This window comes from Tursiops truncatus, chromosome X (genome assembly GCF_011762595.2).
Source record: "Tursiops truncatus isolate mTurTru1 chromosome X, mTurTru1.mat.Y, whole genome shotgun sequence".
NCBI lineage: Eukaryota > Metazoa > Chordata > Mammalia > Artiodactyla > Delphinidae > Tursiops > Tursiops truncatus.
The window spans coordinates 83,247,221-83,509,776 of record NC_047055.1 but is presented as its reverse complement, the minus strand read 5'-3'; the positions used below and the strand labels follow the sequence as shown (position 1 = coordinate 83,509,776).

The window sequence follows — 262,556 nt, the reverse complement described above, 5'->3', positions numbered from 1 at the left end:
CTGTTTCTCCAAGCAGAGTTCAGAGACTGCCGCTATAGCTGCTATAGTCTTGGACCTGATGCTAGACCCAACCTGGAGCTTCAAAATTGGGACTCCTTGCTGAGAAAGATATTTTGTGTGAACCCCTGGGAGTCAGGGTCCCTAAGCCAATGCTCTCCACCTCTATCCTTCTTCCCTTCTCCCCACTTCATCTCTCTCTCTCCATGCCTCACCCCCATCTCATTCCCTCCTCTCCATCCCCCTCTGCCGTCCCTTGCTTCCTCCCTTCCTCTTCTCTCTCTGCCCTCCACCCCTATCAACCGCCCTGTTGCCCTCCTTCCTCTCTTCTGCCTCTGCCCCTGACTCTGCCCTTTCTGTCCCTTCCCCTCTGTTTCCCATGTTTCTGTCCCTCTCCTCCATCCCCTCATCCCCCATCACTTTATACCTGCTTTTTACTAAGCCATGGCCTTAGCAGTCCAAGAGGCTGTCTGTGGAATCTTCCCCTTCAGTGTGACCTTATATTGTGGTGACAGATGGAATGAGTAGGCTGGCATTGGTGCTTAGACTTAGACATGAAAAGGGTATGGTGGCTGCCACAGCCATTCCTGTAACTATTTTTTAAATGATGTCTGGAGGCTGGGAAGAGTCTTAAAGTCTTAGGACAAGTCCAGGAAAGTGAGAAAGCTTGGTTGATGCAATCTAGTAAATGAAGTTTAGTTGGGAGAAACAGTCATGATCAGGCTGAGGGGATAAAATGACCAAAGGACAGCAATCTCATATAATTGACAGGAACTACTGTTCCATTTAAGATGAAATGGAGCTTGGGGGGAAAAAAATCAAATTGGATCCCTACTTCTCACACCATATACAAAATGCAATTCCCAAATAGATTAAAAACTTAAATGAGAAAAGCAAAACTTTAGAAATTTTAGAAGAATATATAGGAGAATATCTTTATGACCTCAGGGGATTTCTTAAATAATAAAAACTTTTGAGCTTAAAGGAAAAGATTGGTAAATTTGACTACATTCAAATTCCTCCAAATTACAACATAAAGTGAAAAGATGGTAAGTGCACACAGAAAGCTTCTAAAGTATTGATACTGTTCTATTTTCTGGGTTCTGTGGAGGGTTCACAGGTGTTCATTTTGTTGTTATACTTCATAACTTACATGTGTTAACCATATTCTTTTGTGTGTATCAACTGTTACCATAAAATTATTATAAAATAATAATAAAGTGAAAAGACAAGCCACAAATTGGAGATATTTGCCACAGGTAAACTAAGAAATGATTAGTGTGTAGAATACAAAAGGAACTCCTAAAATTAATAGGAGAAGGACAAACTGATTTTTTTTAATGAGCAAAAGATACGAATGGGCACTTCACAGAAGAGAAAGAAAAATGGACAAAACACACATGAAAAGATGTTGCAACCTCATTAGCAATAAGGAAAATTCCAATTAAAACTGATAATTATAATTTTATACCCACAAGTTGGCAAAAATTAAAAAGTCTGTAATATCCAGTGTTGCTGAGGATGTGGAGTGGCTAGAGTTTTTATACACTATAGTGAAAGTATAAATTGGTACAATCTCCTTGGAAAACAACATTATCTCGTAAAGTTTAAATAGGCTTATGCCCTATGATCCAGCACTTCCGCTCCTAGGTATATGCTAGGGAAACTTTTCCACCTGTATATATGTCTCTTTTAATCTACAAGTTCTTTCTCTTTTCCTCTTGCAATTAAAAAATAAATAAACTGGGTTGTTTGTGCTGCTGGGTTGTTTGACTAGAGTCCTAGTCTCTCTTGAACCCAGTTCAGTCAGGCCCCACCAAAAATGTTCTAATCAAGGTCATCAGCAACGCTCCCCTTCAAATTAGTCAGTTCTCAGTCTTCATCTTACTTAACCCATCATCGGTTGCCCACTCTCTCCTCCCAAAAGCACTTTCTTCACTTGGCTTCTCAGGCATTCCCATTTTTTCTCCCACCTCACTGGCCACTCCTTAGCCTCCAGTGCTGGCTCCTCCTCTCCCTGTCTCCCCTGAGGCATTCTTAACTATCTACAGTCCCTTAGAGATCTCTCACTGCCTCATAGCTTTAAATTCCTTATATCAGTCAGGATGGGCTAAATTATGCTGAGGTGACAAACAACCTCAAAATCTCAGCAGCTATATGTGGAAGCTAATAAATACAACAAACTAGTAAATATGACATAAAAGAAGCAGACTTACAGACATTGAGAACAAACTAGTGGTTACCAGTGAGGGGTAGGGGCAATATAGGGGTGAGAGAGTGGGAGGTACAAACTACTGGGTGTAAGATAGGCACAAGGATGTATTGTACAACATGGGGAATATAGCCAATATTTTGTGATAACTGTAAATGGAAAGTAACCTTTAAAAAACTGTTTAAACGTGTGTGTGTGTGAGTTGTGAAAAAAAATAATATCTACTTCATAGAAATATTAAGAAGAATACTAGTAGGTCAAAAATAGTCAAATATCAGCATTTTTATATGGTGCAACCTAATAAATGAGTTACTAATACAACATGCTTATAATTGCATGTTTACAGTAAATACTCAGTAAATGTTAACTGTGATGACAATTAAAAAAAGACAATCATAGGCTATATAAAGCTTAGTAAAAATATGTGCTACATAAGAACAAATTGTTTCTGACACAGGCCCTGAGAAAGCCTTAAGTGATCTATTTTTGTTTATTTTTAGTTTCAAGCTATGTTATGGGTGGGTGAGGTTGCTGGTTAACTAAATTCCAGTTAGGTAAGGTCTTGCTATACAGAAGCAGAATAATAAAATTATTTTTTAAAAACTGTTTAAAAAAAAAAAACCTAAGGACAACCAATCCAAACAGCCACCTAGGCTTTCTCAAATAAAGCAAGCGCTTCAGCTATAGCCAATCAAATAATTTCCTTGCTTTCCATCTCTTCTCTTTAAAGATCTTTCCCTGAACTCTTCTTAACCACTTCTGGTTTGGCACTGCCCGGTTTGTTTTTTGCTCAGATAAACTCTTAAAAAATGTTTTTTTAAGTCTCAGCAGTTCATAAAAACAAAGATTTCTCACTCCTGCTTCTTGTCCACTGTGGGTTGGCTACATCTCTGCTCTGTCATCACTCCAGGACTGAGGCTGAAGGGGCAGCGCTCACCTGGGACATTGCCGGTCCCACAGCAGAGAGTGAAGAGAGAAAGTGGCTATAATGTAATGGCTCTTAGTTCTGCTTGGGAATGGCACATGTCAATTCTCACATTGCAGAGGGCAAAGCAGATCATGTGGCTAACCTTGAGGACAATAAGATAAGGATATAGAATCCTTCTGTAAGGAGGAACAGCAATTTTTTTTTTTTTTTTTGGCCACATGGGGCTTCTGGGATCTTAATTCCCAACGAGGGAACAAGGGATCTAACCTGTGTCCCGTGCAGTGGAAGCACAGAGTCCTAACCACTGGACCACCAGGGAATTCCCAACAGCAAATCTTTTTGAACAATAACAAAATTTACCATACTATATGTATGCTATCAGTGGGTATCTAATCGACCTCTCAAACTCAACACTTCGAAACTGATCTCCAGATCCTCATCCCATTCTGTTCTCCCCACACAGACTATTCAGTTGATAGCAACTCCTCTGACTGCCCCAGCCAAAATCCTTCAAGTCATTCTTAACACTGCTCTCTCACAGCACATCCAACCCATCAGGAAGTTCTGTTGGCTCTGCCTTCAAAATATATCCAGAATCTGACCACTTCTTGCTACATCCACTGCTAACAACCTGGTGTGAGTCATCATCATCTCTTGCCTGAACGACTGTAATAGCCTCCTGTCTGGTCTCCCTGCCTCTAGTCTTGCCTCCCCTCCCCTCCAGTCTCTTCTTAACAGAGCAGCCAGAAAGATCCTTTAAAAATCAAAGACAGGACACATCACTCCCACTGCTCAAAATCCTCCAATGGCTGCCCATTTCTCTCAGAGTAGAAGCCGCAGCCTTTACAATGGTCTATAAAGTCCTACATGCTCTGCACCCCCCCACCCAATCTCTCTAATGTCATTTCCCACTCCTCCTTGCCTCCCTGCTGTCCCCTTGAACGTGTGCCTCTTCTGTCCACCTTAAGGCCTTTGCACTTGTTCCCTCGGCCTGCAGTGCTCTCCTAGTTATCTGCATAGGAGACTCTCTCACCTTCTTCAAGTATTTGCTCAAATATTACCTTCTCAGTTATGCCTCCCCTGATGTCCATATTTAAAATTGCAACACGCCCCCCACTTCCTTGGCACTTCCAATTCCCTTTATCCTGCTCTATATTTTTTCCTGAAGCACTTATTATCTTCTTACAAACTATTTAATGTACTCCCCACTAGAAAGTAACTTTCACAAGGACTCAGATTTTTGTCACTTTTGCTCCTTGATGTCTCCCAAATGCTTAAAGGATCATCTGACAGTAGGTACTCCATAAATATTTGTTAAATGATAGAATGAACATGGGTGAAAAAAGCAAGATGCAGAAGAATGCATACTGTGTGATATTCCATAAAATTCTGAGACAAGAAAATGTTTTAAAATATTGTTCAGGGAGTTACGCACACACAGTACATTGATGCATATTAGTAAGGGAATGGTAACATTTTGGATAGTGGTTATCTCTTAGGGTAAGGATGAGGGAGGAGAGACATAAGACCCTTCAATAGTATTGATCATTCACTATTTCTTAAGTTGGGGAGTTGGTTCATGGGTCTCTTTTATCATGCTTCCTAACTTACATATGGCTTATATATATATTCTCCTGTATACATCAAATATTTTAGTTACAAAATGGTTAAAAGAGAGAGAGAGAGAGAGACTGGAACTAGTTATACAAGGAGTTGAAGAATGGTGTTCCAAACAAAGGAACATGGTGTACAAAGGCCCTGAGGTGGGAACAGTTGTAGTGTTGGAGGACTTGATAGGAAGCCAGTGTGCCTGGAGCACCGTAAGCAAGGGATAGGGAGGCATGAGATGAACTGGAGAGGTGTGCAGGAACCAGATCTTGAAAGCCCACAGTAAGGAGTTTGGATCTGATTGTAAGTGCAGTAGGAAGCCAGTGGAGGATTTTAAGCAGGTGCAAGACATGATCAGATTTAAGTTAGCAGAAGTGGTTTGGGCTGTGGCTTTGGCTGGCTCACGTGCCAGAACTGGGCCTCCCAAAACATGAAGGAACACAGGCAAATTTAAGCCCTCTAGCCTTTCATTTGACTGGAGAATAAGTAATAAAAATAAAGGGGGAGTGGTGGTGGCATTTACTGAAACGGGGAAAACTAAGTAGAACATAATGTAAAAGGGATGTTGTAAATGAGTTTGACACTTGGAAAGGTGCGCAGGGGTCAGATCATGAAGACTCATAAATCTGGCAAAGGGGGTTGGACTTTATCTTGTAAACACTGGGGAACCATTTGCTTTAAAGCTGCCTTTAAGGGTTTTAAGCTGAGGCGTGCCATGGTCAGATTTGCTTTCAGAAAAATCACTTTGGTAGCCAAGGCAGAGAAAGAGGTAGAGAGCATAACACTAGAGCAAGGGAGGCCAGTAAGGCTCCTGGGAATACTGTCTGGCACCAGTTTGTGAGGCCTGAATTAGGGTGGTGACAGCAGAGATGGAGAACACAGATATGAAATATGTCAGGAAGTAAAATCAGTAGGAATCAATAACTGGTAAGATACTGTGGGGAGAATGGAATGGGGGTGGGGGTGTAGTCAAGGAGGATGGTTAGCACTGATTGGCCATTCACCTCACTCTTGCTCCAGATGTATAAGGTAGACCCACCACCACATCCCAAGGAGGTGGCAGCCATAGAGGCTAGAAGAAATCAAGAAAAGGAGCAACAGAGCCAATTCTTCAATGTGTGGACCAGAGAAATGCGGGTGAGTGGGCAGCAAGGACTTTCTCTGGACCAGGGGCCACCTCACTCTTACACCTGGAGAGGAACATAGCAGTGCCCATCACAGCCCCTCCCTGATTCAAGCAGACTGTAGGGCTAGAAAGGAAGGAGGAGGGTGAAAACGCACTCACCCCCCACGTGTGGGAAGAGCCTGGGAAAGGGGACTGGGGGTGCAGGGGAAGAGACTGGGGTTAGAGGAGCCAGTGACAGCTGACTTCTCCAGTCAGCTCGGGGCCAAGTGGCCTGGTTCTCAAGAGACAGGCAAATGGAGCCGAAAGAAGTCTATAAAGAATATTTGGGGGCTTCCCTGGTGGCGCAGTGGTTAAGAATCTGCCTGCCAATGGAGGGGACATGGGTTTGAGCCCTGATCCGGGAAGATCCCACATGCCGCGGAGCAACTAAGCCCATGTGCCACAGCTACTGAGCCTGTGCTCTAGAGCCCATGCTCCACAACAAGATGCAATGAAGAGTAGCCCCCACTCGCCATAACTAGAGAAAGCTCACGCCCAGCAACGAAGACCCAATAGCCAATATTTTGTCAGCCATAAATAAATAAATAAATATATTAAAAAAGAAAAAAGAATATTTGGTATTGCATGCATATGCCTAAACTCCTTCTGGAAGGCTACATAAGAAACTGTTAACTGTTCCCTGGTGGTCCAGTGGCTAAGACTCTGTGCTCCCAATGCAGGGGGCCGGGGTTCGATCCCTGGTCAAGGAAATAGATCCCGCATGCCACAACTAAAAGATCCCATATACTGCAACGAAGATCCTGCGTGCTGCAACTAAGACCCAGTGCAGCCAAATAAATAATAAAATAAATAAATATATTTAAAAGAAAGAAACTGTTAACCAGCCTGAGGGACAGAGATGGGAGGGACACTTACTCTTCACTAAACTGTATTCCCTTTTGCACTATTTTGAAATGTTTTAAATGAATTATAATCAAAATAAAGAGAAAATATTGACAGTTTAAGAAAAAATAGATTGCTGGCTGGGTGGATGAGTGGTGTGACCGAGATCTAGTTGGTAAGCGTTTCCTCAGGGCCTGCTCTGTGCCAAGCACTGGGTTGGGCAGTAGGGATACAAAGCTGACTAAGGCCCAGTCTCTGGCATTAGCAGGCTCACAGTCTGGTGTAGGAGATAATCAATAGAGGCAAACTTCATTATAGTGTGGGCAGTGGGCCCTAGATTCTATAGGAGTAGCACCTGCTGGAGGGGTCAGGAAAGTGAAGTCTGAGCTGGTCTTAAGGGATGAATAAGAGTTTGGGTAAAGAGGGGAGGAAAGAGTGTTCCAAGTGGAGGGAGATGCTGGAGCAAAGGCTATCAGTATGAAACAGCCTAAGATGTGCAGGGAACTGTAAGCAGAGCTTCTGAGGGTGGGAGAGGGGAAGAGGGTGAGATGAGGCTGGAGACAGAGGAAGAGGCTAGACCACTGAGGGACTTACAAATCATGCTGAGATGGTAGAACATTATCCAGTAGGTACTGGAGATCCTACAGGAGGATTTTGAAGCACGTAAATTCTGAGCAGTCTATGTTAGAGCATTCGAGGCCCACTGCTGGGCCCGTACCTTGATTTAACTCATTTCTTTGGGATCAGGTGGATGCTGAAGCCCTGAACAGCCAGGTGGAAGAGAAAAAGCTTAGGAAGGCAAAAAAGCAGAGCAAGGTGGCAGCTTATGGTAAAAGCCCAAGGCCAGGGACCAGCCAAAGAAGAAAAGCAAGGGCCGAGTGGGATAAGGCAGGGCAGTTCTGCTTCGGAGTGGGGCCTGAGGCCTGGGGTGTGGTAAGACAAACCAGATTGACCTTTGGGAACAGTGGCTGTGCTGAGTGGGCTCTGTCCCTCCCGTGGGGCCTTCTCCATGCCCCTACCCACCACCCCCAGGTACCAACCAGGTGCAATATGATGTGGTGGCTCAGATACTACAGAAGGAACAGGCAGAACGGACAGGTCGGCTGGCCAAGAAAATGCAAGTTTCGGAAGCAGAAGCAGCAGCTCAAGAAAAGGCATGAACTTGACTTTTGGGATTCAGACCGACTCTGGAGGGAGTTTCCAGCTCATCTTGGTGACAACGATCCCCACTGGGGCCGAACCAGCCTGCAGTGCTTCTCTGGGGAAGATTTGGACAGGGCCATATGCCTGAGAATGCAGCAGGAAGAGTTCATGCACAGCCTGGAGAAGCCGCTGCAAGAGCAACAGCAAGCCAGAGTTGAGGAGAACTGTGCAGGTAAGCAGCGGGGCCCTCCAGGCTGTGACCTGAGGCCTAGTGGGGAGTCATCCTGAGCTGGATACAGCGCCCAGAAGACCAGAACTGTGTGGGGAGGTCCAGTTACCCATAGGGGCTGATGCTGAAAGGTTAGACTGAGCAGGCCCCAACCTCCCTGACTTCCTTCATCAACTGACAGTATAGCCACTGATCCCCAATCAGCCTGGCACTCCATTACCTGGAGGCAGCACAGTGAAGACAAACCTAATGGCTCTGCTGCTTACTAGCTGGTTTGGGCAAATGAATTTTCCTCTCTGTGCTTCAGTTTCCTTATCTTTAAAATGAGGAAATGAATCCATACCACAAAGAGCTCGTATGAGAATGAAATGAGATACTGTAAGTAAAGCACAAGCGTCAGTGCTCAATAACCAGTAGCTATTATCAATATTACTATGACATCTGTGGCTATGTCCCCCTTTTCCATTAGAGTAAGCCTTTCACAGGCAAGGACCATCTCTTATCTACTCACACTGCTCACCTTTAAAACCACCCCTGTTATAGCACCCTGTTCTGTTATACCGCTTATCACAGAGGTAACTAAGTATCTGAAAGTATTTGTGGAATGTCTGTCTTCTCTCCAAAATGTCAGCTCACTAAAGATGAACCACATATCTCATTTCCACCCCTATATCCCAGTTGCCTAGTACATTGTCTGCCACAGTGTCAGGAGCTCAATAAATCATTGTTGAATGAACAATTGACCAAAGTAAACAAGAAAGGCACCCTACCCTCCAGGAACCCACAGAACCATGCCTTCCAGAAAATCAGTGTAGAGTAAGAGGAAAAGATACATGCACAAGTCATTTACCAGCACATATCTATACTTTAACGCTGCGTTAGGTACTATGAGCGATACTGTGATAGAAGTATATATAGGACACGGAGGAAACATCAATATGGGAGTGGTCAGTTCTCACAAAGGAAAGGAGGCAGGGTAGGGGGTTTGCACAGGCCCGCTGTCAGGAAGCAGTTTGGGAAAGTTGGGTACAATTTCGGCAAGGTAGAGAGTGGGAATGAGAAAAGGTCATTCTAGGCAGAGCAGGTAGCAAAAGGAAGAACTAACCTTTGCTGAGCACTTACTGTGTACCAGACACTGTGTCAAGCTTTCTACCATGTATTAACTCAATTTATCCTCACGACAACCCTATGAGGCAAGTACTAGTAGTATCCCTATCTTCGGTGGAGGAAACTGAAGAACAGAGATGTTAAATAACTTGCCCAAAATCATACAGCTAGTGGGTGATGGAGGCGGGAAGTGCGGGAAGTGAACTCAGGCAGGCTGGCTCCAGAGCCTGCACTCTTGACTGCTATGCCACACTTGCTGTCAGTCACCATGAGAAACTGGGAACTCAGAGGCCAAGGGAGAAGTTTCAGAGAGGGAGTCATCAATAACGTCAAATGCCCCAGAGAAGTTCAGATAGGAGAAGAATGAGACTTGAAAATGAGATTTGGTAAATGAGATTTGGAAATTAGGAGTATTTGGTGATTTTTGTCAGAACAGTTGCAGTGGAACCAGGGGCCAGCTGCCCAATGGCAGCAGGCAGGTTTACGAGAAGGTAGAGCAAGGCAACAGGGACAGCAGAATGCTGGGAGAGAGTCTGTGTAATGTCATGGAAGGAACATGGGCTGATTCCTCGAGAGATCCGGATTCAAATCCCAACTTACTACTTGCTGGCTGTGTAACCTTGGGCATTTTACTTCACCTCTGGACCTCATCTGAAAAATGGGGCTTATCTTTCCTCTCTGGGTTGCTACGAAGAGTGAAATGAAACAAGGCACCCCTATCCTCCCTTCCCCCGCCCTCCAGTCTCTGAAATCTGTGTCCCTGTGCCTCTCCAGAGCCAACCCCTCAACCTATGCTCTGGACCCCATTCCCCCTGCCTCCCACACAGGCTGTGCTCCCTTAGGTACTCCCCGCTGGGTTCTCAACACTTGCCCTTCCACTGGCCCCTTCTGTGAAGGCTGTAAGCATGCTTGTGTCTAACCCTTCTTAGGAAAAAAACAAAAGTCTCCCTCCACTCTGTGATTCCTCTAGATGCTGTGAGCTAGCTGTTTTCCTTTACAACCATACTTTCTGAAAAATCTGCTTCCACTTGCTCTTTCCTTCTGAACTTTCCAGTCACACCTCAACCCCTGAGATTTCATTTCTCCCCACACAACTTCACTGACACTGCTCTTACTAAAATCAATGCCCTTTGTGTTATCAGGTACAAGAGGCTCTGTTCAGTCTTTTCTCCTTGACTGGGACTTTCTTGCTACACTTGACTATGATCACATCTTCCTTCTTGAACCTCTCTCTTCCTTGGCTTCTGTGACAGCACATTCTGCTTGTAGCTCTCCGATCATTCCTCCTCTGTCTGCCCTTTATGGATTCCTCTTCCTTCTACTTCTTCCTTCTTGAGACTCTGTCCCTGGCGCACTCCTTACCCTGCATACTTGCCTCAGGCACCCTCGGTCCTCATTCTGGTTTCAGCTAAAATGTCGCCACCTCTGTGCTGAGGACTCTTTACCTGCAGAATCAGATATCCAGGTGCCTGCGGACCACCTCCAACTCAGCTTCCTAAACAGTTCATCAGTGCTCCCTAACCTGCTCTAAATTCTGTATCCTCTAGTTCCAGTGGTGGCCACACGATGCATGGAGTCATCCCAGCCAGGACCCTGGAAAGCATCCAAGTCTTTCTTCTCCCTTACTCCCTCATCCAATCCATCAAGTACTGCTGATGTAACCTCCATATATTTCCCCTCCATCCTTTCCATCACTGGCCTGGTTTGAGCCCTCCCAACTGGCCTACTGCCTTAGCCTCCAAGATGGCTTCCCTACATCAACTGTCTCCCACCAGCCTGACTGTCCTCTATACTGGCCACCAAAAGGAGCTTTCTAAAATGCAGATCTGTGTCACCCCCCTTACTTAAAATCCTTCCATGTTCCCCACCACCTTCAGGGTCAAGTTTTTAGTCCTTAGTCTGGCCCCTGTAGAGCTCCCTAGTCACTTGCATTTTATGCTCTAGGAAGAGCAGACTATTTGTAATTTAAGATACAGACCATGCTGTTTCTTGACTCCCTTCATTCATTTGATAAATATTTACTGAGCACCCACTATGTGCCAGGCTCTGATGCAGGTGCTAGGGCATGGTAGTGGATAAAACAGACAAAAATCCCTGCTTTCACAAGGGTTACCTTCTAGTGAGGAGAGAGACAGGCAATAGACAAAAATAATTAAGTAAAATGTAGGGTATACTGGATGGTGACAAATGCTAGGGAGAAAAATAAATCAGAGAAGGAGGATAAATGTTGGGGGCAGGCAGGTGGCAATTTTAGGTAGGAGAGACAGAAGGCCTCACTGAGGCGGTAACATTTGAGCAAAGACCTGAGGGAGGCAAAAGAGCATGAGACAAGAGCAACGTTTATTGCAAATCCCTGAGGCAGGAACGTCTGGCATGTTCTAGAAACAGCAAGGAGACTGGTGTGGCTGGATTGAAGCAAAGTTTCAATACATTTGCTCATGCTGTGCTTGCAGCCTGGAATGCCCTTTGCCCTTTCTGACTATATGCAACATGTATTTCAAGGATCACCTCCTCCTGGAAGCCTTCCTCTCACCCAAAGCTCTCTTAATGCCCTACATACATCTCTGTCATTGCCCTTACCACATTGTGGTACGATGATCTACATTTGATCCATCTCCTCCATTAGACAAGGAACTCTCTGAGGACAGGATCTAATTCATTGGTATCCTCAGAACCCAACACATGGCCCTTAGACTGAGGCTCAGAGATGAAATGATTTCCCCAAGGTCACACAGCCCAGAAGCAACAGAGCTGCACTGAGACTCCGGTCCATTGGAGGCATCTTTCAGTGAGGGACCTGAGAAATTCTTGTTGCTGTCACTTTGGTTATCCCTGGCCCCAAAGAGTACCTCCTTCCACACATCCCTCCAACGAGGACATTACCCCCTTCCGAAACATACATACACATACATCCACAAAGCTTGCTGAACAAATGGCTGAATGAGTGAACCAGAAATGCAGCAAGCCAGTACAGTGCCCTGACCATATTTCTCTGTGTAGATATGCTCAGTGAACAGCTGCGCCTAGCCATGGACTTGCAGGCCACCCAGCTGGCCAAGCTGGAGGACTGCTGCCACAAGGCCATAATGTCTGCCATGGCCAACGCCAACAAGGCCCAGGTACGTATGGCCAGAGCCATCCAGTGCACCCGGCTCTCCCCAGTCCCCTGAACAAAGTCCTGGGGAACCTCAGCCACATCTTTCCCCTCACAACCCTTCTTGAATCAACACCAGCCCTCTCATCTACCTGAGGATTTCCTCCTTCACCCAAGGGCCCTCTTAGGGCAGACGGTCCCCTTCCCCACCTCCAGACTCAGGATGACCTGAGAACAGAACACTGCCCTCCCTTCCCCAGCCTCTTAGTCTAAGGGCTTCCAGAGGGCAGGGGAGTTCCCTGCCCATTTCACCCCTTCCCCCACCTTAAGTCACTCAAAGGCCATGCAGTATCTGTTCCTTCTCTCCCTGAGATGGAGGAGAGTAGGGCCATGTCTCCCCCTCCCCTGTGACTGAGAGTTCCCTGAGGTTGGGCATCCAAATGCTCACATTCGGGGGCCCCACCAGGTAGCTAAGATGGCTAAGCAGCAGCGCCGTGAGCATCAGCACCAACAGGAGGACAACCTCATGGAGAACCAAAACCAGATCACAAGTGAAGTACTGACTGAGAACCCCCAGGTCGCCCAAAACCCTATGGCTCCCCACAGGGTCCTGCCCTATTGCTGGAAGGGCGTGATTCTAGAGCAGAGAGCTGCCATCAGGAAAGTACAGGAGGTGCAACACCATGAAAAGGAGGCACAGCGCCAGACCGAACAAGCACTGGATACCAAATGGGAAAGCCAGCCCATGTGCTTGGCCCAGGCAGCAATGGAGCTAGAAGAGCAGGAGAGGGAGCTGTGTGCTGAATTTCGGAGGGTACTAGGCTCCTTCAACCAGCAGCTGGCTAAGGAGCAAAAAGACCAGTGAGTTCTAGGGGGTGGCAGCAGGGATGAATGCCAAGGGAGGGTGGAGACGGATGGCAAGGGCCAGGGAGAGAGGGAAGGCTCATCACCTGAGGCCTCTGGATTTCTATCTGAATTCAATAATCTACACCAATCAACCTACAGCCCAATATCACTTGCAATTCAACACCAGCAGCCGCTGAGCTCTGGATGGTCATCTCTCCCTCCTCCATCAATCAAGCTCACAGAGGCTGAGTCAAGAGAGGAAGATGATCCATTTCCCAGTGGGAGAGCTGAGCCAGCACCCCCACCTTTGACCCTAGGTAATAAAGTTATTCACTAAAATCAAGGCCACGTGTTGTAATAGGACACAAAAGGTGTGAGGTACTGCCTTTCCCGCCCCACCCCTGGGCTCTGAGCATGCAACCCTGTCAGAGTCTTCACCCATTCACCTTTCTTCCCCATGCCAGTTCCCCCAGCACACAGTGCTGCTCGCTCCCCTGTGAGAAAGAGACTTTATTAGGCACGAAGGGTGACTGGTGGGCAGAGGTTACAAAATGGCTACTGGGCTTCCTCCCAAGCTGGAGTAGAGTACTCCAGGAAGAGGAGGGACAGAGGAGCCTGTGTTTTCTCTGCCTTCCCCCTTCAAGGCTGCATGCGGATGGCCCCATCCAGCCGGATGACCTCTCCATTGAGGAATGGGTTCTCGATGATGGCCTGTACCAGATGAGCATACTCAGCAGAGTCACCCAGTCGGCTGGGGAAGGGCACCTGGCTGGCCAGGAAGTTGCGCACTTTATCTGGGAGGGTGGTCAACAGCGGAGTGCCAAATAGGCCTAGACAAGACAACCAGAGTCAGAGACCCACCCTCGCTTTCATATTTACCTGGTCCCTCCTCACCTTAACCCTACTTGTGGTGCTTCCCTATGCCCAGAGATAGAAGGCTGCTGCTGTTTAGATGGTAAATACCTTCCCCTCTCAATTGCCCACAGATCCCATCCAATCCCAGGTGTGGCAGGGAGGGGATATGTCTACCTGGAGCAATGGTCATCACCCGGATGCCCATGGGAGCCAGATCCCGAGCAATGGGCAGTGTCATGCCCACTATGCCCCCCTTGGAAGCAGAGTATGCAGCTTGTCCAACCTGGAGAAGGAGTGGAGGTCACAGGGGGAAGGGGCCCCAACAAGTCACCAAGGCACAAGCCTTGCCCCTACTCACACACCTGGCCCTCAAAGGCAGCTACACTGGCTGTGTTGATGATGACCCCACGTTGGCCTCCCTGGTCTGGTTCATTCTGGCCCATCTCACCAGCTACCAGGCGGATCACATTGAAGGTGCCTATGAGATTCACCTGGAGGACCAGTAGAAACATGGTGTAGAACCTAAAGCAGAAGCAGTCTTTTGTCCCCTAAAAGCTTTGGGGACACCCACAGCCAAATACTTCTTACTACTACCCCTGGAGAACCTCTAAGGCCTTACATTGAGAACTCGCTGAAAGTCCTCCAAGGTATGGGCCTGGCTCTTCTTTAAGTTGTATGTCTTGCTGGCCACTGCAATGCCTGCACAGTTGACTGCCACATCCACACGGCCAAACTTTTCTTTTGCTAGAGCCAGGGCTGCTTGCACGTCCTTCTCTGAGGTCACCTTCAAAGGGAGAAGTGGAGAAGGTATTCATCTCCCATCACACACATACCACTAAATCTTGAGGAGGGGAGGGCAAGGCAGGTTCACTCTTTGAGTGACAAGAGAATTGTGTAAGCAAGGGAGAGGCCAGGAGAAAGAAAACTCAAGAGTGGGACAAAGGTGAAAATATTAGGTAATACAGAGCAGTGTTTCAAAACATTTTTGAAATCCATACCCTCTTCTGATAAATTCACATACCCCTGGAGATTCTCAACTGCTGTGGATCAGAGAAGTTTTGAGAATTATTGATATGAAGATAAACTAGCTTTTTTGTACCCGTACCTGCTAAGATAATTTCGTCAAGCTTTACTTCCTGTAGTTTGTTTCACGAAAAGTTTTTTGACTTTGTAAATATAAAATTACAGGGCACAATATGCATTTTCAAACTATACATACTTCCTTGAAGAGATTCTGATATGGCCAATTCCCAACCCCTCCGTTGTGAAACCCAGCTTTAGAAATTCCTTACCGCAGGCGTTTTGAAAATGGCTCAGGCCAAAAGGGAAAAGGAGATGGGTCCACTGCCCACATAGACGGTACCCTTATGAAAAGGGACCCCATGGGAGAGGTGAGGTAATCCCACTTACGTCCGCTGGGGCAAAGGCGCAGTTCTTCCCTAACTTCTTGGCCTGGGTCTCCCCATCCGAGTTGGGCAGGTCGAGAAGTACAGCAGTGGCCCCCAGCCCCACCAGTCGCTCCGCCGTGGCCAAGCCGAGGCCCGAGGCTCCACCGGTTATTACGGCGACCAGACCCTGTGAAGAGGGGCACGGTCAACAACTATACTGTACAGACCACCCCCACCCTTGCATCTGCCCATTTTCCAGGCTTCTGCGAGGGAGGCTCCTGGTCACCCCTGCGGTTTGACCCAGATGTGCCTCCTCACTTTAACGATGGGACCTCTGGGTGTCTCATACCCCAGAAGCCCATCCAGACACCCCGCATGCACGTGCCCCAGAGAGTTGACCTTCACCTCCCGAGGCCAACCGCCGCAACAGCAGGCCTCGATAAGAGTAACCCTTTCTGCCAGCACCGACCTCTGCCCCCTAGTTCTACGGCCGCGCCGTCCCAGCAGGTGCAGCGGGGCAAGAAGCAGGGACGAAGACCCGGTTACCTTCACGCTCCGACACGCAGCAGCCATCTTGCGCCGGCCTCTCTACAAGCAGGACTGCCGGGCGCTCGCTGGTTGGCCGAGGCAGAGCCGCGGGGCGGGGCCGCCGAGACTGGCTGTCCGCGTCTAAGGACAAACGGCGAGTGCCGGCGGCTAGCGTCCAAGACCCGAGAGCAGGCCCAGGCAAGGTCCCGGCCGAGAGTTATTTCACCCGGGGGAGAAAACAACGAGTAGCAGCATCGCACCACCACAACCTCCGGCCTTTGGGCAGACGGCCAGCTCCGCTGCGGGGAGGGGGACAGGAGATTGAGCATGTGTACCTTACTCCTCGGAAAAAGCCTCCATTCAACATTCATATGTTTATATCTGAGAGACTCCTATATGCCGGGCTCTTTGCGGGGCACTGGGGATAACCAGAGGAATAATAAAAGGTTCATGCCTTACAAGAGGGAAGTTGGAAAAAGTTCAATTGGAAAAAGAGATAATTACAGTACAGACACACGAAGGAAGGGACAAAGAACCAGATTCTAGAACCCACACATGGATATCCAAAGATGGAGATTCTGAGAGCCATGTACAGAGAAACATGTCGAGGAAGAGATTGAGAGGAACAGAGATGACCGACAGATTCTCAGAGATATGGATGTGGGGAGCCATTAAGAGAGAAGCTAGGAGACAGACATTCTGAGACAGCTGCTGAGAAGCACAAACCCAAAGAGGCATAAACAGAGAAGCCAAAAACATCTTTCATCAGGTCAGCCTTTGCTACTGTCTTTTTTGTCTAACCTATTTTAAACCCCAAAGCCCAGATGAGATTGGAAACATTTCAGATTGGACCTCAATGAGAGACTGTCATTTAAGACCCAGAACATCCTAGAACATCTTTTAACCAGTATCCCAATTAGAATCCTGAGCCCACCTAATCTATCTAATCTGATTTCTTTCTATGGAAGTATACTTCTCCCCAAACCAAGGTCTTCAGACCATAACCTTAGTCTACATTTTCAGCCTCATTCGGTTGTATGTTTAATCTATCTGAAATATCTCCCTTTGTGTTTTCCCATCCAGGAAGACTTCCCTCTGGGCCTCCTAAATGTTGACCACCGCCACACTCATGGTCACTACACCATATTCATCAAAGGATTTAATACCAGATTCACAATCTTTCTAACAACATGAAGCCCCCCAGCAGTCTATAGCACTCTTCACTGAGCCCAGTATGCTCCAACCACAGTGCCCTCTTTGTGTTCTTCTTTGTTTGTTTTTTAATTTTTATTGGAGTATAGTTGATTTACAATGTTGCGTTAGTTTCAGGTGTACAGCAAAGTGAATCAGTTACACATATACATATATCCACTGTTTTTTTAGATTCTTTTCTCATATTGGCCATTACAGAGTATTGAGTAGAGTTCCCTGTGCTGTACAGTAGGTTCTTATTATTTATCTATTTTATATATAGTAAGTAGTGTGTGTATGTTAATCCCAATCTCCCAATTTATCCCTCCCCCCTGTGTTATCTTTGAATTAGCTATTCCCTCTGTTTGGAATGCTCTCCCCCGATCTTTGCATGACTGTATTTGTTGCTGTTGTTGTTGTTGTTGTTTGGTCATTCAGAGCTAAGCTTAAATGTCACCTCCCCTCCCGGAACTCTCAAGCTGTAAACCACCTAGTTACTATCCCATTGGCTTGGAAGATGTCATCAAGAGGACGTGACCTGGGCTTCCCTGGTGGCGCAGTGGTTGAGAGTCCGCCTGCCGATGCAGTGGATGCGGGTTCGTGCCCTGGTCTGGGAGGATCCCACATGCCGCGGAGCGGCTGGGCCCGTGAGCCATGGCCGCTGAGCCTGTGCGTCCGGAGCCTGTGCTCCTCAACGGGAGGGGCCGCAACGGTGAGAGGCCCGCGTACCGCAAAAAAAAAAAAAAAAAAAAAAAAAAAAAAAAAAAAAAGACTTATTTAATAAAGAGATCTGCATTCCTTAGGACTTATGCTTAGACATATTAAAAAGAGGACGTGACCTCTGGTTGACCACAGAGCTGGACCCAGGCATTGGGAGACTCCTTACCCCCTCCTCTGTCCTTGGAATAGATCCACCATTCCCACAGGTGGAACTGTTTTAAGGACGCAGTCTTGAAAGAGTAAGGTGTTGAGACCATCTGGACTGAATACATTACTGAACCCCCTTAACGCCTCTATATAAACTTTTAAGATTCTGGCAGGTGGGTGTGGAGATCTACTCGCCTTTCGGCCACCCAAAACAAACCTTGGAAGTTCCCTTGCTCATTAAATCTGCCACCTACCAATGCGGAGTGGTCTGCCTCTTTCTTCAGTTTCTCCTTGCCCTCCCTGTTCAGGGGCCAGTTTTTGAATCAACACATTGCATGTTTGAATTCTCTGCATAGCACTTACAGGCCCATCATCTTTTTTCCAAACTTGGGGCCAGATATGCTTTGTAATTCAGAATTTTTTCAATTTTAGAAAGGAAGACATGTACCCTATATTACATAACTCTATATACCGCATATAGTCTATATTACATAACTACTTAGAAAGGTCTGGAGCATCACTTATAATTGAACATTAATTTCTAGAGTCAAAAGTATGAAAATTCACACTGAGTGACTCAAGACTACAAATAACGTCATGCTACTTCAGATCAGGTTTTGTCACCTAACGAGTTTGGGCTCCAAAGTATGAAAAAACAACCTATACTTTTCAGAACTTTTGGCATTGTGGAATTGTGCCTCAGAGGCTTTTGAGTCTTGTCTAACCTGGCCTCGTCTGTGTGTGTATTTGTGTTGTTCTCCCTGTGCTGGAAGGTAAACCCCATGGCAGCAGGGTCTTGTCCTGCTGGTTTACCTCTTGGCTACCTAATGCCAAGAACACTGCCTAGCGTGTACTAGACACTCAATACAAATGAAGGAATGAATCAATCAATCGATCAGCCAATCTTGGAAGAATTTGCTGGCCCAACTTCATGATTCTTTCATCTGCTCAGCTCCAGGGACTTTCACCTCCTCTCTACTTTAACCACCTCTGTCTAAACCGCATTATTAACCTTGTCGTGCCCTGGAATGACTCCCCCACATCTACACACCACTGTCTCTCACTCGGACCGTGTTCTCCCTGTCACCTCAGGTCTCCTCCTCTCCACCACTTCTTTTATCTCCTTGAACCCTGTTGATCTGTGGACCTTTCTATTTTCTCCAGCCCAGCAGCCTCTTCCTACTTTTCTTCTGGACAGTGTAGACCCTCTCTCATTCCTCCTCTCTCTTTACCATTCTCACCAGTGCCCTCAACCCATTTACCCCTTGGCATTCTACCAATTCACCTCCTTGACTTTTCAACAAAGGCTCTGAAGCCAGAGGTCTGGGTTTGAATCTCAGCTTCATCATTTACTAGCTGGATGACCTTGGGCAAGCTACTTTACTGTTGTGCCTCATTATCCTCTTCCATAAAATGAGTGTAATCAAAGCACCTCCCTCGTAGGGTTGTTAGGAATAAATGAGTTAACAACTACATAAGGAAAAGAAAAAGGTACTTAAAACAGTACAGGGCCTTTAGGAAGAGCTATGTAAATGTTAGCTACTGTTACTCTTCAGAGCAGTGTCTCTTAGCCTTTTTTATGCTAAGAACACTTCTGGCAATCTGGTGAAGTCTAAGGAACCCCTTCCCAGAATAATGCATGCATGAGATAAATAAAGATTACAAAAGAAATACTATTACCAAAATAAGAAAGACATCTGTAATGTAGTTATATAAGTGCTTCTTTATTAATACATTAAATACCAAACTCTATCAACAGGTCTAGTGACTACCATGATTTCAAATAGTGATGTAATTTTGAGAGATCTGCAACAGCCATGATATGCTATGAAAATCTGATTTCTATTGGTTACAAAGCCACGGGTACTGCTAATACTACTGTAGTTCGTTACCCACATGCCCTAGAAGGACATGCTATATATCTGTTGGTGATAGTGAAAATAAAGATGCAATTCCCACTCCCACCTCCAAGTCCATGGGCTCCTTGAATTCTCTCTACAGACACTGAAAGGGCTGTGGACCCTGGGTTAAGAACTACTGCATTTAAAGCAAACAGAGGCTATTGGGTGAACACTTCCTCTCTTTTCACCTCCAACCTTGTCTCTACCCACACTCTTCTTTCCTTGGGTCTCAGAGAAGAGAGGTCCTGTCTGAGGCTTGCCCTTCCCACTGGGCTCTGGATCCCAACCCCTCCCACTTCCTTGGGGATTTGTGCCATTGAGCATCCCCTCTCTTATTGTTCGCGCCTCTGTCTGAAGATAATTAGAAAATAGGGAACAGGACTTCCCTGGTGGTCCAGTGGTTAAGACTCCACGCTTCCACTGCAGGGGCATGGGTTCGATCCCTGGTCGGGGAGCTAAGATCCTACGTGCTGCACCACATGGCGCCGCCAAAAAAAAAAAAAAAAAAAGGAAACAGCGCAAACTCAACTTTTGCACACACTCATCAGTTAGGGTGCATGAGGGCCAGAGGTGAGCAAAGAGTCATGTCAGGGACACCAGAACCAGCAACATCCAGCATTACCCAGGGGGTATTAGCTCTACCAGGAGGTGAGCGAAGAACAACAGTGGTCTTCACTCCTGGGAGATAAAAACCACAGGATAACCCATTTAACCCTCGTGGGTGCCTGCAGTTATCCCTGCAAAGGCAGAGCTGCACTAGCTCCGACTCTGAGGTGACATTGGCAAATATAAAGGCCCCCAGCTGATGAGTATGGAGAGCATCTGAAGGTGTGCCTGTAATTTCCGAGTGAGTTGGGGCACAATTCAAATGAATGGCTTAAATTCTGAAGGAGTGTGTGGGATGTGAGAATGACTGTGATGTTTATCTGAGAGCATGCTGAGGACGCATGCTAGCTGAGTGTTTATCATTTGAAGAAATGGGTCTGATGTCTAAATGAGCCTGTTTGATGCCAGCCTAAGGTCATGATGACTTTACCTGTGCCCAAATCAATGGTCATTGTTCAGCCTTTGTGTAATCAGGACTTTCTGGCTGCATCTGACATGGTCGATCACTTCCCTCTCCTAGAAACCACCCCTTGGCTTCCATGACACCTCACTTTCCTGGTTCCTCCTGCTTCTTCTTGGCCTTCTGCCTGAGTTCCTTTTCTGGGGAGCTCATCCATCTCCTGGTTTCAATATCGCCTCTCTGCTGAAGACTTCCTAATCTCCAGGCTTACCTTTTCCACCGAATTTCAGAATGAGATAGCCAATTATTTGCTGGCCCCCTACACCAGATGTCCCTTAGGCACCTCCAACACATGTCCTAAACTAAACTCAGTCCTTGCCTCCAACATTTGTTCTATCTCAGTTGGTAGCAATACCATCTTTCCAGACTCCAAAGCTGGACGCTGGGAATGATGCCCTCTTCACTCCATCTAATCAATTGCCAAATCCTGTTGATCTAACTCCTACATACATCTTAAATCTGGCACTTCCTCTCTCCCATCTTCCTACTATCACTGTCCAAAATCTCTTGCCTGTACTATTATAACTAGTGAGATCCCACTGTTGTCACTCTTAAAAGGATCCTCCAAGAAGCCAGAAGAAACCTCTTCCTAAAACTAAAATTTTATTATGTTACCCCCTCCTTGCTTTAAACCCTTTGAGTGGTTCTCCCCCACTTTTAGGGCTCTCCATAAGTTGCTGCATTCTGACTGTCTGACTTCAGCCTGTATAACACTGTACTTTCCAGCAATGACGAGTGACTTGATACCCCCCACAGTAGTGCTGCCAGATGAGATACAAGATGCTCAGTAATGAAATTTGAATTTCACATAAACAAAAAATAATTTTTAGCATAAGTATCTCCCATGCAATATTTGAGACATACGTATACTAATATTATTTGTTAATAATTAAAATTATTTGTTATTTATCTGAAATTCATATCTGAGTGGGAATCCTCTATTTTTAGTTGCTAAATATGGCACCCCTACCCCACAGATAACCTCCAGGATGGTGAGATATTCCTCTTCAGGCTCCCACGGCTCTCTATGCCCACCTCTGAACCAATACAATACTTACACTCCTGAGAGATCAGGGATGTATTCTTATCTCTTTATCCTTCATTTGCCATACAGGGCCTGGCGCAGAACAGACGGCAGTTTGCTGAGTGAATGAATGCATATGTGTGACATCCCAATAAACCTGCATCATTTGGTGGAATCGATGTGTTGTGATCAGTACACAGCATCAGTTCCACTTGTAGCTACCTTCCCTTCACAGACTTGGAAGAATTACCTCATGGTTTACATATCCACCCAGCAGGCGAGCTAAAAAGCTGGGAGTCATCTGCAGGCTTAGTGAAGCCATCACATGACCAGTTGGGTTTGTTTTTTGTTTGTTTGGAGGGGAGGAGTGGGAGGGAGACAACAGTATTCTGGCAATATGGAGGTCGAGGAAGGCAAAGAGGACGGGAGCAAGGGAGAAAGTGGGGAAGGAAGGGAAAGGGATGTGGACAGCCGGTGGGAAGGCAGGAAAGCGAGCAAGTACGCATGAAGAACCAGGAGAACCAGGAGCCAGCTGGCGCCGGAGCGAGCAGTGACAGCCGCCGCCCGCAGGGGGCGGGAGCCGGGAGGAGGGAGGCTCCGGCAATGCGGGTGGAAGCGTTCTTCTCCCTCCGGGCTCCTCATCATCCCTCCTCCAGGCGGCGCGGAACACCCCCGCCCCACTCCTGGTCAGAGGCGAACACAGGGGCTGGCCCTCACAGGGGCTGGCCCTCTCAGGGCCTCCCAGCTCTCCAGCTAAGGACTTAGACTAGTTTCTCCAACAACTCTGCCGGCCCCCAAATCCCCTCCGCGCCCGCCCGGGTCGAGTTAGGAAAGACTCGGAACAGAATAAAGGGTGTGAGGGAGATGAGTCAGCCCGGGCGGGGCGGCAGTGCCAGTGAAACCCCCGCCAGTGTGACTGGGCGACACCCAGAAGTGGGGGGCCCGCGGGGGCAGGGGTGCCCATTCCGGGTGCGAGACTTTAGAGGCCCTATCTGTGATAAGTCTTGACCATGCACCCACTGAAGGGGCGGCTGGAGGCTGTGGGATCTGGGTCGAGTCTTCTTCGTCTTCCGGCCTCAGTTTCCTCCGCAATCAAGTGGGAATACGAATACTCGCTTTATCCTAGTGTATCATGTCTGGTATAAAAGGTGTCAGTCAGTAGTAACTGTCGTGCTTAGTGCTTGTGCCCTCCACCCTAGGCCACCTGCGCCATGTGAGACTGTCCCATTGGCGGGGATATGGGACACAATGGGGGAGACCCTGATCCGTTGGCACAGGTAGCCCAAAGGTGGCTCAGGCCCCCAAAGAGACTGGCGAAGGGGCTCGTTAGGAGGGAACCCAAAGAGTCCAGCGAAGGGGATTGGCAGGGGACAAGTTCCCCTTTTATTTCTGCCACTCCCAGGTGGGGAAGAAGAGTCGCCTGCTCTGGAACCAAGTACTGGATGGCGATGTACAGGCTGCACCCACTCTAAGCAAGTGAACAGATTCAATATGCTTGTTACTCATTCTTTTTCTTTATTAGAGGGGCTGCTAGCTAAACGGAAGGATTCACACTAAGATTCCAATACGGGGCTGTCCTATAGTCCTGACTGAGTGTGGGAAGACCGGACCCAGGGAGAGGAAGGAGGGCGGCAGGGGGCTCGGAGATGGACAAGTATAGTTTCGCCACCACCCACTCAGCCCATCTCCCCTTCTGGAGCGGTGCACAGCATCTGCGCATGCGCCATCCCCCCCCCGCCCTCCAGCGGGGTCGAGCTGGCCTCCGTGGAGGTGCTGTCCGCGCATGCGCGGCCCCCTCATGAGCTCCCAGTGGGGTCGGAGAGTCCCTTGAGGAGCTGGAGGTGCGATTGAGGGGAGGATTGCGGCCCAACTCATAGGGGGTGGCTGTTAGGAGATGTGGACAAAGCGGCGTGTGACAGCGACAGGTCACAGAGAGAGGAGGAGGAGAAGTGCGGCCGCTCGGGGCGGTTTAGGCAGGCGCAGAGCCCTCAGAGGTAGACAGGCACTAGTGGTTGCTCCTTTCTCCCGGATTGCAATTTGCGGGCCCCTGGGGAGGCAGAAAACCAGAAGACGGAAGGGGGTGGGTGTATTAGACCCGGAGGAAAGCCCTCTCGATCCCGTCCTCACATCTCCATGCCCTAGAAGGGACTCAATCTTAGGTCCAGTGGACCCCAGATCATCCCCCCGAAGAAAAGCTAAATTTGGACAGTAACCGCGCCGGACCCCACCCCCAGTCTTTCGGTCAGTTCCAGGCGCTCACACCACCCTCTGGGGGACTTTGAGTCGAAAAGGGGGTCCCTGGGGCAGGGCAGGGTTGAAAATTGCTGTGGAGTCGTCTCTGTGGCCTAGGAAAACCGCTGCTTCCTCACTGGCCACTGAGGTCGAGGAAGATCCCAGACACGACCAGCCAGCGCCTAGAAGAGTGACTTCAGACCACCGATCAGGCAGTGAAGACTGAAGGAGATTCAAATGGCCCAGTGGGAGACTGGGTTAATGACTCTGACCTCTGACCCCCAGACCCCTGTAAGGAAAGGGAAGGAAGCCTTCGGCTGCTCCGGCTGCAGGTGTGAAGTCACCGAGGCTCCAGGGACCTTGAAGCCTGATGCTTCTTATGAATGAGGATCCCTAGGCCCGGTCACACTATTTAACACTTATATATGATGTTATATATGGTGTTGTGTGTGTTGTCGTGAGGACTAACAAAGTAAATACACTCAAAGTGAGTGTATTTACTTTGTTAGTCCTCACAACAACGCTATGAGGTAGGGATTACAATCATCCCCAGTTTACAGATGAAGAGAGTGCTGAGAAGTTAAGCCACTTTCCAAAGTCACATAACTAGTAAGGAGCAAAGCAGGACTTGAAACTCAAGGCAGTCTGGCTCCAGAGTCTGCACTCCTAAGAGCACAAGCTATAAGCTCTGGGTAAGAGGCCAGATAATAGAGACCCAGTAAAAGGTCAAGCTTGGAACTCGTTTCCTGAGCATCTTCTCTCACACTATTGTGTTTCTCTCACCCCATTTCAGTCTTTGCAACAATCCTGTGAAGAAGGAATTGCTTGGTAACGGAGAAAAAGAGAGGTTCCATATCCTGCCCCAGATTACACAGATAGTAGTTGGACCAAGTTGATGAAGCAACTTTTTTTTTTAATGAAACACCTTTTCATTTATTTATTTACATATTTTTGGTTGCGTTGGGTCTTTGTTGCTGTGTGTGGGCTTTCTCTAGTTGCGTCAAGAGGGGGCTACTCTTTGTTGTGGTGCGCGGGCTTCTCATTGTCGTGGCTTCTCTTGTGGAGCGCGGGCTCTAGGCACGCAGGCTTCAGTAGCTGTGGCATGTGGGCTCAGTAGTTGTGGTGCACAGGCTTAGTTGCTCCGTGGCATGTGGGATCTTCCTGGACCAGGGATCAAACCCATGTCCCCTGCAATGGCAGGCAGATTCTTTCTTTCTTTCTTTAATTAATTAATTTATTTATGGCTGCATTGGGTCTTCGTTGCTGCGCGCGGGCTTTCTTCTAGTTGCAGCGAGCGGAGGCTACTCTATGTTGCAGTGCATGGGCTTCTCGTGGTGGCTTCTCTTGTTGCGGAGCACGGGCTGCGCGGGCTTCAGTAGTTGTGGCATGTGGGCTCAGTAGTTGTGGCTCGCGGGCTCTAGAGCGCAGGCTCAGTAGTTGTGGCTTGCGGGCGTAGTTGCTCCATGGCACGTGGGATCTTCCCGGACCAGGGCTCAAACGTGTGTCCCCTGCATTGGCAGGCGGATTCTTAACCACTGCGCCACCAGGGAAGTCCTGATGAAGAAACTTGATTCAGGTAACAAGTTAACCAAGACAAATGATGAGACTAAAATCTAGGTCTCCTGTCTCACAATCTTGGGGTCTGTATGGTCAGACCACTGAAGATGGCTGTTCTCTTGCTCTCTGTACATCCCCTGCTCTGCCAGTGCCTGCTTCACCTATCCCCTACTCACATGACTGATCTTCCTACATACTTGCCCCAGGCCCCAGCTACTGACGAATGTTCTTATCAGTGGGGCAATGAGGGGCATGCTCCTCTGCTAGTTTCCCTGGTAACCGATGAGCCAACCTGACGTCAATTCCCCCTATAACTGGCAATCTCCTCTTCCACCGGAGCAAAGATTGCAGCTATGTCCTGCCCGCCATCCGCAGCACACGGTGGGATGTCGCTCCAGGACCTTGCTTCAGACATGTAAGATCCCCCCATCCATTAAACCACTGATGTCCCTGTCTCAGACTCTGGGCTCTTTCTTCAGTCTTGAAGCTGGGCAAGCACAGGGCTTATAGGTCTGCGGGGTGCAGCCCAACAGGGTCTTTTTACTATATGCATTTTAACAAACATTTATTTGTTCATTCAGCAAATGTTTGTTGTGCCTGTCATTCTTGGAGACACTTAGGATTCAGCAGTGAACAAAACAGACGTGGTCTCTGTCCCTGAGTCTCTGAGGGAGGGTGACGGTGGAGAGTGTCAAAGATCAACAAAGTTGGACTTTAGTTAAAGCAGTGAAAACAGATTTTGTTCAGTAACTACTGACAGTAGGGGAAAGAGCTGAGCTCCGTTCCAATTTGTGCAGCGTGTTTTAAAGGGAGAATGAGAGAGGAGGGAGGAGAAGGAAGCAGGGGCTCAAGTAGAGTGAGGGAAGTGAAAAATTACAAAAAGCAGGTAAGAGGGTTGGTCAGTGTAAGAGCAATTATGTTGCTCAAAAACTAGGTTCGCCTCTTGGTGGGTGTCAAGCCAAAAGATACAACCAAGTCAAAGAGCAGGAGAAGGAAGGATTTATTACTTGCAGCAAATAAGGAGAACACTGGGGATTTTTTCCAAAGCGGTATCTCCCCGAACAGCAAAATTGGGGAAGTTTTAAGCTAAGGGTGCATGCATATTCATGAAGGGGATTGGGTGGTGTATGCATACACATGGAGGGGCTTGAGCAGAGGAGATTTCAGCATAGAATTGGGGCAAAGGTCATCAGAGTCCAAGCTATAGTTGAAGTCATGACATCAGCAAAGGTCAGCATCATCATCCTTTAGGTTCCACTTGATCTGGTGGTTGAGCACCCGAGGGGGTTTGAATTCTGCAAAACAGCTCAAGAAAGTGCTTCTGGCTAATCTTTACCCTTGAAACAGAACTGGGAGTCTTTACAACTGATTTATTATCTTTGCTATTATTACTTCTCTTGCCTTACAACAGTTTGTTCTTTTGTTCCCTTAAGATCATTATTACTGAGACCTGTTCAAGGGCAAGCATTGTGGCCAGGCTTAGATCACAAAATGGTTTAGGCCTAAAATGGCTTCTCTCTCTCTTTTTTTTATTGAAGTATAGTTGATTTACAATGTTGTGTTAGTTTCCGGTGTACAGCAAAGTGATTCAGTTATACATACATATATATTTTTTCATATTCTTTTCCATTATGGTTTATTACAGAATATTGACTATAGCTCCCTGTGCTATACAGTAGGACCTGTTGTTTATCCATCCTAGATATAATAGTTTGCATCTGCTAATCCCAAACTCCTAGTTCTTCCTTCCCCCACCTCTCCTCCCCCTTGGCAACCACAAGTCTGTTCTTTACATCTGTGAGTCTGTTTCTGTTTCATAGATAAGTTCATTTGTGTCATATTTTAGATTCCACATATAAGTGATATCATATGGTATTTGTCTTTCTCTCTCTCTCTCTCTTTTTTTGGCATGCCGCATGGCTCGAGGGATCTTAATTCCCCGACCAGGGATTGAACCTGGGCCCTCGGCAGTGAAAGTGCCGAGTCCTAACCACTGGACTGCCAGGGAATTCCCTGTCTTTCTCTTTCTTGATTTACTTCACTTAGTATGATAATCTCTAGGTCCAACCATGTTGCTGCAAATGGCATTATTTCATTCTTTTTTATGGCCGAGTAGTATTCCATTGTATACATATACCACATCTTTTTTGTCCATTCATCTGTAGATTGACATTTACGTTGCTTCCATGTCTTGGCAATAGTAAATAGTGCTGCTATTTCTCTGAATATATGCCCAGGAGTGGGATTACTGGATCATATGGCATCTCTTTTTAGTTTTTTGTTTTTTGAGTGAAAGCAGATTTATTCAGGGAAATACATACTCCATAGACAGAGTAGGCCATCTCAGAAGGTGAGAGCTCTTTTTAGTTTTTTAAGGAACCTCCATATTTTCCATAGTGGCTGCACAAATTTACATTCCCACCAACAGTGTAAGAGGGTTCCCTTTTCTCCACCCTCTTCAGCATTTGTTATTTGTAGACCTTTTAACGATGGCCATTCTGACTGGTGTGATAAAATGGCTTCTTTTTTTTAATAGTTTTTTATTTTTATTAATTATTTGTTTATTTATTTATTTTGGCTGCATTCAGTCTTCATTGCTGTGCACGGGCTTTCTCTAGTTGAGAAAATGTATTTTATTTTGCTTTAAAAATGTTTATATCTTTCTGTTGTATAGTTATTTTATTATCTTCTTTTCAAATGTGCAGAAAAGTAAAGAATAGTATAAAACACCCCCAGTTTTTTTTTTAACATCTTTATTGCGGTATAATTGCTTTACAATGGTGTGTTAATTTCTGCTGTATAACAAAGTGAATCAGCTATACGTATACATATATCCCCATATCCCCTCCCTCTTGCATCTCCCTCCCACCCTCCCTATCCCACCCCTCTAGGTGGTCACAAAGCACTGAGCTGATCTCCCTGTGCTATGTGGCTGCTTCCCACTAGCTATTTTACATTTGGTAGAAAACACCCCCAGTTTTATCAAACCTTCACATTTTGTCATAGTTACTTCAGATTTGGCTTTTAATTTTTTATCTATTTAATTTTATTATTTTTCCTTTTGGCCACGCCCCTCGGCTTGCGTGATCTCAGTTCCCTGACTAGGGATTGAACGGCACTGAAAGCACCGAATCCTAACCACTGGACCACCAGGGAACTCCCCAGATTTGGTTTTTTAAAGAGAGCATTAACAGTACAGTTGAATCCCCCTCAGCAATTCCCCAGGCGCATCCCGTTCTTCCCCCAGTGACCACTGTCCTGAATTAGGAATTTTTCATGTCCATGCATGTCTCATTATTTTGCAAACATGATATAGTCTTTTTTTTTTTTTTTTTTTTGGCTGTACTGCGCAGCTTGCAGGATTTTAGTTCCCTGAACAGGGATCGAACCTGTGCCCCCTGTAGTGGAAGCTCAGAGTCCTAACCACTAGATCACCAGGGAATTCCTGATATAGTCTTGTTTCGCATGAGTGGTATTAACACTGTGTGGCCCCTATGCTGGTCGTGCAGCTCTAGATATTCCCTACATCTCCACAGAGCTCTCTAGCACCCAAAGAACTTTAGGGTCCAATATTTCCTGTGCTCCTCACACAAGCCTCTTAAGAAGGCAGAACAAGTGTTATGATCCCCCATTCGACTCAAGAGGAAACAAAGATCCAGAGTGAAGGGCCAAGACCACAAAGGGGCAGGCTTTCCCAGCTCAGTGCGGTTTCCACTACTCAGTTGCCATGCGGGTCGTATCAACGCAATAAGTATGAACGACTGGAGAACAAGCCAGTGAGAGGGAGAGGAGAGGAGCGTGGAGACAAGGGTAGGAAGGAGGAAAAAATAAAAGGGCAGAGCCGGTGGTGAGAGCTGTATGGCTTTAAATCTACCAGTGGCTCTCAACCTTGACCACTCTTTGGGATCGCCTGGGGAGCTTCAAGAAACACTGATGCTTGGAACCCTCCCCCATATGTAACCGGCCTGCCAGGCGTCCTGAGCAGCAGGATGTTGAAAAGCTCTCCAGCTGATTTTTTAATGTATAGCCTAGGTGAGGACAATTGACTAAGCAAAACAATTTGTCAGGCAGTGAATTGGTTGAGGGGGTGGTACTGAAAGGCTGGCTTGTTAATCTTAATGAGATCTTAGACCTCAAAGCCTGGCTTGATAATACAATGTAAATAAGGTATTGAGATCTTAGCCCTAGAGTCTATGGACAGAAATGGGCTAAAATGAAATAGGTGATATAAACCGGTTTCCTCAGTGATGTTCATACTAGTCTTAGATTATTTTGTTCAGTTATCAGGGCTTTAACTTGAAGGAAGGGAAGACCAGCAATTTTCAGAATGAATACCCCCACAGAGTAATAGAATTCGTCAAACATTCTCTAAGTACTTCCTTTGTTCAGGGTCTGTGCTATAGGGAAGTAAGAGAGATGGAAAAATCACAATCCTTGCCCTCCAGAAGCTCAGACTAACTGGCAACCCAGACAAATATACGACAATTAACACAATGTGCTGAGTGTTAGAAATAAGTCCAAAGTGTGAGGGAACAGAGGGCAGAGAATACCTAACTCTACCTCAGGGAGACTAGCAGAGGGGCTCAGAGTAGGCTTCACAGGAGTGCTGCATGAGCTGGGTCTTGAAGGATGAGTAGGAGTTGGTTAAGTGTGTGGTTGAGGCTGGGGGTTTGGAAGAGCATTGCAAAGGCTGAGGCATAAGTGCGGCTGCAGGAGGGCAAATAGTTTGGTATGGTACAAGCACAGGGAATAAATATGTGGTGGGGGAGAACTTTATCCTGTAGGCAGCAGGAAATCATCAAATGGAGGAGTGTGCGGAGAAAAGCAAGGTCCTTATGGAGGCGAGGGCATCTAAATTAGGTCTTGGAATATGAGCAGAAATTCAACAGGCAGGGATGTGGGATGGAGAAGAAGTTTTCCCAAGTCGGGGTGGGAGTGGGACGGGAAATAGTGTGAGCAAAGGCGTGGAGGCAGGAATGAGCCTGACGTGTGTCAGGTGCATTGAGGGAATCCATAATCTGGTAGGCATGATCACAATCATCTGGGGTGTCGTTTAAAAATGTCAATGCCTGGGCTCCACTAACCCACTTCCCTAGAGATTCTGATTTGTATGGTCTGGGGTGGGGGTGGGGCCCAGGCCTCAGTATTTTTTTAAAAATCCCTGTGATCCTAATACACAGTTGGGCTTGAAAGCCACAGCTGTAGGGAAGTTGTTGAGGACATGGGTGGGAAGGTAGGCTAGAGCCAGATACTTGTGATGATAAATGAGCTAACGTTTATTGAATGTTAACTATGCGCCAGACACTCCATTAGTCCATTTTATCCTCATAACCCTATGAGGATAGGTACTATTATCCTGTGTTGCAGGTGAAGAAAGAATAATTTGACCAAAGTAAGTGGCAGGCAATCTGGCTTCAAAGCATATCCTTGAAGGATTTGTATTCCAGGCCAAAGAGCTTGGGTTTTCTTCTGTAATCATCTTTATTAGTTTAGTGAGTATCTGTCCAGAATACCTTTATGCATGTACAAACAAGTATGAATACATATTCCCCCTTTCTTACACAAAAGGTAGCATACTAGATACACTGTTTTGCATCTTGCTTTATTAACCATATATCCTGGAAATCTTTACAAATCAATACATAGAGAACTTTCTCATTCTCTTTTTACAGTTCCTGAGCATTTCTTTGTGTGTATGTACCATAATTTACTTATTCTTGAGTTGTCCTCTGTTTCTAACTATCAAAATGCTGTCATGAATAATCACATATGCATTGTTTTGTACATTTCCAGAAATGAATTTGCTGGGTCAAGGGGTATATGTGCATTTGTAATTTCAATGAATACTGCCAAATTTTTCTCCATAGGTCCTGTATTATTTTGCATTCCTACCTGCAGTGTATGACAGTATGTAGGCACATTTTTTTTCATGAAATAAGTTTTACTAATCATTTCAAAGGTCAAAAAAATTGAAAATTTTCTAGCAGGACTGATCAAGAGAAAGAAGTGAGAATTCAAATTACTAACACCAGCTATAAAAAGTAGGATATCACTACATATCCTACAGATATATGAAGGATAATAAGTAAATACAATAAACAACTTGAACAATTTGATATCTTACATAAAATGGGCAAGTTCCCCGAAAATAAAATGACTAAGATTGACATTAGAAGAAATAGAAACTCTTAATTGTTCTATAACTGTTAAAGAAGTTGGATTCAACAACATTCCCCCACAAAAAACTCTAGGCCCAGATGGCTTCACCAGTGAATGCTATCTAACATTTAAGGAGGAAATATCAAGCCTCCATGGTTATTTACAGAAAATGGAGAATAAGGGGATATATCTTACCTCATTTTATTTCAGCTTACTGTGACCAAAACTTGATTGTCTATACCTTCTCATGTTCATTTGGAGAGCTGTGTTTTTCAAGGAATTTACCTATTTTAATCTAAATTGTGAAATTTATTTGCATAAAATTGTTCATAACCATGTTTTAATACTTGCAATGTCTATAAGATCTGTAGTGAGGTCCTTTTTTAAAAAAAAAATTTATTTATCTATTATTATTTTTTTGGCCACACTGCACGGCATGCAGGATCTTAGCTCTCTGACCAGGGATTGAACCTGTGCCCCCTGCACTGGAAGCATGGAGTTTTAACCACTGGACTGCCAGGGCGGTCCCCTGTAGGGATGTCCTTTTTATTCCCGATATTTGTTATTAATATCTTCTCTCTTTATTCTTGATTAGTTTTTCTAGGTCTTTATTAATTTTTTTTATTTTTTAATTTATTTTATTTTTGGCTGTGTTGGGTCTTTGTTGCTTTGCGTGGGCTTTCTCTAGTTGTGGCGAGCAGGGGCTACTCTTCGTTGAGGTGCGTGGGCTTCTCATTGCAGTGGCTTCTCTTGTTGCGGAGCATGGGCTCTAGGCACCTGGGCTTCAGTAGTTGTGGCACGTGGGCTCAGTAGTTGTGGCTTGCGGGCTCTAGAGCACAGGCTCAGTAGTTGTGGCACACGGGCTTAGTTGCTCTGTGGCATGTGGAATCTTCCCAGATCAGGGCTTGAACCTGTGTCGCCTGCACTGGTAGGCGGATTCTTAACCACTGCACCACCAGGGAAGCCCTTATCAATTTTTAAAATAAGTTTTATAACAACCAACTCTTGGTTATTAATATATATTTTTTGTACATTTGTTTTCTATACTTTGTTTGTGTTTGTTTTCTGTACTTCCTTTTTTTTTTTTTGAATGTTAACTATGAGCCAGACACTCCATTAGTCCATTTTGTTTTCTGTACTTCCTGTTTTTTTTTTTTTTGCTACTGCCTTGGAATTTCAGGCTTTTCTTTTCCCAACATATGCACTCAAGATTATAAAAATTTCTTTAAGGACCGCTTTGGCTGTACCCCCTAGTTTTCTAATTTCTAATTTGATTTCTACATTGACCCTTCTGTTATTTAGTGATGTACTACTTAATTTCCCAGCAGTTCTGGATTTTCTAGTTATCATATTGTTATTTATGATATCACATATTTCTACTATGATCAGAGAATGTGCTCTGAATTATTTCAATACTTTGAAATTTATTAAGCTTACTCTATAGCTCTGGATATGGCTAATTTTGGTAAATGTTCTATATGCATTTCAAAAAGTTTATTCTGTTTTCATTGGCTCTGGTGTCCTGTATATGTCAAATGTTTCTTTTAAAGGTGGGTGTTTTTCTTCTTTTAATTTTATTTATTTTTTGGCTGTGTTGGGTCTTCATTGCTGTGTGTGGGCTTTCTCTAGTTGAGGCGAGCGGTGGCTTCTCTTGCTGTGGAGCACGGGCCCTAGGCTCACGGGCTTCAGTAGTTGTGGTTTGTGGGCTCAGTAGTTGTGGCATGAGGGCTCTAGGGCACACGGGCTTCAGTAGTTGTGGCATGTGGGCTCAGTAGTTGTGGCTCGCGGGCTCTAGAGCGCAGGCTCAGTAGTTGTGGCACACGGGCTTAGCTGCTCCGTGGCATGTGGGATCTTCCTGGACCAGGGCTTGAACCCATGTCCCCTGCATTGGCAGGCAGATTCTTAACCACTGCGCCATCAGGGAAGTCCCTATGTCAATTATTAATAGTTGTTCAGGTATTTTATATCCTTCCAGATTCATGGAGTGGAACTGGAGATGTTTGGGTCTAAGTTCTTATTTTTTATATTGAAGTATAGTTGATGTACAATGTAAGTTTCAGGTGTACAACATAGTGATTCAAAAATTTTAAAGGTTATACCCCATTTATAGTTACTGTAAAATATTGGCTATATTCCCTGTGCTGTACAATATATCCTTGTAGCTTATTTATTTTATACATAGTAGTTTCTACCTCTTAATCCCCTACGCCTCTCTTGCCGCCCCTTCCCTCTATCCACTGGTAACCACTAGTTTGTTCTCTGTATCTGTGAGTCTGTTTCTTTTTTGTTATATTCACTAGTTGTTTTATTTTTTAGATTCCACATGTAAGTGATATCATACAGTATTTGTCTTTCTTTGTCTGACATTTCACTTCATAATACCCTCCAAGTCTCTCCATGTTGTTGCAAATGGCAGAATTTCATTCTTTTTTATGGCTGAGTAGTATTCCATCGTGTATATGTACCACATCTTCTTTATCCATTCATCTGTTGATGGACACTTAGATTGCTTCCATATCTTGGCTATTGCAAATAATGCTGCTATGAACATTGGGGTGCATGTATCTTTTCTAATTAGTGTTTTTGCTTTTTTTTCAGTTAAATACCCAGGAGTAGAATTGCTGAGTCATGTGATAGTTCTATTTTTGTTTTTTTGAGAAAGCTCCATGCTGTTTTCCATAATGGCTGCACCAATTTATATTCCCAACAACAGTGTACAAGGTTTCCCTTTTCTCTACATCCTAACCAACATTTGTTATTTGTGGTCTGTTTTTGATGATAGCCATTCTGACAGGTGTGAGGTGAAATCTCACTGTGGTTTTGATTTGCATGTCTCTAATGATTAACAATGTCGAGCACTTTTTCGTGTTTTTGATGCACTCCTACTTCCAGAGGTACCTGATACTGTTAATTTTGGAGTCTTTTGGTGATTCCACTTTCAATATTATGCTGATTTTTATCCTCCCAACTGCTAGTATATAATTTTGCTTTCTCTGGTCTGCTATATCTATTACCACTCATCCATATGCCTCCCACATACCAAATTACATTCCAGAATTTTCTTCTATAATTCTTTTTGTCCTTATGGGTTGAGGTCTTTTTTTTTTTTTGTAGGCACAATTTAAAGAATTACTTAAATTTGGAATAGGTGATATGCATTTACTTCAAAAATGAAGATTAAAAGGTGTGCAGTAGACGGACTTCCCTGGTGGTCCAGTGGTTAAGACTCTGTGCTCCCAATGCAGGGGCACAGGTTTGATCCCTGGTCAGGGAACTAAGATCCTGTATGCCACACGGTGTGGCAAAAAAAAAAAAAAAATGGTGTGCAGTGGAAAACTTCCTGCCATCACTGTCCATCTACCTGATGTCCACCTTCCCCAACATTAACATTATTCTTTTTTTTTTGCCACAAGGCTTGTGGGATCTTAATTCCCTGACCAGGGATTGAACCTGGGCCCTTGGCACTGAGAGTGCAGAGTCCTAACCACTGGACCACCAGGGTATTCCCTAACATTATTCTTTATTAATAATATTCTAGTGTTTTCATTCTCTCACCACACACACCCCGCCCCAACTCTCTCTCTCTCATAGGGATTTAAAAAAATTTATTAATAGAACTTTCATACATACACAAAGATAAAGAATAATTCTGAAAAGGAGGAACAGTCTGAGTCCTATGAACTGTCAAAACAACCACACTGGAAACACTGGGAATAGAATCCAATGTGAGTAGGAGGAACATAGTGTTAAAGGAAAAAGAAGGTCCAGATAAAAGTGAGGGAGGAGAACAGAAACCCCAATATCTCAGAGAGCAAGTACCCATAGTTTTGAGCTCTTCACAAAAAATAGAAGAGGGAGCTATAGAGCCATGAAGTTAAAAAAGCCATCCTGAACCATGCTTCCCTTCTAAACATTCAAGAAAATTGATTTCATATAAAAGAGAGGAAGTCAAATCCCATATAACGTTATTATAAGAAAAAAGAGGATAAGGAGCAGAATAACATCCCTATGGATAATGAGAGAATGCCAGAAAGACATGCCTACGAAACCAATGAAAATTCCATACTGGTATTTCCAAATGAGCTAAGAGATTAACAAGTGATACAAGATATGAAAAAACAGCATAAATCAGAACGTGAAAAATCCAGCAATCGGACTTCCCTGGTGGTGCAGTGGTTAAGAATCTGCCTGCCAATGCAGGGGACATGGGCTTGAGCCCTGGTCCGGGAAGATCCCACATGCCGCGGAGCAACTAAGCCCGTGCGCCACAACTACTGAGCCTCCGTGCCACAGCTACTGAAGCCTGCGCACCTAGAGCCCATGCTCCGCAACAAGAGAAGCCACCGCAATGAAGAGTAGCCCCCGCTCGCCGCAACTAGAGAGAGCCCGTGTGCAGCAATGAAGACCCAACGCAGCCAAAAGTAAATAAATAAATAAATATTAAAAAAAAGAGAAAAATTCAGAAATGAAGTGATAGAATTAAAGAATTAGAAACAAAACAAAAACTCGTTTCAGAAACAAAGACTAAACTAGAAGGAATGTAAGAACAAATAAACACAACAGATAATGGCTTAAGAGAAATAGATGAAAAAGAGGAAAGCTGTTAAGATAAAAAATAAATGAAAAAGGGACTTCCCTGGTGGCACAGTGGGTAAGAATCTGCCTGCCAATGCAGGGGACATGGGTTCGAGCCCTGGTCCGGGAAGATCCCACATGCCACAGAGCAACTAAGCCCGTGTGCCACAACTACTGAAGCCCGTGTGCCTGGAGCCCGTGCTCCACCAACAGGAGAGGCCACCGCAATGAGAAGCCCGCCCACTGCAACGAAGAGTAGCCCCCCTTTGCCACAACTAGAGAAAGCCTGCGTGTAGCAACGAAGACCTAACGCAGCCAAAAGTAAAATAAATAAATAAATAAATGAAAAGACTTCTGGTTTCAACTTGGACATGTAAGGAACTGAAGAAAAGAAGCTCCCATCCTTACAACAAGAAATAAGTTGGACAGAGAGCAAATTAACAACAGTGTGAACTCATCAGAGAACTGAGATCACAGGACAGATGGTCATCCTGAAATCTGGAGAGAAACTAGTGCCTGCAGGGAGACACAGGACCAGAGCATTTGCTCACCTGGGGCAGAAGCCACTGGAAGCTATATGAGATGAAAGGAACATTAAACCAGAAATTTTGACAGTTTGCCGGAGGCTGAGTGCAGGCTAGGGAGAGAGTGTGAAGCTTCTGGGGGCTGAAGTGCAGGTTTTTACCTCAGGAACCCCACCAAACTCTCATCGGAAGGATAAGGGAGAATCTGGAGAAAGTTCCCTCCCTGGCCCCATGGTGGGAGGAGGGAGACAGCAGCCACAACACCAGACCACCTACACTGTCCCCTTACCTGCAGGGGACAGAGTAAGGCTTCTAGACTGGCTAAGGGGCAGTGTCCCAGGTGTGAGATCTCTTAGTTCTTTGGGGATCTGTGTCCTAGGGCGCAGGGTCCATGAACTGTTTGGGGCTCTGCTTCTCAGTATGTGAAGACTTTGAGTACTTTGGTCTATATGTCCAGGGTATGAGCCCTCTGAAGTATTTGGAGGTTGCTGACCCACAGTCTGAGGTTCTGAGATGTTTGGGAGTCATTGCCACAGGATGTGAGGTCACTGAGATATTTGTGTTTCTTTGTCTCAGGCTGTGAATTCCTTGGGATGCCTGGGGGTCTGTGTCTGAGAGTGTGAGGTCTCTAGGCTGTATCTCAGGCTGTGAGGCCTCTGAACCCTTTGCGGTTCTACTTCTCAACGTGTGACATCTCACACTTCCTAGCTTGTGCAATCTCTGAGCTGATTTGTTTTTGACCATGGCATGAGTTCTCTGAAGTCTTTGTGGGTCCATTTCCATGGTGGTGAGGTGTTTGATATTTTGAGGCGTTCCTGACTATAAACATCTCTGTATTTTTGAGGTTCTCTCCTTGAATTTGAGGCCACGTTGCTGTTCCAAGGTGGTGTTTAGCCATGTGTCAGGTTTCTGAGCCGATTTAGCAATTATGTCCAAAATGTGAGGTCAATAAGCTTTTTAGTCTCTTTGCAGGATGTTAAGTGTACAAGTAATTTTGGGAGTCTGTCTTCCAAGTTGTGAAATCTCAAATGCTGATGGGGGCATTTTATCATACGGTGATACTAGGTGTTTAGGGGCTCTGTGTCCCAGGGTGTGAGCTGCTTGAGGGCCTTCGTCTACGTCATGATATCTTTAATCTGTAGTTTATTTTATTTTTTTCATACTTATTTATTTATTTGGCTGTGCTGGGTCTTAGTTTTGGCACGCAGGATCTTCGTTGCCGTGTGTGGGATCTTCAGTCTTGGCATGCGGGATCTTTAGTTGCAGCATGTGAACTCTTAGTGTGGCATGCGAACTCTTAGTTGTGGCATGTGGGATCTAGTTCCCTGACCAGGGATCGAACCCGGACTCCCTGCATTGGGAGCGCGAAGTCTTAGCCACTGGACCACCAGGGAAATCCCTAATCTATAGTTTGATATGTAGAGTCTCAATACCATGGTGTGTGGTATCTGAGTTACTTGCGTCTTTGTTCCACAGAGTGAAATCTCTGAGCTCTTCTGTGTCAGGTGTGAGGTCTCTGGGCTTTTTGGGGATCTGTGTCCTAAGGTACGAGGTCTCTAAGTTGTTTGGTGTCCTGTTTTCTTTTTTTTTTTTTTCTCTTTTCTTGGCCACGCTGAGCAGCGTGTGAGATCTTAGTTCCCCGACCAGGGTTAGAACCCTTGCCCCCTGCACTGGAAGCGCGGAGTCTTAACCACTGGACCGCCAGGGAATCCCTGGTGTCCTGTTTTCTAGGTTGTGAATTCTTCAAGCTGATTGTCCATTTTCTACCTGGGTTTGAGGCCTCTGAGCCCTTTGTGCTTTTGCTATCCAGGGTGTGGGGACTCTAAACTTTTGTGAGACTCTCCCTGATGGTGAGGTTTCGATATTCTGTGGGTCTGTGTCCCTGAGTATGGAGGCTCTGATTTTAAGGTTTTCATTCCTGGTTCCTGTTCAGAGGTATGTTTCAGGCCTCTGAGCTGTGCTGATTTAGTACTTATGTCCAGAATGTGAGGTCACTCAGCTGTCTGGGTTTCTGTTCAAGATGATAGTGCCCAAGCAGTTTGTGGGTCTGTATCCTTGGATGTGTGGCATCTACAGGTGTTTGGGGGATTTTGTCATAGAATGAGATGTCTCTCCTCTGTTTGGGATCTGTTTCCAGGATGTGCTGTCTCTGTACTCTTTCTAGGGCTGTGTCTCTGGGTGTTAAGTTCTCTATGATGCTTTTGTGGAGATGGGCCACGTAATGAGGATCTTTGAACTGATTTAAGTTTTCTGTCTTAGGATCTGATGTTTGTGTTCTTTCAGGGTTTCTGTGTCCCAAGGCGTAAGGTCTCAAATCTGTTTGGGATTCTGTGTCCATGGTATGAGATGTGTAGGCTTGGGGTCTGTGGCCACCATATGTGGCCTATGAGCTTTTGGTGGATCTGTGTTTCAGGGTGTGTAGTTTCTAAGTTGTTTGGGATAGATCACCAACTGAGAAGATCACTGGTGTGAGATACCTCTGAGCTCTCTGAGGATTTGTGTCTTATGTGTGAGGTGTCAGAGGTGATTGGGGCCTCTGAGGTTTAAACAGGCAGGCTTGTGTCAGAGTTGGAGGTCTCAGAACTCTTGGGGACTATGTGTCTAATGTATGAGGTATCTAAGTTGTTTGCTGATGTGTTTTGGAGGATGAGGTCTGTGCTATTGGTGGTCTGTACCCCAGGTGGTCTGAAATTCCTGTACTTTTGGGTGGGTCTTTGTCCCAGGGTGTGAGGCACCTGGGGGATTAGGGGGTTATGAATTTTGGGGGTTCAGTCCATGTGGGAGGTTTCTGAGATTTTCACGGATCTTTGTCAGGATTTGAAGTCATAAAGATTTGGGGGAATGTTTTCATGGTGACTTGTCTCTGATATGCCTAGGTGTCTGTATCCATGGGTGCAAAGTCTTTAAGATGTTTTGGCGTCTGTTTTTTAGCGTGATTGGTTGGGGTACTAGAGGGAATGAACTGAAACAATGGGAAGAAGTTGTCTGAGAGTGGGATGCATGAACTTAATATTGTACATTTTCCAGTTTGGGTGATGATGTCAAGGTTATTTCTGTGGGAGTGAGTGACTGAGAAGATCACTGGAGGAGAGAAAGTCAAGGAAGAGAGGCCAAGTCTCTGTGTGGAAATGGAAGGGTCATTTAAATGGAAATGAAATCAGTAAGGTTCAAGGGAGGGGTGATATTGGAGAGAGGCATAGCAATCTAGGAGCTAAAATTCCACAGAAATGAGAGTTGGTAGATGACTTTGACCAAACTGGGACTCTTGTAACATGAGCATTGAAACTGAGGAGCTTTGGGGGGAGGGATAATATAGGGGTAGGGGAAAAAAGGGGTATTATGGGATTATATGAAATTATGGCTGTGAAACTTCTTTTTATACAAATTTATTTATTTATTTTTATTTTTGGCTGCATTGGGTCTTTGTTGCTGCATGCAGGCTTTCTCTAGTTGCGGCGAGCGGGGGCTACTCTTTGTTGCAGTGCGTGGGCTCTAGGTGCGTGGGCTTCAGTAGTTGTGGCTTGCAGGCTCTAGAGTGCAGGCTTAGTAACTGTGGTGCACGGACTTTGTTGCTCTGTGGCATGTGGGATCTTCCCGGACCAGGGATCGAACCCGTGTCCCCTGTATTGGCAGGTGGATTCTTAACCACTGTGCCACCAGGGAAGTCCCTGTGTGAAACTTTTGAAAATTATAAAGCACTATAGAATTTAAAGAGTCTTTCATTCAATAAAAAAAATTTTTTTTTGAACTGAGGGGCTTTAGGACAAAGGGAGGCAGAATTGTTTGAAAGTAATCTCTGTGTAACAAGGATTTTAAAAATAACTCTTATACTGAAGAAGGAATGATGGACTCTCATCACTTTGCACACCACTAATGAAGCAGTGGATCCAGGCAATGACTATCTAGGGCCACAGCATCACAAGAGAGAACCGGACGTACATGCTTCCTGATGGAAGACCTCACAGCACCACCTATGAAGGATTCTTGCCCCAAAACTGAACGTGTAGAAGGTCAATTTCTAGATCCAACTACCAGTTTATAGATCTCCAGGCGTCAGAAGAACATGTTAAACTAGACCATAGGAAGCAGTCAGCCTAATAATCCAGACTTCCTTCAGGTCTCCGCTTGAATGTCACCTCCTCAGTGAGATCTGCCCTGACCATGTCATATAAAATAACAAGGCCTCCCTATCTCAACGACCCGGCACTCCCTCTCCCTTTGCTCTGATTTGCACTCAGTATCATCATCTGAGTTTCTTATTTTTATTGCTCATTTATTATTTGTCTCTGTCTTGTGAGAAAGTGACATTCATGAAGGCAGGGGCTTTGTCTGGTTACTGTGTTGTGTGTCCCCAGCAGCCAGAACATGGCCGGGTACAGAGTTAAGCAATGCATAAGCATTTGTGATGTACATGCATGCATGATGAATGGATCTGGCAGAGCATCAGAGCAGTAGTTCTAGCCCAGCTCAGCGCTCATGATAATTCTCCCACCTGCTTTCTGTTCATCAAAAGGCCCTTCTCCCCACCCCAAGGATGTTAAGGCAGATGTGGGCTCCCAGCTCATCTTCAAAGGCTATTGTACCTTTTGTCATAAGACATACTTCCTCAATCCTAACACAATAAATATAACTTCTGCTTCTCTTTTCCTGGAGTGGGGGTAGGTGTGGAATAAAATTCTATCACCAACTTTAAAAGTAGTTAAAGCAGGTGACCCCTGTGATCTTAGAATATCGAGACAAATGTAGCCATTCCTGTTGATATTTGGATGATAAATTCTTATGGTAAATGCAACCTGGTTTGAAGGGGTAGTCTGTAGGAAGATGAATTGTCAAGAAGAATACACCACATTGATATGGGTTGTCATTAGGTCCCATAATTGTGACTTGTCAATGAAGCATCATCCCCAACTGGACCTACAGAACATTGTGCTGGAGGGTCGTGGGCCAAATCACTAAGTTCCTTATTAATTCGTTTCAGCGCCATAGTCTGTGCTTTTCGTCTGACTCCTCACTACCTTGGTGTGTGCTCAAAGGTCCGGCCCAAACTCTTGATTATCCGGGCTGCTGGGAAGGGTTGCCTCTTCATCTCACACCAGCTCTGCCAGACATAGGCACAGAGGGGCTGCGGGGTCCCTCAAGCTGAGGCCTCGTCCTCCTCCCCACCCACCTGACAGCTGCTGCATCCCTGACCCTATGGTGCTCATGCACACAACACGAGGTGATGGTATTTTTCAATACTATCAAAAGGTTTGATTTTTTTTTGTTTTTTTTTTTGGTTGCACCCAGTGGCCTGTGGGATCTTAGTTCCCCAGCCAGGGATTGAACCCGGTCCTAACCACTGGACCGCCAGGGACTTCCCAAGGTTTGATTTTTTTTTAAATATAGAATTAGGCTTTTTATCTTGTGTCATGTAACCATCTATTTCCTTACCACCAATTTATTTTAATTTTGGATTAAATAAATGATTTGGATTAAATAAAAAAAATTCTATCAACATTCTTTAGGTGAATTCCTAGTACATAGAGTTACTTGAGCCATAACAAGTCCATTGGGGAATTTCCTTTTTCTCTACTCTAGAACAGTTTATATCGAGTTTGAGACAAAGTGATGGAAGAATATTATCTAGAGCTGCACTGTCTAATATGGTAGCCACTAACTACATGTGTCTATTTGCAAATAAATTAATTAAAATTAATTAAAAGTATTTGACACATGCTACAACATGGATGAATCTTGAGGAAATTATGCTAAGTGCAATAAGTCAGTCACAAAAGGACAAATACTGTATGATTCCACTTATATGAAGTACCTACAGTGGTCAAATTCATAGAGACAGAAAGTAGAATGATGGTTGCCAGGTGCTGGGGGAGAGGGTAATGGGGAGTGATTGTTTAATAGGTACAAAGTTTCAGTTTTGCAAGAGGAAAAGAGTTCAGGAGACGGATGGTAGTGACGGTTGCACAGCAATGCGAATGTACTTAATACTACTCAAATGTACACTTAAAAATGGTTAAGATGGTAAATTTTATGTTATTTTGTATATTTTACCACAGTAAAAAAATTAAAGTAAGAATTCAGTTCCTCAGTCACACTTGCCACATTTAAGTCCTCAATAGCCATATATGGCTAGTGGCTACTATATTGGACAGTGTAAAAATAGAACACTTCCATCATTCAGAATGTTTTATTGGACAGTGCTGCTCTAGAGTTATGGGAGAAAGCACTGGAAGAACTAAAACCAGAAAGAGGTTGAAGAGGTATAAATGGTTGTCTCTGGGCCTGAAATATGGGGTGAGCAGGGTCACGCAGAAACCTTGTTTTCACCAAAAGTCCCTCAGGACTGTGGGACTTATTCCCATGTTCATGAATTACTGTGATGAAAATGTCTGAAGGTCGAAGGGTACAAAAGTTCACTTATGAGTAAATTCTGGGGATATAATGTACAGCGAAATGACTATAGTTAACAATACTGTACTGTATACTCGAAAGTTGCTATGAGAGTAGTTTTTATGTTCTCACCATAACAACAACAAAATGGTCATCATGTGAGGTAAAGGATGCATTAACTAACCTTATTGTGATAAGCATTTCACAATATATAAGTGTATCAAACCATCACATTGTACTTCTTAAACTTACACAATATTGTATGTCAGTTACATCTCAGTAAAGCTGGAAAAAATGTCTGAAGGAAAACCCACTCCCCCAGGCCCCACCAGAGAGTTAGATTCCTTCCTCCTTCCCCTTCTTTCCTCCTCCTCCTCTTTCCCTCTTTTTTTGCTTTCTTTTTTAAATTGAGGTGAAGTTCACATAACATAAAATTAACTATTATAAAGTAAGCAATTCAGTGACAACTAGTATATTCACAATATTATGCAGCCACCACCTCTATCTAGTTCCAAAACATTTTCATCACCCTCATAAGTAAACTTTGTACCCATTAAGCAGTTGCTCCCCATTCCATCCCTGCTACCCTCCCAACCCCTGACAACCACCAATCTGTGTTCTATCTCTGTGTATTTACCCATTGTAGAATCATACAATATGTGACATTTTATGTCTGGCTTCTTTCACATAGCATACTGTTTTCAAGATTCATCCACGTTGTAACATATATAGTATGTACTTCATAACTTTTTATGACTGAATAATATTCCTTTGTATGTATATACCACATTTTGTTTATCCATTCATCTGTTGGTGAATATATGGGCTGTTTCCATATTTTGGGTACTGTGAATAATTATGCTATTAACATGTATGCATATCTATTTGTTGAGTACGAGTTTTCAGTTCTTTTGTGTGTCTACCTAGAAGTGGAATTGCTGGATCAGGTGGTAATTCTATATTTAGCTTTTTTGTTTGTTTGTTTAGCTTTTTGAGGAACCGCCAAACTGTTTCCACCGTGGCTGAACCATTTTACATTTCCACTAGCAGTGTACAGGGGTTCCAATTTCTCCACATCCTCACCAACATTTATTTTGTTTTGTTTTTTTTTGTTTTTTTAAAATTATAGCAGTCATATTGGGAATGGTACCTCATTGTGGGTTTGATTTGCATTTTCCTAATGATGAAAGATGTTGAGCATCTTTTCGTGTGCTTTCTAGCCATTTGAATATCTTCTTTGGAGAAATGTCTATTCAAGTCCTTTGCCCATTTTAAAAATCAGATTTTGTTGTTGTTGTTGTTGACTTGTAAGACTTTTAAAAAATATATTCTGGATACTAGACCCTTATCAGACATATGATTTGCAAACACGTTCTCCTATTCCGTAGGTTGTCTTTTCACTTTCTTGATAATGGTCTTTGATCCACAAAAGTTTTTAATGTTTATGAAACCCAATTCATCTATTTTTTCTTTTGTTGTCTGTAATTTTGGTGTTATACCTAAGAATCCATTTTCTTTTTTTTAAAAGAATTTTTATTGAAGTATAGTTGATTTACATGTTAATTTCTGCTGTACAGCAAAATGATTCAGATATATATATATATACTTTCTGTTTTTTGGGTTTTTTTGGCTGCACCACACAGCTTGCAGGATCTTCCCCGACCAGGGATTGAACCCGGGCCATGGCAGTGAAAGCCCAGAATCCTAACCACTAGGCAACCAGGGAACTCCCTATACATTCTTTTTCATATTCTTTTCCATTATGGTTTATCACAGGTGGCAGGTGCTTCCCACCCAGTGGATCACCTGACTCTTGCAGTGCATGTCTTGGCCTATAGGAGTGGAGGGGAGAAGATTCTAGATCACAATCTTCTTGCTATCTCTCTCTTTCAGTCAGAGGTACAGACACAGCCCCCTGAGTGACCCAGACACACCCACGTACAGTGACCATGCGTTGCTCACACACCCATGGCACACAAACCCAGACATAGGCACACACACTCTGGCACATGGCAACAGCAAACACAGACACCTGCAGATACAGTCACCCAGAGACACTCAGTATAGTGACCATTAGTCACTCACAAAGAGACACAAATCCCATAGAGACCCACATGCCATGTGGACACACAGCCCGTGAGCACAGGTATGAGCAGAGCCCATGCAGGCTAACACACAGCAATGCCAAACCAAACCTATACAGACACAGTCACACAGGTACATACACAAGCGAAGGTGCTGAGAAACAAAGGGGCATGCAGACTGGGGTCACACACACCCAGAAGTAGCCATAGAAATTTTCCTAAAACACACTGTCAGACACAGGTACACAGAATGGAATACAGTTTTCACATCTGGTGATATCCAGTATGTCTCTTTTTGGGATGTGGCAATCATTAGTGATCACTGCCTGGATCTATATTTTCATTAGGAGATAGGCTGTAGTGAATCCAATGAAGTAAGAGAGGTACAATCAAACATAATTATGGACCATAGAATTTAAGCTGGGTAAGGAGGAAAGTGAGGACATGAGAGAGGTCTGGAACAGGAAAAAGGTAGTGGCATCAATAAATTCTGGGTCCTAATGGGGTTGAAGGGTGTGATGGTTAATTTTATGTGTCAACTTGACTGGACCATGGGGTGCTTCCTGTTCCCACACCGTGTGCTCTGCTGGCCCAGAGGCCTTAGCTCAAAAGGGAGGAATGCTTCCACAAGGAGATGCAACAGTAATTCCATTGAAATGAAAGTTAAGACTGCTGCCCACCTCTTTGGTCCTTTTGTGTCTCTGAATCAACAGTCAAAGAAGTGAATTACTGTGCTGGCTGGCGTGAATCCTCATTACCAAGGGGACATTGGACAACTACTTCACAATGGAGGTAAGAAAGAGTATGTCTGGAATACAGGTGATCCCTTAGTATTACCATGCCCTGCGATTGAGGACAATGGAAAACTATAACAACCCAATTCAGGCAGGGCCACTAATGGCCCAGATCCTTCAAGAATGAAGGTAAAGAACCACAACAAGCTGAGGTTCTTGCTAAAAGCAAAAGGAATATGGGATGGGTTGTGGAAGAAGGTGGTTATGAATACCAGCTACAAGCGCATGACCAGTTACAGAAATGACGACTGTAATTGTGAGTACTTCCTCCTTATTTTGTGCTATACTGAATTTTTGTGCCCCTCAAAATTCATATGTTGCAACCATAATCCCCAATGTGTTGGACTTTTTTTTGAAATTTTATTTATTTTTAAAATAATTTTTAAATTTTATATTGGAATATAGCTGATTAACAATGTTGTGTTAGTTTCAGGTGTACAGCAAAGTGATTCACTTATACATATACATGTATCTATTCTTTTTCAAATTCTTTTCCCATTTAGGTTATTACAGAGTACTGAGTAGAGTTTCCTGTGCTATATAGTAGGTCCTTGTTGGTTATCTATTTTAAATACAGCAGGGTATACATGTCAGTCCCAAACCCCCAATCTATCCCTCCCCCCCACCCTTCCCCACTGGTAACCATAAGTTCGTTCTCCCCAGTGTGTTGGACTTTGGATGTGGGGCCTTTGGGAGGTAATTAGGTCATGAGGGTGGAGCCCTTATGAAAGGGATGGGATCAGTGGCCTTATAAATGAAACTCCAGAGAGCTCCCTTGCCCCTTCCACCATGTGAGGACACAGTGAGAAGGTGAACATCTATAAACCAGGAAGCAGGTCCTCACTGGACACTAAATCTACCAGCACCTTCATCTTGGACCTTCCAGCCTCCAGAACTGTAAGAAGTAAATATTGTTTGTAAACCACCCAGGCTATGGTATTTTTGTTATAGCAGCCCAAATGGAATAAGACATTTTGTTATGAACGTGTGTGTGTGTGTGTGTGTGTGTGTGTGTGTGTGTGTGTGTGTGTGTGAAATATCCTTTTCTTCCCGCTTGTATTCTCTTATCATGGAACATAAGATGTATTCACTTTATATCATAGTATTTAAGTATCGTTAACTTTACATCATAGTATTTAAGTTATGGGATATCAAGGAGAAGATTAAACATCACCCAAGGACTTTACCTCCTCTTTTGGGGAAGGAGTTAGTGCATTTTTGGTGTACGCAGGATAGCTGAATCATGTTAGGTAGAAGGATGACCTTGTTATTACCTTCATTTGGAGATTAAGTATGACTTAAGGAGATGTGTATGTGTGTCAAGTTGACAAGGGGTGGACTTGTGATGGTTAATTTTATATGTCAAATTGGCTGGGCCATGGGGTACCCAGATATTTAGTGACACATTATTCTAGGTGTTTCTTTGAGGGTGTTTTTGGATGAGATTAACATTTAAATCAGTAGACTGAGTAAAGCAGATTGCCCTCTCTGATGTGAGTGGGCCTCATCTAATCCATTGAAGGCCTGAATAGAACAAAAAGGCTGACTCTCCCCACAGGTAAAAAAGAAATCCTCCTGCCTGACTGCCTTTGAAGTGGGACATCACCTTTCCCTGCCTTTGGCTGTGAACTGAAATATCTACTCTTCCTGGGTCTTGAGCTTGCTGGCCTTTGAACTGAAACTACACCAACAGTTCTCCTGGTTCTCAGGACTTCAGGTTTGTACTGGAACTACACTATTGGCTCCCCTGGCTCTCCAGATGGCTGAGTCACCACCGTGAAGATCTTGGGACTTGTCAGCCTCCATAATTGCATAGGCCAATTCCTTATCATAAATCCCTCTATATAAATCCTATTGGTTCTGTTTCTCTGGAGAACCCTGACTAATACAAAAGGAAAGTGAGTTGGAAGAAGAGGTGGTGGTCAAAGAGTGAGAGCCTTTTTTTTTTTAAAGATTTATTGTTTGTTTGTTTATTTATTTATTTACTTATGGCTGCGTCAGGTCTTAGTTGCGGCATGCAGGATCTTCGTTGAGGCATGTGGGATCTTTCGTTGCGGCGCACTGGCTCTTCATTGTGGTGCGCAGGCTTCTCTCTAGTTGTGCCGTGCAGGTTTTCTCTTCTCTAGTTGAGGCGTGCAAGCTCAGTAGTTGTGGCGTGCGGGCTTAATTGCCCCATGGCATGTGGAATCTTAGTTCCCCGGCCAGGGATCGAACCCACGTCTCCTGCGCTGTAAGGCGGATTCTTTACCACTGGACCGCCAGGGAAGTCCCAAAGAGTGAGAACCTTGAAATTGATATTGTAGAGAGGCTGCACTTAATGTTATCCATACAGGTTAGGGTATAATGATGGGAGTGGGTGGCTGAAGGAGGGTGGGCACAATATTAATGGAGAAGAAGAGCTCATGGAACAGAGAAGCCAGAGGTTTGGAATGTGTATTTTGAATCCACCATCATGTAGATTTTGAAATCACCAAGGTTCTGAACAAGAGAGGAACTGGAGAGAGTGACAGTGAGCCAGGGGAAAAAACCCTCAAAACCTGAAGAGGAGTGATGAGGGGTGTGGTAGATGACTGTAACAAAGATGCAGAGAAGGCCTTGTAGACTGAAGCTTGTGCCTCAGTCTGGAGGAGGAGCTAGAGGACTTCCTGAGTAGGAAGGGAACATGATCTGGGGGCTGTGTGTGAAGTGCAAGGACATTTATGCCTCCTAGATCTGTGGTCTGAGAGCTGTGGGAGCGAATTCACTGCTCAAGAGGACTGCACTATTGTCCAGGAAGATTCATGTTCCCACTAGAGTGAGAAGGCAAACTCAACCTTCAGAGAAGAGGTTGAGGATGGAGGGATTCTGCTGATGACTAAGTGTGAGTTCCAGAAGGCAACATCTCAGGAGGTGGGTCAGAAAAGAGAGTTTGGGGACTTGTGTTTCCAGCCATGATGCAGGAACAGGGACTAGAGTTAGTTTCTTGCCTTAAACAACTAAAAAACCAGATAAAATAATATGGAACGGTGGTTTATAGATATGAGACAACAGGAAACATGGGACCATGTTTCCTCAGAGAAGGGAAACATGAATAAACCATATAATTACCTGGAGAGAATTTCCATGTGCAGTGCAAGGATGTGGCAGGGAGGACTCAAAAGGAGCCTGGTGGTCTCCCTGAGTTTAGAAGACACAGTTAAGAGTTTGTGGAGGTCACAGCAGCTAGAATTTGCAGGACAGGTCAGAGTGCTATGGAAGAGAGAGCTGCGCACAGAGAGAAAGCTGTGGAGACCTACAGACGGTTCCCTTCAAGTCTTCAACCAAGTACCGATCAGCACGCCTATGTGATAAAACTGCCTGAGGCCAAGGAAAGGCCACTGAAAAGGATCTGGAGGAACAGTCCTCAGAGGCAGGAATAGTTCATTTCCAAATCAGCCTGAGTGGAAAAACCTCCTCAGAAACGTATTGCCTCAGTACTAAAGTAGCTCTAGACTAACAGTCAAATTAGCCCTGGACCAAAGGCTCTTCAGGTCCTGCCTAAAAAAACTTAAAAGCAAGCCTCAAAAGTATTAAATTGATTAACTGTGTCCTAGAACAAAGCCCACCCCCGTCTCCCAATTTTTTAAGTACCAAAAATTTAAAAAAAGCATTCAGCAAGGTAAAATTTACAATGTCTGACATCCAATAAAACAAAGAAGCAGGGCTTCCCTGGTGGCGCAGTGGTTGAGAGTGCGCCTGCCGATGCAGGGGACACGGGTTCGTGCCCTGCTCCGGGAAGATCCCACATGCTGCGGAGCGACTGGGCCTGTGAGCCATGGCCGCTGAGCCTGCGCGTCCGGAGCCTGTGCTCCACAACGGGAGAGGCCGCAGCAGTGAGAGACCCGCGTACCGAAAGAAAAACAAAGAAGCAGGAAAATACACCCATAATGAGGAGAAAAAGAATTCATAGAAAATGACCCAGATGAGAGAACCAATAGACAAAAGGACACTAAAACAGCTATTACAAATATAATCCATACGTTCAAGAAGGTAGAGGAGAGCATGAGCAGGGCTGAAATACAGCACCCAAGGAAGACCTTACTCTGCCCTTGCTCCTCCCAAACTGAGATCCAGTCCTTGTTGGATATAATATGGTCGTGGTTCTCTGAATGGTGGAACTTGCTGGAAATCTGCTTTCTGGAACTTGGCAGAAATCCACCCTCTAGGGTGCCAAAGAAGGTTGTTCATGGGGAGGTGTGTCATCAGAGGCACTCTGATACAAAACTACCTGAGGGAGGGTGCGGGGGTGGGGGGGGGTGGAGGGAGTGGCCGGCCACTAGGCACTTCTGGTTGTTATGCATGTGCGTTGCAAGAACTGGAGAATGAAGATGCTGCGTGAGTGCTTCAGAAGCCGGGGGCAAACTGCTAGTGAGCTGGCTGATGGGGGATTCCAGGGAGGAGCTGCTGGCCACTGGGTGCTGGCGGTCACCACGCACTGCAGGAGCCAGGCACTGGAAAATGTGTGGGTGCTTCAGGCCCCCGGTGCTGGAGAAAGCTGTGTGTGCTGCAGGACCCTGCTGAATGGGCACCCCAGAACCAGTAAGCAAAACCATTTTCCACCTTGCAATGCCTCTCTAGCGCCCTCTACTGGCAAAGCTTCAGTGCGGGTTGGCAAAGGAAAAGATATTTAAATGGACCAGATCCATTTGCGCAGAGCAGGCATAAGGAGTGGATTTGAAGCCAAGAGGCAAAAATCAGTAAGTGGCACAGTCTACCGCTTTGACTACTCAGCTTCTGTGTGCACCCTTTTTGAATTCTTGCACAACAAAACAATTTTATTTCTTCCTAACAAGATATAACTATTCTTCTCGTAAGAGAGGAAGTTATCACTCTCTCCCCCAAATGAGGAGACACCACACAGTTCCAAAAGTCATTGTATCCATTACTGGCTGTTAGTTATTCCTCAAATTTAGTCACAGTTCCACTGATATTCTATTATCTAAGGACTAAATTGTAAAATTAACTTCCAACAACTATTTGTACATAAAATAAAAATGATATAAAATAAAAATGGGAAGGAGAGAGAAAAAGAAAATGGCTAGCATATAAAAATAAATACATAAATATAACAAGCAGAAAGAAAATTGGCAAAGCTACAATAGTACTCATTTCTGTATTTGATCATGAGGCTGTAATCACCATCGATGTCTTCTTTCTTCTTTCTTCCACTATCCATTCTGTATTTCCCCCTGCTTTCTTCCAGAACCTCAGATGCTTTTTCACCTGATGGAGTGACTCAAACTTTTATTCCTGAGTTCTCAATCATCCTGCCAGTTTTTAGTTGCTGTAGTTCTCTATTACTTTTTACTATTGGGCATGGAAGTACTAAGAGGCACACTACAGGAAGTACTATGAGGCACACTAATAATCCTCTGGGTTGCAGACATAGTCCTCCTTGCCTGTGTTGTATAGCAGCAAATCAATTTCCCCTTGGTAATGAAGATCAATCATTCCAGCCAGTAAATTAACTCCGCTTCCCCCCATTTTTTTTGCCTGTAGTTTCATTGGCATAGAGCCTAAAATGTCTCACCTTCCCATTCATTGATGTGCCTCCTGGTAGAGGCCTCTCCCACTGGCAGAGAAGACTCATCAGAATTTAGGGCACAATGCCCCCAGCTTCATTAGGGTCTTCCCACATGTACCCATTCTATCTTACAGGATCCTATTCCTTCCCCATCAGTGCCCTCAGTTTAATAGTAGACACCCTGAGAGGCTAGGAATTCAATTTGCATTGTAATTCAGCCAGTCACAGGATGAGATTCTGCATTTGATTTTTCAGCAGAAGACTGATCCCAGCTCAAAGATAGTCAGGCAGTGAGGGAGTGAATTCTCCATCACTCAGCCTTCTTGTTCTATTCAAGATTTCAGTTGACTGGATGAGGCCAACTCACATTGGGGAGGGCAATCTGCTTTACTCAGTCTACCAAGTCAAATGTTAATCTCATCCAGAAACAGTCTCAAAGGCATACTCAGAATAATATTTAACCAACTATCTGGGCACTCCATGGGCCTGTCAATTTGACACATAAAAATCAGAGGGACTTGAAAGTGAAATTAAGAAAACACTCCCATTTACCATTGCAACAAAAAGAATAAAATACCTAGGAATAAACCTACCTAAGGAGACAAAAGACCTGTATGCAGAAAATTATAAGACACTGATGAAAGAAATTAAAGATGATACAAATAGATCGAGAGATATACCATGTTCTTGGATTGGAGGAATCAACATTGTGAAAATGACTCTACTACCCAAAGCAATCTACAGATTCAATGCAATCCCTATCAAACTACCACTGGCATTTTTCACAGAACTAGAACAAAAAATTTCACAATTTGTATGGAAACACAAGAGACCCAGAACAGCCAAAGCAATCTTGAGAAAGAAAAATGGAGCTGGAGGAATCAGGCTTCCTGACTTCAGACTATACTACAAAGCTACAGAAATCAAGACAGTATGGTACTGGCACAAAAACAGAAATATAGATCAATGGAACAGGATAGAAAGCCCAGAGATAAACCCACACACATATGGTCACCTTATCTTTGATAAAGGAGACAAGAATATACAATGGAGAAAAGACAGCCTCTTCAATAAGTGGTGCTGGGAAAACTGGACAGCTACATGGAAAAGAATGAAATTAGAACACTCCCTAACACCATACACAAAAATAAACTCAAAATGGATTAAAGACCTAAATGTAAGACCAGACACTATAAAACTCTTAGAGGAAAACATAGGCAGAACACTCTATGACATAAATCACAGCAAGATCCTTTTTGACCCACCTCCTACAGAAATGGAAATAAAAACAAAAATAAACAAATGGGACCTAATGAAACTTAAAAGCTTTTGCACAGCAAAGGAAACCATAAACAAGATGAAAAGACAACCCTCAGAATAGGAGAAAATATTTACAAATGAAGCAACTGACAAAGGATTAATCTCAAAAATTTACAAGCAGCTCATGCAGCTCCATATCAAAAAACAAACAACTCGGGCTTCCCTGGTGGTGCAGTGGTTGAGAGTCCACCTGCTGATGCAGGGGACACGGGTTCGTGCCCCGGTCCGGGAAGATCCCACATGCCGCAGAGCGGCTAGGCCCGTGAGCCATGGCCGCTGGGTCTGCGCATCCGGAGCCTGTGCTCCGCAACGGGAGAGGCCACAACAGTGAGAGGCCCACATACCGCAAAAAAAAAAAAAAAAAACCAATCCAAAAATGGGCAGAAGACCTAATAGACATTTCTCCAAAGAAGATATACAGGTTGCCAACAAACACATGAAAGAATGCGCAACATCATTAGAGAAATGCAGATCAAAACTACAATGTGATATCATCTCACACCAGTCAGAATGGCCATCATCCAAAAATCTACAAACAATAAATGCTGGAGAGGGTGTGGAGAAAAGGGAACCCTCCTGCACTGTTGGTGGGAATGTAAATTGATACAGCCACTGTGGAGAACAGTATGGAGGTTCCTTAAAAAACTAAAAATAGAACTACCATACGACCCAGTAATCCCACTACTGGGCATATATCCAGAGAAAACCATAATTCAAAAAGAGTCATGTACCACAATGTTCATTGCAGCTCTATTTACAATAGCCAGGACTTGGAAGCAACCTAAGTGTCCATCGACAGATGAATGGATAAAGAAAATGTGGCACATATATATACAATGGAATATTACTCCGCCATATAAAGAAACGAAATTGAGTTATTTGTAGTGAGGTGGATGGACCTAGAGCCTGTCATACAGAGTGAAGTAAGTCAGAAACAGAAAAACAAATACCGTATGCTAACACATATATATGGAATCCAATATATATATATATACATATATATATATATATATATATATATATAGTCATGAAGGACCTAAGGGGAAGACGGGAATAAAGACGCAGACCTACTAGAGAATGGACTTGAGGACACGGGGAGGGGGAAGGGTAAGCTGGGACAAAGTGAGAGAGTGGTAGTGTATATATGGACATATATACACTACCAAATGTAAAATAGATAGCTAGTGGGAAGCAGTCGCATAGCACAGGGAGATCAGCTCGGTGCTTTGTGACCAGCTAGAAGGGTGGGATAGGGAGGGTGGGAGGGAGGGAGACGCAAGAGGGAAGAGATATGGGGATATATGTATATGTATAACTAATTTACTTTGTCATAAAGCAGAAACTAACACACCATTGTAAAGCAATTATACGCCAATAAAAATGTTTTAAAAAAAATCAGAGGGACTTCGATATACAAACTAGCAGAGATCAAAGTTGCCAAGATGGGAAACAAAAATTCTGTGAGTGAGTTATAAGATGTACTACTTAGAGGGACCACTCCTAATTCTACCCCTTGATTTCAGGACCCATTTATACTGGCTATGGGGGGAGACAGCACCATATAATGGTCTCTGATTCAAAGTATATACTGCATCCTATAAAACAGAATCCCATCCTTTTAGGGTGTTGTTTCCCAACTAGCATCATAACTGAGTCTTCAAAGCTAATCCAGAAACTCAGTTCACAGCAAAGGACGTGTAGCAAAGTGTTCATGCCTATGGAATTAACTGGTCTTACCACATACAACATCATCTAGAAGCAGCTAGCCTAACTGAGAGGTGGAATGGCTTTGAAGACTTTGAGATTAGTGTCTTTATAAGAAGAGACATGAGAGAGCCCTTTCTGTCCACTATGTGAAGACACAGCAAGGAGATGGTTACCTGTAAGTCAGGAAGAGGGATCTCACCACAAACCAAGTTGGCCTGCACCCAGATGGTGGAACTTCCCAGCCTCCAGAAGTGTGAGAAATATGTTTCTGGTGTTTAAGCCACCCCATCTATGGTACTTCTGTTATGGTCGCCTGAGCAGACTAATACACATGGGCCCATTGTTTCTTTTACCAAACACTGGAGAGGATGGTGAAAATGGCTAATTGATAGGCAGAGAGCACATCATTTTATCCACCCAATTATTAAGAGTCTCCTCTGCATGTATGCCTTTTGGTGGGCATTCGCATGGGACACAAATATCTCCACTGTCTGTGTCCATTCAGAGGTCTGTTCACCTCTCTCCTCACTAGACTTCCTTGTCACTAATATTCCAGTCCTGTTCCTTCCAAATCCCTGACCACACATCAGCACAGATCTATACTTTTGGCCATCTCTCACTCTAGACACAGTGGACAATGAATATACTGCTCTGTGTTCTGCTCACTGGAGAGGATTTTCCTTCACTATGGTCATTCAGGGTCACCCCTGAGTAGAGCTGTGATGTGCATCTGTCCATTTTCAGATGGTACCAACATATCATGCAGATGCGTATGTAAGTCAGGCTTGAGTCTCTTCATCCTCAGTTAACTGGTCATAAGGAATGCCCCATAACATCATAGACATCAACTGAAGGAGAGGAGGCAATACAATAGGAGTTGGTGTCAAGAGTCTGAGCCACTTGCTCAGGCAACTTACTTGGACCTTCTGGACCTGCCCAACTTAGTCTCTTCTATACCATTTTCATTTGATATTAGATTGCTGCTACACATGGCTTATTTATGGCCCTATGGCTGTGTGGATCACACAAGACACCTACGTGGGGATCTTAGGCTGTATGGTTACCTGCTATCTCATGGTTAGGTGTTCAGTCTCTGCCAAGGTCCAGTACTAAGCCAGCAGCTGTTTCTTAAAAGGAGAATAGTTATCTGCAAAAGAGGGCTCAAATTGCTCTAAAATCCTGGAGGCCAACACTGTGATTCTTTCATTAGTGCTTACCAGAAATGTCATACGGCATTCTACTTTGTCATAGACACTTCGAGTATCATTGGATCTGCTGGATCATAAGGTCCAACGTGAAGAGCAGCTTGTCCTGCAGCCTGAACTGCAGAGCTTTAGCTTGTTCTGGCCCCATTCAAAACTGGAAAGCTTGTGGGCAACTCTGTAGATAGGTTCAAAGTAACACACTCAAATGTTCTTTCCAAAATCCAAAGAAGCCTGCAAAAGTATCTTAGTCCGTTCAGGCTGCTATAACAAAATACCACAGATTGGGTGGCTTATAAAGAACAAACACTTAGGGGCTTCCCTGGTGGCACAGTGGTTAAGAATCCACCTGCCAATGCAGGGGACACGGGTTCAAGCCCTGGTCCAGGAAGATCCCACATGCCGTGGAGCAACTAAGCCCGTGTGCCACAACTACTGAGCCTGCGCTCTAGAGCCCACGAGCCACAACTACTGAGCCCACATGCCACAGCTACTGAAGCCTGCATGCCTAGAGCCTGTGCTCTGCAACAAGAGAAGCCACCACAAAGAGGAGCCCACGCACAGCAACGAAGAGTAGCCCCCGCTCTCTGCAACTAAGAAAGCCCGTGCACAGCAACGAAGACCCAATGCAGCCAAAAGTAAAATAAATAAAATAAATAAATTTATATAAAAAAAGAACAAACACTTATTTCTCACAGTTCTGGAGGCCAGAAGTCCAAGATCACGGCGCTGGCAGATTCAGTGTCTGGTAACAGCCCGCTTCGTCATTGACAGCCATCTTCTCACTGTAACCTCACATGGTAGAAGGAGTGAGGGAGCTCTGTGGGGTTTTTTTCGTAAGAGCACTTACGTAAGAGCACGTAAGTCCCATTCATGAGGGCTCCATCCTCATGACCTAAGTACATTCCAAAGCACCTCCTAATACTGTCACACTGGGAATTAGGATTTCAACATACGAATTTTGGGGGGGACACAAACATTCAGACTATAGCACAAGAATTATACCTCTTTGTGGTAGAAGGTGTGAAGTGTGGCAGCTTGTCTTTCCCCTTGGAGGGAATTTTCAACATGCTCTAGACCATTTATTCCTAGAGACTTCATTGAGGCAGCAGGCCCCTGAATTTTTGCAGGGTTTATATACAACTGTATTCATCAGGCTTCTCCAGGAAAACAGAACAAAAAGGATGTGTATATATTAGAGAGAGCTTTATCTTGAGGAATTGACTCATATGATTATGGAGGCTACCAAGTCTAAAATCTGCAGGGTGGGCTGTCAGGCTGGAGACCCAGGGAAAAGCCAATGTTGAAGTTCAAGTATGAGGGCCATCTGCTGGCAGAATTCCTTCTAGCTCAGGAAGGTTAGTTCTTCAGCTGATTGGATGAGGCCCACCCACATTGTGGAGGATGATATGCTCTATTAAGAGTCAACCAATTTTTTTTTTTTTTGGCCACGCCACGCAGCATGCGGGATCTTAGCTCCCCCACCAGGGATAGAACCCGTGCCCCCTGTAGTGGAAGCATGGAGTCCTAACCACTGGACAACCAGGGAACTCCCCACCAATTTAAATGTTAATCTCATCCAAAAAAATCACCTTCACAGAAACATCCACAATAACGTTGGACCAAATATCTGGGCACTGGCCCAGCCATATTGACCCTTAAAGTTAACCAACACTTTCATTCTTACTAAGGCATCTAAAGTATTTGTTACTTCCTGCTCACCAGATCCAATCAACATGTCATCAATGTAGTAGCCCAGTGTGATGTTTTGTTGAGTGTCAATGTTATGGAGATCTCTGCAGACTGTATTATGGCAGAGATCGAGAGATTTGACATAGCCCTGAGGCAACACCTTGAAGTTATACTGTTGTTCTTATCAGGTAAAAGCAAATGGTTTCTGGAAGTCCTTGAAAATTGGTATGGAGGAAGAGTCATTAGCCAGGCCAATACCTGCATACCGAGTTCCAGGGGTTATGTTGATTTGTTTCAGTAAATATACTATAGCTGGAACAGCAGCTACAATTGGAGTCACCATCTGATTAAATTTATCATAGTCTATGGTCATTATGCAAGATTCATCTGACTTCTACACAGGCCAAACTGGTGAGTTAAATGGAGATGTGGGAGGTGTCAGCACATCTACTTCTTTAACTTCTTCTACAGGGCCATTAATCTCTGCATTCCCCTAGGGATGCGTTACCACTTCTGGTTTACTAACTTTGAAGGGAGTGGAAATTCACTTCCATTTAGCTCTTCTTACCATAATGGCTCTCATTATTATCAGCAAGCTGATGTGGGGATTATGCCAGTTTCTAAGTATGTTTATTCCAGGGATAAATTCAGAAATTGGAGAAACAACTACAAGGTGGGTTAATGGACCAACTGGGCTCAATGGGAATCAGATCTGAGCTAAGACTCAATCACCTGACCATCGTAAAGCCCCCCACTTTCACTGTTGGGCCACAGTAGCATTTAAGGTCCCCAGAAATTAGTGTCAAATCAGAGCCACTATTTAGTAATCCTCATAAGGTCTGGGTATTTCCTTTTCCCCAATGCTCACTCACTCTATTAAATGGCCACAGGTCCCTCTGGGGAAGGCTTGGAGGAAGATTTACAGTATGTTCTTACAGCAATGGTACAGGCTCCTTCCTCGAGTGGACCTGGCATCTCCTTCAATCAAGGGGCTCTGGGTCAGTGAACTGACTTCTGAAAACAGTGAGAAGCTGACTCTCCACTGTGGTGACTTGAGTCAGATTTTTAGCCACTAGATCTAGAACTTTTCCTATCATATATATTGAGTGATAATCTAGTAGGCTATTTATTTTATCTATTTTATTTTATTATTTTATCTATCTATTTTATTCCTAGGGACATCATGATCAATTTGCCTGTACATCCATGCTGCCCTTTACAGATGTGCCCACTTTGTCTTTGGCAGTTAAGTGCTGCTACTTGGCCTCAGCTTCTCTGGGTTTCCATCATCACCATTGAAGCCAGGAAACCTATCTTAGCCTGTTCTGGCTGCTATAACAGAATATCATAGACTGGTGGCTTATTAACAACAGAAATTTACTTCTCACAGTTTTGGAGGCTGGGAAGTCCAAGATCAAAGCACTGGCAGATTCAGTGAGGGCCTGCTTCCTCATTCATAGATGGCTGTCTTCTTCCTGTGTCCTCACATGGTGAAAAGGGCTAGAGATCTCTCTGGAGCCTCTTTTATAAGGGCACTAATCCCATTCATGAGGGCTCCACTTTCATGACCTAATCACCTTTCAAAGGCCCCCATCTCCAAATACTATCACATTGGGGATTAGGTTTCAGCATATGAACACGGCGGGGGGGGGGGAACATATTCAGTATATAGCATTCTGCCCCTGACCCCCCAAAATTAATGTCCTTCTCACATGCAAAATACATTCATTCCATCCCAACAACCTGAAAAGTCTTAATTCATTCCAGCATCAACTCTAAAGTCTAAATTCCAAAGTCTCATCTAAATATCATCTAAATCAGATATGGGTGAGACTCAAAGTACAATTCATCCTGAGGAAAATTGCCCTCCAGCTGTGAACCCAACAAGTTATGTGCTTCCAAAATACAGTGTTAGGACAGGCATAAGGTAGACATTCCTATTCCAAAATGGAGAAATAGGAGAGAAGAAAGGAGTGACAAGGGCCTGAGCAAGTCTTCTTTGGCCAGGTGCTCTGCTCTCCAGGCCCACTGGGGTGGTGGCCCACCTTCCAGATACACTGGGGTGAAGCACAATGGTGTGGCTTTGCTGGGCAAGGGCTGGGCCCGCAAGGCTTCAGACAGCCAGCTCCCAGGTTGTTCTGTGCCACGGCCCCATGGCTCTTGCATCTGGAGTCCTGAGCCTGCAGCTCTGCCAGGAGGCCCAGTCCTTTGAAATCAAGGTGGAGGCACCATGTCCCCTTGGTTCTTCTGGATGTAGCCCATACCACCCCAGGCCGCCGGAGCTGCACCTGGGGCAGTTGGGGAGCCCAGTGCCGAGTGCAGTAGCAGAACCCACCACCACATGAGGCGGTGCCGGGCAGTGTGCCAGCGGCTCCTACTTTGAAATTACTCTGCCCCCAGGGCCCTTGCACTCTGGGCCTGTGATCAGAAGGGCAGCCCTGATGATCTCTGGATTGTCTTCAGGGTCATTCTTCCCCTACGTCATTCCTGACCTACAGAAGAGAGCAACCACAGAGCTTTCCAAGTTTGCATGTGTGCTTCTCACTAATGCTTTCTCAATGTCTCGGTGAAAGTAATGTCTTCTGAGCCTTGTCATGGAACATAGTTGGGGATTGCATTCAAGTCATACATGATAAGTTCTGTCCAACACTCCCATTACCCAAAGCCTTTGGATTCCCTCCTCCATATCATGCCAGGACACCTCTGGCATCTCAACCTCATTAACTGTAGGCCACAATTGAGTCTCAGTTTCAGTTAGCCAACCAAGTAAACCCTTAGAGCATGTGCTGACACATTAAATCCAGAATCTCTAGTAAGTGTACCTATATCAATGAATTCTGCCTAATCTAGAGTTATATTCTGCCCTCCTTCATCTAACACCCTTAGAGTCCTCTTCTGCATATATTCCCCAGATTTCTGCCAATATATATTAGCAAAGTCTTGTGATTATTTTGGTGTATAAGCACTTTCCAACTTGGTCATAGTGTGCACTTGTTCCCCTGGACCATGCTGAGATTTGACCTCAGTCATGTGTCTATCAGCAGTAGGGGTGGTTGTGGTGGGTCTTGAGGAGAATGAGTATCCCTTTTCAAGGCACCTGGACCAGGTGAGTTTATCACAGCATTTTCAAGGAGAGAAAGGTTAGTTTCGGACACTGAAGGGCAAGCTACTTCCATTAGTAAGGAAGGCTCAGAGTGACTTGGTAGTTCAAGACTGTGAGTTTCATTTGGGACCAAACAGATGTCCCCATTCCAAGTTTCAGGATCCCATTCTTTAACAGTCAATACCATAACTTTCACATGGAAAATTGTCAAGACTGTGAATTCAACTGTCGTTGTAATTCAACAACTTATACAATTAAATGTTGTGTCTGATGTTCAGCAATATTAGCCCTGCTGCTAGGCATCATGAAAGTTCTCTGGTTCTTAGGCTGTGACTTGAGCTGAGAAATTAACAGACCCAAGCTTGTTATTTTTCTCTTTGTAAGCGCTCAAGTGCATTCAAAATAATCTATCCCCCATCACGGTCTTCATAGTCATGATCATGGCCATAATAGTCAAGTGCAGCAGCCATTTCAGCTTCCAGGGAATGTGCTTCAGTTGGCACTTCATCACAATCAACCATAGGTTGATTAATTGTGATGCAACGGCATGCCATGGATTACTAGCATCCATCTCTCATTGGCAAGGAGTTCAGCACCGTGCATAAGCCAGAGGTGTGAACAAACCAATCTCAAAGTCCCATCTTTGCAGATCTCTTTCCTGGCACCACTCCTGGTAACAATTCTGTATCAGTCTGAGTCCTATCTGGAGAGAGGAGTAACACAGTAATTTGAACAGGGAAAGTTAATATAAGGAATTACCTATAACAGGGGATTGGAATAATGAGGGATTGGTTAGTGAGATGTGAAGAGAATTCGAAAGAATATAGAAATAGCAGATATAAGAAGTAGTCACAAGGGAATTCCCTGGTGGTCCAGTGGTTAGGACTCGGCACTTTCACTGCCGAGGGCCGGGTTCGATCCCTGGTCGGGGAACTAAGATCCAATAAGCCATGCAGTGTGGCAAAGGAATTAGTCACTATCCCTAGGCTGGCATAGAATGCCCCTGGGGCTGAGATCCAGATCTTGTTGGAGAGGCATGACTGTAGTTCACTGCAGGGCAGAGAAGTCATTGTGGTGCTGCATTGGTGGAACTTTCCAGAAATCTGCCTGCTGGGAGGCAGGAGAAAGCTGTTCACTGAGTGCTGCTGGCCTCTGTGCACCGCAAGAGCCAGGCCCTGAGGAAGCTGTGAGTGCATCAAGATCCAGAAGCATTCTTCTTGCTACCAAACTGCCTGAGGGTGAGTTCTGGAGGGAGAGGAAAGCTGCTGATCACTGGGTACTACTGACCACCATGCATGGTAGAAATCAGGCACTGGAAGAGTTGTGAGCACTGCAGGAGACTGATTCTAGAAAAAGCCATGCAGAAGGAGCCTGTCAAGCGAACATGCAGGAGTCAGGAAGAAAACCCCTTTTCCTCTTGCAATATCTCTCTAGCACCCTCTACTGAGAAAGTTTCAGTGCCAGCTGTCAAAGGAAAAACAGTTAAAATTGCTTCATTATCACAGAAGAGGCAGAAAGGGTGAATTTGAAGTTGAGAGGCAATAAATTGATAACCAGCACACCATGGGTTAAACAAGAAATCCTAAGAAAAATTAGAAAGTATTTTGAATGAAATTAAAGTGAAAATATAATGTATCAAAATATATGGAATGCAGCAAAAGCAGTGCTTAGAAAGAAAATTATATGCTTATTATTAGAAGAGTAGTCTCAAACCAATGACCTCAGCTTCTACCTTAAGAAATTATGATAAAAAGAGGAAATCAGGGCTTCCCTGGTGGCACACTGGTTGAGAGTCCGCCTGCCGATGCAGGGGACACGGGTTCGTGCCCCGGTCCGGGAATATCCCGCATGCCGCGGAGTGGCTGGGCCCGTGAGCCATGGCCGCTGGGCCTGCGCGTCCGGAGCCTGTGCTCCGCAACGGGAGAGGCCACAGCAGTGAGAGGCCCACGTACCGCAAAAAAAAAAAAAAAAAAAAAAAAAAAAAAAAAAGAGGAAATCAAACCTAAAGTAAGCAGAAGAAAGAAAATAAGAGCAGAAATCACTGAAGTAGAAAACAAAAAAAAATAGAGAAAAGCAAAGAAACCAATAGTTGGCTTTTTGGGAAGATCAATAAAACTGATAAACCTCTAGCCAGATTGATGAGGAAAAAAAGAGAGAAGACCCAAATGCCTAATATTAGGAGTGAGATTTTGGACAACACTACAGATCCTACAGAAATGAAGATAATAATAAAAGGATATTATTTATTTTTTAAATTTTATTAAAGTATAGTTGATTTACAATGTTGTGTTAATTTGTTGTGTACAGCAAAGTGACTCAGTTATATATATATATATATATGTATATATATATGTATTCTTTTCCATTATGGTTTGTCACAGAATATTGAATATAGTTCCCCTGTGCTATACAGAATGACCTTGTTGTTTATCCATCCTATATATAATAGTTTGCCTCTGCTAATCCCAAACTCCCATTCTTTCCCTCCCCTACCACCCCCCTGCCCTGGCAACCACAAGTGTGTTCTCTATATCTGTGAGTCTGTTTTTGTTTTAAAGATATGTTGATTTGTGTCATATTTTAAATTCCACATATAAGTGATATCCTATGGTATTTGTCTTTCTTTTTCTGACTCACTTCGCTTAGTATGATAATCTCTAGGTCCATCCATGTTGATACAAATGGCATTATTTCATTCTTTTTGATGGCTGAGTAATAGTCCATTGTATATATGTACCACATCTTCTTTATCCATTCATCTGTCAGTGGACATTTAAGTTGTTTTCATGTCTTGGCTATTGTAAATAGTGCTGCTGTGAACATAGCGGTGCATGTATCCATTTGAATTATAGTTTTGTCTGGGTATATGCCCAAGAGTGGGATTGCTGGATCATATGGCAACTCTATTTTTAGTTTTAGTTTTTGTTTTTGTTTTTTTTTGCAGTACACGGGCCTCTCACTGCTGTGCCCTCTTCCGTTGTGGAGCACAGGCTCCGGATGCGCAGGCTCAGCGGCCATGGCTCACGGGCCCAGCCACTCCGCGGCATGTGGGATCTTCCTGGACCGGGGCACGAACCCGTGTCCCCTGCATCGGCAGGCGGACTCTCAACCACTGCGCCACAAGGGAAGCCCCTATTTTTAGTTTTTTGAGGAACCTCCATACAATTTTCCGTAGTGGCTGCACCAATTTACATTCCTACCAACAGTGTAAGAGGGCTCTCTTTCCTCCACACCCTCTCCAGCATTTGTTCTTTGTAGACTTTTTAATGATGGCCATTCTGACTGGTGTGAGGTGATACCTCATTGTAGTTTTGATTTACATTTCTCTAATAATTAGCGATGTTGAGCATCTTTTCATGTGCCTATTGGCAATCTGTATGTCTTCTTTGGAGAAATGCCTATTTAGGTCTTCTGCCCATTTTTCGATCGGGTTGTTTGTTTTTTTGTTGTAGAGTTGTATGAACTGTTTGTATAGTTTGCAAATTAAGCCCTTGTTGGTCTCATCATTTGCAAATGTTTTCTCCCATTCTGAAGGTTGTCTTTTTGGTTTGTTTATGGTTTCTTTTGCTGTGCAAAATCTTGTAAGTTTGATTAGGTCCCATTTGTTTATTTTTGTTTTTATTTCTATTGCCTTGGGAGACTGACCTAAGAAAACATTGGTACGATTTATGTTGAAGGAATGTCATGAAGAGCTTTATGCTCATAAATTTGACAATTTAGATAAAATAGAGACATTCCTTAAAAGACACAAGCTATTGAGCTCACTCCAGAAAAAGACAATCTGAATAGCTACGTCTTTTTTTTTTTTAATTTATTTTTGGCTGCATTGGGTCTTCGTTGTGGTGCGTGGGCTTTCTCTAGTTGTGGCGAGTGGGGGCTTCTCTTCATTGCGGTGCGCAGACTTCTCATTGTGGTGCCTTCTCTTGTGGCGGAGCACAGGCTCTGGGCACATGAGCTTCAGTAGTTGTGGCACATGGGCTCAGTAGTTGTGGCTCGCGGGTTCTAGAGCGCAGGCTCAGTAGTTGTGGCACATGGGCTTAATTGCTCCGCGGCATGTGGGATCTTTCTGAACCAGGGCTCGAACCCGTGTTCCCTGCATTGGTAGGTGGATCCTTAACCACTGTGCCACCAGGGAAGTCCCTAGCCATATGTCTTCAAAGAAATTTATTTCATAGTTTAAAACTTTCCTACAAAGAAAACCCCATGCCCTGATGGCTTCACTGGTGAATTTGACCAAACAGTTAAAGAAGAAATAATAGCAGTTGTACACAAACTCTTCCAGGGGATAGAAGAGTCATGTATTAATTTTCTATTGCTGCATAATAAATGACTACAAACTTAGTGGCTTAAATCAATATCCATTTATTATCTCAGTTTCTGTAGGTCAGAAGTCCAGTATAACACAACACTGTCCAATATAAAATAAAAATTCTTTAAAAGTCCAGTATAACATGACTCTGCTCAGTATAACAAGGCTGAAATCAAAGTGTTGGCCAAGCCAAGATCTTGTCTGGAGGCTCTGGTGAAAAATATGCTCCCAAGCTCATTCGTGTTGTTGGCAAAATCCAGTTCCTTGCACTTGTAGGACTAAGGATCTCACTTCCTTGCTGACCATCATCTGGGGCTGCTTTTATCTCCTAGAGGCCGCCCACATTCTTTGCCATGTGGCCCCCCTCTGTCTTTGGGACATCAACAGTGTGTCAAATACTTTTTGTCCTTCTGATTTTGGACCTTTATTACATCTGCAAAATCCCTTCACAGCAGTAACTAGATTCATGTTTAATTAAATAACCGGGAGAAAGTATGTGTACACCAGGGGCTGGAAATCTTAGGGGCTGTCTTAGAATTCTGCCTACCACAAGGAAGGCATACTTCCCAACATATTCTATGAGTTCAGTATCACCCTGATCTTATATCAAAACCAGACAAAAGAAATCCCAGCAAGTTATTTTATGGATATCAACAAACTGATTCTAAAATGTATAATGGAGAGGCAAAAGATCTAGAATAGCCAAGTCAATACTGAAGGTAAAGAACAGAATTGGAGGACTGATGCTACCCGATTTCAAGGCTTACTATAAAGCTACAGTAATTAAGACAGTGTGGTATTGGCAAAAGAATAGACAAACAGATCAATAGAACAGAGGAGAGAGACCAGAAATAGACCCACATAAATGTAGTCAACTGATCTTTGACAAAGGAGCAAAGATAGTCTTTTCAACAGGCTGTTGACACCTGTCAGGATGGTAATTATCAAAAACAACAGCAACAACAATGACAAAAGACAACAAGTGTTGGTGAGAATAGGGAGGAATTAGAACCCTTGCACACTGTTGGTGGAAATGCAAAATGGTACAACTACTATGGAAAAATGGTATGGCAGGTTCTCAAAAATTAAAAATAGAACTATCATAGGATCCAAGAATCCCACTTCTGGTTATTTATCTGAAAGAATTGAAATCAGTATCTCAAAGAGATATAAGCACTCCTATGTTCATTGTAGCACTATTCATAATAGCCAAGATGTGTGAAAAGCCTAAATGTCCACTGACAGGTGAATGGATAAAGAAAACATGGTATATACATACAATAGAGGGACTTCCCTTGTGGTCCAGTGGGTAAGACTCCAAGCTCCCAATGCAGGGGGCCTGGGATTGATCCCTGGTCAGGGAACTAGATCCTGCATGCATGCCGCAACTAAGAGTTCGCATGCCTCAACCAAGATCCCACATGCCGCAGTGAAGATCCTGGCGTGCCGCAACTAAGACCTGGTGCAGCCTAAATAAATAGAAATATTTTACATACAATGGAATACTATTGAGGCTTTAAAAAGAAGAAAACTGCAATATGCAACAACATGGATGAACTCTGAGGACATTATGCTAAATGAAATAAGCCAGTCACAGTAAGACAAATACTGCATGAATCTACTCATATGAGGTATCTTAAGTAGTCAAATTCATAGAATCAAGGAATGGAATGGTGGTTGTCAAGGGCTGGGGTGAGGGGGCAATGGAGAGTTACTAATCAATGGGCGTAAAGTTGCAGTCAAACAAGATGAATAATCTTTAGAGAGCTACTGTGCAACATTGTACCTATATAGTCAGCAATAATAATTTTTACACTTAAAAAATTGTTAATGGGGTAGATCTCATGTTAAAGAGTTCTTATCACAATAAAATAAATTGTGCTGAAACAACTGGACATTCACATGCCAAAAAAGTAATCTAGACACAGAACTTACACCGTTCACAAAAATTAACTCAGACCCAAATGTAAAATGCAAAACTATAGAACTCCTAGAAGATACCATAGGAGAAAAATCTAGATGACTTTGGGTTTGGCAATGACTTTTTAGATAAAACAACAAATGCATGATCCATGTAAGAAAGAATTGACAAGCTGGACTTCATTAAAATTAAAAATTTCTGCTCTGTGAAAGACACTGTCAGGAGAATGAAAAAACCAGTTGCAAACTGGGAGAAAATATTTGAAAAAGAGATATCTGGTAAAGGACTATTATCCTAAATACACAAAGAATTCTTAAAACTCAACAGTAAGAAAATGAACAACCCAATTAAAAAATGAGCCAAAACCTTAACAGACACCTCACCATAGAAGACATACAAATGGCAAATAAGTATATGAAAAGATGATCCACATCCTATGTCATTAGGGAAATGCAAATGAAAACAGTAATGGGATGCCACTACCATCTATCAGAATGGCCTAAATCCAGAATGCTGACAACACCAAATGCTGGCTAAGATGCGGAGCAACAGGAACTCTCATTCATTGCTGGTGGGAATGGAAAATGGTACAACAACTTTGGAAGACAGTTTGGTAGTTTCTTACAAAGCTAAAGATACTCTTACCACATCATCTGGCAATCACACTCCTTGGTATTTACCCAAAGGGATTGAAAACTTATGTCCATACAAAAAACTGCACGTGGAAATTACCAAAACTTGGAAGCAACCAAGATGTCCTTCAGTGGGTGAATAGATTTATAAACTGTGGTACATCCAGACAACGAAATACTGTTCAGTGCTAAATAGAAATGAGCTATCAAGCCATGAAAAGATATGGAGGAGCTTTAAATGTGTATTACTAAGTTAAAGAAGCTGATCTGAAAAGCTATGATTCCAACTATATGACATTCTGGAAAAGGCAAAACTATGGAGACAGTAAAAAGATCAGTGGTTGCCAGGGGCTAGGGGGAAGGAGTGAGGGATAAAGAGGCAGAGCACAGAGGATTTTTAGAGAAGTGAAAATACTTTGTATGATACTGTAATGGATACATGTCATTACATATTTGACCAAACCCACAGAGTGTACACAGCACGAAGAGTGAACTCTAATGTAAGCTATGGACTTTGAGTGATTATGATGTGCTAATGTAGGTTCATCAATGGTAACAAATGTACCCCTCTGGTGCAGGATGTTGTTAATGGGGGAGGCTATGCATGTGTGGGGGCAGGGGGTATATGGGAAATCTCTGTACCTTCCTCTCAATTTTGCTATGAATCTAAAATTGCTCTAAAAATAAAAAAATCAAAGAAAACTACAGATCAATATCCCTCATAAACATAGATACACAAATGAATGGATAAAAAAAGATGTGGTATATATATTTACAATGGAATACTACTCAGCCTTAAAAAAGAATGAAATCTTGCCATTTGTGACAACATGGATGAGGGTATTATGCTAAGTGAAATAAGTCAGACAGAGAAAGACATATACTATATGATTTCACGCATATGTGGAATATTTTAGAAAAACAAAATAAATGAACAAGCAAAACAAGAACAAACTCATAGATACAGAGAACAGATTGGTGGTTAGCAGAGGGGAACAGGTGTGGGGAGAGGGAGAAATGGGTAATGGGGGTCAATTGTATGGTGATGGATAGAACCTAGACTTTTGGTGGTGAGCATGCTCTAGGGTATACAGAAGTCAAATTGTAATGTTGTACACATGAAAATTACATAATGTTATAAACCAATGTTACTTCAAAAAAAAAGAGAGGAGTAGACAGTTGTGGGGATCCTTTCACAATGTATATAGATATAAAATCATCATATTGTACACTTTAAATACATTACAATTTTATTTGTCAATTATACCTCAATAAAGCTGAGAAAACCCCCACAGATACATGAGTTTTTAAGAAAATTCGAGCAAATCAAATCCAACACAATATATGAAAAAGATAATACATAATGACGAAGTGGGTTTTAATCCCAGGAATACAAGGTTAGCTTAGCACTTGAAAACCAATCAATGTAATTCACCATATTAATGAACTAATAAAGTAAAACCATATGATCATCTTGATTGATGCCAGTAAAGCATTTGACAAAATCCAACATCCATTTCTGATAAAATAAAATAAAAAAGAAGCAATAAACAATCTCTTAGAAATTTGGGGGCTACTTTAATCTGATAAAGGGTACCTACATAAAAACTACAGCTAATTTCATTCTTTTTTTTGGCCATGCCGCGTGGCTTGCAGGATCTTAGTTCCCTGACCAGGGATTAAACTTGGGGCCACGGCAGTGTAAGTGCTGAGTCCTAACCACTGGACCATCAGGGAACTCCCTCATTCTTTTTTTTTAATTGAAATATAGTTGATTTACAATGTGTTAATTTCTGCTGTACAGCAAAGTGATTCAGTTTTATATATATATTCTTTTTTTAATATTCTTTTCCATCATGGTTTATCACAGAATATTGAATATAGTTCTCTAGGCTGTACAGTAGGACCTTGTTTATCCATTCTATATATAATAGTTTACATCTGCTAATCCCAAACTCCCAATCCATCCCCCCACCTTGGCAACCACAAGTCTGTTCTCTATGTCTGTAAGCCTGTTTCTGTTTCATAGATAAGTTCATTTGTGTCATATTTTAGATTCCACATATAAGTAATATCATATGGATGGGATGCTTTAATCCTTCCTTCCTTCCTCTCCTCCTCCCTCCCTCCCTTCTTTCCTTCCTTCCCTCCTTCCCTCCTTCCCTTCCTGATGCCCGCTTACCTGGGGCTGCGGCTCTGGCCGAGTCCACGGGGCCAGGCCCTCAGGCTGCTCTCCCACTAGGTGGTATGCTGTTTAATTTTAATTTTATACTGTATTGGAGTATAGTTGATTAATAGTGTTGTGTTAGTTTCAGGTGTACAGCAAAGTGATTCAGTTATACATATTCATGCATATATATATTTTTCAAATTTTTCCCATTTAGGTTATTACAGAATATTGAGCAGAGTTCCTTGTGTTATACAGTAGGTCCTTGTAGGTTAGGCTGCGGGATCTTAGTTCCTTGACCAGGGATCGAACCTGGGCCCCTGCAGTGAGAGCATCAAGTCTTAACCACTGGACCGCCAGGGAATTCCCTAGGCTGTTTATTTTTTTTTTAAGTTTTATTTATTATTTACTTTAATTTATTTATTTTTGGCTGCATCGGGTCTTAGTTGCAGCATGTGGGATTTTCTTTGAGGCATGTGGGATCTTTCATTGGGGCACAGGGCTCTTCATTGTGGAGTGCAGGCTTCTCTCTAGTGACATGCAGGTTGTCTCTCTCTAGCTGTGTTGTGCAGGCTCCAGGGTGCGTGGGCTCTGTAGTTTGCGGCACGCAGCCTCTAGTTGAGGTGTGTGAGCTCAGTAGTTGTGGCCTGCGGGCTTAGTTGCCCCGTGGCATGTGGGATCTTAGTTCCCCGACCAGGGATCGAACCCGCATCCCTTGCATTGCAAGGCGGATTCTTTACCACTGGACCACCAGGGAAGTCCCAAAGCTGTTTGTTTATTTATTTATATTTATTTATATATTTTTAACATCTTTATTGTAGTATAATTGCTTTACAATGGTGTGTTCGTTTCTGCTTTATAACAAAGTGAATCAGCTATACATATACATATATTCTCATATCTCTTCCCTCTTGCGTCTCCGTCCCACCTTCCCTATCCCACCCCTCTAGGTGGTCAGAAAGTACCGAGCTGATCTCCCTGTGCTATGTGGCTGCTTCCCACTAGCTATCTATTTTACATTTGGTAGTGTATATAAGTCCATGCCACTCTCTCCCTTCGTCCCACCTTACCCTTCCCTCTCCCCGTATCCTCAAGTCCATTCTCAACGTCTGCATCTTTATTCCTGTCCTGCCCCTAGGTTAGTCAGAACCATTTTTTTTTTATTTTAGATTCCATATATATGTGTGAGCGTACGGTATTTGTTTTTCTCTTTCTGACTTACTTCACTCTGTATGACAGTCTCTAAGTCCATCCACCTCACTATAGATAACTCAATTTCGTTTCTTTTTACGGCTAATATTTCATTGTATATATGTGCCACATCTTCTTTATCCATTCATCTGTCAATGGACACTTAGGTTGTTTCCATGACCTGGCTATTGTACATAGTGCTGCAGTGAGCATTGGGGTGCATGTGTCTTTTTGAATTATGGTTTTTTTCTGAGTATATGCCCAATAGTGGGATTGCTGGGTCATATGGTAGTTCTATTTTTAGTTTTTTAAGGAACCTCCATGCTGTTCTCCATAGTGGCTGTACCAATTTACATTCCCACCAACAGTGCAAGAGGGTTCCCTTTTCTCCACACCCTCTCCAGCATTTATTGTTTGTAGATTTTTTGATGATGGCCGTTCTGACCGGTGTGAGGTGATACCTCATTGTAATTTTTATTTGTATTTCTCTAATGATTAATGATGTTGAGCATTCTTTCATGTGTTTGTTGGCAATGTGTATATCTTCTTTGGAGAAATGTCTATTTAGGTCTTCTGCCCATTTTTGGATTGGGTTTTTTGGGTTTTTTTTGATATTGAGCTGCATGAGCTGCTTGTTAATTTTGGGGATTAATCCTTTGTCAGTTGCTTCGTTTGCAAATATTTTCTCCCATTCTGAAGGTTGTCTTTTCGTCTTGTTTATGTTTTCCTTTGCTGTGCAAAAGCTTTTAAATTTCATTAGGTCCCATTTGTTTATTTTTGTTTTTATTTCCATTTCTCTAGGCGGTGGGTCAAAAAGGATCTTGCTGTGATTGATGTCATAGAGCTTTCTGCCTATGTTTTCCTCTAAGAGTTTTATAGTGTCTGGCCTTACATTTAGGCCTTTAATCCATTTGGAGTTTATTTTTGTGTATGGTGTTAGGGAGTGTTCTGATTTCATTCTTTTACATGTAGCTGTCCAGTTTTCCCAGCACCACTTTTTTTTTTTTTTTTTTTGCGGTATGCGGGCCTCTCACTGTTGTGGCCTCTTCCGCTGCAGAGCACAGGCTCCAGACGCACAGGCTCAGCGGCCATGGCTCACGGGTCCAGCCGCTCCGCGGCATGTGGGATCTTCCCGGTCCGGGGCACGAACCCGTGTCCCCTGCATTGGCAGGAGGACTCTCAACCACTGCGCCACCAGGGAAGACCCCAGCACCACTTATTGAAGAGGCTGTCTTTTCTCCATTGTATATTCTTGACGAGGCTGTTTATTTTTAATTGTGGAAATACATGCTCACCATGAAAAAGACAGCAAAAATGCTGCTACTGCCTCCACCAGCGCCGCCACCATCACCACAATAATAATAATACAGATAGGGAATTCCCTGGTGGTCCAGTGGTTAGGACCCTGAGTTCTCACTGCTGAGGGCCCAGGTTCAATCCCTGGTCAGGAACTAAAATACATTACAAAATGACCATCATGTTAAGTCTAGTTACCATCTGTCACTATACAAAGTTATTACAGTATTACTGACTATATTCCCTATGCTGTATGTTAGTTTCCTGTGACTTATTTTTCTAGGTTGAAGTTTGTGTCTCTTAATCCCCTTCACCTATTTCGCCCAAACCCCCCCACCCCCCCACCCCCACCCCCACCCCCACCCCCCTTCCCTCTGGCAACCACCAGTTTGCTCTCTGTTATCTGTAAGTCTGTTTCTGTTTTTTGTTTTCCTATTTTTTGACCACGCTGTGAGGCATGCAGGATCTTAGTTCCCCGACCAGGGATCGAACCTTTGCCCCCTGCGGTGGAAGCATGGTGTCTTAACCGCTGGACCACCAGAGAAGTCCCTGTTTCTGTTTTGTTTTGCTTGTCTGTTTTGTTTTTGAGATTCTATATATAAGTGAAATCACACGATATTTGCCTTTCTCTCTGATTTATTTCACTTAGCATAATACCCTCTAGGTCCATCCATGTTGCTGCAAATGGTGTTATTTCGTTCTTTTTTATGGCTGAGTAATATTCCATTGTATACATGTATCACATCTTCTTTATCCGTTCATCTGTTGATGGACATTTAGGTTTCTTCCTTGTCCTGGCTATTGTAAATAGTGCTGCAATGAACACTGGGGTGCATGTATCCTTTTGAATTATAGATTTCTCTGGCTACATGCCCAGTAGTGGGATTGCTGGGTTATATGGTAGTTCTATTTTTAGTTTTTTAAGGAACCTCCATACTGTTCTCTATAGTAGCTGTATCAATTTACATTCCCACCAACAGTGCAAGAAAGTTCCCTTTTCTCCACACCCTCTCCAGCATTTATTGTTTGTAGATTTAAACAAAATGTTTTTGTTTATTTTTGGCTGCATCAGATCTTAGTTGCGGCACACAGGATCTTCGTTGAGGCATGTGGGATCTTTTGTTGTGGCGCGCGGGCTTCTCTCTAGTTGCGACGTACAGGTTTTCTCTTCTCTAGTTGTGGCGTGCAGGCTCCAGAGCGCATGGGCTCTGTAGTTTGTGGCACGCAGGCTCTCTAGTCGAGGCTCACGAGCTCAGTAGTTGTGGTGGGTGGGCTTAGTAGCCGCGAGGCATGTGGGATCTTAGTTCCCTGAACAGGGATTGAACCCTCATCCCCTGCATTACAAGGTAGATTCTTTACCACTGGACCACCAGGGAGGTCTCTGTTTGTAGGTTTTTTTTATTATTTATTTATTTATTTTAGTAAATTTATTTATTTATTTACTTTTGGCTGCGTTGGGTCTTCGTTGCTGCGTGCAGGCTTTCTCTTATTGCGGTGAGTGGGGGCTACTCTTTGTTGTGGTGTGCAGGCTTCTCATTGTGGTGGCTTCTCTTGTGGAGTATGGGCTCTAGGCACACGGGCTTCAGTAGTTGTGGCACACAGGCTCAGTAGTTGTGGCTCACGGGCTCTAGAGCGCAGGCTCAGTAGTTGTGGCGCACAGGCTTCATTGCTCCACGGCATGTGGGATCTTCCCAGAGCAGGGATCGAACCCGTGTCCCCTGCATTGGCCGGCAGATTCTTAACCAGTGAGCCACCAAGGGAAGTTCCTGTAGATTTTTTAATGATGGCCATTCTGACCGGTGTTAGGTGATACCTCATTGTAGTTTTGATTTGCATTTCTATAATAGTGATGTTGAGCATCTTTTCATTGTGTTTGTTGACCATCTGTCATTTGTGTTTCTTCTTTTCTGAATTGCCTTTTCATGTCCTTGGATGTTTTTCTGTTGGGGAGTTTGTCTCTTAGTGATTTGTAAATAAAAAAATATATATACAGTAAGGATTAACCCATTGCCTGTTAGAGATGTATTTTTTCCTAGATTGCCGTTGCTTTTTAATTCTTCTCGTGGTGTTGCCAATGTTTTAGTAGTCAAATATATCAGTCTTTTCCATTATAATGTCTTTTGTAGTTTTTAGTGTTAGATTTTCCATATCCCAGATCACTTGTTATTTGCCCCCAAAAATAAGTTCACGTTTTTCACACTTGAATCTTCCATTTGGAATTTATTTAGTGTGAATTGCAGAGCAAACTTTCTATTTCTCCCCCTTCCAATACTTAGGCAAGTTTCCCAAACTTAACATTGACAAAGCTATTCCTTCCCCAACTGGTTCTTGGTGCTTCATTTTCTCTTTACAGTAGACCATAGCACACTGAATAGTCATGGCTTGAAGCCGTTCTCTGTCAGGTCTGCTCATTTCAGCTTCCACCTTGCTTAGCATGTCTGTTTTCCAAAGTCTCAAGGCCAGCTATACTTGCAAATGAAGACAGTAAGCCTGTTCATTTATTTGCCTCTTTTTATGCTTCTCACACGAGTTTTGCAGCATCCTTCTTCACATGGATCCCAAACACTGCTTCTTAAGATTATTCCTAGGTATTTTATGTTACTGTTGTGAAGGGAATCTATTTCCTGTTGTTTTCTAACTGGTCATTGCTTGTATTTGAGAAAATGTTTAATCCTACTACCCCTGCCTATCGAGTCTTTGTGTATCCATTGCTCCCTGAACTTTCCCAACACCTAACCCCTTCCCTTCAGTGAGTTTTTGGAAAGCAGTGACTTCTCAGTGTTGTCAGTACATGGTAAGCGCTCAGTAAAAATGTTTATGTTGGGTAATAATTGTTTCTCCAGCCAAGACATATTATGTTTCATAAGTATAGAGCCATACATCCCAGTTTATCTGGGTTTGTTTGCACTTGTGGCCCAGCATAATTTTTTTTTTTGGTGGCTGTGCCACGTGGCATGTAGGAATCTTAGTTCCCTAACCAGGGATTGAACCCGCGCCCCCAGCAATGGAAGCATGGAGTACTAACCACTGGACCACCAGGGAAGTCCCACAGCATAATTAATAGCACCCTTTTTATTTTAAAATTTGCCCAACTTTGGATGATAAGTTATATGGTCACCCTAATTATAAGAAAAGGGGACTATTTTAATAAGGAGATAACCAGTAGTAATTGTAACACACACATCAGTGGAGGGAATTATTAGGGGGCAAAAAGAGACATGTTTAATCATATCATGAAAGCAGCTATTAATTAGCCTTCACGTAGAATTAGGCCTGTTATTGACTTCCCTGATACCTGCCTCAAATTCATTTGGAACTATTAAATTGTCCATCTCAAAAAACTTACTTTGAAATACCTCAGGTGTAGAAAAGTTATAAAGTATTATAGTATTATAAGAAATACTTATGTACCCAGCACCACCCAGCTTAAGAAATAAAACATTTAATTTAAGCCCTCTGGGTAATGTACCTCTTCCCAACTGCATCCCCTTTTGTCCCCCATAGCTCATCCTGAACATCATGCAGTACTGTCATACTTATGCATGGGCTTCCATACTCTTCATACATGTGGTTTTTCATGTTCTTGGTACACATGTATGTAGTATTGTTTTGCAATTTTTAAACAGGCAGGTCTCATACATTTTTGCTTATCTTTGAGATTGTGTATGTTGATATATGCAATGGATATTTTTACTATTGTATAGGATTTCTTTATATTAATTTATCAGATTATACTTGTTGGACAATAAATGTTTACACGAATGTTTTGTTCATTATAACCAGGCCTCTTGCTGGACTCACTTAAGCTCTAATAACTTTTGATTCTCTTGGTTTAGCAAAATAGTTTCTCTTCAACAGCTATACCTTGTTTCCTGCTTTATGGAAATGGCTAGAACTTGCAGAACAGTGTTAATGGTGATAATTGACCACTTTATGCTTGCAGTGTGATGTTGACTGTTGGTCTGATGCTACCTTATCAAGGTAGTATCTTTACAAGTTACCAGGAATAGTTACTGTTGGCAAATGCCTTTCATCTACTGTCAAAAGGTTTTTCTCTTTTGACATTGAGGTGATGACTATCCCATAGGCAAATCATACTCAGTCACATTAGGTTTTTGTGGTATGCCATTGAGTTAGATTCATTTATTTCCTTCAAGATTATTCCATCTGTACTCCGAACTTCCACACCTGACTCCCAACCCTTGCACCCCTTTCAAATTTAAATGGTCAGAGCTTTATTCTACTTTGATTTCTCAAAGAACCAGTTCTTAAGTGTATTGATCAATTCTACTGTATTTCTGCTTATTTGTTCCTTTTATTTTAAAGCCCTGGTGGACTCCCAGCCTCATCTCAGGCCACTATCCTTTGCTCAAGCCTTGCCCTATCAACTGGACTCTTGCTGCATTGAGCTAGATTACCCTGTTCTTCTTAATCTTCACTCTCACACAGACTTATGATTCAACCCAAATGCCACTGACAATAGAAAGCCTTTCCTGATCTCCCAGGCTAGACCAGGTACTTGTGCTGGGCACCCAGATCCCCTTCAGAACTGATCTGTCTCTATCCCTTGACTAGAAGCTCAATAGGCCGGACAGGGTTGATTCATCTGTCTTCTCAGTGGTCAGGAGGGCCAGGAACAGACAAGTGTGAACATTGGAAGGAAAAAAAAAAAGATTAGCTGCCATTTGCATCAGGACAAAGGGATCAGGTTAAGGACAGACACACCACTGCTTTCCTAGATCCACACTTTGGGACATGGTCAAGGGGAAAAGAGAAGTAGAGCCTTGGAGAATGAGAAAAACCACACAAAGCAAGTACCACTTGAGGTTATTTTTCTAACTGAACTTTTATTACTTTTTTCTTTGAAGGCTGGAACCATCAAAGTCCTTAGATCAACTTTAAGTGCTGGATGGAGTAAAAAAAACCACAAAAGACTGTTGGGCGATCTGTGAACAGACTGGCAAACAAGCAGATGACAAAACAAAACCAAAAAGGATGGAAAGACTGTTCTGGGGAGCTAGTCAAATTATTTGCTTATGAAAATTTGTTAGAAATAAACTAAAACATTAATAAATGAAATCAAAATTTTAAACTGAGCTCCAGGCTTGAAACTGTTATAAAGGCTCAGGAAATAGAACCTTCAGTTGGGTTGAGTGAATTCTCTTACAACCTGCTGGTTTGTTCCCCTAGAGCAAGGCGATGCTTTGTCCTTGGCTGCAATCTCTAACACCATCACCGCCCCCAAGTGCAGATCCCATTCTGAAAAAGATCCCCCCAGTTCCTGATGACTCTGAAGGAGGAGGATGCACCCATGTGGTGACAGAGGTGGCTTTCTGGAGAGTCCACTGGATTTCTTCTCCAGCCATCTAACATGTGCTCAAGAGGGTTTATTTCTTTTTAAACTTGAAAAAAACTCCATTGTGAAAAGTGAGTTATGAAGAGTGCTCTTTATTTGAAACCTCCACAACACAGACGCCAATCTTGTCTCGCATTGAATCATTAGCTGTGCACATCAACACATTCCAAGCACAAATTAAGAAATGCAAACAGAACAAAAAAATATATATATATATAATTTTTTCCCCTATCCAAAGGTTTCAAGTCTCAATGCAGCAAATCCTTCTGAACACAGAATCTGAGGAGCACACTGTTCAAACAGTTGGGACAAACGGGTCCCTGTAAAGGCTATTGCCTTTTCAATACATGGGTGAGGGATCCTGGACGGCATGGAACGGGGAGAGGAGGTGAGAAAAAGGGAGCGGGGAGAGAGAATGAGCAGGAAAGGGGGAACGGGTATGCGCTGGGGAAGATGGGGCAGCTGGGACACACACATGGTGAGTTGGTGGATTTTCACTTATTGGTTTTTGACATTTTCTTTCTGGTTCTTTTTTGTTTTCATTATTCCATTTCCCCCCATTCCCAGGTCCAACAATGGTAGAAAAACCCCACAGTGGTGGGCGGGGCCTTATTAGGCCAGCCCAAAGCCTTCAGAGCACTCCTGGATGGCCAATAGTAGCATGTGGCGGAGCTTCTCAAAGCTCTCATAGGCAGGCAGGTCCAGCTGATTAAAACTAGGGAAAGAAGAAAGATCAATTCATGACAAAAGATGATAACCAAATCTGTGTTCCCATGGTGCCCACTTGACTTCTGCTTGTAGACTCCCAATCCTGTCCTAGCCTTGTCTGCCCTCCTCTAATCTGGCCCCAATACTGGCCACCAGGCACCTAAAACATAATCTGACCCTGTCACTCCTCCTTAAACACCACGGCCCTACATGAAAGCTCCAAGGAGGTATTCAGGGTCACTGGTCACCCCTGCCGAGTTCTTTAGCATTCTGCTCGTGCAACTCCTTGCTCTGGCTACGTTGAGCCCTGGAATACACCTTGTTCTCACATGGCAGTGTTCACCTGCAATGTCACCCCAGCCCCACTGTGAGTCTGGGCCAGCTTCTCATCTCAAATATCATCTTCTCCACAAAACCCACCAAATTGTGAGTTACCCCAGGTCCAGGGTACCCGGGGCCAGATTTGCGCTCCTGACCACGGGTAGGGGCCTAGAAGTAGCAAATATGCAAATTCAATCTAAATGCTGAAAAGGAGAACAAACCCTTCCTCTTACCATGTGTGAGCTGAAGGCAGGCGGTCTGTGGACCTGTCATCTCGATGGATCTGAAACTTCTGAATGCCATTCATGCCTTCAAGGGCAGCAAAACCTTGCAGGGGCACCTTGGAAGTACCCGTGACAAACTGGAGGAACTTGGCACGGTCAGCTTGATCGAAAGAACGCAATGCTCTCCAGAACCACTGGATCTACAGGAATGAACATAAGAAGCCAGTGTTAGGTAGAGAGTTCTTCGAAGAAAGGGGGATGGGATTTGGAATGTTAGGCAAGTCTCTTCTGTGAGACAGGTTTCAGTTCCTCCATTCACAAGATGAGCAAGGAGATCACCTGAAAACTGAAACTCCAGAAGAGTGAAGAGTTAGGTACAGGTAAGCTGTCACTCAAAACTCCCTTCCCCTAAGAGTACTGGTTTATTTGGTGTCATATAAACTAACACTGCTTAAGGATACAGGAAGGGATGCCAGCAGCAGCTCACCTGAATAGAGTTGGACTGGTACTTGTGGTATTCAGTGTTGGATTTCAAATCGTCAATGTCGATTGTGGGCAGTCCTGATATGAGCAGCTCTAACTCCTGCTCAGTGAAGATGGAAATGAGGCGCTTTGGAATGATCTCATAGAAACCTTCTAAGAAAGCCGCCAGCTGTTTGCGGATGGCTCCTGGGGAGAGAACCAACAAGCCACGTGGCATCTGAACTCATACAACTGTTAGAGGTCAGAGATCCCCAATCTGGCAGGATGCTGACTGATCTGCCTACCTCACCTACCACTCTGTTTCTAGGCCCCCATATGAGGGTGGATGAAGGGAAATATTTTTTGGTCAGGTTTTTGGACTCCTTTTATGCAAGGCATTTGTGGCTGGCATAGGGGAAGAGAAGAAACAATGTCTGTGAAATGAGTGAGGCCTGACCTTGCCCCATACTGAGCAACTAGGGGGTCTAACGGACATTTCCCCTACCTGTCATTCTCATCTGGCACACCAGGTGTACATACTCCTTCTTATTCTCCTCTGTTACCAAGATGTTGGCCCCATTGGGTTTGAGGTCACGAACTTCACACACTCCAAACTCTTGGACCTAGAATACCCAAAACCAATAATATGAATCAGGCTTGGTCTAGGATGGAACTTACATAGATACCTGGAAACACACCCTAAACTCTTTGCTGAATCCTGGGCAAGGAGATGAAGCAAGGTCATAAAAAACAGTGACTTTTCTCATGAGCTCATAAATCCCTAATAGGGAAAGGCCAAGGGTTTGGTCCTAAAACATACGGAAACTATCAATAGTAAAAGGGAAAAGGGCATGGATAACATACATAATGTAACACAACAGAATCTTTATGGAAAGCAATTTGGGCGAAGAGTAACCTTGAAATTTGTTTTTCATTTATGTCTATTTGTACAATTTTTCTAGAGTGAACTGACTTTGGGAATGAAGAATAATGTACTAGAGCATTTTTTCAAAATATAGAGGAAACTAGGAAACAGCCTGGATTGTTTTACAAATTCTGGTTTTTCTGTTTGTGCCATCTCATGCAAATACCCACTGTTCTCTGCCAGATGGGGAACGGGGAATGTGACTTAAGACATCAAGATGCTTCCTTAGAAGCATTAGAGGTTATCCAATGCCAGTTCAAGGACAACCCCATAATGGGTTTCCTAGACTAGCTGGGATGTGCTATGGTCAGGATCTCCGGACCTACCTCAGTGCTGAAGGTGAGGTCGTAGCCTAGTGTGGAGACATCATTTTCCAGCAGATAAACCAGGCCCTGGTAGAAGTGGTAATCTTCGCTCTCCATGTCTGTATATCTAGATAAACAAAATTAGGGCCATGGGTTGGGGTGGAGGACAGGCAGCCTAGTGATGGGACACAAGAAAAGGGACCAGATTTCCAGGACTGAAGACAGTCCCAGGTTTGTGCCACATCCTCACCTGACAGACTTGCCCAAGATGTGTTTGTAGAAGGACCGAGTAAAGTAGCACTCCAGGAGGCGGTTGTCATATACAGCTTTGGCCACGATGCGTCCGACAAACTTGAAGTAGCTAAGGTGGTTGGGGTTGCAGTGGGAAGATGGATTGATGGTGTATGTGACCCGATCACCAGGTGAGGTACGGAACAAGGCATACATAGGGTTAAACATCTCCCGAGAGATGATCATATACCACTCCCGCAGGAGCCCTCCAGCATCTTGCCCTTCTTCTCCTTCAAACACTATATACCTGTATAAGAGAGCAGAAACAGGGATGTGCAGAAAGCCCAGGACAAATCCATTCTTTTGCATAGCATGACCTGAGAGAGCGATTGTGAAGGAGTAGCTGGGAGACTGGGTGGAGAAGACGGGTGACAGTTCAGTGAGATTATCTAAGCTGGATTCCTCTTAGGAATTCCTACTGGGGAGGGCAGCACCTCCCTAAGTTCCCCTGCACATTTGGGCCCCAAGTAAGCCTTCACTACCACGTAGGGAGGGTCCCAACCCTCCCATCCTATTTATTCTCTGCTCTGGGCTCTTACAATCGATTCTTCATTTCTTCAGGGGATTTCCGGTGCAGCTCACGATAGGAGTCTTCAAACACATGGTCACGGCGGACGTGCACAGCCATGTCTTCTTTCCGGAGCCCCTCATCCAAACGCTCCAGCTCTTGGCGGAAATATCTTGGGAGGTAGGAAAGGAAGGAAAGTAAGATTAGGAGTGGCAGAGTAAACTTTTGTTTGCCTGATTAGGATGAAGATCCGCACTGATGTTCCCCTCATCCTCCAGACACTTTGATCCCTCCAGTGTTTGGGAGAGGCAGGTCATTCACTACCAACTCTAAATTTTTCCCATCTCCATCGAATAGGGGCCCACAGACATTATGGCATGGAATTTCTGCAATAAGCAGGTAAGCATGTGTAGGTGCACAGGAAGGAAGAGAAGAGTAAAAAATGACAGGAGTGTTGTGGAGGCTCGCCCCCCCACGAGCCCTGCTGTGGCTACCTACACCTCCTGTATTACCCCAAAGGAAGGACCGGGACTTTAGAAATCATGTGATTAAACAAAGGCTTGCATTTCTCTGATGAAGAATGGAGACTGGGTTGGAGAAGGCCAAGGAGTATTTAGGTACAATGATTGTCCATGGCACAGATGAGTCTCTCCCCGCCCCCCGACCCCCCAGCACCATTCTAAGGGCTGCCACCAAGGGAAACTTCTTTCCCTGAAAACATCATCCCAGGAGAAATTTTGGCTCCTTTCTGGGAGAGGAGATACCATTTAGAGAGTTCCCACCCCCCCAACACCAGGGCACATACTTGCGCTTGACATCAAAGTCGAGGACACGAATGTAGTCTACCAGGACAGCAAAAGGCCCGTCAGCAAGGTGGGTGGTGGACTGCCGTAGGATCTGGTTTAACACAGTGCGATGAGTCTCTGGGGGGAGAAAGGACAGCAGGAATCAGCACATCATGGGTCTCAGAAGAATGAATGAAAGCCAACCAGCCAGCAACTCTCTCTTCCTTGTTTCAGGGGGAAAAAAGGTAGTGTGGCACACAAGGACTTCCAGATCCAGTCCCTACCTCACTAGCCTCACTTTCCAACACACACACACACACACACACACACACACACACACACACACACACTCACTCACTCACTCTCTCTCTCTCTCTCACCCTGCAAATCAGCTAAGAACAAAATGTATGAATTGACCCTGTAAAAAAAATGAAGTCTTCTACATTTGGCGGCCTAAGAGTTCTCTGTACCTGCAAAGCGAAGAAACTTCTGTGTGTCAGGGGGCAGGCTTGATGAGATGTGCATAGACGAGGGCTCCCGGGAGAAGAATGGGTCAAGGGAGGAAGGAGTGGCTGGGGTTAAGGGGGCAGGGGAGAGTGGAGGAGGCTCGTCCTTGATGTGTGCCAGCTGGCTCTCACGGGTGTCTCGGACAGGAGGCTTGCTCTCCCGCTCTGTGGCATGGACCAGAAAGAAGGCCTCGACGGCAGGCTGTAGTACTGGGGGTAGGAACGATAGGATAGTGACAATTTACTTTATAAACTTCAACATACAAACCTCTTCCCCCCTCATAATCAAATTTCAAAAGTACTACATGAAAAAGTAATGAAAACTTGCAGGAGAAATATAATGGTGCCACAGAGGAAGTCAGAGCTTCCAGAGAAAAATGGGATAGGCAACCAGTTATAAAGATTCCCCCGGTCTAAAAAGTAAAAGATACCAGCTACCAAAAGAGAAGGCTAGTCTTTTTTCTGACAATGAAGTCAGAGAAAAAAAAATCCTCTTCTTTAAACTCCTATTATGGAGATCCGACGGAGAAGAGTAATCTGGAAGGAAGAAAATTAAGCTGGCAGAAAGGGCCCCAGAGCAGATCAGCGGACCTGGGCTCTCCCTCAGGCCACAACTCACCTAGCACCGCATGCTGGTCATGGGATTCCTCCAGTTCCTTTAGGCACTCTCCCAGCATGTCCCACAGCTCATCTAAGCTCAGTTGCTCGCTGAGCAGGGGTAACTCAGGTGGCCTCTCCTCCTTCTCCTTCTCCCCCTGTGGAGTTCCATCTGAGCCTAGTGGGCACAGAGAGGAGAGACTGGGAAGCCCCTGAGGCTTTTCCTTCATTCAGACCAAATGCACAGGCCATTAGACAGATCAAGTAAATTGGTCCACTGGCCACTGAGTAATTGAGTGACATCTGAAAGCAAGCTCTAGTCCTATACTGGATGGCATTTAAACTTAAACTGAATAAAATTAATACAAGAAAAAGTTTGTCTAGTTGCACTAGACACTTTTCAAGTGCTCAATAGCTACATGTAGCTAACGGCTACTGAAGGAAAATTCTACCAGACAGCATTGGTCTTCTCATTGCCTTACTAGCTCCCAGAAAACCTATGGATTATTAAATGATTTAATATATTTTAAAAACTGGATGTCCTATGACAACACTATCCCACAGGAATGTGTTAAAAGGGTGCCAAAAAGCATTCTATATGAAATTAACCTTGAGAAATGCTGATAATAATAGCATCCACTGTGTGCCAGGTACTGCTCTAAATGCTATATATACACGTGTTAACTCAATCCTAACTATGAATATCCCTATTTTAAATGAGGAAACAGAGAGGTTTGCCTCAGGTCCCAGAGATAGTAAATGGGGAGACAAGACTCAAACGTATGCTGTCTCCACACAGTATCATCATAGTTTCTTGTTTCTTTACTACAGAAATTGCAGTGTGTGCTATGATTCTCCAATGAGGACCAGGTGGTGATGGTTAGTGATCTTAGTTGATTGGTACGGGCCTATCAACATACAGAAACCAGGGTTCACTTGAACAAACTGGAAAACACTGAGCTTATGTATGTTGGAAGGAGGGGATCCAGCAGCCATTCCATGAAGACTGGTTCTCCCTTTTGTTGGGCTGGAAATGGGAAGTAGTACTGACCAATGGACTGAGTATCTTGAGCACTGGGAGATGGCTGGTCCACATCCATGGGTGATTCCTCCCTTCGGACAGATGCCTCTGACTGGCTTGACTCCGACTGGATAAAAGGGAGACAAAGTCACATAAAGGGTGCAACTCTGCTTTCCTCAGGGACAGGCGAGAGGCTGTCCTACAATCTCTCACATATCATAAGCTTGGAAAGAAGCCTCCCATGTCTTCCCATATGGAAAGAAGTTTCCTTAGGTAGCTCTCCAGGACAAAACAATGGCCTTCCCACCTCCTTTGCTGTCCTCCACCCTGAGCTAGCAAGTTTTTGCAAAGAGCTCCCTGGATGCCCCATTTGCCTCCACTCTATTCCAGGCCTGTGTCCAGTCAGGCACCATCCTCCTGGACTTCAAGACTTCTAGGGACAGTTTACACACGTATATATACCTATATATAAAACTCAGATGGGCAGAAGGTAGGTTTACTCTTTGTTCCTTTTTGCTCACAAAAGGGGAAATAACGGCAATGAATTAGTGCAATCTTTAATGGGTGGGATTGGCTTTTTAAAAAAGCCAACATCTGTCCTATCAGGTGTGGGAAAGAGACTGGGCAGAAAAAATACTCCAGAATAATAGTTCTCTATCCCTTTCTACCCTGCCAGAACTACAGCCCTTAAATTCTAGGCTGTTCCCAGCATGCTCAATGAAATCACACTGTATAATAGTAATTACAGACAAAGAAAAAATAGGCCTCAAGATATTCTTATTTCCCGGGTCTTGGGAAGGCAACTTGCATGTTGTTACAAGGACAGGAAAACAATGAGTGCCACAGCATATATACATGATGCCAGGCTTTCCCTACAGCCACTCTGTGCTGAGATCCCAACAATGAACTGACTACCTAGGAACCTGAAAAGGCTTCCTCCTAAAAGTGCCCAAGTGCCTGGGTGCCAAAGGAGTATGAAGAATAGAGGCAGAGACCAGGGTGGAGGGATCAGCCATAGCCAGAAGAGGCTGTTTGGGATGTGTACCAAGCTTGGGGGACTTTCAAGGGCAGGATTCCTGACGTGTCTCTGAGGTACTTGCATTGTTCCATGAGACTGAAAAATCTTTTATCATGAATCCCCTCAGAACCCAGACACTTAGCATTATGCAGTTTGCAAAAGCGCCACTGTTGACTGGATAGCTGGGAGTGGGGTATGATGGCCAAGCTTTAAATCAAACCAAACCAAACCAATAAACAAACAGTAAAGAAAGCACCAAGAGAAAGTAACCCTGTTGCCCAGAAGCATTCATATAGCAAACTTAATGCAAAAGCATACAAGGTAAGGGCAATGAAACCCCACTGATGATGTGGTGGGGGAGGGAGGAGAGGCAAATGAATGAGGGGCCACAGGCATCATGCTAACCGTTGCTGCTTGTTGCTGTCTCCGCGCCCTTTGACCCTCACGTACCATTTGTATAATGGCATCAGCCTCAGCCTCCAGCTGCCGAACAGCTGCCTGGATGCTGCTAGCTGAGCCTAAACCGGAAGAACCTGGGAGAAAGAAAAAAGAAGGTAAGATGTAAACTGTAGAAAGAGAGAATGCTCAATATTCTCTCCCATCTCCTGGGCCACCACAGGGCACCTTGCCTTTGAGCTTTAAGCTCAGGCAGTCTCAGAATGCTCATCGTAAGGCACTAAGAACTACCTTTACAGATAAGGGCAGGTGACATGGGGCTGGGCAGACGGATGGTGGCAGGTGAGAGAGTTCTGCGGGACAGGGGGAAAGACATTGGATTTGGCATGCCATAGCTGAGGCAACATGGCTACAATATTTTAGCCAAGAGTGTTCAAGGAAGCAGAGAGGAGACAAACTCAGTGAGTTAAATCTTGTTCACCAAAAGATCTGTCCCCAATTTCCTTGCCAGATTTCCACTCCCCTTTAATTCCCACTTGCCCTAGTGAAATTTCCTATGTAGACGGCTTGAGTGAGATACAGAATGCAGCCACCAACATTTTAAGATAGGATCATCATTTTCCTTAGAAAAGATCAAACAGGAAGGAGACATGACATTAAGTCCTGCCCTCCAGGGTCTCTTGTTTTTCCACCACCAACCTTGCCCCTCAACTGGACACCCCAGTTCCATACCTAGCCTGCCTGTCTGCTTGGCTTTCTTGTTAGCTCGGCGTGTGTCGTCCCGGAGCTGGATGATGACCTGCAGTACCCTCAAGAAGAACTTCTGGGTAGATGTCTTGGATGTCAACATGGACATAGAAGGCAACTGGAGCTCCCGGCCACCCAGAGGTCGCTTCTGAGATGCCACGATTACCACATTCTCAGCCATGTCAAACCTGGAGAGTGTAGAGGTGGCTTGCGTATACTGAGAGCATCAAAGCATCAACACCCACAGCAGGCACGGCTTTCTTGTGTCAAGCAGGGGGTAAGGAATCTCAGAAGAAAATCACACAAGTAGGAAAAATAGGGCCGGGTGTGTACAGGACAGAAACAAAATCTGTCCAGTGAAGAGGGAAAAAATAACCAGGAAGCCAGGAAGAGCCACTTTTCAGAATGTCCCTGATCCCAACCCCACAGCCAAATGGGCAGCTGCCACCTACCTGCTCTGCATTTTGCCTTTCAGCTTGGTGGTCTGTGGCTGCTCCTCAGGCAGGCCATCAGGGGAGAGGGTCTCACACTGGGCTCGCCGCTGCTGTTCCAGATTGTATTCCCGTAGTTCAGCCAGAAGGGTTCCTGGGCAGGCAGAGAAGCCAGCAAGTGTTCAGAGACTTCCCTAATGAAGCAGTGAAAAGCCAAACCTTTCCAAGAAAACTTCCTAGGTGCTTTGCTCAGCTGCACTGAACCTGGAGTAAGCAGAAATTTTGCTCTGTTCATTTTACTATGTGTGCTCACAGATCAACTAACTGCTCAGGGGCCACTGGTTTATCTGGCCTTGAGAATTTGCTGAATCTACAAGAAATAACAGCTCAGTGCAGCGGGGAAAAAGTATCTCTTTTGAAGCCCGTATACCTCTCAAACTTCTTAGGTTTTTGTGGTAGTCTCAGGCAAATTGCTTAACCTCTTTCCCAATTTGCTTACCCATCTTAATAATGGGGCTCATACTGCCTAACCTCACAAGGCTGCTTTGAGAATTAGGAGATAACTGTCTAGCAGAGTGCCTAGGATACTGCCTAACCTATGGATGTTGAATAAATGGTGGCAGTCAAGAAAGATCAGAGGCCTCTTTTGGAAGAACTCTGTAATTCTCATGCAACAAAGAAGATCCTAGGTCACACAGTTTAATTGACTCTCTTATCACCTCAGCTCCAGGGATGTTTGTGAGAAGGAGATAACTACACAGGTGGTTGAGATCTAGGGAGACCCATGATTGGGATGGGGGGTGGGAGAGAGCAAAGAGAGTCTCTATGCTGAAAGCAAATCTGGCCCCACTCCTTGATTCAGTCACCCCGTCACCTGGGTTTTAGTTTTCTTCTTGGTGAAACAGGAAGACTGAAACTAGATAATTTGCAAGTATTCTTGGAATTTTTGTACCCTCAAAACTGCACAAAGGCAGAGGGTATTATTCTTTCAATTCCCGAGCCTGAATGTAGCATAGGTGCATCTCTGAGGTGGCGAACTGCCTCAGCAGGCTCATCATAGGGCTCTTATGAGTGCCCAGAATGGAAAAGCAATGTCGGTCCTATGGGTGCTCATTTTCCTTCACTAAGCACCAATTACCAGCTGTGTGCCGGGGATTGGGAATGTAGAGAGAAGACCAGCCCTGCTCTCAGAGAACTGGGCAGAGGAAAACAGATGACAACCTAGTATTTTCAGTGCTGTGACAGAAGAGCTCATGGGGCTGTGCTACAGATGCATAGAGGAGTTTGATTCAGCCTGGGGGTTCAGGGAAGGCTTCCATAAAGAGATGACACCTAAGTGGAAGGTTTCAGAAAAACAGGGTGCTTTACTCCTATTATTACCTATCTGTTTACAAAGGGTATAACCCAGATGGCGGGCTCCATTCAGTAGCAGCTTCAAAACAGTGTCCCGCGTCCCAGGGTCCCCCCGAGAGAGCTGCAGTAACACATTGGCTGCATCCTCTAGGCCTTCTTCAGAACAAGAATGGGATGTCAACACCTGGGAAAAAGAAAGGCGATGGGGTGAACCCCAACTTGAGAATTAAAACATTATCTACCCCAGTCAACTCTTTCTCCCCCAACCAGAGGGAGGTCAGAAGAGCTTGGACTCACCTCCACAGAGAGCTGGAGCTGATTTTCAGTGAGGCCAGAGGATACCATCTTAAAGTCTGTGCTGCTGCCGATATCACCCACCTTCGCTGGAGATTTGCTGGCCTTAGTAGTAGTAGAAGCTTTGAGGAAACAGAACACTGTAAGCCTCTGAAACTCACATGCCAGAGACTTAAGTGGCAGAGCCAATCGCTGCACTGCCCAGGGCTTCAAAATGGAAAAGTAGTGAAAATGAAGATCCACCCCACATAGCCAAATCCAAATGACTTGGGATACCAAGGACTCTTATGACTGTACCTTCTAAAGTGACAAAGAATCCCAGATATTTCTCACAACTGTTCCCCTACCATCAGAGGGCCCTCTGAAAGCCCCCCTTCCTTCAAAATCTGTTTCTTCAAATGATTATTAGTGTGCCACAGGGCTCATTCCCTTCACTTCCTGGGGTGGCCTGGCTACTTGATTCTACCCTGATTCCCACTGTATCCTGCCTGCTCTTGAACTGCTTCCTCTGAGAACTGGCTCCCTCGACTAGGCTAGAAAGACTGGGGATTCTTTAAAGACAGGGACTTTCTCCCCTTCCTCCTTTTTGAGCTTAGCCTAGGGGAAGCCACATTCAGTGGTCTCCACAGGAGTGGTGGAGGGGGGAGGGAGGGGAAAATGGAGAGAGAGAACTTGGACCAATGAGGGTGAGAATTAACACATTTGGCTCTCACAAACACAAACCACGCTGATCGCTGTCATTTAGGGAGGAATACCTGGGTGGGGCAGAGTTGGGGGTGAGGTGGGTGTACACACCCCACAGCTCCCAGCCTATATCCACACTTACTTGAAACAGTAGTGGTAGAAGTCGTGGGGGTAGTCACTGTGGTTGAAGCGGCTACAGCAATGGTGGATATAGTCGTGGCAGCAACCAGGGGCGGAACAGAAGTGACAGGGGTGGTTGCAGCAGGGGGAGTGGGTGTGCTGGAGGCAGCAGTGGTAGTGGTGGTAGATGTGGTTGAGGTGGCAACAGTGGTGGAGGAAGCACTGTTGCCAGAATTAGCCTGTGCTTCCGACACTTTGTTTTCTGGGAGAGCAATTGAGATGAGAGAAAGGAGTCTGAGGAGTTTCTCAGTTAAGAGAGAGCTCCGGCGGATGACTGGGTGTGACAACATGTTCATGAGCTGCCCCAGTGGAGAGGCCTCGAGGCTGTATGGGGAAGTTTCCCCCTCACCACCAGCGCTCACTGGCACTGACTTCACGGAGTTCTTGCCTTTCCGGCTGACATTCATGTTGTCCAGTTTTACCAGTAAGTCCCAGAAGTCTGTGCAAATGCCACTGCTCGTGGACTGTGAAGAGCATGGGCTGCAGGCCTGCTTACTGCCCCTCTCCCGATCACTCTCACAGTTTGTTTCTTTGGTCCGCTGCTGTGTGAAGTGGCTGGGAAACACCTGCCAGGAAAAGAAGGACAGGCTTGGTCTAGGAGGTCTACACAGAAAATGTCTTGTGACAAGGAAAGACAACTGGCTCCTAGACTCTCCACTCCTTTGGACAGCTTTAGTAACACTGGAGAGATGTAACATAGGAGTTTTATCCAACTGATGTTGTGAAGCAGCCTAGAGAAACTAACAAAAGCTCTGTAGGGAGACAGACGATTAGCAAACTTTTCTGAACATCTATCTCTATACTTACAAAATGGGGAGGATACCTACACGGCTGTGCAAAATTGTTGAGATTACCAGGCATTTTGCATAGCGCCTGGTATAAGGCAGGCCCTCAACAAATGGCAGCAAAGCTAATGAAAAAGAGGACTGAAAAAAAAAAAGATAAAAAAAGGACTGAATTAAGTTCTAGGTCCAGCCAGCTCCATCACTTACTAGCCACATGACAAAGCCACTAAAGATTTCTGTATCCCAGCTTCTTCATCTGTAAAATGGGAACCATGCAGACCACTGAGGGTTGTTTGATGGCTGAATGAGACAATGCATAAAAATTGTGAAGAGTGAACACAAAACCCCCACAAAATTATTTACTGGACAACCTCCCAGAAACAATACAGGCCTCAGCACCAATGATGAGGACCTGGTAGCTCCCTCAGAGTTCAGATTTCACTACACTATGGCTGACAACCATCTTCCATCCCCAGGAGTTGGGTTCCTCCAAGCTCCTCACCTTGGCTAATTGAATGAGTGTATCCAGAACGTGTCTGCAGACAACAGGAGCAGCCTGGGGGTGGATGTGGACAGTGGAGCCACTACTTGCATGCTTCTCAGTATGTTTGCGCCCCCCTGAACGCTGGATCTGGAATATATTAGTCCTGCAGCCTAGGGCTGCATCCATGGATACTGAGAGCCAGGAAAGCTGGTTGGAGCTCTTAGACTCCATCTTGTGTAGCAGGTCCAGGGGCCGGTTCTCATGGCTGCTTGACCCGCAGCTCTTGCTTGACTTTTTGCCCTTTTCCTCACTTGAGGAGAGCCTGGGTGTTTCAATGCAAAGCTCACTCTCACTGCTGCGCTGCAAGATGGAGAGCAGGCTTCGGATGACCCAGTGGCGGGTCTGGGCATGGTAGCAGAGATTTCTCAGTACTCGATGTAGACGGCTAGTATTGAGCTTCGGCTCATCCACAAAAAGTAGGACCAGGAGACAAGAGAGGGCTTCGTGATCCAGGAGGAGCCGTCCTCGGAGGCGTAGGAGAGTGTCCACATTACTGCCAGAAGGCCTGGAACAGAGCATGGTTTCTGGGTAATACTTCGGCTAGAGCTCTGGGATCAGGCATAGGCCTAAGGGAGGGGGATGAGCTGGATACATCCAGGAGGCTCGAGCAGGGAGGGTGTCCAGTCCAAGGACTCTTAAGGATTCTTAATAGTAACAACAGCTGTCTCCTTGAGTGCCTACTATGTTCCAGACACCCTACAATATCTGTAACAGCTTCCTCATGGGGCTCCTGTAAAGACTAGAGAACCACCCAATTTTGAGATGATGAGCAAGAGGCTCAAACAGGTTAAGTGACTTGTCCTACCATCACACAACGATTGAGAAGAGAGCAGAGATTGCAGCCCAGGTCTGTATCAACTGCTAAAATTGGACTGCCCATAAAGTCCTAGGACACAATGCTTACTTTGGCTTTCTATAGACTACCAGGAGGTTGCCTGCTGAATAGGGACTGATCACTCTACGCTCTGGCCTCGTTAATAATGAACTCTTCTGCAGCCTAGATATTGTAATCTCAAGGCAAGCGGTTCTCACTGTTTTCCTATTTGTGTGGGAGGCAGGTGGCTTTCCTTGTAACCACAGCTAGAGCCTGCTGCCTGCCTACCTTACTTTGTGATTATGGTCTACAGTAGCTACACTAACCAGAAGTGTGGCTTTCTGAAGGGGGAGTCCAAAGATCTGGCTTCCCCAATTCATTCAAGTAAACATCCTAGAGAGGTCATTCAGCCTCTCCACCTATAAATAAAGGGAGTTGGACTAGTAGTAGACATGGAAGGTGGTATGGCAAGGAAAAAAAGACAGGCAAAGGGTACCTATTATGGCTGCTGCTACCCCCCATCTGGAAGGTGCCGCCTCTCTGCACGGCAAGCCGAGTGTATTGGACCCCACGGTTGCCACTCAGGCGACTGGTGAAGGCTGGAAGGAAAGAAAAAGGAAACTGAAATTGGGGAGGAGGTGTGTGCTGAGCTGGGTCCAAGTAATACAAAGGGGAACAAAGAGTCTCATGTGGCCAAAGCCAGACATTCCAGAGCCCTCCCACTTGCCTCCCTCTGTACCCGGGCTTCGAAGAATGGCAGAGAGTGCAGAGGTGCTGCTGTGCCCAAAAAGCCGCTCATGCATGAGCTGCCTCTGCCGGGCTTCTTGCTCTCGCCTCAGGGCTTGAGCCTCAGCTGCAATGTCAGGTGGCATCACGGCCAACACGCTGTCCTCCATGTCCTCTAGGACACTACGGCGCAGGTCTGAGGGCAGAGTCTGGATGAAGGTCACAGGGTCCATGGGGGTGTCTGAGCTGGCATTCTGTGCCAGTTCCCGTCGCTGTTGCTCAGCTCTCTGCTGTGCCAGTACCTACAGAGCAGGAGGAGTCAATGGGGGCATACCCACAGCCAGGTAGCCTGGCACCACCAGCCCCCCCGCTCACATACTTCCTCCTGGATGGCTGGAGGCAGGGCAGCCAGGAACTCAGGGCTCACTTCGGTCACACCAGGATTCCCCACCACTGCAGGAGCTGAGCTATTTGTCGAGGGGGCAGTCCGCGTTGGTGGACGAATGCCCAGCTGGTTCTGTAGAACTTCTCGGCGAATGTCATCAGGGAGAGCGGCCAGAAAAGAGGGGTCCACGCCTTCGGGAAGACTAATACCTGAGGGGATATGCAAGATGTGAAGGGACTCTCACTTCTACTGAAGCCTAAAGATGTACTTGGATCAAAGAAACCCATGGCCTTGGATGAGGGAGACCAGCTTTCTCTGTCCTCATTTCATGCCAAGGACACAGGGGACAGAGAGAAGGCCCACCCACCCTTCCCTAGGCTCAGAACAGCTGTTATATGCCAAGTTCTGTGTGTGCACTGTCACTTAACCTTCAAGACCCCACCATGTAGCTATCATCACCCTCTCAGTATCAATGAGGATCAGGGAAGTTAATGGCTCCAGGTCCCAAAAGTAGGAGGTGGCAGAGAGGGGATTTGAGCTAAGATCAGTCTGACTCCAAAGGCCTGGGTTCATTCCATTGTGTAGCATCAGCTTCCTCTTACTGCAGGCCCTCCCCCCATATATATGCCACCCGCCATCTGGATGGAACGGTTCGACTGGTGGGCATTTCCATGCCAAGGGTTACTAGAAGCCTAAACAGCCCCAGGATGGCCTGAGCACGCATGAAGCTCACCTGCTAGAGGATCTTCTTCTTCACTGCTTGTTGAAGGCAGTGGTTCTTCTAGGATTCCCCGGGAATCTGCTCCAGAAATGGCCACGGCAGAATCTCTGGTGGAAGAACTCTCAGAGGATGCAGGGGTAGAGCTAAAGGAAATCATTTTCAGGTTCTCTGTATTATATTTTCCCACTTATAAAATATTCCTATAGTACCCCCTTTCTCACAGAAGCCAAGTTGATTTCCCCAGTATACAAAGCATGTGTACTGGTTACTAAGTATGAACGTGGCTTGAAATACCCACCAACACACCCTGCCCTCCTCTCACTCACACAGTGCTTACCTGTCCTCAGGGGGCTGGGTAGGTTCCCCTGACCCATCACTCCTGCCTTGCACTTCTGTCACAACTGGTGGGGCATCCCCAGGAGTGGAGCTGCCTGCTGTGGGCTGCTCAGAACTGCCAGGTGCTGAGGTGTCACCCACAGCTTCCTCCAGGGTGCAGGAAGCCAGGCTGCTGGTGTCCATGGGAGAGCCTTCCAGTTGACTGCTGACAGCTGTCAGAGCATCAGAATCTTCAGCTCTCTCTGGGGAAAGAGAGGCTAGGAGGAAGTCACATGGAGAGGTTAGATCTCTGCTTCGAAGAGGGGGAGGCTGAATTAAGAAGCAGCCAGATCAGACTTCTCACTTCTTCACCTTCACTTCACGCTGGCCTGATGCTCCCCCCTCAATCTCATTTGCTTTAAAAAACTCATCTCAAGCCCTTTCTATTATCTGTTGAACATTTATGGTGTTCCAAGCATGCCTGTGAAACATCTTCTCTAGGCACCCAAGGTAAGGGATCCTGTCACTTTCAGATTTCCTGCAGGCATCATTTACACAAGCTCTTTGGTTCTGCTCGTCTAAACAAACAAGGTTCCTTTAAGGCAAAACCCCCTACACCCTAAGGTTTTTCCAGAGCACGTCACAGGCAGTATAGTAAAGAGCAGGAACGGCAAACAGGCTTGTTTACCCTGTTGGAACACTGCTGAGAAGAATTTTGAGGCCCCATTTCAAACCAGTGGGAAATAGTGCCATGAGATAAATGGTGTTGCCAGGATGGGAGAGCTGCTAAGTGTGCGGTCACGTGCTTGCCCATTCCTGGAAATGTTGAAGAAAAGCAAGCTTCAGAGTTACACAGATCTGGATTTTAATCACAGCTCAACCACTTACTGAGTGACCTTGGGCTAATTATTTCACTTCTGAGTTTCAGTTTATTCATGGAGATAACACCCTCTACTTTGGATGATTGTTTTTTAAAGAAGTTAAATAATAAAATAAGCATGGCATGATAGCCAGGAACAGAGTGATCACCTCAAACTGTTGGCACCATCACTAGTATCATTAAGACACTCCGATGTATATATAATCACTTGAGGACACAGAGAAGAAACCTCAACTTTAGCTAAAAAGGTAATGTGCAATGTGAGACCCTACTATGAGGGCTTGAGCTTCTACTTTAGAAATTCTCTAAAGTAAGAGAGTAAAGAGAAACTACAAAGATGTCCATTCTTCCCCCCTGTTCTACCCCTACCCGCAAACCTTGAAATTCTACTCACTTATAGTGGGAGCTGGGGATAGCTCCATCTGAGTTGTTTCTGCTTCTCCACTTGGCCTTGTGGGACCCAATTCCTCTGGCTCTACAGGCATCAATAGCTGGGTAGAGCTTCCCGCTTCTCCAGTCGGGGACTGCAGCTCTTGAGGAATCTCTCCCAAGGCTGGTGGGGGTGGGAGTGTTGGTTGCTGTTGTGAGGGCTGCAGAGTGACAAGGGTCTCCTTGGGCTCAGATGTAGCTGCATCAGTTGAAGATGGGGTTGTTGGGTAGCTTTCAGGCATGGGAGTCCCATCTTTCTCGGAAAGAACGACAATGGGGTTGTTAAAAGGCAATCAGCCAAGGACCGGGGGAGCCACTCAATCAGCACATGTGGCATGACAAGTATCCCACTCAGTCAGTGATGCAGGATTCCCCTCAGTCACCAACTGCTCCTAGGAACAGCTCGTGGCTGTTCTGGTATACTCAGGATGAGGGCTAAGGCACAGTGCTATCTTAGTCCCAAGAACCAAAAGATCTGACTCTTTGTAGATCCCTATGAATTAAATCCATTCTGTGCCCTGGGTGGAAGGGGGAGAGTTCAAGTCACTTTATAATACTTGCCTCACCCTAAATACCACCTGTCCCCTTCCACCTCCCTTTTCTTGCAGTCCTGATTATCCAAGGAACATCTACAACTCTGTCTGATGGAGGCAATGGTGTTAAGACTAAATGTGAATATGCAACACACCAGGGAAAGTAGTAAGTTGTATAGTTATCTTCTAATTGGGGCTTAAAATCCCTACCCCACAACAATACAACTTACTACCTCACCCCGGCATGAACAGAATCCTCTAGCAAGGGCAGTAGGCAAAAGGCCATTTTACCTGATGACAGACCCTTTCAAAGACCTTCTACCAGATTCAGGGCACCAGGACACCTACCCTCTTTCACTGCTTTAAAAAATACTGTGTAGGCTTTGGTACAATCATTTCCCAACTCAAGTGCCAAAGGAGACAGAAGGTATAGGGAAGTAGAAGAAAGTTCTGAGGAAATAGGGGTGGGGGAGACATATAATACCATATGGACCAGTTATTAGAATCACAAAATGGCTACTGACGTTAGGAAAATTAGGAGAAATAGAAAGCATATAGTAGTAATACCAGTTAGCCCACCGAGCTACCTTCCCCAAAAGCAGATTGCTCAAGGCAACATTATTAGACTTTTAGATTCCACAGACCCACGAAATTTATAGAAAAAGGAAAAAATAAAGAGACAAGAGACTAACACAGGATCACCAACTTTTAATTTAGCCAAGAAAAAAATCCCATTAATATCATTTAATAAAAATATTTTGATACCAAAAAAGTAGGAAATACATAATCTCTGTAATTTATAATAGTCCTTTAAATTGAACAAACTCGGCTTTTTGAAAAACTCATTAAACCTCCCTTATTCTGTTCATTTCCACTGAGGACTAGCATTTAGGAACCACTGTCATCAGGTGTTCTCATTAAGCACCACACCATGGGGGTCAGTAAAGGGGACAGGACACATGGCCTCACTACACATGCCAGAACGCAGTACAGCATAATCAGAATGAGAACCTAAAAACACAGCACGTCGGAGGGGAAGTGCACCACCGTGGGAAAGACAGTAGACTGTATAGTTATCTCCAAGATGGGGTATGACCCTAAAACTATACAATCTACTACCTCATCCCACAGAGCACCAGTGTTCATCTTCAGCCCACCTGGGCCAGCTATTTGGGTCAGGATAAAAAACCAATCAATTAGCAAGAAGGGGAAAAGGGAGGGAGAGTTACCTGAGAGGTTCTGTTCAGTGGAGTCATTTGTCTTAGATGTAGTACACTGCAAAGAAAAGGGACAGACCAATGTGGGACTTTGCAAGCACATGAGATAGAGGTCAACTTTAAAATAGTTGCCATCTCCCACATATGACACATATGACCTGGATGGAAGATGGGCACTTGAGCATGCAAACATACCTCCAATTTCTCTAATACATACTCATGCTCAAGGATTGCTTGGGGACAAGGGAGAAACTGTCAGGGGGCTGACTAAACAAGGAGAGGAAAGGATAATAAAAACCACATTGGAGATGGGCTTGGACATAGGACATGACCTGAACACAATCGTTGAGACAAGCAAGAAATTCTTAGAAGTTTCATCTATATATATTTCCCTTCCTTGAGCTCATTTTGTACACTCTGGCTTTTTCAATCATATGCCAGGCTTATTTCCTATCCCTTTACATGTGCTTGAAACAATGTTACTATTTATTAGGCAAAAGTTCTATATAAAGGTATATTTGTTAGATCAAGCTTGTTATCATTAATTGAACATTACAATATCCTTTTAAATCTGATGCCCTGTTGAGTGCGGTATAATAAAGTCTTTCACTCAAGTTTTTTAGTTTCCTCGTATTTTTATCAGCATTTACTTCATTTATTTCAAAGCTATACTATTCAAGGTTCCAGAAGTTTCAGAAAAACCAAAATCATGTTAGAGATTTCACAAATTGAGCCCTAGAAAATGACATGTGGTCATGGGGTTCAGGGTAGGAAATCTGAAGCCTAAGCCCAACTTATTCAAATGTTGGAATGGAATCATATTGGTAAGGTTTCCCTGACACTTAAGAAGGCAATCCACCGAAACGGAATTGAACCATTAAGAGCATGGGCTTAGTCAAGGTCATTGTTCTTGTCTAGCTGTAGTCACTGAAAGTAGAGACTGTATAGTGTAACTGGTAAGTCAGGAGCTGCTCTGGTTCTGGCTCCAGTTTTCCCCAGCAAAACACCGGAGAAACAATTTTCCCTCTGGGTTTGATTTCTTTGCCCCTAAAAACCATTCAAGTGTACAGTGAATTTGAAGTGGATCATTTCTCAGTTTCAGTGTGAACGTCCTAGAATCTTCAATGACTCTTGGGGCCAGCCACATGTATGCTAAAACCGTGGGAAAGTTAAGGCAGACATAGCCAAAGATGAATCCTCCCAGCTCCTGGGAATCACCTGTGCACTCTGATCCCTGTTCTCCTTATCTTCTTTGCCTTTGTCGGTTATCTTTGTTTCTTCCTCAGCTAGCTGTTTCCTGCGTTTCTCCCGCCTTTCTTCCAGCTCCTCATCCCTCAGGAATTCCAGGTGATTGACAATGGGCACTTTAACAACTGGACCAAAGAAGCAAAGATCGGAGGCTGCTCAGGGGAGGTGGGGGAGAAAGCCAAGAGGCAGAGCTTGGGGCCACAGAGAACCAGGGAAACAACTTTCCATGCACTGTCCCAGCCCTGGAAGACTCACTACTGCCCTGATAACCAAACTGCCACACACCTGAAACACAGTCATGCATGCTCTCAGCATCAAGAACTTTGCATTCCTCTGTCCAACGGGTCAGGGCTGTGGGGATGCTGGACAGGGTCCCTGTAGAGAAACAAAGGAGAGTGAGACTCTTGGCATTGTCATGCATCAATTGATCCAAAAATTGCAGTATTTCCCTAACAGGACCCAATGTCTATCACAAGGTTTGGAACATCATAGGTATCCAGATATAATACGGTTTTTATTGCCCTTGGCTAAATCACTGAGTGGTTCTGGTTCCTATAAAATGGGATTTCTCCAGGCAGGGCAGATACTGTTCTGCTTTCCCTCAGCAGGGAAAAAGAACCAGACAAACGTTACCCTCTCTTTCACCACATAAACTTGCCTGCTTGGCTGGTAGCTGTACTCTGATCATGGAAAAAGTCATCCAGTAGTTCATCGTCAGACCGGGCGATGATGTGGACGTCATCGTTGCCCACTAGGAGGCGGGCCCGGCCTCGGCTTTGTAGGGGAAGGCTGCTGCTCAGCTGAAGGATGTCAGCAGCAGCAGAGGGACCAAGCAACCTGTAGGGTGATGGTGGGGTACCATGGTCACTGTACATCCACAGGGACACTGCAAACTGTTATTGTGAGATCCTTTCTGTATCCTCTACGAAATGCATGACATTATTATGGACCTGATCATATTGCACATAAGTCTTAGTTACTTTTCTAACTACTCCATCAGTTTGCAAACTTGTTTTGGGCTAAGGTTGCATATTACTCCATAGTTCCTGGAACAGAGTGAGCGTCACTGATAATACCAGGCACTGTGTTAGGGTATAGTATCTCTCTTATACACCCACTACCGTCTGTGCATTGACCATTATGATAACTATATTCCTTCCTTTCACTTCTAAAATTGTTTCTCCCTAGTGGGAGAAACTCTAAGCTAAAGGGCAGGGATCCTGTCCTGACCATATCTTAAGTGCTAAGTGTTTGGCATATGAGATGCTTAGTGACTGCTGACTGTATGTACAGGACACTTAAGCAGAAAAACATGTTATACAATTTGGTATTCTCCCAAAGGCTGCACATATAATCCACAAAGAAACAGGACAAATACATTATCTGTGTGTGTGACAAGAGCATTATCCCCCCAGGTCAAGACAATGCTGAAGCTCACTGAGCCCAACAATCTTCCTTGTAACTCACCTCTGGAGTATAAGAGGAGGATTGGGCTGACGATTCCCAGGGTAGTGAACGTGAATGGTGTGCCCTGTGTTGGCCGTCAGCTGCCTCAGGGTCCTCTGACTGCGCCCAATGCCCTGGGTGAGACGCGTTGTAGAAGAGCCACTGCCCAGCGTCAGGGAACTGTGGTCTGCATGGCGTACCATCAGTGGGTGGGTGGTAGGGATATTTCCTGGGGATGGGGGGATGTCTGCTGCAAGGACAGTATGCGAAGGGGTCAGTGCCAAAAAGAAATTTCTTCTGTGGTTGTTCAAGCAGAACCATGTCTCCTGGGCCTTACTTCCTCACACGGAAACCTGAGCTTTGTCCTTTCTCCCTCATTCCCACGCCTTATCTACGATCACTGACACTACCATGGCTTATGCCACCATCTCTCACCTAGATACTGCGACAGCCTCCTAAATAGTACTTGCTCCCAATCCATTCTCTATACTAAGCCACAGTGATGCTTGTAGGCCCCTCAGAAACATGCTGTTCTCTCCACCTTGACGACTCCTCTCCCCCTTCTTCACCTGCACTTTTGTTTTTGGCCTAGATATCACTTTTTCTGATTCTACAAATGGGTCTAAAAACCCTTTACTCTGTGCTTTCTTACCATACTACAATGTAATGCCTGCTGACTCATAATTCCTAATAGACCATAAGCTCCTATGAGGGAAAAGGATTGTTTTCTTTTTTATTGCCGTATCCCTAGCACCTAGGACACAGTAGGCACTCCTCAAATATTTGTTCAATTTGCTGAATGGACAGAGGCTCAACTTAATAAGGAAGATTGATGGAAATCACAAAAATGCAAAGAAAATCACAAAATAGAAAGTATCTTGAAAATTATGTAATCCACCCCATTTTTTTTTCTTTTCACATTTTTCATTTACAGGTGACAAACTGAGGCTCAAAGGTGACAAACTGAGGCTCAAAGAGGTAAGAGACTACTTGGCCAAGACAACAGACCAGAACAGTTCAGTGTTTTCTGCTATATCATGCTTGTGATTTGGGAGTAAAGACCTGCCTTCTCAAGACAGCTTGGTTTTAAGAACTGGATGCTAAAAGGGAACTCTGACGTTGATGGGGGAAGAGAGAAGAGATTCACTCTCTCCTCCGAAAAGATGCATTTTTGATGAACAGAGTGAATGTGTTCAAATCTACTCCCCAATGCCAAGCTCAAAGGTGTCTACCCAAACTCTCAAGATCCAGTGTTACAGACATAAGGATTAGTGATTGCCCTATCACTGTAGCGTACACATGGGTGCCTGATGCAGTCAGCCTTGGTCTCATTTTTTTTTTTAATTCAAGCAAATCATCAAGTTGTCCAGGCTCTAAAATGGCTGGCTGCCTGTTTACTGAGGTGGAGAGAACAAAAGGAGCCTCTCACAGTTCCTCCTTCTAGGTATACACTTACTGAGAGAGATGGATTCAGATATCCCTTGCCCCAGGAAGTTGGCATAAGAAAAGAGGTGCTTTCTGTATCAGATTGATAGCTGCTCTAGTTCAGGGTATAAGAAGCAAGAGATAAAACCCAGCTGAGCCCCTGTGTCTTACTAGCACTGGAGAACATGTTGTCAAACTCAATGATGAGATCATCCTCCCGGTCAAAGCGCTCAAATCGGACCAAGGGAGAAGCGTTCATATCAGGGTAATCCTCATCCAATTCCATTTCAGAGCCATCGTCGTCATCGTCTTCATCTCCCTCTTCACCTTCATCATCCTCCTTAAGGGGAAAATAGGAGATGGAGAATTGCTGGAGGTAAGGATTTTCTGAAGTCTGGTGTCATGGCCACATTTGCACATGAGGGAGGGAGGCGTTGAGGCTAGCAACCCAGACTGTTGGTTTTCTCCAGCTGTGTGTTCCCATGGAAGAGGACGTCTGAACCAACCCAAACACAGTCCCCCCTCACCTGATCATCTTCCTCATCTTCCTCCTCCTCCTCCTCTTCATCCTGACTATCATCCTCATCCTCGTTACTGCCACTGCTGTCCTCTTCCTGAGTGTGCTCCTCCTCATCCTCAGGGTCCAGGATATTCATGGAATCTAAAACAAAGGGAGCACATTGGAGGACTATACTGAGTAGCTAGAAAACAGGCTACTGTGCAGGCCAGCAGATTGAGTGGGAAGGCGATGGGGTATTTGACTCTAGGAGAGGAAGAACCAGATCTGGGGTGATGTACAGACTTAGTGAGCCAGCCCCGATTTCCTGAGAGTGCCAACCAATGCATCAATATGCTGAGCCATGCGGCTGAATGTGGAGGCTGGCTATAGGGTGGTGCTTGAGGAGCCATGGTCTAGGACTTGGCCAAGTCTGTTGGTGCCCCCTTGCCTTTCCAGCCCTACTTTGCTACTGACTGCATCCTGCTGGTAAGAAGGAATCTGGAGCGATGATAGCAGGTGGGTGAGAAGAAAGCGAACCAAGTAAGAAGTGACAAACTTTTGGGCAAGCAGTAGTTAACATGTTATTTGAAAAACTGGCTGAGGATAAAGTGGATGGTGTATGTCAGCGCATGCAGACAGATGCTTCCTTATTCTGCACATGTGGGCAGCTGCCTCCAGGAAAACCCTAGTATAGTGTCTGTCAGACGTGCAGGGCAAGAAGGGAGGCCTTTCCGGCCTCGGCACTCTCACCTTCTCGGTTGGCCTGCAAGGTGGAAGCTTGGCTGAGGTTGGAAGGAGCTTCATCCATCAGCACGTCCTCTTGTGATTCATCCTCTCCACTTCTGCTCACTGAAGGTTACAGAGCAGAGCCTTCACTGAACAACAGAGGACTTCCCTTTCCAGATTGGGTGGGCCTAAAGTAGCTATGTACACCCAGCAGATATCCACTATTTTTCTGGATGAGGAAGACCTGGGTTCTCTGCTGTTGACTAGCTAGGTGAGCTTGGCCAGTCACTTTACCTGTCTGAGTCTCAGTTTCCTCATACGTAAAATGGGATGATCACATCTGCCCTGCCAATCCCACTAACTGTGAAACCACAGAGGATAATGGGTGTGAAAAAGCCTTGTCAAGTTTAAGAATACATGTCTACTTCTGTTTATCCTTTGATTTTCTTCATCAATAAAATAAAAACAAGTAACATACCCTTGGAGCCAGGTGACAGTAGAGTACCTTTGCTGTTTTTCCTGAGTTGTAAAAAGCAACTTTTTTACAACTCAGCTGTAAAAGTTGTAAAAGATCCTTAGGGAATGATCACTCTTTTTACACTACTGAGACTTAGAGGCAGAAAGCTCCTGGATTCACTGAAGAACTGAAAGGAAAGTACTTTCTCACCCTACAGCCTCCATAGCCTCCTCTAGGCCTCCATGAATAAACACTCTTGATGTGCCTGTAGCCTCCTCTAGGCCTCTATGATGTGCCTGATGTATTATCTATACTGATGGCCACCCCCTCCACCTCCCCGACACAGGCAACACTTCAGACCAGCCACAGGTCTGTAGATGGCTTGTGAATTTCTCATCTGTAAGACTGTCAACATCAAGACAAGCAGCAATCTAGGCTGGCTATGAGCCCTTAGGCAGAGCTGAGCAAGCAGATGATGAGAAAAAGGGTCCTCCCGAGAGAGACTGAGGCAAAGGAAGAGGCTATACTCAGTTCTGGGGCTCTCACCTATAATTGTACTGTTCCCAGATCCGCCATCCCTCTCAAGCAACTCATCTATCAGGTCCTCCAGCTCATTCTCAACCTGGAGAGAAATAGAACATATATATGGATGCACACAAGTCTATCATTGTGCTGGTGCTCAACCCTAAAAAAAGCCAGCAAGGGGGCATATATTTCTAGGATAATATGTGACAGAGGATGTTACAGAAACACCACACACTTGGTGCTAAGAGCACAGCAACTACCACGTGCTGCCAATCCACACTCAGACTGCCCTTCAAATGGGTCCATCCCAGGTATCTGAGACCAGATTAAGTCTTTATACTCTTCAGGAATTCAGGAATACACGCAGATCTCCTTAGAGCTAGCAGCTCAGGACTGTAGGCCCCATTTCTTACCATTGCTACCAGCTCCAGAAATTACAATGCTTTCTTTAGGGTCTGTAGAAGACTGCCATTTGAATGCCCCAGTGAGAGCTGGTGCTATAGGCACAACAGTGATGTTAAGGAGCGTCCATTAATGACCAGAACCAAGTAAATCAAAGACCCTAGGCCCAAAGAGCTCAGGCCAGCTTTCTATATCAACATTTCACCCATGCCTATGTTTTCTTGTTGGGATCTACTCCATTTTATAGATAGTATATGGCATCCTGGCTCTGCACCCACCCCTCATTTAATACAATTCAAACACATTTACTGAGCATCTACTAAGCATTATCATCTGTGCTCCTCTGCAAAATAGACAAATGAATTTAGGCAAGGATCTAAAGTACTCACCCACCCACACCACTTGGGGGTTTGGTTCAGCACCACAACAGGGGTATGCTGGGTGATCTGCCTCCCTACCTGCATCTCTTGTGAACTGAGCACCTCAGGCTGCCCAGCAATCACCACTGAGTCGGTTTCAGCCTCCCCATCCATGATATCCCCATCTGCCACCTCTGTCTGAGTGACATCATGATCCTCCTCCTGCACTTCTGCTTCCCCAGGCTCGCCTGAAACAATCAACCAACCAGCAAAATAATCAAAGGGTGCCTATGTGCAGGGCACCATGAGACAAGCGTAAGACAGTAAGGTCCCTTCCCTGGGCAAATTTACAAGTTCTCAGAGAATACATGAATGGGTGACAAAGGAAAAGACAAGGCTACGTGTGAGGATAGCCAAATAAGGCTGCAATTTTAAGGAATTCTTTGTGGGGCAGATTCCCACGCCACTATGACAGATCTGTGGAAGGCCAGCAAGTTCCCAGGGAAACAATACCAAGCTAGAACAGTTGTGATGCCATGCCCATAAAATAACTACACCCACCCGGCCAGCTCTCCAGTCCATTGGCTGATTCCCTACCTGGGTCCTGTTGGTTGCTATTAGAGTCTTGAGCAGCTCCTTGGGCATCCTGCTCAGACTTGCTCTTGCTAGAAGCACTCTTGCTGCCAAAAAGGCTACTGGGCTGGTTCACAATCCGGGAAAGTGTTTCCAAAGGCTTCAGAGCAGCATTGACTGTGTTGGCCATGTTGGGACTGAGATAAAGGAAGATACAGAGATGAACTGAGCACAGAAATCCATACTAAAAGGAACCAAGGCTCATCAGAGTAACAACTGATCCCAGGAATGGGACATGGAAGGTACAAGGTGAGCCTGAGATATCTTGTTGTGCCAGAAGGCCTTCAAAAGCAAGAAGGCTTTAAAGAATTAATGGGGTCATTACCACAGGCCAAACCTTAGCATCAAAAAGAATAATGATGGTAATAGATTATAACACATTAAATATAATCTGCAGCCACAGGGAAACAAATGCAGGCAGAAAAAGGTCTTCATTATATAAGAATGCCAGCTAATAAACAGGAATGAGAGAATCAGAAAACTATCACTGCAACCAGCAATGTTAAGTGATCTAGGTAAAGACCACTAGTGAATGCTAAAACTAGTGAGTTAAAAATCTTCAGGGCATAGGATATTCACGTGATCTTCACGTGAACTTAAAGCATCACCTCACGGATAATTTGTTAATACAAAGTGGAACTCTAACCATTAACTATGTGATCAAACTTAGTATCACCCAATAATGGGACCAAGTGGCATTATGCGTCTACTGATGTGATGCACTGAAAAAGGCAAACATCACCTATGTAGCATTCTTGCCAAAAAAAGTTTACCCTGAACCTAACCATAAGGAAGCAATTAGACAAATCCAGACTATGGGATGTTCTATAAGACATTCGACCTTCTGGACTCTTCAAAACAGTCAAATGTCAAAAAAATAAGAGACACGTGGCAATCAAATACAATGAATGATGCTCTCTGGATCCTGGATCAACACACTCTCCTCCGGGATAGAAAGACATTCTTGGAATAATTGGAGATAGATGAATATGAAGTACATAGTGAGTATTATTATATTAATGGTAAGCTTCTTAGAGGTGATGACGGTATTTTAGCTATGTAATGGAATGTTTGTTCTTAGGAGACACATGCTGAAGTATTCAGAGGTTAAGCATCACGTTTATAACAAATTTCAAATGATTTACCTCACGAAAAGAGGAGGGGGGGGAACTAAGGCAAATAGGACAGAATGCTAACCACTGGTTAATCTAGGTGAGACATACAGTGCTCATTATACTGTGAGCTCAAAATTTTTAAACATTTAAAAAAACTGATGAGGTTGTTATCAAGTGAACAAAGAAGTCAGTTTGAAGAGGTCCCACAAGCCCAAAGGTGTAATGAAAAAGAACATGAAGAATGAGCATGAAAAGAAGGATAACTGTAGTGATCCAAGTAATTCAATCAGATTTTAAAAATCAAGGAAAATTCATGAGTCCATAATACTACACAGAAAATAGAAAGCCAGAGCTCATATTTGAGGTGGAGTTTAATCCATTTTTGACTTTACTCTGAAAATTGGTGACTGAAGGGAAAAAATTAAGTTTTTATCCTGGCTTTTTAGTAGGAACTGTATTATAGGGTAACCAACTTTCCCTCTTGAACTGGAGCTGGAATCACAGAAATATAGCAGCTAATAATGTAGAAGGAATGACAGAAATTACAAAGTTGTCATCGATAACCCTCTAAGAAATTAAAAGACACAGGCAAGGATTATCAACTGGTGTTAAGACCATTAATTAGGTATATGGTTGATAGGGAACTAGACATTTGTACAGTGCTGAAGTAATAACACTGTTATTTTCTGGTAAGAAGGAGGAAAATATAACAGTACAATGATGATTATCACTCTACCCTAGTGGTCAATCTTATCATGATTAATGGTAGTTCAAAGAGATGCATTTCCCCATGATACAATATGAAATGTACATCATCATCTATGATATATCCTAGCCAAATAATGTTTAAATTGCTCCATTAAGCCTCTACCTCTAAGCTTACAGCAAACAGGGAGTAAAAGCAACAAGTTAAACTACACTTCGTGGAACCAAGTGGACCAAATCTAGGAAAACATTCTACAGGTCTGATCACTTCAATAAATTCGTTCATGAACAACAGCAATAAAATGAAGATTAAAAAAATTAAGGACCTGTATTAGAATAACAGAGACTCAGAGGACATAACCAGATGTAATACAAGGTCCATAATAATCTTCTTACAATCATTAAGAGGGGGGAAGCTTGGGAAAAAACTACTGATACAGACCAACTCATGAGTTTGTGGCAAATGAGAGAATTAAGGCCCAAAGAAAGGAAAGTGCCTTGCTTAAAAGCAACAATACTAAGAACTCAGGTTCCCGCCTACATCCAAACTCTTCCTATCACACTGGCTGCTAATTACTTATCTGGCAAGGATACATGAAATACTAGGCAAATGGACAAGTATGAAGCACGATTAAGAAGAGGGCAAAAGCCTGGTGCTGGAGGTCAGGAATAATTTTACCTGGACAGGTCCAGGCTGTGAGGCACTCTGGCCAGGTCATTAACCAGTCCCTTCTTCAGGAAGAGTCGAATGATGTTGTTCATGCCATTGTGTTGAGTCTTGGCTGTTGCACTGCTGTAGAAACTGGAGGTGGAGGGGCAGGACTCCATGATAGTACTGATGATACACATCACTGCCTGAAGCCTAGGAGAGAAGTTTGACATCTCTATCACGTGAATACAGCCCATTCTTAGGCCACGTCTTCACTAACTTGCCTCAGATAACCCTCCTGGTTTCTTCTGTGTTTCCTTCTGGAAGTAACATCTAAACAAGTAAGAAAGAACTCACTCCCTGGGTGGAGGCATTCTTCATTTTCTTTAAACATAATTTGAAAAAGTAAAGTTGAATAACCCCCTCAACTTCTTACTTGAAGACCCTAGAAATATAATGAAAACATCCCTTTGTTTTCTCTAAGCCGTTTACCCACCTCCTCCAAGTGTCATTAGTACTTTGGGTATTTGGTAGCACTAGAACTATCTGAGAGAACCAGAGAATGTACAGTGCCAGGATGACCAGAACTCTTGTTCAAATGCAAGGAATCCATGGGACAAGAATGAAGTTAGGGGATGCTACTGGTTATTAGCACTAAGTCAGGCACGGATTTTACCTGGCATGTTTCTCTGTACTCTCAGCCATAGCCAGTGCCCTTCCCAGGGCTGCTTTTACTTCATTCACAAGGGCCACCTGGGCATCTGTGCCACTCCCTGCGGCAGCCAGGCTTGCGAGGAATAGGCGGGCCAGGGCAGGTGTATCCTTGTCTTCTGCATTCTGGGTATGTGGGAGGAGGTGGTCCAGGACAAAAGCTAGCACACTGCAGTCCTGAAAAGTCATTAATCGTGACATTTACTCACAAGCACAATTACGCCATACTGTTTGCACATCAACAAGGTACACGCATACAGAACTGATCCTTGGAGTCATCCAGTCAATGATTATCAGGCCCACTTTATAGACGAAAAAACCAAGACTTAAAGGTGCAAGCCAAGTGAGTAACAAATCTTGAGTTTATGCTTCCAAATTCCATTCATTTTTCACAAGCTTACACATCTTCATTAATCTGAGGCCTAAAGAAATGTGGCTTGCCAAAGAACTTAAGTCAATGGCGATGATTCAAACCTTGATCCCTAATTCAGTGCTACAATTACTCCAGTTTCTAATTAAATTGTAGTATTTACTGAAACCTACAATGTGCCCAGGACCCTGGGCTAAAAATTGGCAGGGGTTGAATGAGAAACACACAGCACAGTCACAGATATGGATATGCAGAAATAGTTAATGCAGTGTTACTTATCAAAAAAGGCCCAATAACAGGGAAGGAAATTAAGTCAGACTTTCCCTCCCCCTCTAAAAATGATTTCTGCCCTGATAATTCTTTATCTTAGAAAGAAACTTAGTTCTGTTGTCATTCAAGTAGATTTTGGATCAAAATGCAGTGGCGATTTTGGAACTAGATAGAGATGATGGTTGCACGACACTGAATGTAAAATGCCACTCAACTGTATACTTTAAGATACTTAGTTTTATGTGCATTTTACCTCAATTTAAAAAATGCATTGAAGGGACCTCCCTGCTGGTCAAGTGGTTAAGACTCCGAGCTCCCAATGCAGGGGGCCTGGGTTCGAGCCCTGGTCAGGGAACTAGATCCTGCATGCTGCAACCAAGAGCCCACATACTGCAACTAAAAGAGCCCGTGTGCTGCAACAAAGACCCGGTGCAGCCAAATAAATAAATAAATATTTTTTAAAAATGCATTGAAGAATTCTAGGCTCTGGGTAATAAGATAAGGTGACCCTGTTAACTATTAGAAATAAAAATTTCCCAGTAGTGAATAAAATACAAAGTTAAAACAGTTTTCTGAAAAAAAGTGTAACATTACCAGTAAAAACTGAAAAAAAAAAAAAGCCTTGCAATTTGGGCAACTGAGTGGATTCGTGCAACCATGACTGAGTGGAAGGAATCTGGATTTGAAACCAGAGACCTGGGCTCTAATCCTAGTCTTGCTACTCTGAAGTGTGGCCTTGGGCAAGTTACTGACCTCTCTGAGCCTTCTCTTCTCTCTGTTAAGGGGAGCAATACCAACAACCTTGCAGTGCTGAGGTGAGGATTATCAATAGTATCTATAAAGCACCTATGAGTACCCAGTACCAGTAAGTGGGTGACTTGACACATATTAAAGCAGATACTTAATAAATTTGCAATTAAGTGTCTTATTCCATAAGTATGCTATTATAACTACAACTGGCATAAATGAGTATAAGCTTTGAAATAAACGCCTAATGTATACTTAATACACACATTCCATAAAGGGCTTATATCCAGAATATATAAAGAACTCAGTAGAAAATAAGAATAAAAGACTTGGACACTTCACAAAAAAGAATATACAAATGGCCAATAAAGACAGGGAAATTTTAACCACAATGCAATACCAGTATGAACCTACTAGAATGGTTAAAATGAAAAACAGGAATACCAAGTATTGGCAAGGAGGTGAAATAATCCAAACACCCATATGCTGTGCTGGTGATAATATAAATTGACACAACTGCTCTGGAAAATTTGTTATCAGTTGCTAAAGCTGAACAGACCAGCAACTCCACTCCTAGGCACATAGCACCCAACAGAAATATATGAACTCACGTATGAACGTGTGTTGAGTGTGTGTGTATAAATACACACACAGACACGAACTTATGTATGTACCAAGACATTTGTATGAGAGTGAGTGTAGCAGCACTACTTTTAATACTTCCAAAAGGAAAACTAGCCAACTGTCAATAAGCACTAGAATGGATAAGACTGTGTTACATTCACACAATGGAATGCTATACAGCAATGAAAATAAACTAAAACTACACACAAAGATGTAGTTGCAAACATGTTAAGCAAAAGAAGCCAGACACAGAACATACTGTAAGATTCCACTTATATAAAGCACAAACCCAATTCACGAACACAAGATAATGGTGACCTTATGGAAGTTCAAAGGGGAAGGGGAGATGTGCAAAGGTGTGAGTGGGATTAGTTTTTGTGGAGTTTCTAATGTTGAATTTAGTGGTAGTCATCCAAGAAAAATTAACTGGTGAATCACTTAGGAGTTGTGTATTTTTGTATGCATTTTAAAAGCTTGCATTAAGATAAAAATAGCTTAAAAAATGGCAGCTGCTGTCATAGATTCTTTGTCTGCAACATTATTGCCCCTGTTCCATTCTCACACCCTTTACTGCTTACTAACCATAAAATAACTATGTGACCTCCAAAACAAGGTCTCCTTTATGAAAAAAACCTCCTTGGGTACCCCTTTTACATATATGGGAACATGATATGGTTTCTTAAAGTGTCCTTTCACTTGAAAAATCCAACCTGAAGATAATTCTGTATCAGGACATATAAAATATGACTTCATTCTTTCCCATGCTCTACTGATGAACATTTAGGCTTTTCTTATATTCTATTTATTACCAATACTATTACCACATCAGGTGTCTTTGCACAGGTGTGAGTACATCTGGAAGATAAGCTCCAATACTGTGTACTTCATTTATTCTCCTGTCTCCTAGATACCTTTACCTAGGTGATCCACAGATACCTCTCAAATTCTATATTTTCTCTTCAAACCATTTCCTCCTCTAACAAAAGGAATAAAAAAAACAAAACAAGAAACATCTCTCGAGTCCTTGATTTCACCTTTATCCTCCAAATCCCATCTCGTCCATTTCTACTGTTAAAACATCTCTTCAACTCATTCATTTCCCCCACCAACTTCATCAAGGTCCTGTATTACCTAGACTACTATATCAGCGTCCTGACTGGTCTCTCTGACTCCAACCTTGCCTTTTGCAGTCTCTAATAAGGCAGACCAAGTGATTTTCTACAAAACAAATTAACAAACTACATCAACTCACTCCCTGCAAATGAGCCTGATGGCTCCACATCATGGAAAAAAAGGCCTAGCTCTTTAATGTCTTAAGAGGCCTCTGCCTCTCTCATCACTGGGTTAGCATGCACGGGCTCCTAGCAAAACATCCAACACATAGCAGGTATCCAAATGATTAACAGTATAAAATATTAAGCAGAAATTAGAAATCTTACCTCTTTGATCAGCTCAGACTGGCCCACAGTATAGCTGTAGTTGGCAATTAGGGTAGCAATACCAACATAGGATCTCACCAACTCTGCCAGAAGCCGAAGAATAGTGGAGGTGGGCATTAACGGTTTGCTGCCCTTGCCTTTCTGCTTGCCTTCCTCAGACGCCCGGTCCCCTTCTTTATCTTTCTTCCCATCCCGAGACTCCTCCGGAGTTGAAGCTGTTGAGAAAGAGCCAAACACTGGTTCAATTCCACACTGGAATATTGGCAAAATCAAGTCTTAGGTGGAAAGGATACTTCAGGCCACTAGTACAAATTGAATGCCCTCCTCCTACTGCAGTGGAAAGACAGATAGCTAATATGACACAGGTCTCAGATGTGCTCTACGGATATAGTTACAACAGACAGGCTTTACCCAACTGTTCGCACATCTTCCGCCATTTCCCTCCTCTTATACATTTTATGTTCCAGAAATACTGTACTAATGGTAGTTCTCCAAACATGCCTTGTATACACTTTTTACCTCTTCTTCCCACATGTCTGTGTGGCACACATTTACTTAATCTAGCTAAGCTCAAAAGATGATCTCCTCTATAAATGCTTTCCTGCTTCATCCAGGCATACTGACATGCTATCATTATCACGTGCCCACTATATCTTATCCCAGCACGCCTCCATTCCAGCAGTTATCTTGTACTAAAAGCATTGCATGTCACCCTCACTAGACAAATTCTTTAAGTGCAGGGAATGAGTCTGATTCATTTTGGTGTCTACTATAGTCTGCCACATAGTGGGCAATGATGCTTCCCTTGAATGATACTACCATCACCCACACTATACACTACATATGAGCAGTAAGTCCACCAAAATGAGTTAACCAATATTTTACCAATTATTAGCCTTTTAAGGTTATCCTCCAGGGACTAAACTGGCATTAAGTACATCTCAACTTAGATTTCAAAGATCCTTCCTGTCAAGGAGGAGCTCTTGAAAGGTCTCATTAGAATTGCTTCCACATGACATTTCTCTAATTCTTGGCAAGTAGCCAATGGGCTCTGTTGAAACTGCTAGAAAGTAAGAATCCACCATATAAATCTTGTAGCCAGAATAGTGTCACTGGCACCAAAGTTCTATAAGCTAGCATGGACGCTACCAAAAGAAATATACGGAGAGGTTTAAAGAGTAGAACTAAAGGATGTTACCACAGCAACCACTACTGGGTTAGTTAAGTTACAGTTCCATTAACTTTATTTATTCTATATTCCCCATGTTGTACAATATATCCTTGTAGCTTATTTTATAACTAATAGTTTGTACTTCTTAATCCTCTACCCCCTATACCATCCCTCCCCAATTCCTTCTCCCCACTGGTAACCACTAGTTTGTTCTCTGTATCTGTTGAGTCTGCCTCTTTTGTTATATTTACTAGTTTTTTAAAGATACACACATATATTTAAAAATTTATTTATTTTTTCGCTGCGTTGGGTCTTCATTGCTGCACGCGGGTTTTCTCTAGTTACGGCGAGTGGCGTCTTCTCTTTGTTGTGGTGCATAGGCTTCTCATTGCGGTGGCTTCTCTTGTTGTGGAGCACGGGCTCTAGGCACGCAGGCTCAGTAGTTGCGGCGCGCAGGCTTTAGTAGTTGTGATGTGCAAGCTCAGCAGTTGCGGCTCGTGGGCTCTAGAGTGCAAGCTCAGTAGTTGTGGTACATGGGCTTAGTTGCTCTGCGACATGTGGGATCTTCCTGGACCAGGGATCGAACCCATGTCCCCCACATTGGCAGGAGGATTCTTAACCACTGCGCCACCAGCAAAGTCCTACTAGTTTATTTTTTTAGATTCCATGTATAAGTGATACCATACAGTATTTGTCTTTCTCTGTCTGACTTATTTCACTTAGCATAATGCCCTCGAAGCCCATCCATGTTGCTGCAAATTTCATTCTTTTTAATGGCAAGTTCCATTAACTTTGGCATATAATGAGGAGTGGGTGCAGGGCCAGGATGCCATATACTATGAAATGGAATAGATCCCAATAAGAAAACGTAGGCACACGTGAAATGTTGATATAGAAAGCTGGCTTTTGGGCCCAGGGTCTTTGATTTACTTGGCTCTGGGTCATTAATGGACACTCTTTAACATCACTGTTGTGCCTATAGCACCAGCTCTCACTGGGGCAATCAAAGGGCAGTCTTCTGAAGACCCTAAAGAAAGCATTGTAATTTCTAGAGCTGGTGGCAATGGGGCCTACAGTCCTGAGCTGCTAGCTCTAAGGAGATCTGCATGTATTCCTGAATTCCTGAAGAATATAAAGACTTAATCTGGTCTCAGATAACTGGGATGGACCTTTTGTTTACAGAACGCTGTGCTCACCCCCGAGAAAGTTCACTTACGCAAGTAAACGTGACAATTATGCCTGTATTCCCCTATTGTCTGCCCAGGACACTCCGTTTCTTCAAGCTGTCTTCTCAAGAAATAAGAACAAGAGAAAAGCAAACCATTACCTTCTCCTTGGGCTGTCCCAGATGTGGAAGTCTCAGTGGAGGCACCATCTGCAGCAAAGACCTGACTCTATGGAGGAAGAAAACTCCTGAGCCATTATTAATTTCAAAGAGAGTTGTCCCCAAATGGCAGGACTCCTTTTCAGGGTACTGGCTGTAAATGTTATAGACTCTCTTTATCTTTTAACCACCTTTTCCTTCTGTATACTATAATCCGTGGGAAGCCATCATTATAAACAGCGACTGGAAGCTTGAGGGGAAAGGGAACGGGGGAAGATGAGAATGAAAAATGAATTAAAGAAACATTTCTAATCCAAGGAGAAAAAAGAAAATCCCAGGGACAACCCGATCTTCATTTTGAGGCAACAGATAATTTATAGATACATCAAAATTAATACCTTTGAAATATCCCTGGCATAACCCTATATCCCGTAGTAGGTACTGAAAAGGGAGAAGGCAGATAGAAGGCTGGAGCTGACTTACATTAATGGAAAATCCTGGCTGTGTGTCAAAGTCACTGCTCTGACGGGTAAGTGACCGGTACTGCTGGTATACATCATCACCCATGTCTTGCAGGAGCTGGCCAACCTCTTGAGTCATACCCCCAGGTTTAGGATCAGATTTGTCTGCTAGAAAAATAAAAACAAAACTCTTTAGACTGTGCAATGTTAATGACCATCTGGTAGCCTGGTCAATTTTGCTCCAAGTTGCTACAAGTGTTTACAAGGTAATATTGCTAGGCTTTGATTTAAGAATGAGAAATGTAGAGAGAGCATGGTTGAAAGCCTCATTCTGTAACTAGTTTTGTGACCACAGGCAATTTACTCTCCTCACTGTCCTTAGCTGTCACTACTAAGCTTAAGTGAACATACCTGACATTTTGCCTAGTACAGTGAGAGGTCAATAAATGGTTGCTATATATAGCTAAATTATTATTATTATTATTTTGGGGGGAAGGAGGGTTTAGGAGGTGGGGTAAAGCAAGGAGCTCTATAAGGATTAGAGTAATGTATGGATGAAAAGCACTAAAGTAAAGACTCAGATTTTCTTGACTTGTTAAATGCACTATTCATCAACTTTTAGCAATTCTGTGGGACCTATCAAATAAGTATGTCCTGAATAAAATCCAGAAGGATCTGACTGGAATGGAACTTGAGTTCCAGGCAATTCATTCATGACTTTCCCAATACTTAAAAGCAGCACCTTAACTAAGGACAAAAGATAGGGATGGTGGTCTCAGAGGTCAGGAAGCCTAGCCACACCTTCTAATATTGTTCCCAGATCTTTGGGCAACAACTATGTTTTGTTTCTGAGAGTGAAAACATTGGAGACTTCTTGGTATTTTATTTTCAACCTGCTCAACCTGCTTATTATCTCCTTTTTTTTTTTTTTTTTTTGCGGTATGCAGGCCTCTCACTGTTGTGGCCTCTCCCGTTGCGGAGCACAGGCTCCGGACGCGCAGGCCCAGCGGCCATGGCCCACGGGCCCAGTCGCTCCGCGGCACGTGGGATCCTCCCGGACCGGGGCACGAACCCGTGTCCCCTGCATCGGCAGGCGGACTCTCAACCACTGCGCCACCAGGGAAGCCCTCTCCTTTTTAATCTTTGTTCATTCTTTCCTCTGTATGGGATGTACTCTCATACAAAAGATTCTGGCAATCTCCTTATCCTTATCATTCATACTGTATGACTATTAACTTCTTCAGAGAAGTGACTATGTGTCTTATTCATCTTGATTCCCAGAGAGTGGGCAAATACTTGAGTACTCACTAAGCCATGAGTTAGCTGAAGTGACCTAAACAAAGTGCCCAGCCTCCTCAGGTGGGCTAGTTACATACCTTCCTCTGGAGCATGGTATGCAGCCAAGGCATTTAGCATGTCATAGATCACTTCCTTGATAGTATCAGGAATGACAGGCAGAGGTGAGGGCTTCAAAGGGGTTGTCTTCACCAGCTGTACAGCATTAGGGCCTTTAATTCTAAGATTCTCAAATTCATCATCTGAAGCTAAGCCAAAGTGAGACAGGGAAAAATTAGTTAATAATGAACGGGTACCTACATTTGGTTACTGATAAAGACTCAGAAGCGGGGGGGCCACTTCCAAACAATGTTCAAGTAGTCTACTAGAAAATCTGGCTTTTACCTTCCCTAAATCCCACAGGATTTCATACAGCAATATCAAATAGTAAAAAAAAAGAGTATAGGCTTTGGAGTTGGGGACACTTGGTTTTGAAATCCAGTTCTGTTACAGGATCATGGCCAAATTATTTCAACAAACCTCAATTTTCTCATTCTTGAAAATTTGAGGATTAAAGGAGACCATACATGAGAAATGCCCAGCACAGAGCCAGGGTGGGGCTGCCAAAATAAGTAGTCCCTTTCCCAACTTTTTTTTTTTTTTTTTGCGGTACGCGGGCCTCTCACTGTTGTGGCCTCTTCCATTGCAGAGCACAGGCTCCTGACACGCAGGCTCAGTGGCCATGGCTCACGGGCCCAGCCACTCCGCGGCATGTGGGATCTTCCCGGACCGGGGCACGAACCCGTGTCCCCTGCATCGGCAGGAGGACTCTCAACCACTGCGCCACCAGGGAAGCCCCCTTTCCCAACTTTTAATTTAAAAAACAAACAAACCAACAAACAGAAAAAACCCCAAAGCCCCACAACCCCACAGAAAAGTTGAAAGGTTAGTACAAAAAAATCCATATACTTTTCATCTAGAATCACCATTTGTCCACCCCTAAATATGTCTACCTGCATCTAAGATCAAGGATATTTTCCTACATAGCCAGAATACCATAATACCCAAGAAATTTAACACAGATACAATTATATTATCTAATATATAGTAACTGTTCTAACTTCTCCAAATCTCCTTTATCTAGATTCAGCATCCCATCAAGGTTGGTGGTTTTCTCTCATCTCCTTTTATGTAGGAGATCCTTGCATTTTTCCCTTTCACGACATTAATATTTTGGAAGAGTCTAGGTCAGTTTTTTTATGGAATGTCTCACAATTTGTACTTATCTAATTGTTTCCTCATAATTATAAGTCAAACATTTTTGGCAAGAATACACTGTGATTCTTCCTACTGTATCACATAAGTCACATGTCCATTTGTCCCTCAATTATCACTCTATCTGTAAACCATTCACTGTTTACATTCACTGTTGTCACATCAAGCTAAGTTATTTGAAGGCAAGGACTAGACTGAATGAGTCCTTGGAATCTCTGGCAGGAATTACCACAGGGCAAGGACCAGAGAAGCTACTGAACTACCCCTGAATTGACCCACTTGATCAACCAGCCAATGTCCCAATGCTTGCCTAAGGAGGTTTTCCAAGTTATAGGCTTTCTCACAGAAAATTTTTGGAGTTATACTAAGCCACAGACCTCAATGTCTCAAAGGCTAAGAGAAGGGTAAACTTACCAGTTCCTGAGCCTCGAGGGGCTGGAAGGGCAATGCGGATACAGCAGTTGGCCACTTCTGTGAAAATGTCTGGATTGCGGCATGCGGCTGGCCCAAGGACACGAAGGATGTAGTTGATCTCCCGAGAGCCGAGGCTGCCAGATACAACACCAGAGGTAGTGCTACCAGCTCCACTTGTAGCTGCTGAGCGAACAACCTAGTAAAGAAAGGGAGAACACTGCTGATTAAAGACCACTTTCTAAAACACAACTGCATTCAAGGAAGAGCTACCAAGGATTAAAATACCAACCAAGTTCTGCCTCAAGACAGTGGATGACAGCCTTTGATCTTTGGGAGAAAGATACACTTGGTCTTTCAAGTCCTATTCCTTCCCAATTCAAAAAATGTGGCTTACAAGAAAAGTTACAGCATTCAGCATACCCCCAAAATTATCAACTATTAGACTAGATGATACGTGACCTTTATATAAAATGGGTAACGTATATAGATCATTGATCATCCAGATTATGGCTCCCAAATTTAAGTGCTAGCTCCTAGCCTTCCCAAATGCCATCCCGATTTTAAACCAGAATGGTTCAAACTCTAAAAATATGTAATACTGACATCCACTTAGTATATAAGAACAAAATTAAATGCTTTCTTTATGTTTCAAAGTCAATAATCAGTCTTGGATAATGACAGCCAGGAGATATCAAACTACTTATGGATTGTTTGCTTTGATACCACAGGGCTTAGACATTGTCATGCTTTTGTTCTCATAAAATGACTTGTTAAATCATGGAAAGTATAGGAAAGTATAAAGAAAATAGTTCCACTGTATTTTCCACGATCTATTGCTTTGTGAATTATGTTCATAAAGGCAAAAATCTTTTGGACTCAATGCTTTTCTTACCAAATTGGTCATGCTCTTCCGTTTAGCCTAACAACTTCTACATCTTGCCTGCCAGGCTGCAATCGTAAAATAACTCCCATTTTTTAAATACAGAAAAGTGTAATTCCACTATGTGCCATCGTTTATTCAGTCCTCTGCTGGACATTAGATCTCTAGTCTTGATATTACAAGTAATTCTACAGTGAACATTCTTGTATATGTACTTGGCATACTTGACTTTAGTTATCAGATAAATTCTTAGCCACAGAATTTCTAGGTCAAAGGATATCTTAAACTGACAGTACCAAATTGCCCTCCAATGTGGTTGCACCAATTTCCACTCCTACCAAAAGTAAGAGTATGCCTGGTTCTTCACACCCGTACCTGCAATGGACATTATCAAGCATTTACATTTTGCTACTTGATACGTTAAACCTGCCACTGATCTTCCTTTGTTTCCCACACCCCCAAATAAAATTGCCTTTAAGCTTACAAAGTTTTCTGTCATCCAAAAAGAACCTATATTTTTTCATAGCATTTTAAAAAGTTGTATAAGCTTTAAACATTTTAAGTATGTTTGTTTTTAAGTCAGAATCCTGTCTGTATATAGTTGTTTCTTCTCTGTTGGGCTGTCTCCTGACCCTGGATCAGTGTACATGCTGTCTTTAACAGCCTTCTTTTGGTTTTGCTCATGTCAGGTGAAATCAAACAGGCTGGCTAAAGAAGAACTGTCTGAAGAATGTGAGATATATACTCATATACGCATAGAAGTATGAAGCGGCACCACCTTTCTGGCAAGCAAGCTAAAAAACAATATATACCTTTTGATCCAATTTCTAAGCATTTATAAGAAAAACGACCTTAAATGTGACAAAGCTATGCACAAAAATACAAATAGCAACACTATATATCAACTTGGGAAACAATGTTCCAAGAGAGGAAATTGAAAGTGAAGTCAGTAGCATTCACCTGATGATTGCTGAGAAAGAAGTAGGAAAGAGTTTGTAAAAGTACTGTGGAGAAAAAGCCTTATTGGTGAGATGTTAGCCCCCAATCCCTCTGCTGATGTCTTAAAGTTGATGACATAAAGGTTTTTATTTTTCTAACTGCTTTGTTATTTCTTCTACTGCTTTATATGTTTCCTAAAATAAACAAATAGACCTCAGTTTTCTCATGTGCACAATGCATATTTGTAAAGAGCTTATCACAGTCATAAACATTCCAAAAATTTTACTACGGCTGACCCTTGAACAACATGGGGGTTGGGGTACCAACCCTCCATGCTGTCGAAAATCCACGAATAACTTACAGTGGCCCTCCACATCTGAGGTTCTTTATCTGTGGATTCAACCCACTGTGGATTGTGGTAGTACTATAGTGTTTACTATTGGAAAAAAAATCTACATATAAGTGGAACTGTGCAATTCAAACCTGTGTTATTCAAGAGTCAACTGTACTTTTACAACCCCAAAACACAACGTTTGGAAAACAGGCTCTTGGGTGAAGTACTCCTATAAGAGAATGACCTTTAAAACATGAACTTGGTAGAGGGTATCCTAGTTCCTTATTAACAAGTTTTGGAGGACACGGGGAGTGGGAAGGGTAAGCTGGGATGAAGTGAGAGAGTGGCATGGACATATATACACTACCAAATGTAAAATAGGTAGCTAGTGGGAAGCAGCCACATTGCACAGGGAGATCAGCTCAGTGCTTTGTGACCACCTAGAGGGGTGGGATAGGGAGGGTGGGAGGGAGGGAGAGGCAAGAGGGAAGCGATATGGGGATATATGTATAGCTGATTCACTTTGTTATAAAGCAGAAACTAACACACCATTGTAAAGCAATTATACTCCAATAAAGATGTTAAAAAAAAAGTTTTGGTTCAAGAAACCTATATTGCTAGAGAGGACTTTCTAGATAAGAGCTATCACTATAGTAAATTTAAGGGTAAAAAATGTATTTTCTAGTACCTTTTAAATGTCACTCAATGGGATAATGAGTGACCTACCATACCTAAGCAAGCACCTGAGCACACAGTTGGGAAATTTTGCTGGGCAGAGCATATCATCTGTAACACCTAGCTATATATACTTGATGAAGAATCGGAAGTCTATCTGCTCTGAGAGCAAGGAGAACAAGGTATTATGTAAAGCTAAACCAGCATCGGACACCAGAAAAACTCACCTTTTCCATGGTATGGCGGAGGGTGCAGGGGTCCTCAATAATGTGTCTTAAGAGAAGGGTGACCAGGGGAGTAAACCCATTGAAGCCTGAACTCTGGGTCAAATTCAAGATCATGCGGGTACTCTTCAGCTCTGCAAACATCATGGCATATTTGTGGTCTCGGGTGAGCCTCAGGCAGAGGCGAAGGGTGGCATGCAAAGTGTCTGGGTCCACAGGGACCCCTAGCATGCTCACACAGGCCCGGATTAAAACAGTCACCATATCCTCTGTCAGGCCCTGGATCAGGATCTCCCCAATTTTTGTTTCTTCCAGGCTTGTCTCCTTTTCAGTATTTGTACTGTCTAGGGCCAAGGGGGTATCTATAAATGGGAAAGTAAGTGTTCAGACAGTTAACTTGACATTTCCTCCCATCCTCTCCCTCTTAAGGTCCTATTAAGAGAAACAGACCAAATACCAATTCAAAGACCAGATGAAAAGGCACATAAAGAGGACTGTGTATCTTTAAGTCACCAAGCAATCTGATGGATAAGAAATCACTCATGATGAAATCTGGCCAGAATTTAAGCCATAAAGGCACACTAGCTTTGTGTAAGACACTCCTTGAAAGATTCACAACTAAAAGTACATACCATTGGCTTTATTTTCTTTACGTTTGATATCCATTTCTTTGCTTTCTTCCAATGTCTTCTCTAGTTCTTGCCCATTGCTGTTTTTAGAATTTTTATTCAGCCGTGGTACCCTCAGGAGTGTCAGCATCACCGGGCGCCGGTTCCCTGTTTCCTCATTAACCTAGGAATTCAAGCAAAAACATCTCTACTGAAAAAAGAATTGTAAGGGGGGTGGGAGAGCTGGAACTCTGTAGCAAAATGCTGTAACAGGAAGGAACCTTGGCAATTTATCCCACCCCTATCATTTACAGAGAGAAAGCCTGAAGGTCCTCAGAAGAAAAGTGGCATACACAAGACCCTACAGCAAATTATAAACTTTCCAATAGAGCAGACTCCATCCCCAACCACTCCCTAATCCTTGACTGAACACTTAAAATCATTTCCGGGTGGGACAGTATCAAATTGCCACAGACTCATGGCCTAACACATGGCTGTAAGAAGACTCAGTTCTCGGAAAACTATACCCCATTTAGGAGTGGTAATACTGTTCTTATAACAGGACTGCTGGTTCAGGAAGAAGCAAACGGAAAGGCATACTCAGCACCTTCCCCTCTTTTCAACCAAGTTTATGGCATTGAGTGAGCATGTACCTGCACCATTGTAGTGAACTGGACAGTGTATCTTCTTCGGCCTGCTGTGAAACGCACACTTGTCTCTCCAGATTTCCAGGCGGAATCAATAGTGCTATTGTTGCTTGCACTGTAACTACACCAACGTCCAGAGCGGTCATCAAACCAGCGCCAGTTGTTGTTGTTGGACTGTAGGTACTAAATACAAGAACACAAAGTTTCATTGTACTTCCTTACAAGGTTGATTGTTAGAAGAAATAGTAATTTCATCAGTGTTCATTGCTAAAGCGAACCCAAGAAAAAGAAATATATTGGACATTTTAAATGTTTTGCAAACCAAGAGAGAAGTTTTTATATACCTTAACCCTCGCATTCCTAAGCCTCTCCATAGGCACAAAACACTCTATAAATACCCTTATCCTGTGATGCTCTGCTTTCCTTTTGTTTCCAACTATTTTCCACAAAAGGTAAACATTTTAGATGTACTGGAGCAAAACTTGTTTCTGGGAAGGTACTAAGATGATGTGGCGTATATAATTTGCGTATAAGGAGCACTTGCTTTTGGAAGAATCCTTGCACACTCAGTCCTTCACATAAAAGAAGAGCCACTCCTCCTCTGGAGACAGAACACTTCTTTAACATTTACTTCCAGGGTAAGTTCTTAGACCCTTTAGCCAGCAGCTCCATAAAAAAAAAAAAAAAATTCTAACTCCCAATTCAAAAGAAAACTCTAGCTATCAAGATCCCTCAAGAGATTTATGCCTTGATCAGAGAGCTTTACATTTTTTTTTTTTTACCACTATCCCATATTCTCTTCTGGTCTATTCTTGCCTCAAGAAGCTGAGCTGTTCTGCTCACCACATACACCATATTACGTACCTTAGTCATTTGGGCTCTCCTTTTTGAGGAGATGGCTGTCTTTTCATAGAAATCAATCAGAAGCAACACTGGGGTGATCCACCTAAAACAGGAGAAATGATTTACTCTGGGCAAGCCAGAAACCTGCACAACATGGGAAAATTTATCTTGATTTCATCAGGTACCTCACAATTTTCAAACCACAAAAGGTATCCAAGATTTGGCCCGTACATGACCCAGAAAACTCCCTGATTCAAGCCCTAAGCTTGAGGGCCCAAATCCCCAGGGCAATAGAAATGAAAACAAGAGAGATTACAGGGTCACTCACTTTGGGGTCTGGACCTCCTTTTGTTCCTTGGCGGCCTGTAGGCAGGGCTGAACCACTTCCAAGAGTTTGATTAGGACATTAAGGATGCCACTAGATTCAACCACCCAAGCACAAGGTAGCTTCAACTCCTGATTGATTAATCAAAGGAAAAAAAATAAAACAAATACCAGCTTCTACTCAGTATCAAGGATTAGCATGGTATAGAACATAAGAGCGAACGCTAATAGAATTGGTTGAATTCAAATTCCATTTCCACCACTTACCAGCTATGTGGTCCGAGATTAGTTACTTAAATTCTCTAGGCCTTGGTTTCCTCAAGGGTCAAAGGGAATAATTTCTATCTCCAAGGTAATTGTGATACACTGTGCCAAAACAGTGGCTGGTACATTAGTATGTGCTTAATATGGAAACTGTTACTAGCATCATTAATATCATTAAGAACTGTTACCTACACTAGTTGAAAAGCTTCTGATTTACAGAGAACCTTTATAACCTTCCAAGGAAGATGGAATAATTAAACACAGCAACATACTTAATGGTTCCCCTTACAAGGGCTACATAAAGTGTTACTGATGTAACAGGAAATCACTGGAAGTAATTTAAATGGCTGACAATAGGTAGTTATTTAAACTAGGGGACATCAAAAAAATGGAATAATATATACATGACGTGGGAGAATATTTGTAACATAATACTGAGAGAAAAGAATACAAAACTTTCTAAATACTCTGATCCCAACTGTTTAAATGTACAGAAAAAAAGACTAGAAGAAAAATATTAGGCTGTCATTTGTGAGTTTTTAAAAAAGGGGGGCTCATGAGTGATTTCTTTATATTGTAATGTTTTGGGGGACCCCCAGCATTCAGTACTTTGCAACATTTCCCACAAGTATCTATTCACAAGTGCTATATAATAAGAATCACCACTTTTATCACAAAGGAAAGCCCTGAGACTGTAGACACACAGACTGACACATATATTGGACTTAACTCCTGAGTTGCTATAAGGGTTTACTCCATTAAATCCAGGTTTTACCATTAAACATGATAAGCTAAGAATGAAGAATCACTTGTTCAAGGTTAGGTGCCTCCTAATTCCTATGATGGCTGGAACAAGAACATGTCCTGGCCAAGCCATGCTTTACCTCAAATAATCTGCTGACTGACCAGGTAGGAAAGAAGAGTCAGATTCTATCTGACACCTATTACCAAATTTCCACATCCTACCCCATTCTTTTTGGCTGCTTGTTTTCCTCAGAGAAGCCAAAAATATTCCACAACTTAACTGCTAATAGTCATTCTAAGTACTGTCTTATAATTACACCCCATCCCCCAATCCTCTAAGACCCAATTCAATTAACATTTGTTCTGAGAAGCCCTTCTCTCATTATCCAGAAGTGATGCATACTGCCCCCCCCGAACTCAGATAAAACTGTTTATGCCATTCACGTGGCATAGAATGCTGTATTTTGTACTTAATTGTGTACATTAAAGTCTATTAGAAGCTGTAGGCTATGAAATGCAGACATGTCCTACATTTCTCTCTACCTTCTTCAATGTCTCAAATGGTAAGTGTTTGATGATTCTTTGATGAATGAATCACAAGGACCAAAAGGTCTAAATCTTACCTCAAAAAGCAGTGTTAAAAGCAAGATTCTAGTAGCCAAATTGGAGGCCTGGGGCAGGGTGGCCATCTGACTGATCCACTCTGACACTGTTTTTGTGTCACTCGTTGTCAGGGGAAGAGCGGCTTTGATCAATACATCAGCAGCTTCCCACACCTAGGAAAGCAGAAAAGTGGCCAAGTCAAGAACTGTAGATTGAGTATGATGAGGTATGTCAAAACATTCTCAACCTTGTAAAATACTCCCTCCACCTCTAATACATTCACTGAAGGAGGGGGGTAAATATGAACATATTTACTATAGGGTGTCTGTATCAAAAGATGTATGCTACTAAAGGAGCGCCTCTAAAAAATTATTTTCTTAGGCTAGATTACAAGAAGTCTAAATTAGAAGTTAAAGAAAATGAATATTTTTAAAAATTTTCTGGTGCATATATAGAGTCAATCCCACAAAGGTTCTACCAACTTAAAATCTTTCACTACACCCGCCCCAGAATTATCATTAAAAACAGAAAACAAAAATCCCAGTTAGAAACATTGGTCTTGCTTTAGTATGCATGTTAAAAATTTCTTGTAATGAATTTTATGTAATTGCTCGACTTCTATAAGCTCTTAATATAGATTAAAGATAACTAAACATTGGTCATATCTTGTGGGGGGAAGAAAAAAGGTTTATTCAGTTTGCCTTTTACTCTTGTGATGTTTCCATACACTAAAGCTATGTTTACATACAATACTTACTTTCTTCCTCTGTCTCTAAACTTAAAAAAATATATAAAACAAGATTCCAATGATTTAAATACATAAATCATAAAAAATAGTAAAGGAAATAAAACCAAAATGCTAACTGGCTATGTGGGAATTTAGGGTAATTTATTTCTTATTCTACTTCAACAACTAGCATACATTAATTTCATAATGAGGAAAAACACTGCTTAAAAAAAGACAATAGGTCACAACTACTCATTAGGATGGGGACTCATCTGTCAAAATGGTTGTTGCATAGGAGGAGAGGGAAAAACATTTATTTAGGCCAGGGAGCCTAACTTGGCTCAAGAGTGAGAGACATTTTTGACATTTTAGATGAATCTAAGAAGAGATACCTAGAAAAAGAGAGCTTTGTTTTTTTCTTTCAAAGATATTTTGTGTGTGAAGCAGTTAATTCATGTTTTGCAGGAAAACACTCAAGAAAGAGCTAGATTACTAGATCTACAGAATTCAAAGAAAGAATACATCCATATCAGATAAAATGCAAAGATACTGATTAAAAAAATAAAAAAAGAAACCAGGTTTTGATAGATGGCAGGAAAACCATTTTACATACTCCCCTCTTCTGGCCCCTGGAGAACTTACCTGATTGACTACTTGCTTCAGAATCATGTCTCGATAGTCTGCTCCATTACGTTTGATTGCAGTCATGATCAGATCACACACCCGGTACACTGTGTCTGGGAGCTCATCAAGAAGGTGAAAGCAGCCTGGCAACATGGTATCTGTGAAAGTGTGGAGTTCATCTTGCTCCAATGGATCAGCATCCTGGAACTTCTCTAGACATTTAGCCTCTTCCTCTTCCTGCTTTTCCCGAGCTTTCCGTTCCTCCTCCTCCTTCCGGCAAGCAACTTCCTGGAGGCAGGGAAGGAAGAAAGTGAGAAGACTCTAAAAATGTATCTGCCCTACCATATGAATATTCTCTACCTTCTCCTCAAGCAGGTGATACACTCGTTAGAGTGTGGCAATGAGTATGAGGGCAGCCACACAGGCTAAGGCAAGACAGGCGAAGGACACCTCCAATCCTCAAAGCACTGGCAACTTATGTGCATCATCCTACATCACCCCCCACAAATAGCACTGGTAGACATTGTGCTGCATTCTCTGCAGGTATGGTAAACCGAAGTAATTATTACCTAGATTCCTAGGTAATAAAGACAGCCAAGTTTGGCCTAATGGGTACTACCAAGGACATTTTGGGCCTCTTATTTGACAATAAATATTAATGCTTCATCTGTTTCACTTAAAGCTTCAGGTCAATGTAATGTAGATTACTGATGGCAAGGTTGGGATGAATGAGTATTCACACATGTCTTTGTTTACACTTTAATTCGACCAATTACTCTGCAGTAGTAGCAGAATGTTCATAGAAATACTAAGATTAATGTGTCAGACCCTCTTGGAAGCCCCGTTTCCTAGTTACCTCAGGTGACTCTGCCCTTTGATCCATTGGGATATCCTGTCCCAGAGACATGGCAATTGCTCTCATCATCTGGTCCTCTTCAGACATACTCAGATCCTAAAGAGCAACAACAGAAATTCCAGCAACTACACACACTCCAAGGAACTACACACACAACTCATAAGGAACCAGACATCCTGTGTTCAAGCTTTAGAGAGGAAGAGAAGGGGCTCTGAATGCTGCTCTCTAGAGTCAAACTCAATTAGGCTTACCTGGTCACTTATGAGAACGAGAGGGAAAAATCACAACAAAATTAAATATAGGAAAGGAGCTTCAATGTGACCACCTATTTGGCATCTCACAAAAGAGAGCCTTCCTATTACTTTCTGATTATGCATAATTTAAGAGTTCCTCTGCAAAGTCCAGTAATTTGCATGACTAGGAGACAGAAAGCTTCTGCTCCTTATATTCTAGAGCTATTAGAGTTAGCATACAAAGAAAATTTCGGCACGGAGAAGTAAAGCACATCAGCAGCCAAACCAATGCCATGAAAGATTAGAGCCCCTGAGCCAACTCACCCGAACAACTCCTCCCATGATCGGGGGAGGGTGGGTTAGAAGGTACTCTGTGGCCTGCTCCATGGTGCTGGTGTTCAACAGGGCCTCCATGGCATGTTCTCTTGTGAAGCCCATGTCCATGAGCTACAAAAAGAAGGCAGGATCTCAGAACCATGGTAAAAGAGAAATCCAAATGCATTTTAAAAAGAGGAATCCTTTTAAGATGTAAACAAGTTTTCCTAACTTCATATGAACTGAGAACATTTATAAGGTAAGGCAGTTAGATAACATGAATGATCCTTTCTGCCTGGTGCCTCCATACTATTTACACAGAGCTACACATTGAGGCAAGGAGCCAAGGTGATTCTCAGTTCCATCCTTTAAGAAAATTCACCTAGATGGTTATTATCATTAGGAAGATTATTCTAATTCAAAGACTGAGACTCACACACAGAAGCAAAACTGGGTCCCACTTTTCTTAAAGACAAACTGGCAACAGAACAAGAGCCTGAAAAACTGACCCAGGAAATCTACAACTAGGAAATAATCATGAGATGCATAGAAAAATTTGTAGAAAAAGAAACTATACATCACAGCTTTACAACATCAAATAATAAGAAAATCAACATATCCAGCAGTAAAAGAATGATTAAGAAGTAAAAAAGACCCATTTTCTTAACGACAGCAGTATAAGCCTACATACTGTATGATGTTACTATGTAAAAATTAGGCATAGAACTAAGTGATGAAAAAAAGGACATGACTATTCTGTGTGGTGATATTAAGAATGCCTTTAAAACGTATTTTGCTATATTTCTAACTTTTCTTTAAGTGAGCACTTTTAACTATTATAATAAAAAAAGTTGCATGTACATACAGAAGACATGTTTGAACAGGACTCTAGATATAAAGAGAACACATATACATACACACAAATTCCAAGAGGAGTATGCTAAATGCTGTTTGAGACTGAAATGTGAGGATCTAAGTGCACCCCCCCCACACCTCTAGCCTCCAATATTTTAAAATTTAAAAATGAAAACAAAAGTTTTGTAGGTGACTAAGGTTTCCGAAAGCTCTTGATGGACAATAAATTTGGGCCACAATATCCCTTCTCTTTATAGATTAATGAAAAAGTAGCTGAGGACAGTTTGCCTCCAAAGAACATGGCAACCACAGCCTACTGAGAATATGTAAAAGACTTCCAATACTAAACAATATGCTTGGGAGGACACAAATCTTTTACCTATTAGGAGTATTGAAACTATTCTCCAGCTTTCTCAAGAGAAAAAAATAAAGAGTAAAAGAGGGAACAAATTTAAACCTATCCCCTAACAGGACCAGGCATTAAGAAACTTAGAAACCCCACAAGCAGTATACTCTCCGGGGCAAAGTCTTGATCCTGGAGTGTGAGGCCAGAACCCCACCTGTTGTAGTTGTTGCTGGTTGACTTGAGGTTCCCGGCGGGAGCCACCTTCCTCTTGTCCTGTATCCTCTTCTCCTCGAGACCCCTCCTTCTCTTTGCTCAGTCTCTCTCGAATGACAGGTTCTCCTCGGAGGATGTGGCACAGGATGGCCAGCATGGACTCAGCCATTCGCCCACCATACACCTTCAAGGGTTTCCGGTTCCACAGGTTCTTGATGCAAGTAAAGGCTGCCTGTAAGTCATTTGAAAGGCTGTGTAAAGATCATTTTGTCTCAATTCAAAACCCCAGGAAGAATAAGTCAAAGACTTATGAGACGGTCCTTCCACAGTCAGTGCCAACAACAAAATCCTAGGCAGTACTGAGGTTGGGGGGGCCCAAGGAAGTACAGAGAAGGGGCATTTAACCCAACCTGGAAGTACCAATCTGAAGTTTACAGTTCAAATGTTTACACCACAGAAAATTATCAAGTGGTCTCTATCCCATTCTGCAAGGCAGCCCTATCTGGGAGTAGGAGCCAGTGGTTCTCTACCGAATCGAGTTATTTCACTAAGGAGGACAAAACAGAGTGGGAGCTACCCAGTTGGCATGAGAAATTGCTCTTGGTTTTAGAATGCTAACTACTCACTTTCTGAGTTACCACAAGGAAGCGGAGGGCACTGAATTGTGGAAAGTTCTGAACACCTCCAGGCAATTTGGCAGGCAGTGAATGTGGAGATTCAAGCACCGTGGTGGGATTCACCATCTTTTCCACCAGCATTAGCCAGGCATCTAGGAATTCTCCTGTGCCATCAGGTAAGTCTGAATGTTCTAATCCCTCTGCAACAGGAACTTTGCCTCCCATGGACAGAGCCCAATTGAATGTTCTAAATTCAAATAAGAGAAAGTATAGAGATAGAATATTAGTATTTTAGATTGGGGATGGGGAGAGAAAGGGACACATTCGAAAGCTTCCCAGTCCCTCCTCTTGGAGCTATTGCTTCCAGTCTGTCCAACATTTATTAGCTTTACCCACCCCCCCCCCCCCCCGCTTTTTTTTACTTTAAGTATAGCTGGTTTACAATGTTGTGTTAGTTTCTGGTATACAGCAATTCAGTTATATATATATATAAAAACTTCTTTTTCCTTATAGGTAATTACAAGATGTTGAATACAGAGCTTTACCTTTTATTTGGGTTTTTATTCCAGCTTTATTGATATATTATTGACATATATTTGTTATACGCATATATGGCAAAATTACTACCACTTCTAGCTTTACTTTTAAAGCCAAAACAAACAAAAACCCCAAAGTGAAACTTAGCTTAGAATCTTCTGATCAAAAGAAGCAGAAAAATGATCATATTCAGAGAAACAGCAGCAAAGGACAAGTCTATTAGAAAAATATGTACCAGACATTACAAGCCAAATGAAGAAAAACAGAGACCCTTACAAACATTCCTAGGACAGGCTGAATCACACCCTCCAGGAAGATGGAGATACATACAGTTAGTTCCTGAAACGTGAAAGGGTATACCCAATGGCTGTCTCTATGTATCTCACTGTCACAGGATAGGTGGCTTAGAAAGTTGTGGGCTGCTAAGGCACACAGAAAAGACCAAACTCCAAACAATGCTTCTCTGTAAAGCAACATGATCCTTACTCAAAAAGAGCATTGTGGCCTCCAGAGCAGAGAAATTTCTGCAGCATGAGGTGGTAGGGATACTTCCTCTCATCAAACAGCATTGGGGATGTAAACCCAACTGAACAGATGAAGAATGTCAGCCTGGAAGAGGGAAAAAGCAGAAAGTTAACCTTCTCTGAGGCAGACACAGAAGCGATGGGAAATTCAAGTAAAAGTCAAAAGTAAAATTTAATATTGCACTGGGTGACTAGTTTGGATATTAAAATTTCTAAGGCAGGGCTTCCCTGGTGGCGCAGTGGTTGAGAGTCCGCCTGCCGATGCAGGGGACACGGGTTCGTGCCCTGGTCCGGGAAGATCCCACATGCCGCGGAGTGGCTGGGCCCGTGAGCCATGGCCGCTGAGCCTGCGCGTCCGCTCCGCAACGGGAGAGGCCACAACAGAGAGAGGCCCGCGTACCGCAAAAAAAAAAAAAAAAAAATTTCTAAGGCAAAAAAGGGTGACAGTTCCCACCTACTAGTAAATACGAGGTTATTGGAATGCAGTTTGATTACAAATGCTTTTAAAATTTCTATATCTTAGACTAGGCAGAACCAAAACAAGTAGCTTAAACAGTATTTGGGGTACACATTTAAGAGTAAAACAAGGGACCTCCAAGTCCTCTAATTCAGTGGCTCACTCTACATTCAAGTGGAGAAGGAACCAATTAGATTCTGCATCTCAAGCGGAACCTCACCTGAAGCGTGGAGTAGGTGTATATGGTGGAGGCTGCCAAGATAAGCCCTTTGTGAGGAGCTTAGTGAGAGCTGAGGCCGTTGATCGAGCAGCGGGTGTTGGTGCTGTGGTGGTGCTGGCAGCATGATGGCTCCTTCTCTGGCGGACAGGAGACCCCACACAAAGTTTAACAAGGAGTCCAAATAGCTCAGCCAGTGCTCTGCCTAATCTAGAGGAAGCTGGAACCCAAAAGTCAGAATAAGGCTGTATAGTACTTTCAGAATGGTTTCATTATAACAGACACATTACTGTTAATACATTTTAATGACTGACTACTCCCTCCCACTCAAACATTCTATGGAACACCTGGACTTGTCTCTACATATGATATCTGAAAAGGAAGCTCCACAGGGAATAAATGCCTCTTTTGAAGGCAGGAGACAGAGAAGTATGTTGGCATTCAATATATAATAAATATGAAAGACAAACAAGATAAGCACTCACACTGTTAGGAGATATAAACTGAAACCACCTTTGTAGAAAGCAATACACAATATGAACTTATTAAGTAAATGATATATCTATGTATTGAATTATGGAGTCACTTAAAATGCCTACAGAGAACTTTAAAAATGGCAAAAATGCTAACAACTTAGACCAGAAAAGAACATCTGTAATATACTAGTAACGTCTCATCACAACATTAAATGTATGGTCCCCAAAGGAAAAAAGATTGTTAGGAAAAGCATAAAAACTTAAAAAGCGGTCTTCTTATAAAAATCTTGTAAGGTGTTAGGTAGATTACAAGTATTTCAAATTTTCATCTTTGTAGGATGCTTTTTGGTATATACTGCTGAACCAAAAAAGCAGAATCCTGGGGCTTCCCTGGTGGCGCAGTGGTTGAGAGTCCGCCTGCCGATGCAGGGGACATGGGTTCGTGCCCTGGTCCGGGAAGATCCCACATGCCGCGGAGAGGCTGGGCCCGTGAGCCATGGCCGCTGAGCCTGTGTGTCCGGAGCCTGTGCTCCGCAACGGGAGAGGCCACAACAGTGAGAGGCCCGCGTAACGAAAAAAAGAAAAAAAAAAAAAAAAAAAAAAAGCAGAATCCAAATATAAACATGTAAAGGAGATGTACAGAAAAAGGGAAAGAAAATATATCTAAACACATTATATTTGGGTAATTTCCTTGCTTTCCTTAAAACATTTCTCTGTACTTTTTCTATAGTGAATATTTATTACTCTTAAAATCACAAATGAAAACGCTGTCACAGAATGCCTGAAATAAACATTATTTCATCACGATTCAGGTCTGAATCAAAGCACATCTCTTAATTATATACATGTATATATGAACCCACTGTAAACAAATAGGCTCTACTTGAACTGGTGCCACATATCGTACCCCAAAAACTCAGTAAGCTCTGAGATATACAGCATAAGAAGAAAGGAACAGGTCTCTTCTTTTTCCCAATCCACCCAAATTAGGATCTCCCAATCCTAATGAGGGATCAGGCTACAGATACTCGCACTGCCTGGCTGGAGGGTGGGTGGGCCTAGACTCTGAAAGCCTAATGCATGTACACATTAAGTTTGTACTTTTCCACCACCGTTTTCAGGTGAACAGACAGCAAAGTGGCTCAAAGGTAGTCAGCAAGGATAAAAGAGAAAAACAAAAGGCCAGTAACCACAGAGAAACAGACATCAAAAGCATGGGCTGGGCCCACACAGAAACCCCAGAATGTGCCAAGGTCACAGAGGTCTAACAAAGAAAGGGGAGATAAACATTAGCATCTTCTTGGATGGTCAGTTTTCCTTCAATCTGGGGAAAGTGGCAGTAGACTTTCAAATTAAAACAAAGGAGCAGAATTAATCAAGTTAAAACAGAACATAAAATTCAAGGGGGTTTAAAGTAACAAATGGAAACACCAAAGGCCAAGTTTTGCTTGCTTTTGGGCAGAGCCCCCAATTCCCAGGAGTTGTCTACATTTTCCTTCACATTAAGGTGTCAGAAAGTGGCAAATGTACAAAATTGGTAGAGGTACAGAACATAGAAAATAGGCTCCCCACTGATTTTACATTAAGGGGCAAAAGATGGCAAAGACAGATCAGTGCGCATCTTTATTCACTGTTTTGGTTGCACCACACAGCACGCGGAATCCTAGTTTCCTGACCAGGGATTGAACCTGCACCCCCCACAGTGGAAGTGCAGAGTCTCAACCACTGGACCGCCAGGGAAGTCCCCAGTGCACATCTTTAATGTGGTCTTGCATCATATTACTGTAGTCTCCACAGAGCTGGCAAAGTAACTACTACAACACAGATCAACTATGTCACTTGCCAGCTACATCTGAGGGACAGAGAAAGGAAAAGGAGACTGAGTGCAGTAGCCAGACAGGTAACAGGAAAGCAGGAGGGCTTAATATTAATACCACAAAAGCCAAGAAAGGAGTATTTTGAGAAGGAGGTGATAGGTCAACCATCATGCTGCGGAAAAGTGAGAAGTGGACTGAAAAGTATCCAATGGACTTAGCAACAAGGAGGTTACAGATACCTTGGTGAGACATTTCAGGGAAACGGTAGGAGCAGAGGTTATATGCAGTAGTAGAAGAGTGAGCAGGAAGAAAAGGAGGGGTAGACTTGGCTTTCAGAAAGCGATTCTCTCATCTCTGTATCCCTAACAGTTAGTACAGAGCCTGTCACATGGCAGACACCTGAAAATGAGCCACCAAGTTTAAAACTTCCTTAAAGGAAACAATACAGCCATACCAGGCTCTAAAAGGGAGCAGAAGGAAGAGAATCACTCACCTGACAATAACGGCTTGATTTGCTTGATTCTGGCAGCCATGGCAGGTGTAATTTTAGATTTGCCCTTAGAGTCTGAAGCAGTAGGTTCATCTGTCTCCATAGGAGCCAGCGTGTCACCATCAAGCCCAATGCCTTCCAACAAGCCCTGGGTAGAAGCATCCATACTTCCAGTGGTTCCATCCTGTTCCCCATCTGTAGACATAAGAGGGGAGCAATAAGACCATGTTGAGCCAGCACTCACCTGGTTCCTTGTTCTGAAGAGTCCAAAGAAAGAGCTATCTATAGTGCTTGTTACTCTTTAAGTGTCCACAACTTCCTAAATCTGAAAAGAAAAAACCACAAAACTGTACTTCTTTCCCTGGAGTCCTTCTAAGTAGCTAACACTGACATCTTCCAATGAGAGCATGTTAAAAGTCTTAACTTTCAAGGACTACCTTGGAAGACTGTAGGCACACTGCATGACCCAGAAACTTCACATAAACTACAGTGTGTGTGGTGACCCCATGCACTCAAGGCGCACACCCTGCTAGAATTTTAGAGCTCGTTAATAAACTCAATTTGGACATCACAGATTACCACTGGAGAAATATATTTCCTAGAATTTAAGATTTTTGTATATGAATGTGAGATGAGTCTTTTCTGGGGGGGCGTGTGCTCTTGACCTAAGAATCAGCATTAGGCAAACTATAAAACATCAAATTTTCTGTGTAATATTCTGGAAAAACTATGTGGAAATGAAGACATCTTTGTTAAATGTGTGAAAGAAACTGCTGGGAAAAAATGTATCTAAATTGTTATGCAAGGCAATTCTTTGACTGCGAGTCTAATTTCGTTCTTGGTTTTTAGTAAATTATTTTATTCTTTCCTTGACTTAAAGTTGGTATATTTAAGACTCTGACAAAATTTGTGATTCTAACATTTGGTTTCATCCATTTTCGTGTATATTTTATTAATTCTGTCCCCTTCCTCCACAATACAATAATTAGCTGTCATATAAATCCTTATTTGTTGTTTCAAAACTTATGTCTGCTTTTTTATTAGTTCCTTATCATTTTCTCTATCTTTAGCAATCTCAATACAATTTTTAAGCATACCTTTTTTCTAACATCTTTATTGGAGTATAATTGCTTTACAATGGTGTGTAAGTTTCTGCTTTATAACAAAGTGAATCAGTTATACATATACATATGTTCCCATATCTCTTCCCTCTTGTGTCTCCCTCCCTCCCACCCTCCCTATCCCACGCCTCTAGGTGGTCACAAACCACCAAGCTGATCTCCCTGTGCTATGCGGCTGCTTCCCACTAGCTATCTATTTGGTAGTGCGTATATGTCAATGCCGCTCTCTCAGTTCATCCCAGCTTACCCTTCCCCCTCCCCGTGTCCTCAAGCCCATTCTCTATGTCAGTGTCTTTATTCCTGTCCTGTCCCTAGGTTCTTCAAGACCATTTTTTTTTAGATTCTATATATATGTGTTAGCATACGGTATTTGTTTTGCTCTTTCTGACTTACTTCACTCTGTATGACAGTCTCTAGGTCCATCCACCTCACTACAAATAACTCAGTTTCATTTCTTTTCATGGCTGAGTAATATTCCATTGTATATATGTGCCACATCTTCTTTATCCATTCATCTGTCGATGGACACTTAGGTTGCTTCCATGTCCTGGCTATTGTAAATAGAGCTGCAATGAACACTGTGGTACGTGACTCTTTTTGAATTATGGTTTTCTCAAGGTATATGCCCAGTAGTAGGATTGCTGGGTCATATGGTAGTTCTATTTTTAGTTTTTTAAGGAACCTCCATACTGTTCTCTATAGTGGCTGTATCAGTTTACATTCCCACCAACATTGCAAGAGGGTTCCCTTTTCTCCACACCCTCTCCAGCATTTATTGTTTGTAGTATTTTTTTTTTTTTTTTTGTGGTACGCGGGCCTCTCACTGTTGTGGCCTCTCCCATTGCGGAGCACAGGCTCAAGACGCACAGGCTCAGCGGCCATGGCTCACGGGCCCAGCCACTCCGCGGCATGTGGGATCTTCCCGGACCGGGGCACGAACCCACGTCCCCTGCATCGGCAGGCGGACTCTCAACCACTGCACCACCAGGGAAGCCCTGTTTGTAGATTTTCTGATGATGGCCATTCTGACTGGTATGAGGTGATACCTCATTGTAATTTTGATTTGCATTTCTCTAATGATTAATGAGCATTCTTGCATGTGTTTGTTGGCAATCTGTGTATCTTCTTTGGAGAAATGTCTATTTAGGTCTTCTGCCCATTTTTGGATTGGGTTATTTGTTTTCTGGATATTGAGCTGCATGAGCTGCTTGTATATTTTGGAGATCAATCCTTTGTCAGTTGCTTCGTTTGCAAATATTTTCTCCCATTCTTGAGGGTTGTCTTTTCATCTTGTTTATGGTTCTCCTTTGCTATGCAAAAGCTTTTAAGTTTCATTAGGTCCCATTTGGTTATTTTTGTTTTTATTTCCATTTCTCATAGGAGGTGGGGTCAAAAAGGATCTTGCTGTGATTTATGTCATAGAGTGTTCTGCCTATGTTTTCCTCTAAGAGTTTTATAGTGTCTGGCCTTTCATTTAGGTCTTTAATCCATTTTGAGTTTATTTTTGTGTATGGTCTTAGGGAGTGTTCTAATTCCATTCTTCTCCATGTAGGTATCCAGTTTTCCCAGCACCACTTATTGAAGAGACTGTCTTTTCTCCATTGTATATTCTTGCCTCCTTTATCAAAGATAAGGTGACCATATGTGCATGGGTTTATCTCTGTGATAGGTTTTTATACACAGAATTATCTTCACTGTTTTCTTAATTGTTTATCAAATTCATTTTCTCCTTGATGCAGAGTATAGGAGAAAAAAACTTTCTAGAAAAGCTACTTTTATTAATTTTAGGTTTGCTGCATTACGGTCAGAAGATTGTATTGGGTGGGCCAAAAGGTTCGTTCGTTTTTTCCCATAAGATGGCTCCAGTAGCACTTAGTTGTCTTTAACTTCCTTCAAAACAATTTTGTTAGATTTTATGTGACAGCTGTCATATCAGCACACATTTAAAAAGAGACTTATCAAAATTGGTGAATTTCTGTGTAGCCATTTTAATACTGAAGATGGGAGGGGGAAAAAAAGCAACATTTTCAGCATATTATGCTTTATTATTTCAAGAAAGGTAAAAACGCAACTGAAATGCACAAAACGATTTGTGCGGTGTATGGAGAAGGTGCTGTGACTGATTGAATGTGTCAAAAGTGGTTTGCGAAGTTTCATGTTGGAGATTTCTCACTGGATGGTGCTCCACTGTCGGGCAGACCAGTTGAAGTTGACAGCGATCAAACCGAGATATTAGTTGAGAACAATCAACGTTATACCACGCGGGAGATAGCCAACATACTCAAAATATCCAAATCAAGCACTGACATTCATTTTTGCACCAGCCTGGTTATGTGAATCACTTTGATGTTTGGGTTCCACGTAAGTTAAGCGAAAAAAACAATTCTTGACTGTATTTCTGCATGCGATTCTCTACTTAAACGTGACAAAAATGTTCCATTTTTAAACAAATTGTGACGGGCGATGAAAGTGGATATTGTACAATAATGTGGGACGGAAGAGATCGTGGGGGCAAGCGAAATGAACCACCACCAACCACACCAAATACCGGTCTTCATCCAAAGAAGGTGATGTGTATATGGTGGGACTGGAAGGGAGTGCTCTATTATGAGCTCCTTCTGGAAAACCAAATGATTGATTCCAACAAGTACTCCTCCCAATTAGACCAACTGAAAGCGGTACTCGACGAAAAGTGTCCAGAATTAGTCAACAGAAAACGCATAATCTTCCATCAATGTAATCCAAGACCATATGTTTCTTTGATGACCAGGTAAAAACTGTTACAGCTTGGCTGGGAAGTTCTGATTCATCTGCCCTATTCACCAGACATTGCACCTTCGGATTTCCATTTATTTCGGTCTTTACAAAATCCTCTTAATGTAAAAAATTTCAATTCCCTGGAAGACTGTAAAAGGCACCTGGAACAAGTTCTTTGCTCAAAGAGATAAAAAGTTTTGGGAAGATGGAATTATGAAGTTGCATGAAAAATGGCAGAAGGTAGTGGAACAAAAGGGTGCATACGTTGTTCAAAAAAGTTCTTGGTGAAAATGAAAAATGTGTCTTGTATTTTTACTTAAAACAAAAAACGAAGGCACTCTTTGGCCCACCCAATGTAATTTCTGCTTACTGCATTTTGCAACTTCTATTGTAATATAACATAAAAGCTATTTTATAAAACGGCACTGTCCAAGAGAAATATAATGTGAACCACATATGTAATTAAAAAATCTCTAGTAATCACTTAAAAAGTAAAAAACAGCTATAATTTTTAATACATTTAACCCAATATAATAAAATTATTTTAACATGTAATCAAATATAAAAATGACTGAGCATACATTTTTAAATTAAGTATTTAAAAAAACAGGTATCAGTGTTATGCTTACAGAGCATCTCAATACAGACATTAAGTTTTCATTAATCGATCTATATTTATATTTCATATAATTTACTGGGGAAAAAAAGATTCACATACCCAAGTTTTCCAAACATACTTAAAAGTCCTCCAACAACTGAATAGAGTTAATAGTTGTTATATTTAAATTAATAGGGGCTTCCCTGGTGGCGCAGTGGTTGAGAGTCCGCCTACCGATGCAGGGGACACGGGTTCGTGCCCTGGTCCGGGAAGATCCCACATGCCGTGGAGCGGCTGGGCCCGTGAGCCATGGCCGCTGAGCCTGCGCACCCGGAGCCTGTGCTCCACAATGGGAGAGGCCACAGCAGTGAGAGGCCCGCGTACCGCAAAAAACAAACAAAAACCCCAAACAACAACAACAAAAATTAATAAAAATTCAGTTTTCTCCATCCAACCTATGACTTCATCTTAACTACATCTTCAACAACCCTATTTCCAAATAAGGTCACATTATGAGGTGCTGGGGGTTAGTACTCCAACATATAATTTTTGGGGGCGGGCACACAATTCAACCCATAACACCCTCCACTTAACAAGAGGGGAGAGAGAGAAAAAGAGAGAGAGACAGACAGACAGGGGTGGGTGGTGGGTGGAGGTGGGGGGGAGTGTGAGGCAGCACGCACAAGGACAAGAGGAAGGAAGGAGGGAGAGCGAGGGAGCAAAGAAGAAAGAAAATTCAGTTTTTTAGTTGTACTAGCCACATTACAAGTAGTAATGTAAAATAGCCACATTACACGTGGCTGGTGGCTACCATATTGGACAGTGTGGGTCTAAAGTGCTCCACAGCCACTTAGAATAGTCATTTACCATTTTAACGTAAGAAATTAAGCTTCTGAAAAATAAGCATACAAAAAATTAAAGACCCACTATAATCTTTGTTACTGTAATTTCTAAGAATCAATCTTACATCCTCAAAAAAACTACATATAAAGATGTTCAGTTTTCAAAATAGTACATTAGAAACTTAACAGGGAATGGTTAATTCATGGTACCTTTACATGGCACTTAATATTAAGTGAAAAGAGACCTGTAAAATATTACGTCTAAGATAATCACAACTATGTTAATAAAACATACCTTCAGGGAAAAAGATTAGCAGATATTTCCAAAATATTTTTTGTGGTATAAATATCGGTGATTCTTCTTTCTACTACATTTTCTAATTTTTATCATTGTGGGTATGTATTTTTTTAATAGAAAAAATAACTGAAAATAGTTTAATTTTAAAATAAATAATTAAAAATTAATGAATGGAAAAAACTGAAGACTACAGATGATAGACCTATAAAGACAGAGACAGACAGAACTTAAGAGAATTAATGGCTAGGATTTTAGTTTCTTGGAGTTACCTGATCTTTTTCCGCCCTGGGTCGTACCTGCCTTCTCATCCTTTGGAACCAGTTTCTGCATGTCCGCCTGACCAAATTCACACCCAGATGGCAGGCTGCAAGAAGAGAAACAGTGAGCAAAAAAACCTCTGATAACTCATCTTTTTAATGTTGTGCTTGGTCTCTGACCTGCTTGGCTGACACTATCCCCCTCCTATAGCAGGTAAGTTAACCTAATAAAACATCTGCAATGACGGAATTCCTGAGGTAGTACTCAACAGGTTTCCAACTCAACTCTTTATATCTGGCTAACAACAGGACCAAACTGTAAACACCCACCATGCTGACACAGCATAATTGAGATATCAGGTCAAAGATGACACATTTGTAAGGAAGTCCTTTGGCTTATAAGTGGGAAGGACAATGCTATTGGTTAAATGTGTGTCTCCTCAAAATTCAAATGCTGAAATCCTAATGTCTGATGAGATGTATTAGTAGTAAGGCCTTTGGTAGGTGCTTAAGTCTTAAGAGTAGAACCCTCATGAATGGAACTACCGCCTTATAAAAGAGGCTCCAGAGAGATTCCTAGTCCCTTTTGCCATGTGAGAATACAATGAGAAGTCTGCAATGTGGAAGACAGCCCTCACCCAACCATGCAGACTTCCAGCCTCCAGAACTCTGAGCAATAAATTTCTGTTGTTTATAAGGACCCAATCTGTGGATTTTGTTATAGCAGCCCGAATGAACTAAGACAGACAAGGAGGCCTCTGAACTCTTTACCTTTCTATCCTTGACCAAAGTAATACCCCAGGCTCACTAAGCTTAGTTTTTCTGTTAGCAAAGACAACAGAGATAGTAAAAGAGATGACCATTTCCTTACCTGTTTGGGGTACACAGGGAGAGAAGGACAGTGCTTTCCCACACCAGGGAACAGTATAACTGGCTCAGCTTGCTCAGAACACTCAGACCCAACTGAGAGCCCCACTGGTTTACGGAGATGGAACGAATTTCACTCTGTAGCCAAAGTAAAAAAGGTGATCTTTGGGATGCCCTCTGAACATTTATATTCAAAATCAACTTTTAGTTATTTACAAGGGATAAGGGATTCTACTTTTCCTTCCTTACTATTCTCAGAGTTGTGTACTTCATCAAAATTTCCACACTTAAGAGATCATAGTTCCAGAGGGTATTCTTGTACAATATTTACAATATGTCTCTAACATCCCTTCTCATTTCTTCTTTGTAAAGTGAAAAACAGGAGTCACAGGCAACTCTGTTCTTCTAAATGGAAGAAACAGTTTTATAGACTCATTGGCAGCTTACTAATTTTTTTAGATGGTGAGGGGGCTTGTTATTTCCTGTTTATTTCTTTATTTCAATCAATCAATCAAATCAGTCCCTAAAGCTTTTCTGTGTAATTTAATTATTTTCTAAATAGTTTATAATTGTGCTTTTCACTTAATTTGATCCAAAGAACACACTCCTAGCTCAACAGCATAAAACAGGGCTGCTAAAAATACGACACCAATAATCTTTAGACTTGATTACTTGACAACTAAGGGTGGCAAAACTGTGAGCACTCAAAAAACAAATAAACAAACCCCCCCGCCCCCAAACTTCAACTTTCTGGAACCATAAGAGGATCCTCACATGGAGTGCAAACATAAGGTTTGATATTTAGGAAATCTTTAGTAATCTGTTAATCACCATTAACTTAAATGTTCTGTGGTCACATTTCCTTCTTGCCATCTTATTATCAAGCCTACAGGCATTTGTAGAAAGATTAGGAAGTAATACGGTCAGATGAGCATCCAATTGAGCCTTGTCTGCTAAAAGGGGTGACTATACATCCCTAAGGCCTATATGGATGCTACAGATCTATTAATACCTGTATTTATCTCAATCTCTTTCACTCTCAAGAAGGTCCAGTTCACAAAACAAGTTATATGGTCACCCAACTTCCAATGAAAAAAATACTAAGGGGAAGTGAAACTAGACAGCAACTTGAAGCATAAATTTAAGTCATCCACCCAAAAGAACTCACCCTAAAACTGTTCTTCCAGCAGCTCGCCTACGTAGAACTGCTTCTAAGTACACTAAGATGCCACGTATATACCCTAGGTATTTTACCGACTTTAAGCCAACATAATTCTTACCTGTCCAACTCTACAAGTATGAACAAACATCATGATGTAGGCGTGGGCAGCAGTGAGCGCATGCAGTAGAGGTGTGGCTTGAGCTGAGAGGGTAGCATCAGCGACATTGCCAGCACAAGCCAGTTCTCGCAACAACACTGAGCCCCCAGGGGATTCTATTGGGCGGTGTAAGGGCTCCAAGGAGGAAAGAATGGAGTCCAACTGAAGGAGACCCTCCTGAAGGACTTTGGGTTCATGTGACAGTGTCTGAAATAAGAAGAATAATTACAGCATTAATGTACAATGAACTTCATATGCATGTCTTAATAGTCACAGTGAAAGAAGTGGAAGACAAGTCTCACAAATTTCAGACCTGGCCATGGTCTTGCACCTGGTAAATGGTGAAGCCAAAACATGAACGAAGGTATGACATACCTAAACGCCTTTTAGAGCAACACATTACTTCTCTTGAATGAGAGGCTTTCAAAGGTGGTAGGCCAATCAAATTTAAAAGACTGTGATGGCCAAACTGGACTACTGTTACAGCAAGGACTCCATGCTGTAAGATTAATTCCAAATTTTGCACAACAGGGAGCAATGTTATTAGGCAAGGTTCCAAAGCATGGAAATGAACCACTATTACAAATGTTTTTTTCTTACCACAATAAGAGAGACAATTCTAGGATAGGCATCAGCTAGGCATTTTATTTTGGAGACAACTCAAGGATTATATGGCCCCTGCAATTTCTTTCTGAGTAGGAAGAAAAATCTTGACAGTGAACACTATCACTTGCCATTCAAAGACAGGAGAACTTATGTGCTTTTCCTATGGCTTTCAATAAATCTATCCACCCTCACACGGTACCTTACGGGTAGGATAAAGATGGAGCAGCCCTTTCCCCCCTCTCTCTCATAAATAGCACTTAATTAAATATTTGCAAAAAGGAAAGCAGAATAAAATATCAAATGCAGATATCACAATTATGGATCTTTCCAAGTCTGCAAGAAACTGGATTTCTGATTTTTAGCAGAAATTACTTATCATTGCACAACTCAGCTAATAAATAAGCTTCACAGATTTAATCCAATTCCTACAGAAATCCCAATGGCTTTTTTGCACAAACAGAAATATCTCTCTTAAAATTCATACAGAATCTCTAGGGACCCCAAATAGATATAGCTATCTTAAAAGAGAACAAAGTTAGAGGTCTCACATCCCCAGATTTGCAAACTTACCACAAAGCTACAGTAATCAAAAGTGTAGTACTAGCATAAAGATAGACATCAACACCAACAGAACAGAGAGCCCCAAAATAAACCCTTGCAAAGATGGTCAAATGATTTTTGACACGGTTGCCAAAACAAGGGTACAATAGGGAAAGGACAATCTTTTCAACAAATAGTGTTGGGAAAACTAGATACCCACATGCAAAAGAATGAAACTGAACCTTACCTTACACCATACAAAAAATTAACTCAAAGTAGATCAAAGACCTAAATATAAGAGCTAAAACTATAAAATACCTAGAAAAAGCCATAGGATAAAAGCTGCACGACACCGGATTTGGCAGTGATTTCTTAGTTATGACATGAAAAGCCCAGGCAATGAAAAGTAAAAAGCAAAAACTAAACAACAAAAAACCCCCCACAAAAAACAAACTGGACTTCATCAAAATTAAAACCTTTTTTTCACATCAAATGACACTATCAACAGAGTGAAAAGCAACTCATGGAATGGGAGAAAATAATCTGCAAATAATTTATCTGATAAGGGATTAATATCCAAAATATATTAAGGATTCTTACAACTCAACAACAAAAACAGACAACCCTATTAAAAAATGGGCTCTCCCTTTTCCTCAGAAGCTCTAGGCTGATGAGAGAAGGAAAGCATCAGGCAATTGAGGGGAAAAAATAGTGCCAGGCTATCTAGAGAAGAGTGAAGAGAGGCTCCAGGCCAATGAGAAGAATTAGGCAAGAAACACACAGATGTGCCAGCCTTCTGAGAAGCACCAGCCAGCAACACCTTACCTCTTTAAACTTGGAGGAACGGCTTCATCTCTACCCTTCTACCTCAAAGGGAATCTATGCCAAAATGCTCCAATGAATGGAGGACACACTTGGATTTGTGAACTGAAGTGATACGCAGAATCTCTGAGCCTTGGTTGTTTGGAAGATTGAAAAATCTTGTTCAGCATGGGTGACCACCAAAAAAGCAATCTAAAGCCATCTATATGTCACAACTGAGACAAACTGGGGAGTTTGTTGTCAAATAAAATGTACTGTTCCAGAAAAAAAAAAAAAATGGGCAAAGGCCCTGAACAGACATTTTTCTAAAGAAGACATACAGATGGCCAACAGGCACATGAAAAGATGCTCAACATCGCTAATCAACAGAGAAATGCAAACGAAAACCACGAGATCTCATATCACACCCATTAGGTTGGCTAGTATGAAAAAACTAGAAAATAACAAGTATTGGTGAGGACGCATAGAAATCAACCCTTGTGCTTTGCTGGTTGGAATGTGAAATGGTAGAGATGTTGTGAATAATACAGTATAGCAGTTCCTCAAAAAATTAAAAACAGAACTACCAAATGATCTAGTAAATCCTACTTCTGGGTAGATAACCAAAATATCTGAAAGCAGAGTCTTGAGTATGATTTCACTTTCAAGTCAAACTCAGAACCAGAGAGTAGAACGGTGGTTGCCAGGGGCTGGGGGAAGTTGCAGAGATGTTGGTCAAAGGGTATAAACTTTCAGTTATAAGATGAAAAAGTTCTGGGGATCTAATGTATAGCGTGGTGACTATAATTAATAATACTGTATTATATACTAGAAATTTGCTAAGAGAGTAGATCTTAAGTGTTTTCACCATACAAAAAAGCAGGGTCTGGAGAACACACCCATGTTCGTAGCAGCACTATTCATAAGAAGTGGAAGCAACCAAAATGTCTATCAATGAATGAATGGATGGATAAACAAAATGCAGTTTAAACATACACTGGACTATTCAGCCTTAAAACAGGAAGAAAATTCTGACATATGCTACAACATGGATGAATCTTGAGAAAATGCTAAGCAAATTAAGCCAGTCATAGAAAGACAAGTACTTCATGAATTCAACTTACATGACATACCTCGAACAGTCAAAATTCAGACAGAAAGTAGAATGGTGGTTACCAGGGGCTGGTAGGGAGAGGGGAATTGAAAGTTGTTGTTTAATGGGTGCAGAATTTCAGTTTTACAAGAGGAAGAGAGTTCTGGAGATGGGTTTCACAACAATGTGATGTACTAAACACTATTAAACTATACACTCAAAAATGGTTAAAGCGGTAAATATCATGTTATATCTCTTTTACCACTACTTAAATAAAGCAACTTCATTTTTGGGCAAAATTTGAGCAATGAACTACAGGTCAATCATGCTTAAAATACACAACTATCAAGCCTGAGAAAGGAAAAAAAAATACATGGCTAAACAAACCAGACTGTGTTAAAACCCACTTCCAAAGCTTTCTTGCAGATTTATTTTCCCTTCCAAAAAACTCATATGTTAGAACTATATACCAAACTCAGGAACAAAGAACAAACACTTTGACTTTTCAATGAGAAATAACGTAGCACACTATTATTAGTCACAAAATCCACTTACAGTACATAACCGCCAATTTCTTCATTATGTTTTAGTTGAAGGGGAGACCACAGTAAAAACACGTATACAGAAGTATTGCAAAATTGATTTCTAAAAGAAATGAAAATATTCGGCCAGATGCTTCTTACCAATATGGATTTGCAGACACCTGCAACAGCCTGACAGGCTGCAGATGTGGGAAAGTCAATGGGCAGATTGGGAAGACCCAAAATGGTAACCAAAGGCAAGAGTCCTTTCTGATTCACAAATTCCTGGCAGTGGTCATCGGTTGTATTGTTGCTCAGAATAGATTCCACAAATTTCATCTAGGTAATAAAAATTAAAAAAAAAAGTTAGAGCCTGACACTTGGAACTAAAATGCCAGCTTGGAATTAGGACAGGGGTAACCTTATAGTCATGAAATCAGTATTTTCTAGAATATCAAAACCTCAGGTAAGCAGTAATAGGTATATGAAATGACCCCTAAACATCCAGAAAATAAGGAATTACAACTTCTTCCCAATGTATCTTTTCAGCCACACCTAAAGTCACATAATCTGAGAAGCACAGAGAGGTTAAATGACTTGCTCAGGGCCACACCATGAATTAGTGGCAGAATCAGGTCTAATTTCTTAATTTGCTCATTTAGTGATTCTTAAAGATAATGTGTTGCCTCTCCCCTAGAAGCAAACATCACGGATACTTTTCTTCAAATGTGCTCATAATGCAAATGAAACCTAGAACTCTGGAAGTGATTCAGACTAAACAGAGCATTTTGTAAGGGTAAGAAAGTAAAATACGGGAAACAAACACACAGGCAAAAGAGAAACCATCTCTGGAAGTCTGGAAGTGCTTACTGGGCTAGAACAAATGCTAAATGGGCTTCCCCTTATAGGTAAATAACTCTGGGAAAATTCAAACTCTTCCTTTTTTCCTGTGAGACACACAGAAGTTAAAAGAAAACACCACATTATTATTATTATTATTATTATTATTATTATTATTGGTAAAAGAGAAGTTAATGGGAAAAAATGGCAAGTAACGGGAAAAAAAATATGCTGGGATGCACTCAAAGAACATAATACTGGACTGGTCTAACAAAGCCCATTCTCCTCCTGTTTGGATTCCAAAGGGGAATGAACAGAAAATTGGGAATATTAAAAAAGGGACTGTTAGCTAATTTTTGGCAAATCACACAGAACAAGGTTTATACATCTTTCCCCGCTGCTCTCTGCACTTGAAGGGCCCCAGTGAAAATAAACACAAGTCATCAGACTATTTGGTAACCCCACACATTTTCCAGAAGAGCACACACCTTTACTCAGATTGCCCTACCATTAATCTTACCACATTAAGGATGTAATCCATGAGGGGAATAGGAATACGTTCCTCTGTACCAACAACCCTGTTAAGGGAGAAAAGAGTGAGTTTCACAGAAATTCACAATACCAATGCAAGAGAACAAAGCGAAGAAAAGGAAACCGTGAAATTCTAGTCCTTTCTCTCAGTTAGACTTATAGCCTTTAGTATGTAGCACAGAAAAAAAAAAAAGAAGGAAAAAGAAAAGAGCTGAAATCAATTCTGAAGGTAGCTTTCCTAGCCTGAGTAGGTTGAGAGCACAAAAGGAAAAACCAAGCTTTCACAAACTCAGCACTTATACATATCTCAAAAGAAATTATTCTATTTTAGGCAAACTATTATAGGAGGAATTCATCAATATGAAAATACTAAAAATAAGCATGTTCAATTAAGAGACTATTTAAATATTTGCTTGAAGAAAGGAGCTAGGCAAAGAAACAAATACATAAACATCTTACCGTGTTCTTGCATCAGATTTAATGTTAGAGAGCAGGAAATGGAATTTAATTTTGGTCAAGATTCCATGCTTAGATTGGTAAACCATTCAGAAAAGTCAAAGTTGGTCAAAGATGAAGGCAACACCCAAGGTCTCCTTCTCTAACAACCTTTTCCTGAACTACCCCAAAATTGTGATCAGGTCCTTCTGCTTCAGATGCTTCAATGATGCATTGAAGATAAGAAGGCTGCAATAATGCCATAGCTGCAGAAAATGCAGCCTTTAGACCAATGGCTACACCTTGGCTTTTGTAAGAAATAAACAGAGGGAAAAACCCCACAAAGTATATTGAAATGAAACAAAATCTACCTAAAAGATAAACCCTAGAAAAGGACAAAACTTGAGTTGAATAAGAACATTTTAGATATAGGCCCTTGGGAGAAATTTGGGAGAAAAGGGCAGAGATAGAAGAAGGGAGAGGTAGGGGGAGAAGGCAGAAAAATTGGCAAAAAATAATTTCGTCTCTGAGCAAGATAAAATGTGAACAAAGATTTGCCAGGCATGGGGATATGTGGCAGCAAAACAGAGACTAGGCAATAGGCAAAGAGAGTGGAGAGGCATGACGAATGGCTTTAGAGCTAAAATATCTCGAGCTAGGGCTTGGGTAGGATGTTGTGAACATGCTCAATGAAGAATCTGGGGAAGAACTTTGTACAAAGGGAGGACCTATACATAAGCCAGGAGTGAAATGATTCCATGGGAAGATTGCAAACCCTTCCCTGACTGTAAACTTCCTCCGCAGAACCACTGCCACATTCCCTGCTACTTACACCAATTATCCGTCCCAGCTTGACTGCACTTCCTTGGGAAGAACTCAAGAGATCCATCTCTACAGCTAAGAAGTACAGGTATGGCTCTAAGCCCAGGGAGATACCTGCCCCTTTGCAGAAGCCAAATATAATGGTAAAGACTCAAAGCACCATCATGAAATGTACTTTCTTCATTTGCTAGATGGAAGTTGGAGGGAACAAGAGAGAAAACAAACCAACAGTGGTTCTTAAACTCCAGGAATGAACTTGTTCAGTAACCACTTTTCTCCCCACCCTCATCTTTTTGGCTTCTAGGCTCAGGGCATCATATAGGAATAGTAAAAATGATCAACTTTCTTCAGTAGAAATCCCCCTACCACTGGTTTTAAGAAAAGTCATTCTAATCCTAACCTGATATGAAACTTTGACCCATAGCATCTTTGAAACAATGAAAGACTGCATTTCCATGAAGAATGAAACAAATTTATCTTAACTGTCAAATTAAAAACTGCCGCCTCGCCGCCTTCTCCAAAACAGACACACATTCCCAAACTTAATTTTAACTCTAGTCACTTTTACATGGGTATTTATGATGTTGGAGCCCTTAATCAGATGTGGAGGAGAAGGATTCCAATTGAGTGTCATAGTACACGGGTACAGGACAACAGATCTCATGTTTTGGGGTTTTTCGGGGGTGGGGTGGAGTGGGGGGAGGAAAATCAGGTCTCTCTTACCACTCCTGAGGAGACACAGCTGCCCTTGGCAAAAGAGCCCTCCCAGTGGGCCACAATTCAGGGAACAACTGCTTTTCTGCATTTGATGCCTTTAAAGCCCAGACAGTTGCTATTCAAGTTCCAAAGACCACATGGATATATATAACCCATTTCTTTCAAGTTGTTCAGGGTAGGTGGTTAAGTTAGGCAAAATAAATGGAATCAATCACAAAAATAAACCATGGTGCCCCAACTGAAAACCTTGGTTACTTACTGGCAAGTATATTCACCCCCAGCAATATCAGTTTTGCTGAGCTCAAACAATTCAGAAGGCAGAAGAAAGAGGCCAAAAGCCAAGTATTTAGAACTACTTGTGGTGAATGCCTTTGAATGTACAACAGAACTCCATGTATTTGGGGTAGACTGTAATGCCTAAGTTTCCTTATTGCAGATTTGTAGCACAAAACCACGTGTCTCAAGATCAAATACAATCAATCATTTTACTCAATGCTAGCTGCTGATTTTGGGGACAAAACCAAGGGAGAAGAACACTGTCTTAGTCTGGAAAAAAAAACAAACTCAAAACTTCGTCAACAGGTGAGTGGATAAATGCTGTAGTATATTCATACAGTGGAATACTATTCAGCAACAAAAACAACATACTGATAGACACAACATGGATGAATCTCAAAAATACGCTATGCAACAAAAGCCAGAAACAAGAAAGTACATACATTAGATATGATATACATATAAGACTCCGTTTATTCTATTTATACGATGTTCCAGAACAGGCAAACTTATTCTATGAATGACAGAAATAAGATAGGTAGCTGCCCCATTTTAGGGTAGGGAAATAGGAAACTTAAAATCTGTACCATTTACTGTATAGGAATTATACCTCAATTAAAATTAATGGAAAAAATTACTCATGCGTGTATTTAAGGCATTGGAAAACAGATGTGGGCATGGGAGACCAGAATTTGTTCGGGAGTCCCATTGAAGAATTTTGCGTTGGGTGGGGGAAGGATACAAACAAGACTTTTGGGGAGAGGTGGCACACACTGCAAATTTTTCAAAGCCACTTTCCCATATTGGCAGAAAGTACATAGCAACTCCCACCATAACAACTACCTGGGATAAGGAGATAAAAGAATTTTACCTATAATAGGTAGTGGCTTTCAAAATGTAGGTTGAGTTTAGATAGTCTTTTGTGTTCCCTTCCAGCCCTAATAATCCATGTAATGACCCAATTGAAGCTTGTGAAGGTGGCAGAAGTGGAAAAGTACATGTGTCAATATTTGTGAGATTCTTAGATATGTTATGTGAATGAGGTGCTGATGAACACCCAGACCATGCAGAAGAACATCAATACCATGGAACAGCAACTATTAGAGTCCTTTGCAGCTTAGAAGCTACATATGACTAATACTATGATACAGTATTAATGTTGTGGGTCTAGATTTTAACTATTTCTTCATTCTTGTTCATGTTTCATTAGGCCCAGATCTCTTGGCATTTAAGACTCAGGGACTCCTTAATCTAATACTCTTGATTCATTTTATCAACTCAATAAATAAACAGTTATTAACTGATTACCTACTATAAACAAAGTGATCGGGATACACTGTTGAATGAGACATTGTTCCTGCCTTGGAGAACTATATAGATTAGTGGGGGAAACCATTAGAATATATAAATGATTTTTAACGAAACTGTTGGGAGAACACAAAAGATCAACTTCCTATTTAGAGGTTAAAAAAAGTTCTTTTAAGAATAAGACATTTGGGCTTCCCTGGTGGCGCAGTGGTTGAGAATCTGCCTGCCAATACAGGGGACATGGGTTCGAGCCCTGGTCTGGGAAGATCCCACATGCCGCGGGGCAACTAGGCCCGTGGGCCACAACTACTGAGCCTGCGCATCTGGAGCCTGTGCCCCGCAACAAGAGAGGCTGCGACAGTGAGAGGCCTGTGCACCGCGATGAAGAGTGGCCCCCGCTTGCTGCAACTAGAGAAAGCCCTCGCACAGAAACGAAGACCCAACACACCCAAAAATAATAAATAAATAAACTTAAAAAAAAAAAACAAGAATAAGACATTTGAGCTAGACTTGTAGGAATTTGGTAGATGGAAAAGAAGGAGATAGATAATTTGGGGATGGGGGATAAATATGAATAGAATATACAGTGACTCATGATATTCCAAGAAAAGCATGCAGAGTGAAGACATATGAGGGCTTGAGAAAATGTCAATTTACCAAGGCAGCTTAAAATCTGGGCATGTTAGACAAAAGGTATTAAGAAATCCAGGTAGAAAAGTTATATGCAGATGAATGTACACAGCTTGACTCAAAACCACCACCATTACTAACATTCAAGAAATCCATCCCTAGTTTGTAGCCAGGAACAGGAATCCTATACCAGCAGGACGGCTGACAATCAAGGATGTGGCAAAAAAGCACTAAGATTCCGACTCCTTTGCAAATAAAGTCCTGCTTTCTTTTAGGGTACCCTCCTTTTCCAGAAAGAGAACATTTTTTGTGTGTGCGCGTGTAAACATTTTATTGACACACAACATACAAGCAAAAGGTGCACAAACTTAAGTGAACAGCTTGACAGTTTTATACAAATTGAACTCACTATGTTACTACCAGCACTCTAAAACACCTCCTCTCAGAAAGACAACATTTTAATCAAAACAGAAGATGGTGCTAGATGAAGGCAGGGTTGCCTTCTCAGACAATGAAAATATATCTGCCCAAGAAAGCAACATACTTAAAACGTAATGCCTCCCCTCCAAAAAATTCACACCAACAGGCTCATTACTTTCTAGAGTTCCAAGAGGGCATACCTGTTTTGGATTCTAGACCTTCGCTCCTGCTGTCTACTCCACCATAATCTTCTCTTAAGTCCCAAGCCACCCTTTGAGATGAGCTCAAACCCATTCAAATCCACACCTAAATAAAATGCTCATGCTTTTCTCAGAACTACTTCTATATATACACCAAAAGAGCACTTATTAAAGAATGCATGACTGTCCAGAGGGATCATGCCCATTTCGAGCATGAAGGTGATTAAGAGTTACAGCTACAGCAGTTGCTTTTCATCCCTTGCATGCGAACACTGTAAGCTCGAAGAACCAGGTCTACCAGCAGTCTTTAAGCTCACCCCCCCATCCCCATCTCACCATCCAGGTAATCAATTTTCATGTAGAACAAACCTCAAATAAATAGAAGGAAAATCTACTGTGCCTAGTTACAATCATATAGTACATTCCAAAGCCTTCTGATGTATCTGGAATGAACAGATGAAATAAACAAAAACAGAGACCAACCAACAACAAATCCCTGTAACTCTTAAGAACTTCTTAGGAGATAGGCTTCAAAAGTGCAATGTGTTTAATGTATGCTCACTTATGGAAAACAATCAAGCAGTCAATGACATGGAATACCAAATCAACAAAGGGAAATCCTCTGAAGAAGGCCTTTTAATTTGATATACTGAATTCTGATTGAATTTCATGAACAGCGTTTAAAAAAGAAAGCTTGCTAAAGCAACCAAAACAAACACCAAAGCACAAACGACACACAAGGGTCAAAGAAAGATAAATTACAGACATTTAGGGCCGGAAGAACCTTATAACTGGATCTAATCCAACTCCCTCATTTTTACAGATGAAAACAACATGCTCAAGATCACAAGGCTAGAGAACCTGTCTTGTGAACACTTACTGCTGATTAGGCTCAGTTTCATTCTGCTGGGTAGAATTAAAGCTCTGCATGGCCTGTACTTCCTCTTCCTCCTCATCCTCACTAGAGGCCTCTTCTGCAGCATGATTAGATCTTGGGGGAGGAGCAGTGGCAGTGCCATCTGCCTTCTGGATTGATGGCTTCTGACAGATGTATTTAGGGTCTCTTCCAAGGTTACAGATTTCTTCAAGTAACTGAAAGGCAAAGGAAACAAGATTACTTATTAGTAATTAAGGAATGGGGTGATGACTAACATTTTTGGAGCACTTTCTATGTGCTATATACAGAAGTGCCAAAACACTTTATATACACTATTCCTGGAATATAGTCATTAATTTCATTTTACAAACAAGGAAACTGAAGTTCTGTGAAGTTAAATAACTTCTTCAGGGTCACATGGCTGTTAAGCGACTGACTGATTGATGTGACCCCATGTTCTAATTCACCAACCACCAGTAACTCATTTACCAGTTTCAACAATCCTAAGAGGCAACCGGCAGGGCTAGTAAATGTGGAAAAAAAAAAACCCCCAAAACAAAAACCAAGCAACAAAGATTAGAAAGGGTAATATGCTTTTACAAACAGAAGCTAAGCCTTGGCAACTTCTTAATATCCTGTATAAGAAAGCAATACTTAAGTGACTTTTTTGGGGGGTGGGGTAAAGGACCAACCCAAGGACTTGGAGAAAATGAGGCAGAATAATCCTCTTATAGGCACAGTCTAAGAATCCAAATGACCTCCAGTAGGTCTTGCCTTTTCCTAAAAACTCCCACTTCACTGCTCTCTCATGCCCATGGTCACAGCCGTATCACTTCCCACCTTGATGATCGCAGTCGTTGCATCTGTTTTGAGGGTTGGCTGATGTCTCATGAGCTCATCAACAGCACTCCCGAGGTTGGAGGCAGTATCCCCTTAAAGTCAAAAATGGAATTGTTAGAAAGACTGAAGAAAATAGAGCTTGGGCTATTTTTTTTTTTTTTTTTTGGTGCCAATATAAGGAGGAAAGAAGAAACTGAACTGGTTGTTGTGATTTTCTAATGCCATGCTTTCTCAAATGAATTCACACCAACCTCTGCAACCAAATCACTGGGGAGGAGGAAAGAAATTTATCATCTAGTAAACACATTTTAAAGTAACCATGTATGCTACATTCTACCGTAGTAATCTCTACTGTCAAGGTCTGAACTAGTATTGTAGGGTGAAGAGAGAACGAGAAACAAAAGAACCATAAACCATTAACCCTGACTGCCCCGGTAAAGAATGGTAGTGGCTAAAATGCTACAGTGGTGACAAAGCACATTTTTGAAAACTGGATTCTTTCTGGAACCCCTCCTTCTTGCTACACCTCAATGATCTGGTCTCAAATACACTGAGAAGGAAATCTATTAATTTGTGACTATCTTAGGGACTTGGATATTAGAACAGAAGATTACCAGGATCTCCTGTTGCTGAAGACTAGATGGTGGACCTGAAAATCTACTGCTGGTTTTCTAATACCTATTTCTCACCAGCATTGTAACAGTACATTTAACAGTGAACTGTTGAGAAGCATGGAAATATTATAAGCAGAGGTTAAGGATGAAGTATTCTTTTCTCCCTGCAATAGACTATATGGTGATAATTCCCATTAAGCTTAGCACACCTAGCCAGACACATGATGAAGTGAGGTCAAGGAAGGGTTTCCTTGCCAACTGGTGGCTTGATAATCACCTAACTCTTGGCACAACAGCCAACCAATTATTTATTTAAAGGCAAATCCTTACTTACCTAGAGGATCGGAACTCCTCCTCCTCCGCATGGCTGGGAGGTAATCTGGAGACAGAAGAACTTTGAAGAGACGTTCAAAAGGCTGACACTGTACAAATGACTGAAGACCTCGGGCATTCAAGCAGAGTGCACTGAATACATTTGGGAGGGAGCCAAGGACTTCACGGGTAGCAGGAACCTAGAGAGAAAATAAAGTGAGCTTGAAGACATCTGAAAGAGTCCAGGTACAAAGTTAGGAAACTTTGGCCAGGGGTACTACACAGAGAGATCAAACGGATCTTGATGACCAGGTCCAAAGGTTTCTTTCTTTTTTAAAAACTTTTAATTTTACATTGGAGTATAGTTGATTAACAGTGTTGTGATAGTTTGCAGGTGTACAGCAAAGTGATTCAGTTATACATATACATGTATCTATTCTTTTTCAAATTCTTTTCCCATTTAGGTTGTTACAGAATATTGAGCAGCGTTCCCTGTGTTATACAGTAGGCCCTTATTGGTTATCCATTTTAAATACAGCAGTGTGTACATGTCAATCCCACACTCCCTAACTATCCCTTCCCCACACCCTCCAATAATTTCAATACTACACGTAGAAAACAAAAGATAGGATTTTCATGCCATAAGACTGCTTTTCAAGTGTGTGTGTGTATATGTCTGTATATTTTATGGAAAGGGGTATGCATGGAACATTCTTTACAGATCAGCAGAAAGGTCTCACGTCTTTGATCAGCAGTGCATGCAGCATGACATCTGTCAATCCATTGTCCTGGAGTGAGGAGAGCAACGATGGTTCTTGAAATACAAACACAGTCACCACTTCAGTAGCTAAAAAAAGGATGAAAGATATAAGAAACTGAGAGATTCTTCACAGGTATTAAAAGCAAAACTTCAAAGGCTCAAACAAAACAAAATAAAAAAAAACAAACCCAGAGCTCAATGTACAACAATTTAATCGCGTGCATGAGCTTAGTAAAAGTACTAATATTGCCCATCAGAGATTGATCACCATTAGGAATTTAGTGACTACTCTTCAAGATTTTTATGGGGCAATGTATAGGCATGACAGTTATAGTTAGTAATATTGTAATGAGTAGTGGAAATATGCTAAGAGAGTAGATTTCAGGTGCTCTCATCACACAAAAAAGGGAAACTATGTGAGGAGATAATGCTTGACTGTAGAAATCATTTCACTATGTATATCAGATTATGTTGTACACCTTAAATATATAAAATTTAAGAAAAAATATATAAATAAAACCTGAAAATTTCAAGATTTTTATGAGCATATTTTGATAAGAATGAAGTTAACTTGTTTTTTCAATTGTAATATGCACCATATAATCTCCTTTATCTTTCCCACGTCACTACAACTCATTCAATTTGAATGGCTGCATACTGTTCTACTAAATACATGTACCACCATGCATATAAACCAGTCCATAATGGTGAGAATTGATAAACCTAAAAATATACCCTTTTTTGTCTGCTTAAGCAGGAAAAAATGTAAGATGGCAGTGTGTGTTTGCTGGGTTAAAGTGAATGTAAACTTACTGATGAAAATGGACAAAATGTCTTCTAAAAAGCCCTTTCAGCAATTTAAAAATACCATCAGCAATGTTAAGAATCCTTGGGTAGGGACTTCCCTGGTGGTGCAGTGGTTTAGAATCCGCCTGCCAATGCAGGGGACACGGGTTCGATCCCTGGTCCGGGAAGATCCCACATGCCGCGGAAAAAAAAGAGTCCTTGCGTATTAATCTGACCAATTTTTGACAGTATATAGAAACGTGCCTTAAGACTACCATTAATGCAAATATGGCAAAAAGAATATGGAAAAAACTCTATGCAAGAGAAGACAGTACAGCATTAATGCATTCATTAAAAAGTAAACAAAAGAGAAACTAGAAAAAACAGAAGAAAGTAGAATTTAGTGAAATTGCAAGCAAAATGCACAAATAATTAAAACCAATAACCAGCCCTCTGAAAAGACTGAAAAAGCTTACAAACTTAAGGGAAATCTAATAAAGAGAGCAATATATATTAGCAATGAAAAAAAGAGATTTAACTGGATTCAGAACAAATAAAATTTTACAAACTGCGTGTTAACAATGAAGTGCAATGCTTTTGTAAGAAAATGTCATAAAAATCGACTATGAAGAAATGATAGCAAAGCAGACTAGACCATTACAAGAATTTTTAAAAAATACTGCCAAGTAACAGAAAGGAACCAAGCCAACAATTTTAGATGTGAGTGTTATTAAACCTTCTAGGAGCAATTAAAACAAGGCTTCCTAACTCATTTAATGAGATTTTTAAAAGTTTCATTTTAAAACCTGACAAGGAAGGCACATGCACATACAATATCCATAAACCATGTATAAAACAAACTCATAATTGCTGATGCCTGAGATCTAAAAGAAACCAGAGGATTTTCAGTTCATGATGGTCAACAGAGCACCTCTCATCAAATGCTATTGAAATGGCAGATATATGACAATTACTGGGACCAACAGTTGTCAATGGCCTTTGGTATTTCTGATGAGCTATAAACTTATGGAAAATTTAAGTCCTTTTTTTTGGGTTTCTATTGGTGTATGACAGACCCTTCAATAGACTTCCATTCGTACAAATGTCTAAATTCTAAGGAGCTATTAAAATTGAGTATTCATAAACTAAAATTAGTGTTCTATTAGAGGTTACTAAGACATCAAGTCTGTTATTTTAAGGAGGTCTAACTATTTAATATAATGCTATGTCATAATGCTACTGTGCAACGGGGACAGTTTAAGCCCTCTTTTAAAATTAATAGATGATTAAGAATTCGAATGAACACACTAAAACCAATTAGTTCCAGATGGAACCAAGCAACTAACTCCTAAAAGAAACAACTCTTAAAAAATTTATGATTAAAATCAAATTCTAGGGCTTCCCTGGTGGCGCAGTGGTTGAGAGTCCGCCTGCCAATGCAGGGGACGCGGGTTCGTGCCCCGGTCTGGGAGGATCCCACATGCCGCGGAGCGGCTGGGCCCGTTAGCCATGGCCACTGAGCCTGCGTGTCCGGAACCTGTGCTCCGCAACGGGAGAGGCCGCAGCAGTGAGAGGCCCGCGTACCGCAAAAAAAAAAAAAAAAAAAAAAAAAAAAAAAAAAAATCTAGAAACCACAAAACCCATAAAACAGCAATAATCTAAGACAAAGGGTCTCTGAAAAATAAGGTAATAGTTGGCGATCAAAAACATTTGTAAGGAATTAAAGATTTGACAATGCAATAGGCATCTTGAAAGATTATAAAGAAATTCTCTCAGAAAGTAAGTGACATGAGATCAATATGGTAGTCTAAATAGCTAAACCATAGGGTTTCCAGGAGAGAACATGTAAGTTAAAAGGAACCAAAGGAATTTCCCTGAAGCAGGAAAAAATATTTAGATTTTTAAAAGAGCCTAACCAAGTGCTATGAGGGAACAATGAAAAGAAATAGAACTAAATACATCCTGGTAGGGCTTCCCTATTGGCGCAGTGGTTAATAATGGACAAAAAATGGACAAAATGTCTTCTAAAAAGCCCTTTCAGCAATTTAAAAATACCATCAGCAATGTTAAGAGTCCTTGGGTAGGGACTTCCCTGGTGGTGCAGTGGTTTAGAATCCGCCTGCCAATGCAGGGGACACGGGTTGCATCCCTGGCCTGGGAAGACCCCACATGCCGCGGAGCAACTAAGCCCGTGTGCCACAGCTACTGAAGCCTGCGTACCACAACGAAGAGAAGCTCCCGCTCGCTGCAACTAGAGAAAGCCTGAACACAGCAATGAAGACCCAACACAGCCAACCACCGCCCCCCCCCGCCAAAAAAACCACAAAAAACAAAAAAATAAGTCAATTTATAAAATAAATGAATACATCTTGGTAAAGTTTGTGAACTTCAAGGGTAAAGAGAAAATGAAGTTACCTACAAAGGAACAAGAACCAGTTTAACAACATGGTTATTTACAATATGTAACGTAAGACAGTGGAGAAACGTCCACAAACTTCTTAAAGGAAGTATAACACCCTAAAGATTACCCAAAGAGGTACTCTAACAAAATTAAAAAATGCATCGAAGAGAGGGAAAGCCAAGGGTTACTAAAAAGAAAACAAAGAGAATGCTGAAAAAGAAGTGACGTTAAGGCAAGCTAATGGTCTTATTTTGTCCATTTTGGCAGAGGATTTTAAAAGTTTAGATGTCGATAAAACAATATAAGGATAGCAATTACAAAAAAGAGGAGTAAGAAAATTAAGATTCAGAATATGAAAAAAGCACCAAGAATTTAGAGCCTCAGGCTTTTGTCCTGCAGATAATTTACCTAACCAAGTGACCTTGGTTTTCAAGACTGTTTAGGGTACTTGGAATAGGACATAAAAGCACAGGGACATACCTTTGTTGAGTAGAAAATCCAGTAAAAAGGGGATTTCATTTATATTATGGATGGCAATCACACGTGATAGAGCCTGCTGGAGAGTTGCTGCTTTCCACCCCTTGACTGCGTCACTCTTGATAAAGGATGGGACTTAAGAGTCAACTCAACTTGAGAGCTGACTGTAGTCATTTTGGCACTGGAGAACACACTTCAATAATGGTTATGTCCATTTTCCATGTTTATAGATTCCTGGGTGGTAGCTAATGGCCTCACTGTTTATTTCTGGTCAATGGGCTCAAAGTAATTATCCCATTCAGGATCATGCCCTATGGGGCCTTCCACATTGGGGATATATTACTGCTCATACTTTGCATATTACAATTGAAGTTTCGTGTCTCAACTCATGCTAAGGCCACCAGAGAAGAAGTTCATTTTAATGCCACAGCTGACTAACTTGCTCACACTTTTTAAATAAGCTCAGATATTACTACCTGTCCTTGGTTCAGTGGGTCCATGAGATGTCCAGTCACCGCAGTCCCCAGACCCTTAAATATGGGCTAAACACCATGGCATCCCCATGACACTGGCCTTAGCCCAAACTATGGCCTCTCATTGTGATCTTTGTGTCCTGTCCTGTCATTGGCATTATGGCCAATGGAAATCCATACCAAGGAATGAACACCCCTTCTCTGACTGGCAAATTCATTTTGTTAAGCCACTGCCTCAATATGCTGGCGCAAATTGCTATGCCCTCAACAAAGATTGATTGTTAAGACAGGCCTGATCTTGGTTTATCCTTCCTGTCATGCTACTGCTAACAATAGTATTATTATAGGCCTCACAAAATGTTAGTTCCCTTTGGGCTTCCTGGTAACACTGACTCTGATGAGGGTACATATTTTACTGCTCATTCAGTCTGGACATGGGCTGTAAAAACAAGGCATCACTTGAGCTTCCAATCTGTCTTACTGTTGGCAGACAGCAGGCTAACAGAGAAACATAATGGCCTACTCAAGGATGCTCTCTTAAATTTACAAAATGGACAATGGTCTCCTAAATGGGTCTCTCTTTTGCCCACTTTATTCTGAACTCTTAACCTTTTAATTCACAGGGCATCCTAATTAAACGCAATGAGGACCTCTCCATTCCCTTTTCTGGCCACAAAAGGGGACATTCCCCATATATGAATCTATGATCCCAAAGAAAATCCCCCCTCACTTAAAGACCCCTTCCCTTTTTGATCCTGGTGCAATATATAGACTGGCACTTACCCAGAGAGTGGATAATAGACTGGGATTCACTGGAAATTGAGGGCCCTCACACTCCCAAACAGACTATTCTGTATGCCACGAGAAAGGTCTCTGCCAAAGACCTTGCCCAATATATTGGGTTGGCAAAAAAGTTCGTTCAGTTTTTCTTCCGTTAAGATGGCTCTAGTAGCTTAGCTGTCTTTAACTTAATTCGAAACAATTTTGTTAGACTGTATTGTGACAGCTGTCCTATCAGCATGCATTAAAAAAAAACCTTATCAAAATTGGTGAATTTTTGTGTAGCCATTTTAATATTGAAGATGGGAGGGAAAAAAAGCAATGTTTTCGGCATATTATGCTTTATTATTTCAAGAAAGGTAAAAACGCAACTGAAATGCAAAAAAAGATTTGTGCAGTTTACGGAGAAGGTGCCGTGACTGATGAACGTGTCAAAAGTGGTATGCAAAGTTTCATGCTGGAGATTTCTCGCTGAAGAATGTTCCATGGTCGGGTAGACCAGTTGAAGTTGATAGAGATCAAATCGAGACATTAATTGAGAACAATCAACGTTATACCACACGGGAGATAGCCAACACACTCAAAATATCCAAATCAAGCACTGACATTCACTTGCACCAGCTTGGTTATGTGAATCGCTTTGATGTTTGGGTTCCACATAAGTTAAGCAAAAAAACAATTCTTGACTGTATTTCTGCATGCGATTCTCTACTTAAACTAACAAAAATGTTCTGTTTTTAAACAAATTGTGACGGGCAATGAAAGTAGACATTTTACAATAATGTGGAACGGAAGAGATCGTGGGGTAAGCGAAATGAACCACCACCAACCACACCAAAGACCAGTCTTCATCCAAAGAAGGTGATATTGTGTATATCGTGGGATTGGAAGGGAGTCTTCTATTATGAGCTCCTTCCGGAAAACCAAACGATTGATTCCAACAAGTACTGCTCTTAATTACACCAACTGAAAGCAGCACTCGACGAAAAGCATCCGGAATTAGTCAACAGAAAATGCATAATCTTCCATCAGGATAATGCAAGACTGCATGTTTCTTTGATGATCAGGCAAAAATTGTTACAGCTTGGCTGGTTCTGATTCATCCGCCGTATTCACCAGATACTGCACCTTCGGATTTATTTTGGTCTTTACAAAATTCTGTTAATAGAAAAATTTCAGTTCTCTGGAAGACCGTAAAAGGCACCTGGAACAGTTCTTTGTTCAAAAAGATAAAATGTTTTGGGAAGATGGAATTATGAAGTTGCCTGAAAAATGGCAGAAGGTAGTAGAACAAAAGGGTGAATACGTTGTTCAATAAAGTTCTTGGTGAAAATGAAAAATATGTCTTTTATTTTTACTTAAAAACTGAAGTAACTTTTTGGCTAACCCAATAGTTTTAAAGGTTCACTAACTGGAGATCCCTCTTTGCAGGAAATGGAGGTCTTGGTGCCTGGCTGGCCCCACGTCTACAACTTTATGGTTCTTCCAAAGAGGAAAGGAAGATCTTAAATTAGTTCCCAGTATCAACACTCTTAAATAGGATGCTAGCTCTGAATCCATGCTATTACGGAGATACTGACTGAGAAACCACTACATAATCTGGGATAACAATGCCCGTGGCCCCTATAATATATAGGCACCTCTAGCATGCCAAGGCCCGGAGACCACAGGGTTGAAAATATTATGCAACATTCTAGCATAACATTTTGCCAGACTCTGGTTGGCCTGGCAATGCCTCATTTGGCTGGCCTGGGTCTGGGATTCTACCACTCCAGCTCAATGCCAAACTCCTTGGGTCCTTTCTTGTCTATGCTGTGACTTCACTTGTTTGGGGTATTCAATCAGTCCACAGTTTTCCTGTAAGAAATTACATTATAACTCCTGGGGACAAAGGAATACTGATATTCAGTCACTTCTCTAAGTACTTCTCCAATGTATAAAACTTTCCATCAAAGTTTTGGGGCTAGGCCAGGACTCCCATCAACCCAGCATCCTAGATAATGATTTCAGCATAATTGATAGTCCCAGACTCGATGCTGACACCCTCAAATGTTAACTGGTCCCATATCTGCTGCTATACTCATCACAACTCCATGGCCCCATGAGCTGATTTCCCCTCATCGGACAGTCTCATACTTCACTCTCTATTATTCCCCTATGACGACCCCACATTTCCTTCTTCCTCAACTTGATGGACAACATTTTTTGTAATAGTAACAGAGAATGTCACTTGAGCACTAAACCTCCAGCAATGTTACCAGGTGCCCCAGGAGACGCAACCACTTATACAAATAACTCTTGCTGCTCTGGAGGTCTTCAATATTCATACTGACTACCTGTCACCCTCTCCAGTTAAGGAGTCCACAATAACCATGTTGGTACTAGTGTCAGCTAGGCTAGGAACAGAGCATATGCAGACTTGAACAGATTAAAATGTGGCAAGGCTAAGACAGGAGGTGAGAGAGAAGAAAAGGCAGTTGAGGAAGTTAAAGGGGACACAACTGGGTATAAAAGTGGGTAGAAGAGCCAGAGGTAGGATATGAAAGGAGTCAGAATCTTTATTTGGTGGGTTTTAGCATGGAATTGTTGCAGCAGGACACCACAACCTCACCAGGTGCTTCCTCGCTGACTTCCCCTTCATGCCCTCCCCCTAGGCTGCAACATCAACTGGCTACAAAAGGGAGCACTGAGACATCTTTTTACCTATTATATTTGGCCTCATCACCAGCTTTGGTGTAATAGACACAAGGTGTTTAGGTCTTTTTAATTCTGTAACAGATTCATCTCATAGAGGCTACCCAGATAATGGCATAACTCCTGGCCGACCACATAAACCAAACAACTCAGGTCTTAGAAGCCCTTAATGAGGGACAAAGCAATCTATTTGCTATGACAATTGATAATACATTACATTAAACTACCTACTGGTATTTCGAAGTGGAGCTTGTGCCTTGAAGGGGACCTCCTGTTGCATGTGGGTTAATAATATAGGAAAGATATCCAGAATAGTTCAACAAATAAAATAACAAACCAAAACAGCCAATTATATTACTAAAATACTCCAAGAGATTCTCAAATCCCCATTAATTTCTTTTCCTGGCCATCTCCTTCTGCCTGGGGTGCAAGGCTCTACACTATTATTTATGGAGCTAAAATAATTGCCGGACTAATTACTTTGGGCTGGCTTTGCAAATCTGGTCCCTTTCAAGTACAAGTTTATTTACAGGGAACCTGGGAGGTTGTTATGCTAATTCAAACGCCAGGGATGAATCAAGACTTTAAAGAAGGAATTTTGACCTACACTGACGTTTGCTTTTATGCTCTAAGTCTCATTTACTGCTTCCTTCATCATCTTGAGAAGGCTCACCTGCTCCCCACCCCAACCCACAAGAACATGTATCCTCTTGCTGCCTTTTAAACTTCCCCTTTATAAATAAAGGCCTGTGCACTTGCTTTTCTCTGTTCTGGGGCTTTCTCCCAAAGAGAGCCATCCTTCCCTGTCCCTTGACCTGGGACTTCTCCAACTGTGTTAACAAATCCTTTTTTGATCATACCAAAGGACTACTGTCAGGAGTTTTTCCACCTGAAACTAACCTTGGGAGGGAGCCTCTCCATGTCAAAATGGAGTTGCTGTAACACAAGGGAACATTTCCTCAACCTGATCAAGAGGAACAAAACAGTCAACACAAAATCTTCTGCTAGCCTCAAACTTTTTTTTTTGGCTAACCTCAAACTTAATGGTGAAATACTGACTGAATGCTTTCCCCTCTGAGTTCAGGAACAAAAAATAAAATAAAATAAAATAAAAAGCATTTAGTAGAGTCACAGGATACAAAGTTAATAAACAAAAAAACTCCTAAATTGCTTCGGCAAGGCAGTTAAGCATCTGAGTCTGTAGTAGCCAAAACTTCCCCCTCTAGACACCCCGAAGTATTAAAATATGTGTGCTACTGGTACAAGGAGGCTTTCTCTATTTCTACACCTCCCACTAAATTCCTTTGCAGTTTTAAGGAGAATTCTAGAAGCATATACATCTCGTGTATTGTCCTGAATATGTATGGCACTCAATAAATGCCAGTTAATAAATATGAGGTTTTAACAACAGCAATACTCAAAGTAGTGGTGATGTCAAAATGCAAGGACATTTTCTATAAGTAACTACAAAGTACCCACAGGTTCCAAAACAATTTTCTACAGTAAGAAACAATTTTCTATACTATAGCTTACAGGTCTGACATTTAATTCTGAGAATGGAAACCATTCTGATTGGGCTTTTTAGACCAAAGTTAGGGACTAACCATTGAATAAAGACATGTTTCCTATCACACCTGCAATGTAAGTGTAGCACAAAAATCCAAGTGTACAATAATACTACTGATTACAAATGATTCACAATACACTGCAAAAAAGAGTTCTGTAGTGTAGTAGTTATCACATTTGCCCGACACAATACACTGCAAATGGATATTTATTTGAAACTGGACTCTGACCTTTCTCTATTTCATCACCAACTAGAAAGATACATAATCACACGGTGGACAAATGTGGATAGTAAAATTCTACAAGGATATAAAACACACAGAGAACACTGCTAGGTTATTCCAGCTTGGTATGAACAAATTCAACTCCACTTACCTAGGAGAAAAAGTGATGGGCCATAATATTCTGCATTGCTGATGATGTGTTTCAGGGAGGTAGGCAGAGAACCATCCATCACTAAGAGAAAAGCAAACATCAAGAAGAATATGATGAGACCAGTAGTAGTTTGATGGGTGGGGATGATGGATCAATATATTACATATACCACACGGTGGCAAAGTCTATGTTGATTCCAATTTAATGGCCTCCACTTGTCTCCTCCTGATATTCTATTATTTATTCCTTGTCCATGCAATAACCTTTTAACAGTAGGTCAAAGAATAAAAGAATACAGACACTGAGAGACAGAGTGGGGTAGCAGGCTGGAAGTGAACACAGATTCAAAAGCTGGAAAAGGAAAAAAAATAGGTTGAATCATTATTAAATAGTTGAACGAACAATCCTTAGGTCTAGGAAAAGTGACACTAAAGGACTAAAAGCTATTCAAAATGGCATGGCCTTTTCCTAAAAAGTATGAAAAGGACCAATTTTTGAGAGAGTCAAACACCCCTCCAGAAAGTATCTAGAATCAAATACCATGTCGTATGCCATCTGAGAAAGCAGGGTCCTGAATGGCCTTCTTGAGGAAATTCAACATGGATTTCAGAAGTGCGGCTCGCTGTGGAATACACTGGACTCCTGGCAAGGGAGAAAGAGGATTATACTGGTTCACCATTATGTACAATGAGCAGGTACATAAAACAAATTTTTAGATCCACATGCACTATAGCAACACTAGCAGACATGCGAAGTGAAATCTCTGGATGTTGGGAAGAACATTTACCTAAGCTTTAAAACTGGAAAAAATAAATCACCAAGGACTACACAAAACCTATACTAAAATTAAAAGTCTAAAGTAAAAAAGAAAAATTACGAAGTAAAAAGATTAACTCTGATCCTCAGTTACTATTTTGAATATTATCTGCCCTCAAACATGGATGTTTTGATAAAATAATCAAAGTATGAATAGTTGGAAAATTATAAAATGCTATGAAATAAATGTTAATACGAGAAAATGAATACCAGAATGGCAAAGTAACAGTCACAGTCATAAGAAGCAAACCTCCAAATGTACTGCTTAAGCTCCCCCAAAGCACCTTGCTTCACTAGTTTAGTAATTCAATCACTGTTATCGGCTGTGTCTCTCCACGTCTACATACCAGGACGAGGGCCAGGGCCAGAGGAGATGCTAGTGCTGCTGGAACTTGATGCCCTTAATTCAACATCCAGCCGGTGCTCCATAGGGATGGATGAGCCGGGACTACTTTCCATAGTCACATCTGCAACTAAAGTAAAAGTTATGATAAAGAAATTAGAATAAAAGGCACCACCAAAGAGAAGGTTATTTGAGAACAATTTTTTTCCGTAAGGTGAGATGAATGATATCAAAATGGAGAAGGATTAGAATATTGAAACCCAAAATGAAAATACAGTTGACCTTTGAACAACACAAACGTTGGGGCCCCAACCCTCTATATAGTCAAAAATCTGCATATAACTTTATAGTCAGCCCTACATATCCGAGGTTCCACATCTGCGGATTCAACCAACTGTGGGTTTTTCTTCTGATCTTTTTTATACATACACAAACATACATACATGTGCCTACTTATACACAGGAAAACGCAAACTCATGGTTTTCTAACCTGCTTTTCAGTGAATATACAATTTTCTCTACGAGTATATCACAATCACCAAGATTAGTTTTTAAAAATGTAGATTTCCTGGTCTTACTTACTAAATCAAGCATTGCACTAAATCTTTATTTTAGCAAGCACTTTAATTTATTCTTATGCTTACTAAAGTTTGACAACCACTGATTTATAGTGAACAGTGAGTCTTTAAATTGTCTTCTACACCACCACATTTAGGAGATGTCACATTTTAATCAGCACTCAGGACCACATGACCACACCCATTACCTCAAATGCCAAGTCACCCACTGTAGACTAGAGATAGAAATTGGGTAAAGGGGCTTCTAGGGGCAGCAATGCACATAGTTAATTGTGTTCGGGAAAAAAAGGAATGAAAACTTAGGTATATTTAGTGTAAAGAATGAAAGCATTATAAAAATTCTAATACCTTTATTATTAGCATGATAACAGATATATGTAATGACATCCTGGGTCAAGATAAGATTAAATTCTAAGAAAGCTGTTTTGTGGAAGTTTTTTATTTTTGGTACTATTAAGAGCTACGAACTGGGGGAAGTTTTAAAAATGGACTTACCTGATGCACCCCAAGATTAAGAATACCTTGTCTTCTATCTTTCAGATTTTATGATTTAAAATTTGTTCCCTACCCAACAACTTTTTCACCTCTCCCTTTCCTTCTCAAAATGGCCAGGTAGTTTCACAGGGTCCCATTTTAGTGTCTACATTCTCCTTATCTTTCCCTAACACATATTTAAACACTTATGATATACGTATCAGGCACTACTGGAGATTACAGCAGTGAACAAAACAGTAACCTGATCTCACGGAGCTCACACTTTATTGGGAAAAAGAAGATAATGAACCAATGCTTATAGTAACTGTTAATTACCATCCATATCAGTTTCCATTTCTTCTCCTTCTTGTGTAGTACTGGGTCTCTGGATCTTTGGCTTGATCACAAAAGGACATTCTTTTCGGCACAAATCCACTTCATGCTACGATCAAGGGGAAAACAGTAAGATAATCCTACATAAATAACGGAGATTAAAAATATTTATAACAAAAGAATATCACAGGCAGATTACAGAACTGGTTTCTAAAAACAAAAGAGGGATAAAATGGCTCTTTAGGGTTATAAGGATAGTTCCTAGGCTCAGCTCTCACTACATACAAGTATATGCAAAGTGCTCCGAAGTGCTCCTTGTATACCTCAAGTCTATAAATGAAGATAGAAAGTCCACTATGGGATTGAAAAGCTGCCATGTCCAGATTGGTGATGAGGTCAACCACTCTGACAGCTCTGGTGACAAATGTTATCTGGTCCTGTTCATCACCAAGAAACTTTATGACCTATGAGGGAGAGAAAAAGGTAAAACCAATCAAATGAAAAGACACAAAGCTGTAAATAATGTGCTCTTCTGGAAACATGCAGTCTAGGGTTTCAGAGAAGCAGCATGGTATAGAAGGAAAAAAATATATGTTTGATTTTTGGTGCTTGCCAAATGATAGCTCTATCACTTCTGAGACTCAACCTCCTGAGGTGATAGGGACATAAATTACCTTTCAGGATTAAATAAAATATTCAGGGAGAAAAGAGCTGGTGCCCAGTGCCCAGGCACATGGCAAAGCCTATCATGCCTAAGGTCACGATAAGATGTGGCAATATCTTAATTAGTACCCAGGGCCTCCTATCACATCATGCTGGACTATGAGCAATTCTAAATAATGGAAATAGCTGCTCTTAAAAGTTGTTAATGAAGATAACTAGAAGGCCAAACTTGAGAAATTAAGTATAACATTTTCTGGGTTACGCTTTCTTATGCTAACTGTTCTCACTGCAAACCATTCACAACTCTGTACCCTCTTAGTTGATTTCCCCACAAATGTATTTTTTAAAACAAGTAGAGCACCTTCAATAAGGCTTCCATCATTCCACAGGAGACCAAGGCTTCGCCACCAGCATCGTAGCTGGCCAGATGATATAAAAAAGAGAAGAGAGCAGTGGCAAACTGGTGAGGGTATGGATCCATGGAAGGATCTACAAGGGAAGTGGAGAGAGAGAGAGAAAGAATAAGCTCAGAATTTGGTGTTAAGTTGGCAGGATGCTAAACAAAGGCAGACAAAGCAAAGGGTAGGGTTCCTCTTGGTGGCTAGGACAATAACCACCAAAACTTTACCAATCATGGCCTGGATACAGTTCCGCACAAGTACAGGCAAAAATCCATGGTAGGAGGCAGTTCCAGTACAGTCAATAATACTGCTGAGCTTGGGAGTTCTCTCCAGGTGGACAATTGATGTTAATGTTCGTAAAGAAGCAGCTTTAATCTCCTTTGAAAACAGAAAGTAAACATGGGATGTGTTAAATAAGAAGTAGATGACTGAACCAAGTTGCTAATACCCACTCTAAAATTTAAGTTATTCTACTGGTAATTGCTTGGAGTAGATGGAGGTCTGTTGAGAATAACATTGAAAATCCTGCGTTTGTTAAATTTGCAGCGAAATATCCAAAGAGGAAAGGGCTAAGCTTCCCTCTTGGGGTTCATTTTAACCTCTGGGAAAAACCAAAAATCAGATAAATACATATGAGCCTGATATACACAGGAAAATATTAATAAATACTTACCATAAGCTGCTTATCTGTTATCTGAAGGACATCTACCAACTCTTCTATCAACCCATTATACAAGATACTGTTTGCGGACTCCTGCAAGGCATTGGAATACACTGCAAAAGGAGAAATAAACACTTTAGGCAAGAAGGCAGTGGTCAAGCCACTGCCCAATGACAAACCTTTTGGCACCTACTGGTTCTGGGGAAGGACTCCCTTCCCACCAGCAATGGAGGGCAGAATCACTGAATTCTAGAGGACTGGATCAAACACAGTGATAAGCTCTAAATACCCACCAAACTGACAGATTCTCCTATTAATGATATTGTCTTGGGCAAAGATTTTCAGGAATCAAAAGAGAATGAAGAATTAATATTTTATAACATCACTACTTGATAACTCTATTACACCCAGGACTTCCATTTTAGTCTCTTCATGTGTTTCTGTTTTACACTGGAAACACTTATACAAACTGTAAAGAACAGAATTTATGGACTATTGCAGACTAAATCAGAAACTTGTATGACACTGTAGTAAAATTTGAGAGAATGCATGTAATCTACTTCCAATAAATCCCACACAAAGGTAATACTGAACACAGTCTCCTGAAGTGCAAACTAATGGGATTTGAGCACATTCAGTTTTCAACAAACATTTCCTGGGTACCCACTAACATACCAGAAGTTATGCTAGGTATGTTATGCTAGGTATGAATACAAATAGAATAGTAGGAATTTCATTTCAAGGAACTCATAGTTTTAAAGAGTAGAAAAACAAGTAATTACATAATGAAGGATGGTAATATTAACAGGAGCTACCATTTTATACCTATGTGCCTGGCCTGTGCTAGGTACTTTACAGGTTTTCATTTAATCCTCAGATCAGCTTATAAAATACTTATTAAATGAGGAAACTGAGGCCAAAAGGATAAACAGGTGCCTAATAAACTGCAGTCAGGGCGAAAGCCCAGGACTGATTTCAAAACCAGTGTGCTTTCCACTGTACCACCCTACAGTTAAAAGTAAAATGCACAGTACTATTTAATGAATTTCAAAATTATACTCCCAAAGAAGAGGAAGATGAAATGGCAAGAGGAAAAATAGGGCCCAGAGGAAGACGACTATCTGAACGCTCATTAAGAAAAACAAAACAAAAACCGCCCCACCCAAATAAAGACTAAACCTATGTGATATATGTCAATCATATCCTCTTTCTGATCCAACATTAAGGAGCCCAAGGATGATGAATACAGTGAACACTAGGAATGCTGGCAATTTTACAATTTAACTTGCCACCTAGGTAAATACAATAAGCCCCATAGCAACAAAGACAGATGAAGTTCAAAGGAAATCAAGTCTAAACTGCCTAACCAGGGCCTGTTAATTATAGGGTGTTATTCTCTTACCTAATATAGATATTGCATGCAGCCTGGCCTGAACAGCTTGCAATCGCTTCCTGTGATTAGAAAAGCCATGGGCCAGCCGTATGTGTGTAAATAACAGCATCTGTAGAGACATAAGACCTAAATTAGGAAACCAATGGAAAAGGTGACTATACTTTCTGAGGAAGGGCTAAATCTTACTCACGGGGCTACTTGACATTTGGCAAGAGTTCTGATTGTTATTAATCAAATCAAATATTTGATCACCATTACAATGAGCAGAAAAAAATAACACAACTAAACATTTTCTTCTTTGGTATCCAAAGTGTTGAGCTACCACCACATATTAGATATTCATGGTGAATAAGGCTGCTTCTGTTTTCCTCAAAGTCTCACCAGGACCTAGGAAGTCAGTTTAAGTGTTGGCCTCATAAAAGATGAGGAAACTAAGGCCCACGGAGGCTAATTTGCCCACTGTCTGACTCCATTCTTTCTGCTATGCTATATCCCAGCCCCAGCACATATCACTGATCTATATGGATAACAACCACACCCTTTAGATATTTTTAAGACATATCATACCTGCTTATCCTTAGGAATGCTGTACATTTTGGTAAGAGATTCCATGATTTCAGAAGGGCTTTCTGAAATCTACATTAGAAAAAAAACTGTTAGGAACAAAAAGTGAACCAAATGTTAAGAACTAACCCATAGTCAAAGATTCCTCTTACCTTGTCAAGTTGCTCTATGTGAATATAATGTAGTGTGTTACTAGATGTCTGAAATTAAAAAGATAGGAGAGTTGTTAGGAGTCACTGTATACCTTAGCTTCCCCCTGCCATAGGACTGCAAGAGCTATCTGAAAAACAAGATGTCACCCCTAGGTTGAAGCCTCAACTGAATGCTCTCAAAAATCAAAATATTCTTTAGAATCCCCCCAAATGTTCATTTTATATATTTTCAGCAAAGCTTCTTTGAAACCAGTAGATTAAATATATAATGCACATAGCCAGATACATTTCATGTTCTTCCTTATCCCTTTTTAACCTGTATTGACTTAATACCTACAGCCTCTGTATTCACAGTAGAGTGAATCCATGTAAATGGTTTCTTTCTAAATATGCATTAGAGCTGTTCTCAAGGCACCAATAATCTAGAAAGATTATTTATTATTATTATATATTTTAAGTAGAAAGGAAAAAAAAAGATCTTGTTCACTAGGCCACTTCTAAACCAAAGTGAATTTTGCTATCTCCTCAAAGAATATGCAATGTCCAGATAATTGAAGCAGGACCTTGTAAGCAATACATAGACTTCTTGCAGGCTGGCTTAAGTAGAGAAAGTTCAGCCGATCACTACCTAGACTATTATACCAAACAGTGGAATTCTCAACTGAGACTGAGAAAAATACACCAGTCCTAACAGTGCCACATAAACAGAGTCCTGTCTTTTGGCAGTTCCAACGTAAGTAAGATTCAAACCTATCAGAGCTGGGCAAACAATGAACACTTATTCCTGAGAAGCTGCTGGATATATTTAGCTTGGAAGGGCAGCAACGTAGCTCAACATCATTCCCTCTTTTTACTGAGGAGTCCTAGAAAAGTTGACCCCAGCTACGGATTACTGACTTTATTAGAACAAGTGTGAATGAGACTCACCCTTCTCTCGATTTTGACCTCGGCCCCAGGGTCTGCGTAGAATTCAAAGTGTAGTGTAGTTGCACTGGGTGGGTATTTCTGTGTATAAAGCACATGAAAGAATGAGATACCATCTTCTCTTAAATCTTCCCTCGGACTTAGCCACTTGTCCAACCCAGTGTGACAGCAGAATGAGCAGTGTCGTCAGCAGCTACAGTGCCTTCACTCCTTGTTTTAGCAGAGCTCAGATGTCTTGTAACAACACAGAATCAGGAGGGTGGAGCCCAGAGCTCTAAAAGCTTTCATATTCCTTACTTGATAACTCAAGTTATCAGTTGTTCTTTCTTTCAAGAGATCAATTTTGACTGCAGCTATTCTCAAGAGGAAAAAGAGAGGCAAGTCTGCCCCGAATAATTAATAAGAATCCAAGGATGAAGGACAAATACAAGGGTCTAGGTACCAGTTCGAGAATGGAAAAGAACACTCTTATGGAAATCTCAGTGAATATAATCACCTTTTGAAATATTTTATTCAAACTATGCCTCATGGGCCTACCTTCATAGTTCTTTAAATACTCCTTTCCATACCATCCTACATCATTTCTCATGATATCCAACTGCTTTTCTGCACAGGTAGATACCAAGTCAATATAAACCAGACCCTGACAACAAATCCTATTTAACTCTAGAAAAGCAACATGAAAAACAAAGTAAGACTGCAAGAGCATGTCCATTAAAGCGTATCTTTGAAAGAAACCGGTAGCAGTGGTTGCCTCTGGGGATGGAGAATTACTGTATACCCCTTTCTACTCTTAGAATTTTTTAACATGTATATGTATTACTTCCTTTCAAAGTACACAAAGTTTTCAAAGTCCTATGACATGCCAAATATCAATAAATAAAAGAATGCATGATTTCTTAATATAGGCTGAGACCAAGATGGGCAACAGACATCACGCAAGCCTAGTAGAGTATGTCATACTGTTTTGCTCAAGTGGCCAAGAACAAGCTTGATATACATAAGGAGTCTCAGAATTAATCAACTAAACTTTAAGATGAAAAATAATTTTCTCAGAATTAGAATTCCAAACTGAATACCCTTTAAGATTTATATAGCTTTGATTATTAAAACAGACAACATTCACCTCTCATATTACCCAATATCCACTCATATAATGTACACTAAAGAAAGTATACCAGCTAAGGTGGGAAAGTAATTTGTTCTATTTGTAGTTTTCTGTGACCAGAAAAAGAACCATTCTCCTAGGGGTAAAAAGGCTTGTTAAGATAAATATACTAAATTTCACTGCAGCCATTTGTCCTATACATGACAAATTGATAAAAGAAGCAGTACATCTGTTGGAAAATACAGCTGCTTCTTGGCATGGAATTGTATCATAATAATCCAGTTGTGCTTTGTGGTTCTACAGCAACGTATCAAAGCAGAGGGGAGGATGGCCTGAGTTCATAGTCTAAACATGGGTTAAAGGTATGAGCAGGACAGGCATGAGGGGTAAACATGGAAAACACACAGAACACTACAAGTTCTCAATAACCAAAATGGCAGAACTGTTCTCCAAGCAGCCATTCTTAAATCATGCCAGACTGCCCAGAGTTCTGATAGTTCCAGTGAAAAAGTACAAGGAAGGGGCTTCCCTGGTGGCACAGTGGTTGAGAGTCTGCCTGCCGATGCAGGGGACGCGGGTTCGTGCCCCGGTCTGGGAAGATCCCACATGCCACGGAGCGGCTGGGCCCGTGAGCCACGGCCGCTGGGCCTGCGCGTCCGGAGCCTGTGCTCCGTAACGGGAGAGGCCACGGCAGTGAGAGGCCCGCGTATCACAAAAAAAGAAAAAAAGGAAAAAAAAAAGTACAAGGAAGTGTACTTTCTGGGATTTTTCATCACTTTCAAACTGACTCACCAAACGCAGTTTCTTACTCAAGAGATGGGTATGATCATATACTTTGTTTCTGAGATTCTTCATTTACCACCAGTACATTGAGAGCCCAAGCATTTCTAGAAAAGGTATGCTATATCTCAATTGATCTCAGGTTCCTCAAAAGTCCTGATGTGAAGTGGCAACTTTAAATACCATATATTCATTGTAAAGTAAGGCTCAAAAACAGATCACGCACAGCTCTGTCAAAAGACACCCATATCCCAAAGAGTCACTTACCATCATATGCAAGTCTCTGCAACATTCTGCAAGTCCAAAGCCATTCTCCTTTCCACCCCAGCTCTTGGAAAAAGAGAAAAGACAGTGTTAAAACAGTGCCTAAGGTAGCTTTGTGTATAAAATATTTATGAGTATGTGGCTGCCTGGAACACAGTGTTGAGAAGACATCCAATGTTAAAGTCAAACAAAAAGAGGGAGCAAAGAGAAGCAAGAACTTCAGTAAGACTCAAGGCAAGATGGTCTGCCTAAAGGTGGTTTCTTCAATGAGATCAATTTCATTATTCTGTGAGGATGCTACTGAGAACATGAACAGCTCCTGCAAGCAAATGTATTTTATATGCCTGCAGTCAGGCTTGCTGAAAGGTCAGTCTTGATCCATTGGGTCTTCAGTACTGTACTGTGCTTTCCATGCTCAGCCTGCTCACCTCTCACATAGGGTGGAATTACATGCTCTCCAGTTTCTTACTTTTTGACATGAGCCAAAGTGCAAAGTAGAAGATTCTGCATTGCTTACTACTACTATACTCTGCCACCACAAAGTCTAAAAAACTCATCAACAAGTACTAGCCCTTAAGGTAATAGGGGAGAATGGCTCAACTGTACACTATTATTGACTTCCAAATCCAAAACCTCAGCCATACAATCTTGCTTAAAAACTAGCCTGCATTTTCAACAGCGTTTGAGATATCCATCATTTTTGCCTAATTCTGAACTCTCCCAGGGGTGGGGCGGGCACTTGTTGAAAACATTCAAGAGTAAGTGCATTAGTCCCCTGGGAGAGGCATACAATTGGGGTAAACAACAGACAAACTGAAAAGCTTGGGAAGAAAGGCTGGGGCGTGCAATGCTTTGGGGAATAAGGGCTTTGAAAAGCCCTTTCCACACACTCCTGGGAATCTAGAAGGCCACATGTATGCCCAAGGTTGGGCACATTCTCAGAAAAGACCTGAGAAAGCACTAAGTTCCCACATCTCTGGCTGACATCAGGCTCTATGCAAGCCAGAAGTGAAGGCTAAGTCAGAGCTGTAAACTTCCTGAGTACTGAAGACAGTGAGTATTCACGTTGAAGATACCAACATACACACAGACCCCACCGGCAAAGACGGAGATATTTCGGTTCCAGGAGTTTAAAGCAAATAAAACTAGCTGACCACTAAGCTAATAGAATAGAGACTTCAATGACCACACAAAACAAAGAATTACAAAGTCAGTTCAGAAAAGTCTAAACAAACAACGACAAATCATAACAACAAACCCTGGGGAGGGGTGAGAATCTGATTTCCAGAGTTGCCACATATAATATCCAAAATGCCCATTATAGCAACATAAGGAGTGATGCCAGCAAGACGGCCAAATAAGATGTCTCTCACTGCACCCCCCACCCCTGCAACAACTTGGCATCCATTCATGGAGAAAAGTGCCTTTATGGGAGCTGTGGAAACCAGCCTCATATGCAAAGGGACCTGGGAGGAGGCATACAGACCTCAGTCCCAGCTGTAGACCCTGCAGTGGCCTGTGAACCAGCTGTAGCCACTCTCAGCAGCTGTTTGAGAGCCCGAGGAGAACACTGTCTTAAACAATCATCCATGGATGATAAAGGTTAAAGGACAAAATTTAAAAAAAAAATAAGAGCTAAAATAATGTTAATGAATACACAATATAAAAAGAGGTAAACTCTGACATCAAAAACATAAAATGGAACGGGAATAAAAGAGTAAAGTTTTTCAGATGCAAAGTTAAGTTGTTATCAGTGTTAAAATAAAACGATTATATCTTTTTCTAAAAAATAAATTTATTTAATTAATTTATTTATTTTTGGCTGCATTGGGTCTTTGCTGCTGCGCTCGGGCTTTCTCTAGTTGCAGTGAGTGGGGGCTACTCTTCATTGCGGTGCGTGGGCTTCTCACTGTGGTGGCTTCTCTTGTTGAGGAGCATGGGCTCTAGGCACGTGGGCTTCAGTAGTTGTGGCACGTGGGCTCAGTAGTTGTGGCTTGCAGGCTCTAGAGTGCAGGCTCAGTAGTTGTGGCACACGGGCTTAGTTGCTCTGCGGCATGTGGGATCTTCCTGGACCAGGGATGGAACCCGTGTCCCCTGCATTGGCAGGTGGATTCTTAACCACTGCACTACCAGGGGAAGTCCCAAAACTATTATATCTATGTTTTATGTAAGGTTCATGGTAACCACAAAGCAAAAACCTAGATTAGATACACAAAAGACGAACAGTAGGGGATGAAATCATACTACTACGAAAAACCATCATTCACAAAGAAAGGCAGCAAGAGAAGAAAGGGACAAGGGAAGTACAAAACAACAAAAGACGAACAGTAGGGGATGAAAGCATACTACTATGAAAAACCATCATTCACAAAGAAAGGCAGCAAGAGAAGAAAGGGACAAGGGAAATACAAAACAACAAAAAAAGACCTAGTAAGATGGCATTACTAAGTCCCTGCCTATCAATAATTACTCCAAATGTAGATGGACTGATTTTCCAATCAAAAGGCATAGAGTAGCTGGATGGAAAAAAAAACAAGATCCAACTATATGCTACCTACAAGACTCACCTCGGCTTTAAGGACACACATAGGCTCAAAGTAAAGGGATGGAAAAACATATTTTACACAAGTGGAAACCAAAAGAGCAGGGATAGCTACTTATATCAGAAAAAACAGGCTTTAACTCATAACCTGTAATGGGAGACAATTAAGGTCATTATAGAATGATCAAGGGGTCAATTCAAAGAGGATATAACAATTGTAAATTATATGGACATAATGTTGGAGCATCTAAATGTATTAAGCAAATACTAATAGATATGAAGGGAGAAACAGAGAATACAATAATAGTAGGAGATGTCAACATCTCACTTTCAACAATGGCTAGATTGTACTGAGAGAAAAATCAAGAAGGAAACATTGGATTTGAACTATACTTTAGACCAATGGACCTAGTAGGCATATGTATAACATTTTATTTAACAGCAGAATACACACTCTTCTCAAACCCACATGGAACATTCTCCTACATAGATTATATGATAGGTCACAAGACAAGTCTTAGCAAATTTAAGATAGAAATCATACCAAGTATCTTTCTGGACCCCAACAGTATGAAACTGGAAATCAGTAACAGGAAGAAAACTGGAAAAATTCACAAAGATGTGGAAATTAAACAATACACTACTGAACAACCAATGGGTCAAAAGAAATCAAAAGGCAAATTAAAAACATCTTGAGACAAATGAAAATGAAAACAAAACACATGAAAACGAATGAGATGCACCAAAAGCAGTTCTAAGAGGGAAGTTTATAGGAATAAATGCCTACATTAAGAAACAAGATCTCAAATAAACCTAATTTTATACCTCAACTTGAAACTTGAAAAAGAAACTAAGCCTAAAGTTAGCAGAAGAAAGGAAATAACAAAGATCAGAACAGAAATAAATGAGACTAGAAAAAACACAGAAAAGATTAATGAAAATAAGAGTTCTTTAAAAAAAAACTACTCAACAAAATAGACAAAACTTTAGCTACACTGAGAAAAAAAGGCTGAAGACTGAAATAAATAAAATGAGAAACAAAAGAAGAGACATTATAACTGATACCACAGATACAAAGGATCATCAAGAGACTACTATGAACAAACTGTCAACAAACTGGATAACCTAGAAGAATTGGATAAATTCCTAGAAATATATAATCTAACAAAACAAAATCATGGAGAAATAGAAAATATGAATATACCAATAATGAGTAAGCAGACTGAATCAGTAATCAAAAAATACCCCAAAAAGAAAATTCCAGGACCAAATGGTTTCCTTGGTGAATTTCTCCAAACATTTAAAGAATAACCAATCCTTCTCAAACTTTTACCAAAAAATTGAAGAGGAAGGAACACTTCCAAACTCATTGCTTGAAAAGTTACCATTGTTTGGCCAAAATTACCCTGATAACAAAGCCAGATAAGGATACTACAAGAACAGAAAACTACAGGCCAGTATCCCTGATGAACAAACTTGCAAAAGTCCTCAGCAAACTACCAGCAAACCAAGTTCAACAGCATATTAAAAGGAACATACACCACGATTTAAGTGGGATTTATCCCTGGGATGCAAAGATGTTTCAACACATGCAAATCATTAAGTGTGATACCACATTAAGAGAATGAAAGACAAAAATCACATGATCATCTCAAAAGTTGCAGAAAAAACAATGTCAAAATTCAACATCCTTTCATAATAAAAACTCAAAAATGGGGTATAGAAGGAACATACCTCAACATGATAAAGGCCACATATGACAAGCCCACAGCTAACAGCATACTCAAGGATGAAAGGGTGAACCCTTTCCCTCTAAGATCAGGAACAAGACAAGGGTGCCCACTCTAACCACTCCTATTCAACACAGTATTGGAAATACTAGCCAGAGCCAATTAGGCAAGAAAAAGAAATAAAACGCATACAATTCAGAAAGGAAGAAGTAAAACTATTTCCATTTGCAAATGATATGATCTTATATATAGAAAACCCTCAAGGCTCCACCAAAAAACTGTTAGAATTAAATTCAGTAAAGTTGTAGGATACAAAATCAACATACAGAAATCAGTCACATCTCCATACACTATCTGAAAAAGAAATAAAACATTCCCATTTACAATAGCATAAAAAACAGTAAAATACTTAGAAATAAATTTTACCAAGGAGGTAAAAATCTGTACACTGAAAACTAAAACACTGATGAAAGGCATTAAAGAAGACACAAACATCCTATGTTCATGGACTGGAAGAATTAATACTGTCAAAATGTCCACAGTACCAAAAGCAATCTACAGATTTTAATTACTATCAAAATTTCAATGACATTTTCCCCAGAAATAGGAAAAACAATCCTTAAATTTATATGGAACCAAGAAGACCCCAAATAACTAAAGCAATCCTGAGAAAGAACAAAGTTACAGGTATCATACTTCCTGATTTCAAACATCATTACAAAGCTATAGTAATCAAAACAGTATGGTATTAGCATATTAAAAACACACACAGACCAACAGAACATAATCAAGAGCCCAGAAGTAAATCTTCACATAGTCAACTAATATTTGAAAGGGAGACAATAATTAATGGGGAAAATATACTCTCTTCAATAAATGGTGCTGGGGAAAACTGGATAACCAGTTTTCTGGATAACACACAGAAAAATGAAATTTGACCCCCTATCTTATACCATCCAAAAAATTAACCTAAATTTGGGGCTTCCCTGGTGGAGCAGTGGTTGAGAGTCCGCCTGCTGATGCAGGGGACATGGGTTCGTGCCCTGGTCCGGGAAGATCCCACATGCCGCAGAGCGGCTAGGCCCGTGAGCCATGGCCGCTGAGCCTGCGCGTCTGGAGCCTGTGCTCCTCAACAGGAGAGGCCACAGCAGTGAGAGGACCGCGTACCGCAAAAAAAAAGAATTAACCTAAATTAAAGACTTCAACATAAAACCTGAAACCATAAAGCTCCTAAAAGAAAACACAGGGTAAAAGCACCCCAACATTGGTCTTGGTGACAATTATTTGGACATGACACCAAAAGCAACAAAGGCAAACTGCATCAAACTAAAACACTTCTGCACAGCAAAAGAAACAATCAACAAAATGAAAAGACGACCTGCAAAATAGGAGAAAATATCTGCAAACCTTAGTAATTTCTTATAAGAAATTACTATCCAAAATATAAAGAACTCATGTTGATATAACTGAATAACAATAACAAAAGCCAACCATCTGATTTTAAAATGGGCAGAGGAACTGAATAGACATTTTTCCAAAGACAATATACAAATGGCCAACAGTTACATGAAATGGTTCTTAGCATCACTAGACATCAGGGAAATGCGAATCATAGCCACAATGATATATCACTTCACACCTGATAGAATGGCCATTTTCAAGAAGACAAGAGATAACAAGTATTGGTGAGTATTTGGAGAAAAGGGGACCCTTGTGCGCTGTTGGTGGGAATATAAATTGGTATAGCCACTACAGAAGACAAACAGTATGGAGGTGCCTCAAAAAAGGAACTATTATATGATCCAGCAATCCCAGTTCTGGCTATCTATCCAAAAGAAAGGAAATCAGGACAAAGAGATATCTGCACTCCCATATTTACTATAAAGTTATTCACACTAGCCAAGGTATGGAAACAACTTAAGTGTCTGTCTATGGATGAATGGATAAAGAAGATGTGCTGTACATACACATACATACACACACACACACACACAATGAAATATTGTTCAGCCACAAGAAAGAAGGAAATCTCCCCTTATGTGACAACATGCATGGACCTTGAGGGCATTCTAATAAGTGAATAAATCAGACAGAGAAAGACAACTACTGAATGGTATCATTTATACATGGAATCTAAAAAAGCTCAACACATAGAAATAGAGGTTAGAATGGTGGTTGCCAGGGACTGGGGATTGGGGGAAATGTGGAGATGTTGGTCAAATCGCACAAACTTCTACTGTGGTAATCACTATGCAATATATTAAGTGTATCAAATCATCATGTTGTATACCTTTAAGTTACACAATGCTTTAATTCAATTATATCCCCATAAAACCAGAAAAAATTAATTAATAGAAACCATTCCTGAGCAAGTCCAGACACTGGATTTAGTAGGCAAAGACTTTAAATCATCTTTTTTAAATATGCTTAAAGAGCTAAATGAAATCATATAAAAAGAACTAAAGGAAACCATGAGAATGATGTCTCATCAAACAAAGAATGTCAATAAAAAGTCAGAGGTTATAAAAAAGGAAGCAAATAGAAATTCTGGAGCTGAAAAAGCACAATAACAGAAATGAAAAATTCACTAGAGTGGTTCAACAGCAGATGTAAGCAGGGAGAAAAATGAATCAATGAACTTAATTAAATATATATAACGTTAGGTGGTAATATGTGCTACAGAAAAAAATGAAGAAAAGTGTAATAGGGAGTATGGTAGGTGTTCTAATTTTAAAACAGGATGGTAGGGAAGACTTCACTGAGATGGTGGCTCTTAAGACTTAGGGAAGATAAGGGAGCAAGCCATAGAGACAACTGGGGATGTAGCTATGCAGAGGCCCTGCAGCAAGAGTGTGCCTGCCACTGTCCAGGAAAGCAAGGGTGCCAGTTATCTGGAATGGACTGAGCCTGGGGGAAAGAAATGTGAGGTGAGGTCAAAGTTTGATTTTATACACATTACAACTGATATCCAGCAGAGATTTTGAGAAGGCAGTAAATATACAAGTTTGAGGTTCAAGGAAAACATACAATTTTTGGAGTCAATGGTCCTTAAAACCATGAAATTGGATCAGATCACCTAGGCAAAATGTATTGATAGCTGGATAAGACACAGAGCCTGGGGTGGAGCCCTGGGCCACTCTAACACTCAGAGGCAGCAGAAGAGGAGGCACCAGTCAAGCAGACATAGAAGGGCAACAATGGAGGACCAGGAGGGTGGTTCAGAAGCTAAGACTTTAAAAATAGTATTTTCAAAGAATATTTAATGCTGTGGGAAAATACTCACCATAGGTTACATGGCGGGGGGGGGAAGCAGCATATGAAACACAATGTTAGTTATTTTTTCTACATGGTGGTGGTTGAGGATTATTATTATTTTCTTCTTTATACTTTTTTGTATTTTCTTAATTTTCAACACTGAACATGCATCACTTTTATAAAAATTCTGACAAATTTATTTGAAAATAAATATTGGAAGGTGGGAAAAAAAAAGAATCAATGAACCTGAAGACAGGTCAACTGAGATTACCCAGTCTGAAGAGCAGATAGAGGGAAAAAAAAGTAAACAGAGGTTAAGAGATCTGTGGGACTTCACCAAGTATACCAACATATACATAATGGGAGTCCAAGGGGAAGAGACAGAAGAAGGGGCAAAGAGATTATTTAAAGAAATAATGGCCAAAACATCAAATTTGACAAAAGACATGAATCTATAAATCCAAGAAGCTCCATGAAATTCAACAAGATAAAACAACACAGATCCACAGAAAGACACATTATAATCAAATTGTCAAAGGCCAAGACAGAGAGAATAATCTTGAAAGCAGAAGGAGAAATGTGACTTGTTATGTACAAGGGATCCTCACAGCTGATTTTTCATCAGAAACGATGGAGGCCAGAATGCAGTGGGAAGACATATTCAAAGTGCTAAAAGAAAATAACTGCCAATCAGATTCTATATCTGGCACAGTTATCTTTCATAAATGTAGGAGAAATTAACACTTTCTCAGATAAAAGCTGAAAGAGCTTGTTGCTAGCAGACCTGCCTATAAGAAACGCTAAACGGGAGTCCTTCAGGCTGAAATGAAAGGACACACCACAGTAACCTGACTCCATATGAAGAAATTAAGAACACCAGTAAGTTAATTTCATAGGTAAATATAAAAGGCATTATTAATGTATTTTTGGTTTGTAACTCCTTTTTTTCTGAGTGTTTTAAAAGACAACTACATAAAAAAGTAAATTCTACATCTATGTTGAATGGGCACACAATATATAAAAATGTAATTTGTGGCAACAACATACAGTGGGAGGAAAGTGCTATATAGGAGGAAAGTTTTTGTCTACTCTTAAAACTAAGTTGGTATTAATTTGAACTAACTTTTCATTAATGAAGATGTCAGTTGTAATACACAGGGAAAACATTAATAACTAGACAAAAAACAAGAAAACTAAGACTTGAACATTAAATCAACTAGACCTAACAGATATATACATATATATAGAACAATCCACCCCACAACAGAATATACATTCTTCTCAAGTACATACAAAACAGTCTCCCATATAGACCATATGTTAGGCCACAAAATGAACTTTAAGAAACTTCTAAAAAAGAATAAAATCATACAAAGTATCATCTCCAACAACAGAAAGAAATTAGAAATCCGTAACAGAAGGAAATCTGGAAAATTCACGAACACATGGAAATTAAACAATATACTGTTAACAACCAATGGGTAAAAGAAGAAATCAAAAGGGAAATTAGAAAATTCCTTAAGATGAATGAAAATGAAAACACTTCATATCAAAACTTATGGGATACATTTATGGGATAAAGCAGTGCTTAGAGGGAAATTTACAGCTGTTAATTGCCTACAACATTTAAAAAAGAAAGATCTCAAATCAGTAACCTAACAGTCTACCTTAAGGAACTAGAAAAACAGCAGCAAACTAAACCCAAAGCAAACATAAAGAAGGAAATAGTAAAACTGGAGCAGAGATAAATGAAACAAAATAGAAAAACAGAATCAGCAAAACCAAATTTGTTTCTTTGAAGATATCAACAAAAATAGACAAACCTTTAGCTACACTGACCAAAAAAAAAGTATGTTCTTGCTCTCTCAAGCTTGTTCTTTTAAAATATACATATAGGGCTTCCCTGGTGGTGCAGTGGTTGAGACTCTGCCTGCCAATGCAGGGGACACGGGTTCGAGCCCTGGTCTGGGAAGATCCCACATGCCGCGGAGCAACTAGGCCCGTGAGCCACAACTACTGAGCCTGCGCGTCTGGAGCCTGTGCTCCGCAACAAGAGAGGCCGCGATAGTGAGAGGCCCGCGCACCGCGATGAAGAGTGGCCTCCGCTTGCCGCAACTAGAGAAAGCCCTCACACAGAAACGAGGACCCAACACAGCCAAAAAGTAAATTAATTAATTAAAAAAAAACTATTAAAATATACATATAGGAGGAACCAGTGAAAAGGGAAAGATTTAAGACAGCTATTCTGTTCATCTTCAATAACGACCAGAACAAGTTACTTGATTTCTCTGATCTTTACCTCAAAATTGAGCCTATGCACAGGGGCATACCTTATTTTACTGTGCTTTGCAGATACTGCTTTTTTAACTGAGGGTTTGTGGCAACCCTGCATTGAGCAAGTCTACTGGTTTTTTCATTTTTCCAACAGCATTTGCTCACTTCATGTCACTGTGTCACATTTTGGTAATTCTTGCAATATTTCAAACCTTTTCATCATTATTATATTTGTTATGATGATCTGTGATCAGTGATCATTGTTATTACTATTGTCATTATTTTGGGGTGCCATGAACCATGCCCATACAAGATGGCAAATTTAATGGAAAAAAAAAATGTGTTCTGACTGCTCCACTGACTGGCTGTTCTACCATCTCTCTCCCTCTCCTCAGGCCTCTCTGTTCCCTGAGACACAATAATACTGAAATTAGGCCAATTAATAAACTTACAAGGGCCTCTAAGTATTCAAGTAAAAGGAACAGTTAGTTGCACATCTCTCACTTTGTATCAAAAGCTAAAAATGATTAAGCTTAGTGATTCTTACACATTGGATCCATTTCTGGAAATTTTCCACTGTTATTACCACACTATTTTAATTACTTTTAGCTTTATAAAAAAAGTTAATACCCAATAGGAAGAGTACTTCCTCATTTCATTTTCAATATTTTCTTGGCTATTCCCAGGACTTCCAGTGAAGAAACATGGAATTTGCTGAAAACTGTGAGGACAAGGGATATATAAATACTTGATGCCACATAGGGGTGACAGGTAAGTCAAACCAAGGATCTGAATTTGCAAGGCAGAATAAGCTCGAAAGGCTATGTATCTCCACAATTATTTTCCTTTTGTTTCTTCTGTTGTCACAACTAACTGTTTTTTAGAATAGTTCAACTATTACTGTCACCACTAAATCTATCTTTTGTAATCTAATAAAAATCAAGTGCCTACGATAAGAAAGTTGTGGTAAGCTGGGATCCTTAAAAGACCATGTCAAGCCAAACTTGATTCATGAAAGTCTGTGATGTTGTGACATTTCTGAGATATTACCATTATTAAATACAAAGAAACATTTCTTACAAAATTATGTAAAGTTAATATGGGAAAACACTGATGCTAGTATGTTAAGTAAATAAAGTAGGATATCAAGTTACATATACTATATGCATTCAGCTATGTAAATATGCATAAAGACTAAGAAAATGTACCAAAATGTGAAGAGTAGACACATAATTATGATAAATTTTCTTCTGTACATTTCCAAAATTTTTAAATACTAAGCACATATTTTTATTATGTTTGTTTTGCAGCCAACAAGATAAACCTATGGAATGTTTAAGATTCAAGGGTACTTATTAGTTAGTACTAAGAATAACTAGTTCTTTGTCCTTTTAATTATGCCCCTATATCACTTTCTCAACTACTATGTGAGCTTTTTAAAGAAAAGAACATGTTTTATACTATATCCAGCACAGGATTAGCCATATACTTCTTGAATGTTATCAAGTGGAAGAGTTGGGTGTGGATTCAAGGAGCTGGGTCTCAGGCTGACACCCAGGTTTGGAACATAAACCATGCTTAATCAACTCTACAAACAGCAGTTATCACATTTTACACTTTATCAGGGGCTAAAAGCCCATGGGCTTTTCCTAAAAATAATATAACTTCGGAATCTCATCGTCCTCACCTACTCCACAGTTACCATATGATCCTGGCAATTAAGTAGACACCCAATAAATAACATTTATATCAACCATGTCATATTTGACACCATCTCACTAGATGGGATTTGCTCAAGAATGGGTATGTATTCAGGTATCAGGGAAAAGGTCTAGATGCCTTTGAGACGGAACTATAAGAATCTGGTAAGATTTTGTAACTTTGCCCAATAGGATAGATTAAACCAATGGTTCTCAAAGTATGATCTCTGGACCAGCAGCCTCAACATCCCCTGGAAACTTATTAGCAATGCACATTACTGGGCTCTGCCCTAGGCCTACTGAATCAGAAATGGGGGTTGCAGGAATTGAGGTAAAGGGGTATGAGCAGACAGGGGAGGGAGACTAATCTATGCTTTAATAAATCGACTCTTTCTCATGCATGCTCGAGTTTGAGAACCAGTGTACCCAGACCCTCACAAAAATCAACCAACTGGCTTTTAACTGATTCAAGTCTTCCTGGAGAACTTCTGCTACATTTGCAGTTCACTAATATCTGTGCATAGTCACAACTGGCTCACATCACTGGGTTAACTGAGTCACTAAAAAACTATCGTGAGAAAATGGTTAAAAATAATCTTGGGGCTTCCCTGGTGGGCGCAGTGGTTGAGAGCCCGCCTGCTGATGCAGGGGACACGGGTTCATGCCCCGGTCCGAGAAGATCCCACATGCTGCGGAGAGGCTAGGCCTGTGAGCCATGGCTGCTGAGCCTGCACGTCCGGAGCCTGTGCTCCGCAACGGGAGAGGCCACAACAGTGAGAGGCCCGCGTACCGCCAAAAAAAAAAAAAAAAAAAAAAAAAAATCTTGTATTTGCAAATCCAAGAAAATATGCTCAAATTCTAAGGGAAGCTCCATCTGGATGAATAACAGGTGATTAACATTCTCTTTATACTTTCCTATACATCCTAGAATTTTTGCAATACATGTTACACTTATAATCACACAAAAATGATTTTAAAGTAACCATGCACCTAACAATAGCCTGAAACTTGAGTTGTATGACTTGTGAGGTAACCATTTATTATTCAGCTTTTAAAAAGTTAGCCCTACCAACTTTCTTCCAAGAAAGCTTTCTAGCAATGGCTACCTCTCTCAAACCTGAGTATGCATTATCAGTTTGCCTCTACAAACACTGGACAATAGTTTGACTAAGCTGAATTTAACATGAGCTTTTTTGCCTTCAATTAACAATCATTACCACCACAGACCAATTACTGAGCACAGCACTAAGAACCCTACATTTTATTTTATTCTGAAAATACTCTTAAGGTAGATATAACTAAATTCTCAGATGAGAAAACTGCTATCAGAGCTAATAAGGTAGGCCAGGACTCAAAATCCAGATCTTTTATTGCAGCTAATATTTCCCTCCAAGTAGAATCGGATTCTAAACTTTCTTTCCAGAAGAGAAGTGGCCATTTTTGAACAAAGAGAGATTCTCTTTGTGAGCAGAGATTCATGAAATCCCTCAAAATTACTTCATAAAATTGAGAATACTTCCTAGGATTTGGGGGTAACTTAGTTAAATGGGCCCCAATAGTTCTACTCAATTAGGCCAGTAAAGTTAACTTATGGATTCCTATTCATTTTGACACTGCAAGAAACACCTGTGAAAAGGAATAACAGGGTCCAACTTCTGTGTCCTTCCAACTCTTCACCCATGACTCACCTCTGCCAAATGCTGCAGCCGGGTTAGCAGTGGGGTTCTCTTGTCAGATCCAAGGCGTGTGATATAATTTGATCTTTTGCTAAATACGTACAGAAGGTTGAGGACTGCCAGCACCACTTGCATATCAGAAGAAGCCAATAAAGTTGTCAAATGCTACAGGGGACAAAAATGGGGGGGGGGGGGCAAGTTCATGGTATCAGGCATACAAGACCTTGAAAACTTGAAATGCCATGGATTTATAAAGCTATCAAGAAGTTTAACAATACAAAAAAAATTTATAAATATCTGAGCACCTACAACATGTAACCTTATGCCCAAGCAGCTTACAATCTGGCAGCAAGCCAGAAAGTCCAATTTAAGTTAAAAAAATGTGAACAGTTCAAAATTACATAGGTGTCTCCACAGGAAGAAACAGATTACAAAAGAGACAAATGTAATATATTCTAATACATAGCAGAACTCAAGAACATTAAGTTTCCAACTAGACTAAAAGTATAGACTAAGATAATTTTATGCTCCTTCTGTATCCTTTACAACAAATACAAAATTGGAATTAATTAAAACACAGGGCTCTTCATATAGAAACTAAAAATAACAACAGCTGGTGGCACCTTTGACTGTTACAATACAGTGTATGTAACAATAACCCAAGAGTAACTATTTTTGCTTTTTAATACAATCAAAATTCACCAATATATTGAAACATTTGATTAGTGTTAAAATCAGTATGTAATTTAGCTGGAAATGAACCAAAGTATTTCTGGTTGCTGATTATCCACAGAAGGCTATGGATTTCCTTTTGCAGCTTATCTATTTCATCTTCAACAGACTGCTTAGCCATCCCCTACTTAAAACTTTAGGCACTAGGTCTTTAATTCAGTTATTCCACTTCTCTTCTTAAACCATTTACTTTCTGTTTGTTCTGATTCTGTTTCTTTAATGAAGACTTAGGAAAAGTAACACATAACAACAGGGCACTAAATCAAGTGATAAAAACTCTAAAGTTAGGCTAAAGGAAGAGAGTTTCTTCTTATACTGATTTTTGACCAATTCAAAAGTTCACTAATTCCTGTGCCCACTTTACTTTTTAAGAATACATAGCATGAAGCAAGAGAGAGGCATGGACATATATACACTACCAAACGTAAGGTAGATAGCTAGTGGGAAGCAGTCGCATAGCGCAGGGAGATCAGCTCGGTGCTTTGTGACTGCCTGGAGGGGTGGGATAGGGAGGGTGGGAGGGAGGGAGACACAGGAGGGAAGAGATGTGGGAACGTATGTATATGTATAACTGATTCACTTTGTTATAAAGCAGAAACTAACACACCATTGTAGAACAATTATACCCCAATAAAGATGTTAAAAAAAAACAGAATACATAGCATGCTATTAATATACATTTTGGGGAGGGGGAGAAGAAATTAAAAAGCACACTAAAAGAAAAGCAGTAAGTGCAGTAATGTGTCAAGGAAATCAAATTATGTCTAATATTTTAAAAGTAATTTGGGGCTGCTCTGATAACCTGGGACCAAGATCAATTCCTGTAAATTCCCAAGAATACATCAATACATGTATTACATTCTCATTAATTCCTTAAATCTTAAAAGGCAAGGTGAAGGTGACAATAAAGAACCTTCCCATCAACCCTGTGAAGGGTATCTTTAGCCAAGAAACATCCTACCATTGTCTTTGACATTGAAAACCCCAGAACTCCATAATGAAAAGGAAAGAATCATCAGAAAGAAAGAACAATTTCCTTATTCTGGACGTGAACAATTCTAGTTAAGAACAGATCACATAGGCTTGAACCTCTCCTACCTCTATGGAACTATACAGATGCCGGGAAAAGCTGTACTCAATGAGCAAGGCTGTGAAGTTCAACACAGCCAAGAGAAGCATCTTCAGTTGTTCTCTTTCTGGCCTATCACACACGAGCATCCATGACATATTCTCCACTGTCTGTCCAGCGTCTGCCAGAATTCCATCAAAGCGGTCCAACAGATCCACCCAGTGATATAACTCGCACTGGAGAGGGGAAGAGAAAGAGGAAGATATAAGAATAAGGTAGGGCTTCCCTGGTGGCGCAGTGGTTGAGAGTCCGCCTGCCGGTGCAGGGGACACGGGTTCGTGCCCCGGTCCGGGAGGATTCCACATGCCGCGGAGCGGCTGGGCCCGTGAGCCATGGCCGCTGAGCCTGCGTGTCTGGAGCCTGTGCTCCGCAATGTGAGAGGCCACAACAGTGAGAGGCCTGCGTACCGCAAAAAACAAAAAACAAAAAACATACATGTGCTAACACCGGGAGACACCACAAAACTCCTACAGCTAGGTCTTCAAAAGGAGAATTCTGGCTACCTCTGAGGTCTAAAAACACAAGGACTTTCCCTGCCAGAATCCACTTTATCTGAAGTGCTCATTTTTAGAGTTATCTAAAGAAGAGTCTTTTAAGCTAAGAGTAAAAATCCTGAGACTATCTCAAACTCATATTGTCAGTCAAACTAAAGGAATTTTGTGGTTGAGATTCTTTATCATCACCTGTATAAACATTCTTCATCCTTGACTAGCAAAATTTTCCTTTTACATTTCTTTCAAAATTTCCTTGGCAACCATTCACAGGCTAAAAATTACTGGTCTAGAGCTGTGCCAGACACACACTAGATGCTTATTAAGTAATTGCTGAATGAGGCTACCTCATTTTGGTTTCTCTTTTGGGAGTATGGGTTTACATACCTTTCCAATGTTCCATGTTTTGATCTGCTGCAGTTCCAAGAGGAGTTGCTCATCATTACAAACTTTGAGTTTGTCTATTAAGGCTCTGCAGTCTGCAGGCTGAGAAAAACAAACAGGTATTCACAAAAGGGTGTTTTGGAGTATGAGGGAGACACAACAAGGAAGAATAGGAAAAAAAACCCTTATGTCAACACACTCAATGATTTAACTTTTGATAGAACGCACTACTTAAGTGGAAATTTGCCAGATGATCACTTGAGATTAATACAGAAATCTTATAATGAAACAATCCATCTGTGTATTTTTTTAAAACCTGGATGAACCTGTAGATGTAGACAAACTACTTGGAAGTGTACAGACAACAGAAATAAAGGAAACAAGCTAAATATCAATAAAAACAAAATGAAGGAATCTGTATCATAGTCTGAAAGTTAACCAGAATGCCTGATAAGAAATGTTCAATTAGAGGAACACTGAGGAGCCCTAGTGAATTCACAAAGGTGAAGATTAGCACTAGCTATATTTTTCTGCAACATTAAACCGTCCAATTATAGGAGGCAAAGAATTTCTGAACTGTGTAAAACTAGGACTCCATTCTTACTTGGGGTTTCCATTTCCATATATTCCTGCTCTGTTTTACTGATGAAAGGGCCTGTTTGTCAGGTAACAAGGTGTGGATTCAGAGTTCATAGTAAGTTTCCAAAAGTGGAGCTGGTGGCGGGGGGGATAGAGACTGGGACAGAGATGCTGCTACTAATGGATGGCAGCTGGAAGTGATTACACTTGCTCTTTGACTCTGTAAAGCAGTATGGTATCCTAGGAATGGGCCTAGATTTGGAACCAACCAAATCTGGGTTCAGTTTTTCGCTTGATGTTTACAAAGTTGTTTGATCATGAGCAAATCCAACCTCTTAGCCAGTTTTCTTACCAGAAAAAAGACCTAAGAACCACCTTGGAAATGTGAAGCTCAAGTGTTTGCATAAAGCACTTATCTCACATAATAGGAGCTTAAATACTGAAAGACAGCTTACTGGTACAAAGAGCATGGACTTTAGAATTAGGTAGTTGGTAAGCTACCTCTTTGAAACTCAGCATCCTCTTCTGCAAAATGAACTTAACATGACCTATTTACCCAGCAATGTTGTGAGATTTAAACTAGGGGCATTTTCAGCAGCCAAAATGGAACGTGGAACAATAGGGGCTTAAGGGCAAATTTTTTTAAGCTAAGTCTGAAACCTTTTCTCTCTCTAAAGTAAGCATTATTAAGATCTATCTCAAATTTCTGTGGTAATTAAAGGCATGCAAAATTCTTGGCATAAAACCCTTCAACAAACCAGACCTGCACTTTTTCCTCCTCTCCTTGAAGTCATACAGGTTGAGGGAGAGGTAGTGAAGTAGTAGAAACAGATAACAAAGGAGTGTGAACCACCTGCTCATGCAGTTCACTTGTACCTTCTGGACCTACCTGGGCCTACTACCAAATATACCACTTCAATTTCTAATGGACTGCAACGATGCAGATCCAATTTTATGATTCTGTGGGTTAGATAACACCCAGTTCATGACAAACATTTGGGTCCTGTAATCATTTGGTATCTCATCATCAGGCATTCAGTCTTTATCAAGGTCCAGTAGCAAGCCAGAAGCTGCTTTTCTGCATGTCAGAATAGCTGTTGGCAGAGAATAGCACGGCCAAACTCTACCCCCTAGGTCTTAAGCTGTGATTCTCCTATTGGGGCTTGCCAGAGGCATCCCACAGCATCTTTGGCCGACACTTAAGTCAGACACCTGGATCTACTAGGCCATAATGTCCACGGAGTAGGGCAGCTTACATCATAGCCTGAACCTTCTGCAGTCTTCTCTAGATCCAAACACTACTATCACTTTAGAAGTTATCCAGTAAATGGATCAAAACAGCATGCCTAAATGTAATACATGCTGGCTCCAAAATCCAAAGAGGCACCCCATACACTGTTCCTCTTTCTTCATGGTGTGTGGTACAAGGCGCAAAAACATGTCTCTCACTTTAGAAGGGAAATTTTGACACTTCCCAGAGCTTTGAACCCCTAGAAAATTTCCTGACGTGGCAGGCCCTCAACCTTCAAAGGGCACTCTCTGGCACACATGCCTAAGGCATCTAAAGTGTTTGTGCTTTCTGTTCACAAGCCCCAGTTAGCATAACAGCATCAATTTAACGTACCAGCACCGCGTTGTTTTATCAGGAGTATCAAGATCCCTATGGACCTTGTAGTCTGCAGAAGGCACCAGGGACAAAAGTATATCTTTACCGTCTTGTCCCTGCTGCATAAATGCAAACTGAGTGTGATTTTCCTTACTCATGGTAGTGCAAAACAAAGCACTTGCCAGTTCAATGGCTGCATACCAACTGCCATGGTTTATATTGATTTGCTCCAATAAAGATGTCAAATCTAGGGAAAAAATCCTCTGCACAGCTGCCCATACATAAAGTGATCAATAAATATCTTTCTTGTGCAGTCACTATGGAAAACAGTATGAAGGTTCCTCAAAAAATTAAAAACAGAACTACCATATGATCTAGCAATTCCACTTCTGGGTATTCATCTAAAGAAAATGAAAACACTAACTTGAAAGGATATATGAACCCCCATGCTCACTGCAGCATTATTTATAATAGCCAATATATGGAAACACCCAAGTGTCCATTGATGAATGGATAAGAAGATGTGGTACATATATACAATGGAATACTATTCAGCCATAAAAAAGAATGAAATCTTGTCATTTGTGACAATATGCATGAACCTTGAGGGCATTATGCTAACTGAAATAAGCCAGGAATCTGTACATAAGTGTGACTCCAACAACAAATCTCTAACAATCTACTAGGTAAAAGAAAAAGAAATTGAATTTCTTTGATTATCTACAAGGTTGAATTATCCTGGAAGTTAAATGACTTCAGGCAAGTTTTCTTTTTGCTCTTCAGTTTCCAAAAAATTTGAGTATGTTAACTGTCGAAAATTCTAGATGCCAAAACATATCAAAAACAAAATGAAAAGGAAATGAACAGGTATGTAAAATGAATATACTCAATATGTATGGCATATTCAATAAGAAACTGACGTTACAACGTCAAATACAAAATAAAACAGCATGAGCAGACAACTAATATAAGGCCAATAAATGTGGAAATATATGTATTAATGCATACAAATCAGAACAGTGAAATATTTTTTCTCCACCTATTAACAAAAATTTAAAAGATAATCTGCAATGCTGGAGAGGATGTACGAAGACAGCACTTCTCATATTCATTAGTATAACACTGAATGAAAAGGGCAGGAGAACTGCCCATGCAATACTGGAATAAATATCAATAGTGATACCCTTGGGTGATACTTGCCAGGTAGTTACAGTTTTTAAAAAGCCAAGTGGCTTGTATTTAGAAAATGAACCAACTAATTATGTGCCAGATACTTTGCTGAGCAGCTGCCTCACATCAAGGAGGGAGGAATTTTCAACCCCATTTTACAGCTGTGGAAACCAGGCAAGTTAACTCTCAGACACAAAAATCTAGTAAGATTCAAACCCATGTCTAATTCCAAAGCTTGTGCTCCTTGAACTACAGCACATGGGGTCTATGGGAGTGTCATAACAATACAATACTGTCTTAATTTCAGAATGCAGTTTAAGCAGGCCAATAGAATATTGGACAGAAGCTGGGATTTCTACTGCTGACAGAGGATCAACTGACATGGCCATCCAATACACAGGTTAATGTAGGTTAAGCTGAACTGTATGATTAAGAATCAGTAATAAAGAAAGCTAAAACACTGGCCTCACAAGAAATCTAGTGAGAAAGGTGTTACCATTTTAATTTTCTAGATAACAAAATTGAGAAAGATCCCGCAAATACAGACAGAATTTGAATCCATACTTGCTCTTTCCATTATACCATGCTGCCTTTCAATGCACAGAAAAAGCAGCCAGACAGCCTACTTCAGGTACATATAGCTATAAACTGTTTAGTGCTCACTCTCCACTGATCACTAGCTTATTCACCTTTTTAACCAAGGGAAGTTCAAAAGAAAATTTGACTGTTTCAAGACAAGTTGCTGTTTTACTGCACTGTGTGTGTATAAGTGATGATATATTTGGAAGATCAATATGAGTGAACTGACGGCAAAGATTTTTTTCTGAAATGAAAAAACAGGCAAACTTTTGGATACTTACAGCCTCAGTAGGTGTCTTTTTCAGTTTAGTCCTGTCTACTTTCATGTTTTCGATTTTCTGTTTTATGATCTGAAAAGAAATTCCCCAAAAAGTGAGACTTAAAGCTGCAAGCTTGAGCTCTACATGCTTGGACATAGACAATATAGAACAAAGAGCATGCAAAATGTTTAAAGTAAAATTGGAGTTATGATGCAGGCCAACTCAGAGGCACAGATACCAGGTAAGGAGTGGTAAACAATCTCTCCAAATAAAACTGGCCCACATTCAAGTTACACAAGCCTGTAACCAACTTAAGCCAAAATTAAAATGCCCCCCACCCTGACCTCTCAAACTCATACTTGAAAGTAAGAGTAAAATGTTTTAACACACCTCAGGATGGAAAAATTCACCATATCCTGCAGCTTTTTGGAAAACTCAGCAATTCCACTTCCGGGAATTTACCCAAAGAAAATCATAAGAATGTATATAAATATTTAATAACAAGAATCCATACTGCATGACCATGTATAACAGTGAAGAAGTGAAAAGGATCAAATATCCAAAATAGGGTTGGTTTAAAACAGACTATTACACAGCTGTTAAAAACACTGCACACAATTACATAACAGCAAAGCTGTTCCTGGTGAAATAAAAAGGTTACAAAACACATTAAATAGTATAAACCCATGTTTAAAGAAAACAGCTTAGAAGGGGTATGCATCAAAATGTTAATTTAATCTAACCAAAAGGATTATGTATGAATTGTTTTACCTGTGCTTTTCTGTATCTTTTACTGTTTTAACCCATAAAGATATATTATGTCATAAGAACAAAGGAAACAACATACTTTTATTTTTTTCATTAGAAAATGAGGTATAAGATTCCCACTAGAAATATCCTGAGCACAGAACACAATCATTTTACTAAGGCCCATCAAGATGCTCCGGCCAAGGCACAGGAAGAAATAAAGGTTTCCTCCATTAGCAACTAGCACATATGCAAAGGAAGAGGTGAACTGCAGGGCTCTTTACCTATAATAATGTATTTGCTATACAGTAGTCACTGGGGGTCAATGTCCCTCCTCCAAGAAGGCTGGCATAATATAAAGCTGACCAAGCACAAGTATAAATTTTAGGCAGCTTTTGGTCTAGAGTTAGTCCAACATGCTCGGTATTTTGGAAATAACATGTATTTGTCTGTATGGCTGGCATCCATTCAACCAATGGGCATTCAGAAAGAGTTGGTACGAAATCCAGAGTATACTCTAAAATGTTGCTGTAGGGATCATTCCTGAAGAAAAAAAGATGTTTCCCCTCTAAAGTTCACATTTAAGGTATGTGATTCCAGATTACTTTTTAAAAGAATTACCTCAGCATCTAAGAGAAAATAAGCAAGATGCCTTCTGCCAACAACTTCCAAATATCTAAAATGAGGCCAACAGGATCCTGGCAACAATTTGATACATGTAGTGGAAACTATAAGTGAGCTACTTGTACACTTACTCTCAGGTTTGCTTTGTCTCACAAAACCTCACACCAATTACTTAGAGCAAGTGACTGTCACATCATTGTGGCTGTAGTCATTTGTGGAAGGCTATTACATTGCCTCAGCTACAGGAAGTAGCAGTTAGCCCCAACACCATACAAACCGAATCACTGAATTCTCTCCCTCCAAAATTAGGAGCAAAGAAGGTCTGCTCTCTCCAGTCTCATTCAACACAGTGTTGGAAGTTCTAGCCACTGAAATAAGGTAAAAAAAGGGAAGTAACAGGTATACAGATCAGAAAGAAAGAAAACTGTCCTTATTTGCAGGTAACAAAGGATTATCTAAGTATAAAATCCCAAGGAGTCTACAAAAAACTCTGCAGAACTAACAAGTGATCTCAGCAAAGTTGTAGGATACAAGGTAAACATACACAGATCAATCATATTTCTGTATACTGGCAATGGACATGTGGACTCAAAACTTTACAACACCGCTCATAATTGCTCAAAAAAAAATTGAAATACTTAGGCGTAAAAATAACAAAGCATGTACAGGCCTTGTATGCTAAAAACCACAATATGTTGATTTAGAAAATCAAGACCTAAAAATATGAAGTGATACACTATGTTCATGGACTAAGAAGACTCATATTAAAGACAATGGAACTACAATAGCTCAAACAATTTTGAAAAAGGAGAGGGAATCATTCTATCCAATTTTAAGACACACACACACACACACACACACACACACACACACACACACACACAGAGCTACAGTAGTCAAGACTGTATACACAGTAATAGAGGAGGGATAGACACATATGCCAATGGACCAGAATAGAGAACCAAGAAATAGACCCACACAAATATGCCCAACTGATTTTTCACAAAGGTGAAAAAGCAAGACAATCAAAGGATATTTTTATCAACAAATGGTGCCAGACCAAGTAGACATCTATAGGCGAAAAGATGAACTCTGACCTCAGTCTCATATTTTATATAAAAATTAACTCAAAATGGATCATGTGGCAAGGATGTGCAGAAAAGGGAACTCTTGTGCACTGCTGGTGGGAATGTAAATTGGTGCAGCCACTATGGAAAACAGTAAGGAGGTTCCTCAAAAGATTAAATATATGATCCATCAATTCCACTTCTGGATATTTATCCAAAGGTAATGAAAAAAACTAACTTGAAAAGATATATGCACTCCCATGTTTACTGCAGCATTATTTAAAATAGCTAAGACATGGAAGCAACCTAAGTGTCCACTGATGGATGAATAGAGAAAATGTGGCTGTAGACAGATAAAATGTACACCACATTTTATGTTTTTATATATATTAAAGATATATAAAATGTAATATTATTCAGTCTTACAGAAAAGAAGGAAATCTTGTCATCTGCGATAACATGAATGGACCTTGAGGGCATTATGCTAAGCGAAATAAGCCAAACAGAGAAAAGACAAATTCTGTATGATCTCACTTATATGTGGAATCTCAAACAAACAAAACCCTCAAAAACCAAAAATACAAAACTTATAGATACATGAAACAGATTGGTGTTTGCCAGAGGCAGGGGCTGGGGGGTGGGGTGGGTGAAACAGATGAAGGTAGTCAAAAGGCACAAACTTCCAGTTATAAAACAAAGAAGTCATGAGGATATAACGTGCAGCATGATGACTATAGTTAATACTGTATTATATGTTTGAAAGTTGCTAAGAGCAGACCTTAAGAGTTCTTATCACAAGAAAAAAATTGTTACTATGGTGATGGGTGTTAACTAGACTTATTGTGATCATTTCACAATATATACAAATATGGAATCATTATGTTGTATACCTGAAACTAATATAATGTTAAACGCCAATTACATCTCAAAAAAGAAAAAAAAAGGATGATGGACTTAAATGTAAAACTATAAAATCTACTCGGAGAAAATATTTGCAAACCATACATACTATCTAGAATATATAAAGAACTCTTAAAACCCAACAATAAAAAAAAAATCCTCCAGACCAAGAGCACAGACTAAAACTTGTGCAAATAACCAACTCACAACGATTTTACTGGTTTAAAAAAATGTAGATGAAGTCACTGGCAAGTCTTCACACAAATATGTATCTCACTTTAACTAAAGCTATTTTGACTTATTCTGTACCATTCAAGGGTCTGGGTTGAAAACAATAGACTCTGGCTAACTAAAGCAAAAATGTGATTTACTGGAAGGGTAACTGATAGCTCACGCTATCAATAGGAAAGCTTAGAGATCCACATTCAGAAAACAGACAGAACCAAGGAAGCTAGGCATCCTGGAACTACAGCCAAAGACCTCCCACAGACACAGCTTAGTTGGGGGTGCCTATGCTGCCAACACCGGACTCTGGATGCCTAGAAGCTACTGCTGGTGGCAGTATGATTTCTAAATGGTCTCAGGTATTTGCATCAGTGGCTCTAGATGCACTGTCCCAAGTGTGAGCATCTGATTGGTCAAGCTGAGGTCCCATGCCTATGCTCTAGCTGTCAAGGTTCTGGGAGAGCAAGTGCATTTGGCTTTTTCAGTTTCCACATTGTTCAGGTTCCAAATTTTTCATAAACAGATTCAGATGATAGACACCCAAATAAAAAAAAACAAGCCAAAACAAATGAATGATCAAGCACACGTTCCCATAACAAGTACAATGTTAACCTGGCCTCTATAATTTTGTTGCAAGAAATACCTGTAGTTTAAAAAAGAAAGATATCACTGCCTGATATCAATTAGGAAGATATGTGAGACATCAATTAAGAAAATTCAAGTCTTTTTTGTTCCTGTTCTATTTCTAAGCTGGTTTCACAGAAGGAAGGGAGAATACTTTTTGATTGCCCACTACAAACCAGATAATACTTAGGCTAGTGTTTCTCAAAGCATTCTAGAGCATCTTGCTCCATGAAGACTAGGTTCCAGTAATTTAGGAAATGTTACAAATTTCTCTTCCTTTAGGACAGTCACATGGCTGACTGACATTACTAACAGCTCCAAGAAATCCCGGGTAAAGGAAACTTAATAGGACACAGAAACATTTTCCCTCCAGGTGGCATCTACTGAGAGTCCAATTTAAGAATCCCAAAGAATACACTTTGAGACATGCTGCTCAGGGGCCTCATATTTGTCTTTCCTACAATCCTCACCATTCAAGCCAAGTTCTTTCCCCATTTACAGATAGAAAACTGAGGCTCAGAGAAATTCAGAACCTTGCCTGGTTAGTGAATGTTGGCTCCAAGATCTAAATCCAGGCCCTTCTGACTCCCAAGTCCATGCTTCAATAACATGCTGTTCACTTTATTTACTAGTTTTACAACAATAAATGCTTGCAGATGAAAATACAAATTTGTGATAAATTCCTCTACACTGTTGGATCCTATTGTTCAAAAAAAATATTGTAAGAGAGGAAGCTGGGACACAAGGTGAAAAGCTGAGATATTATCAATCTCACTAATGATGGAACAGTAACTAGAGAATGAGTTCTACCTAATGCTTAGAAGTTAAACAGATGAAAATCCCATTACATAAACAAGTCTCTAACAAAAAGAAGTTAATTCTAAACAAATCCCTGGAAATAGCCTACTGCCTTTGTTGGGTCAGACCAGAACTCTGTGCACCAAACAATCTCTACACATAATAAATATTTCTTCCTAAACTCAGGTTAGAAAGATCAACTTTCAGAAAACTAATGAATTATTATGGATCACCATCTGTAGCGATTACCATTACACTTAAATACTTCCATTTAATTAACCATTTCTTTTTTCACTCCTTCATTCCCCCCAACTTCACTTATCTTTGAAGTTGGAATCTTGGTTTTATAGGGTTTACATCAAGACAAGAGGGTACAATTAAAATACACTGAGGGAAGTCACTCTTTAAAGGGTAACTCACTCTGTAGTAATCACCTCCGGTTGATCAAATTTAGAATGACTTTCAATATTGAAATTAGCTTAAGGGCAGAGGACATCTATAGTTCCAAATCTGGGTCAACAGCAGTTGAGTACAGTGGTGGACTAGCCTTACTATTCAAAGTATGGTTGAAGGATCAGCGGCACTGATATCACCTGGGAGTTATTAAAAATGCAAAATCTCAGGCCCCACCCAGATGTGAAGAATCAATCTGTATTTTAATAAGATCATATATTAAAGTTTGAGAAGCACCAGATTATAACACAGGCTCCAAACCAGGAAACCCAGGTTAGAATCCCTGCTATTATCAACTTACTCACTGTATGAGCATGGACAAATCAGCGTATGTGCACTTCTGTTTTCTCAACTGTGAAATATGGATAATGGATCTCCCCACTTCCATACTCACTTTCATCCAATCCATTCTCCAGACAGCAAAAGTAATCTTCTTAAAACATATATCAGCTCACGTTACTTCCTTGCTTAAAACCTTTCAACATTTTCCCTACAATTATTTCCAAATTCTAACCATGACCCAGAGGGCCCTGGCACGATTTGGCTCCTGGAACTCTCTCCAATCTCCTCTCTGCACAACCACATTAGTCTTTCCGTTTAGTTTGTGGAACACTCTAAATTGTTTCTGGCCTCTAGACCGTTACAGGTGCTATTCCTACTGGAATGCTTCTGCTCCACACTCATTCTTCCCACACCTAGTTCTATTTGATAAGTTGACTTTAAACTAAGACCCAAAGCGGCTTCCCAAGGCAACCTGCCTAAAGCTGTCTGTTACTTTTTTTAATGATAGTAACCCTACTTGTTTCTCTCATTGCAAGTATCAATTAGTGTAACTGGTTTGATTTTCTACAGTGTTAAGCTCTCAGCATCTAGCACAGCATCTTCCATGTGATAGATATGCAAATATTTATAGAATTGAGTTCAGGAAAGAAGTATGCACTGACAAAAAAAATCTGTGATTGTAAGCATACAGACAGTACTTGAAGCCATGGGAGGAGAATCCAGCAAAGGAGAGGCTGGTGAGGTAGAAGCAAAACTAGTTCATCATGGCATCATGAAAGACACAAGATGGCAACGCTGATCAACTGGGTCAAATGTCAAAATGAGGTATGTCCAGGAAAATGTCCATTGAAATTGGGACTAGAGATAACTTGACAAGCATTAGTTCCAGTGGCGTGGTTGGAAAGGAAGTCAAACTGGAATGAGTCAAGGAATCAATAGGAAGTGCGGCAATATAGATGGCATGTGTAGAACACTCTTGAAAAGGCTGATTGTAAATACAAGCAGAAAATTATGGGGTCTCACTGAAAGGCAGAGGGGTAAGGGAGAGGAAAAGGAGATAATGGAAAGAAAATCCCTAAGAAAGCTGAGGGTAGGGGACTATTTAGAATCTCACTATTTCACCTTAACATAGTGAACACTTACGTGGGTTTTCAACAGCAGAAATAGTACTAACCAGAATTAGGACAATCCTCTTCTTAATCTCTTAAAACTTGACTGAGTGTCCCTCCTACAAGCTCACACTATACCCTGTACCTATCACTCCCTGACATTAATGAGAAAATGTATGCCACAGGGTGAGGAAGAAAACCAACCAACCAACCAACCAACCAACCAACCAACCAACCAACCTTGGGAAGGGAAGAAATATACAACATTATCAGTGGTTGCCTCTAGGTGGCAGGATAACACAGTTTCATTTATGCTTCATGCTTTTCCGAGCCTTCCAAATTTTCTATAATCATGTATCCATTTATAATGAGAATTTTTCTTTTGTACAATTTTTCTTAAGGTAGAAAACAGTGGCCCCTGAGCCAAAGGGCATGCATCAAATTAAGAAAAATATTCTCTAAACAAATGTCTTGGATTGGCTGCTGTTGGCTCTTGGAGCCTCTTTCCTATACCTCTTGCTGGTTAATCCTGAAGTATGGCACACAGCAAGCATTCAGTATTTATTGATTTGGTTTATTATTGGTAGGTTAAGAAATGCTGCACACACGTATAGGAGTGTGGATGAATCAGAGTCAGCCTACCCATGGGAATGTCTGCTCCATGAAGGCATTTTCCCTATTTGTTTTGTTCACAGCTTAGCTGTACACTAAGCTCCTACAGGAAACAATAAATATTGGCTAATTAAATGAAAAACAAAAAGAACAAAACAAAAATCAGCCTAAAATTCCCACTGAAATCATGGAAAAGCATTATGGTGGTTTTAAAGTAATGCTTTAGAGAATACTAAACTCCAACGTCCTACAAAGCAAAATACTTAATTATATTTGCCTTTTGCCTCTCTGCAGTCTCTGAAAGTAAATTCGGGTGAGAAATGCCCAGACCGTCCATCATGTCAGGAAACAGCAAGCTGAATCTTGAAACCCAGCCTGCTATTGACCATTTGATTAGAGACAGAGACATCACACTGACTGATTTGTAAAAGGGGACAAGGGGACACCACCTGATTATCAGGCCTTTCCATCCAGTCTAGTTTCTGATTATTTACATTAATACCCACCAAATATTCTGAGAACCCATTTATCACCATAATTACAACAGATAACATTTACTGACCACCTATTATGTATTATCTCTAATCCTTATAACACCTTGGAGATGAAGATCATTCCTGGTTTACTGAGGCCAAGAGTAGCCACATACCCAGTAAGTGGTAGAACCTAGATTCAAACCAAATTTGCTCCACAACTCTGCAGTACACAAAATGTATGCACAGTCCACCCCGCTACACCCCTCCTACAGACACCGATATCCCTGTCCCTGGCCACATAAAATATGACCCTGAGAACTGCTGACCTAGATTTTATTGGACATTTGATAGTAAGATGTAATAATAAAGCAAATGAGGTATAGCCTTTACTCACCCAAGACAAATCTGGAAATTATCTGCAGAAATACGTCGACAGGGTCTCTCCCTCAAAATCTGAAAACACTATACCTCAGATAAGTTTTCATGCTTGCTCTTGGTGCTTTTCTGCACTGCAGTATACTCAAAATAAGGGCAGGGATACCGAGGAGGAAGAATCTGAAACCTCCAACACTGACTTTGGAGGTGAGAATAGCATCACCTCCAATGACTGAGAAGTCATCCCCTACACGTCCTCTACCCTACAGTCCTGGGAAGCTGCAGATCCAGGAGTTATCCTTCTGGTCATTACTCCCAATTACTTAGAGAGAGAAACTGGCATCAAAAGAATTCAGGCAACAAATAGGGCTCACCAAAGTTGTAAATCAGTTTTGCCAGCAGAGAGGAAATGGCAGCATGCCAAGGAGACCTCCCTTCCTAGCATTCCTAAGAAAAAAAAATAAAAACGGCAATGCCTGTGTGAAAGTTATGCTTATTAAGGAGGAGAGGAAGAGACTCCTTGTCTACACATTTTAAATTGGTGCTCTGGAATAATCTTAGTCTACCCTTTAAGAATGCTCTGTCTCCCATCCCCATCTTTACTTGTGGCTGGATTTGGTGCAAAAGATCAATTGTAACAATGATGGATTATTCCCTATCTCATCACATCCAATTTCAAAGATGGAAGTACTTCTCAGTCTTGCCCACCTCTAACAGAAAATTAAGACATCAGCCTTTAAACTAATATGCTCTAGTGAATTGTCAACAACTTAACCACACAAAAGCCTGCCACTATCTAATAGATGATCTTCACTCAGAAGAGCCACAGGCAGCATTCAGTGAGTTCAGGAAAACACATCCATCAGAAGTCAATGCTAATTTTAAAATATCTTTAAAATAATTTACTTAAAAATTAAATCTGGAGTTCTCAACTCTAGCTTATTTTGAAAATGAAAAATGTCTGGCCATATAAATATCTGACTCAATAGATAAGAGGTGGGAACTTTTTTTTTCAAGCTGTGTAGGTGATTTGGCTGCACAGCCAGACTTGAGAGCCACTTTGTTATATATTGTTAATTATGCTTTGCCAATCTGTGATTCATTTAGGAATATGCTTAAAAATAATGGGGGAGGGAATGGGATATAAATAAGTATAGCCATGTGTTGACAACTGTTGAAGCTGGGTAACAGGTACATGGGGGTTCATTATACTGTTTGCAAACTTTTGTGTATGTTTGAAAATCTCATAAATTAGAAATATTTTAAATTAAGACTTTATCTTGCTAGATTCCCCCATTCCATCCTCCACATTGCTCCCAGAGCAATCTCCCTCAAACTCAAAATCTACCTACAACATCAAGTGTAAACTCCTTACCTAACCAGTATCCAAGACCTCTAGGACCTAGTGCCTGCTTACCTCTCTTACCAGGGCCATGACATTACATAATATTCCTCTTGGCTCCCCACGCTTTAACCATGTCAAGTTTTTACAGTTTCCCTACCATTCAAGACCTTTGATACCTTGACTCAGATTGTTCTCTCTGCTAAAATGGCTGCTCCCTGCATATATTCCCTAGAGCTCAGCTTAAATGTCACTTCCTCTGTCAAGCTTTTTCAGATATCCCCTCCCCCAGAGTAACACTGATCACTCTCTCCTTTGTGTCCCCACTGTATCCTGCACATACCCTCAATCAACACACCTCTCTTTATTTACATGTCAGTCTCCCCACTAGAGTGAGTTCTGCATGAGTGGGATTCTATTTATCTTTGCATTCCTGTTGCCAGCATAGGAACTATCACTTAGTAGATTAATAAATGAATGAATGACTACCCAGTGAATGTTTAAAAAAGCTAAAAATTCCAAATCACTTTAAACGCTTTTTTAAAGTGACATTTCAACTGAGAAAACCAATTTATACAACTCATTCAATCTTCATCTTTCATTCGACAAATAGTTATTAATATGCTACATGCAGGGCATTGTGATAGGTGCTATGAGATGGTCAGGTGTAAATCAGAGAAAAAGGAAGACTAGAAGCAATCGTAATATAAAAGCAACAAAAAGCCAGTACACAAAACATACAAATTACAGCTTCCTAGTGGTCAAAGCAAAGCTGGAAACACAACCAATTACAAAATCAACACACTACATAGGATAAATCCTTATGTAACACCAACCATAATCTTCTTGCTTTTTAAAAAAATTTGGATTTTTAGAGATTAAAGTTGCATAAAGCAGAGTACACCTTTAGCGAAAGTGAAACAATTTTAGCCCAGCTTTCACCTTTGGGCATAATGCTTTGGTCTAGGAAAAAAAATACACACACACACACACACACACACACACACACACACTAGGAAATATAAGCACAAACAACAGCAATTTGGACATCCTCTTAATGACACTTGGAGAAATCTTTAGATTTCTTTGTGTCCTATATTGAGGGAGCACCACAAAAATCCTAAATTCTATGGAAAATTTTCACCTATGTGGGTATTTTTCTGAGAAGATAGTTGATAGCTTTCATTGGCTTCTTAAAGAGATCTGTGACCTGAAAAACATTAGGAACTATCACCCCCAGAAATATCTCCAAGACACTGTGTGCTTAGCCACTACAGTGTTTTCACTTTCATTTATGAAACACAGGCGTACGGTATTTCCCTTAAAGCCACATGACAGGCCACTGTCAAATACAATAAAGACAGTACAGGAAACCAAAGAAACAGAATTCCAACCCTTGTGCATTATTCAGCTCCAATTCTCTCATGTCCCTAGGTTTATGAAGAAATATTCAGCATCTCTAAAATTAAACCTCCTCTATGTAAGGGGGAATTCTGTATTCCTGGATAAAATACTCTAGTTCTGTATCCTGAAGACAGGTAGAAAAGGCACAATCCTTTCATAAAAAGGTTAGATTAAGTATATTTCTAAATAAAAGCTAGGTTTTAATGCCTTAAAATATTCTGACAAAAGATATATCTGTATGACGGGAAGAGAGAACTTAGTATTTATCTGCTACCATACATGAGGATTATTATTTTTTTAAATTTAAAAGTAGAAACTGAGGAATACTACTTGGAAGAAAGTAAAAGTGAAATAGAGGACAACAACAGAATGGAAAAGCCTGGGAGTCAAGCTGGGCTTAAATTCCACTTACTAGGTGTATAATCTCAGACAAGTTACTCCAAGTCAGTAACCTCTGTAAAATAAACAACACAGTCTATCTCATAGGATTGTGCCTGGCGAAGAGTAAGCCATATTATTATGTCTTATTTCTTTTAGCTCCAGATTAATCTAAGGGCAGCAATCTTATGCTGGGTATCTCTCACACACACACACACACACACACACACACACACACACACACACACACACACGATCAAGAGCCAAAAAAAGCTGTTTTTTTCCCCAGCCTTTCTACATGTTATCTGCATATGAAGAACATAAAGTATTTATTAATCTCCAAACTGTCTGCCTTAATTACGGACATAAACTTAACTTTGATGACAAGATTAGGAAGCTCCAGGTCTCACTCTCAAGTTAGTTATAGTTCTCCAAAGGTTAGTCTACTAAATAATGTTCGGGCCATGCCACTTAAGAATCAAAAATTTTAAGTGTACCTCAACTATTCTGAGCTACTTTTAATGCATTTGGAAGGAACAAAGATTCTTTTACATGGTTAATAAGTTATTTATAGCAATTATCAACATGGCAGCAAACTCCTTTCAGAATTGAGAACAATTCCAACTTCACAGGTTTGTTACAAGGATCAAATTAGTTCACTGATAAGAAAGCTTTAAAACAAAGCCTTTAGAAAAAAAGATTATGTCCCAACATATAGACTAAACTGGCTCTGTTTGAGTAAATTTAAACACCACTACATACAGCCCGGCACACAGTCATTTCCAATGTTCTTTAAATAAACCAGACAATGTGAACAATCTGCTGCTTTAAAACATTTATAACTGAAAGGTGTTTGCTAAAACTGTAAGAATAGTATGCAAAGGCACTCTAGTTCCCTGACACGAACTGACTTTGTGACTTTAGGACAATCTGGGCCTCAAACATGTGTAAAATGGAAATATAATAAATAAGATCCCTTAAAACACTGTCTATAACACTATGCCTTCAGTTCAAGACAAATGTTAAAGGTATTAAACATGAACAACCTGAATTATTCTCAAAACCTATAGAGCAAAAAGTAACCAACCCAGTTTGCTACTTGGCCAAATTCCAACTTAAAAAAAAACTATTAAAAAATATTAGGGGCTTCCCTGATAGCGCAGTGTGTGAGAATCCGCCTGCCAGTGCAGGGGACACGGGTTCGAGTCCTGGGCCGGGAAGATCCCACGTGCCACGGAGCAACTAAGCCCATGCACCACAACTACTGAGCCTGCGCTCTAGAGCCTACGAGCCACAGCGACTGAGACCACATGCCACAACTACTGAAGCCCGCGTGCCTAGAGCCCAGGCTCCACAACGAGAAGCCACCACAATGAGAAGCCCGCGCACTGCAACGAAGAGCAGCCCGCGCTCGCTGCAGCTAAAGAAAGCCTGCACGCAGCAACGAAGACCCAACACAGCCAAAAATAAATAAATAAATTTTTTTAAAAAAAGTATTAGAAGGAGCTTCCCTGGTGGCGCAGTGGTTGAGAGTCCACCTGCTGATGCAGGGGACACGGGTTCGTGCCCTGGTCCGGGAGGATCCCACATGCCATGGAGCAGCTGGGCCCGTGAGCCATGGCCGCTGAGCCTGCGCGTCCGGAGCCTGTGCTCCGCAACGGGAGAGGCCGTGACAGTGAGAGGCCCGCGTACCGCAAAAATAAAAAAAAAAGTATTAGAAGATAAAACGCAGGGAATTATTCTTGTAATCTTGGCAAAGAAAAGATCTCCCAAGAAAGATGTGAAACCTAGAAACCATAAACAAAAGAATTTGACTACATAAAAATTCCAAACCATAGAAAATATCTGCAACAGGAAAAATAAAGGGTTAATATTTCTAATATACAAAGAACACCCAAAACTCACTAAGACAATCTTATTGAAAACCAAGTAAAAGGGAACTTGTAATTTGCAGAGGATATAAACGTTTGCTTATCCTTATTAGTAACTACAAAAATGCTAATCAAAACAAGGAGATGTGATTTCTCGCTCAACAGACTGGTTAAAATTAAAAGGACCAACTGTATCTTGTTTTGGCAAATGTAGGTGGAGAAAAGGACACTCACAAACACTTCGGTGGAAATGGCAATTCTATATAGCCTTTCTGGAGGTCATTTTGGCAGTACCTATCAAAAAATTAAATGGGTACCACCCTTTGATTCAGGATGAATTCTATTTCCAAGGCTCAACAACAGGGAATGATGAAATTATAGCAGATTCATGCTTTTGGGATGCAACGCAACCATTAAAAAGAATGGAGTCCAGCCATGTATTCTAATGTATAAAAATACGTATAGTACATAAATGGATAAGCATAGTATGTAAACGTTAAAGCTATAAAAGAATATGTACACATTGTTAACAGATATAAAAGGAGACCATCATTTGTGGGGGGGTACTAATTTTTAACTGAAATGTTTATTTTGTTTGAATCTTTTTTTTTAATAGCAAACGTCACTTTTATAATTTAAAACAGTTGAAAAGGAAGGGAAAAAAAGATGAGCTTAGAAAACATCACTTTAATTTGAAAGTTTTACAAGCAGGAAATTTAGTCACATCTATAGATTTATAGCATCCATAAATATGCATGAAAACATGCAACCAAATCAAATTGTCCCATGAAAGAGCTCCAAATTGACCTTACGTTGAAAAGTAATAACCATAGTCAAAAGGGCAAAGAAACTAAGCCTTCTTTGAACTTCTGACTTTCTCATTTACCTTTCTACTCCCTTAAATGTCCTCCATTTTTTGGGTTAACTTTCTTATAGGAAGGGGGCCACTTATTTTGCACTTCTATGGATGACACCTGCTGGCATATTTAGAAATACAGATAATAAATTCAGTTTCAAGGAAAGATACAGCATAGTGGAAACATACCAAACTAGATAACCTGGTTCAATGGCCAACTCCACCCCTAAGCAGCCATGTTACCTTGGGCAAGTCATTTCCCCAAAACCTGTGCCTATAAAATAAGGAGTTTGATGTAGACAATACCAAATATAAGGGTCTTATCCAGCTCTTCTGTTGGACATGGAGAAGACTACCGCCACTGGTAATTTGTTTTGCTAGAGGTAGATATGTGAATTCACCCATGCAGGCAGTCTGCCTTTACTTTTAAAAAGCAAAAATCTAAAATCCTCTATGTAAAAGGTTGTATTCAAGTGACATCTATACCTCTCCAGACTATACTTCCTTTTAAGGCTGGCCTCACCAAGACAGTTAAGGAAATTTGAGAAGCAGGGAACTGGAGCTCCAGATTAGGTCAACAGACTGCAAGGCACTCTAAGCTGGAGTAGTCAAGCTAGTCCCTGTAAAACATGGCAGCAGATATAGATACAAAGAGAGAGGCATCTATAACAATGATACTGGATATATCCAGGTTTATACTCTTCTCTTATACTAATGTATGTCCCTAGCTCCTTGTACTTAGAAACACTCAGAGAATGCTTGTTGAACTGAAGAGAAGTAAGATGTGAGAGGGAAAAAGAAGATATAATATTAACAACAATAACAACAAAACCAACAATGGTTTCCAGTTTATTGAGGCCTTACTATGTGCCATATGCTATATTTTATACAATATATGAAATGTTATAAGTGCTACTCAAGGGCTTCCCTGGTGGCACAGTGGTTAAGAATGTGCCTGCCAATGCAGGGGACATGGGTTCAAGCCTTGGGTCTGGGAGGATCGCACATGCCACGGAGCAACTAAGCCCATGCGCCACAACTACTGAACCTGCACTCTAGAGCCTGCGAGCCACAACTACTGAGCCCACGCACCTAGAGCCCGTGCTCCGCAACAAGAGAAGTCACCGCAATGAGAAGCCCATGAACCGCAACGAAGAGTAGCCCCCGCTGGCCACAACCAGAGAAAAGCCCGCACGCAGCAACGAAGACCCAACACAGCCAAAAACAAAAATAAATAAAAATTTTAAAAAGTGCTACTCAAGTATGTTAATAGTGGTGATACTGATAACCATTAGGAAGACTCATGGGTTACTAAGGTTACAGGAGAACCTTGAACAAACTAAAACACTAGGGGGCTGTGTAGCTGGAGGGTGGGAGATCAAGGCAATCAATGTACTGCACACCACCACAGAACTGGGTAGGACCATTCAGGGGGTATGAATGTGACTCCAAAGGCTTGGCAAAGCAAAAAACTACTCTGGTGGAACGTTCAGTTATCACTGGCCAGAGACTTAGCCCCCAAATGATCAAAGAACAAATACCATTCCTCCTTAACCACAGACTTGAAGGATCCAGACAGGCTGTGCTAACTGGCCATCAGTTCACCACTGTGACTGCCCATCTTTGAGCTGTCAGAGGGGTTAAGTGAAATAGTATGTTAAAGAAATTACCATATACTTAACCACCTACAGTATACTAACACCTTATATTTTCACATTTAACCCCAATAAACCCATAAATAAGGTATTTTTCCCAGATGAAGCAACTGATAGGTTGTTAACTTGTCCAAAGGGACAGAACTAGTTAAGTTGCCAGAAAAAAATTTAAAACCCGAGCATTTATTCTGCCTTTCTTATATAAACTATAAATTATTCCAGCCAATACATGAAAAGAAAATGAGAGTTAAAACACCATTTTGCAACTCTCAATGAATTAATAATGGATCTAAGCTTTGGGCAGCAGTGGCTGTTAACATCAAAAAGAAAAAAAATCCAAGACACCACTACAACCTAACAAATGTAAATGAACACACCACCGCCAAAGGGAATGAATCTGAATTTATAAAGCCTCTGGATGTAGCTATCAATTTTTAGGAAATATAGAGGACAGAAGAACATATTGAACTATACTGAGTATGCAATCAGCAAAATTCAGTCTGGGAAATTCTACAGGTCAAATGGCCTGAGTTTGTCAATAGACAAAGTATAAAGAAAAGGAAGAAAGGGAAGCTACAGATACTTAAAAGACAAACTGAGTTTTTAAAAATGGACAAATTACACTGTCCAGGGATGCACACTTGTATGATTAAAACCATAAAAGAATGCAAAGAAGTGACTACTATAAAGTCAGAACAGTAGTCACTTTCCAGAGGGAGGGAGGATACTGTGATGGGGATGGGCACATGGAGGGACTTCTAGGGTGACAGGCAAAATTCTATTTCTTGACTTGGGTGGTAGTAACAAAAGTGCTTTAAGATAATTTATTAAACCATATATTTGTTTGGGGATAGTTTTCCATATTTGTTTTCTATTTTTTTAACAATAAAAGGAAAACATTTTAATCACATTAAAGTTTCCCACATATAGTAAGATTCCATTTTGTATGAAATGCCCCAAATAAGCAAATCTATAGACATAAAATAGATTAGTGGTTGGTTGTGAGAAAGGAGAAGGGGAGTGATTAATGGCCACTGGGTTTCCTTTAAAGATGATGAAAATGTTCTAAAATTGATGTAGTAATGGTTGTACAACCATGAACATACTAAATAAAAACCACTTGTATACTTTAAATGGATGAATTGTATGGTATGTGAACTATACCTCAATAGAGATGTTAATAAAAGTCTAAGACACCCCAATTAAGTCAAGACACACTTTAAAAATAAAACTGGGGCAGAGCCTGAGAATCTGCATTTCTGACAAGTTCCCAGGTGATGGTGCTGATGCTGATCTGGGGACCACATTTTGAGAACCACTGCAATGAAGGATTTCAAAACTGCTTCTAGCTGAAGGCAGTACTAATCAGCACTGAAGAGTCAAGTGTTTTACTCAGGGACTGGGAAAGTAGTCCTGAATAAAAAGTTAACACTTTGTGCCAAGCACTGTTCTATTCTACTGGTTCCCTGACCATTAACACCAGCATCTCCTTGGGAACTTGTTGGAAATGCAAAATCTAGCCCCACCCCGACCTACAGAATCAGAAACTCTGGGGATGGGGCCCATCAATCTGTGTTTTAGCTAGCCCTCTAGGTGATTCTGATGTTCCCTAAAGTTTCAGAACTACTGTTCTATGAACTTTATATGCATTAACTCAGCTAAACTTCTCAAAAACCCTATGAGGTAGGTAACACTATTATTACCATTTTATAGATTAAAAACTGTGGCACATAGGTTAAGTAATTTTCACAAGATGACACAGCTGATAAGCAATGGAGTTGGAACTTGAACCCAGGGAGTTTGGGTTCTTAATCACTGTGCTGAAAGCTCTTTCCACCTATAAGAATTCAATCAGCAGAATGCAGTAATAGAAAATTAGTAGGGGAAGTTTAAAAACAAACAAACAAAAAAAGCAAAGACGGGAATTCCCTGGTGGTCCAGTGGTTAGGCAGGACTCCACGCTTTCACTGCCAAGGGCCCAAGTTCAATCCCTGGTCAAGGAACTAAGATCCTGCAGGATGCGCGGTGTGGCCAGAAAAACAAACAAAAAACAAAGACCAGGAAAAATACACCTCACTATAAAGACAGGAAAATAAGAAAATAATTGTAGCAAATAAGTAATCATTAAAGCAATCTTCCAAATGTGTTCCAAAATATAAGCAGCCACCAAATACAATATACCCAAGTATTTCCAGAGCAATTATCTTGGTACCTAATTATAAGGACTTAAAATTTGTGTTATGCTAAAGATGGTACATAAATTCATGGCAGTATGTTCACACTTACCAATCTTTAAAGTCTAAATGATTATACTAAGAAGTCATTCCAGAATAATTTGCATCTCCCTACTCCTTGTCCCTTTCAGTCACTACTTAAAGATTACTGAAAAGGAAAAACTGCTTTCTTTCAATATCTAAGATTATACAATCAGAATCTCAGAGTTGAAAAAGAATTTTCACATTCACCTAGTCCAGTCAGCAATCCAAACTGAATCAATCTACAATACTAATCTCCATTTAAAGATATACTAATAAGAAGTTGAAAGAAATTCCAATTTTCTGTAAAATCACATTCTGGAACTAATCCATGTCACCACTGTAATTTTTAAAGCCAAATGACTAAAACTTTTAACTAAAAGTTGAAAATGCTCAGGTTAACAGCTCAAACAAAACCTACAGCTGTTTTACTCAGAGAGAACCACTCCTTCACTATCTGAAAGTGTTTCTATACCAAGCTGGTCAACAAGTACATCACGTTTTAGCAACTCAACCCTTATGACACATCAAATGAGAGGGCTTCCAAAGAATCTGAGCTGAATTATCCCTGACATTAACATATAAACATCTGATAACCGGTCACTGAGGAATCAAGTCAGAGAACAATATAGCAAAACACCCAATTGCTTGTTACTGTCAACTTTACAGATAGTGAGATCACTGTAAAGCAGCCAAATATGATTACAGCTACACATCAGATTTTAACAATTTAATCAAACTGCAAGAGAGGTAACGTAGAATGTGAAAGGCAAATATATTCAAAGCAACCAATTCTGGCATTTCAGTAATACTCTGAATCCACGGTTGAAAACACACAACAAAAGGGAAAAGCAGCAATAGATTTCCATTGTAAACTTGTAATTCTGGAAACAATTCAAATATTGAAATGTCTACTGTGTGCAAAGCTCTCTCCCAAAACTCTAGTTATCCTAGTTTCACAAACTCAGGATTACAAGGTTTAAGCGATATTGTTCAAACTTCCTAACTACAGAAAACTCAGGACAAGGGTAAATGACTAATCACTATACATAATATGCTCAAATTCTTTTCTTGAACAAATGGATTTCACTGTAATTCCCAAGAAATCACTTCTTTAATACCTAGTCAATTTACAACTAAGGATCTGATTTCTCCATTAATGAACAAAGAACTGAAAAGCCTGAACTCATGATCCATAGCACTGATGATTCACAATCATATTTCATCTAAATACCTCAGAAACTTTCATTCATGACCTCTAACCTTCTCTGCCCCTTCAACTTGTAATCACTCTCATTTCAAAGGTAGGCACAAGTGGCCTTGCTCTGCCCCCAACGTGTGCTTAAGTCAAAGGCTGACTGGAGCATATGTGCCCAACTTCCATTCTCAGGTTTTGACCATGGAAGGGACATGCAGTAGATCCTACGATGGCCAATGCTGAACAAGGAAAGAAATGAACAGTTTAAAGGACTCTATGTTGGGGGAACAGCATTTCCAGAAGAAATAAAATGAAACAATAAATAACCACAGGAAAACTACAGTTGTGTATAATAGCTGAAAATCAGGATGTCTAAGTGGAAGCTCTCAAAAATTGTTTAGTATTGCCATTTCAAAAACTGTATTACAGCCAGAGGAACTCATCACTAAGTCTTAAAAGCTTAGAAGTTATGGGTCAGAGCAGCTGAGATACCAACATCAAAAGAATAAAAAGCAACATTATAAGATAGTATAAAAATAACTAAACTACCTAAGGAAATTGAAACCATGATGAAAAACCCCAAAGGCACAATCAGGTCATTATCTAGGAAACATTAGCTTCTTCCACAAGGAGGCCTACTTTTCATGTGGAGCAGTAAGCAGGGCCAAGACATGGAACTGAAGTCAGGTATCAATTAAATCAGACTCTGCCACAGAAAAAGGAACCCATGACTAGTTATTTTGGGATAGTGCCTAGGCCAGCAGTATCAACTCCAACTGGGATATAGGAGATTACTGCCATTGTTCCACTATAATGGGGTCCTCCAGGGTCTTTAATTTAGTAAGAATGGGTTAGATACCACTTTGAGAATGTAATCACCAAATGTGGGGGAAACTCTACAGGATAAGTTCTTCAACAAATAAATTGGAAGAAAAAGAAAAGGGAGGGAACCTGCAGATTAAAATAGATTTAAGAAAGATATCAATCTTCCTTTGTGATAAATGGACTTTCTTTGGATCCTGATTCAAACTAAAACTTGAACACTAGCTTCATATTTGATATTTTAAAAAATCAGTTAATTTTTTATCATACTGAAAGTCTTAGCCAGTGCAATACAGTGAGAAAAAGAAAAAAAATCAGTTAATTTTCTGAGTTGTGGTAATGGTTTTGATGTTTAAAAGAGCCCTTTATCTTTTAGATACAAATATTTTGCAAATAAAAAGAGAACAGCAGGGGTTTATTTCAAAATAATCCAAGGGGTAGGGAGTAAGGGGCCTCAGTGGGTAGAAGTATAGATGAAAAAGAATGGCTGCAAGTTGGCAACTGTTAAAGCCGGTGATGGGTACACAGGGGGATCATTATATTATCCAATTTTTATATGTTCGAAAAATTCCAAAAAATTGGTTAGACACAGTATCTTGCAATTTTATTTTTTGAATGATTCTTAGAGTGACTTAAAAAATCATGTACAGACAGAATTCATTTAAATTTTAATTTAGTAATGAGCTCCATTTAAACACAAGAAACAGCCAGTACCACATCAGATCCAGACAATGGAAGAAACCAAAGTATCTCAATTACAGAATGGAAATACATACACCCCCACCATCTCCATTCCAGGAAGTATAATACAAATACTACCCACAAAGATCCACAAAAACTAACCTAAAATCACAGCCAATCATACTCATCCTGGTAGGAAATCTCAACACTGCTCCAACAGCTTCCTGAACCTTCCTGACCAAGTTGGTCTGCTGGTTCCTCTGGAGTGCTAACCCACTCAGGTCAGACTACTGGAGGACCTACAAAAAAAAAAAAAAAGGAGGGGGAGAGATACACAACACATTTATTAGGGTGTGGGGGAGCTAACCATTATATCAACGTTCAAACATAATCACAGTTATTATTTCTTAAGCAATAACCCTCACATAACAATTTTCATTTTTTAGGACCTGCTTTGAGCAGCAACAAGAATTCAGAACCAAAGCTAAAGCAATTCTTCTGACATTTAGACAACATCCCTGAAAACTCAGCTCTCAATTCCAATGAAATTATAGGGAATAGTGATTATTTTATAGACGAAGTTATATCCTTGTTGTGAATTGACACTAAAACAATGTTGAATTTTTTGTGAAAAAAACTGCACACATAAATTATTTTTCACCTTCATACATGCTTTTTTGGCCATACTGGGAAACAAATGATAAACACCCTGGAAACTCAGGTTGAACTCTGCCACTGAACCTTAGACAGTTTTTAACTGGTATTGCCACTCCTTCCTCCCTTCTCAGAGACCACCTAGAATAAATTAAACCTTTTAGAGGTCACACCTAGATTATCATTCCCAGATTTATTCTAGTTCCGAATGACAAAAGTCAAATTAAGGTTTAATTTCTAATCACTACTTGACCCACTGTGAAAAACACCAAGGCAAAATCTCAAAACAGAAAGCGATCTCTTGTCCTCCCATGAAAAAGGGGGAAAATTACATTACCTCCAAAGCACTTCAAACTAAATAAAGCAAACCCTAAAGCGCAAAACCAGTGTCTGCATATAGTTAATTAACAGATGGTTACCCATGGTAAAATTTTAATCCTATGTAAACTTTTCACCATCATATTCCTATTTCAAATCCCATCATCCATCCAAGGTAATTAGAAAAAAGCACTCATTTTAATATTGGTCTAATTAAAATATAAACAGTAAGGAAAACTAACATCCAAATTGAATACAGTAACTTCTACTTAGTAAAGAGTATTAGAAAATATAAAATGGCAAAAACACAATAGGGGATAGTGTATTAAAGAACTGTCAGTAATTCACTTTGGAAAAGAAACTTGGTATCCCAAACAACCCTTCTAAATCCTCTCAGATAGAATTATCCTGCTCAGGTAAGCCCAAATAACAGATCCCCACACTGATCTGAGGGACCAAAGAAAGGAGGTAGGGGAAAAGCAGTAGGAACACTTAAAAACTAGCTAGCAGATGTTCTCTTTCTTACTGTGAAAAGCACAGCACCAAATTTCATTACTTTCATAGGGTGAATGACAGGACAGACCGACTTTGAAGGAGTGGAAGGAGGGAGTAGGCAAGAGACGAAACATCCCTTCCTAAAGGCAGAACACCTGGGTGTGGTTCTTGACAGGAACATTATGGCCAGGGGTCATTCCAGGAAGGTGATTTTGCATTAAAACTCCTAGACCAGAAACATAGGTAGGAATCACATTCAAACATAATAAACCACTGGAGATAAAAAGTTTGGCTTACGAGGGGGGAAAATATACAAAAATGATAGGACTGGCCTAGAAATATACTAAAAATTTACAGTTCTTTAACTGTTTCTTTAAACAAAAATCTCCTTTCCCAGGTCATAAAACTACCATATGACACAGGTGCATCTGCCAACGTATTTTTACACCAAGAAAAAGTAACCACAATTTACTGTATGCCTACCATAAGCCAGGTACTTTATAAATTGTTTAATTCTAACAACTATTAAGAGCTACTATCCCCATTATACAGATGAAAAACTGAGAATACGAAAAGTAATTTCCCCAAGGTTACAAAGTTTGATGTGAACCCAAAGCACACAGTATTTCTACCATACCAGGCTGCCTCCCTTGAGTGGGAAATGTTGGTGTCTCCTCAATATACGCAACTCTGGGGCTAAAAGAAAACAATGTAATCTAAAAAGGAAACAAATGATAGGGAATTGTCTATAGTAATCGTGGAATGGCGGGGGGGGAGAAAAAAAGTAGAACAGGGCAATGATTGAGGGGCAAGACATAATCTATCAAAGCTATTTTATTTTCCAGCACATGGGGGGGTAAATGTAGTGGAGACTGACAGGAGGCTACCTTTCTCTCTAGGGGATTCAGCTCCCAGAAAAACAGCATGGGGGGGCGGGGAATAGAAGAAGTAATAAATCCTTAACAATTACATGAGAAACATGTAAGAGGTGGTTAGCAGCAAAAAAAGATGTCCAGACCAAGAGGCCACAGGAACTCAGAGCAAGGCAGGGAAAAGGGGCGGTTCCCAAGCTTGCAAAGGGGATGGGCGGGGCGGGGGGGGGGAAGAGCAAAAAGTTAGTTCACTGGAGGGTTATTCTCTACAGCCTTTTTAGAAGTTTTTTTCCCCCTTTTTTGAGAGGAGTGGGTGTTTATGAGGAAGGAAAGGCTAACAGCCCCGAGAACGAAGAGGTCACAAAGACTGCAATCATCCAACCACCAACCCATTCATTGTTCCACCTAAAAATGGTTGAGCAGCAGAGTTGGAGAAATCAGTGCCCTGTGCTCCGATCAGGGTCATACAGGCTGGAAGGCTACTATGACTCCATCCACGAAGACGGAATAAATGCAGGGAACAGGAAAGGGTCTCTAGTCAATGCCTGTGTCAAGTGGATCAATTGGGGGGGGCGGGGGCGGGACGGATTAGGAGACTTGGGCTAAGCTCTGCCTTAGCAGGACCGGGGAGGGGATGACAGGAAAAAGCTTTGACTCTCCCTCTTAAATACGAGCCTCAAATATCCATGCAGATGAGGAAGATTCAAAGGGACGGTGGAATTAGGGGAGAATGGGGAAGGAATACGTCAGAGGCACCAAAGCTTGACCCGCTCTATCTTAGTTCAAAGACCATGGGAGTTGGGGAAGTACAGCCCACCTCAAGAAAAACTAGAGGATTCATTTGGGCCCCGAAGGAGCGGAAAACCGAGGCGAGCCCACAAAAAGGTAGGAGGAGGGAATCAGTCATCGTAGGTTGGTCCCATCTTCCCCGCTGCCAAATCTAACCCCCCACCCCACTCCCCAACGAACTTCAGGACTCCCGCCCCCCACCCTTCCCAACCCGCCCACTGCGGCGGCGACAACGGAGGCGTTGACCGATTGGTGGGGTAAAGGCGGGCCCACACGCGGCTGAGGCCCGGGAAATGGTGTCGCCTCAACCAACTAGAGACGGAGTGGTCTTCGCCTCAGGTTCGGCTTATTGGCACCTCGGCTTTTCGCCAATCGTCACCTCCTTAACGTCGGGTACCTGAGAGGTGTCACAAACGCGGAAAGCCAACATCTCAGTCCCGGGTCCTGGCCGGACAGACATCAGCTTCCGCCGCCATCTTAACAGCAGGCGAACCGACCCTAGTCACTGCCACCCCCCACCCGAGGTACCTCCGCCATCGCCAACGGATTCCAAGAGAACGTAACCCCGCTCCCGCGAGAACTCACCGGCTAGGAACAGCATGAGCCGAAGACGCTGCCGCCGCCTCCGCGGCTACTGCAGTCTGTAGCCGAACCGCAGCCGCCTCCGCGCGATCCCGCGAGAACCTCTACCCGACGGGAACAGCCTGAGCCCAGCCCTTCACAGACCCCTCCTCCCACCAAAGCTGAAGTCGCTACGGCTCCGTTCTCACCCTACGCGAAGCAAAAAGCAAATGACGCACAAACTCACGGAGAGCCAAGGGGCGGAGCCACTCTGCCGCCGCCGGCTCTCGCATGCGCGATCAGAACTATCGCGATAATACGTTTTGGTCTCCGCGAGACCTTCGACTTCACCGCAGGATGCCGCCCGCGCCTCGTCTTTAGGAAATGCGAGATCTCGCGAGACCTGGGGCACGCTCCTAAAAAGGAGAGAGGCGGGGCTCCATGAAAATGACTGGGAGTTTTCAGGGGAAGGGAGGAACCTCCCGTCCTGCAGGGATCTCGCCTACCACGAGGTTTCCGACCCACTGCGGAGCTGGCTGCCAAACCTCGCGATGACACAGCTCAGCGCCAAATCTCGGCCATGTCCTGAAAACTGCCTCCGCCCCCGATCTAAGGTGTCTAGAGCCTAGTGCTTGAGGAAAATTTAAAAAGTCAACCTGTTTATTCTCACGCTTCCGGGCAGAGCTGTACCAATTAACCAAACTCCATGCTGGAAGAGGAGCAATAGATCTCCCATTGTTACCTAACTCCAGGAATCACATATTATTTTGGACTAACACATAAAAGACGTTCTATCTCACAATAAGCACGCAAATGCAAATGAAAACAATGACATAACATTTTTGGCCCATTAGATCGGAAAAAAAATTTTTTAAGACCGATAATATCCACACTCCTTCCCTCGCCGCACTGCAGGCTACTGAATCCATCTTAATCTAACTAAAGGCTCATATCGTTAGTTCTAGCTCCAAAGCCACAAATTTTAACTCCTGAGGCTTTACCTTGGCATAACCAAAAGATCCAATAAAGTGGTTTTCTCCAAACAAAGAGGTCTGCCCTCAGGAAAAATTCAAGCTTCCAAGGCGGGGGTGGGGGTTGGGGGGGAGTGCGTGCTTGAAGCTTTTAATATGGCAGTTTTTCCACGTCTAGCCAACAATGTTTCTCCAATAAATCTTGGGAGCCAATCTGGCTCGATTTGTGGGCTTTCCTATTCTAATGCATTGTTCTGTCTATTCTAATTTATATAATGTTCCTTTAGAGTACATTTTAATAGCTGGTAGTACGAGTACCCCATCTTTACTTATCTTTAAAATATTTTCTCGGTTGTTCTTAGCCATATTTTTTCTGGATGAACTTTAGAATCATATTAAGTTCCAAACACTTGGTATATTTATTGAAATTGCATGAACTGTATAAATCAACACAGAAAAAATGGACATCACTACAAAATTGAGCCTTCTTATACAGAAGCACAGTATCCCCTTCTTCACGTATGCAAACGTTCTTTCATTATATTCCTCAATAAAGTTTTGTAGTTTACTTCTAGGTATTTTTATTCTTTTTTCTTGCTATTGCGAATGGGGTTTTTTTAGTGTTAAATTTTCGAAATGCTTACTGCTTATAGATAGGAAAACTATCGATATTTGCCTATTTAGTTTTGTAATCGTACAAATAAAAAATATGTTCAACTTCACAAGTAATCAGGGAAATGCAAATGAAAACAATGACATACCATTTTTTGCCCTTTAAATTAGCCAAAATTACAAAGGTTGATGATAATTCGTGTTGGCACAACTGTGGAAAAATGGGCATTCTCGCACAACATTGAAGAGTGTAAATTAGTATAGCCTTTTGGGAAGGCAGTTTGGATAAATTTATCAAAATTCAAAATGCATAAACATTTTGACCCAGCGATTACTCTTCTAAGAATTTCTCCTACAGAAATACTCATACATGAAATATACACACACACACACACACACACACACAAGCCCATTCATTATAGCATTGCTTGTAATAGCCCCTTCCCTCCCCCAAAAGGGAAACAAGCCAATGTACATCAATCGGGAAATAGTTAAATAAACTGTAGTACAATCATACAATTCAGCTGTTTATAAATGAGATAAATTTAGATTCCCTGATATAGGAAGATCTACAAGACATATTGTTAAGTTTTTAAAAAGCAATTAGCCGAAATGAATGTGTGTGTGTGTGTGCGCGCGCGCGTGTGTGTGTAGTACCATTTAGATACCAAAACCTACATATACGACGCCTAAGTAGTTACCCGCGAAGCCTGCCTGCCAGCCCCTCACCTTCCCCCTCCTCTGAGGCCGCCTTCCTCGAACCCCTGAGAGAAACGCCGAAGGCCCGGCCTTTACTCCCTCTCTAGGGCCACTTGGCCACGACTAATGCCGGTACCTCGCATCCCCACTGTCGGCCGCTCTCTCGCCGCACTGCCGGCCGCTGCCGGGCTGCCCCCGAAGATGCGGCGAGCTCTCTTCACTGGCGCCGGCCGAGGCCTGGGGGAGGGGAGAGAAGGCGGGGTTGAGGGAGGGCTGAGGCAGGCCGCCGGGTTCCTTCACCAGCCTCTCCCGCAGGCTCCCCAAGGCCGCCACCTCCGCGCCTCAGCGCAGGGTCCCGTGGGAACATCCCCCAGCGAGGAGCAGAGGACGGCTGCGAGAGCAGAGCCCGCCCCCCAGCCCGGAGGAAGACGCTCACCTCGGCGGCACTAGCAGGAGCGTGCCGGGTCCGCGGCCCTGCTTCAGACCTGCTCCCCTCGCTCGCCCTCCGTCGAAAACCTCCCCCTCCGGCTCTCCTCATACTCGTTCTGAGGCTCCGCCCCCAGCTCGAGAAGCCCCGCCCCTGCCCCCTGGGAGGGCACTCCCTCCGCGGTGAAGCCGGGTCCCCTACGGGGGACCGCGCCTGAGGTACTCCAGGCCCAGCAAACACAACCGTAGAGGATAGTAGGGTCACTAAGGAATTGGGAGTTGATTCGAGGCACGATGGAAACCGCTGAAGGGTGACGTGATTTGATGTGACTAACGTTTAAAAATTAATCTCTCCAGCTGCCTAGCGAAGAATGGGGGGCGAGAGGGCAAGCGGGGACACTGTGTGGAGGGCGGGGGCGCCTACCATAGTGAGTTTACACAGGTAAAACTCTTACTTCAGGGAGGTAGTGAGACCTCAATAAACATTCTCTTTTTCTCCTTGGTATTATTTGGGGTGACAGTGCGATTGGCAAAGAGCTTATAGAGGATCTACATCTGTGAATGCATAGGAATAAAAAGGTAGGAGTTACCACTATTAACCGTGCTTTTCTTCTGGGGTGCAGAAGAAGGGAGCTTTGACTCGAAACTCTAGATACTTCGGTAAGGTTTGAATTTTTAACAAAACGCATGTAAAGTATAGAGACAAAAGCACTATCTGAAGTACTCTTGAGACATAGAGGATATAAAAACTGTAATTGTATCCTCCAGTTCTAATTCCAGCCCTCCAAAGCAGTGGTTAATGCCCCAAATTGAGAATCTGATGAATGGATCCACTGCCTGCCAAATATATACATATTTACATATAAAATTTTGTGTATAATCTCAGTTTTATGGAGGCCCCTTTGAGGTAGATTGACCCATTAAATATTCTTACAATGCTATTTTTAATGGGTGAATGTTACTCCATTGTAATGCTAATTATTTAACCAAGACTCGATGTTTGTCTTTTTTAATTATAAAAAATACAGGTACAAGGGCTTCCCTGGTGGCGCAGTGGTTGGGAGTCCGCCTGCCGATGCAGGGGGCGCGGGTTCGTGCCCCGGTCCGGGAGGGTCCCACGTGCCGCGGAGCGGCTGGGCCCGTGGGCGGTGGCTGATGGGCCTGCGCTTCCGGAGCCTGTGCTCCGCGGCGGGAGGGGCCCCAGCGGTGAGAGGCCCGCGTACCGCAAAAAAAAAAATAATAACACAGGTATGAAATTTGATGTAACTAAATATTTGGATATTTCTGAGACTTTTCTCGAGAAATTTGTAGAAATGAAGTAGCTAGGGTCCCACCAGAAATATATGAGAATTCCAGTTCATTCAAATATTCCCATACCCTCACCGATATTGCCATTATAGTTTTCAAAAAACCTTTTAGGGCTTCCCTGGTGGCGCAGTGGTTGGGAGTCCGCCTGCTAATGCAGGGGACGCAGGTTCATTCCCCGTCCGGGAAGATCCCACATGCTGCGGAGCGGCTGGGCCCGTGAGCCATGGCCGCTGGGCCTGCGCGTCCGGAGCCTGTGCCCCGCGCCGGGCGAGGCCACGGCAGTGAGAGGCCCGCGTAACGCCCAAAAAAAAACAAAAAACAAACAAACAAAAAAAAACCTTTTAATTTAATACGGACTTTGATTTTAATTACAATCTCTCATAGCATCTGAATTAATTCTAATAATCCATGGTCTCTACTCCTAATTCTAACCCTTAAATTTCTATTGTCAATTACTAGGCCCCATAAAGTCTAGTTCCCCAACTCCTAATTCTAAAATCCCACATACCCCACAACTCTAGTTTTAATTTCAGTCTGCAGCACCCTTTAGTTCTCTTGCCAGCCCCACTCCTTTTGCAGTCTTAATTTCAACTAATATCCCCCTACACGCACATGCACACACCTGTTGTTTCTATTTTTTTTATTGTAGACTATTCAGAAATTATATGAAAGCATAAAGAAGATACCAAAAGATTAAAAACTTATAATCCTACCACATAGAGAGGACCACTCTTAATGTTTTGGTTTTATGTCCTCCCAGCCTTTTTTCTATGCATTACATATGTATTTATTGTTCTAAACAAAAACAGTATCATAGCATGTTATTATTTAATAACCTAGTGAATATTTGTCATGCCATTAAATATTAGTCTGTCACAATTTTTTTTTTTTCGGTACGCGGGCCTCTCACTGTTGTGGCCTCTCCCGTTGCAGAGCACAGGCTCCAGACGTGCAGGCTCAGCGGCCATGGCTCACAGGCCCAGCTGCTCCGCCGTATGCGGGATCCTCCCGGACCGGGGCACGAACCCGTGTCCCCTGCATTGGCAGGGGCACTCTCAACCACTGCGCCACCAGGGAAGCCCTGTAACAATTTTAATGGCAACATTAAGCATTCCTTTCTTTAACATGTAATTAGTTTCGTTTTTGTTCTTTTTTCATTTTAAAAATGTTTGCCTAATTACACATGAATGAATACATTATTGCAAAACACTCAAAACAGAAAAATGTAAAGTTCCTCTTATATACACATATAGAAATACATAGCAGTGTTTTTTACTTTTTAAAAATATAAATGGCATCCTATTTTATGTATCGTTCTAATTGCTTTATTCACTTACTATGTCTTGAAGATCCTTCCATGTCAATATATATAAATCTACCTGATTCATTTTACGTACTGCATAGTATTCCATTGAATGAGTGTACTAGAGTTAACTATTGATAAGTAACCTATTGATAGATACAAAATTGTTTTCAATCTTATACTGTTACAGTGCTTTTTTAATTACTATTAACAGTGCTATGCTAAAATATTTCTGTAAGATAAATATGAAGAAGTAAAATAGGTGGCTCAAACAGCACTTTTTGGAATTTTAATAGGTAATGCCAAATTGCCATGCAGAAAGACCCAGTTTACACCTACATCAGGAGTGAATAAGAATAACCATTTCCCTAAATTTTTATCCATGCCGGTATTAACCAATCATTTCAATGTTGTACCAATGTGATGGTTGAAAAATGTCTCATTATTTGTGTTTCCCTGATTATTATCGAAGTTAAGGAATATTTTCATATGATTTTTTGGCCATTTGCTTTTGTTGTTTGGTGACTTTGCCTGTTCATATCTTTTATCTGTCTTCCAATGGGATTTTTTGACTTCTTATTAAATTATGTAGTCTGGATATAAATCTTTGTTACAGGTATGGGAAATTTTTTTGCAGACTTTTCCTTATTTTTAAACTTTGCTTATGGGATCTTTTTGAGTATAGATGTTTTAAATGTTGACGTATTCAAATTTATCAATGGTTTCTTTTACGGCTTTTGCATTTTGAATCTTGTATAAGAAGACTTTTCTACTCCAAGATTAGAAACGTTGTTCTATATTTCCTTGTAATATTTTAGAATTTTATAGATTTAGCTCTTCAATTTTCTGGAATCTTTTTGGTAAACATTTTTCTTAGTCATTAAATGTTCTAACAATGGTATGTTTCATAGGTGAGTATTATTCCATTGTAATACTAATTACTTATTAGTATTTTTCATAGGGCCCTAAGCATTAATTAAACAGATCATTCTTTCTCTATCAAAAACCAAATTCCTGGGACTTCCCTGGTGGCGCAGTGGTTAAGAATCCACCTGCCAATGCAAGGGACACCGGTTCGAGCCCTGGTCCGGGAAGATCCCACATGCCATGGAGCAACTAAGCCCATGCACCACAACTACCGAGCCTGCTCTCTGGAGCCCGTGAGCCACAACTACTGAACCCACATGCCACAACTACTGAAGCCCACGTGCCTAGAGCCCATGCTCCACAAGAGAAGCCACCGCAATGAGAAGCCCATGCACTGCAGCAAAGGTAGCTCCCTCGCCACAACTAGAGAAAGCCCACGCGCAGCAACGAAGACCCAACACAGCCAAAACTAAATAAATAAATAAAAACCAAATTCCTAAGTATGTATATGGGTTTGAATGTAAATCATCAGTTCAATAGTCCTAAAATCCATACCAGCATCAATGCCATACTTTTTAAAAACATTTGAGCTTTAAATTATTTCATCTTTGCTAGGGCAAGCTCCTCTGTCTTTTTTCCCCACAAATTTCTTGGCTATTCTGGTGCATTTTCTTTTCCAGATGAATTTTTAAATTAGCTGGTAAAGTTCTATAAGAATTCCTATTGGGCTTTATATTGTGTAAACTTATTTCATCAAATGGGTGTAGGATATTATATTTGACAAACTAGTCTTCTATTGCCATATATTCATGTTGTTTCTAATTGTCCACTGTTAATAAGCAATTCTGTAAAGGACATTTAGAAAAATCTTTCCTCACCACTATAATTATTTAACTACAATAAATTTCAATAAGGCACAGCATATCCACATTTTGGGAGAGGTTGATAGGCATAGCTCAGTGTACTTTGAGAAAGATTTTCCCGATTTACATTTCCGTGGGGTGTATGGGATGTTATCTCCCTATCCTGCCTTATGACTGGGTCATTAACAGATTTTGAACTTTTGAAAATTTGATAGAGGACACATCATTGTTTTGCTGATATAATGTATTTTGTATTTGTTTTCTATAGTTGCATTACAAATTACCACAAATTTAGCCATTTAAAACAACACCTTATTGTCTCACAGTTCTGTAGGTCAGATGTCCTGGTGGGCTTGATTGAGTTGTCTGTTTAGGATCATACAATGCCAATATCAAGGTGTCCCCAGACTTAGCTTTTATCTGGAGTTCTCTGGAGAAGAATCCACTTCAGGTTCATTCAGGCTGTTGTCAGGATTTAATTCCTTACTGTTGTAGGACTGAGAGCCCCATGCTCCCAACTTCTAGAGGCTGCTCACATTTTTCCTTACGTGTCCCCTTTCATCTTCAAGCCAGCACTGGCACACTGAATCGTTCTTTTGCTTGAAATCTCTCAAAGCCCTCTGCTTTTAAAAGGTTTATGTGATTAGATTAAGGCTATCGGGGATAAGACAAAATAATCTCCCTATTTTAAGGGGAACCTTAAATACATCTGCAAAATCTCTTTTACCAGGTAATGTAACATAATCATAGGCATGGTTATCTCATCACATTCAAAGTCCAGAAATTAGGGTGGGAAATCTAGGGAGGGGGCATTCTAGGATTCTGCCTACTATAGATTTATTTTCCCCTTTTCAAACAACTACGTGAATCATTCTGGTTGTAAAAGATTCAAACATTATGGAAGTACCGTTCACGGAGCAACACATGAAAGACGTGTTTCACCACCCTTCCCCTTCACTACCACCTCTATTTAGAAGTAGCCCTTTATATTTTTCGTGCATAATGGGATGTCTTTTTGTAACTGGCCATCCTTACTTACCTTCCTTATAAGTTCTAATAGTTTTTCTGTTCATTTTCTTTGGTTTTCCAGGTGGATAATGATTTCCCCTCCTTATCATATTTATAATTCCTATATGCATTTACTTGACATATAATGTTTTATTGAATTTCTAGGAAAAAAAGGTTAAATAGAGGCAACAGTGGACATCTTTGTCTTTCTCCTGGTTTAGTGAAACTTCTAGTGCAGTGTTTCACAAACTCATGTTCTGGATGATAATAGGTTTTTAATCTATTTAATTATGAACATTTCAAATATGGAGCAAAGTTGAAGGAGTTTTACAGTGAACACCTGCATACCCACAACATAGATTTTATCATTAATGTTTTGCTATACTTTATCACATAGCTATCATCTATCCATCAATCAAACCATATTTCTCAGATTTATTTTCCTATTCTACCACTTTCTCCCATCTTATTCTCTACTTAATAAATTATTTTCAGCTTTTATATTTATTAATATCTTCCTCTAGTTCTCTCTAAGTTTGTTTTGCTGTTTCCTTTGAAATGACTTACATTAAATATGTGGCTTATTCATTTTCAGTCTTCCTTACTTATTTCTAAAATCATTTAAGGTTATAAATTTTTTCTGTTTGACCTTAATATGTAGTACTTTCATTCTCATTAATTTCTAGTCTATAATTTTGGTTTTGATTTCTTCTTTGACCATGAGTTATTTAGAAGTGTTGTTTGATTTTTGAAGTGACAACTTTTTTTTTTTGGCTGTTTTTGTAGTTAGAAGTTAGTTGTATTGCACTGTGGTCCAATAGCGTGACTTTTATGATTCCTACTATTAGAAATGTATTATACTTTCTTTTGTGACTTAGTACATGATCAACTTTTGCAAGGGTTGCATAGGCATTTTTTTAAAAGTTACCTTATAAAATATAACTTACCTGTTTTTCTGATTTCTTTATATATTTTAATGGAATATCGTTTGGTATATATGTTCATGACGGAAGATATTCTTGGTAGATAGTATCTTTTATCAGTATCTCTTTTACCCTATTTACAGTTTTTTGCCTTGAATACTAACATTTCTAATGTTAATGCTGTTGCTCCTATGTATATACATCTTTATTGGTTTTTTTCTGATTACAGAATGTCAGACAAACAAATTATTCAAATAGAGTTAACAACTGTTAGTATGATATATATTCTTCCAGATCTTTTTCTATCTATACATTGATAGATATATGTATTATACTATAGATATTTTAATCATAAAAAGGGAGAGAATCATGCTATATCTGTTTTACAACTTGCTTTATTGACAATGTATTCTTGACATGCTTTCTATGTCAGTGTATATACATCTACCTTATTCTTTTTAACTAATCTCTGGAGTGAGCATTTGTACAAAGTGCCTGGTCCATCACTATCTTTTTTTAATTCAAATATCACTTCAAGGAAGCCTTCCCTCACTCCCCCAAAAAACTAGACCAAGGAAGCCTGTAATACACTTTCATGATACTCTGCTATTTTACTCCATAGGCACCCAAGACAGTTGTACAGCTGTGTGATTAATGCCTGTTCCCCCCACCACATACAGACATACATATACCCTACACATACACCTTATAGTGGACAGTGAGCTCCTCGAGAGTAGGGACTATGTCTGTTTTGTTTATATTTGTACCCCAGCACCTAGCACAGTACCTAACATTTGTATCTATTCAATAAATATTTTTTGAAAGAAAGAATGAATAAACAACCCTATGAGGCAATTATTACAATTATGCCCATTCTACAGGTTACAAAGCTGTGCTAATTTAAGTAATAGTCACCCTATAAGAATCCCCTGAGGATCCTCAGAAATAAGTGGATAAGGTAACAGTAGATTATGGGTTTCTTAATATATCAATACTTAAAACTTTACCTTTTCTAAAAAATTAGTTGCATGGGGTGGGTGCTCCTTTGGATTGTTACTGATTTTTCATTATTATAGAGTGCTAAAATGAACATCCTTGGAAATAGCTTTGCACATGTGTATAATTCTTTTTTTTAATTATTTTATTTTATTTTTGGCTGCGTTGGGTCTTCGTTGCTGTGTGCAGGCTCTTCTCTGGTTGCAGTGAGCAGGGGCTACTCTTCGTTGTGATGCGTGGGCTTCTCATTGCAGTGGCTTCTCTTGTTGCAGAGCATGGGATCTAGGCGCGTGGGCTTCAGTAGTTGTGGCGCATGGGCTCAGTAGTTGTGGCTTGTGGGCTCTAGAGTGCAGGCTCAGTAGTTGTGGAACACGGGCTTAGTTGCTCCGCAGCATGTGGGATCTTCCCGGACCAGGGCTCGAACTCACGTCCCCTGCATTGGCAGGCAGATTCTTAACCACTGCACTGCCGGGGAAGCCCCACATGTATGTACTTATGTAAGACAAATGCTGGAAATGGAATTGCTCCAATGGGTATGCGCATTTTACAATTGGATAGCTATTGCCAACTTGCCCTCTAAAAGAAATTATACAAATTTATATTTGTAGTACCAGAGTATGAGAGTGATTTTCCCCCATACCCTTGCCAAAGCTGTGCATTTTCATTCATTTTTTCTTTGTTAGTCTGATATGTCAAAGTGATATGTCATTGCTTTCATTGTTTTTGATTTTTGGTAAAGTTGAGCACCTTTTCATTTGTTTCTTAGCCATTTGTATTCTTCTCCCTTTTTCAAATGTGTAGCCTGTTTGTGTTGTTTGCCCATGTTTTTATTGAATTTAGTATTTTGTTACTGATTATGAATAGTTCTCTTTTTTTAATTTTTATTTAAAAATTTTTTATTGCAGTGACATTGATCTATAACATTATATGTTTAATCCATACTACATTATATTTCTACTTCTGAATACATGCCAGCATGCTCACCACCAAAAATTTATTTCCCATTTACCACCCTGCAGTTGATCCCCTTTACCCAGTTTGCACTCGCCCCTGCCACTTCTCCTCTTGTAACTACTACTCTGTTCCGTATATACATGTTTGTTTTTGTTTTGTTTGGTTTATTCATTTATTTTGTTTTGTTTGTTTGTTTTTTGTATTCCACATATGAATGAAACCATGTAGTATTTGTCTGACTTATTTCACTTAGCATAATACCCTCAGGACTGATCCATGTTGTTGTAAATGGCAAATGTTGTGATTACTAGATATTTTCCTCAGTTTGTTATTTAACCTTGTAAACTTTTTTCATTTTTTTTATGGCTGAGTAGTATTCTGGGGTGTGTGTGTGTATATATATATATATATATATATATATGTAAAACATCCTCTTTATCCATTCATCTGTTGACGGGCACTTAGGTTGTTTCTATATGTTGGCTACTGTAAATAATGCTGTGATGAACATAGGGGTGCGTATATCTTTTCAAATTAGTGTTTTTATATTCTCTGGATAAATACCCAGAAGTGGAATAGCTGGATCATATGGTAGTTCTATTCTTAATTTTTTGAGGAATCTCCATACTGTTTTCCAAAGTGGCACAAATAAATGGAAGGATATTTTGTGCTCATGGATTGAAAGAATCAACATTGTTAAAATGTCCATATTACCTAAAACAATCTACAGATTCAATGAAATCCTTATCAAAACCCCAAGGAAAATTTTCACAGAAACAGAACAAAAAAATTCTAAAAGTTATATGGAACCACAAAGACCTCAAATAGCCAAATCAATCCTGAGAAGAAAGAGCAAAGCTGGAGGTATCACACTCCCTGATTTCAAACTATGTTACAAAACTATAATAATCAAAACAGCATGGTATTGGCAGAAAAACAGATACATAGATCAATGGAACAGAATTGAGAGTCCAGAAATAAACCCACACATATATGGACAATTAATTTACAACAAAATAGCAAAGAATATACAATGGAGAAAGGATAGTCTCTTCACTAAATGGTGTTGTTAAAACTGGACAGCCACATGCAAAAAAAAAAAAGAAAAAGAAAAAGAAAAAGAAACTACACTATTATTTTATACCATACACAAAAATCAACTAAAAATGGATTAAAGGCTCGACTGTAAGACCTGAAACCATAAAACTCCTAGAAGAAAACAGAGTCAGTGCACTCTTTGACATAGATTTTAGCAATATCTTTCTGAATATATTTCCTCAGGCAAGGGAAACAAAAGCAAAAATAAACAAATGGGACTACATCAAACTAGAAAGCTTTGCCTAGCAAAGGAAACCATCAACACAACAAAAAGGCAACCTACTGAATGGGAGAAGATATTTGCAAATCACATAGCCAATAAGGGACTAATATCCAAAATATATAAAGAATTCATACAACAACAACAAAACCTCAAACAACCAGATTTTAAAATGGAATAGCTCTTTTTTATATTATGGATAATAACCTTTTGTCTTCCTGTCTCAAATATTTTCCTCAGTTTGTTATTTAACCTTGTAAACTTTTTTCTTAGAATATACAAATTTAAAATATTTTATATAATCAAATTATTGTTCATTTCATTTATAATAGCTGGCATATGTGTTGTACTTTGAAAAGCTTTCCCTACATCAAGATTATAAAACTCTTTCTCCATGTTTTCTTCTAGCACCTTTATGCTTTTAATTTTTACCTTTGAATACTTGTCCCATATAGGTTTTATTTTGATGTACAGAACAAATGTAGATTTCCAACTTTAATTTTTCCCAATGGCTATCCAATTGTTCCTACATAATTATTGAATAGTTGACATTTTACTCATTCATTTGAAATGCCCCCTTTATTAAATGCTAATCTCCCAGATATCTTAGAGTCCGCTTCTAGAATCTTATGTTGCATTGTGTAATAGTAAAGCATGCAAGTGCTGAAGCCAGACTACCTGGGTTTGTACCCAGCTCTGCCATTTACAGTTTCTGCATCTGTAAAATGGGGAAAATAGTACCCATATGATAGCGTTGTGATTACTAGATAAGTTCATTTATGTACAATTATTAGAGCAATCCCTGGCACATAGGAGTACTGGTATTTTTATAATATTTATTATTAAAATTTTAATTATTTTATCATTTTTCATAGTATATGATATCATCTGCATATGTATTTCTATTATCTTGTTGTAGAATGACTTCTCTTTTTTTTTTAAACATCTTTATTGGAGTATAATTGCTTTACAATGGTGTGTTAGTTTCTGCTGTATAACAAAGTGAGTCAGCTATACATATACATGTATCCCCATATCCCCTCCCTCTTGCATGTAGAATGACTTCTAAGCAACTTGAATAATTTGAAGATGACCTATAACAACTCTACTTATCCTCCACTCTTATATTTCTTCCAAATTAGGCATCTTAATCCTAGGCAGTTAGGGAGGGGGAGGAGAGGAAAGAAGGGAGAGGAGTAAAACTGTCCCTATTCAGAGATGACATGATTGTCTACACAGACAGTCACAAATAACACACACACACACACACACACACACACACACACACTCACCCCCCTGGAACTAATAAATGAATTTAGCAAGGTTCAAGAATACAAGATCAACACACAGAAATCAATCACATTTCTGTATACTAGCAATAAACAATACTACTTATAATAGCTCCAAAAAATGAAATAGATAAAAATCAAACAAAACATGTGCAGGATCTATATGCTGAAAACTGCAAAACACTGATGAAAGAAATCCCCAAAGGCCTAAATAACTGGAGAAATATACCATGTTTGTGGACTAGAACTCTCAACATATTAAAGATGTCAGTTTTCCCTAGATTGATCTGTAGATGTAATGCAGTTCCTATCAAAATCCCAGTAAGATTTGTTGCATATACAGATGAGCTGACTCTAAAATTTATGTGGACAGGCAAAGGAAGTAGAATAGCCAAAATGATAGTGAAAATATTGATAAAGTTGGAGGAATCACACCATCTGATTTTGAGACTTACTATACAGCTACAGTATTCAAGACAGTGTGGTATTAAAGAAAGGATAGACATATGGACCAATGTAGCCAAAGAGAGAATACAGAAATAGACCCATACAAATATGGTCAATTGATTTTTGACAAAGGTGCAAAGAATTCAATGGAGAAATGACAGTCTTTTCAACAAATGATATCGGAAGGATTGGACATCCATGTATAAGAAATGAACCTTGAACAAAACCTCACACCTTGTATGAAAATTAACTCAAAGTGGCTAATAGATCTGAATATCAATCATAAAACTATAAAATTTTCAGAAAAAAGCATACAGAAACATCTGGAACTCTCTTATGTTGCTGGAAGGCATGAAAAATGGTACAGCCACCCTGGAAAAGAATTAGGCAGTTTCATATAAAGTTAAATATACACTTAACATATGACCAAGTAATCCTAGTCCTAGGTATTTACCCTGGAGAAATAAAAACTTATGTTCACAAAGAACCTGTACATAAAAGCTTAAAGTGTTCTATTCATAATCACCAAAATCTGGAAACAACAAATATCCTTTGTGGAATGAATGGATAAACAAACTGTGGTACATCCATCCAATGGAATACTACTCAACAATAAAAAGAAACGAACATGCAACAACTTGAATCAATCTCAAAGGCATTGTGCTGAATGAAGGAATATGATCTCGAAACATTACATATTGTGTACTTCCATTTATATGACATTTTTCAAAGGATAAAAATATAGTGATGGAGAAAAGATCAGTGGTTAGGAGTGGGGGGAGGGTGTGACTTCAAAGCAAAAGCATGATAGAGTTTTATGGGGCAATGGAACTGTTCTGTATCATGATTACAGTGGTGGTTACACAAATCTATGCATGTGTTAAAATGGAACTATATACACAAAAATTTTAATTTATTGTATGTTAATTAAAAAATAAAATACAAAAAAATGATGCTAGAATTAGAATGACACCTGCTATGTCTGGTGAGTCCATACACAACTGCAGCTTTGTTTAACCATTTTTTATTTGAACAATTTCTTCTGAGAATTCTAAGCTCACAATAAAATATCCTAAGTACAGCTAGGCCTCTGTACTCTGTAACAGACTAGTTAACCCTGTCATGTCCTGCAAGGTGCATCAATTAGAATTCTTTTGGTTGCAAGTAACAGCAAAGCCAACACAAAGTGGATCAACAAGTAAGCCCATTTTATTATCTCCCATATATACATAGAGGAAGGGATTCAAAAGTAGGTGATTCAGCAGCTCAACAACATCATTAAGTACCCACTTTACCTCCATCCTGTACCACTATCCTCAGCCTATTGGTCCTTCACCTTATGATCCCGAGATGGCCGCAGCTACTCAGTCATCACGTGGTCATATACCAACATCAAGAGGCTGGAATAAAGAACATAACTGTCATGTGTCCCTTATTAAGACTAAGAGAAACTTTTTCCAGGAGCCCCCAGTAGACATCCTCTCTTAGCTCAATGACCAGAAATCATGTCTCATGCCCATGCTGAAACCAACTATTTGGCAAGGTAAATAGAATTACCATGATTAGTTGCCTCAGACGAGTGCCCCTCTCAATATGGTCCCTAGCCTGGTACTAGTCTGCAAACTGTTGGTTACCAGCTAGGTGCAGAAATTGAGATTATACATTTAGAAACTTTTTTTTTAAAAAATTGAAGTATAGTTGATTTACAATGTTGTGTTAGTTTCACTTGTAGAGCAAAGTGATTCCGTTATATACATTTCAGTTATGTATATTTTCAGATTCTTTTCCATTATAGGTTATGACAAGATGTTGAATATAGTTCCCTGTGCTGTACAGTAGGTTCTTGTTGGTTATCTATTTTATATATAGTAGTGTGTATCTGTTAATCCCAAACTCTTGATTTATCCCTCCCTCCTTTCCCCCTTTGTCTTCTATGTCTATCATTTGGAAACTTTTATAACAAGTTGACTGAGTAGTTGTTATGCCTTTTGAATGTAACAAAAATTGGGGGCTGGCATTTTGTAGGTAGGTCTTCATTTGAGAATCCCAGCTCCCATGATGCACAGGGTTGCCCTAAATGTTCACAAAAATGGGGACTGTAAAGTGAAGTGTGGCCATTGGGTAGGGTACCAACAGTGCGGGCCATGCAAAAAATGATGAGAACGATGTTGCTCCTAGAACCCTGGAAAATTCCAGACAAAAACAGATTTGGGGTCCAGTACTGCAGAGCAGTCTCTCCTTTTGGCTTCACTTGCATACTCACCTGCGGTGCTACCACTCCCAGGAGGGAGAGTCTTGAGCAGCCAGGTGGAGTTGTGCCTCTCCTGAGAAGCCACACCCCAAAACCTGTTTCCCAGCTGGCCCAACATTACCTGTGTTTTTTCTGATACTAGAGAGTCCTCTTTAGAAGGGTATAATTGGCCTACATCTGCCATTCTTGCTCACAACAGCAAAAACAAAAACAAAAGAGAAAAAAAATCCACTAGACTTGCCAAATTAGGCACATACAGTCAGCTGGCCACAGTGACTCACTCTAGCCTGTGGCAGGGGCTCTCAAACTTTTCTGAGCTCAATTCACAGAGTAAGAAACATATCCGACATCACAACCCAGTATACACGCACCTGCGCACACATGCACACACACATACCTGAAACCAGCGTTTCACAAAACAGTATTTACTGTGTGTAATACAACTCTGTTTTTTAAAAACTTGTATTTATTTCTTTTCATTAAAAAATTATGATCTTGTCCCACTAAATCAACTTCACAGCCCACCAATGTGTTACAACCTATAGTTTGGAAAAAGGTGCCCTTAAGGGGGGAGATGTAATGGTTTTCAATTACAGAGGCCTTTAGAGTGGCCACCATTGGCTCTGTGTGGGACGTTGTGGCTCCCTCTGTATCTACTACCAACACTTGAGCCCTAACCTCAGGACAATGCTTCTGCAACCTTATCTTTTTCCTCATAAGCTTCCCTGACCTCAGAGCTCTAGCCTCCTAAATCAGCTGCCTTAGCAGTGAGAAGGCCAGAGGCCCCCAGGCTGTTCATGAAGCCTGAGTTGCCCTAGCAACACTTGGCTGTAATTGACTCCCGCTGTCACCTGCTCCAACCTAGCCTGCTTCTCCACACTGCGGGCTGTGGCTCCCTTTTCTCCTGCCTTTCATAACAATCTCTCCATCCTCATTACATAGACAGATGTCTTCTCATTCTTCCCCCTCCTGATGGATGGTCACATTCTTGCCACACACCTCCCTGGCACTCTCCACCTTGCCAAATACTCACTCTGACATGATTAAAAACTTATGGAGATGGATGATTTGCATGTCTTTCAGATCACAAACAATATCTGATGCTGGTCAGTTTAAATCGGCGATCACAAGCTCAAATGTAGGCAAGGGCTAGGCAGGTCACACAAAAGCCTACATGGAGATTGTGCCTCTTCCTAAAAGAAGCATGGCTTCTTTGTACAGCTGATTTTGGCATACAGAAATGCACATCCACGTAGCCAGAATCTCCCGACTTTTCCAGAGAAGCCATAAAATCTGAGTTTTTATATGAACTCTACCAATTTTTATATGCTGGCAAGTTCTTTAAAATATATTTTTTAATTCTTATAGGCCAAATCAAACACATCTGTAGACTGGGTCTGTTCAGCAGGCTACCAGTTTGCAAGCTCTGTTTTAAGCTCTCTTTTATCCTCTGTCTTGCATTTGGACTCGATGTCTTCTGCCATCTGGGGCAAAAGAAAAAAATCACCACGAATAACTGGGCTTAAATTGACTTTAAAGTTCTCTCTCTCCCAGATGGCCACAGTAATCAGGCACGACTCTTAAGAGATGTTCATGGGATGAAAGCAGTATGTTACACTGTTTCTCCTGAGCACTGGGGCACCCATTTCTACATATCACTGTGTTCTAGTTTGTTCCAGTCATGCAGTGAGGATGTAAGCCACTGGAGAAAGCCCTGCCCTCTTGGGGAGGGAGCCCTTCTCTTGGTGCTTCTCCTTTGACCATATTTATTAATGATGTAATATTTCCCTTTCTAGTATTCCCATCTGCACCTGAACTAGAAACTTTTGCCCTGTCAGAAGTATTAGGAAGAGAGCTCCTCAGCACCCCCTGCACTACACCCGGCTTCACCTCTTCCCCACAGTGACTGCTGGGTGAGATTCCAAAATGTCATCGAGGGTTGTTGAGCATCCTGCTCTCTATTTTTCAGAGCTCCCTTGTTCATAGCATGTTTGTGTCCTCCTCTCTGCCCCTATGTGTAGTCATCCCCACTAGGGTGAGCTCAGCAGAGTGAGGGTCTGCTATACAGACCCACCTATTCCCTCAGAAAGGTGCAAAAGTCTAGGCTTAGGATGAAAAAGTTGAAAACCTGATTCAGACTGCAGGCCATAGACTTATTCTCCAAACCAGTCTTGTCAACAGTAAATCTCAATATTCCTATCCTTCTTTGACTCCTATATATATCTCTCAATTACTTTGGAATTCAAAGGGAGAGATTGGACTGATTATAGGACCTTTAGAGAGATCCCATGGGTCGGGTCAAGAAACTTTGGAAATGGATACAGTGTCTGGCCTTTGAGATCTAGAGTAACATTTGAGGGAGACAGTTCTCCTTGCAGGAGTGTGGTGGCTGGCATGCACATGTGTTGCAGCTGCTTTTTTTTTTTTTTTTTTCATAAGGGTAGGCCTTAGAAAGCACTGGCCATGCACATCATTGACTTTGGGAGCTTGCAGAAGTTTATATTATGATTGGCGTCTGCAGGCACACAACTGCTTCTAATAGACAGCAGCTTTAGAAAGCACAGGCCTCATAGGTTTTTGACCTTACAACTGTGGCTGGTATCTAAAAGCAGGTGGGCCCAAGTGAACCCTAGCAAGAACAGACTGTGCATACTTTTGTGGCAGAGACAGGGATTAGGGTATCAGGAAAATAATATTTTGGTACCTCTTGAGGTTCACCTCAAAGCAGCTTCAAAACAGCATCAGAGGGCTGAAAAATTTTTGCTCCCCTTTTCCTATTTCTGAGCCAGGACCATAGGCTGGGGCTTTTAATTGCAAAAGTAGCTAAGTTCCAGGTGAGTACTAAGGAGTGAGATTATATCTTTACATTCAGTAGGTGGCATTCCATCAGTGCTGTTTCTCTATCTTGATTTGAATTGCATCCTGTCCCAGAGGCAAGGAAAAACTCTGGAGGAGCTGCCTTCTTGAATTTTTGTGGCACATCCACAGACTTCTAGACTTACCCCACCAAACATACACCACCTCCACATGGTCTCAGGTTGGCTCTGAATTTACTAATGACATGAGCCACGACCATGACTTTGGATTTTAAACACCCAGACTATGGGCTTAACCTAGGAAAGCAGGTGATTTTTTATCAAGGTACAGATAGAGAAATGGGAGCCCTTACCATATATAGGATATAGCATCATCTTGTATTGAGGTGGAGAAACATGTCTTAAAATTATTAAAATTCCAGAGGCTAAGCAAAAAACTTTAAAGACCTCCTTCTCTAGGAATACAGTTTGCTCACAAAATCAAGGAGGTACTGGATTTCTTTCAAAATAATGCTTCATACTAATTTATTTGTGAGTGATATGACATGATGTTTGAGATTAGCTTAATATTCCAGAAAAAATGTATGAATAGATGAATTTAAATTGGCAAAGGGTTCTCCTGAGATATCTGTGGCCAACATGGAAGGTGCGTGAGAAGGGCAAGTTTCCCCAGGCAGGGAGGGTGCCATTGTTATAGTTTGATCTTTGGGCTGGACTGAGGCCGGAGGCCTGCCGGGTTGAATGGCGGTCCATCCCTTGCCCCAGCCCAGCCCACTGGCCCTGATCAGGCTCTGCGGTCGGCCCGGGAGTCAGTTTTGCCGAGCCTCGATTTTTTCCTGTGTAGAACGAGATGACGCAAAGGAGTGTCAGCAGATCCTGACACTCAAATTGTAATTGTCATTATAAATTAGCACCAGCGGAGCACTTTCCCTGAACTCCCCTCAGAATTCCCGGCCACAGAGCTTTCTGCTTGTAATAAAAGCTATCATTCAGCGAGTGCTCACTGTGCGCCAAGTCGTGTTCTAAGTACTTTCAGTGGATCAGCTCGTTTGAGGTGCACAGCGATCCCATGAAGTAACGTCAACAGGTGGGGAGTCGAGGCTTGGAGGGGATAAGTAACGTAGCCACTATGCTACTGCCCTGCCCTATGATTGATAACTAATCTCTTTCCCAGCTAGACTGTGAGTTTCTTGAAGTCAGAACATTGTTTTTGGTTCCTAAATATGTGCTAGGTATGGGTCAGACACGATGAATCACATGTGATCCTCGCCCACAAGGAGCCCCTACTGGCGGAGGGAAACCCTCAGAAGATTATAGTACAGGTGGTAAGAGCTTTTCCTCCGTTTAACACATTTTAGTCAGCACCTACTACATGCTGAGATTATGAGAGGGACCAAGACAGTCTTAGTCCCTACTCTGGTGGAATTTAACAGTCTATCAAGGAATGTACTAGACACTAAACAAGCAAATACAAAAAAAAAAAGAAATAAATTGGCAAAGTGTTGATAATTGTTGAAGCTGAGCGATTCATTATTGTTCATAGGGGCTTGTTACAGTATTCTAATTTTGTGTATGTTTGAAATTTCCCATAATAAAACATTAAAAAATAAAAATAAGCTTTGATCTTACTATCAGAACAAGATCAGTGACAGAGTGAAAGAAAAAGATCTAAGAAGATATACTATTTAAGCTGGAGAAAGAGAGATTTTCTTAGGAAAATGTGATCTTGGAGAACAAACTACACAAATATGAAAGGGAACAAGGAGGTACACCCAGATCTAAAGGTTCTTAAAGATGTAACTAGAAAACAGAGATATTTTAATTGTTAGTAAGTCAGAGAGGTTGTCTGGGTCCCAAAGAAACTAAGGAGAGATAGAGAAGAAAAAAATGCACTGGAATTACTCTACCAACAAGAGTCCTGATCTATAATGCTATGAGGAGGTATTCCCACAGAAAACTGTTCTCCAAAAGCTGACCCTAGACAGTATATTTAGAACAGCTGGGAAAAAACCCCCACATAGTATAGGCAAAATATACCCCCCCAAGATGTTCACACTCTAATCCCTAGAACCTGTGAATATGATACATTATATGACAAAAGGGACTTTGCAGATGTAAATAAGGGTACAGACTTTAAGATAGGAAGATTATCCTGGATTTTTTGGGTAGGCCCCATCTAATAACGTGAGCCTTTTAAGAGCAGTGAACCTACCCTGGCTGTCAGCAAGAGAGATATGGCAGAAATCAGAGGGATTCCAAGGGTAGGATGTAGGCGCCCATGTGCGAGGACTGGAAAGGGGCCTTTAGGAGCTAAGGGCTACCCTCAGATGGTAGCCAACAAGGAAACACGGTTCTCAAGTCTACCAGAGTATAGAACTAGATTTTAACAACAATCTGAATGAACTTGGAAACAGATTCCAGAGCCTCTGATAAGATCCCAGCTGGCCAATATCTTGATTATGGCCTTGTGAAACCCAGAGCAGAGAAACCAGTTGAGCCAATCCAGACTGCTGACTTACAGAACAGTGAGATAACAAATTCGTATTGCTAAGCCTTGAAGTTTGTGGTAATTTGTTGCAACAGCAATAGAAAAATACTATATACCATATTACGTGGATATAAAACATCTGAACTGATTTATGAAAGGGAGATAAGAATATCATTATAAAATACTTCAAGCATTTTATTTTATTTTTCTTAGAAGCAATATAAAATATTTATTCAAATTTTATACATTTATAGAGACCTTTACTTCAAGCATTTTAGACGAGTTTCAAGGCAAAAAATTTATGGGTGGAGAAGCAGGTACGACATGTCCTTGTGAGCAGAAGTTCAGAACAAGTATGGGGTTAGGACTCCAAGAGAAAGAAACAAGGAAGATGAAACACATAACAAGAGAGTGAGGCAAGACAGTAATAGATTGAGTTAAGCCTGGAATAGACATTGATTTTAATGGGAGAATACTTCCTTGTGGAATTATCCAATTCTGGGAGGTGAAAGTAGATAAGAATTGTTGAACTGTGGATGCTTTTCCAGATCCAGAATTTCTTTCTTCCCCCTGCCCAGTTTTATTGAGGTGTAATTGACATATAACACCTTTATCACACCTAAGGAAATGAACAATAATATTCTCACAATAAAATTTTAATATCATCTAATAATATCATCCAAGCCATATTAAGATTTCCCTGGTTGTCCCCCAAATGTCTTTTCATAGCATTTTTAAAAACCAGGATCCAGTCAAGTTTCATGCATTGCATTTTGCTATATCTTTTAGTTTGCTTGAATTTGAAACATTTGTTCCACATTTCTTTGTTCCACATTTTTATAAAATATTTTTGAAGTTAAAAAAAATGGACAGCTGAACTTGAAAACTAACAAAAAAAGGAGCTCTCCAGGGGTCAACAACAGAGAGAGTCCAGTCTAATCACAATCACATAAGTCTTTAAAAGTGGAAGAAGAGTGGGATAGAGAGCTGTGACATGAGAAGGACTTGACCCATGTTGCTGACTTTGAAGGTGGAGGAGGGGCCACAAGAGGAGGAATGTAGTTAACCTCACTTTATAGCCAGCAAGAAAATGGGGACCTCAGTCCAACAACTGCAAGGAACTGAATTGTGTCAACAGCTCAAATGAGCAACGAACAGATTCTGCCCTGGAGCCTCTAGAAAGGAACAAGCCTGGTGACACTTGATTATCAGCCAGTGAGACCTGTGTGGGACATCTGACCTCCAGAATTGTAAGAGACCACACGTGTATTTTAAGCTGCTAATTTTGTGGTAATTTGTTTCGGCAGCAATAGGAAACTCCTATAGCAAGATTCTGAACCAGGCTCAGAGCTATGCTTACTTTGCTTTAGAGGGAGGAAGCTGCTCACAAGAGTGTGGAGGCTGGGTCAGCACACCAAGCCCATCCTCAGGGCAATGTTGGGATGCCAGGAGCTTGGGGTTCTAAACAGGGATGTCAGTGGTTTCAAACAGAAACAATGATGACCTGAGGATTAGGGGTGCCACCCCAGAATATCTCTTAACTTTTCAAGAAGACAGGTTGTCCCAAATGCCATTTTCCAAGAGAGGAAACAGTAAGCATACATGGAATTCCACTCTCCCTTGTATGGTAAACTGAGTGCCATTGTTAATCTCTTGATAAATCCCAGTAGAGTTTAAATTGAGAGGTTGTGAACCCTATCCTAGACAACTAACACACTCTAAGTTGCCTCCTATTGAGGCTGAAAGCAAGATGATCCCCTCTTTCTCTCACATTTTCTATGGTTAGCCTTCTTTCCTCCAGATATCACTGTCTCGGATATACACTTGCTTTCTGACAACAGTGTGGGTCTGGACACTATTATGTACTAGTTTCTAGCAACATAATTCTGCTTGGGATAACTGCTTCAAGGCCTGAGTTTTGTTTGTGGCTAAGAATTTTTTCTTTTAAATAACATTTTATTAATACAGAAGCAGTGCAGATGGATTGTAGAAAATTAGACAATATAGACAAGCAGAAATATAATAAATGATAAAAAAGTAAAATTTCCACTACCTAGAAATCACCACTGTAAGACCCTAGTGTGTAACCTGCAGTTTCTCCCCACACACCGTGTGTGTGTGTGTGTTTGTGTATACGTGCTTTTATTTTATTACCAAACTGAGATCTTACTACACACACTGTTCTATAGCCTGCTTTTTTTCAGTCATCAACCTGTTTTCCTATTTTAGTAAATTTTCAACTTATCTAACACCCATATCATATTCATATTTCCCCAAATGACCTAAAAATGTCCCTTATAGCTGCTTCATCCAAAACAGTAGCCAATCCAGACCATGCATTGCATCTGATCCTTATGCCCCTTAAGTCTCTTTTAATCTAGCACAGACACCATTTTTAATAATACTGATTGACCAAAGATACCAGGCCAATGGTTCTGCAGAGTGTTCCACTTACTGGGTTTGTCTGATTGCTTCCTTGCATTATTTTCATCTAAAGTTTGTACATGTGGCATTGGTGTGGGGAAAATCTTATGTGTCCTTTTTGAACTCTTAGACATGTGAATCTTGGAGTTGGATTAATTCTTTTTTTGAAGGTCCTGTATGAACTTCACCTATTCCAAACTGGGATGACAGCCCAGTTTGCAGTTGCCAAAGGAACTTACACTCTCCTCATACCTCAGAGTGAGATCCTTCTAGCTGAAAGTGAGCAGAGACAGAAATTGGGGAGGAAATGATTTTGGACTTAAATTTCTTTGTAATTTTGGAATTTATTTTCTGCCCAAGGATTTCAGAAGAGGAGAGATCTCACATTGTTCAAATCTAGGACATTTATATATTATTTGGGACATTTTAATGCTATCATTTTGGCTGAATGTGTAACTTCTGGTGAACCGTATTGGACAATGTGGCTGGGCTTAATTTAGGATGGGAAAATACAACAGGGATAGACCTTATGGCCTAGGATGTGGCAGGAAACTTGGAGTTAATTTGATTAATGTCCTATTCTGATCCACTTCGGAGCCTTCTGGAGACAAAGCAGAGGTGCCCAACATTGGTCCTAGGAGGAGCAGGGGTTAGTACTGGGAGAATGGTCTCGTGAAGGTGAAACCTGGACTGCCCTGTTGAACTCTAGTTCCTCCCCCTGATGCAGGCAGCCATACTCCCAAAGAATCATCGGTTTGGCTATTAAACCCAAGAGGTTAAGATAACAAAAAGTTTGAGAAGTCTTAGAGGAACCTCTCCTTTGTAATGGGCTGAATTATAACCCCCTCCATTCATATGTTGAAGCCCTACAGTAACTCAGAATGTGACCATATTTGGAAATAGGGCCTTTAAAAAGGAAATTCACTTAAAATGAGGCTGTTAGGTGGGCCCTAATCCAATCTGACAGTGTCCTTATAAGTAGAGGAGATTAGAATACACAAAGATACCAGAGGCAAGTGAGCACAGAGGGATGACCCTGTGAAGAGGCAGCAAGCCAAAGAGAGAGGTCTCAGGAGAAACCCACCCTGCTGATACCTTGATCTTGGACTTCCAGCCTTCAGAACTGTAGGAAATAAATTTCTGTTGTTTAAGTCACTTTGTCTGCGGTATTCTTTTTCCTTTGTTCCTGTCAGTCCATGATACAGAAACTCACCCCCTTTCAGAAGTATAGACATCACATGAAGTGCTTTTAAAAACTACTGCTATTTGGGCTCCACACCCCAAAGATGCTTATCCAATTAGTCTGGGTGGTGTCCTTGGTGTCAGGTAATTCTAAACTGTTGAGAGTTCGGGAACTGTTAGGATAGGAGGTCAACCAAGAGTTGTGTGGGACAGCAACTGGAGATGAATGAAACCAGGGCTTCACCAACAAAGCAAGAGAATGGTAGGAATCCAGCCACTCCATACAACGTTTAGGGAAAGTTGGTCCTATTACTGGGAATTTGGATCCTGTGGACTGTTGTTCAGTGCAAACTGCTTTCCTGGCATTCAGTGATTCTACCAGGCCTGTTATTATGCACATAGATGTCAGTTTTTAGGGTCTAGGAGTAAATAGTACTATAGCAATACAAAAGGGGAACAGATTCAGCCTTCCGCAGGAGCTTGAAAAAAAGCCATGCTCATTACCCTCCTTACAAATTTGAATTCTTGGCCCTAAAAAGGGCAGTCACTCACAGGTCTTAGAATTTCATGTTTGAGGTGGCTATTGAGCATGAACTGATAGCCACATAGTACTTTCAGATTAGCTGGAGACACTGTCTTCCACTGTGGTCTTGTGCCTGCATGCTGTGCCACTGCACAGCCATAATTCACGAAAATGGATATTATAGCACTCATATTCTTTAAAATTTTTCAATTCATTTTTAATTTACATGTAATAAAATTTACTCTTATTAGTATACAGTTCTATGAATTTAGACAGAGCCTAGAGTCATATAACCACCACCACAATCAAGGTATAGAACAGTTCCTTTACCCCCCCAAATTCTTTTACCAGCACATATATACTTGGTATGCATCCCCCCAAGCCCCAGATGCTTAGAGCCTTTGTAGACAGTTTTGGCACAAACCCCAGTGCAGCCCACTTTTGACCGTCCTGAAGTGGGCACAGCAGGTGGAGATAAATATGAAAGGTGAGTCCTGGTAGTCATGCAAGGGGGGGGGGACCCCAGAGCCTTCCCAGATAGACCCACATGGCTGGAATTCAAAGTTTTAGCAAGGGGTGGCCCTATTTTGGTCAGGTTTTAGGGAAATGTTAGTACCTTATCATTTAGGGCTAGATTCTGTACCAGAGCTTAGAGAGAGAACCAATCGCTTACCAGATTTCAAATGTATCAAGCTAAATTTTGAAAGCCTTCCTGCCAGCGCACTCTGGAGCAGCAGACTCAATGCCAGGCAGTTATTGCATCATCTCGAAAGAAACACTCATAATCAATTAAACTCATTATATTTGAATATTTAGTTCCTGCCAAAGCACATTTTAAATACCCATTTCAAAATAATGTATTCACAGAGATCAGGTCTACTATAAAAAGGATGTCATGAAACTAATTATTTCAAGAAGCGTTGTAAAGTTTTTTGCTGGGGCAAAATATCTTTAAAAGGGGCTTTCCAACATTGCTCAGAACATATATGCTCACTGATACTAAAAGAGATACTGTGGGACAATGGTGAGTAGACTTACTGCTTCTAATTTTAGCATTCATAACAGAATGGACATCTACAAAGAATCCCCTTCAACTCTCCCTAGGGACAAAAAAAGCCCTTAGGGGCTTCTCAGAAGTAGAACAAATTCTTGAAGGAGATATAGCTGTCTATCAGTCCAGATCTTTGACTGTAAGCAACAGAATTTGACTCTGGATGATTTAAGCAGGAAAAGAATTCATTAAAAGGATATTGGGCAGCTCCCAGAATCTGCAGGTGGTCTGGAGAAGCAGGTTTCAGACAGGAACAAGCACTCAAACCACGCCACAGAACTGGTCTGGTAAGGAGCCCACTGCAGCACCTCTGAGCACTCGTCTGCAGCTTTCACCACTGTAGCCCTGCAAAGAGCTCTATCCTTCTGTGAATGCTAGTGCTGCCCACGAGAGAGACTCTGCCGGTGTCCCTGATTCTTTGTCTCTAACTCTGACAAAATCTAGGGTGACTGGTCTAGGTTATGTGCCAACACCCTAGCTGCAAAGGAGAGTAAATGTGGCATTTTCAAGTATGTAGTGGGAGGCAGGCTCTGCCTCCTTCCAAGAATCGTAAGATGGGGAAGTCCCTAACCAGAGGAAGTGGGTTCAAATGCACACCCAGAAAGAGTAGCAAAAGATCCAGCACAGGCTGACGGTTGGGGGGCTGCTTGTTGTCATGTGGCACCAAGTCAGTAGTCATTGCTACCTCATTTGGGTGCAGAGTACAGGAAGACAGAGTGGGCTGACCCTGAGCTGAGGAAAGTGATCAAAGAAAGAAACAAGGGCTCTATTTCCCTTGGGGCCTTAATATTTTCTTGCAAGGTTGGAGGGAATGAGAAGTGCCTAATCGTTGGAGGTGGAGGATGTATCCCGAGCTTCAGTGCCCTGTACAAGGCAGAGGAAGCAATCAGTGTCACCCTCAGAATATATAACTTCCTTGTCTAGAGACCATGGCATGATGACTTGGGTGATCTGGGAGCAAGTGGATGGTGGTGGTGGGTGGAGGGAGAGAATTTAGAGTACTTTTCTCAGCAAGCCATTGCCGTTGATCCTTTGATGAGATGCACCTGAACGTACCTAGGGACAAAATCAGGCACCACAGTATACGTTCTGATTATAGCCATTTGGTTCCAAAACTAAGAGGTTTATGCATAACAACTTTAGGAAGTTCCTGCCCTAAAATTCTCAGTGAACGAACTCTCCCCTAGATTGACATTTGCTGACAACAGTACTTCAATTAACTAGGGTGCAGAGGTTCAGGACTAAGCCCCACTGTGCCTGGGGAGACCCACAACCAGAGGGGTTTAACTAATTTTTTTTTTTTTTTGCAGTATGCGGGCCTCTCACTGTTGTGGCCTCTCCCGTTGTGGAGCACAGGCTCCGGACGCGCAGGCTCAGCGGCCATGGCTCACGGGCCCAGCCGCTCCGCGGCATGTGGGATCTTCCTGGACTGGGGCACGAACCCATGTCCCCTGCATCGGCAGGCGGACTCTCAACCACTGCGCCACCAGGAAAGCCCTTAACTAACTTTTATTAAATATATTTGGGATGCTCAGGCCTGATAGAAAATGCAGTGAAACCAATATGAGGCATTCTTGGCACACATCTGAAATGCCACCAGGAGGAATTAATGCCATAAGTTTTGCTGCTGCTTTTTGGTGTTTGGAAAATACACTTGGCTGTTCACTGATCTCTGATTTGGAATGGGTGAGGGAGACAAGGCTACAGGGAACTTCACTCATTGTTCATCTACCGTTAGTATCCTCAGTAGTGGCTGGTAAGCTAGCCACTACTGCCTCTTACCGTGAACAAGAGGAAAAAGCAAGGGGAACTACAGGATAAGGGGCCTGGGTGCTGCTGTGAAATTTGGGGCTGCCCTGTGAGCAGCAACTTCCTAGCATGTGGTAAGGAAACTTGGGTCCCTCTGCTGTGTACAAAGTGTAGTCAGAAAGTGGGGCAAGTCCAGATAAAGTGATCTACCAAAATAACTTATTGCTCATAAAGGAACTACCCCCACATACCCCAGTGTAGACAGGGAACAATCTTTCCACACCCAGAACAGAAGGCAAGAACAAATCCTTTGAGGGACTCAGCTTTATACTAAATTGAAGGAAACAGCACCTTAACCATCAGAGAGTGAGGAAGTTGGGTGGTGAATTCAAGTGGGAATATGGAGACAGCCACCTATCAAGCTGCCCACCCACCTACAGCCTTGGAGAATCCTGTGCAGCACTCTTTGAACCAAACAGTCCATATGTGGGGAATCTGGATGTAGGTGGGTAAAGCTGATAAGGCCAGTTGTTTGTTTGCCTACATCCATTTCTCCCTCTTCTTCCTTGCTGGTATGGTCCTGAAGTGGTCATGTGCTTAGGGATGGGTCGTACCCCAGCCCCATGTTGAGGTGGTGGTGGAATCTTGAATAGTCAATGCCAATCACTGATGGCCTGATTCTCCTTGCCAGTGATTGGTTTAGGTATGGGAATGTGACCCAGTCCTAGGACCTGAGGGGAAGTCTACTGGGGGAATTTTGGAATGGTTTTCCTCAGTAATAAAAGGAGATGTATAGGAGGAAACTCCCCCCTTTTTTAACAGGATGTTGCTATGTCTGCATGCAGTGCTGGAACTGCTACAGCCATCTTACAACCAGGAGGAAATATCTGCTGTCAGTAGAGGAAGGCAGAGAAAAAAGAATGGAAGCCCTTGTGCCTTTGATGATGTCGTTTGATTACTGAATCAATCAACCCTGAAACTACCATGGAGGAATTTTTGAACCAGTTTTAGAAATGATGTTTTCCATTTTCTCATGGAGATGGATGTGGGATGTAGAGTGAGTTTTCTTTGTGGAGGCGTAAAGATTTTCACTGGGAGCATAGGGTAGTAGGTTATGAGAGCTCGAATCGTGGCACACATATTGTGTCAAGAAGTCCTTCTTGGGGGTAGGCTGAGATCATGAAAAAATAAAAACATTTACCTGTCTTTTAAGGTAATGGAGACCAGCCACTGGGTGTAGTTACAAAGCTGATCAGTGGCCTGAGAAAGGCGAGGTCAGTAGATGAGGGATATTGCCATGAGAAACACTGATTTGGACCAGAGAACCAAACCCAGAACCATGTCCAGGAGCTAAGTCTCAAGAGTATCCATCCCATGAATGGAAACATCACCTTATTTGTGCTTTGACATCTTGCCACCTGAGCATATGCATAAGTGAACTGTTGCCCCGCCTGTACCTCCAAACCTCACCTTCTCACTGCCTTCTTATTACATGAGTGGAAACAAGATCCTGTCTGTGCCTCACGACCTTGTACCACAATCATCTAGCCAATGTGTGAGGACCCTTAGCCATGGCACTTGAAGGGGTGCTTTCTGGTCACCCTGGACATCTACAGGTGTCAGAGAGGAGCTCTTTGAGACAAGAACTGGGGCATATTAATATATCACTAGCTAGGGACAGAGGGGTATAGACACTATTATACACCTGACAACTGAAATAATATGTTTTAGTATCAACCTTAGTACCAAAAGCAGTGGTAACATGGGTATTAAAATTATTTGGCTGGACTTGACTATAAGATAATCATCCAAATCTAGAATCATAATTGTTGTAATTAGATTATCATCAAAAGAAAAATACAAAATTAAAATATTTTATGAAGAATATGTGGACAACTGAGAATATGCTTTTGGACCCCTCACAGGCCATGGAACTTAGTTTGAGAAACATTAGGTTAGGACAGCCTCAGAAGGGATTATCAATATGAGATGAAATAATATTGAAACCTAAATTGGACTTTTCTTTGTATGAAATGAGAGTGACAATTCAAGGCTTAATCCAATGTTTCTTAACTACAGTATACCTAAGAATCACCTAGAATGCTTAGTGAAATGTAAATTCCTAGGCCCCTAGCTATTCTGATTCAGTAGTTCAGGAGTGAGGCCCAGAAGCCTGCATTTTAAACAGGTGATTCTGATTCAGACACATCAGGGATCATACTTTCAGAAACACTGAATCTGCCAACAACAAGTGGGCCACTAAAGTGATACAGCCCCAAGAAGAGGAATTCTCCCCAATAATCCTCTTCTATGGGGCCAAGGGGGACAACAGGCTGGAGAAATTTTCCCAAGACAGACCCAGAGGTGGGAACAGACAGATTGGTTGATCAAGGGATGCATTCTACTGGCAGAGGAAGGGAACCTTTGCTACCCCAGTAGAGTCTGGATTTTGGACTGGTAGCCGACTGCTATGTGCTGTTTCCTTTCCTCTTTTCCAAATGCTAGTTTTAATTTCAATTATCTGGTTTTCCTTCCACCATTGTGCAACTGGGTATATTAGAGGTTGGTTAAATGTATCATTTAGACATAGTTTGCCTAACTATGACAATTGTATCAGTTAAAAATTTTAGTTAAAAATGATAGAAAACCCATATGAACTTGTGTAAGCAAACAAAGATTTATTATTTTAATACTTTTATTGAGATTTAATTGATATGTAATAAATTGCACATATTTAGAGTGCACAATTGTGATAAGTTTTGACATATATATGTATATATATACATACATATATGAAATCATCACCACAATCAATATAATGAATATATCCATCACCACCCCAAATTTCCCTATGCCCCTTTGTAATTCCTCTCACCTACCCTTGCCCCCCTGCCCCCACAGGCGACCACTGCTCTGCTTTCTGTCACTATAGATTAGCTGTAATTTCTAGACCTTTATATAAACGGAGTCATGCAGTATGTACTCATTTTTGTCTGGCTTCTTTTACTCAGCACACTTTAGTTTGAGATTCATCTGTGTTGTGGTATTGTAATTCACTCATTTTTATTGCTGAGTAGAATTCCATTGTATGGATGTACCACAATTTTTTTAAATCCAATTCACCTGTTGATGGACCTTTGGCTTGTTTCCAGTTGGAGACTTAAAAATAAAGTGGCTATAAACATTCTTGTACAAGTCTTTATGTGTGAAAATATACTTTCATTTCCCTTGGATAAATTCCTAGGAGAAGAATGATTGAAGCATATGGCAGATGTATAGCTAACTTTTACGAAACTGCTAAACGGTTTTCCAAAGTGGCTGGACCGTTTTATATTCCACTAGCAGTGTGTAAGAGTTCCAGTTCCTCCACATACTCCAACAGTTGGGTTGGTTAGTTTTTAAATTTTGGCCATTCTACATGGTAGTAGTAGTATCTCACTGTGGCTTTAATTTTCATTTCCCTAATGACTAAAGGTGTTGAGTGCCTTTTTTACGTGCTTATTGCCATCCATATATCTTCTGTGGTAGAGTGGTCAAATATTTTGCCTGTTTTTAATTTAAATTTTTCTTTTTAAATTTTTTAAGTTTTTTGGCTTCGTTGGGTCTTCATTGCAGCATGTGGGCTTTCTCTAGTTGTGGTGAGCGGTGCTACTCTTCGTTGCGGTGCACGGGCTTCTCATTGCGGTGGCTTCTCTTATTACGGAGCACAGGCTCTAGGCGCGCGGGTTTCAGTAGTTGCAGCACGCAGCCTCTGTAGTTGCCGCACATGGACCCTAGGGTGCGTGGGCTTCAGTAGTTGTGGCTCAGGGGCTCTAGAGTGCAGGCTCAGTAGTGTGGTACATGGGGTTAGTTGCTCCACTGCATGTGGGATCTTCCGGGACCAGGGCTTGAACCCATGCCCCCTGCATTGGCAGGTGGATTCTTAACCACTGAACTACCAGGGAAGTCCCTTAATTTTTTTTTTTATTATTGAGTTTTTGTTTTGTTTTGTTTTTATAGATTAAAGTAGTCATATTTGACTTATAGATGCTTCACACTGATCAATTAACAGGAAAATAAATATAACCTAATCATGAGGAACAAATATGCTGCAACTTTAATGACACAGAGGGCACTCCTACTGTGAAAAAAATTATAGAGAATTGTGCTCCTCCTTGATGGGAGTTTTTTGTTTTTAACATCTTTATTAGAGTATAATTGCTTTACAGTGGTGTGTCAGTTTCTGCTTTATAACAAAGTGAATCACTTATACATATATATCTCCCCATACTCTTCCCTCTTGCATCTCCCTCCCTCCCACCCTCCCTATCCCACCCCTCTAGGTGGTCACGAAGCACCGAGCTGATCTCCCTGTGCTACGTGGCTGCTTCCTACTAGCTATTTTAGGTTTGGTAGTGTATATATGTCCATGCCACTCTCTCACTTTGGCCCAGCTTACCTTTCCCCCTCCCCGTATCCTCAAGTCCATTCTCTAGTAGGTCTGCATCCTTATTCCCGTCTTGCCCCTAGGCTCTTCTGACCATTTTTTTTTTTTTAGATTCCATATATATGTGCTAGGATACGGTATTTGTTTTTCACTTTCTGACTTACTTCACTCTGTATGACAGTCTCTAGGTCCAACCATCTCACTACAAATAACTCAGTTTCGTTCCTTTTTATGTCTGAGTAATAGTCCATTGTATATATGTGCCACATCTTTTTTTTTGACATCTTTATTGGAGTATAATTGCTTTACAACGGTGTGCTGGTTTCTGCTTTATAACAAACTGAATCAGTTATACATATACATATGTTCCTATATCTCTTCCCTCTTGCGTCTCCCTCCCTCCCATCCTCCCTATCCCATCTCTCTAGGTGCTCACAAACCACCGAGCTGATCTCTCTGTGCTATGCGGCTGCTTCTCACTAGCTATCTATTTTATGTTTGGTAGTGTATATATGTCCATGCCACTCTCATTTTGTCACAGCATACCCTTCCCCCTCCCCATATCCTCAAGTCCATTCTCTAGTAGGTCTATGTCTTTATTTCCGTCTTGCCCCTAGGCTCTTCATGACATTTTTTTTCTTAGATTCCAAATATATGTGTTAGCATATGGTATTTGTCTTTCTCTTTCTGACTTACTTCACTCTGTATGACAGACTCTAGGTCCATCCACCTCACTACAGATAACTCAATTTCATTTCTTTTTATGGCTGAGTAATATTCCATTGTGTATCTGTGCCACATCTTCCTTATCCATTCATCTGATGATGGACACTTAGGTTGCTTCCATCTCCTGGCTATCGTAAATAGAGCTGCAATGAACATTTTGGTACATGACTCTTTTTGAATTATGGTTTTCTCAGGGTATATGCCCAGTAGTGGGATTGCTGGGTCATATGGTAGTTCTATGTGTAGTTTTTTAAGGAACCTCCATATTGTTCTCCATAGTGGCTCTACCAATTCACATTTCCACCAGCAGTGCAAGAGTGTTCCCTGTTCTCCACACCCTCTCCAGCATTTATTGTTTCTAGATTTTTTGGTGATGGCCATTCCGACCGGTGTGAGATGATATCTCATTGAAGTTTTTACTTGCATTTCTCTAATGATTAATGATGTTGAGAATTTTTTCATGTCTTTGTTGGCAATCTGTATATCTTCTTTGGAAAAATGTCTATTTAGGTGTTCTGCCCATTTTTGGATTGGGTTGTTTTTTTTTTTGATATTGAGCTGCATGAGTTGCTTGTATGTTTTGGAGATTAATCCTTTGTCAGTTGCTTCATTTGTAAATATTTTCTCCCATTCTGAGGGTTCTCTTTTGGTCTTGTTTATGGTTTCTTTTGCTCTGCAAAAGCTTTGAAGTTTCATTAGGTCCCATTTGTTGTGTGTTTTCTTTTTTGACATCTTTATTGGGGTATAATTGCTTTACAATGGTGTGTTAGTTTCTGCTTTATAAAAAAGTGAATCAGTTATACATATACATATGTTCCCATATCTCTTCCCTCTTGTCTCCCTCCCTCCCACCCTCCCTATCCCACCCCTCCAGGCGGTCACAGATCACCGAGCTGATCTCCCTGTGCTATGCTGCTGCTTCCCACTAGCTATCTACCTTACATTTGGTAGTGTATATATGTCCATGCCTCTCTCGCGCTTTGTCACAACTCACCCATCCCCCTCCCCATATCCTCAAGTCAGTTCACTAGTAGGTCTGTGTCTTTATTCCTGTCTTACCCCTAGGTTCTTCATGACATTTTTTTCTTAAATTCCATATATATGTGTTAGCATACGGTATTTGTCTTTCTCTTTCTGACTTACTTCACTCTGCATGACAGACTCTAGGTCTATCCACCTCGTTACAAATAGCTCAATTTTGTTTCTTTTTATGGCTGAGTAATATTCCATTGTATATATGTGCCACATCTTCTTTATCCGTTAATCCGATGATGGGCACTTAGGTTGTCTCCATCTCCGGACTATTGTAAATAGAGCTGCAATGAACATTTTGGTACATGACTCTTTTTGAATTATGGTTTTCTCAGGGTATATGCCCAGTAGTGGGATTGCTGGGTCATATGGTAGTTCTATGTGTAGTTTTTTAAGGAACCTCCATACTATTCTCCATAGTGGCTGTATCAATTCACATTCCCACCAGCAGTGCAGGAGTGTTCCCTTTTCTCCACACCGTCTCCAGCATTTATTGTTTCTAGATTTTTTGATGATGGCCATTCTGACTGGTGTGAGATTACATCTCATTGTAGTTTTGATTTGCATTTCCCTAATGATTAATGATGTTGAGCATTTTTTCATGTGTTTCTTGGCAGTCTGTATATCTTCTGTGGAGAAATGTCTATTTATGTCTTCTGGCCATTTTTGGATTGGGTTGTTTGCTTTTTTGTTATTGAGCTGCATGAGCTGCTTGTAAATTTTGGAGATTAATCCTTTTTCAGTTACTTCATTTGCAAAGATTTTCTCACATTCTGAGGGTGGTCTTTTGGTCTTGTTTATGGTTTCCTATGCTTTGCAAAAGCTTTGAAGTTTCATTAGGTCCCATTTGTTTATTTTTGTTTTTATTTCCATTTCTCTAGGAGGTGGGTCAGAAAGGATCTTGCTGTGATTGATGTCATAGAGTGTTCTGCCTATGTTTTCCTCTAAGGGTTTGACAGTTTCTGGCCTTTCATTTAGGTCTTTAATGCATTTTGAGCTTATTTTTGTGTATGGTGTTAGGGAGTGATCTAATCTTATACTCTTACATGTACCTCTCCAGTTTTCCAGCACCACTTATTGAAGAGGCTGTCCTTTCTCCACTGTACATTCCTGCCTCCTTTATCAAAGACAAGGTGACCATATGTGTGTGGGTTTATCTCTGGGCTTTCTATCCTGTTCCACTGACCTATCTTTCTGTTTTTGTGCCAGTACCATACTGTCTTGATTACTGTAGCTTAGTAGTATAGTCTGAAGTCAGGGAGCCTGATTCCTCCAGCTCTGTTTTTTGTTCTCAAGATTGCTTTGGCTATTTGGGGTCTTTTGTGTTTCCATACTAATTGGGAAATTTTTTCTTCTAGTTCTGTGAAAAAGACCAGTGGTAGTTTGATAGGGATTGCACTGAATCTGTAGACTGCTTGGGTAGTAGAGTTATTTTCACAATGTTGATTCTTCCAATCCAAGAACATGGTATATCTCTCCATCTATTTGTATCATCTTTAATTTCTTTCATCAGTGTCTTATAATTGCCTGCATACAGGTCTTTTGTCTCCTAAGGTAGGTTTATTCCTAGATATTTTATTTTTTTTGTTGCAATGCCAAATGGGAGTGTTTTCTTGATTTCATTTTCAGATTTTTCATCATTAGTGTATAGGAATGCAAGAGATTTCTGTGCATTAATTTTGTATCCTGCAACTTTACCAAATTCGTTGTATTAGCTCTAGTAGTTTTCTGGTAGCATCTTTAGGATTCTGTATGTATAGTATTGTATCATTTGCAAACAGTGACAGCTTTACTTCTTCTTTTCCGATTTGGATTCCTTTTATTTCCTTTTCTTCTCTGATTGCAGTGGCTAAAACTTCCAAAACTATATTGAATAAGAGTGGTGAGAGTGGGCAGCCTTGTCTTGTTCCTGATGTTAGTGGAAATGCTTTCAGTTTTTCACCATTGAGGATGATGTTGGCTGTGGGTTTTTCATATATGGCCTTTATTATGTTGAGGAAAGTTCCCTCTATTGACCTTTATTATGTTGAGGAAAGTTTCCTCTATGCCTACTTTCTGCAGGGTTTTTATCATAAATGGGTGTTGAATTTTGTGAAAAGCTTTCTCTGTATCTATTGAGATGATCATAAGGTTTTTCTCCTTCAATTTGTTAATATTGTTTATCACATTGATAGATTTACAAATATTGAAGAATCCTTGCATTCCTGGAATAAACCCCACTTGATCATGGTGTATGATCCTTTTAATGTGCTGTTGGATTCTGTTTGCTAGTATTTTGTTGAGGATTTTTGCATATATGTTCACCAGTGATACTGGCCTGTAGTTTTGTTTCTTTGTGACATCCTTGTCTGGTTTTGGTATCATGGTGATGGTGGCCTCGTAGAATGAATTTGGGAGTGTTCCTCCCTCTGCTATACCTTAGAAGAGTTTTAGTAGGATCGGTGTTAGCTCTTCTCTAAATGTGTGAGAGAATTCTCCTGTGAAGCCAACTGGTCCTGGGCTTTTGTTTGTTGGAAGATTTTTAATCACAGTTTCCATTTCAGTGCTTGTGATTGGTCTGTTCATATTTTCTATTTCTTCCTGATTCAGTCTTGGCAGGTTGTGCATTTCTAAGGATTTGTCCATTTCTTCCAGGTGGTCCATTTTATTGGCATAGAGTTGCTTGTAGTAACCTCTCATCTTCTTTTGTATTTCTGCAGTGTCAGTTGTTACTTCTCCTTTTTCATTTCTAATTCTATTGATTTGAGTCTTCTCCCTTTTTTTCTTGGTGAGTCTGGCTAATGGTTTATCTATTTTGTTTATCTCCGCAAAGAACCAGCTTTTAGTTTTATTGATCTTTGCTAATGCTTCCTTCATTTCTTTTCATTTATATCTGATCTGATTTTTATGATTTCTTCCTTCTGCTAACTTTGGTGATTTTTTGTTCTTCTTTCTCTAATTGCTTTAGGTGCAAGTTTAGGTTGTTTATTCAGTATGTTTCCTGTTTCTTAAAGTGGGCTTGTATTGCTATAACCTTCCCTCTTAGAACTGCTTTTGCTGCATCCCATAGGTTTTGGGTTGTTGTGTCTCCACTGTCATTTGTTTCTAGGTATTTTTTTATTTCCTCTCTGATTTCTTCAGTGATCACTTCGTTATTAAGTAGTGTATTGTTTAGCCTCCATTTGTTTGTGTTTTTTACAGATCTTTCCCTGTAATTGATACTTAGTCTCATAGCGTTGTGGTCGGAAAAGATACTTGATACAATTTCAATTTTCTTAAATTTACCAAGGCTTGACTTGTGACCCAAGATATGATGTATCCTGGAGAATGTTCCATGAGCACTTGAGAAAAATGTGTATTCTGTTGTTTTTGGATGGAGTGTCCTATAAATATCAATTAAGTCCATCTTGTTTAATGTATCATTTAAAGCTTGTGTTTCCTTATTTATTTTCATTTTGGATATCTGTCTATTGGTGAAAGTGGGGTGTTAAAGTCCCCTACTATGAATGTGTTACTGTCGATTTCCCCTTTCATGGCTGTTAGTATTTGCCTTATGTATTGAGGTGCTCCTATGTTGGGTGCATAAATATTTACATTTGTTATATCTTCTTCTTGTATCGATCCCTTGATCATTATGTAGTGTCCTTCTTTGTCTCTTCTAATAGTCTTTTTTTAAAGTCTATTTTGTCTGATATGAGAATTGCTACTCCAGCTTTCTTTTGGTTTCCATTTGCATGGAATACCTTTTTCCATCCCCTTACTTTCAGTCTGTATGTGTCTCTAGGTCTGAAGTGTGTCTCTTGTAGACAGCCTATATATGGGTCTTGTTTTTGTATCCATTCAGCCAATCTGTGTCTTTTGGTGGGAGCATTTATTCTGTTTACATTTAAGGTAATTATCGATATGTATGTTCCTATTCCCATTTTCTATATTGTTTTGGGTTCGTTATTGTAGGTCTTCTCCTTCTCTTGTGTTTCTTGCCTAGATAAGTTCCTTTAGCATTTGTTGTAAAGCTGGTTTGGTGGTGCTGACCTCTCTCAGCTTTTGCTTGTCTGTAAAGGTTTTAATTTCGCCATCAAATCTGAATGAGATCCTTGCTGGGTAGAGTAATCTTATTTGCAGGTTTTTCTCCTTCATCACTTTAAATATGTCCTGCCACTCCCTTCTGGCTTGCAGAGTTTCTGCTGAAAGATCAGCTGTTAACCTTATGGGGATTCCCTTGTGTGTTACTAGTTGTTTTTCCCTTGCTGCTTTTAATATGTTTTCTTTGTATTTAAATTTTGACAGCTTGATTAATATGTGCCTTGGCGTATTTCTCCTTAGATTTTTCCTGTGTGGGACTCTCTTTTTTTCCTGGACTTGATTAACTATTTCCTTTCCCATATTAGGTAAGTTTTCACCTGTAATCTGTTCAACTGTTTTCTCAGTATCTTTCTTTTTCTTTTCCTATTCTGGAACCCCTATAATTCGAATGTTGTTGTGTTTAAGGTTGTCCCAGAGGTCTCTGAGACTGTGCTCAGTTCTTTTCATTCTTTTTTCTTTATTCTGCTGTGCAGTCGTTATTTCCACTATTTTATCTTCCAGGTCACTTATCCATTCTTCTGCCTCAGTTATTCTGTTATTGATCCCATCTAGAGTTTTTGTTTTTTATTGTGTGTGTGGTATGCAGGCCTCTCACTGTTGTGGCCTCTCCTGTTGCGGAGCACAGGCTCTGGATGCGCAGCCTCAGTGGCCATGGCCCACAGGCTTAGCCACTCCGCGGCATATGGGATCCTCCCAGACCGGGGCACGAACCCGTGTCCCCTGCATTGGCAGGTGGACTCTCAACCACTGCGCCACCAGGGAAGCCCCCATCTAGAGTGTTTTTAATTTCATTTATTGTGTTGTTCATCATTTTTTGTTTCATCTTTAGTTCTTCTAGGTCCTTGTTAAATGTTTCTTGCTTTTTTGTCTATTCTATTTTCAAGATTTTGGATCATCTTTACTATCATTATTCTGAATTCTTTTTCAGGTAGACTGCCTATTTCCTCTTCATGTGTTAGGTCTGGTGGGTTTTTATCTTGCACCTTCATCTGCTGTGTGTTTTTCTGTCTTCTCATTTTGCTTATCTTACTGTGTTTGGGGTCTCCTTTTTGCAGCTGCAGGTTCGTAGTTCCCGTTGTTTTTGTTGTCTGTCCCCAGTGGCTAAGGTTGGTTCAGTGGTGGAGGAGACTAGTGCCTGTGTTCTGGTGGATGAGGCTGGTTCTTGTCTTTCTGGTGGGCAGGTCCATGTCTGGTGGTGTGTTTTGGGGTGTCTGTGGACTTATTATGATTTTAGGCAGCCTCTCTGCTAGTGGGTGGGGTTCTGTTCCTGTCTTGCTAGTTTGTGGCATAGGTGTCCAGCACTGTAGCTTTCTGGTCGTTGAGTGAAGTTGGATGCTGGCATTGAGATGGAGATCTCTGCGAGATTTTTGCCATTTGATATTATGTGGAGCTGGGAGGTCTCTTGTGGACCAGTGTCCTGAAGTTGGCTCTCCCACCTCAGAGGCACAGCACTGACTCCTGGCTGCAGCACGAAGAGCCTTTTTTCCACACGGCTCAGAATAAAAGGGAGAAAAATTACATAGAAAGAATTAGTAGAAGTAGGAAGAAAGAAAGAAAGAAAGAAGAAAAGAAGGAAAGAAAGAAGGGAGGGAGGGAGGGAGAGACTGAGGGAGGAAGGAAGGAAGGAAGGAGGCAAGGAAGGAAAAAAGAAATAAAGAAAGAAGATAAAGTAAAATAAAATAAAGTAAAATATAATAAAGTTATTAAATTAAAAAAATAATTAGTAAGAAAAAAATTTAAAAAGCAAAAACAAAAAACGGATGGATAGAACCCTAGGACTAATGGTGGAAGCAAAGCTATACAGACAAAATCTCATAAAGAAGCATACACATACACACTCACAGAAAGAGGAAAAGGGGAAAAATCATAAATCTTGCTCTCAAAGTCCACCTCCTCAATTTTGGATGATTCGTTGTCTAAAGGAGGGAAGGAAGGAAGGAAGGAAGGAAAGAAAGAAAGAAAGAAAGAAAGAAGATAACGTAAAATAAAATAAAGTTATTAAAATAAAAAATAATTATTAAGAAAAAAATTGAAAACAAACAAGCAAAAACGGACGGATAGAACCGTAGGACAAATGGTGGAAGCAAAGCTATACAGACAAAATCTCACACAGAAGAGTACACATACCCACTCACAAAAAGAGGAAAAGGGGAAAAAATCATAAATCTTGCTCTCAGAGTCCACCTCCTCAATTTGGGATGATTCGTTGTCTATTCATGTATTCCACAGATAAAGGGTACATAAAGTTGATTGTGGGGCTTTAATCCGCTGCTTCTGAGGCTGCTGGGAGAGATTTCCCTTTCTCTTCTTTGTTCTCACAGCTCCCAGGGGCTCAGCTTTGGATTTGGCCCCGCCTCGGCGTGTAGGTCACCGGAGGGCGTCTGTTTTTTGCTCAGACAGGATGGGGTTAAAGGAGTCGCTGATTCAGGGGCTCTGGCTCACTGAGGCCGGGGGAGCGAGGGGCATGGAGTGCTGCGGCAGAGGCCGGCGTGACGTTGCACCAGCCTGAGGCTCACCGTGCGTTCTCCTGGTGAAGTTGTCCCTGGATCCCAGGAACCTGGCAGTGGCAGGCTGCACAGGCTCCCCGGAAGGGAGGTGTGGATAGTTACCTGTGTTCACACACAGGCTTCTTGGTGGCGGCGGTAGCAGCCTTAGCGTCTCCTGCCCGTCTCTGGCGTCCCCGCTTTTATCCGCGGCTCGCGCCCGTCTCTGGAGCTCCTTTAAGCAGCGCTCTTAATCCCCTCTCCTTGTGCACCAGGAAACAAAGAGGGAAGAAAAAGTCTCTTGCCTCTTCGGCAGCTCCAGACCTTTTCCCGGACTCCTTCCCGGCTAGCCGTGGCGCACTAACACCCTGCAGGCTGTGTTCACTCCACCAACCCCAGTCCTCTCTATATATGTTTTTTAATTAGTTTTCTTTCACTCTCATCCATTGCTATATATAGACGTGATGGATGTGATGGTGAACTTCATCATTTATTCCGAAGTTTACAGACTATAAGATCAGGATGGAACTGGAAAAGGAAAGACATCACGTAGAGATCCTCGACTTGGGGCTGGATATAGTAACTGGTGAGACTTTTGTTGATTGTCTATGAAGAAGGAGTAAATGTACTTTCAGTTGTACATGGAATAGTTGCATTATATAAGGGGTTGCATTATGCAATTTTTAAAATTACAAGTATAGGAAGGTGGCTATTGGGCAGACAAGGAGTGGCCTGTGGTGGACAGCAATTGTTTGTGCCTGTGCAGCACCCTTCTTTTAGTACTAACTCCTCCTTTTTCCTATGGGGAACTATCCCACCCCAATAATTACACACACTCTTGTCTTCTTTTTCTGACTTACTTCACTTAGTATGATAACTTCTAGGTCCATCCATGTTGCTGCAAATCGCATTATTTCATTCTTTTTTTATGGCTGAGTAACATTCTATTGTATATATGTACCTACACACACTCTTTATGAAACTGCCATTTAAGTCCTCTTATTTCCCATGGTGAAAGGGTGAGCATGTGATCTAGTTTAGGTCAGTAAGACTCTCTCAGGAACTTGAACTTTTGTGTAATAACACAAAGATAGGAAAAATATCGTTGGAGCAGATTCATCTTGACAATGGCATATGGTCAATTAGAACTGACTAGCTAGATCCTAGGAGTTGTCCTGGTTCTTGTTCTTTCTGAGATTCAGTTGTTGGGTTTTTTTTTTTCATTAATTTTATGAGTTATCTCATTCTTCTTCCAGTAAATTCCTTTGGTTCTTTTGCTAGAATAAATCAAGTTTGGTTGCTTGCAATCAAGGGACCCTAACTAATACCCCAGTATGTATTGTTGAGTGAAAACGGCAAGTCATAAAGCAGTATGAAGGAGAGTAGATCAAAATGGAGGACTAAGCACATGCTCCAGCATCCTGCTCCTACTCTAAGTATTTGGAAAGGACAAAAATGATATATTTTAAAAAGAAATAAATATTGTGCTTAAAAACTGGAAAAGGCACTCCCAGTAGACCCAGAATTATGAGGTATCTGTGGAAGATGGAAGGCAAATATAATTGGAAAGACAAAGGAAACCAAACCCTTGAATCGCAAAAACAGTCAAAAATTGTTGCAAAAGGTGGAGGCATCTTAGAGGAGGAGATGTTCCAAGCTTAGAGATAATAGAAACTTGTAGCAAAAGAGAGCCAAAGGTGTTTGCTTGAAGGATGAAACAAGGGCAGCTGTGTGAGGAGAAGCACTTGGGCTGCAGAGGCAAGGTAGTATCCAGGCAGCTGATGCCCCCAGAAGGCAAGGAATTCTCCTATCCTCAGAAGACTACCTAGGAGTGTACTCTGTCCAGCAGTACCCTGACCCCATACCCTAACACTGAATGCAGGCTCTGGTTAACACAGTGTAGCACTCATGCAAGGTTCAGAGAAAATTCAAAATCAGCATACAGTATGATTCCATCTATTTGATCTTTGTGAAAAAGGAAAAAAACTCACCAAACCTATTTATGGAGAGTATATATACATTTTATATGCATAACAAAGGGTCTAGAAGAATACACAGTAACCAATTGACGGTGGTTACTCGTTAGAGGTGATAAGGAAACTACTTCTACTTTTTACTTTGTGGAGTTCTTTATTGTTTAGATTTTTTAAAAAACATGATTTTTTAAAAACATCTTTATTGGAGTATAATTGCTTTACATTGTTGTGTTAGTTGCTGCTGTATAACAAGGTGAATCAGCTATATGTATACATATATCCCCATATCCCCTCCCTCTTGCGTCTCCCTCCCACCCTCCCTATCCCAGGAGATATGGGGATATATGTATATGTATAGCTGATTCATTTTGTTATAAAGCAGAAGCTAACACACCACTGTAAAGCAATTATACTCCAATGAAGATGTTAAAAAAGGTCTCTTTTATTTTATTTTTTTAAAAAAAATATATTTATTTATTTATTTTTGGCTGCGTTGGGTCTTCATTGCTGCGCGTGGGCTTTCTCTAGTTGTGGCGAGCGAGGGCTACTCTTCATTGCTGTACGCGGGCTTCTCATTGTGGTGGCTTCTCTTGTTGCGGAGCACGGGCTCCAGGCGCACAGGCTGCAGAAGTTGCAGCATGCGGGTTCAGTAGTTGTGGCTCACGGACTCTAGAGCGCAAGCTCAGTAGTTGTGGCACACGGGCTCAGTTGCTCCACAGCATGTGGGATCTTCCCAGACCAGGGATCGAACCCCCGTCCCCTGCATTGGCAGGCAGATTCTTAACCACTGTGCCACCAGGGAAGTCCTAAAAGGTCTCTTTCATTATGTTTTCTCATACAATGATTTTATTGAATTATTATTCACATACCAAAAATTCATCCCTTTAAAGTGTACAATTCAATGATTTTTGATGTGTCCACAAGGTTGTGTAAATCATCACTAATATCTAATTCTAGGTATTGAATGTTCTAGAATATTTTCTTCATTTCATGAAGAAACACTATGCCACTTAGCAGTCACTCCCCATTTCTCCTTCCCCCAGCCTCTGGCAACCACTTCTAGTCTCTATAGATTTGCCTCTTCTGAACATCTCATATAAATGAAATCATGCAATATGT

General features: G+C 41.5%; 3 protein-coding genes and 3 non-coding genes across 19 annotated transcripts; 2 read left to right on the top strand and 4 right to left on the bottom strand.

The window, feature by feature from the left end:
• The first annotated feature begins 1,551 nt into the window (after positions 1-1,551).
• Positions 1,552-13,495, top strand: RIBC1 (RIB43A domain with coiled-coils 1). Its single transcript, XM_019943527.3, is given in 7 exon segments — positions 1,552-5,882; positions 7,501-7,582; positions 7,786-7,873; positions 7,875-8,128; positions 12,233-12,351; positions 12,793-13,187; positions 13,282-13,495. Coding segments are annotated over 7 exon segments (1,185 nt in total). The 5' UTR covers positions 1,552-5,723; the 3' UTR covers positions 13,370-13,495.
• A 169-nt stretch (positions 13,496-13,664) lies between these two features.
• HSD17B10 (hydroxysteroid 17-beta dehydrogenase 10) lies at positions 13,665-16,075 on the bottom strand. Its single transcript, XM_004329026.4, has 6 exons — positions 15,962-16,075; positions 15,438-15,602; positions 14,647-14,811; positions 14,390-14,518; positions 14,202-14,310; positions 13,665-14,002 (listed from the first exon to the last, which is right to left on the bottom strand). Exons 1-6 carry the CDS (start codon positions 15,986-15,988, stop codon positions 13,812-13,814), a joined length of 786 nt encoding a protein of 261 aa, XP_004329074.1. The 5' UTR covers positions 15,989-16,075; the 3' UTR covers positions 13,665-13,811.
• An 11,641-nt stretch (positions 16,076-27,716) lies between these two features.
• TRNAE-UUC (transfer RNA glutamic acid (anticodon UUC)) lies at positions 27,717-27,789 on the bottom strand. Its single transcript has one exon. It is a non-coding gene; the product is annotated as a tRNA-Glu (tRNA).
• A 33,942-nt stretch (positions 27,790-61,731) lies between these two features.
• Positions 61,732-61,803, top strand: TRNAE-UUC (transfer RNA glutamic acid (anticodon UUC)). Its single transcript has one exon. It is a non-coding gene; the product is annotated as a tRNA-Glu (tRNA).
• Positions 61,804-69,396: 7,593 nt separating this feature from the next.
• On the bottom strand, positions 69,397-69,469 carry TRNAV-UAC (transfer RNA valine (anticodon UAC)). The gene has a single exon. It is a non-coding gene; the product is annotated as a tRNA-Val (tRNA).
• Positions 69,470-77,814: 8,345 nt separating this feature from the next.
• HUWE1 (HECT, UBA and WWE domain containing E3 ubiquitin protein ligase 1) lies at positions 77,815-221,082 on the bottom strand. 14 transcript variants are annotated; one of them, XM_073798947.1, is made up of 85 exons: positions 220,983-221,082; positions 220,683-220,783; positions 214,738-214,874; positions 193,843-193,911; positions 189,631-189,729; positions 188,722-188,928; positions 186,904-187,056; positions 173,718-173,780; positions 171,566-171,643; positions 170,639-170,686; positions 170,490-170,558; positions 169,932-170,031; positions 168,542-168,663; positions 168,096-168,246; positions 167,829-167,956; positions 167,128-167,268; positions 166,808-166,913; positions 165,424-165,549; positions 164,801-164,902; positions 164,261-164,341; positions 154,689-154,795; positions 153,971-154,148; positions 153,023-153,114; positions 152,186-152,397; positions 146,487-146,544; positions 145,289-145,465; positions 141,527-141,772; positions 140,251-140,384; positions 139,392-139,486; positions 133,510-133,701; positions 130,727-130,943; positions 130,012-130,134; positions 128,998-129,235; positions 128,373-128,603; positions 126,967-127,089; positions 126,410-126,505; positions 125,572-125,841; positions 124,223-124,375; positions 122,596-122,723; positions 122,289-122,370; positions 121,431-121,607; positions 120,802-120,961; positions 120,173-120,531; positions 117,118-117,313; positions 115,530-115,697; positions 114,176-114,321; positions 113,696-113,762; positions 111,198-111,412; positions 107,713-107,924; positions 107,067-107,249; positions 104,532-104,704; positions 104,034-104,182; positions 103,195-103,270; positions 102,216-102,314; positions 101,494-101,627; positions 101,138-101,306; positions 99,563-99,791; positions 98,754-98,932; positions 98,381-98,470; positions 98,066-98,220; positions 96,860-96,905; positions 95,063-95,350; positions 93,811-94,066; positions 93,486-93,616; positions 92,747-92,961; positions 92,369-92,669; positions 92,138-92,240; positions 90,786-91,332; positions 89,461-90,064; positions 88,638-88,756; positions 88,368-88,524; positions 87,009-87,141; positions 86,542-86,744; positions 85,819-85,946; positions 84,426-84,522; positions 83,397-83,552; positions 82,742-82,987; positions 82,292-82,409; positions 81,518-81,658; positions 80,938-81,225; positions 80,709-80,814; positions 79,963-80,080; positions 79,483-79,664; positions 79,005-79,195; positions 77,815-78,457 (listed from the first exon to the last, which is right to left on the bottom strand). In XM_073798947.1, exons 4-85 carry the CDS (start codon positions 193,885-193,887, stop codon positions 78,355-78,357), a joined length of 13,284 nt encoding a protein of 4,427 aa, XP_073655048.1. In that variant the 5' UTR covers positions 193,888-193,911; positions 214,738-214,874; positions 220,683-220,783; positions 220,983-221,082; the 3' UTR covers positions 77,815-78,354. The 14 variants fall into 14 exon arrangements, with proteins under 14 accessions (XP_073655048.1, XP_073655049.1, XP_073655054.1 ...); XM_073798948.1 differs by lacking the exon at positions 214,738-214,874; XM_073798953.1 differs by lacking the exons at positions 220,683-220,783; positions 220,983-221,082 and adding an exon at positions 218,289-218,472 and having other exon boundaries at positions 85,864-85,946.
• Positions 221,083-262,556: the final 41,474 nt, after the last annotated feature.

What these genes read in the sequence shown, in the direction of transcription:
- HSD17B10 (XM_004329026.4), bottom strand. Translation starts at nt 15,988, where the DNA reads ATGGCTGCTGCGTGTCGGAGCGTGAAG. An exon ending in CTGCGTGTCGGAGCGTGAAG is followed by an intron (nt 15,603 to 15,961) that starts GTAACCGGGTCT and finishes CCCTCTTCACAG; the next exon opens with GGTCTGGTCGCCGTAATAAC. An exon ending in GGTGATGACCATTGCTCCAG is followed by an intron (nt 14,003 to 14,201) that starts GTAGACATATCC and finishes TGTCTTGTCTAG; the next exon opens with GCCTATTTGGCACTCCGCTG.
- HUWE1 (XM_073798947.1), bottom strand. Translation starts at nt 193,887, where the DNA reads ATGAAAGTAGACAGGACTAAACTGAAAAAGACACCTACTGAGGCT. An exon ending in TCAGTTCACAAGAGATGCAG is followed by an intron (nt 103,271 to 104,033) that starts GTAGGGAGGCAG and finishes ATTTCTCTCCAG; the next exon opens with GTTGAGAATGAGCTGGAGGA. An exon ending in ACAGGGATCAGAGTGCACAG is followed by an intron (nt 96,906 to 98,065) that starts GTGATTCCCAGG and finishes TTTTCTTTGCAG; the next exon opens with TGTACTACATCTAAGACAAA.